This window comes from Anguilla anguilla, chromosome 4 (assembly GCF_013347855.1).
Source record: "Anguilla anguilla isolate fAngAng1 chromosome 4, fAngAng1.pri, whole genome shotgun sequence".
NCBI classification, from domain to species: domain Eukaryota; kingdom Metazoa; phylum Chordata; class Actinopteri; order Anguilliformes; family Anguillidae; genus Anguilla; species Anguilla anguilla.
In genome coordinates this window covers 20,828,563-21,048,562 of record NC_049204.1, presented here as the reverse complement: position 1 = coordinate 21,048,562, position 220,000 = coordinate 20,828,563, and the positions used below count along the sequence as shown (strand labels likewise).

The 220,000-nt window shown below is 44.5% G+C and overlaps 7 protein-coding genes, 1 long non-coding RNA gene and 1 other non-coding gene across 20 annotated transcripts in view; 2 read left to right on the top strand and 7 right to left on the bottom strand.

The window, feature by feature from the left end:
• Positions 1–3,065, top strand: part of patj (PATJ crumbs cell polarity complex component) — a 109,717-nt gene extending 106,652 nt beyond the window's left edge. For all 8 annotated transcript variants that reach the window (XM_035412294.1, XM_035412296.1, XM_035412297.1 and 5 more), the window contains one exon: positions 1–3,065. This exon is cut by the window's left edge and continues 233 nt beyond it. The gene's annotated coding sequence lies outside the window, so the exon portion shown is untranslated.
• Positions 3,066–3,541: 476 nt separating this feature from the next.
• pdzk1ip1 (PDZK1 interacting protein 1) lies at positions 3,542–7,799 on the bottom strand. Its single transcript, XM_035412913.1, has 4 exons — positions 7,505–7,799; positions 6,497–6,611; positions 5,277–5,366; positions 3,542–4,323 (listed from the first exon to the last, which is right to left on the bottom strand). The coding sequence occupies exons 1-4, from the start codon at positions 7,566–7,568 to the stop codon at positions 4,251–4,253; spliced, it is 342 nt and encodes a 113-aa protein (XP_035268804.1). The 5' UTR covers positions 7,569–7,799; the 3' UTR covers positions 3,542–4,250.
• Positions 7,800–12,457: 4,658 nt separating this feature from the next.
• On the bottom strand, positions 12,458–20,979 carry tal1 (T-cell acute lymphocytic leukemia 1). 3 transcript variants are annotated; one of them, XM_035415949.1, is made up of 4 exons: positions 20,835–20,979; positions 17,468–18,112; positions 16,221–16,312; positions 12,458–14,110 (listed from the first exon to the last, which is right to left on the bottom strand). In XM_035415949.1, exons 2-4 carry the CDS (start codon positions 17,980–17,982, stop codon positions 13,674–13,676), a joined length of 1,044 nt encoding a protein of 347 aa, XP_035271840.1. In that variant the 5' UTR covers positions 17,983–18,112; positions 20,835–20,979; the 3' UTR covers positions 12,458–13,673. The 3 variants fall into 3 exon arrangements, with proteins under 3 accessions (XP_035271840.1, XP_035271842.1, XP_035271843.1); XM_035415951.1 differs by having other exon boundaries at positions 17,468–20,337; positions 20,835–20,953; XM_035415952.1 differs by lacking the exon at positions 17,468–18,112 and having other exon boundaries at positions 20,835–20,959.
• Positions 20,980–43,205: 22,226 nt separating this feature from the next.
• Positions 43,206–45,649, bottom strand: LOC118226446. Its single transcript, XR_004765044.1, has 3 exons — positions 45,603–45,649; positions 44,334–44,367; positions 43,206–43,735 (listed from the first exon to the last, which is right to left on the bottom strand). It is a non-coding gene; the product is annotated as an uncharacterized LOC118226446 (long non-coding RNA).
• A 2,710-nt stretch (positions 45,650–48,359) lies between these two features.
• On the top strand, positions 48,360–105,197 carry LOC118224950 (vesicular, overexpressed in cancer, prosurvival protein 1-like). The gene is made up of 5 exons (XM_035412829.1): positions 48,360–49,071; positions 66,307–66,374; positions 80,885–80,962; positions 92,366–92,499; positions 100,922–105,197. The coding sequence occupies exons 1-5, from the start codon at positions 49,021–49,023 to the stop codon at positions 101,098–101,100; spliced, it is 510 nt and encodes a 169-aa protein (XP_035268720.1). The 5' UTR covers positions 48,360–49,020; the 3' UTR covers positions 101,101–105,197.
• trnar-ccu lies at positions 54,950–55,022 on the bottom strand. The gene has a single exon. It is a non-coding gene; the product is annotated as a tRNA-Arg (tRNA).
• A 926-nt stretch (positions 105,198–106,123) lies between the features above and the next one.
• lancl2 (LanC lantibiotic synthetase component C-like 2 (bacterial)) lies at positions 106,124–147,027 on the bottom strand. Of its 3 annotated transcripts, none has more exons than XM_035412826.1 (10): positions 146,495–147,027; positions 145,267–145,603; positions 134,113–134,230; positions 133,203–133,410; positions 131,853–132,000; positions 123,641–123,787; positions 119,123–119,305; positions 114,762–114,938; positions 113,135–113,207; positions 106,124–112,016 (listed from the first exon to the last, which is right to left on the bottom strand). In XM_035412826.1, exons 2-10 carry the CDS (start codon positions 145,432–145,434, stop codon positions 111,940–111,942), a joined length of 1,299 nt encoding a protein of 432 aa, XP_035268717.1. In that variant the 5' UTR covers positions 145,435–145,603; positions 146,495–147,027; the 3' UTR covers positions 106,124–111,939. The 3 variants fall into 3 exon arrangements, with proteins under 3 accessions (XP_035268717.1, XP_035268718.1, XP_035268719.1); XM_035412827.1 differs by having other exon boundaries at positions 145,267–145,489; XM_035412828.1 differs by lacking the exons at positions 134,113–134,230; positions 145,267–145,603; positions 146,495–147,027 and adding an exon at positions 133,856–134,106.
• Positions 147,028–157,513: 10,486 nt separating this feature from the next.
• Positions 157,514–201,622, bottom strand: LOC118226069 (TGF-beta receptor type-1-like). The gene is made up of 9 exons (XM_035415322.1): positions 201,471–201,622; positions 179,613–179,852; positions 175,978–176,229; positions 174,188–174,418; positions 173,688–173,855; positions 172,839–172,995; positions 169,829–169,953; positions 169,072–169,202; positions 157,514–163,371 (listed from the first exon to the last, which is right to left on the bottom strand). The coding sequence occupies exons 1-9, from the start codon at positions 201,538–201,540 to the stop codon at positions 163,246–163,248; spliced, it is 1,500 nt and encodes a 499-aa protein (XP_035271213.1). The 5' UTR covers positions 201,541–201,622; the 3' UTR covers positions 157,514–163,245.
• Positions 201,623–207,737: 6,115 nt separating this feature from the next.
• Positions 207,738–220,000, bottom strand: part of LOC118226134 (reversion-inducing cysteine-rich protein with Kazal motifs-like) — a 45,454-nt gene continuing 33,191 nt past the window's right edge. The window contains exons 15-21 of the mRNA XM_035415483.1: positions 219,567–219,689; positions 218,931–219,102; positions 216,073–216,268; positions 212,863–213,073; positions 211,651–211,724; positions 210,654–210,809; positions 207,738–208,791 (exon numbers count right to left, since the gene is read on the bottom strand). Coding sequence (XP_035271374.1) covers positions 208,576–208,791; positions 210,654–210,809; positions 211,651–211,724; positions 212,863–213,073; positions 216,073–216,268; positions 218,931–219,102; positions 219,567–219,689 — 1,148 coding nt within the window. The 3' untranslated portion in view covers positions 207,738–208,575. The remainder of the gene's footprint in view (positions 208,792–210,653; positions 210,810–211,650; positions 211,725–212,862; positions 213,074–216,072; positions 216,269–218,930; positions 219,103–219,566; positions 219,690–220,000) is intronic.

Genomic DNA, 220,000 nt, shown 5'->3' with positions numbered 1-220,000 from the left:
AGGGACAGCAGCACCCAACTGCTCATCCTTATCTGTCCACTCTAGCAAGGGCTTCTGGAGGACCTCAAACATTTAGGGATTGGGGTTCACCTGGGGGGTGGGGGGGTGGGGGGTTTGATGCCACATTGGGACAGTAGGATCCTTAAACAAAAAGTGTTGTCTCGCGCTTCGACCACACTGGCCCTGCAGGTGGCGCTGTTGTGCTGGGACTAGGTGGCCGGAGGGGGCTGATGACAGTGGCAGTGCCGCGGCCCTGTTCCGTCCCCTGTCCCAGCGCCCTCGCCTCTCCCCTTGGTTTGTGCTGATTCACGGCGGCGCGGTTTGACTCATTACAAAACCAAGGGAATCGGAGAGGGAACCTTAGTCCAGCCCTCTCAGCCCTGTCTTAATATCCTGGCTCCTCCCACTTCCGAGTACCGCAGTGCGTTAACATGGAGCCTGCTGCTCTCTGGCCTCTGACACCCGGCGAAGACGCAGGAAACCAGCGAGTGCGGGAACTGTCCTTCCCTTAACAGCTGAGCACTTCCTGTACAGTGCTGGAGCGTGTCACGTGAGTGCTGCTAGGCGGCTCCAGGACTGTAGTGAGCGATGTCACCGATCACAAGAGGTGCCCCTGCAGCTTGAGGGAGGGGTTTTGCAGTCAACGTCACCCAGTCACGTTCTGGAGGAGAGGAGTTGCCCACACACAGTACCTCCAAATCAGCTGATCCCTTTAAGCACATGACGGTCCACACATTCGCGTGCTCTTGTTGTAGCATCTCCTGTTTAGATGAGGGGTGTTTTTAACGCATTCCAGCTCTCAAACCAGTGTGTTCAACTGTTTTGTGTCCGTTTCGTGGTCTGGGGATGAGTGTGGCCAGAGACCTGAGTTATGAATATAGCAGATATGACCAGATATTCTGATAATGTTTGCCATGCAGCAAAAGGCCTGTGCCTGAGTTATTTTTGTCCACATGTGAACTGAAGACAGGTAGATGGACATGGATTAACTGGTAGAAACGTTTGTACTGAAAGGCATTGATGCAACAACGTGTTTCAAATGCGAAACGACGCTACAAGTGGATATTTTTATGTATGCAAAATATCTCGACTGCCTGTGCTCTGTTGCCAGTCTATTTCCGGCAGTCCTCTCTATCCATTTACAAGGTCAAATGTTTAGTATGGTAACGCACTTGAGCCCTCGACATAAGACTCTCATAACACTGTCATAAACATAACAGATGTCACACGATGGCATAACGGATGACATCAGCTTATGTCAAATGACAAAACTTTTTTAAAATCTGCAAATGTCTGTAACATCTGTTATAACATTTACTTATAAAAGTGATGAACTGTCATGTTATTTCATCTTGCAATAGCTGTTATGTCATGTGTATGACTGTGTTGTCTGCCTCATGTCAAAGGGCTCAAGTAAAGTGTTGGCTTCTGTAATAGTCAAGAAAACCCATGGCCACTTCCAAATATCTCTGCTAAGAAAACATCAATGTATAGCATAGCACCATTAACTTATAAAGTAAGGTGTGGCAGGTTGATTTTGTGAGTTGTTTGTTTAGAGCACATCTGGCAATATCCACATCAAAATATTAATATCGCGTCAAGTTGAATGGGTGTTGTCTTTTTAATGTCTCTCAGTATATCGATGCATTGGGAAACGTGAGTGTAGCACAGTTAGGGGTACATATATTTTTTATCTGGGTGAGCTGTGGATCTCAGGATGTGTTCAGTCACTTTAGAAGGTTTGAAATTCCCTTTTCTCAGCTTGTCTGCACACACTTTGTTCATAACTATTGACTATTTCTGTTGAGTCAGTTAATTCGAAAAGGGCCTTTAGCATTTCCGCACAGAACAAGCAGTCAGTTTTAAGAATGGGCAGGAGGAGCAAATGCTGTTTTTAAATTTAATTTTCCAGTGACCACTGAGACTGCCATTTTATTTCAATACGTAAGTGTAAATTAGTCTATTTCACCTTAACGTTGAGTCGCAAAAACTTTTTAAAGGCTGGTTGTTAGTATTAACATTTAATAATATTGTAGCTATAGGGAAGTCCAATACTTTTCACTTGTTTTATTTTCTAAATGTGTAATTTATTTCTTTCATCATGTCGAGCATGTCGTAATCATTTCATCTGCTGTTTTTATTCTTTCGTGTGGGTTTGTTGGGCGCGTTACGCGCCCACCCGGCGTTCGGTTCTGTGCATCTCGCCGCCGCTGACAATGACAGGAAATCCTGTCCCCGAGGTGACTGGACAGTCATGTCGCGCTGACCCGCGATTGCACACAGGAAGAGGCGCTGGTTCCACCGACTGCCGTTTGGATTTCGCGGTCGTTACGCTCGAGTAACCTGCACAACGACTGCAGCAGAAACACGTCGCAGAACTCAACTGCACCCATATAATAAAGACTGTAAAGACCCTGTATGATCCCCATCGCGAATAAGACATGCCTTTTTGTGTACGTGTCTCTGTAGTGCCTCGTGTTTAATTACATATCACCGTGCCATGGAAAGCTTCAACTCCGTAGGCAGCAAGTGAATACTTCACCTGCAAGCAGTCTTGTCACAACCCCAAGTGCCGTGGGTGTCTAGTTAAATTTCCTTTAACATTACGTTGGTCTTACGGTTGAGCCTCTTTTTTTACGCGTCCATTTGTTTTTCGGGCAGCAGTAGCCTCGCCAGTCTCGTTCTCTCACATTAGTAGCCAGGTTTACTTTTGCTGGGATTCTTTGACGGCCGACATATCGGTGTTTTAGATTTGTGTGCCTGACCCAGTTTTCTCTGGTGGTGTGTGTTCGCCTTCTTGTTTTGTAATGAGGAAAGAGAACAGCATGTCCTGATCTTGGTCTTAAGAGCTGTAAACTGAATCCTGTAACCCAGAATACAGCATTTCAAGCCACATTATTACTGACAGCTAGTCCCATGTAGTGCCATTGAAATATATTTATATTGTCATATGTCATTGATTGATGTAAGATATGTTTTCAGATCCAAAGAAATTAAAATACATATATTAGATATATAATGACAAATGAATGGAGCTGTAATAAAAAATATATGTGAATATTAAATATTTTGTCTTATTTTATTTTTTTTGAAGGGAGTGCTTTTGTCCTAATTTGCATTGGTGTGCCAAGTTCCTTATTGTGTAATTTTATACTTGTACTTCTAGTAAATGCAGCCATGGAGACTACAACATTCATTATCAGAAAGTTCTGAAAGCCTACAGGAAGTTAGTTTTGTGCGTGCCGGTGAACTTTCAGAATTAATCTGTCAGCATTTCAGACATGGGACAGGAGAATGTCCTGGCCAGAGAATGTATGCGACAATATTTGAAATTCCTAACTGTTGAATGGTTGAACGCTGAAAAGAAGTCTGATGTGCTGTCAGTTTAGGTATTATTCCTAAATACCACTCCACACAACCTTTCCATGTAAAATTGTAATCATTAAATCACATTTCAGACCTTGAACTTTTGTGGAAAGGTTTCACATTAGTCAGCAGAGACATTCTTTGCCTGCAAAGACAGCAGAACCACACAGAGGGCTTTCATTTCAGTTAACATCTTTATTGCCTTGTCTTTGAGGAAATTTACAAGTGCAAGCGTATGATATAAAAAGCACACAACAATTCTATTTTTCATTTACCTTATCAGTTAAAGTACGGAAAACAGTGAATTCAGATTCATGTAAAAGTTTACATTAGACAAATATTTGGCTTCTGAATGTGAAACAAATGTACCTGTGAAACAGCAGGAATGCTTTTCATAGTAAAGATACGATATTGACTTCTGCTGATAATATAAAAGTAATCGATGATTGCGTGTGAACAAGCAGAAATGCAAACAATTAATACAAAATTGAAGCTCAGTAATGAAATATGAAAATCCTTTCAGCAGAATTCTGTAAACTGTGAGTGGTTTAGAGTGCTCAGTAACTATGGTGCGTTCATGCTACGGATGTTATTCTACAGATGTTGATTTGATTTAACTAATTTCTAGATTTGATCATCCATCAGTTTCATCAAGCTATGTTTCTCTCTGTCCTGATCCATTGACCTCCAGAAGTGGATGCATCTTGTTGTTGAGAAGGTTGGCGGTAAAAACCCGGAATGTTCTGCGACATTTACCGAAGGGGCTGGTCAGTATTTTTGTCGGAGTGTATTTGGGTTTGGAGTGATCTAAATGTCAGCATGCGTGAGCTGAAAGGAGAGGTGTGCAGGAGAATAACGAGGGTTTTTTGTTGGTGTGACGTCGATCACATGACTGTGATCCTCTCTTCAGCGTTCTGGATGGCCATGTTCTCATAGGCATTCTCGTGCTCACTGGTCCTGTAAGACACACATACAGAGACTTAGAGAGATGTGGTGCAATTCCATATGTTTATTAGCATGTTTACAGACAGAAGTGGTTTGACTAACCTTACGTGGACTTTCCCTTAAAAACATCACCCCCTTTTGTCTACCACTGATCACAGTGGCCACTTAAGTGAGTAGATTTTGTGCATGTGTGGAATTAAGCAACATACATGTTCTGTTATGTATGTTGCTTAATAAGTTTACCATTTCTATGTGGTAATTTGTGGATTTGTTTCAGGAAGAACCTTGGAAAAAAAAATCACACACATAAACGCACTATTTTAATTCTCATCACTGCCAGCTTGCCACATACTGTAACTAAATGGTAAATGGACTGCATTTATATAGCACTTTTTATCCAAAGCATTTTACAATTGATGCCTCTAATTCACCCATTCACACACACACTCACCAACGGTGAAAGGCTGCCATGCAAGGTACCAGTCAGCTCATTGGGAGAAATTAGGGGTTAGGTGTCTTGCTCAGGGACACTTCAACACGCCCAGGGTGGGGGAATCGATCGGGCAACCCTCCGACTGCCAGACAAACACTCTTACCTCCTGAGCTATGTCGCCCCTATAACTAGACTGTGTAGCAGCAGTATTCCATCACAAATTAAAAAGAACCCTTCGTTGTGTTCGCACACTAATGAATCCCATGTGTAGTTATTTTTGTCCTCTTCGGTTTCTGAAAGAGAGTTCTAAAGCTAGACTAAACAAAAGCAAGCATGAAGACCTTTATGCTTGAACACTTTAGCTGCTCTCTGCTGCCCACAGTTAACTGTTGACATGTAGAAATGAGGCTCAGTTCAACTGTGACACCGTGATCTTCAGTTAAGTCTACCTGACAAAATTTTTGAACCATTCTGAGCCAACATGATACAGATCAAGTAGAGCTTAGAGCTTTCATAGAGAGCAGAGGATTACCTGACCATATCCAGAGCTGTATCGTAGTGTGTTCCATTCTTCATAGTGTAGTCTTCATCGGTCTTCACTGGCACTGCCTTTGACTCTTCCCTAAATAAGGGGGGTATTGGAACAAAAAGAAAGGCATTCTAATGTACTCTTTTAAAGCTCTACATTTTGTCTTCCTAGTTGTGTCCAGATAAATAACCTGTTTGTTTTGCACGGATATGTATAATTAAATCCTGACCATGCTAGTGTTGACTGTGGCTGGGAGGTACTGCAAGGTTTTGTAATTTTCAGTGGAGGGTGGGATTCAGTTTCTAGGGAGTTCTTCACCTTGTCTCGCATTAGGGAATCCTCTGGTCAGGCAGGCACTTGCAGTTCGCTTTCACCAGTTGGTTAAAAACTGCTGTCCTCTAATGCGTTGACTTATAACATGGCTCAATCAATAACTGACAAGTTCCCCTCCAACAGAAATAGCTGGCCCATTGCTAATTAGGTACAACCATGTGCATCCAGATAAACAAGGCCAACCAGCCATGACTTCTGTTCACTGCATAGCCCAGCAGTGAAGTGCAGTTACTTTGCCAGGAGATCGTAACTGGAATGGGAGTCACACGTTGTAAGGAGTGCCCAGTCAGCCTGAAGCGTCACTACTGAGCGATGAGGCAGGGAGTACCCAGCAAGATGGACTCTCCCTCCCTCCCTCCTTGGGTGAGTCTGTGTCACCCTGCAGGACTGCTGACAACAGTCACCAATGGCTTTGTAAGGAATCAATTGGCACTAAAGGCCATGTCTAGGTATTGCCCAATTAAATAATAAATATTATGTGATGGAGAGCCGAGTCATTTCCTGTTTTTCAGGTGCTCTGAAGTTCTGTGTTCCATAAATGCAATGGCTGGTTCGTGATATGATATGATATGACCTGTAGTTCCAGTCATAGTGGGTTGTTGAATGAAGCGTACAGCCGAACCATAAGGCCATCAAGACCGGACTGGAGGATCACACGGCAGGACCGGTGAGTCATCCCTCTTGTTAATCCATCAAAAGCACTTTCTCTTTGCTAGTGACTGCTTGAGCTGATATTAAATATACGGGCACCTGGAGAAGTAAAGTGGTGTTGATATCCTATCCAGACAAATCATTTAGTGATGTCATAATGCCTTGAGATGGAGAGAACCCTTGAAACCTGAAGCGCCACAGCTGTCTCCTGCTGTGATAGATACGTGTTGTACGTTTACCTGGAGTTTTCACACCACGCCCTGTTGACCAGGAAGGCAACAAAGACCAGGAAAAGGAACACCACCACCGCGATGATGCCAGTAAGCCAGTTCGGTAACGCTCGTACAGCTGCCTCTGCAGATCAATCATTCAAAAGAGAACTCAATGTATTTTATATTGTATATTGCACATGGTTTCCCATTTGTGTAGTATTGGCTTACAGATTTATGTTTATTTTCATGAATCCATAACATTGGTTTTCTCTAGTATGCTGCCTGCAGTCCATTTAATTTCCTTATTGCCCTCACACTGGGCTAAATGACTGCAGCAATGCTAGTAAAGATGGTTGCGCAGTTAAATTCATGAATTGTTTTTTGTGTTTTACTGCGGATGATCCTCGGCTGACCTGAACGTCATGCTTTATTAAAACTAATACACACGGTACCCCCAATATGTGGGTTTGCTCACTCCCGAGATTGTGGGATAGAAAATGGCATCAATGAAGTGGTTCATAATGAGCATTGGTTTATGAGACTGATCGTTTATCCCACTGTTGTCCTGGAGAGAAAAGTAAACCTGCCGTGTCCTTTTCTTGTGTTGACCTGGTATTTAGTTAACCATTTCCTTCTTCAGGGTCTGCCAGCTAAAGATTGTTCAAACAAGTCATACATGTACCCAAGATAAAACAGCCAGTTCCATAGTCTCTTTCTCACTCAAAACAAGACCAGGTCAAAACCTAGTATATGGCTGGACCTAACACACGTGATCCGGCCGACCAATGGTGTAACTTCATCAGTCACTCAGTCACTCAGTCACAGACATTCGCGTTTGTAGGGCTGTTGCGGTCCAGCCAAAAATAAAGAGAAAAATCATGAACAACTGCACTAATTATCTGTAAATGGTACACATTTTGTAGAATGTGCAGTAATTTGATCAAAATATAAGAACAACAGTCAAATGATTTATGTCCCAGGATTTTCAGGACTACAACAATCTTGGAAAAATAGAACTTTGTGCGTTTCTCTTACCTTGAGCGGAAACTGTCTTCACTGTAAGCAGGAGCCAGAAAAATGCGATAGCAACTTTCTTCATTGTTGCTCAAGGTTTTTAAGAGACAAGAATCAGCCTTAATGGGGCAAGCAGGTTCGCATGTGCGGTGAACAGCCCACTCTGAGGCTAATGTCAGTCCTTATGTACTGCGAGCAGCCTGTTCTGAGGCTGATCAACGCTGGTCCGTATGTACTGCGAGCAGCCCACACTGAGGGTAATAGTTACTGCTTGTGACTGGAACAACAACCCTATTTTCAAAAAGATTCCCCTCGAACTGCCTGCCCAGATATACACATAAACACACCCAGTTTCCTGGTCAATGATTGACCACACAGCTCAGTCTGAGAGTGAATGCTGTGCCTGCACACAGACCTAAGCAAACATAAGCGTTGAATTAAGGGATGTGGATCATCTTCAATACACAGGTTTCATTTGTTTATTCCATCACGTGTAGCTGTTAAAGGATTAGTCTCAGACAATTGCAGCTGAATTTGTAGGTTGCTGGGTTGTTGCCAACAGTATCCACATCATGCATAATTCATTAACCTATCAGATATGCAATTTGCTGTTCTGTATTGTGTGGAGAAAGTGTATTCATTTTGAAAAGGTTGACACTGGCACATTCCAGCATCCTGTGTTTATGAAGAATAGTTTTCTTTCTCACAGAATAACCCGAAAACACTTGACTGATCAAGTATATTAGAGCCAACTATGGTGGATGTGTAATGAGGAATCAAACTTGCAGTGAGGGACTTTGGCTTGTGAGTGTAAATATCATCATGGTATTATGAGAGGCTCTAATATCTGACTGGGGTGCCATTTTAAACTGTAATCTGTTTGTTTTGATTCTTTTACATGCTACTACTTGACCTCAGTGTCACCAAAAACACAGAAGATAAAATGGTTGTGTCTGTAACGATAAGGGGGAGGAATATGCTGTCATGTTTACAGCCGCTGTGAGAGGAAATCAGACTGTATATGGACTTTTAAGAGCGGAAGACGCTACCGCTATCTGCAGCTGCCCAGGTTTGCAATTAACAAAGTTTTGGGTTTAATAATTAGTCACTACTCAGTGGTACGAGTGACCAGACCAACAGCACAGCAACAAAAGTCGATCAAATTCTTCTAAAGAATATGACAGAAATATAGGAACAGAATCCAGCAAGGAAATGGTTGTTTTTTTCTTTCTAAATATTCTGAGGGCAAAAAGGTACGTTGCCAAGAGGAAATGAAAGGGTGAGGGTGAAAGCGAAAAGTGCAAATGGCAAACGAATGAAAGGAAAAAGGGAGAGCGAGCTGATTAGTAAAGCAGAAAGAGGGGAGCCCTTGAAGGGCAGGGGACACACCTCCCCAGGACTCCAGGGACACATGAGCTGCACGGGATTGGCGTTCACGACGGGAGAGTGTGTGTGTGTGTATGTGTGAGAGTCCCAGCCAGCCATTGTCCCTCCAGTTCTGTGCAGCGCTAGCCAAACAATTAGCGGCCTCTTTCACATATACTAACACAGACACACGCATACGCGCAAACCCCACCCCAAACCCCCCAGCACTCCACACCCCTGCTCTGCCCTCGGATTACCGCCCCCACGCCACCTCTCTCCTCAGGGGAACGATCAGCGATGCAGGAAGCTGATAGGGCTGGTGAGAGACCCAGCCAGGCCCTCTTTCCCTCGCAGCTCTCTGGAGCTGAGAACCAGCCCTCTCCCAGGTTCACTGGAACCTCCACAGCCCCCTGGTGAGCCATCTGATGACCAAGGAGGGAGGGGCCTTTTAATTGGATTCATTCAGCCGGCCTACTTATCTGCTCTCCTGATGATGTTCTTTATCTGCCCACTGCCAGGTCTATTGTCGTTCAGCCCCTCTGAGATCTATCAAGGTTGGGTCCTGCCTGTTCTCATGTCAGCCTCTTATGGGAAAATGGGAGAATTATTTCACATAATTAAAAAGGAAAACTCCCAGGCAAACTCCATTGAGATTTAATCATTTCGTTAAAATGCCTTGATGGATTCCACCAAACTGGTCCCTTGCACCAAGAGGCGGTTATGTCATAGATCAGATATGCAAGACTTAAGGACAGACATATTGACTGAAGAGCGCTTGGAAGGAGGATCATTCCTCTACTTGAATACCTTTCCCTGTTCTTACTACTTAAACTTAATATTTAAAATATGGAATTCATATTTTAAGCAAAGGTTGAGTGTTAGGGTGCTCTTTTGGTATTTACAACAAATCTAATTTTTGACTTTTTTTTGAAGATACTCCTGATAAAGTGGATGTTCAGTTAAAGTCTTCGCACATCAAAGTGAACATCCACTTCATCTTCACGTGTGTGTGGCAGTGTCACCGTGGTCTTGATTAGCATGTGTGCTAGTGCCTTTACAATGTTCTGTCCTTGTAGAGCTGCTCATAGCTTCAGGGCCAAGAAACAAACACGCATACGCGTGTAAAAAAAGAGAGAGAAGAATCTCCTCAGGACACGAACCACTCCATGTTCTCTTTTGTTACCCGCACAGGGGAACCATTACTCCTAACAAGTCTATTCAGCTCCTAATTAATCCTTGATTCTGAGTGAAGTACTATAAATAATGTTTGCAGAGAAGAGGTTTTTCTTCTCAGTTGCCCCATGTGTGTCAATGATGCTGTGAATATAAAATAGGTACTCTTGACCTCCTGTTACTATATTGTAATTACAATTACAATACAATACTGAATGTAATTACCGGGTTGCATTCAACACAGTGCTGACCATGCATAGTTTAATGTGATTGAGTATATGATTCCCAAGGTTTTTTAAAGCTTTTTATTTCTTTTTGTGCCACCACATTCTTTTTAACAAGGACACAGGCTTCCGCAAGGTTCTTCAGTTACTATCCCTGGTGCCAAACCCTTTTATAAACGGTGCATGCGTGCCAGGTTCTCTTGACGTGTAGATTTCTTCTGAATGTATAACTGTCCGTTGTTATTCTGCCGCGAGTCTGTGTCTACGGTGGACAGCATTTGGGCGCCGTGGTCCCAGTTGAATCGCCCTGGGCTGGAGGCGGGTCCTGCGGAAGAGAGTGGTGGCATGCAGCGGGGTGTGATTTCTGTTTCCAGTGTAGGGCCTGAGGGAAAGCCATGGGAAAGCAGAGCCGACCCGTGTGCCTACGGGGACCTAAGTGTGATCTTTAAAATGGGCCCCACAATAATAAATAGTAAAAATGCTAAATTAAGAAACACCATACAGGGGCCCCCTTATGGGTGTTCCGGCTCCGTGGGAAAGGGTGAACAGGATGGGCTGGGAACTGCCCCTGCCCCAGTCTTTCACACCTCCTCCTACTCCCACTGGGAGCTGCAGACACCCTGATTACTTTTTCATTGGCTCTGGATGTTATCAGTCTGCGGATTTCCATCTAGCCGATACAAAGCGGTGACAGTAACGGCAAATAGCCTGCCCATCCCCCGAATATGGAAAATCCATATCACATTCAGTAATATAACAACATGGGGTTTTCACAGCACCACAATCTATCATGTTGTACAGTGGACCATATTTTGTCATTTGCAAGGTTTGTTCTGAATTTCTTAAAAAAATTTTATATTTTTAATATTGAGAGTTATAGGACACTTAATTTGCAAATCATGTACAAGTAATGGCATTATCAAACTGTAATAAAAATAAACATAAAAAAGACACGTTCCATTGTATATCAATAACAATATCAATATCTGAATACATTGCCTGGAATGGGTAAAAAATAGGGAGTACAAAGGAGTTAAATTCATCATTGATTATTTGCAAATGTAATATTACACAACTACCCACAATTTTAGAGGAAATTTACTTTGTTGCACTATAAAAATGACATGCCATGCTCACCTTTTGGAGTGGGAATGGAATATGTATAAAAATAGAATATGTTTCATTTCATTATTTCACTATGTGGGCTCATTGTATAGTTGCGATCCATATGGGACCTATGCTGTTTTATAAATGGCTTGCTGTCCATAGTGACAGTCCACATTTGTAACTTTACTAATTTTGTGATTTAAGAATGCATGGTGCTTCATGTGAAGCCCATTTTCTGGGCCAGTATAGTGTGATATCAGTTCAGTTTGCTTTTAAATAAAATAAATGTAAACCAGATAACTATTGAAAATTAATAATACATTCTGGCTAAAATGCTGTGTATATAGATAAGGACATTCAAGATGTATTGCAGCTAATTTGGCCTTAACATTTAATAACAAAGCAAATTTTGAGTAATCCTTTTTGATAAGTAGACATTATTAGGAGCTTAGAAGATGTGGAGATTAAAGACAAAAAAAGAAGAAATGCAACACTTATTAAAATTAATGACTAAATAATTAATAATGTTCAAGGAGCACTGCAGATCCATACTTGAAAACTCATTCTAATTGCAGCAGGTTCAGTAGGTTTGTGTTATAAAACCCACTAGGTTCAGTAGTGTTCAGTAGGTACACAACAGCTTTTAATTATACCAAACCTTAAGGGAGAATGGGCCCCCAGTCCCCCTAGGAGTCCATCAAAGCCATTTAGTAATGAGCACATTAGCTATTATTATTCGCGTTATGTTTATGTTAATGTTTATTTCACTCTCTGTGTGAATGAAGTTATTTTAGTTAGTAGGCTTATACATTCTATGTTAGTTCAGGGGAAATGTGTACAAAGACTATATCTATATATACATACTTTAAATAAAAACCAGGAACTAATGACAAGAACTGGGTATACCCTCCTTAATGTCATGTTGGCAGTAAATATCACAATGAGACATTTTTGTGTTTTTCTTTTCGTTTTATTGTTTTCTTTCTTTTTTCTTTTTTTTTTTTTTTAGAAAATTCTGCGATATAACATTGCATATAATTATAGTTCTATTTACAATAATCTTACAACAAATGTGCTCCTACCAAATGTCACATTAAAATAATCCTTTTTTTTTTGTTTATTATGTAAAGGAACAGAAGGTACCAAGACTGATTACTCAAATGTCTGCTGAGAAAAAGCAGAATTCAATAAAGTCAAATACAGTGATAAACATTCACTGGAATGAAATGGAGCCATTGTTTTATCACCATGATATGAATGAGAGGGAGGGAGACAGATCCAAGAAGCTAGGAGGTGGTAAACTGAATGTACCATACCAAAGGACAATAAAAAGGTAAGTAATAAACCCACAGCTTTCATCATTAAATACAGATACACACTTCAGATTTTATGTACACTTGGTGGCAGTATCTCTTGTATCCCTTGCATTGAAAACATTATTTGATAAATACTAAAATTGATACGGTTTTTTTTGTCACTTAAAAAGAATAATGTTTTCATGAGGAACACTGCCATTTTTTTTCTTTTTTCAGCAGAAGTAAGTATAACCAGTGTCAATATGAGCTGATTTAACTGATTTTAGATGCCATTTAGTACACATTGCTGGCACTTGGAATTTCCCAGTGCAGACAGACATGTTCTGTTTTCAGCCATAAAAAACTGTGGCGCCTCTGTTAAAAAAAATGTCAGTTGCAAACGTTAAAGTGAATTCTTGGAAAAATTACTGTCTTTATAGTGTACCTAGAGAAAATTCACAAAAAAAGAAAAGGTACCATTTTTAAACTCTTGGGGCCAGTTTCACAGACACAGATTAAGCCTAGTCCTAGACTAAATTCTGTTTTGGATGGAGATTCTCCATACAAAACTCAATTTCGTTTAGGGCTAAGCTGAATCCGTGTCCGTGAAACCAGCCTTTGATTTTTCTCATTTTCATTTGTTCTGTTGCTGGTTAATTCTTCCCTCAGTGGATTTATCCCCAACTTTAACCCCTCGTCTTTTGTTTTTTTTGTTTTTTTTTTTGTTCTTTTGGCCCATTATCTGCTTACAACAGCAGGTTTTATACAGACAAAATCAAACCAACTTTGAGTAAACCCTTTTCTTGTATGTACCAGAGTCTACCACAAGGCCTTTTTGTTTATCTTCGCTGGGTGGGATGCAGAAGACTCTATTAACGAAAAACGAGAGCTACAACATGATTTCGGGAGTGTCCCAGTAGAAGTCCGCGCCATTGAAATGTTGGAGCCCCGCCCACTGCATCTCTCCGTGCGGCTTTCTCTCCAGGTGACCGAGGGCTCTGGCGTCGGAGTCCCCCGCCGGAGCCATCATCGGCGGGCGCCTCCGTCCGAGGGGAGCCCCGGGTGGCGCAGGCCGCGGGGGCCCGGGCGCGACTCCACGGAGGAGTCCTGCTCCTCCGCGGAGCTCTCGGGGCTGCCGTCCCCGTCCAGGAGGCTGCCGCAGCTGGAGTTGGGCGACAGCATCCCCTGGAGGAGGTCCTCCCGGACGAGCGCGGCCTCGCGCCCCTCCCGCGCCCGGGAGCCCGGCTCGCCGCCCACCACGTCGTCCTGGTCGTCCAGCAGCTTGGCCAGGAAGTTGATGTACTTCATGGCCAGGCGCAGGATCTCGTTCTTGCTCAGCTTCTTGTCGGGCGGGTGGGTGGGGATCAGCTTGCGGAGCTCGGCGAAGGCGCCGTTCACGTTCTGCTGGCGCCAGCGCTCCCGGCTGTTGGTGAAAATCCTGCGCACGACCTTGGGCTGAGAACCTGCGCGGGAGAGGAAGAGAGAGAGGAGGAGGAGGGTGAGTTCAGCCCTTCATCACCGCCTTTGTGTTGTTTAAATAACATTCCTAAAAGTTATCTCCTGACACACCAGTGCTTATGTACTGTGTCATTCTGTGTGTGCTGCTGTCACACCACTACAGGTGTTTAGAAACTGACTCTTCTTTGTGTGGTGCTAGCATTGCAGAACAGCTACAGTTATGGTCCTCGTTATAGGGTGGTTTATTCTCCACCCGCATCTAAATGATGATACGTTTTAGTTGGCCAGTGATTACTTATTTTGGTGATGGATCTCACTGCAGATAACATTCCTGCTGTTCCTGATTAAACCTCCTTGAGTGGAAACGCTAATGACCAGAGTGAACACTTGATGTGTTTCAAACCTGAACCATGTTGGTCATTTGACATCAGCTGCTTAACAGCCAAAAAATATACATTAAATCTGAAAATTTGATCAATTATAATGCCATTTGGTGGCAGTAAGGCCTCAAGTAAACAGATTGGCTCAGCTATTTGCAGACATTCTGGATGCTCTAATTTTGTATTGCTTCTCACTGAAAAATGATATATAATAATGCTATGATAACAATAACAATAATCTCGTTAAAATCTGATAATAATTACAAATGTTCAGCATAATGTATATCATTTTTTTCTTGTAAGGAAAGGAAAAACAATTCTTTTGATTCTTTTGATGTCTTGATGTTAATGTATTGCTTTCACGCTTCATCAAATTAGCATGAATTGATTACATTTACCCTATGAAAAGACTTCATTTAATTTTAATTTTAAAATGATGCCCTGCACAGTGTCAAACTTGAGGTTGCCGAGTAATAAATGATAATGCTGCACACAATATTATTTATGCAAGAAATATAAATAAATACCTTGACAGTATAAGGTTCGTGCACGCAAAGAAGCCAAATATGTTAATTATTCTCTTAATGCATATTCAGCTCAGCCTTCACATCTAATCCAGTCGCTCTGACTGCAGTGCCAGCTATAGGCACAGTGCTGCATATTTGCATATTTATGGGATAGCAGCAGCTATCTGTGCTAGATATGCCACGCGTGTGTGTCCTCCTTCAGGCATCTCTAAACCCTATGCCCCCCCCCCCCCCCACTTCCACTTTCTCCCTCTTTCCTCCCTTCTCTCCATTCCTCTCCTCTTGCTGTTTTCATTTAAATGCACCAGTCACATAAAAGAAAATGTTCTTGCCATTTTATAATTTTTTGTACTGAAATAGCTATTTATTTTAGGCTGGTTTTATCACAAGCCTTTTATGGTGTTTCTCATGGTTTAAAATTCACCCAGTGGGTACATATGCAACACAGAAAAACATGAAAGCTAATCCCAATAAACACGACTCCTGGGATGTGTCACAACATGGAATGTCACAATATATTGTTAACACGGACAAAATGTGTCATGAAATGTGAAACGTCCATTAGGTTGAAAAAATGTCCAGTAGGTTGCAAACACAAAAACCAAGAACCCCGGACCTTATTCCCAAAGAATTGGTCACAGTTCTCAGACATAATTTTTTTGTAAACAGTTACAACTCAAAAAGAATACCTGACAGAAACGTATTCTGATCCGAACCAATCTGAACATTTCCTTAAGTATTTTCTTGCTGTTCAAATATATTTTTAATTTAATTTGTATTCTACAGTGTTAATCATGAGACCAAAGAGTAAATGAGTGGTGAGATGGAATGGAATCCTGTAGAATGCAGCAGATACAGCCTAAGAGTACAAAATCATTTAGGAATATTGTAAAATTCAGATTGGCTTCTTAGTGTCTTCTGATCCTGCAAGATTTCTTAAATCACATAATACCACCTAAATGCCGACAGAAGGAAAGATTATCATATTTATATTTACAATCTGAGCTTCGGTCCATTTCACAGTAATGATATGGAACCGTTTTTAAACCTTTTCGCTTATTTTCCTTTGAAAGCTGATTTTCCTTTGACAGTTGATATCTCATTGAGTGTGAGTAAAATGCAAGCATGAAGGGATGGAATGAACTGGAATTTCAAAACACAGCCAAAGCGCATCTTACCATACATATAAAGATCTAAAATTCTCCTACCATCGTTGATTTCAACCTCATAAGGCGCCGGTCGACGTTTCACCCGATTGCTGGGGTACATGCCGTATTGGTCCGGATCACCGCCAAAGCCACTGCCGAAGAATTACACAAAAGTCCAATGAATTCCCTTGATCTTGCTTGATAGAGATGTTGGTCTTGTCAAGTGTTCTTTCGTCAAACTTATATTCTTTAAATACTTTGATTGGAAGTTATATTGTCTTTTGTAGCTCACGTATTTCGTCGTTTTGATAACACATATTGAGTTTTGAATGTCGAAATTAAATATCAACTCATGATTCAGCATCTAAATTTCTAGATTAACTGAAACAGAAAACAATTCGAAGTTCTAAATTATTCTGTGGGAAGAAATAATATTGAAATAGTAGCCTACCGTTATATGTTCTAAAACAGCAAAACGTCACATTGATTATATTTAGCAGAATACTTTATCCAGACCAGACAGACTGACACAGATTACATTCTTTAGGCTACATACAATCCATTTATACGGCAGGATATTTACAGAAGCAATTCGGGTTGAGTACCTTGCTCAAGGGTACAACGGCTCCACCTGAGCATCCACGGCCTTATAATAAATTCGTCTAATGAATAAATATTAGAATTTAATCAAACCACCACATTCAGTTTGTGTATTAAATTATTTTAAATATATATTTTTTAAAGTGTGCCCTGGCCTGCTATAGCCTATAGGTTAATTTTGTTTGTTATAAATGTAATACGAATGAAGGTCCATTATGATGATCTGTTATGATATTAGTTTCGGTCAAGTTCAGAAAGATAATCTCAAATGTTTTACAGTGTACCTGCCTTTCTGTCTATTAATATCAATGAGCACATATTTAATGATCAGTTACAGCACATACAAATCCGTTTAGTCACGTTTCACAACATAAGAATGATTTAAATGCTAGTCGTAGTCTCGTGTTTTTATTTTTAATTTAATGTGAATTCATTTTTAGTTTTTTAAAATATCATAGTATTATCAGCTCATAGGTATCCCTTTAAAATGTTCTTGAGTGATCATAAATAGTGGTAGGCTGTCACAACATGCGATCGTCGATGCCTCATGAGACGTGTCTGTTACTGCTGTCCAACATTTGCTTTAAGGTGCTCCGAATATTAAAAAAGCAGAAACCCAATAATTCTACTTTCAAATACGATAAAGCATAAGTCTGCTATAGGCTATGCCTGGTAACTAGCGTTAATATCAATCAATTTCAATTTACCTGTTCAGGGTGCCGAGCGGTTGCGCCATGTTACTGTACAGCATCGCTCGGGCCGGGAGAGGGAAAGCGGGAGGACTCAATTGCACCATTCGAGTTTCGCTCAGCGGGTCCCGGGGAGGCAGCGGCAGGGGAATAGGAGGTCTGCACAGTTCGGTGGTCTGCACCTTGTGGCTGCTGTCTGCCTTATGCTCCCTGGTTTTTATATCCACGGTCCCTCCTCTCCTGGCCAGCTCGATCACTGGCACTTCCTTTTTCAGCTCGTTGGTGTTGTAAGCCGTTTCCTTGGTAACGCCATTAATGATGACAGTCCCTTTGCAGTGGTCCCCTGGGACAGTCTCGCTTCTCCGCTGACTCTCTGCAGAGTCCACCGCTGTCGTGCCTTCCTGTTTCTCGCACACATCACCCCCTTCCACCACGAGACTTGTAGAAGTCGTGCCGTGCCGTGGTGACCCACACGCCTCTCCCCCAGGACTGTTCTCGTCGAACTCGGGTTTCAGTTTTTCCATCATTTTCATGGTTTATCAAATTGTATTCCGCAAAATATACAATATATGTATAGCTTAGGAAACGTACGAATGCGTAAAACACAATCCTCGCCCTTAGACCCTAACACTCCACAGTAGGCTACACTATCCCCGATGTCACCTGGGAAAAAGAGAATACGTGTGTTTACAATTCCCAACGTTAAACTCTTATTTTAAAATAATTAATAAAACGAGCTCAATTGCTGTGCATCACCTGTTAGATTGACCCTAAAGTCACTGACTGTAGTCTACAATATCATGTGCGCACACATCGTGACCTGCCTCATCATAGTACAACAAAGTCTAGTTCAATCCTGCAGAGCCCGACGCATACCGCGTAGTTGTATTTGCACAATGTTTGAGCAAATGCAACTACACAGTAAATGTATAGGCTACAGCAGCATGATGGGGACTGCAGCCTATATCAACATTAACCATTTTAAGAGTAGATTGTTTTGAAATATTTTTAAAAAAATTCTAAGTCAGTATTCTAGAACTCAGTTGATTTCAGTCACAAGTAGTGATTGTTACATCAGCATTATAATGTTCAGTTGAGAGCAGTCTAATCAAGAATTTCTGACCTAAAGGGTTAATTAGATCCACGAATTATTTAGTAACTTCCATGTATTATTGAATGTACTACAGCTACTTTTGCGTTCTATTCAGACTGATTACAGAAACTTTATAAAAGTTAGCATTATTCTTGGAATTAGACAATTTACATTAATTTTTATGTAATTGAGAGGCCTGTTATATGCCAAATAAAGAACTAAGATAGCTACAGTCTTATCTCCAACTACGACAATGCTCTGCTGTCTGCTCCCTCTATGAGCAAGAAAAACATTCAAAAATATATTGTTTGTTCGTTTGTAAAGAAGCCCCGTTCTAAGAGTAGGCCAGTGGTGGGTCTTGTGGAATCCTCTTTAATTCTATGTTGGAGTGAGTTTAAAAAAAAAAAAACTTGAACTTGACCTACATAATTTCCTGACAAGACTTTAAATGTTGCTACTGATAAATGCATGACAGTGCTTCGAAAGGGGAGTGGGGACTTTATCAGTTCCATACATTCTTGCATCTGCCCAATAATCAGCATACCGTTTAAGTGGCATTGTGATAGGCTTAGCTCTCGTTTCGTGTTTTTGGATATTTGAAATACGCTCATTTTTGTATCTATTAGGGTGCCTATTTTATGTTAAACTGTGAATGTCGTCTGTCGTCGGGCAGGTTCCAGTAGGCCTACCAACAGCGTCTAACTGTTATTTATTTCGTGTCCTCAGTTTTACTCGTAATGAAAATACACATTTTCACTGAACAACAACCAATGCCTTAACAAACGGTATTTGCACAAGTCGAATGTATTTAACTATACTTGAAAATATCTTCAGCATTTAATATGAGCAGATGACACCATTCTGTAATTGCCGGTGATTAATTAAGTATTCTTGTTTCTCACATATTTATTATATACACTGTCATGATTAATTAAACAAGACTACTAACACTATTGCACTGCGTTCGAAAGACTAGCGTTTGTGTCCACAACATCGTTTAAAAGGCTAACTTGCGTTAAAATTAAACACGACCAAAATCAAGATGATCTTTGTTTTGATGGACCTCATTATAATTTCATTCTGTCATGTGCTCCATTCAAATGTTGAACTAATGTTATTAATTTATGCGTTTTCTGCAATATGACTAGCGAAATTATGATGAAACATATTGAAATATCCACTAAGTAGCCTATATTCTCCCACGTACTACACGCTTTTACAGTAAATATGAGCGTTGATGATGCCGTCAAATCAAGAGAAAATGTTTGGGAAATCCTGTTCTCCAACAAACCGCTGCTATAGCTGTAATCGTGAATATAATTTGATCTCGAAATAAATTTAGGTTGTATTGCTTTCCAACAAATAAATACATGTATTGGTATTATTATTATTATTAGTAGTAGTAGTAGTAGTAACAGTAGTAGTAGTAGTAGAAGCAGTGGTGGTGGTGGTGATGGTGATGGTGGTTGTAGTATTAGTATGAGTACTATTATTAATTGAATGTGCACATTTTTATAATCGAGGTGAGTTGTGCAATCGGTTGTGAAATAATTAAGCTACGCCAATGCAGGCTTTTAAATGATTTTAACTATAAAACCCTCGGTTTTCCCCAGTATAGATTTTAACTTTTCGTTGAGAGGATCGACATAACTATAGAACCACCTTCATCAATGATATAGAGGACATTAACCTATCTAAGGTATGATTACCATTACATAAGTTATGTATAATGGTTCATGGGAATGCGTAAATATTCTCCAAACACAGACACATATATTTGAGATCAGTCCTTTGTCTTGTTTTCGAAATTAAAACAAACAGGAAAACAAGAAAGACAAACGAAACGAATTCAAATTCACAATTTTTCCTAATTCTGTCAGGTTATCTGTTATTAAACATTTCAGAATAACCTGTTTCATATGCTTTAACTATAAGGTCAATTTGAATGCGTACACAAATACAAACAACTACAAATGTGATCATACATTGTTGTTAGACGATTAAATAACCATCCGTTTGTAACAAATATAATTTCACAAATGCATTTAGATATAGGCAATATTCCGTCGATTTAAAATGTCTGACAAAAACATCGATTATCGACTAAAAGGTATTCGACCTACAAATACGAAAAAATGGGCCTCATTGCTATAGCCGATTTATAAAACGAACCGACAGCTCACAGGAACGAACAATAACGAATAAATTATTATAAATATTGTTACTATAATATTCGTATTTTGAAAACTTATGAAATACTAAAATTCCAATTAAATATCTATTTTCCCTTACCGTTACCGAAGTGTTGTTGATATTAGTGTATGTGTGGAGCCATTTTGTCGAGGGTCATCCATGTCTGGGGTTTTAGATTCACTGAAGTGCTGTGTGGAGCTGGAAGTGAGGTCTATATAATTCCACATCACGTCCAGCGCGCCGCTTAGTATGGGGAGCGGAACACGGGAGCAATGTGGCCAGGCGAGATAAGCGCGCGGCAGTGGCCACTTCGTTGTCGATAAGCTCCTAAACCCATTATTTATGAAATGATTCATTATTATTCGGGGTCTTTTATCGGGGCGAACGAGAGGGAAAAAACTATATATATACCTATATTGTATATGATATGCAGGAATAACTTGGAGTTTGCATTGTTGTTTAAAAAAATGAAATCAGCGATTTAAAGGCACAAGCAAGTATAAATTACTTCGGCCAGTGCAATAAATTTCAACGCTATTGTTTATAATCATTTCTGTAAGCATGTCATGTTGTGTTTTTGGATTTGCTCCATTTTAAGTTGTTTTATTGCTAAATGATCAGATTCGAAGAATGGAAAGAAAAGCGCTAGAAAGAGCAGCCAGGTGCGTAATACAGGCGAGAAAAGAAAAGAAAATGACTGGTTGTGCTGACCCAGAAGAGTAGTTTTATTTTTTCTCATATATTACACAACATGGATTATTACGATTTATTATTCATATTTTGGATGTACATTGATTATATAATTGTGATTTTGAAAAATGCAGCAATGACAGGTGTTCAAATACACACTTTATTTACAGTTGAATTATTTAATTAATAATTAATATAAACTATTCACGCGACCTAATGCTGTCTTGTTCTTGTAGTTTATGCATTATATAGCTAGTGATACGAATATACGTGCGCCCTGAGGTTCCAGAGGGTATTACATCATTCGCATGATTACTGTCAGTTAAGTCTGGCACCCAACACAGATTTACATCAAATCTGCAGAGGTGTGGCTTAAATTACTCAGACTTTCTGAAAACACGTGTTATCACGCTTATGTAGACTACTGCTTAACTCATTCTGAAAAGGTGGTATGATGTGCAAACTTCAGTAAGTGCGTCTATCTGAATAATTGGTTTAAGACCAAGGTAAGACTAAGGTAACATAATGTGATGTTTCATTATTTAAGCAAACATGTGCCATAGAATTGTTTTAAAGTAAAAAAAAAGTTCTAAAAATTTTGCTTTTGATCAAGTGTCTCGGGTGGTTAATGCATCGGATTTTATCTTGCAAAATAAGCAGCTAATACACTTCGTGGCTGTTTTAGGGTCTATGCGAACGACTTCGTTATTCGCATAAACTGGGCTGAAGTGGAGCGTGAAATACATGAATATATTTACATTCAAGATGCTCCTCAAGAGCACTATCCTTTAAATGACGAACAAGCTGTTATCTGAACCTAAATATCGGATTGCAGAATGAAAAGACATATAGGCATATGTAAAAAAAATGTAAAGAGTAAATAAATTATTTAATGAATGCATAAACAACCAGCATAGTCTGAATTATAAGATGAGTCATCGCTTTTTTAGTTAATTCCCATGTATTTTGTGCGATTTCCGAAGCATACCAAGGGAAACTTGCCAGAATTGTGTTAACCTCAAAGGACCACCTTGTAGAGTGCGATAAGACAGTATCTGTACGCCAGTGACCTTCGACTCATCCATCAGCCTGTGGATGGGAGGACGGGAGCGCACCCACGCGCACAGCTGAACCTGTGTATGCAGTGATGTACCTGTGCTACTAGCCCGTGCACATCTTTTATGACGACTTGCTACTCATCTAGATGTAGCTGTGACATGTTTTCTAGGAGTCCCCTTTGCTTCAATTCATGTACTACGCATTGTTCAAAATAAGACTTTGCGGCCACCACCTAATAGGATAATTATTTACATGTTGCTGTGAGTGTGTGAGATCTATGTGCCAAACATCAAAATAGCATAGGTACACGCTTTTACACAGTCTGTTAAGAAGTTCCTGCTAACATTATACACGTTTTCCTTCACTCCAAGATTTTGCCAAAATTATTTCAATGGAAAAAACTATTAAATTAATCCAGGGAATCGCGCAGACTATAGCTACAGAAATTAAATGATAATCAAAACCGCTTTTATATCTTCAGATAAATGCACATACGCACGCGCGCACACACTGACACTCATACAGGCAAATAGACAGACGTGCTGACAGACAGGTTGACACATACATACATACATACATACATACATACAAATACAAGGAACAAGCCTGGTATGTATCTTAATAGATTGGTGTTTATAGACCTTTTAATAGGTCGTTCCTCATTTATCAGTGCCTTTCATTAAATTGCAATGCATTAAAATGCCTTAAGATGCTCTTTTCCAGAGCGTAAAAATTGGAAAACACCAGTGTTCCTTTTCTGTCACGGTGTTTCTCCCCAGCCTTGCCGCGTGCAGCGTTCAGTCACGACCAACATCCTGATTGTGAGTGCCTGACCCGAGTCAACCGCTAGATTGAGAAAAAGGCGGATTTCAGAGGGTCACAGATGATTGTCGGAACGGAGGAATGCGAAACAGGAAGCAGTTTTTTTAAATACCAGCACCTTCAACAGACAGGAAATGGGCGTGGGTAACTAAAAAGGATTGGAGTGCGGAAAAACCCTGGACAAATCTGAAATGAAGAACAGCAGAACAGCTGGCGAATCTATGTGGATATTTTAGGCCGATATTTTTAAACAATAGAAAAGCCCTCATTTTTGTATTTGCGTGTCAGTTGCACTAGGAGATAGCCGTTGTACAACAAAGTATTCAAATGGAATTTGTGTGCGTACGTCATATTTTCCTATTACGGTGGTTGTTTACAACCTTATCCCTGAACATAGAACAAGCTAGACTTGCGAACACAACATTGCTCTTTCGTACCACGGCAGTAATTTAGCATATCTTCAGATATGCGATACTTTGGCGCCACTTGTTGGACATATGTCGTTAGGACATGAATCTTTTAAGAAGTTGAATGAATTTTGTCGAATAATTCCTCGATCACGTAGCAGCAAGGCGGTTTCATATCAGTCAGTTCAGTGTCGCTTTACATCCGTGTATTATCATTTTTATAATAGAAGTAAATAAGCCCATTGCTCTACAGTGCATATTTATGTATTATAATGCAAGAATAGAAGATGACACATGGGCAGTCTCAGCCTGGACTGTTTGTTTAGCACCACTGTGAACACACTACAAATGGTGCTTTAAAATATGCAACTATTAGGGTCTTTCAAAGTTCAGTCTTAGCTTCTTGCCTTTGATCAGCTGCATGCATGTTAATTATCATCAATGGACATGCATGCAGAAACCACATTTCTGATGCACACCCATTACGAGCTTCATAATAAGATGAAGAGCACAATTATGCATCTTTTTTGTCTTCTAAATCAAATATGACCAACAAGCAGGACAGGCCTATTTACACATTATCACATTATTGCACTCAAACATCATGTCTCCTCAGAAAAGAGGATTCAGTGAAGAACGGGGGGAGGCGGTGTGCTGTAATGGTTAGAGAACTGAGCTTGCAACCTAACGGCTGCAGGTCCAAGCCCCAGGGAGGACCCTGCCATTGAACCCTGCAGCTAGGCGCTTAATATAATTTCCTCCAGTAAAATAAACAGCTGTATAAATGTTGTATAAACCCACCTGTATAATATACAAATAAGAAGGATGTGAAAAACTGTTACATGCCTGTAATGTGATATAATGTCAAAGAACTGTAAACATGGACACTGCATATAATTTGGTGTCAAAGGCAAACATGGTACATCATTTTTGTCAGCCAAGAACAGTTGATCAGTGGTGTCATTCATAATCACAACCCCTGTATTAAAGTGACAGTATGCTCAAATGCAATATGTGGTATATACTCATAAATACAAATCCTTGGGTATGGGGGTCATTCAGAAACTTTAAATGGACGTGAATTTGAAAGTGAAGCCAAAGCAAAGCAATTTGTCTCATTTTTAGAGGCTCTAATTTCCCAGCTATAAATAATTTTATAAAATTAAAACCAATAATCAAACCCAAATAAGTGAGTATCTCACTAGTACATAAATTATTTTTGCTGCATCTGCTTTCCAAAAGATGCATAAAAAGGCAACATAATTGCTGATCTATAGATGATAACGGCTAGCAAAAAAAGGATGATGCTATCTTGCATCCTCAAAAAAAACATAACTGTAAATTCAGATAATAAAGAATGTAGCTTATGTGATGTTACATTCTTTATTATATTATATTATATTATATTATATTATATTATATTATATTATATTATATTATATTATATTATTGCTAACCTGATGATGTCAGTTTTAACAATTGTGTATGTTTCCTGAGGGTGGTGCTAAAGCTCCAGAAAGTTTAGTTTTAAATGGATAATTCACCTTCTGCTGTATTTGGGTATTATTTCATTTTTGTGGTTTTGATTGGCCCAGACAATTTTTTAAATCTGCAAAGTATTTTATATACTGTACTTACGGGCGACCAGTTTGTTTTACATTGGCTGGTATAGGGGCATTTGGCAGATCATGGTCTAAGAAAGAAAGAAAACCAGCTCAGAGCTGGCCACAATGGAACATGAGCAATTAAATGTTCCAAGCACACTTTATTGCCTTTTTACTCAAGTCTAGGCATACAATATGCATTTAAAAAGTGTGAATAAATCATCAATTGGCTTTAACTGCACTTGTGCAGTATTACCGTTGTTCTTTGTAAATTGTGCACATTGCCTATTCCTTGGTTTGCTTTTACCTAATGTCTTTACAGTAAAGTACAGTAAAGTTAAAAATAACAGTATGAAATTGAAGACTTCCATACAACTCAGTTGTCATTGTATGAAATTATGGATTCACATTCATGTGGGCAGATAGGACAACAAACCTGGGGATGAGTTTTAGGAGGCATTTCTGTACATATTAGTGATGTGTGGTGTCATCAATACTCAGACAAGGGCAAAACATGCAACCTCAATGCTGAGATTCTGTCCCTTGGTCTGAGACCTCTTCTGTTCGCTGAGAGAGTATGCTCAGGTGTCAATGCATCATGCGCTGTCGCAACAATCACAAACTGTGTCAACAAACATCAATTTCCCAAGCTTCAAGAGGTTCCATACTATTGTGCTGGGAGACCAAAACCAATGTGATTCAGAGATAGCGATGTCCGGGTTACATCAATATGTGAAAAGGTAAACAAAAAAGAATACTGTAGACAAGTGATAGGGGTTCACGAGTCCAGGAGCAGACAACCTGTTCTAACTCTGCTCATGCTGTAAATTTATCAGTCTACACAACCAAGCTAAAGGACGGAGGAACTTAAATAATTTAATTTGGTATGACATGACCGATAAGAATTTATCCGGTAATATACATATCCTATTTGTGTTTTTGTGTTTAACACTCCAGATTTGCAAGTTTTCTGTTTTGGATTTTGTATTTGTACCTCAGGGGGTTTGTCTGTTGTGTCTGAACTTTGGACCGCAACGTTCCTGTTTTTGCGTTTTTGTCTGTGTATGTTCTTCATTTCAGAGCCACTGTAAATAATGGCACCATCTAGTGTGGAAACTGAATAGTTTCACAGATGCTCTACAGCTTTGCAGTGTCCTCAGATGCTCTCTTCTGCACTTCTCTATTTTGGTCATGTTTTATTTTAAACAATATAAATAATAATATGGGCTTTATGTGGAGTTGAATCTCGTTCTAGAGAAAAAACAACTAGACACGAACAGCAATTACCACAGATATATGCACGTCAGCAATAAACCACAAAGCTGGAAAAAATAACTGACATTTAAGTGTAGGTTACATTAGTTTCACAAATTATCATACATCTCTCGTGCACACAGTTCCGAGCAATCATGCATTAACGAAACATAGGCCTACATTAAATCTTGTGTAGCTTACTGCACCTCGATATTATTCGTTTTTTTCATTGCTGTCAAACTCAAACGTCACTTCATGATCCTGAAGTGAGTGTGACGAACATAATCTGGTCCTGGGCTGATTTTAATTTAAGATTTGTCTACACCTTAAATCGTGTTGTTTAGTGAAAAATGCAAATGAATCCCATTAGCCGTCTACGAAGAACCAGATTATTTTATGAGATGAAAATGCAGCCTGTAATTGCTTGACCGTTGTTCTTTTCGGGGAAAACTCAAAATATAAATTTTCGATTGGCCTACATACTGCACATGACAAGTCTGAGCCAATCAAAGGTGAATTCGTTGAATTTCCTTCCTCGCCCTATTCTCGTTGTGTGGCTTGACATGGATTTTAAGATGTTTGTTTGTCTTATACACATGCTGCAGTTTTACTCTACTATGTTACTGGTTCCAATGTCAAGTGGAATATCTAGACAGTTGAAATTATCATAGTGTAACCGATTATTCAGTGCAATCAGTTCAGAGGTGGCACTGCTGAGATACGTAGGATACTAAAGCCTAATACGGACAATTCTGCTATTTGCCTGACAAATCTGGACTTCTGACAATATAAAGATCGTAAAATATGCGCAGCGCCCTTCATGAATGAGAGCTGCAGGCATCACATATTGAAGCGTCTTTCCTTTTTACCTGTCTGAGAACAAAGATGGTGGATAAAAACAAGACATTCCCTTCTAAATTACTGCCCGCTTCCTGAGGTAGGCTAATAAAACGTCCAGTATGTCTCTGCCTGACGCATGGGTTAACGATAGATTGAGTGGAGACAGTTCATGTAAAATCTACGGAATCGTAAACTTGGAATTAAAAGCCCACAAAATAACCCAAACGAACTCTTTAAAGATGCAGCATGCAAGCACAACCGAGAGATGTAACAGAACAAAGACCCAAATATAACAGCAAATCTAATTTTAGTCAAAGAAATCTGAAAATATAAATTGGATAACAAATATAATCAAATGTACAGAAGAATGTGTAACATGTTAATAATGAATACTCCACTATGTCATATTGTTAATGCAAATATATTGGCTTACTGATATACAAAAATATGTGATCAGGACAAGCCCTTTTCTTTTGCTAGAGGTTTGCTCTGAGTCAGTGGCTGCCAGACCGGAGCCCCATAGACGTTCCTGGATATTGTTCCTCCCCAAGGAATACATTTTTGGTGTATGGTGGTTATGGGGGTCAAAATGGCTAGCTGGGTAAAGATTAGGGACCACCTCTCCCCACTGCATGACAATGCAGCTGATAAGATATATATCAAAGTCTTTGTTTCTCGGTGAGTTGCTATGGAAACGCTGTTCTTTAGCACCACAACATTACTGTATTATTCATTACATTCAGTTCAGCTGCAGTACGAAGAGCTCCCTGTGCACATGCATGTCTACTGAAACTGTTTTTGAAAAATATCCAGCACAGATACAATGTTTGGTGAATACATATGAATTTGCTTGTAAACGTTATTCCTGACCCATGCAAGCTTCACATTTTGCAAAGAGACGTATATATATATGTCATTTACTCTTAGCTTTACTGGTGAAGCACTCTTGAGAAAGATAATGTCATTTTCAGGGAAGCCCTGACCAAGAAGCAAGCTCAAATAAGAAAAATAAACATGCACAGCAATCATATCATATTACAGTCACAGCATTATAAGAGGAAAATGCTATACAATAACATGCTCTAACTAATGCCCACCTATTTGTAATTGTCTCCCTTTGATAATGAAAATAACATTTTTATAATAATTTAATAATGATAAAAAAGAACAGCCCTATGCCTGCAGTGTCTCTGTCTCATATCATCGTCCCCCATTGGTTGTTGTCAGTGTTCTGTTTTAAGAGCTGAAAACTGAATGGGTCACAGTCTGTGTACAATCAGAAAGGTGGCTGTTGTGCTCCATAGGAGGCCACTGAAGGACCATCAAATGGTGAAGCAGACCTTGAAAGAAGACAAGACATTCAGGCAACCCTCATGTGCACCGAGGACACCTGTCACGGTGCACATGAGGCTGTGCCCATTACGTTCATACACTCCTTTATGTGTTTCCTTGCTGTTCAAATAAGCTCATAACCTCTGGAAAGAAAAAAACTAGGATATGTTTCATAAATCCTTCTTGACAGTGACTTTGCTGTAATCCTCTGGAGTTTATCATTTGCTTGTGCTTATCAAGGTCTTCACTTCACTTAAGGTCAACACTTAGAGTACTTTCTGTGTAATGCAGTCATATTCATCTTTTAACAAAAAAAGCCACTAGGTGTCAGCAGAACAACACATTTGAAAATGTGTATTGTAATGGTAAACCAGGAGGATTTAATTTAATGCTTAACGTCTTTATGGGGATTTAGAGTCCTCGTTATCTTCACAATCACCCAGCAGAAATTAAATTAAAGGGCCCAGAGACACTGTGGTGTTGCAGTGCTGCTTCAAAGTGAATTTTCTTTGATGAAGCTTCTTAAACTTGGACAGAAGGTGTGTGATTTCACAGGGTTAGACTTGTGTCCTGACCTCTTGCAGTAGTTAGTAGTTAGTCCTACTTTACCCATTCGCTGAACGCGAGGTCATGGAACTTCATGTGTAGGATAAGATGCATGTGTTGCTACTAGGCACAAAAATTAAGGTTAAACATTTTGGATGTCACTTATCTGAACAAGAAAGAGGATCTCTATGAAAGAATACCAGTGAAAGCACATTTCCTTGATTTAGACATTGGAGCCTAGCATATGCAATAAATTCCGTGTCCTCTTGTTGTGGTCTGCAGGGCGTATATTGACAGTGAAAAACTGGCAAATGTAATGATGATGCCTAATAAATTTAATATTTTCAGTGGTTCTGCATCTTCACTGGTGCACTGTTGTGTCTGGGGCAGTTTATACCCTGTTTTGCATATTGCCATTTTGGCTTTGTGATCTTAAGTCACTTTATAACCAGGATATACCAGTGTGTTCTGCTAGCTGCACCCTAATAGGTCTCATTATGATTTATACGGGAGGATAAAAACATTACCGTAATTAAATACCCCAGAATTTCATTAATCAGTCCAGAGCTTACTGAGGGTTGGAAAAACGAGCCTCAGAAGAAGCGAAAAGTTATTTTAGGCCCTTCTTAATGAAGTGTTTAGAACATTTTCATGATTCACTGTCAGACGTTTTTGGGCTAATTATCCCCAGTGAACACCAGGAGATGTCCTTCATGCAGGAAATGCCAACTACCGCTGGCTTCTGAGTAACGTGGCCTTTTTATATGCTGAGGAAATGCTTCTCTGCTGCCATAAGGGAACACATTGACCATCAGGTGGGACAATTTGGTCAAAGAAAGCTATTGCAGGGTGGAACATTGGCCATTATATTATATCAGCTTCTGGCACAGCATGCTTTAATGCAAGGTTAAAGTGACAGTGATTCAGTAGAAATGACCTGTATACAAACAGAGGGCGTTTGGAGGAGCTTTCCTGATGTTTATTGAATCATAACCTTTGATACATTTGAATTTGAGCTTGAGAGATGGGGCTGCGCCAAGTTTGAAGCACAAGCTTGTTTGTTGAGCCAGAATTCCCCACATACCAATTACTGCAGAAAGGCTAGGAGTTATTAAGCCAATTAAGTGGGGATATGTTTTGGAGCCCTAATTAAAAGAGCCAGATTGTAATTTTAGCCAGGACACGAGGGTAAAATCATCTCCCTTGCAATTAGTGCTTTGGGATAGTATGAGGACACAGGTCAAGGCTTCAAATTAACATCTCAATTAATGACAGGCCTCCGTACTGGTATATAATTTATGGGATTACTATGGGACAAATGATAAATAATGTAAGTTTTTAGTTTTGCCATATTCATACAGGCTGCCTATTTCACACAGGGTGATTGAAGTGCAGCGGGCAAAGAGAGGAGAGAGAATATGAATATTAATGTGAGCTCATACCCATCTACTCTGAGGATATAGCAGCCCACCTGAGCTTGTAAGTGGGTTGTCTGTATGAAATATCACATTACCAGCCAAAGGCACCGAGTGAGGGAAAATAGTATTAAATAAAATAACTTTCCTACCACACTGTACCATATGGTCATACTCCAGAATATTAAGTAAACTTCATCTTCCTCCAGAATATAAAAGCAATGGTAATACATTCAAATATATTTGGTCTTGCTGAATCACTCACAATGTGATGTGGCATCTTTACAAAATGAGCTTTTTTAATTTCATCCAATGCACTCTGATTGGCCAGGCTTGATTTCAGCATCACCATTCTTCTATGGCTATGCTGGGGTGATGTCTCCTTCCATTGTTCCTGTCTAACCGGAAGCTTCTGGAAGCTAGAGAGCATGCATGCATGGAGTATCCAATGACTCTGTGGGATCTGACAGAACTAAAGCTTTTTTTCCCCACCAGTTTCAGCGAAGGTGCACTGGCTCCTTTATTACACATTGTACATATTATCGCATATTACATTGTATTCTTACTCTTAATGAATGTGAAGAAAGCAAAAACAGATGCATTTCACTTGTTTCCAACATGTTGTTCATTTAGTCTGTATGTATAGTACAGACCATTTGTTTTGGAGTTCTTGTAGCATTCATCATTGGTTGCTTATTGGTTGCTTTAAACGTGCATGAAACCTGAAAGGAAAGCTTTTGGATTTAGTGTTTCATTTCTTTTTACAAAGTGGGTTTAGCCACGCTTGAGTGGAAAAAGATGTGATTGGAAGAACCTTCGGAAGGGGAGCCTACTCTTGCCAGCTGAGATCGATAGCAAGGGAACTTTAGGGTTCATCAGTTGCAAAATAGGAGCTACCATCTACTGTCAGTGATTCCCCAGTCTGAGTGAATCACTGTTTTTCCCAAAGTGGGTAATCTTTCACTACACTTTCCATTGCTCCGATAAAAGTGTACCCTAAGCTTCATGTTCTTGCGGAAGCCTGCGGTCATCATTAAACAAATAATGCAAGGGCTCAGTGACGTAGTGGTGCTACCACTGCACCTTTGACATGAGTGTGATTCAGTCTTGAGCTTAATTCTTTCTCTGGCACACAATGGCTGCCTTGTAAAGCTCAGGTGGGAGTTACATATCAGCGTTGGTTGAGGTTTCCTCATTTGCAAAGAGCTTTGAGATTATATGGGAGGCCGTATGAAATTCAATCCATTGTTAAGATGAAACACCTGAGGCCAGCCTCCACGCTCCACTGCAGCTGATCCACCTCTCAGGTTAACTGTGTGCTGGAGGTGGTTTTTCTTGGGCATTATGCCTCGACTGGGATTAAAGATCCCGATTGCAATTAGATGGCTCTGTGTAGATCAGAGGTGTGCCAGGCGCATTGTAAAGAATTCTGATAAGGAAGATGCAAGGAATTAAGGAGTCAAGGAGCTCCCACTCAAGGCTAAGGTTGCGGAGAGGGGTTGGGATGTGCTCTACAAACCTTCTGGACCCCTTCCCAGAATGTCTCCTGCTCTAATATTTATTTATCTGTTCAATGGACACTTGTTTGTTTTGCTTGTACCTGCAGCGCAGAGGTCATGGGTAATGACTGAGTAAATCATTCATTATTTTAGCAAGGCATACTATAATGTGTCAGTTACAATGGCTTTTAAATACGAAAGTATATCAAATTTATGGCTTGTGCTAGTCGGTGTGTTACAGCAAAAAAAAGCTATTATAAATGTTCAGCCCAGAGCTACTTTAGATTTAGCATTTGAATGATTTTGTGAATTTGCAAATATATTTGTATAATTTGTGTTTGACCTTGACATTTGGAAGCAGTCATTTTGTGTGCGTACATGATTGCGTCTGCACATGCATGCATTGCAGTGTATCGCAGGCTTGTGTTGATGTGGATCAGCCATGCTGGGAAAAGCCTGTTTGGCCAGCACGCAGCCTTCTTGTTATTGATGAGGCTAAGTCTGTCCTTGTCCATTACAGCCACGGCAGGAGATGCCAGAGTTAATGCATATAAATGTGCTTTTCCAAAGCTGCCATAAATGAAGCATCACAGCCATTATTGCCCAAATATGCTGCCTTAAATGAATTGCTGTGACACATTGTTTGACGGGGTGACATTTTTCAACACCCCACCCCCCCACTCCCATGGCCAGGCAAGTGGTTTAGTGCATGACTATACAGTATATCCCAGAACATATGCTGCTCTCAAGCTACTGTCTCCAGTTGCTACTCTTTTATGTTGTTGCACCTAGAATTTTCATTCTGGGACACTGCAAGTGTTTCAACTGCAACAGCTTTCCAGCAGCATGTATGAAAACCCATCCCATTGCGGAACAAGTCTTGCAGAGCAACATCCTGGCTTACTTGGAAATTATTCATTTTTCATTAGTCACCAACTGTTTACACTCTGACAGACTGTGATTTATGACTAGCAGATGAGTGGTAGTGGTGTATGTGAATATTTCCAAAATGTTTTGTGAAAAAGAAAAAAAAGAATAAATGAACTGCACTACATTGTCTGAATTTAATGTTGTTATTTTTTTGTAGAATTTTTAAGACTACAATTTATTGCCCAAGTCAAGAATACTGGATGACATTTTAGTTAATGGAATTATATGTTAATGTCAGGAACTATATTGCATATTATATTGGTATAGTACTTTTTTTAAATATAGGAAAACAAACTCTGGATTTTGTGTCAACCCTACGGTGTGCTGTGTGTTCTTTACATGGTAGCACATGCCTAGTCACCTTTTTTTATTTAGATGTTTTTAGTTTTAAAAATTTAGGTGCATCTCGAATGCACTACTGTCAAACATACTACAGGGGGCAGCAGACTCCATATGTGAAGCTCCTTGCCTTTTAGATTTTTGTCTCACAGCATTATCACATGCACAGGGCGCGCTGGGCGTGTCTGGTCATGTGTGACTGTGCGCATGGGAGCAAGTGGGGTTACTGTGGCTTCAGGGTACATTCACATACTGTACAGCATAAGCCTACTGAGATATTTGAAGCTGGGTCTACTTTTACACACACAGGCCTAAGTGGAATTTAGGGAACATTTCATTATGAATGCATTAATTTTTTTTACACGCACGTGAATGTGGAAAATTTACACGACTGATACAGCCGTGCAGCTATACTTTAGTTAAATCTTAAGACCTGAGATTCCTGGCCAGGTCTTCCCCCTGAAGGACTTTGTAGAAGTAGAATTTCAGTCCTTGTTAAAAACGTAAACTGTAGAAATAGTGTGGACGGCTCTGCTAGGGATGCTCAGAAAATCTTTTTTTTAAAACCCAAGATGGAAGACCTGCTTGTTGGATGAGGATTGCTAGTTTATGCATTAGAAACAAATCAAATTCAAGATTTTATGAGGGAGTTTGTGTTTCCAGTGCTTGTCCCACAAAGTTGCCCTTTTAACAAAGCTATTATACCCTGTTTTTATTTTTATCCACAACTTGGAATGCCTATAAATGAATGTAGGCCTGTTCAGTTGGGCTGCTGTGCCCTCTTGCTGTTTGGCACACTGCGCATACTTTGAAAGTGTCATGCTGTTAGTTTTCATCATGAAATCCACCCCTTTGAGCTGCAATGTTTCTCCATAAGAATTTGAAATATTTCAGAGCACTATTGACCTAAAGATAGGCGAAAGAACTTCTTTACTATTGGATTTGGCAGCTGATGAAATTTTATACAGTATTTTTCCATATCTAATTTTTAAATCTGCTTTCACTGCATTTCCAGCAAATTGAATCACTCAGTAGCCAAGAGCACATCAAAACTTGTTCCAGTTACTAATCAAAAAGTACATTTCAGAATTTTTAAAAATACATCACATGCAATTGCTCCTGAGAGAAACATGCTTTTGATTTTTGAAGAGTCAGGAGGAGAACTTGTCTGAATTCAAACATAGCTACCACAAGATGGCATGAAGAATGAGTTTCACTGAAATATTTAATGCAGCTTAAGTATTCAATAAGACAGCAGCAGCATTCATTGCATTATATTGATTTTCACACAAAAATTAGGGTCCCAGACTGAGCAGGATTGAGAGAATGACCCTCCTTTTCAATTCAGACCCTTAGGACCAGCAGGTAGAGGCCCCATTGGGAGTCCAAAGCAGGAGCAGGAGCTGGTCTACCCATAATTAACCTCTCTGAGTATTTGTGTATCTTATACTCATTGTTTTGCCATGTTAAAAAAATCATCTAAAAAAAATTACAGATTTCAAAATCCAAATAATTTCCAGTGATACGGAAAATTAAGTTAGGGCCTTGCTAGGCTAATTGAGAGCTAAGTTACTGGGTGCTAGGCAGATGACCAAGTCAAAGTTCTGAGAGCCAACTTTTGAACGGGTGTATTTATTGTCAGCTTCAGAAGATGACAGGCAATTTATTGGCTGTTATGGCCGCAGGTATATTACACCACCATTAGTGTGACAGTGAGGAAAGACTCTGTGGGTCTGAGGGCAGCTGCCTGAGGGCTGGGGACTGTAGAGTGGAGAGACAGCTCCAGGAGAGGTGTAAGGGCTGATGATGGACAGGAGCTCGGAAGGAATGGCATCCATGACTGTCCAGCTTTCTAACACCATGGGGTCTTCTATTTAATGCAAGCAGCAAATGGAAGACTGTGAATGGGACCAGGAGGCAAAACCCAGCCTTACCTTTGGAGGATGTTAGCAGCAGCAGCAGCATACTGAATTAGGTGAATTGGTCTGGGAGCGAATGCAGGGAAGCTTCCAACAGTCAGGATGGATTTACTGTCGTCACTTTTTCAGAGTTAACCAATCATGGTAGCACAAAGGCCTGTACCGGGAGCTGGGAAGAGTGCTGTGCGTGTTGAATGATTGGACACTGTATGACAGAATCGCAACAGAGGTTTCTGGGAAGGAGAGAATTCCATTGAGCATAAGACACGGGTTCATTAAATTCTGGGATGGGAACAGTATGGATGCATTATTGAGAAGCTATTTACTAGCTGAATTCCCATCTCCTTGCAGATATGAGAATTTGACAAGTAAAGCAGTTTAGGGTTATTAAAATAGGATGGATTTTCTAATGGTGTCATATGGGATATGAAGTGGTCATAAATAAATAGAACCACTTAGGTCAAGTATGGCAGTTATGCTTATTTCAGACTGTCAACGCTATTGACAAACATTTAATAGTGTATTTATAATAGCTTAACCATTAACCTGAGTAATCCTATAATGGTACGACATATAATAGCTAGATATAAAGCTGCCTGAAAGGGATGCATTTTCAAAGAACAGGTATATTACTATATACTAATGCACACTATATCCTTCCATCCATTTTCTTAAACTGCATATTCCTAGTTAGGTTAGGGTAGGGGGGGTTAAAGCCTATCCCAGCATGCAGTGGGCGAGTACACCCTAGACATGTCGCTGATCCATCGCAGGGCACACACACCATTGATTTGTGAATTCATACCTGTGGGCAATTTAGAGTCTCCAATTAGCCTACTGCATGTCTCTGTGGGAGAAAACTGGAGTACCTGGTGGAAACTCACACCAGCATGAGGAGACCATGCAAACTCCACAAAATCCAGAAAATGGCCCCTGTTCTGGATTCAAACTCAGTATCTTCTTGCTGTGAGGAAACATTGCTATTTATGTATTGTATTGTTAATATATTGTCATATATACAGTATTCAAATAAATTAAGTAGTTTTTTACTTCAATTTAATGAATGAATTAAATATTTGAATTTATATAGCACTTCTTCAGATGAGTGCTTTACAGTGATGAAGGGGAACTTGACTCAACCACCACCATGTGTAGCACCTACCTGGGTGATGCACTGCAGCCATTTTGTACCAGAACGCTCACCACTATATAAGCTGGTGTGGAGAGGGAGAGAACAATTTTTTACCAGATTAAAGCAGAGTATGGTTAGGCGGCAGGTTGAGAGAGCAGGGTAGGGAATTTAGCCAGGACACCAGGGAACCCCCTACTTTTTGCAGTGAGTGTTTTGAACTTTTGAATCTCCACAGTGAGTCAGGACTTTGGTGTAATGTCTCATCTGAAAGACAGCATCGCCTACAGCACGTTGTCCCTGTTACTGCACTGGGCTTTCATTCAACCAGCAGGAAGACTGCCTCCTGCTGGCCTACCAAAACCACTTCCAACAGCAACTTAAGTTCTCCAGGAGGTCTCCCATCCAAGTACTAACCAAGCCCACACTTGCTTAGCTTCAACCATTCGGCAGGAGCAGGGTGTATGGTGGTATGACTCTCAGCTGATTAGTTTTCATTGCGGACATTTTTGCAAAAGTATAAACATAGAGCATAGATTGTTGTTTAGGCAAAGCTTTATGAAACACATTGATAATAATTGACCTAATTAATATTTAGATTATATATCATTGTCCATTTCTCATTGCTAGACAGTTATTTTCACCTGCTGGTTTTGGCTGCTGTATTTGTGGTGTCACACACAGTGAGAACGAGGCAGACATGAACATGATTCTTTGCAGGCAGGGGGCGCCATTGAGCTGTATGCACAAGGCTGGTAGAAACATGCATATCTATTGTCATTGCTGTGAATTGCTACAGATTAGTAGTTTCAGTGAATGCACAGTGTTTTGTATTATCCATATAATAAGAAAATAGGTAGAAGGTCACATGGTTAAATCCCTTAAGTACTGCAATTATTTCACTATTAAGGAAATCTACATATTTGCAGAACTAACAAAGAATAAAGTTGAGTACATATTGAATTTCAGATTTTTCAGACCTTGATATTTTTCACATGGGAGATTAGACATATTTACAATGTTTGGAAGTATTGCTCAAGTAAGATTTAAGTGTATAAATCTGCAAATTAATTAACCTTCCACAAATGCACCAACAAAAACCTTTTAAGAGACTCAAAATTGGTTTTCTTGAGCCCAAGTTAGACTTCTGAACAACATCTATATCAATTTATTTTTCAGGATAGCCATGGTGTGCTGCATAAAAATACTTCAAATCTGTCATTTCAAAGCTTTAAAATTTTCTTGGCACTCCCAAACTGAATTATAATACCAAATGAAAAATGTTCTTCTGAACGTCCGCTAAACTTGTCTGGAAAGAAGGACCTTTCCTTCCACTGTCTTATTATTGTTTGCAAATAACACATTGAATAGTGATTTTTGTTTTTAACAATTCCACTTTCATTGATCACACACATTTCTCCTCAGTGAAAACAATTGTGAATTTACAGCATGCTGGAATTAGTTTTCCCATTTATTGTCATTTCACACTTACTCTCTTCCCCACAACGCGCAGGAACTGGTGCCGTGGGCTATGCATGTCAAATTGTGGTCACTCACTCACTCGCTCACCCTCTCACTCACGGACGACCTTTGAGGGACGTTTTGTGCGACGCATGCGCAGGTGGTGCTTCGTTTAGTAGGACGCATGCGCAGGTGGTGCCAGCTAAAATGTGTCTGCGGAAGTGAGTTGCGCCGTGGGTCTGGACGGTTCCGTGCTTGACTGCTTGTTTTTTTTTACAGCAGTAGCAAAGATGAGCAATGGCTTTGTGTTAAATCAGTACAATATCATTGTAAGAATGGGCTTCAGGTCTTGAGGACCTTATCAGCACATTAAAAAAATGAAATGAAAGTATGAATGGATGGGAAACTGGGTTTTTATGGTCAGATAAGCCCAAAGTTGAGCTTTTTGGCCTCACACCAGGGTTGTGTTTGGAGCTGAAAAAAGGAAGCTTATGGAAAGGGGTGTCATACCTACAATGAAACAAGGTGGTCTCTCTGCGATATTAACAGGTCGTTTTGCATATACAGACCCTGGGGCTTTTGTTAAGGTTGATGAAATCATGAACCCCTCCAAGTACCACAACATATTGGCCAAAAACCTGGAGTCCACCCCACCAGGAAGCTCAAGTTTGGTTACAAGGCAAAGATCTTTCAGCAAGGCAATGATCCAAACCATCTCTCACCAAATATATTTGCATACAACAGTAATATTTAAACCATGGCGCTTAATTAGTACAATAATTAATATCAATATCTGCATAATATACATTATCTGTATATTTAACCTGACAATGTTCCATAACCATTATGAGCAAATATTAAAACAATAATTAATATGTTCAAAGCCTTCTTTCCCCCACCATTGCCATGACAACCAGTAGATTGTTCTGCACTTATCTTTCCAGCACAGACTATTTGTCTCTGAAATCCTTCCAGAGTGAATTAGTTTTTTCATGTTCAAGAGAAAACTTTTGAAAATGTGTCACTTTGAAATTGAAACGTATTTTATTAAAAAGAAAACAATGTACTGAATTGAAACGCTCAAGCAATATCCCTGGAGCCGAACACACATTTTATCTGCTTAGTCATTTTGTCTAGTCTTGGTTCTAATGGGAATTTAAATACCATAAAACTTAACTGTATAAAACTAATTACACGCAGCGACTGAATGAATAAATTGGCTATTTAATCAGCCACATTGTGACGTGGGATATTAGATGGGATACCCAGACTCCTTTTAACACCTGCAAAAAATATAATGCAATTCTTTTGCTGACACAAACAGAAATTCAAATGAAAGTATCTGTAACTTGGACTTTACTACATGTATTTCAGTTGGAGATGACAATTACATATTGACCATTTAGAGCAAAGCTACTCAACTGCAGCTTATTCCCTGAACCACTGAGGTAAATTAATTTGTGAAATCAGGGGGTGTATTGCATGGATAGTGCAAATATCTCCACACACTGCAGCCCACAGGACCTGCAGTTCAGTAATACTTAGAGCATAAACAGATGTAATCTGGGCAGTCGATCAAATCAATAAATTCAAATGTGTTCCAATTGGCTCAGCAAAATGCTTTTGTGGAGCAAACAATTATGGCCTTGGGCATCAAAGCATTCTTGCCTTCTTAAATCTTTGTATGCACACAAATACGCATAGTAAATGCAGAAATACACACATAGAAAATTCATATTTATGCTTGTAGTGTGGACACAGTAAATGCATATTGGCGATACCCGTTCGAAAGCATTAGCATTAGTTAATGGCATCCTTTCCAAACACCTCTTACTGAGTTAAAATTCAGCTGGTTTAAAACACAGCAGAAGCTATTTTTGTGTGAGGCTTTAAAGTCAACAGCATTTTTCAATGAACATGTTTACACTGCTGCTTTTCTTTTAGATAATTGAAAATAATTTGTGTGTGGACAAATGGGCATATGGTCTACACAATCAACAATATGCCTATTTCTCTCTCTCTCTCTCTCTCTCTCTCTCTCTCTCACTCTCTCTCACTCTCGCTCTCTCTCTCTTGATCATTTGGAGCTTTTAACTGCTGACACTTTTTGTACCACAGCGTATTACACACTACAAAGCTGTGGAACTGTTTTCCACATTGTCCACAATTAACACCACGGGTTAGTGCTAATAACTGAACAAACCTTCGTTCTGTGAGACAGACATCTTTTGAAACAAACTTTACTTTATTCTCAGGACCTGAATGCCCAGCGCAGTCCCAAGAAAATTGTCAGGCTAATTTTAGATGTTGTTATCTATTGTTCAGTGACTTACTTTACGGCTGAAAACTCAAACGAGCATTCATCTGTGAAAACACTCCATATGTCAGTAACTTGGAAACGAGGTTCTTGAAAATGCCCTTTTGTGACTCCATTTCCTCATAAGATACCTGACAATTGCTTTGGGAAGATTTTTGCTCCCTCTTGGGCACCGGAGGGGGAACCTGAAAATAGGGAAAACTCTTCAGAGGACTATGCCTGCCTTCCCAATCGGAACAGGACAGACATTTTATTACATATTCAAACAGGTGAACACAAGTTGAAGGATGAGCACAAGCATATATTCCATGATGACATTATTTATAACTTAGTTCCACAAAAAACCCCAGACCTTACATCAGTGCATGAGTAACCATCCCAGTGATGGGTGAAGAGTTACTGGACAGCCATTTCAAATGATCAGCAGAAAGTCTAGAGCAGATTATTAAAGGAATTTAGGCTTGGGCATTTGTTTTACTTATTAGTAATAAGATATTACTGACATTACTGAAACAACAAAATCTTTTGAACAATTTAAAAAAGAAAACAGCACTTCTCAAAATGTATAGACAGTGGAGGTCAGATTTGCAGCCAGATTTACATAACCAAATACAATTTAAACTCAGGCAGACTCATTTAGTAAATTATGCAAACATTAACTTCCTGTGGAGCAGAAATCACAGCCTAAAAAATGGCAATTTCAAGCACAAGGCTCTGATGAACTTCTTTTGTTGTAGGCAAGGATACGTCTGTGGCGCTGAATCAGTTGCCTGTGCATTGTGCTACAGCAGCTTGTGCATGACACTATGGTGGGGGGGGGACTGGTCAACAGCCATATATTTATCAAGGTAAAACAGATTTTGCCATTAGACTTTAGACCAATGCTGGCTGTTGTGATGGTGTGCTGGAGGTGGCCACAGATCACATGGTGAGCAAACAAGATAAAGTCAGAGAAGATAAATTCAAAAGGACGCTTGGCTTGCCACGTTTTACTACCAACAGAAATCCTTCGTAACACAAGGAATAGAAAATCTGGCAACCAAAATATCTGTGCAAAGCAGAGCATCCACAACAACCAGATCCATCTCAACCAGATCAACAGCCGTGAAGGGAAGCGCTCTCAGCGTCAGCCTGCGAGTAAGGCCTTCTGTAAGACCCAGTGATTAGGTAATGAGCAGTAGCCATGGTGATAACAACTAGCCACCGCTGCTACTCTGCCTGTGAGTGGGGTTTGCTCTGCCCCCTGGTGGACAGTGCCCCATCTTCCTTCCTGGCACCACACCGCGCCATGTCCCCAAAACATGACATGCAGAAAAAGTGAACATCATAAGCCCTGATAACTAAGAGTGGGCTCTTACATCACACTGCCCCCACTACACCGCGACAGTGTTATATGTACTCCCTAGCTCTGAATAAAGGGTATTCCTTTTTTAAAAGGTCTACATAAGCGCTGTCATCAATTTTAGTGAACATAGGTTGTGGAAAGTTGTATCAGAGAAATGAGTGGCAGGCATAGAATGTGCACAGCAAGTTCCTTCAGGAAACTCTAATTACAGTCGAGCAATCGGGCGGCCCCAGTACCCGCATATGCAATCATCCTGCTGCATACACACAACACTTTTACCACCCAATCACAGGCACACATGACCAGTGGAGCACCTTTTTAAACCAACAATCAGACCTCTCAGTGCTGCTGCTTGCCTGCGCTGCTTTGCATGCTTCACTGCTACTGCGCAGACTTGTGCTCACCCTCCACCACCCCAGCGCCACCTGTTGTTTGAATCTGCTTCTAGATACTGGGAGGTTTTCTAGCATTCCTCCTGTTTAGTCGGGGAGATGTATAATACTCCCTTTTAGATAGGGTGGTGCATGCACTAGTGCCAGAAGCAGATCAGAGAATGTATCTACATATTCATGTAAATATTTTAATATGTGAGTTGTCCTGACTGATATGAAACATTTGCTAAAGGTAATAATGAAATATAAGGAAAAAAGCCAACGAGAGTAGACTGAATAAATAATATTTAGTTTTCTAGGACTGACTGACATTAGACTGAAGGGGAACCCCCCCTTGATTAGAATGAACATGCATAATAACAAAGGGGAAAGGTGCAATTGAGATTATTGTGTTACAGTCATCCTGGTAATTGGCTTTTTAATGGAATGGATGTCCTTTTGCATGTGTTTTTTAATGGACGAATTGAATATCTGCACATAGGACAGACATCTGTTGCATGATGGGCATGCACAATAGTCCAGTCCTCTTAGGTTGTTTCTGCTATTCAATTTAATAATGTTTCATTAGAAAATCACTTGCTACCTTTAAGTAGAGGTTGAGAATGCATGGCTGCTTGGTGTTGCATTTTATCCCTTTTTGAGAGTGCAAACTGAGTGGCAGGCTTATTAAAGCAAGGTGCAGTAATATTAATGAGCTGACAGTGACTACCCTTAGACTGCTAATGAGCAGTAGTGTCAGGTCTAGGTGAAGCTGTGGTGAAGGAAAGGGGGGGTGGGGTGGAGGGGTGGAGGGGTGGGGGGGGCACTGTAGCGCTGGTGTTAATTGGAAGGAGTTGTTCACGAGCACACACAGGTGGCTGCCGCAAATAGAGTCTTTCATTTACATCCCATCATATCCCTCTGCAGCCTCCAGTTGCCTGGCAATCATAGCGAAAGCGCTGCGCACCATCTGCTTGTGTTCCAGCCCTCGCCGTGACTCATGGAAATGAAGCAAGGCCGATGTTTAATTGTGCCGAGCGCAGAACGCTGTCTTTGACTGCTGGAGACAAACAGCACAATGAGATCCCTCTCTGTTCACATAAGTGCCAGCAAAAGGCAAAGAAAGTTCTCTTAAGTTGTGAATGCAATTGGCAACTTTACCTTACTTTATACACTTTCTGTTAACTTCATGTTTCTCATGTGCACCCAGTATTGCATTTATGTTCATAATTAATAAAGATGATGGTCCTGATTTCAGAAAAGCAAACTTCCAAAACAATTTCCCGGTTCCCGAAGTCTGATGAGTGCATGTAAGGAAACAAAAAAGCAATTTTCAGCAATTTGCTCAAAATGAAGAGTTCTTCTTCATACGGCGAGCATTTGCATCTAGATTTCATCTGCCACTTTGGCAGCACTTCAGTCATTGTGTTGCTCTGCACATTAATTGCTATAAAAATGTATTTCTCAGCGTAGCTTATTTGAAAACGTGCTGCCGAATTGTTCATTTTCATAAACGGCTCAAGCGATTTTGTGGCAGCAACGTGCTTTTCAGGATGTTGGACTGACGGGTCTCCCTTGAGGAATCCACCAAAAAAAGCCATGACACGTTGGTGTCCCATGACTTTGAGGCTTGGGTTCCCATTTCTTCCAGCCTCCTGGAAGAGCAGTGTCCATACTCAGGAAGCTTTGCTCCACAGCACCATGGAAGATTCCTGCAGATCCTGACACATACAACATTTCTCAATTGAGTTCACAATTTATTTTTTTTTAAAAACCCTTTATGCTTATGACGACTCATTCAATAAGAAACAAAAATTTTAAAGAGAGATAAGTTTTGAAGCACTGCTTTTAAACATATTTACTAAATAGGTGAACGTGTGATGTGGGTGAAGAGCTTTTTTAGTTTTGGAAATTGAAGAAATGATTGTGCTGGCATTTCGATGTGTTTTTGGCATTTATCTCCAAGCTCTTTGCCACAGACCTTGGATTAATAATAAACAGATATGAACAAATTGCAGAGGAATGGAGATGTTGCACAACAGCTCACATAACTGAAAGCAGGAATTTGAATTTGTTCTATTCAGGTGAAAAAAAGCCTGTTAAACTTCATTCTGGAAGTTGTGGAGGTATTATTTTGAAAAACTCCTCCAAATAAAACTGAAACCTGTTATAACTATCAGCAACATAACAGTATTAGGGCCTCACTTTTATCTCTGATGACAGCTGGCTCATTGCATTAAATCAGCAAATGCTTCAAATACAGCTCAAAACCTCCACAAGCTAGAACAGTTTGTGTGATGTTAATAAATTAGAACATACCATAGCCAGTGTTTCCCCAAATATGGTTTGGCTTCTGTAAAACAGTTCACACAAAGTTCATTGTCATTTTTCATTTCTCTGCAGTCAATGTTTTTTTTTTGTTACAGAAATAGGTCTTATATTGCCTGTGAAAACAGCGGCTAGAAGCCCATATTTCAATGAGTAGTTAGAAATTGCATCACCCATGGTAAGGGAGTGCTCAGTTGGTTTGGGGTCCACATTTCATTGCTATCTAGAAACCCCTGCTGGTCGATTGGGCACCAATAGACCACATGCCAAAGGCACGTGTCTTCCTCTGACTCAGCTCAATATGAGCTTGGCTGTGGGCTGCCACGTCAAAAAAAAAATGCAGGCTGTTGACACCACATTTCAGCGGATAACATGTTTTTGGATGTCTTCACTCTCCAGAATTGGCAGTCTAGATCACACATGAACACTTCTACAAATAGTTGATTGAATATTCCAAATTCAAGAGAAAATTAGGCTGGGTCATGTTCAGCCCCACATTGGCTGCAAAAAAATATTAAGAAAAATGAAATAAATGAATTGGTCCCATTTAAATAGGTAACAACTGACAAATTCTTCAGGACCTGTGATGTGTTTTGAAATCGTTACAGACCTGGAATTGTTGCTTAATCCCTGGTCGCTCTGTGATAAGACTGTGCGGTCTGTCCAAACTGAGGATGATATATCATTCTCAAAAAGCAGAGGGAAGCTCTGCGCTCTTGGACCAGGTCCATTCTATGGTGGAATTGGTGCTCTTTTCCAAGGTGACGTGTAAGAGAATATGAAGCATTAGCCATATGAAAGGTGTCCATTCATAAGGCTAATGTCACGTTAAATTTGCACGGGTACATTTTGCCCGTATAGCGGCGCTATCTCTGTATGTAAATATCATATTTTCTCTTCAGCTGCGCATAAAAACATGTTTAACACAACAGGTCTCCACAGGTCTGACATGTGACACATGTAAGGCTACGGCCAGGTTTCAAACAACATTTACCATTAACTTTGACTAATTTTAAAAGGGTTTAAAATACTTTGTTTTCCTTCACATGAAACTTGGACACTTACATTCAATTGTAAGTCCAAGTTCAATTGATCGATTGAACCCTTGCCTTTACTTACAGTAACATGTGACATTAATGAATGTTGCACATGACATGTGCAAAGTAAATTCTCCCTGGAAACCTTTGCTGCAGTCAACCATTGGTCAGCCTCAGCAACTACATGTTCTCATACTCAACCAATCACACACTAATAGAGCACCTTTTTTAAACCGACGGTCGGACCTCTCCATCGCTGCTCATTGCCTGTACTGCTCTTTGCATGCTTCACTTGCTGCAGCTCACAGACTTGCTCTCACCCTCCTCCACCCCAGCCTCCACCTGCTGTTTGGATTAGCTTACTGGTGGCGAGGTCCTGGGGGGAGGGGCAGGGCAGAGCAGTTAGATATTTCTCCTGTTAGTCGGGCAGATATATCATGCTCCCTGTTTGATAGGTTAGTGCATGCTGGTGCATTCACAGAAGTATCTAAAGCAGATTCATTCAGCGCCAACCAAAATAATTACATTGCATATTCATTAATATATATCTAAATATGTGAGTTGCCCTGACTGAAAGTAGGTTTTAGAATTGATAATGTCATACAAAAGTATGAGAAATATGAAAAATATGATACATTATAACCAAAGCCATAGCTGAAGATGATGATGTCAAAGACAGTTGTCCCTGCTTAACCAATTGCATTTTTTAACTTCTTCAGTACAGCACCCATTAATGCTAGGAGCACGTGGCCAGAAGACCATTGATAGGAACACTGCTGAGGCAGAGTCTTGCCAAACCATTATATTTCCAGCCTGGTCTTAAGATCACTGCAATGTTAAAATTCCACACATGAATTGTGTCTTGCACTTTCTGTATGAAATCACAGGGTGAGTACACTACATTTACTACTGGAGCACAACAATATTCCTGGCTGTATGATAGTAAGAGACAGCCCTAGAAACAAATTCCACTGTCCCCTGCTTAATTTAGGTGTTTGTTATTTGCTAACGTATTCTTATGTTTAGCCTGGTATTTTTAGTGCAAGAGGAACACAGCCTCAATTGTTAATCCTGGGTGCAAATGTGGGCATGCTGGTAGAGAGCTTTGCATAACACCTTTGGCTGCCAATATTGTAAATGGCTACAGATAACAACACTTATCTGTTGCATAACTCTTATATAAAGGGTCACTAGGTACCAGCTTTGAATGATGATTTTAGAAAAAAGGTAAAGAAGAAAAAGAAGTAACAGTTGTCATGTGGTAGAAAGGAAACGGTTACAATTAAATACAATTGTTTACATTTAAAAGTAAGACACAGGAAAAAAATACAGCCAAAGCCATAGCCAAAGATGACGATGTCAAAGACAGTTGTATTATTATTATTATTATTATTATTATTATTATTATTATTATTATTAATAATAAACTTTTCCCAGAACAACACACGTTAATGCCAGGAACACATGACAAGATCATTCAAACCATGCACGTTTCAATCCGTGAAATGCATAGATGCTGATTTTTAGGAGGTTCGTTTTTGGAGTCTGCATCAGTTTTCTCATACTGAGAAACAATAGATCTGTGAAAGCTATTTAGAATATTCTCTCTGCACACAACTAGATGGCAAGGACAAGGATTTTGACATTGAGATATATTGAGAAAACGAAGGCTTCTTTCTTTGTCCTTAACATGAGTAACTGTCCTTATTCTCAGCCTTCTAATATACAGGTGACTTCTGATGAATGATAGCTCATTCTCTGTTCACTGAAGCAGATATAAATTGCACTATGATGTCTCTCATCCTGAAAACCTGTCTACTAAAAAGCAAAACACGAAAATCATATTTTCTCACTTTGACACAATGTTCACATTATTGTATTTTCTGTTATGTTAGTTCTGTATAGTCTTTCTGCACCCTGTCACTGATCACAGCACTCTCACAGAACGGGGAACCCCTCAACTGGGATTAGAACTCTCCAGATTTCTCAATTCCTGTATACTTTAATATAAAGAAAGGCAGTGTCCTTCATTTGAACGTGTGTACAGACAGAGATCGCAGAAGTTCAGTGTTGAAATGTCATCCGATCCTATCTCTGAGATGATGCATTGAGATGGATTTATTTCATGTTCTTCTGACTGATACAGACACAATCCAAGTAGCAGTAGGAAATCCAACTCAACGGTGGCATGCTGTGGTCTTGTTTGGCTTGGCAGTCAAGCATATAAAACAATCAAGTTCTGCAGTCCATTTTTAGAACTCTGGCCATGGGAACTTCCAGAATCCCCCCTAACCAAACCTATTTTTTCCATCCTTACTGCCTCTGTAAAACCTGTTAATCCTGTAGGATGCTTCACAAGATGTATTAAGCCATATGGGTATTTATTGTGTGTGTGTGTGTGTGTGTGTGTGTGTGGAGGGCTGGCAGTGTAGTATAATGGGTAAGGAACTGGTTTTGTAACCTAAAGGTCACAGGTCGTTTCCCGGGTAGGACACCGCCGTTGTACCCTTCAGCAAGGTACTTAATCTGCATTGCTCCTGCATCTATCCAGCTGTATAAATGTATGCAATGTTAATTCTATGTAAAAAAAAAAAAAGTTGTGTAAGTAGCTCTGGATAAGAGTGTCTGCTAAATGTCTGTAATGTAATTTGTGTGTGCGTGTGCATGTGCGTGTTTGTATTTATGCATACATGTGAAACAGTGAAAACGTGATTATGTGGATTCACAGCAGAGGAACATAGATTGCAGTAGAACGCTATTCAAATGAATGTTATCTGCAAACATGTCTCTACTCTTCTTCTAGACACATAACAAATACTAGCTAATATATGAACATCTACATCTGTAAATTCTGTGTTTACAATAGAAAATGAGATATTTTAGATCAGCTACAATGGGCTGTTGGGTATGTCTTTAATGAGCTGACAAGGTTAAAACTAACTTTTTTTTTCTTTTTTCTTTTTACCGTGAAGAGAGACACGTATGCCTGGTAACGATTGATAGAGAAGGCATCTGCGGAAACGGGTGCTGGTCCTTGCCTAGGGTTGCAGACCCCTGTTACGAGCCTGGTGCACTGCTCTCTGCATTTGAGTTTGCAAATTCGTTGAATGGTGGTCGCTTTGGTTTGTGGTGGGAGACGCTTCTGTTAAATTTGGATTCAGTGGACACAGCACGAGAGTTCCTCTGGAGTTCACCTCTGCCTGATCGCTCAGCTGTTCCTGTCCTCTCACTGCCGCTTTCCATCTTTGGAGATAATTCCCAGACAATGGGCGTGGATTAGTAAATTATACATCGTTCTTCTCTTTGTGTTTGTGACTCGAGTGGCTTTCTGTTTAATGCGGTCAGAGAGGTATGCTCTCAGTGACCATGCTATTTTAATAAATCGCTTTAAATATGTTTGACCTAAGTGGGGGATTTAAGAAGACGTGGTATTAACTAGAGCTAGAACATTATCCTACACTGACAGCGGGGATACGTGGTCTCGCGCTTGTTTTCGTACACTCAACACGAACGGATGCGCGCAGGAAGCCGCCGTTTTGCTTTTTAATGTTGCGCTCCTCTCGCGCGATATGAAGTCTACATTGTGATATAGAACCATAATTATTCCTCTTTGAGCGGAGTTGCCAAAGAACAAAAGAGAAATGAAGACTGAACTGTCTGGAATCATCTTGACGCTCTGGATATTTTTAGAGGTGAGTCCCCGCTTATTCAGCCGTGTGTACAGTAGCCTGTGTTTTGGGAAAGACTCGTATGAAATTGTCGTTTACGTGGTACAGTACGTCTTTGTCTTAAGTTACTGTTTTTTTTTGTTTTTGTTTTTTTTTTCATTTTGAGGTGATAAGGTGAAGATAAATTGTATTACTGTGTGGTCCCTCAAATGATATTTAGCCTACACAGAAACTATGTAGCAAGCCACATAGAGAAGGACAGAAGCATACACGATGCAACTGAGTTTTACCTTTCATAACAATATATACCAATATATACCAAGACAACAAGCATGCACCTTTGCTAATATTTCAAGGAAGGTGGCACACTGCTCTGTTGAAACGGCACCTGTTATACTAGGCTACAAAACAACAGTAGCCTCCCCCGAATTTGGAAAGCGGCTAATGGCATCAATAACTTCTGTGAAAAGTTGAGGAAAGCCCTTCTTATTGCCCTTCTATGTGAAATTCGTGTTATATATATATACGTTTATTTATTTATTTTTTCGAGCTCATGGTAGAGTTATACTAAGTAGCCAACTTGATATTTCTTGATGTTATACAATCGTGTTATAGTCAGAAAATGTTAATATAAGACCATTTGTTCTCACCAAATCAATTAGGTAGTGTTGAGAGAGAGCGGACGCTTTCAGAAATCGTTTACCGCGAAACACATTTTATATAGCCTTGTGTACACAAAATTGCTCGTTCATGTTTCTTTGGCATTATTTCAAGTCTTACAACTATTTTGCAATAATTTTAGAAAAAATGTATTGAAGACTCAGTTTAATTCCTGCAATGTGAAAAATGTAAAGCACATATCAATTATTTGTCTTTGAATGGCAAATTAGAGTGAGTAACTTGCTGTCAGATGTAGGTAAGAAGGCTACAAGTGAGAAGACGGCTATGCTATAGTGAAATTCCAGCTTAATTTGAAACGGACAATGGAAGCTCTCTGTAGGATATTGCTCTTGACAAATATATAGATTTTCAAATATAAAAGGAAAGTTAAGCCTCAATAATTCTATAATAAAGCCTTCTTGTGCGTACTCGTGAGGGCCTGTTCAATGAATGATGAACAAAAGCTCTACAGAGCAAAACGCAGAGAATCGCTCTTGGAGCGTTATTTGTGATTAGCCTTGATCACATGTTGACAGCGTATGGACTCAGGCTTGAATGGCCGATTACCGCTTAAATTGAGTTCTTCAATAAAAAGAAAATCTGAACAGATTCTAGCTGTTGAAACGGGAATACATGACAATTGTTTCAGCATTGAAAACACTAATGTTGTGCCGCCCAGTCGTTCACATGGACGCACTATATTAAATGCCTATGGCAGGGAGTAGGTAGGCTACTTATCACTGACATAGTGGACAGTGTTGGATGTTTAAAATGTATATCACTTTGGAGGTATTCTAATGTGAGGTCATAAACAGATTTGGCCTTGCAGTAGTTTTCGCAAGTCAGATACAGCAGGCCTTCTATTTGCAGCTTATGGCTATTTTAACGTTTTTTTTTTTTTAAATTAACTGCTTGGAACCAAAGCAGTCCAGTCACCGAGGTGTCCTCTCTCCTCCACCACAGTGCTCAAATGCTACTACATTTACTTCATTCATGATGCTGTTTTTTTTTTTTTTTGGGGGGGGGGGGGCAGTTTCAATAAAACTCTGTTTAATTAAGAGACAGTTGCTTGCTGTAGAGTATCCTGCTTTTTTGCTGTGCTATAAGTAAGCACCGCTCCCAAAGTAGTTAACCATTCTGAATTATTGTAGCATTGAAAGATGAAGTGCTAGGGAGTCAGTGATTATATGTTTCAAGTGAAGAAGAGAAGTTTTAGTTTGGGAAATTGTGATATACAGATGGAGTCTTTGAGCTGTGTAAATGCACCATTAATCAAATCTGGCATCTAGCCAGTTAAAGCACAAATGGATAATTACCATTGTCTATCAAGTGTCGTCCCCCCCCCCCCCCCCCCCCCCCCCAGGCTTGCATTCTGTGTGCACATACAAATGAATGTGCACCCGCACACACAATAAATTCTCTCTCTCTCTCTCTCTCTCTCTCTCTCTCTCTCACACACACACACACACAAACACACACATACAAACACTCACATACCCACTCACTATATTATTATATATATATCATATATATAAACAGAGGAGTGTTACAGTGATGTTCTTAAACAATTCTCCCCTTCCGCTGCGTGCTTGGTCTCTGTACAGCGGCTCTGCATCGGTTTAGTGTCATTATTTCTGTTTAGCTAACTTCTTTTTACAGTAGTCCTGTGTTTCCACATAATATAGAAATGTGCCAGTGTTTCTCTATCTGGTTAAATATGTGCAGTTTTCATGAGCAATATCAGTCTTTTTTGGGCAGTAGGTTAGTAGTACATCTGATATTAAATCCTCCGGAGCAATCCACAGCTTATTATTTGAGTATCTGAACATAGAGAAAGTCTTACAGAAAGACAGAGACATAACATCAGATATGAATAGTAAAACAAAGGATTTGCAGGTGGAATGCATTATGAACTAATACACTCTTTGGTATGGGGTCTAACGTAGCGCCGCTGCCATTAAAGAGGTCTTGGGTCGTTTTCCCCAGTTCAAATGACCTTGTGGTTTGGAGGCACTTCCCAGTGAATTCCTTCCTGAAACTGTAAACACAGCACCCGCTGCGTTTCTGCTTTGCATTCAGAATCGGAGATTGAGAGGATGTAACTGGCAACCACCGTGGGTTTGCATCTGATCCAGGTGGTCTGACTGACAGCCAGCTGGCCTCGTGCCAGAAAAGGGGGATACGCCGTGAGAGTCGATCGGACGCGCTTAGCCAGATTGAGGGCATGCTCATTTCAATCAAAACAGACTTAAGTTGTGTCGCGTTCAGTCAAACAAACCTTGAGGCACTTTGAGACTGGAAAACCCAAGAAACAGGAAAAGGCGTGGTCTGAAAATTGCGGTGCAAATCACCAGATCAATAAACTCCACAGCAGGTATTTGGTGGTGGTCTGTGATGTGCTGAATGATGATTTCATACATATGGTACATGTGTAGCAGCTCAATCCTGGTTAGAACAGTCAGCCATGTTACCTTGGCCTCCTGAGGACCATACCAGACCACTTGCACACTGTGTACATGCAGTGGATGTTACTTAATTCTAGCTAAAGCTTTCATTAAGGCTTCTTGTGCCACAAGCATTCTTCTATATGTTGTGGCGACACGTAATGAAATGTAATTACTTCACTGAAGACAAGTGTCTTCCCTCATTTCTATGTAGCGTTAAGCCAAATTAAGCTTAAGTCAATGACATCTAGGCAGCAATTCCTAGAATTTTGATATATAAGTTAACAGCAGTTTCTTTATAACACTGCAAGGATTGGACACCCTCAAAATTCAGATTTTCTGCCATATTATCTTTGTAGGAATGAAGTGGGAACATGAGTCTGTAGATTCATCTACATAAAGATTATAGGTAAGAAATAGTTCAGAAATGTAGCAACACAATTGTAAGACTGCAATAGAAAAAATGTCATAACCAAATAATATGTACTTCATATTTCTGTAATAACTTGCGCCCGCAAATCAACTCACTTGATTGGTCCACATATATACCTGTGATTAACAAAATGGCTCACTGGAAGAAAATGAGACCTTTGTATCTTAGGTAACATTAAGTAATATTTGTCACTAAACACAAGTGGAGCTGACCTTGGCCTGGCAGTTTTGAATGCAACCAAATGAAAGCTAATTTTCATTGGCTTGAAACTCCTACCATATTCTCTCACCATATTCAGCCCACGCTGAGATAAGGAAGCATTTAATCTGAGGGATTTCATTGAATTCCATATGTGCCCTTAAACAGTCTATATCAGCCCATAGTCCTGTGGAATTCGATGGCATTTATATATATCTGACGCCATTTGTGTAAAAATTCTCAATGAAGTTACTTATGTTGGCAAAGATTTCCCGTTTCTCAGTAACTAAATATTCAAGCTTCAAAGCTATTAAGCTAATGCCCCAGGTTAATACTCTGTTAGTGCTCCTAAATGCCCCAAGATTACTTTTGCTGTACCATACTACTACTACGTAACTTTCTATGAGGCTGGAGGTTGTATATTAACCAATAGCAAGTATAGTTAGTTTGAAGTGTTAGTGTTCTAGCCTATCGTACAGAGTTGGTGTGTCCTCCACTGTACTTATACTGTACAATAACATGTAGTATATTAAGTCTATATGAAGTGAGAGCAGAATGGAATAAGAATGTTATATTATGAATATAGTCATGGCTAAGGGGTGCTGCTTGGTGGCTTGCTGGTAGCCCCCTAACTGTGCCGATATTAACTATGTAAGACGAGTTTGAGTTCCCTATAACTTTTATAAAACAGATGCATCAACAGATAGCCCAACAGAATCGCAGAAAAAATAAGACATGACCATTTCAAGTAGGGAACCTTAAACCTTAGAGGTGTATCCTTCCACAAGCCGAAGTTTAGTCGCTAGGCAACTGGAGTACTATTCCTTGGCTAGCATTCACATTTATACTGGTCTGTTGCAAGTAGATTGGCTGAAATCTGGGTTGCTTTTTAAAGTGGCCTATCAGCATGTCAGAAATGCATAAAACTGTGATTTTAACACGTGTTTGAAGATATTAACTTGAAGACAAGGGCTGAAAGGGCTATACAGTACGCAGAATGTGCAACTTTTTTTTGGCGGATCCCCTTGTAGCACCAGTAGAAATGTGGAGGTATGGCTGTTAGGCTACTTTGGGGTAGCTGCTCATTATACTAATGAGTGAGTGAGGATTTCTAGTGACGCTCATTTACTGGCAATTTTGTCCATAGCAGCTTTCTTACAGGCTAACGGGCATGTAGGAGCTGGCCCTTGATTTAGCTGTTTTGCCTGTCTGCATGTGACCAGAGCAAACACTGGGCAGCCATTGGTCTGCGCGCTCAACCGTTTAATAAGAATTTGGGATTTGAGGCTTAGGAAATGCTGCCTGTCCAAGTGTTACAATTTTACAATTAAAATTTAGCACATACTCAAGTCTAAAGACTCAGAAAACTATAATTATAATTTAAGTGGTGACCAGTTGTAGATGGTGGTAGGTTCTGCATGGAGTAGTACTTGTATGGACCAATGGTATCTTATAAAATTGGGGAGTTTATTACTATTACCGGTTAGCAGTACTCTGTGTGTAGTGGTGTATAGTGATGTAATTAAATATGCAGTAATAATCATTCACTCCTGTAACAACCTGTGCTATACTGTGGGGTGTGTGGGCGGACTACATTTTCAGATGATCTATGAGAGATGCTTGAATTAAAGATGAAATTCCTTCAAAGAACATGGCTATGATCTGCATGGTCTGGAAGCCTATTCAGGTTATGCAGGATGTTATGGGCAGAATTCATTCACAGTTTGGATCTAGTATTACATTTTCATTTGTGGCCAATATTATCTCCCATTATATCAATAGAGCGAGGGTCTGGCTAGGACATTGTCTGTCAAAACCTGGAACCTTTGACCCATGAATTTTTGCACATATATGGCACTGGACCCTCTTTTCACATAACCAGGTTCCAGAAGATACTTCCTCTTTAATGTCAATATTATTTCACTTTTATTTATATTTTTTAATCAATAACAAAAAAGGTCTTTGAAGTTTTGAAATTAGACACTTTGATGTGAAATAATATATAGCAGAGGATGGTTTCGATCCATCGACCTCTGGGTTATGGGCCCAGCACGCTTCTGCTGCGCCACTCTGCTGCGATGGGGCTGGTATTTTGTTCCACTCTGAAACTGATTTAGGGCTTTGTTAATGACATTCAGATCACCAACAAACAAACAATGAAGAGCTACACCCCAGATGGGACTCGAACCCACAATCCCTGGCTTAGGAGGCCAGTGCCTTATCCATTAGGCCACTGGGGCTCTGCACACTTGTGGTTCTGAGTCAGCAAGTCAGCCAGCTCCTCAGAAAGAGACAGTCGCTGTTCATGGCTGGCCCTCTGGGTCCAGCAATAATGGATACTAATATGAGGAGGAGTGTGAAAACTCTTAAGAATCCCCTCATTTTTATTTGTATCTGTAGTATAATTAAATGTGCATGATCTGCTGTTCCCCAAAGTGTAGATCATTTCTGTCTAGACATGTCTAGATGACTTCAGATGCTCCTGGAGCTGTGTTGAGAGACAACCAGAAGGCATCTTCTTTTTGCCTGAACTCCCAAATTGTACTAATGAGAAAGTAATTGTTCTAAAGTGCAGGAGGTTCAGTACACTGTAAAGAAGACAGTAATGTTAGCTATTCAGGGTCACAATCCTACCAAATTGCCCACACTTGTATACTCCATAATGAATGCACATTTAGAATAGCTTACACTTTTCTGTGGGATATCAATTTGTGTAATGACCATGAAGCAATGTTTGCTGCATGATGCTCATATGTAAAATGAGATCCTGTTGGTTGTCTGGCATCCTGCAGCACACTGATCTGGCAGTGTAGGTAGGGCTGTCCCTCTTAAGATTACATGTTTTCAGCTCCACAGCTGAAATCGCAAATTGGCTCCCGGAAAATCATGACATAACGTAATGATGAGGCCTTTCAGCCCAACAATGCTTGCCATTTCCCTAACTAAATTGTACCTAGTGCTCTGATTACCTACAGACTAGATTGTATTTAACACCGTTTCAAGCCTGGTCTTGAAAACCCCAGAGTTTCTGCCTCTACTACATGACCTTGCAGACTGTTCCACACAGTGACTTCTCTCTGCATGAGAAAAGGCTTTGTAATGTCTGTGCGGAATTTACCTTTTGCTAATTTACATTTATGTTCCCTTGTTCAACTAACAGAACTCAACCTGAAGAATCTCTTGTAGTTCACTTTGTTATCCCCTTTATGAATTTAAAAGCCTCAATCAAATCACCCCTAAGTCTCCTTTTACTAAGCTTGAAGAGGTTAAACATTTTATTTTATTTCCTCATAGCTTTTATCTTTCATACCAGGACTCAATTTGGTTGCTCTTCTTTGAACCTTTTCCAGAACCTTTATATCTTTCTTGCAGTACAGTTCCCAGAATTGCACACATTACTCCAAGTGACTAACAAATGTATTGTATAAGATAAGTATGACTTCCTTGGATCTATACTCAATGTTTCCAAACAATAATCGGCGTTGAATCTGCTATCCGACCAGCCAATAATGCATAGCACCTAAGAGTGCCATTCAGAAACACATGCATGTGCACACCATGTGCACACACCCTTGCTTGCTTAACTGTACATATTCCCACATGCACGTGTAGGCACACACAAATACACACATTCACACACTCGCACTTGCTTTATAAAAAACATAAGAATTCACATGCCTTATTTGCACATATGCAAATTGTCTTCCAGAGTCACACTACCTTATTATTTGAGGGATTATTTGCCTGGTAAAGTGGTCCACTTTTATTAGGAACACTGGCAGTCGAAGCCAATGGCATATCCTCGCTGTTTGCACTTGTGTAAACAGGGATTATGCTCCACGTTCAGTGCCTTGTCTTTGAGCTGAGAGCAAGGTGTTTTAAGGCAAAGGCGGCATACTGGGCTGGACACACTGATCTTCCAAGAATTCCCTTTGAGGGATTAGTGCTCCCTCCCACTCTCGGAGACACTGTGGACAGCCGCTGTGAAATGGTCCTCACAGATTTGTTTGCGTCTGTTAATAGAATCGACATCCCTGTGGTTTGAAATATTGATTTCTCAGCTCATGGTGGGATGCTGTTACAAAAACAAAGACTGTGTGGTTAATTCATTTTCTGCATGGTATCTGGTGTGAGAACAAATGTTATATCTAACACTTCAGTTATAAGAGCCCTCTTCAGTTACAGCATATATTGGTCTGAATTTATTTGCTGTCTGTAGTTTCTCCAACATGCATAGTTAGGACGTCATAGGAATGTTACGGGGTAGGATAATTGCAGTGGTTTTGTGCCACTTAGTGTGAAATAACACTTTTATTGTAACTCTGCTCCAAACATATATATATATATATATATATATATATATATATATATATAGACATTTCACTTATCATATACGTCTGATGTCGCTTGGAATTAATTCTGGTGTATTTTTAAGGCAAACCAGGGCCTGAAATATGTACACAAGCCATCATTAATCTTGTTTGTGTCTCTGTTATTTTTGATCTCCTGACCCTGATTGTTTCAGGCAGCAGATTCATTTTTAGTGGGAGGGAAGATCTGCAGTGTTTCCAGAAGTGGTTTGAACATTGATCCTTATCACAGTTTTGCCCAGCGGTCATTCTACTGGTCACACCCATTGGTCCCAGCGCCCAGACTCTGCCCATTCATGGTTATGGACATCCTTCATTGGCTCCATATCTCAGACCCCACCCATTAGTCTTCGCTATGATTGTGCCCAAAAGACCTCACTAGCATTAACCGACTTGCTGTGTGGTTCAGATGAATAGGATGCAAATGATCTCTTTTCAGCTCAACACATCATGTAACATTGATACTGAAATGAATTCTGAGTAAATCATCAACTCGAGGGTAATAATTACCATACTGATGTGATAGTCGCCAAGGTTTATACCTGATCCAGTAATTATAGCTGTACCTGTTGAGAAATACTGTTACTCTGTATCCTCTGGGGACTTGGCAAGAATGTTTAAGTATTTGCATTTTTTGACATAATACAAGTGTCTTGGATGAAAAAACATGTTGCAGTGGAAATATTTTTAAAATATTGTTCATTTTATTTTTATTGAACGTCCCTTGTAGTATAGGTTTCAGCATGGTCGAATATATATATTCAGAATGACTCATTTAGATGCGGACATTTGTGTATCCGAACAGACTACATTGTTAGCCCAACTGCAAAATTCCAACAGACGGCATCAAGAACCAAGCAAGGCGGAGTGCAAAGCAGCCTCTTTTGCACCCCGAAATAGCACGCCACCCGCAAGATAGGTGAAAGGAGAAATGGCAGGGCTGCTGGGTACCTGTGAAGGCACTTTTCCAGTGTTGTTTGAAAGATTCAACACTTAAGACTCAGGCCTGAATTGCAATTTCAACTCTATATTTTCTCAATATAGAAAGTGTAATACTCTTTCGTTTGTCTTAGTGCCGTCTGATGGTGATCTCAAATTGGTATAGGATAAATACAAAAGGAAAATGAAGGATCTTATTAGCATATTTCCTGTCCTTTAGGCTATTTGCCATTTCCCTTCCACTGTGCACAGGAGGATGGGAGAGAAAAATACAGAAACAGATGTGCGCCTTCCTGGCAGGGTTTAGCCTGAGACAGCGTTCCCCAATCTGCCTGAAAAAGAGAAGAATGTCTCTTCTATTTCCAGATTCATTTCCTTCTAAGTAATGAAGTGACTGGATTGCCATGCGCAAAATACTTTCTACTGAAAAGTGACTAAAAGTAAGGAGGGTAACCAATCTATATTTATGCGTCTTTTTGACACTGAAGTCCAGAAATATCTCCTGTGTAGGCAGTGTGATTTTTAATTTCCTGAGGCGGATGTAGTGGAATATAATGGTCTGTAATGGAACCTCTCACTAGGTTCACTGGCATTCTCCACTGAACGATTCCAAATGTTTTTGAAGGGGTTTTAATGTATTCATTATTCCAGGTATCACACATTCTTTCTCAGCAGTCTGTTTCAAATGCACCTGGTTGTAACAGCCCTCAAGTCCTCATTAGTTAGGAAAATAGGTGATGCGAATACGACAAATTTAAATACTTGACTGAAATTACACAAGCACAGATGTTGGCTAGACCAATAATACCTCAAATGTAATGAATTTTAACAGAATAAATTGCTTTATTATTAAGCAGTGAGTCTAGCAAGTTATTCAGTCCATGCATAGATGGCTGTGATTAGGCTACTTTTTGAGCATGACATTTTCACTCTTTTTTTTTTTTTTACAAAGTCAGCCACATGTCAAATGCACAGACAGCCTGTCTGGTGCATGTATGTTCCATTATCATGTTGGGCTCCGAGTATCAAAAGTGATCTCAGCTTGTTGGCCAATACCTGACATTATCATGCCTCTCCTCTTGTATTTGAGCTGCAGGAACTATCGGAACAAAGACAAATTAAAGAAATTTAAATGAATCAGTGCCGGCTGACTTTACGTCTCACGTTCAAATAAATGCACTGAATAATTTTAAGTACGGTTGATTTCACACTACTGGCAGATATTGTGGTGGGTCAGTGTTAAGTCACACTGGAGTGTCAGCAATTGTGGTTGAATGAACAAGTACAAGGTTTGGTCAACAGGTAACTAACACACACAAAGGTTTTTCTTCCCCTGACCCACTTCAGTGTAAAGCTCAGATGTACTTTAGCTTGCTCGTGCTACGGTACTGAACCATTGAATATGCTATTATGCAGCAGTGTCAGGTTCCAGCCTTGCCAGCACCCCGTGGAGTTGGCATATTTATTGTGAAGCCAGCGCTCACGTACTGTTTATTTAAAACTTATTTATTTAAAAAAAAACCTATTATCATTTCCATTGCAATGCTAATCATAGCAGTGGTGAGAAACTGAATTATCCACGAAGGGAATGATAAGAGATCCAGTCCCAGGGCTTTCATAACACCAGCAATCATAAATTCTGCACCATTACCCCATCCTTCTCTGTGCTGAAGCTATAGCTTTGTAATCTTTCCCCGGTAACTAACTTGAAACGAGCCATGTTTACTATATAAGTATCTTGTATGCTCTGTTGTATGTCTTAGGATGACTGTGCTAAAGATGCAGTGCTAAGATCAGTTAATCAAATGTAGATTGTGGATAACGATGTAATGTGACTGTCTATGTGGGCCTGAATGAAGACCCACCGCACTGTTTAGCATAAATGATGAAGAAGTGTTTGGTTTTCCATTTAAACTTCTCATCTCTCAATCATCTCAGCTGGTTTGGACATTCATTCTGTACCTTCTGGGCAGGTGGGGATAGGTGTTGCCTCTTTGCTTTTGCGTTTTGGCCATATATTATATCGAATTTAATACTGCCCATATTTAAATTTAAATTAATTATGATATTTCTTAATTCAGACAGCCACATTGCTATGATCTATTAGCAGCGATTATTCTAGATATACTTGGCTTTTGTACCATTAAAACCATGCTGTGTGTGTTATATTATTAGAATTCCATAATTTCATTTATCCTGACAGTGATGGATTCAGATCTGTGTCCGTGGGTAACGGAGTGGGGAGAGAATGGGGCTGCTTTTCTGCAGGCCGGCTCGCCGCTTTTCTCGCGTGTTCGTCAGCGCCCGGCGGCGTTGCTCTGGGAGCGTTTCTGCAGATGAAAGGTTTTTTTTGGCGGTCCCCAGGATTTGGCCCCCGCGCCAGCCCTGCTTGTGCCACTGCCGGCCATTGTTCATTCTTCCGAAGGCCTCGCGGACACAAGCGGCTCATTGTGGGCCCCCCTCCATGAGCCTGGCTTCAGCGGTGACGTCCTGCTCGCGTCTTCGGCCTGCGTTCGGGGGGACAAACGCGCGGCATTGTGTCCGCAGCGGGCGTGCATTGTGGGAAAACCCCGCCGTGCAGGCATGGCCAGGCCCGTGAGAGAAAGGCTGTTCTGGTCTCTGGCTGAAGAGTTTTCTATACCCTTTCTCCAGAGTGCCATATGTACCCTTACTTTGCTTTGTACCTACACTCTGACACTACAGCCCTGCTATACCTTTACCTACACTCTCACCATTCAGTGTTACCTAAACCCACACCTGCCAGGTGTATACTTGAATATGAAAGTGTACTTCAGTACTGCTTTTTGAAATGTGAATGTTGCTTGACAAAGTAATGCATTGAAAGAGAAATCAGTTTACTTACAATTAGGTACACCAATTTTCTCAACAGTTTTCTCACTTGCAAGTCAGTCATCCCTCAGTGAGAGGTTGATGGAGCCTTCTTGTCAGTCAATCATTACATTGCCCCTCCCCAGTAATCTAAATCAATTACCGATATTTCAGCATAGATGATGATTGACAGCAATGTTCAGATGTTACCACGTTGTCACATTCTGCGTTCAGTGCGTAGAACAGAATGCTGCAGACATTTTTAGAGTGTTAATGTGTGGTAACAGATTTTTTTCAAGGCAATAGGAAGTATACATAAAAATTCAAATCCATTAACCATACAAAAATTGTTAAAGACTGATCATAACAATGAAATAGTTTGCGGCAGTGTATGCCTATAAAAACTAAAACACAGATTAACTGAAATTAAATAAAAATGCATGTATTAAACTTGATTGACTTGTGATTAAATTTGATCACGGTCTGTTTTAACAGTCATGCCATTCTTTGGCAGTGCTTTGCATGAACCTTTTTTCTGCATGAAAAGAGTTGTTTGGAACAGAGAAGTATCGTTTTTCTTGTATCACAATATTTGGAAGGATTTCTCACCTCGGTTCAAGAATTCAGTACAGAGTCTTGTTCATGTGCCAATCATTTATTTATCAAATAGTTTGGAAGTGCAGTACTAATCAGGTCCAGTGGTAATGTTGTCTAGTTTTAGGGTCAGGCCTGACCCTTGCTCATTCACACTCCTTAAAAAGGCTATGTAGTGCAACCTGCTGATACACAGTGCTGGAAAGAATAATTTTTTAATTGGCTGTAATTGATTTTCCTTGCAGAACCAATAAAATGTGCAAACCATTATTGTCTGTGCCATCTGTTGGCTCATCTGTGACCATCCTTTCTTTATGTGAGATGCCTGTGGCACATCCTTCTGTGAAAGTTGTTTTTGGGGAATATCCCTGCCATTTGTTACAAGCCTATTTACACATGCACATAATTCAGGACTGTCAGCTTTTTCAAGTGTAATGTTCACACTGATGAGGCATTCGTCAAATGTCCGATGACATGTCGACTGCTCAATTCTTTTTCTTTTTTTTAAACTGAGGATTCCCTCAGTGAAAAACAGACATTGGATTTCCCTTCTTTCTTTATTTCAGACCACAATTGATATTTTTGTTTGTAAATGCCAGTCTTGTGTTGTGGTTTTGTGCCTGTATGGCTTCATTGTCATAAATTGATTCCACCAGTGTGTGTGTACCCGAAGGGTAGGCCTACTGTTGCATCCGATCACTCTTAAGACCTTTTGTGTTTGACAATTTAGTCCATGTCACATACTTTCCTCTCACCCAGTATAGCCCATTACTTTAACTAATTGCATTTATGATGTCACAATTGATCACTAATTAGTCATGTGACTGTGGCAATCTAATGCCAACAGTGACCCCATTTTTAATAAAGTGAACCACTTTCTTATGGAACTCTTTTCTACCTGCCTCCTCCACCAGCACAGCCTAATTTCTGCCTACAGTCATTGTGAAGGCTGTTCCATTGTAATACTCATCCCTCAAACTCTGAAATAAACCCTGTAATCCATATAAATCAATTTTTATCAAGAAAGTTTCCTTTTGGTGAAGTTATGCAGATTTCCTGGAATCTAGGACTAGAGCAGCGGGGCTGTTTGCTTGAAGAAGCTGTGCCAGGCCGCTCCCTCAGTCAGGTGGAAATGAGGCTCGATGCTCCATTACACACCGCTGATGGTCTCCTCAGCTTGTGGTTGCACGCGGAGTCATGCAGCCTGACCTTCAGCAACGTTGAACTCATGTAAATCAGCCCATGGCTGCAGACGTATGTAAATGTGGGACAGCTGCGGTGTTGTCTCTGCAGCGTGCGGGTGGAGTGTGGTTACGTATATGCAAAACCGTTAAGGCTGGATCAAATTCTCTGAGCTGAAATAACGAGGCGCTTTGCATGAATTCAGGCCTCGGTGAAAAGCTGCTCGAGTGGCAATTCCCAAAACCTGATGTGCAGGTTTCCATTTGCTTATGAAGTACACTTTTTCTCCCATTGCTTTCTGGGCTATGTATTAGTCTGAAGGAGGCTCGGGGAAATTGTAATGTAGCAATCTTCTGGTGACTTTCTTATGCCCAGTGATTGACAGGTGCAATGTTCCCAAGAAATTCACTTTTTAAAAGCATAGCCTAGTCTCAGGGATTCACCCATATCATAGTTTCCAGCCCAAGCATTCTTTCAATGTCTGGATCATCAAGTGCAGCTCATTAGCTTGATATGTAATGGTGGTGATATGAACAGGTCATTATGTCACTGGAGTTAGAAAATAATGAGAAAGAAACCTATGGCAGCGACAGGAGCTTTTTACTGTAGAAAGTCACAGTTTCTACTGTTCAAGTTGTGAAACCCTGGTAGTTAAATGGCTTTTATGAGGTCGTATCAAGCAAAAAAATGAAATCACATGTGCAGCACAAAAATGTATGTGAGCATAAAAATGGAAAAATAACAGCAAAGCAATCTGGGTGAAATTAAATGCATTCACTACATGGAGTGCTGATAATGACTTAGTTACTATAATGTTTGGTGCTGGTGCATTATGGGAAGGTGAGACTATCAGAGATAACTTTTTCTGGTGTTCTGTGCTGTTGGTGTGGTTGTTTATTCAAGCCATTTCTTACCTAGGAACTTTATGTTTCAGTATAACTGTAACATGTCCTTCATTTGATAGAGATGTGTATCCTGGATGTATCAGTTTAACATGTTATTGTAATGTTGTTTCTCTTTATATCAGAAAATACCGATTGTAAGATATATTTTGACAGAAGTATTTTCAATGTATGTATTGTACATGTTGGAAGGAAATCGTACAAAAACACTTTTGGGGGAGTTTGAGCACATAATTTGATGACATTTTCTATTATTTTGAGACAAGAATTTGCATTTTAAAAACTGGTCAGTACATGTTTTAGGAGGAGCTGAGTCATTTGTTTTGACAAATTTTTTTCTTTTACTGTTTTGAGATGAGTATTAAAGGTCCGGGAAACTGAAATTTGTTAATCCTTTGCTGATGTTGTTTTAATATTTTTTTTGCATTCACAAACAGCTGAGGGATTTTCAGTGGGCGGGGTTGTCTGGGTGTTAGTTATGTAACAAAAACCTTTAGTTCTTTTCTACATGTAATGTGTAAATTACCCTATTGCCATTTTGTTGCACTGTGAAAACACGCAAAAAAATCAATCAAATTTATTAAAGGCAATCTAGGCCCTGCTACAATGGAAGGGACTTTGTGGCAGTTGCATTAGCTGCAAGATGCATTCATTTCTCAAATGGCATGGCGCCCAGTGCACTGATGGTCATCTTGAATGAATCTCAATGCGGTAGGACACACGTTGGCGCAAGACAATGAAATTAGATCAACAATAGGATTTATAGCATAGGCTTGCAAATTATTATGCAATTAGCCAATAAGATTGCCTTTGCTAAATGAAAAGCTGAGAGCCTTGTAGCCTATGTGCCACACGGGGCACAATCAACAGACAAATGGTGGGTGTTGGCCGCCTAACTGAAAGCTGGCTTTTATCACTGTGATTGAATTCCTGCTCCATGCAGTACATGAAAATGTCACGTTTAATTTAATTTATTCATGTATTCCTATCGATATCATGGCCAGGGAATGTCACCAACAGCAGTAAGTCCTCCCGTGAGTGAATCTTCTGTTGACAGGACTGCATCTGTGTGTAAATGTACGTTGATTTTATTGATGGTGGCTTTTTTTTATATCTCAAGCTCTGTAGTGGACTTAGAAGGCTCCCTTGGTAAGACTGTGTTGCGTGCACAGCTGTGTTAGAAGCGTAGTGTATCTGTAATTTCATGTCCCACATGGAGTCTGCAGACATCTTTATCCTACATAAGAACATGACAGCCCCCTCGGTGTGGACCAAAAAGGATATTCAGTCATGGTTATGTTGGCGGATTTTCGTATCGCATTCTTCATAGTGGGGGCTTAACGTGGCGCTCCTTCAAAACAAGAGAAAAGATAGCGAAAGCGTGGAGACGGCCGTAGAAACCCCGAGCTCCGTGAAATTTGGCTAAATTAGACCTACTCCAAATTGGTCGTGGTTGTCAAATATTTTCTTTGCGGTTTTCTCTAATGTGCAGTTCGTCTGTCGGAATTCGCGACTTTCATGCGCCCTGCCACGGTGAGGACTGCTTAGTGTTTTTTTTTTTTTTTTTTTGAGATTGAGAGCTGCAGTATTGCTCAGCTGTGTGTGACAGCTGATTGTACACACTCCTCCTGGCAGTAGTAAGCTGGAAAAGACGAAGTAGAAATATGACCAAGCTGTGAAAACTAAAATAAATACTGCGTTTTGAGTCTTAAACGAAAAACGCTGTGTTTGCAGTTATGAGTTATGGTGTGGCACCTGTATATATACTATGTGTACATTTTTATTTGTGCTTTATTGAACAGAGTAAGATAGATTCTACAGTTCAATGCAAAAGTATTGGGACAGTGGCACTATTTTTGTTGTTTTAGCACTGTACTCCAGCAAATTGGGTTTGAAATAAAACAATGTGAGGTTAAAGTGCAGACTGTCAGCTTTAATGTGAGGGTATTTACATACGTATTGGGTGATCCATGTAGGAAGTGCAGTATTTCTTATATAGATCCAATGTGCAGAGTACAGAGCCAATAGTACCAATAATAGTGTTACTGGCTGAATATTTAATTGCCTTTAACTGTAGCCTATATACTGTATATACATTGGTTTTTAACATAGCAGCTCCAGCACCAGGCACAAATCGCCTGTTTGTTATGTCCACCAAGCAAGTAGTGTTAGTGGGCCATCAGTTTGATGGCTGGGTTCCCTTTTAAGGAAGTTTGCTTTGTTGTTATCTTATCTACACAGGAGGTCTTGGATGGCCATTAAAAGCCTCTCCTATTACACTGACTTCAGGCACTTGAAAAGATTCTTGCACATACATCCAGGGGATGAGACATGTCGGCAGATGGTTTGCTACTCAGAAAGATATTGGCATCCTGTCAAAACAGCCCTGTGTTCACGCGATTACAGCCCTCCAAGCACTTGCACCACTGGTGACAGGTTGTATGGTGGAAGAGGATGAGCAGTGCAGGCCAGCTGTCTAGGCTCTGTGATGAGTGTGAACCATTATATATGTGTTTGGCGTGTTCGCCTTTGTGTGTGTGTGTGCATGTGTGTTGTTGTGTGTATGCGTGTGTGTACGCACATTTTTTTGTGTCCAGGGGATTCCACTACAGTGAACGCCTTACCATTGTGTACAGCTGGTCAAAATTTCTCTCTCTCTCTCTCTCTCTCTCTCTCACTCCCTCTCTTTCTCTTTCTCTTTCTCTCAGATTTTGCAGTGCACAGAAGCCAAGAAGTACTGCTGGTATTTCGAGGGTGGCTACCCCATCTATTTTATGTAAGTGAATCTTGATTTGCATACATATAAAAGCTGTATATGTGGGCACTTTTTGTTTACCCAATAACATTTCATTCTTAGAAGGCTGCCAGTATTTCCTTCTCTTTGGATAAAAATAATCAGGTGGAATTTCAAATCCCCTCAGTCCCCAGAACCAGCATTTGATTGACATGTTTTTATGTTCTATGGATCTTTCCACAAACCCCCCCCTCCCCCCACCAAAACCTTTTCCTACCTGTCCTGCTCATTCTCTGTGGGCCAGGGGGTGTCAAACTGAAGTCCTGGTGGGCTGCAAGTGTCTGCTGGTATTTGTGGCCATATTTGAATCAGCAGCTAGTTAAAGCATTGAGAAAAGGGAGTTCTCAGTCTTATCCAGAAAGGGCCTGTGTGTGTGCAGGCTTTGGGTCCAACCAAGCAGTGACACAACTGATTCTACTAATCAAGGTCCTTAGCAGATTGTAGTGGTTGATCAGTAGAATCAGGTGTGTACCTGTTTGGTTGGAACCAAATCCTGTACTCACTATGGCCTTTTCAGGCTAAGATTGAGGACCGCTGCTTTAACCAACTACTTAAATGAATCACTGGTGCTGAAACAAGTCAGCATACAATATGGCCCTCCAGGACTGGAATCCAACTCCCATACTGTAGACTGATGATCTCACCAGCAATAACCACGGACGTGATCCCTTAGGTTAAAATAGCAATATGTTCCCTTTTTCTTGTGGCTATGGTGTCTGATTTTGTCTGTGAAACAAAAGCGTGCATCAGAAAGGGGAGATCACTGAGGCAATGAGTGAATATTAGCGTCTGACTCTGCTCTGCTCTCTTTGTAATGCAGAGCTGGCCCTCATTCAAAGCATGCCTCTGATAGAATCCAGGAGGGAAGCAAGGTCAGGGCTATGAGAGAAGAGTGGAGCTGCCAGCTCACTGTCCACAGGGACCTCTTGGGGGAGGCCTCTTCAGTGCTGGAGAATATTATCCTCGGAAATACGCTATGCATTATTCATACAGTAGGACGTGTTTAGCTGAATGATGCAGAATGATTCAGATGTGGAGTGGAAGGCGGGGAGCTTTCACCATTTTTGAGGGAGATCGTGTAAAGTCTCTACCTCACATTATCTTATTAATGTTGCAGCCCCTGGACCAGTGCTGAGGCCTGCCTAGCTGACAGCAAACTTAAGAACTTTCAAAGGGGTTTAGGAAATTGGAGCCCCATGGGTTGGTCAATAGTTCATTGGAAAATAAAAAATTATACATAGGTTTGTACTTTCCTGGGGTCAAATGAGTACAGGATTTGCATGTGTGCCGTAGATCCAATTATCATGCTACATGCTAAAATGTAACACAGGCAGAATTATTATCTGCAGCAATATGAAACGAAAAAAATCTTCCTAGCATTATTTGCTGTCGCTCAGGAACATTGTGTGTACTATTGAAGCAAAAGGATGAACCTGTGCTGCAAATGAAAACGTACCTGTTAAGCATTTTGTGAATGGTGGGAGGGTAGGTGGTTGGCTGTGCAGAATGCGCTTGCTTCCTTTCCGTCGCTCATCATTGGTGCAATTAGCCGTTTTTCTTAAATGACTGCCTACCGAAAGAAGAGACTGATGCTCAGCTCAGTGGCAAAACGCTCTGGCCACTGCTTACCATCTCCAACATCATAAGAACGCCTCTAGCATTCTCAGGCTTCGGGAGCTCATTCATTTTAAATGGAGTGTGACAATGCAGTCGCCTAAGGGAGGGGAAGTATAGCTTTCTCCAGTCTTTGAAAGCGTGTCTGATTTTTTTTTGAAAGCACAGTTTGTTGAATTGAGCTAAGCAGCAAATGTGTATTCTTCAGCCGAAATGTATTCATTGCGGTTTGATTCGTACTGAGCTAATGGCTCCATGTCTTGTTCAGGCTGGACTCCTCTTGCTCTTCCTGTCTTGCTGAACCCCCCCCTTTTCACCTGTTGTCTAACGCACCTCCTCGGAGCTGTGACCCTGGGTCACGTCCACTGACAGCACTGCGGAGCCACGTCACAAAACACCTGCGTACCTTTTAACTGCCAATGCAGGCCAACGGCCGTCAGGTGGATTACCCAGCCAGGAAAGCTAACCTGGTGCTGTAATGTGCCCCAAGTCCAAATCAAAATCCGGGCCATACCAGTGCTGGCTGTTTCCTACAGCCCCATGGAGCAGGATAAATTTGCCTGTAGCGACAGCCGGGGAGGAGGGAATCAGTTGTACACTAGCGCCTACTAGCGCCTGAGGCAGCTGGGCTGGAAGTGTACTCACAATACAATGGCTGCAAAGCTTCCAGTATCTAGTGGACTGTAGAGTGGAAAAAGAAGTGGTGGCTGACTAAATGTGCTTCAGAGGTGTAAGGTGGTGTGAGGAGATGGTCTTATCGGCCAATATGAACTCAGAGAAAAGAAAACTCAAACAAGCAATCTGAAAGAAAATTGGCTGAATTTGCCAGTGGTGTGCTTGTTCATCGGTGGGGTGTATTTTGTGTGAATAGTGGCTTTAATAACTGAGCGCTAGCTGTGCTAGCTCAGCTCTCCATCACAACCACACACCTAAACTCACACTCATTCACACTCATCTCTCACTCTAACTCTCTCACACATACACACGCCCAAACACACACTCTTTCTCTGTCTTTCTATCTCTCTCTCTCTCACACCCACACAGACACAAATACAAACAGCTGTTGAGTGCTGTTAGACGTGTGTCTGATTCTCATAAGAAAATGTAGCTCTGCTCCCCTGGCATAAATTGTCTCTCTCTGTGATTGGACTTAGTCCTGGAGATTGAGTAATAGATTTTGTACTTTCTCCCCGCCAAGCCCAGAAACAGCCTACCATCCCTCTCTTTCTTTTCTTCATATATAAAAGCTAGGAAAGTAAGCGAATGTAATGGACCCTTATAGAAGCGGGTTGGGGTTTTGTGTGAATTTTTGTGATGATTCAGCACCATCTCTATGGAAATTCTTTCCATAGAGATGATTAAGAGATGATTTCCCTGATTATGAAGGTCCTCTGAAATGTTACACTGGCACATAAATCACTTCATTGCTCGTCCCCTCCATTTTAATCTGCCAGCTCCCTGCTGCCTTGCAAGGGACCACATTACGAATCTACTCCCATGCACTCAGCAGTTTGGGGTCGGGGCATTGTCATTGCACCCGCTGCACTTCAGGTACACATCCTTCACCTCAAGTTTTAGTCAGCTTTTAGAAGCTCAGAACCTTATAAGTTTCCTGTTATTGTAATTATTATTGTAGAATTGTGCTACATTATTACTCCTGTATTATGGAAGGGAATTGTTTTTTCTTTTTTCAAGTGGCATTGGGATATTAATATCTTCCAAGTGGCTACAGAAACGTTTGCAATGAAAAAAAAAGACTTTCAATTTCATGGCTGGTGCAGCTATCGAATGGGGGAATTCCCCTAATCTTTCAGTCAGCCAGATCCCTGGGTCGGGATCCACCTGAAGTCTCTTCCTGTTTCCTGGAGGAAGTTTTTTCTTGCCACTGTCACCCTTTGCTTGCTCATGGGGGCCAGGGCCCAAAATGTCTGCGCAGTGCTTTGAGATGACTCCATTGTGAAAAGCACTATGCAAATAAAACTGAATTGAACTGAATTGGTAGGGGGAAGAGCATGGAGTGAAACATATACAATAGCCAAAATGGATCCGTATGCGAAATAAGTTGCCGTGAATAACAGTATCTCCTGGGCTAATATGCCCGGTAATGCAGTAAAATTCTGCTACTCGCATGAGTTCTGTGGGAGAGATCTCATTCCGGAGTCCTGCTGTACTGCTGAGATAAGCAGCAAAGATCTGGAAACAAGCCAGCTGGAGTACCCAAGTGTAAGTTGGCAGTAATGGTGTGGCCTTTACTGGTCTCCAAAATGACCTCACTTTAATTGCTCCCTTCAGTTGACATGAACTGAGGGTGGGGCGGGTGGCACAATTGACCTTCAGTCTCGAGGGGGCGGAGGTTCTCCTCGGTGGTCATTTTAGTGCATTTGCCTCTGACTCATTCATTGTATCGGAGGGCTGGTATTGTCATGGGAGGGTCCCGGCGCTGTGCGGGCTCTGGTCCATTAACTCCCCAGCCGCGTAAATCACGTGACCCCAGTCATGGTGGTGGGTGCTGGGGTTGGTGCTCAGGTGCGATAGCTCCTGTAATTTGCCTTTGTCCGCTTCCCCCCCCCCCCCCCGCCCAGACTTCTCATCCTTCCCTATTGAGAACCGCTTGCCTGGACGAATGTGCTGTAGAAATCACCATACAGTAGAGGGGGGGCGTTTGGCCTGGGTACAGTTTGATGTATTGCGCCTGAGCGTGAGGACGAGGGGAAGTGATGAATCGGGGGGAAGAACCGGGAGACAAATGAGTCAGAGTCGCAAATGAGATACCAGTCAGTGGATTCTCTCCTCCCCCTGTACGGTTCCACTTGTCAGGCACGTTTAGCGTCGGATACGACGCATACAAGCAGAGGTCTCCGGGCCACCAGTCCACTCCCAATTAAGTGTGGAAAAACAAACTAGCGGGGATACAAAGACAGTGAGCTCACAGGGTACTACACTGCGCAGTTCTGTTTGTGCGATTGTGGACCTACACTAATCAATTCCATTCGCGCTCACTCAAGTTCTGGGCACAGAAACTTTTGGAGTGCAGTGCCTTCGAGACTTGGCTCATTCCGACTAGCATCTAGCTTTTATGCTGTGCCGCACCAGCAGTTTCTCAGCTGGGGTCATTGTGGGAGCACAGTATGAGTGCTAATAAAGCTTTTCACATTTCCAAGCCTGATTTCTGAACTGGGTTCAGAGGCCTTGTATTGCCAGGGGTGACACAATGAGAGAACACCATGAATAATAAGAAATGTTATTTCCCCCAGATACCAAATAGAATATTGATACCTTTTTTTCTGAGCAATTGTAGTTTTGTGAAGCGTGTCAACACGAACGCAGATTCCCCCTGACAGTGATGCCCTAATTCCCCATTGTTTGCTGTGCTCCCGCCCTGAAAATTGGTTGGGGCTATAATTGTTGCAGATTTACAGAGCCTAAACCGGATCAAATATTATAACATTTGCATGAAAAATATGTGTGTATTGTCATAGTGAGTCACGTAAACAGAGAGAATGAATTCAGTCCTCTTCCAAGAAGTTTGAAAAATAAGAATCACATTAAGACAAGCGGAATGGTCACCTCCTGATCACGCATATAAAAATCCAATATATGATGTTTCACTACCTAGAGTAAAGCATGGCAGTGTGATTAAAAATTTCAATGAGAACCGTTTGTTTAAAGGTTGTAATCAATGGCCAATTATCTACAATTTATTCCACAATGGAACAGAACGTCTGGAACATAACCACCGTGTGCTTTTCCTTCCTGCTTTTGTCTACCTGGAGACTTGTAACTGAAAAATGTCATGGTCCTCACAATCGAAGCCTTCAAAAAGGGTGTCACAAACAAACATTAACAACTCAAAAAGCCTGTTGGAAACACCAGGTAGTCTGAGCATTACCACAGGTTTCGTTAGTGATTGTTTTTCCGGTCACGTTGCCATTTCTGAGAGAATTAAAATGATTAAAGTGTCATTTATAATGTGCTTCTACAGAGAAGAGGGCAATAAGTAATTTGGGGTCAGGGAATTGTTTTTCTTCGGCTGGTGTGCGCAAACAAACAGGACAATTTTCCTGTCAAGGTTTTGCATGCCTCTGTAGACAAGCAGTGTGTGGCTGCTTATTAGTCATGAGAAGAGTTCTTAATCAAAGACTCTGCCGTGTTGTACAGACATAGTGACATTTTAACTGCAGGGGGCACGGTAACCAACTGTGATTCAGGGCACACGGGCGATAGTAAATTAAATCACCAATCCAGTGTGTGGACACCACTGGCAAGCTAGCACTTTAGGGCCAGCATGTGTGTAGCACGAAATGGTGGCGACATTGCGTATATAAAACGTCTTTCCATGAATTTATAATGCCAGGGTGAGTCTTTGTGAGACCACTTCTGATACGTACAAAGGCACATCAAAGACTTGTTGAATATTCTGGGCTCCACATCATTAGTAATTTATCAATGTTTCCATAAGTATTCTTTAGTGACAGACAGACATGGTCTATAGAGAGATTTTGTAGGAGATTTAAGAAAGCTTCTTTGTTAAGAAGACATCCATACAGATGTCTGTTATTACATATTTGAGTATGTATATACAAACAACTATAAATTACGTGATACTCATAATTATCTCATTATGCAGGTGTTCACAGTAGTCTGCATTGTTGTATGTATCAACATATACTATGAGTGAACTATCAAAGCTGAATGTAGTTTATGCTTTCCTATGCACCATCCACCTGAAAGACCATGTGAAGTCGCTGCGGGGTCGGCTGGTTCTAGGAAGGGCTTTCATATGCAGCGGCCATGCAAGTTTTTCTTCCGCACGTTAACGTGCTGAAGTCCTAACAGTCTGACAAACGCGCGTGAAGCAGAGGCTGCTCTTTCAGACAGCAAAAGGTCGCTATTAAGCCTGGCACGGCTGCCGTACACAGTGCAGTGTTCCAGGTCAGAACAGCACCCGCACAAACTTTGCCTGGCTGTGTGTTGCTGTGTAGCATGTTAGAGTGTAATTCAGTCTGTACTTTAAAGCGGTTTAAAATTAAAGGCAGTGGTCAGATTGAAGCTTTTACATTTCACTGGAGGACTGGTGTCATTATTACGTCAGTCAAAATATCTTTAAAGAGGGATATAAAAGCAGACAGGCATTAATGAATAAGCTTGTCATTAGTGAAATATAAATCATGTTTTAATAACCAAGTTGTGTGCAGTTTGTGTTGAGTTAATAGTAATGAATCGTCCTGAAAAACTGCAATGTATAAACTAATCCACACAGGCTTCACAGAGGCTATCATTTTCAACTCCTCAATATTGTCCTTAATTGTCCTCAGTGTAGAATCTAATTGTTTTAATTTTTATTGTCCCTTATGTTCATTCCAATTGGTGAATCATAACTTTATGCGAGAAGCAGAAACAAAAAAAATTGTGCTTCTGTGAAATGTGAAACACAAATCACCCTGCAAATAGACTGAATCGGTGCCTCAGACAAGAAATATTCTCTTCAAAATTCTGCCTTATCAAGCACGAGCAAAAACATTTTGTGGCCTGAAGCACCCATTGGAAAACCAATTTTGACACAAGCGTTGGTTCTGTGCCATGCTGTAATGCGCTTAGTTTTGCTCGACTGGACTTCATTACTTTTATCTCTGCCTGTGGACGGGGGGAGGCTGTGGTGGACGAGAGTCTTGGCATTTGGTCACACAGCAGTCATATCGTGTTGCTGTTCGACAAAAATTGACAAAAGAATTTTTGTATTTCTACATCTTTTCATTTGGTAAGAATCTGGTTGACAGAGAAACAACCTGCTTTATACAGGTGCTCAAATAACGTTTTCTCAAACTGAAGACATTTGCATGTGTGAACGAATGTGATATTTTGGCTGACTACAGCACCACTGCCTCATTAATTTCTCATTACGTGTGAATCCTCATTATGGTCTTTTGTAATGATGAACTTCAAGAAAGAAAATACTCAACCAAAAAAGACAGCTTTGGCAAGACAGCTTTGGCAAATAATTAAAGATCTCTGAGCAATGCAATTATCTCTGATTCTCTACACCTCTGGCCGCGGCCAGTTCCTGTGCCTAATTGCTTTCATTTAACATTGGTCAGATCCAGTTCCCATTACACAAATGAACATTCCAATCTATTGAATTTACAATAAAAACTGAAGCATTGCAAAACCTTCTTCAATGTTAGTATACTGATACTGATACAAAACTTGTTATTGCATACGTTATACGCTCTTCAGTATTTTTAAATACACTTTTAGTTAAGCCAAACCACATATTACTAATATAGACTACATAAATAGATAATATAGATATATCCATTTTTATATTTTGACATAGCAGTTAGGGAGCTGGATTTGCAGGTTAGAGCTACAGTGCTGGGCACTCCTCATGCACCCTTGACAGATTATTTTTTCAGATTCACAGATTCACTGGTAAATATACAGACTGGATACTGTGTAAAATGTAATTCCTTAAGCTAATCACTGTCTGTAGGAATTGCTTAATGCTTCATAAACAAAATAAGCAATCTGGAATAAAATAGTGGGAACCGTATGAATCCTCAAAAATAAGGTGCTTTCGTTTTCGTAAAATATGTTTTTCTGTTTTCCAATTTTCCAGATAAACTGGGCAGTGTGACTTTTTCTGGCTGCCCATTTCTCCCAAAACAGCAAATGTTCACCCTGTTCCCTTTCAGATTTGCCTTTTGATTGCCACGCCTCACCAGGCCGCCACTGAAGCGAGCGCTACAGACGTGTCTTTGATGGAGAATGTTTCCTGTCACTTTGTCAGTGCTGAGAATGCGCTGGGGAAAACACTGCGACTATTACGCTTCGCTTTCATCCCCGGGCATGAGCTCCATTTGTTAGCAGTCTTCTCAGAGGATGAATACTGAACTACAGCATCAGGAAATGTTCATTAACTGTGAGTTGCTTTCTGCAGGTCGGCTCTGATAGAGAGATCTGATAGTCGGTGAGGCTTGTCAAATTCTCTCTGTGTGCATCAAGCCATTTTTTTCCCACTGTTTTTTTCTCTCTTCTGCATCAATCAGGACCTCGTTTTATTTTTTTCTAAACAACTTTATTTGTGTTTGTGTTTGTCTCAGGGTAGTTTATTCTCTGCTGTTCTCCTCTGAGCTTCTCTTGGCTCAGTGCTGAATTTATTTTGTGGTTTTTGAACTGTTGTACGGCACCGCTCTGCGAGAATTGTCGCATTGCTTTATAGCAGTACACCAAATCTGTCACCTCAGAAAGTCCACTGCCAACCAGTGGCCCAAAGTTAAAGCAGGACACAGATGGACTGGATGAATGCTGGATTTATCCAACACTGAGGCAGTCTGTGGGGTCTGCCTTATGAAAAGCTAAAATATTTTTATTTTACTTCAATACATATTCTGAACACTACTTAACTAATATAGCGTGGAGTCTTTATATAGCGAGTAACATTCTTAACGGTCATTTGCATTCGAAATGCTCTGGAGCTCCTAATTGAGTTTGTGAGAGACTTAGTCAGATGAGATGTGGTTTGCATTGATTGGCTCTCCCTCGATGGGGCAGTATAAAATGAGACGAGAGAGAAGGTGAATCCCCGCCTGTCCGGCTGTCCCAGGGTCACTCCAGTTGTCCGATGATGACAGATTAGGCTGCTGTGCCCGAGCACCCAGATGGTGACCCGGGAGGGGTGGGGGGGATGGAGGTGAGGGCCTTGTGCTGGCACGTCTCCCGCGTGATTGATGCGTGCCTCCCTCTCCGCTCTCCTGTCGTGAGTGGGGCCGTGTGAGGGAGCATGTGCGGAGTGAAGAACGCTGACCAGCCTGCCTCAGATATGAGCTATATCTCCTGCAGGGTAGCGCTGGGAGGTGATGCACACATTACCACCACAGTCCATATGAAAGTACAGAGCTATGTATGCTGTGAACTATGTCCTCAATGTACTGTACCAGATCCGCTGGTATCCCCCCCCCCCACCCCCACCCCTGCCATGAACAATAATGCAAGTGAGACTGAAGGCTTTCGGTTCTAATTGACCATTACTAATGATCATGTATTGTTGCTTAAGATTCTTGCCAAGGCCGTTTATTGAGATAAAAAGTGGCCAACGGCAATTCATGAGATTGGGATCAGTCAGGTTTGCGTCTCTGTTCGCCCTCGCTCATGGGAATTCACGTCAAACCCGTGCCGCAGCTCTGTGTTTCCCACTCCAAAAAGCCTGCGGTTTCCCCGACAGCGGCTGAGATCACCAGGGCCAGGTGCAGAGCTCAGGGCAGGTTAAAGCAGGTGAGGAGGCCGTGTTATCGCAGCTCCCTGAATCTTACCGCTGCGATACCAGGCTAAGGAGCAGTCTTCGCGTTTTTTTGAAATTCGTAGGTCTCCGAGGTGACGGCGGCCTCTCTTTCAAGGGTGGGCGGAGGGCTTGACGGTTGCGACGCTGGCGGCGACGCGACGCCGATCGCGGTGTCAGAAATCGCTGGAGCGGAGCGAGCTCTGGCTTTCCGCGGCGCGTCAGGGTGAGGCTCGCCAGCGTCCCTGACAGAGGCAGCTGGATCAGGAGGCGCGATGGGAGGGGCGCTGCCGGTTCTAAATCTGAAACGCAGTTTTGACAGTTTTGCGCCGCCGCAGGAAAATATGGCAGCAGATGCTGGGAGGATCTTGAGTCCCTTTTTAACACCCTTACCTTATAAATAACTCTAAATGCCTCTGCTGGTAGTACGCACAACAAGCCATCAGCAATATGCCTACCAAATATTCAGGCATATATTTTTTCATGCTTTGCATGTAACTGTGCTTTGCATGTCATTTTTAATAATATGCACTGTCACAAGTTTTGCCTAATAACCACTCCACTTTACAGACTGCTAACCAGGGGTGTAGAAATGGGCCCTGTTAAAATTTGGCCTCTGGGCCCTGGCCCTCCTTCCCAAAGCAAACTTTGCAGGCCAGGCTTTTTAACCCCCCTTCCCTCTGGACTTGGGACCCTGGGCAGTCAGTTCCACTATTTCCCCCGCTACAACACCCCTGCTGCTGACAATAAATACTATGATTTAAATATTGTCTGTTCACCTACCAAGGACTACAAATAGAAATGAGCTGTTAAACTAATTCTGGCTCTTTATGCATCGATACGGTTCCTGACATGTTGATTGATGTGCATTGTCCGTTTAAAGAAGATGAAATAAAATATGATTGAAGCATAATAACTGGAGTTCTGGCAGTCAGTGTGACATCAGAGTATGGCAAGAAAACAAAAATTTAAAACACTGATGACTCCACCTGATGTTATGTTATATTGGTGTTTGTGTAACACTATCTTCTTACTACTATAGTATAAATTATATATACTGTATATACATATAACCAAGCTTATTGCAGTTATTATTTAAGGTATGGCCGCATTTACTTTTAACTACATTACATTACATTACATTACAGGCATTTAGCAGACGCTCTTATCCAGAGCGACTTACACAACTTTTTTACATAGCACTAACTCTGGGCTTATGATAGCGTTGGACACTTAAGATCTGTTTTGGCTGAAATGCAAGTTAGTTATGCATTTCAAGTTAACATCGGCCCATATACTGTACAATATTCTGGCCCACGTACAATTCCTGTATATGTTCTTGAATTCTCATTTTTAAATGAGTACTGCAGTATGTCTCGGTAGCTCTGTGTTCTGAGGCTGATTCATAGGCCTATTTCATACTGTGTTTAGCTGGCCATGGTTGGGGGTTGGGTAACATGACAGGTGGGAAAGAATAGCTTACACAAAAAAGTCAACCTACTGTGAGGGAATGAAAAATGGTTCAATAAGCCTGCCCTTTTGCAGAATTTTTTTTTAAATACTGTGCAGGTAGAAGAAAAAGAGGTCAGGTTAAAAAGTGGTCTTTGGGAGTGAGCAGGTAGGAATAACATCTTGAAAATAAACGATGCGGTTGCTTTTGAAACCTTGAGGAAAAGTAAATCCCAACAAAAAAATTAATTCAAGAATTAAAGGGACACTAGTGAAATGTGGAAACGGGTGTTTCAGAGGAACAATGGCGCACACAATAACTTTCACTCACAGAAGCAGTGTTGAGTTTGAATGTAAAGATAGAAGAGACCAAAACCCTGAGTAAATGCTCATTGTTTATGTACCAGCATTCTTTTGATGCCATGTGTAAAACAGTTGATATATAATCTCGTAGAAATTAGCTCTTGTGTTTATCTTCAGCATTTCAAAATAATTTATTTTTAAATTTGTTCTAATTTTTTAAAAACAAAATTTTGCTTTGTGATTGCAAAATACAGTTCATTAAAATGTCGTTTTTACAAGGGGAAAGCTGGTTTCCTCTAGATTCCACTCCGAACTGGTTTAGCTCCAGCTTCAGTAGACCCTGAGCCACTGCTTTTATGAATATAAATGAAAATTGATCTGTTTGAATGAGAAGTGCACGAACAGCATTCCATGACATAATGAATCACTTTTCATACCGGGCAGAATCTAATATGTCCAGCTCTATGAAAGGATGCATTTGTACCTTGTCCTGATTCTGCAAGCCAGTATGTTTTTCGAAGATACTTCTCATTGAGCATCTCATTGAGGCTGATGTCGGCAGAACCTCTTTGAAGAAGAGGGGAGTTACCAAAAGCACAAGCAGCTTTTATTCAACCCCACTTCTGTTCTTCATTGACATACTTGACACTCTTTCCTGTCATTATAATTTCATAATGCTATCATAAGCGTCATATAGCATAACCAGCCTTCAGAGCTTTGGAAAAGTACTTAAAGCTGATTTAAAGCGTTATAGTAAAGCCTGCTTTGTCATGAATCAATTGAATCCTCCTTGTAGGGCATTGATATTGGTGCCAAACGGGTTAATGCCAAAACGGATAATGTTAGCATGGTCCTCTTGACACTAATGAAATGTTGGTTTGGGTGAGAGAACAATTGTAGTGTGGCCTGCTAATACTATTAAATATATCCCAGTAAGACTGGACTGAGTGAACTTATATGTATAGTAGTGATGCTGTAGATTGTTTGAATGAATGGAACGCAATTTTTCATGGTCAGTGTTCATTCAAGCAAAACTCTAGTTTTCTTCATTGAAGATTTTTCTCAAACAGCATAATAGCGCATAGTGTTCTGCCTTACTGTAATACATTTATATAAATAATAAAAAAGCAAGTGTCCAAAGAATAATACTAATAACTGATCATATTCAACATCTTGGCCCTTCATTCTGCCTCTGCTGTGTTGATATGGCAACACTTACTGAAATGCAAATAGAATCTTTTAAATCTACTTAATGTTATTGTGAGTCATTCAACAACCAGTTAAGTCGACCTTGCTCAGAAAAATCTTTCACAAACAAGTGCACATTTGTATATTGAATAAAATAATAACCCAGAAGACACGCAAGGAGTAGATATACTGCATAAAATATTGAATAAACAGCTGTAGCAGAGGCCACGATTCAGTTCATACTGAGAGTTATTCTCAGTATGTTAAGTCATTCTGTACTGTAGGTACACTGACCATTAGAATTAGAGCAATAATGCTATTCGAGTGCTTGGTTTAGAGATTGGTTTTGGTATCTCAGTGAAATTCGACAGCATTAAACGGAGGTAGTTTGATAAGGCATTCGGGTATCAGACTATATCATCCTTTCTTTTCCCAGAACAGTGGCGCTGCAGTAACATTTGGAAGCACCAGATGGGCACAATGTGCCCTGCACCAAACAGATATTTTTATGTCAGCTGGGACATCACACCGCTGCTGCTGCGCTACCTGCACTGAAGCCCTTCTTGGAGAAGTTCCTCTTCGCCGTAACACAGATTTAATCATCATTCACACGCGCAGTTTGCTAGCAAACACAGACCGCACAATTGTGGTCTAAAGGGTTCAGAACCAGCAGGCATTTTGGCTGCAAATGATCATTTAAGACCGAGAGAGGCTATTGGAAATGAACACTGTCTCCATTAAAGCCACGAGCCCATTAGCAGCATCTGGATGCTCTGTCATCTCAGTTAAAGGATGTGCGTTGGCAGCTGACTGCCTTGCAGGCATTGATTTTGCTTAGAATTTATGCAAATGGTGCATTTGGAAACACGGCAGCCTACTGTGGGGGAGATGATTAATGCGCCGGTATGCTCCTCGTTCAGCAGCATCCACGCCACCGACTGCACGCTTGACAGATGGGTTCTCGCATTGTTTAGCTGCACTTGTCATTTGTCATGTTTCGTAACGCGCGAAGTTCATTTTCCTTCTTGAATGTATGGTGTATTGTCTACGACCAATTTCTTTCGTTTCTTTCGACTGGCCAGTGGTAGCTGACCCCTGCATCTTTTGTATGATGGAGATCAGAAGCATGAGTGAGCATTTGAACGTCCTTTATAGAAGGTGGCATCACCCCTTCTAGGGTCTGGGTAAGAATGTGATAAGGATCCTTCGGTTGGGATCTGCGTTTTTCATTTGGCAGGTTAATCAGATCTCTTGCTGTTTCTTGTGTATGGTGCAGTATGAAACCTTCAGCTGGGGCCTTACTGTGGAGCTCAGTTCAAATAAAATCTCCTTTTGTCCACTTGTGCATTCTAGGCTGTTATTTCTGTGTAAGCACCACACTGGATCTCAGCCAACCCTAATTTGTACTGAACGGAGCCCCAGATATTGTGACCCATTCTAATTTTGACCTGAATTGGAACTAATGATGAGAATTACACCAGGCACTGAGTTTGGACTATGGTAACCTTTTTCCTTTCCCCTCACATTTGATCCTTGGAATTCTGGAGCTGGGGGCTTTGGAGCCGCGGCGCTAACGAAAGCCTGCTCGTGTGCCCGGTGGCTCTGAATGAGAGCAGCAGTGTTTGGCGAACGGAGGAGATAATGGGGTTTTGTCTCCTTTCAGATGCCGTTCCTATGAAGACTGCTGTGGAACTCGCTGCTGCGTCAGAGCCCTCTCCATACAGAGGCTATGGTACTTCTGGTAAGTGCCGCAGTGCTGGAGCCAGTATCAGCTCCATCGGCTGCGGTGTGTAAATGCCAATGCGGAGGTTTAGTCTCTCTCTCTCTCTCCCTCCCCCTCCCTCCCTCCCTCCCTCCATCCATCCCTCTCTCTCTCTCTCTCTCTCTCTCTCTCTCTCTCTCCCCCCCTCCTTCCCCCTCTCTCACTCTCCTCCCTTACCCTGGGAGATGTAGTTTTGTCATTATTTCCCACCACTGTCCTGAGGTCACAGGGTCATGCTGAGAAATCAATATGCTGCAGCACATGCATCCATCCTGTAGGGTTCAGTCAGTAGAGAGGAGGCGCAAAGTTAATCTCTCATGTCTTTTGCGCCGGGGATTGTCTAAGCACAGAGAAACATTGTCTTGTAAATGACACGTCTGTTGGGTAATCAAGGGTAAGAGCCTAAGAAAAGGTATAAGTCCTCTAAAATAATGGATGGGGGCTTAAATAATCAATACTGGTAGCTGCTCCCAGTCACGGCTGCCCCCATTAAACTGACTCCTGAATAGAATTCAGTTTTAATGCTGGGATATTGCACTAAATATTGTATAAAACTATGTATTTTGAAATGGCTTGTCCTGGCCCATGTGGTCTTAATACACATATGGAATTAGGTTGCAAATTAGTTGATGGGCAATGTACTGATGAGAGAATTTCCTTTTTAACATTTAAAGCCATTTTAATACAGGCTGTGCAGAGTAGTGAGGTTAGTATGCTGTTATATGAAGGTTATCAAAAACCCCACCTCAAAGGAACCTTAAACCTGGTACTAATCATTCAATTAACTGCAAGTCAGAGCTGTTGCGTGGATCCTGCTGTTGCCAGAAATGAAATTATCCTTTTGAACCTTTTTGAATTATGCACTGCAGTACACACTAATAGCTTTTCCTCTCTCAACATCACACTTTACCGGTTGGGTCGTTTGATGCAATTTTCTTCTTCTCAGCTTATTTAACATCTCTTTGTCACTGCTCCATGGCAACCATGATACATCTATCTCCCGGCTCCTGTCTTTTCTAAGGGAAACAAGTCCTAGACTTCCTGTGTCTTTGCCAGGTGTTACGCTTTAAAAAGGTTCTAGACCCATTCAAATACTGGTTGCTGTTGATTTATAGTATCACTTTTGAATAGGCTCCAGCAGGGCTGCCCTAGTATCCTGGGTATCGAACTTCCTGCAGGTTTTCACTCGCACCCTAAAAAAAAAAAAACCACATCATATTCAACCGCTAGAGATCTCGTTGAGCTCCTAATTTTGAAAATCAGGTGCGCCAAGGTGCAGTCGAAATGAAAGCCTACCGGACGGTAGATCTCCAGGAACAGGGTTTGGGCAGCCCTGGTCTTTGCCTATGAGTGGGCGTGGCCGCACAGAGCCACGGTCCCTCTCCACCTCAGACTGAGGAGAGATCAGGCAGCCCCGCGAGGAGCAGGGAGGAGCGGGGGATGGGAAAGCCGGTGATGAATAAGCAGCGGCTCCGACAGCACATATGCTAATTAGCAACACTCTCGCTGTCCTGCAGTTCGCTGCCCGACCTGGCCCAGGCAGAGCCTTGCTGCGGCAGCTTGAGCTCCAGGTCACCGCTGACAGAGGAGTGATGCTGATTACATGTGGCACCTCCAATGTGTCTCTAGAAAAAATGGCGAAACGAATCAGTGACTCATTGTTATGGTGCGGAAATGAAAGGGCGAGTCTAACTGCAGCCCTTCACTTTGAGACTGTGAGAGTTTCTATCTGCTTTTCCCTATTCTTGCACTTTTTTCATTTATTCACTCATTCACAGTCATGATGTTGCCTGAAAAACACAAAGCGCGTACGTTAGGTCATTACTTCAAGTACATTAGACTGCATTTAGACTGAGTCGTGGCCTCGGGGTTCCAGTGGTCAATGAGACGTCGCTTAGAACAGAACAGAGCTCACATTGTTACGTTTGCTCTGCTGCAGTCCAATCTCCATTTGGATTAATGTGCCGATTTGGGTACAGATAATTGCAGTCTTCGTTCTGGCTTGAGGAATGACGCTATTAACCGGCAAAGATGACATCCCCACGTTACTGCAGGCTCCCAGTGCTGTCAGGCCAGCCCTAATGACAAATTGTGCGTGTGTGAGCATTTTGAGAAACACTGCTCCGCCTGTAAATAAGCAGCAGAATGCTTTAATGGCATCATCGCAGAGTCTCCTCAATCCTGCCAGCTCATTACGGAACCTCCCGATGACTTAATGGAGAACCTGGCAGCCTGTCCGCATTGTTCAGCGGGGCAGCGGTCGGCGTAATTAAGACAGCGAATAGACAGGCCGTGGGCGTGTCCCTTTATTTCGGCAGGCCCACATAACACACTGGAGCAGCAGTGGGCCGCACCCCCATACCCCACCCCCACCCCCACCCCCACCCCGCAACTCTGCCCTGGCATTCGTGGGTAAGGTGCGTTAAGTGATAAAACACCCTTTCTCCACTGATAAGATCGAAGGCCTTGCGCTTTGCTAATAAATGGGCCGCATTAGCAATCTGGCAACGGGACAAAAATGAGGGAGACGGAAGGATGGGCAAGTTTGGGTGCTAAATGTTTTATTAATTTTGAGTCTCCGCATTCCATACTAAGGTGGTAAAAGGGGACACCCCCCCCCCCTTCACACAACCCCTCAGGCTACATCCATGACACAATGTAATCAATACTGAATGGACTGGAGAGAGAAGAGCTCAGTCTGGCTGTTTGTGAAAGCTCAGCACATTTTCATGTGCGTTGCTTGTATCTGATTTTTAACTCGCACTCGCTCTCTTCTGAGTATCAGTTGCCAACACAGGCAAAAGAAAAAGGTCCTCCCAGCATTATATTAGAGTCCGGGTGGCAAATTAAACTGAAATTACAGAGACACACATTGTCATTTTAATTTATCAGAAGTCATTTAAGAAAGTATATGTCATACGGCGCTTCTGGAGATATATGAAATAATTTGCCGGCCGTTTTTTAAGAAGCATAATTAGGTCATTACTTTGCTGTCAAATTCTTCTGCTTTCCTACGGTGTTTTTCTGGTAATTATCCCATTCAAATGTAAATGTTTAGAGCTGAAAAGCCCGTCCAATAATTGACTGGCACTGAAATGGTAGCACTACATTCAACAGCAATATCCTCTGATCGCAGTGCCATCAACGGCAGGAAAAAAAAAACAGAACGATAAAGAGATGAATAACCATAATGTTTTTAAAATGAGTTTCTAAAAATAGTGATAAAAACAAGCCATTAACAAGTCATCAACTTATCATCTAATCATGCAGAATTACCACATGGGTTCTCACACTAAAACCTGGTTGAATGGCCTTATAAGGGCGCTGTTTTGGCACATAATAGTAATGGCTAGCTAGTTGTTTTGAAATTGGTCACTGTTCATTGATCAGCTCGATGGATCTCTAATGGATTTTTGACTGCTCTGAATGGAAATCGCTGTCAGAAATCCATTATGAATAATGAATTATTGTGTGGTCCAGAGACTCCAGGGCTGAAGCTTCTCAAACTGGGCAAATGGTCTCTCATCCCTGTTTCGAACCTGAGATCTTTGCCTCAGTGTTAACATTACATTACTGCCATTTAGCATTATCCGTTTTTATACAGATATATACTGAAACAAATCAGTACAAAGTACCTTCTTCAAGGGTACAACAGCAGTGTCCCACCAGGAAACTGAACCTGAAACCTTTCTGCCATTGCTGTTATTTTTAGGGGATTATAAGAACAGAGGAGGGGAAATATTATTACCTGGTGGGCCTGTAAAGAGACCAGAAATATAAAGGCAATCTAGAAAAAAATGTTTCCCCTATAAATTATTGATAGTTTCTTTTTTCATAGTTCATACATTACATATTTTAGATGTTCAAATAACAACTAACATCTTTTTTGACTATATTGCAATCATTTAAAAAATAGTTCAATATTTTTTAAAAGGTACAGATCTTATAGAGGTTCATGCTACCATGCCATTGAGATTCAGGCTTACTTTCATAAACAACATGTTAAATAACTAATGCAAATTGCAGCCTGTAATGGGTGCTGGATAAGCCTTTTAAACCCATTAAATTGAAGATGGTGTTCTCAGTTACAGTGTGTTTATTTTACGGCATCTTGAGATGTGAGTGCCTGGGAACACCTTCTGAAAGAGGTTCTTAAGGAAAGACCCTCTCCCAAAAAGACTGAATTAGGGCCAGGCATTGTTCTCCTGCTTCTCCCCAACTTACAACGCATTGATTAATTCCACTTAAGGGGGAGAGGAAGACACAGTACCTTTGGCCCCCTATAGATTAGAGAATAGAATCTGATATATTGTCCACCCATCAGTGTAAATTTGCCTAGTGCTTCACCTCCCAGAGGTGGAAGAGTAACACAGAGTCTGAAAAAGCAACCAGCTTTTTTACCGTATCGTATATATCTGAGACAATACTGTGCCTGACCTAACCCTAAACCTAACCCTAGCCCTAACCCTAGCTCTAACCCTAACCCTAACCCCAACCCTAACCCTAACCCTTCCCCTAGCTCTAACCCTAACCCTAGCTGTAACCCTAACCCTAACCCTAGCTCTAACCCTAGCTCTAACCCTAACCCTAACCCTTGCCCTAGCCCCTAGCCCCTAGCCCCTAGCCCCTAGCCCCTAGCCCCTAGCCCCTAGCCCCTAGCCCCTAAGTCCTAAGTCCTAAGTCCTAAGTCCTAAGTCCTAAGTCCTAAGTCCTAAGTCCTAAGTCCTAAGTCCTAAGTCCTAAGTCCTAAGTCCTAAGTCCTAAGTCCTAAGTCCTAAGTCCTAAGTCCTAAGTCCTAAGTCCTAAGTCCTAAGTCCTAAGTCCTAAGTCCTAAGTCCTAAGTCCTAAGTCCTAAGTCCTAAGTCCTAAGTCCTAAGTCCTAAGTCCTAAGTCCTAAGTCCTAAGTCCTAAGTCCTAAGTCCTAAGTCCTAAGTCCTAAGTCCTAAGTCCTAAGTCCTAAGTCCTAAGTCCTAAGTCCTAAGTCCTAAGTCCTAAGTCCTAAGTCCTAAGTCCTAAGTCCTAAGTCCTAAGTCCTAAGTCCTAAGTCCTAAGCCCTAAGCCCTAAGCCCTAAGCCCTAAGCCCTAAGCCCTACCTTTACCCTAACCTTATACATAATATAACAAATCAATAATTTAAGCTTAAAAAACCGTTTGAATAGTCAAAATAAACCCCCTGCCCGCTCGCCCACCAACTCCTTAGACTGTAGTATGGAGATTGAACATGTGAGTACAATGCCCAGTCAGGCATTGAGAATGACCAGCTCAATCTCGCGGTAATCATTCGCTGTTTACTCGGCTCATGTTCATCCTCCTGTTAAACGGTTAATTAAACCATAGAATTTAACAGTTTTTTTATAAACAATAAACTTACAAATAATATAGCAAACCAATAATTTAATGTTAATAAAATCGTTTTGAAATTAACCCTAACCCTAACCCTAACCCTAACCCTAACCCTAACCCTAACCCTAACCCTAACCCTAACCCTAACCCTAACCCTAACCCTAACCCTAACCCTAACCCTAACCCTAACCCTAACCCTAACCCTAACCCTAACCCTAACCCTAACCCTAACCCTAACCCTAACCCTAACCCTAACCCTAACCCTAACCCTAACCCTAACCCTAACCCTAACCCTAACCCTAACCCTAACCCTAACCCTAACCCTAACCCTAACCCTAACCCTAACCCTAACCCTAACCCTAACCCTAACCCTAACCCTAACCCTAACCCTAACCCTAACCCTAACCCTAACCCTAACCCTAACCCTAACCCTAACCCTAACCCTAACCCTAACCCTAACCCTAACCCTAACCCTAACCCTAACCCTAACCCTAACCCTAACCCTAACCCTAACCCTAACCCTAACCCTAACCCTAACCCTAACCCTAACCCTAACCCTAACCCTAACCCTAACCCTAACCCTAACCCTAACCCTAACCCTAACCCTAACCCTAACCCTAACCCTAACCCTAACCCTAACCCTAACCCTAACCCTAACCCTAACCCTAACCCTAACCCTAACCCTAACCCTAACCCTAACCCTAACCCTAACCCTAACCCTAACCCTAACCCTAACCCTAACCCTAACCCTAACCCTAACCCTAACCCTAACCCTAACCCTAACCCTAACCCTAACCCTAACCCTAACCCTAACCCTAACCCTAACCCTAACCCTAACCCTAACCCTAACCCTAACCCTAACCCTAACCCTAACCCTAACCCTAACCCTAACCCTAACCCTAACCCTAACCCTAACCCTAACCCTAACCCTAACCCTAACCCTAACCCTAACCCTAACCCTAACCCTAACCCTAACCCTAACCCTAACCCTAACCCTAACCCTAACCCTAACCCTAACCCTAACCCTAACCCTAACCCTAACCCTAACCCTAACCCTAACCCTAACCCTAACCCTAACCCTAACCCTAACCCTAACCCTAACCCTAACCCTAACCCTAACCCTAACCCTAACCCTAACCCTAACCCTAACCCTAACCCTAACCCTAACCCTAACCCTAACCCTAACCCTAACCCTAACCCTAACCCTAACCCTAACCCTAACCCTAACCCTAACCCTAACCCTAACCCTAACCCTAACCCTAACCCTAACCCTAACCCTAACCCTAACCCTAACCCTAACCCTAACCCTAACCCTAACCCTAACCCTAACCCTAACCCTAACCCTAACCCTAACCCTAACCCTAACCCTAACCCTAACCCTAACCCTAACCCTAACCCTAACCCTAACCCTAACCCTAACCCTAACCCTAACCCTAACCCTAACCCTAACCCTAACCCTAACCCTAACCCTAACCCTAACCCTAACCCTAACCCTAACCCTAACCCTAACCCTAACCCTAACCCTAACCCTAACCCTAACCCTAACCCTAACCCTAACCCTAACCCTAACCCTAACCCTAACCCTAACCCTAACCCTAACCCTAACCCTAACCCTAACCCTAACCCTAACCCTAACCCTAACCCTAACCCTAACCCTAACCCTAACCCTAACCCTAACCCTAACCCTAACCCTAACCCTAACCCTAACCCTAACCCTAACCCTAACCCTAACCCTAACCCTAACCCTAACCCTAACCCACCGATATATCTGAGACAATGCTGTGCCTGACCACAAGGAAGAACATTTTCCTATTGGGTGGAACATAAAATTATATTTGTTAAAATGAATGACTTTGATTAAATGCAAAACTAGTATATTATCAGAATTGTTCAAATTATAACTAGGAGCTCCCTCTGCAATAACACGCATTTGCACAGGGTTCTTTTTCTTTTTTTCTGAAGTGCGTTTCCTTTGTTATTGCAGACTTCTGTAATTTATTCAACTTCGCTATGCCCATTTGAATTCTGTTAGTTTTTTAAAAAAATTTTTAAATATGACAAGGACACTTTGTCCTTGAACGTGACAGTATTGTCCTTGGAGGCGTTTGGCTGAGACACTGAGAGGAAGTTAGCGCTGTGGAGTATTACAATTTCAAGGCTAACACGGCAACGCCTCCTGAACAAACACGCGGCTCACTCAGGGAAGAGCTCATTTTTTGGTCCAGAGGATTAATAAATTTTTTTTTTCCTTTTGAGTCCAAAGAGGCAGGAAGGCAGAGCTGGTGATAATTTCATTTCGTGACGGCGCTTGGAGTGCGGTGGTGGGACTGAACCTTTTATTTAACATCCGAATGAGTGCCTTGAGGAGACAGAGAGAGAGACGCGGAGGAGGAGGTGGGCCTGAATATGATAATGCGAACAGCCGCAGTGGCTGGGATAAAGACGCTCGGAACCATTTTGTAAGAGAGCTGAGCCGTCCCTGAAGTGAATGCAGGCCAAGTAATCTGGGCCTTAAATTGATCCGAAACTTTGAATTGCCCACTAAACCCTAATTACAGACGTAGTTGTGTTAGCTGAATTTTTTACATGCAGTAAAGGTGCTGACACAAATCCATGTACTGTTATTTCCCTGTTGGCTTATTTTTATTTTTGATGTAGGTCTGCTGACGGTCTCATTAAATCAGTTACAGGGACATGAAGTGGTTGACTGTGTGACCAGAATGCATGCTCTGCAAGCTCATAATCAAGGGATAAATGAATAAAAAGCCACTGAATCACACTGACAAATGCCCATCACAAAGCTTTGATCTGTCTCAGTAGAGGATTTGATGGCAGACAGTTTTTATCATTTCAGGATATTATACTACAATATCCTTCTCATTTATCACTAAGGAGCCCTGCAGGAAATAATGTTAAATTATGGATAATCTTTATGTATAAATGTATTTGTTATGTATTCCCACTCTTGTGTCATGACCTTTGCATTGCTATAGAGCCCATCAACGCGAAGGGCATGAGACCTCAATGACAGTAATCACCCAGGAATAGGCAGGTTGCATGGACAGGTTGACATCTGACTGTAGTGGTCTGAAGCAATGACACCAGGTTGGTATTTCAGACAAAATGGAGGACACATTTGGCGTTGAAAAAGCCAGTTAATATAGCAGAGAAATTTAAGACTGCCACATTGTTTTCATTTTGATTCTACCGTTTGCAGCTACTGTGTCCCTGGCCCTGTTCAACCCAGTTTACATCAATTCCTTCTTTCCCTGAGCTACCACCAAGCAACCATGTTTGCAGTTAAGCAGCTATTTACCTCTGGGCTGGATCATTTCCACACAATAATCAAATGCTGAAATACTGAGGTGTGTTTTTATATAACAGTCTGTAGAAAAGCAGTCCATTGGAAAAATCTTTGCCACTCCTTCAGATTAGTTTGACACTCAGGAAGACCCATTTGTGAATTTCCACCAGAGCTTGTTTTAAGAACATAAGCACATTTTGACCCGATGCCACAGTGAGGCTATTCTAGTATGAGGTTAATCCTGAAGGCTTCCCACCTCTGAAAGCTGCAGAGTCTAGGCCCGGCGTTGTTTAGCTGTTGCTATTGACTGTTCAGACACTGTGTGAAAGAATAATAACAATAGTAATAATAAGAAGACGAATAAGCCATTTTCAAAATCATTCCATTGTACCTACCCCTGAATGCCGGTATTCCTTTTTGTATCAAATAAGCTAATGTCATCAAATTGTCCTTGAGGGAAAGATTCATCAGGTCTCATCCCTCGTTTATGCAGTAGCCGATGTCCTGCACCTGAGACTCTTCACTTTTATTGGCATTGCATCTTTATCACAGTCGTGTGCAACAGCGCCAGCCAATGAGTGAGCTTACATCATTAATACAGCCTGCTTCCAGACGAGCTGTAAAGGTGACACATACAGGGCGCAGGAAATGTAGCGCTTAGACTTTCACATGTATATAAACCAAGCCATTAACAATAAGTACTGTAGTAAACATATATTTGTATGCTAAGGGAAATATTTAGCATTATTTCGCTTCAATGAGAAAATACTCCTATTGAAAATTCAAAGGCGCAGTTCACAGGCAGTGTACTCGATCTCTGATATACAGTAGGGGCGCGGTGCCACTTCTCCTTTGGGGCAAGTTGTTTATTGGTGTTGAATAAACAATATATGAACACTACCAGTATTGAAACTGAGCTCTTCCAGTGTCGTAGAAACTCAGTTTAATATCCTCTGTGTTCTGTAGTGTCGGTTAGGGGAAATGAAAGTGGTGCGTAAGTGACACAGTCGACTTCGTACTTAATTACAGGGGATCCTGTGATGGCGTTTGAAAGGAGTTGCTTCAGAGCTGTGTGTAACAGTGGCCTACGTACCAAATCTCTGTGCCTCTCAGAGAGCTGGATGACTCCCCATCCTCCATGCTCACCGCCACCCCCGCCCCCTCCCATCCACTTTGTTTTCAAGCCACATAGAATGGATCATCTGCTTCGTCCATATCATGATGTTGCTAGGCAGTATGGCCATAGAAGTCTCACAGTTCATACACAACCATTACAAAGGGAATATTTAACTACATCTTAATGCAGCATGGACTTCAATAGACTTGTTGTTTATCAGCAGGTAGAGCCAAAATACATCTTGTGCAACAAGAAAAGGACCCAATATGTTGATGAGGCATCTATAATATCATCATTACCTATAATCATTCATAAAGATGTGTGCTGGAATTTTGTTCAGAGTTTACCTTACTTTTTTGAGCCATTATGTGTGACATTTGAGAATAGCATTTTATATTATTTATATTATGGTGTAATCTTACATACACTGAGGCTTGAGCTTATGAATCATTCATGAAGAGATTATGGCATGGCAACAGGGGTGTTACATATTTTAAAGTGAGTGAAAAGACATGCAAAGCAGAGACAACAGTATAAGATCATACAAAATGGATGCACTGGGACCACTGGAGATGACATATTTCTTCCAGGTTACTTCTTCTCCGGAGGCATCCACCTCTGCCTGCATTTTGGAGTTACAAGCTCATGAAGCCTAGGCTCCCCCCCCCCCCCCGTTTGCATCCAGAGATTAATACCATAATGTGTTAAAGCAATAATGAGTTTTGTCGACCCAAAGTTATCTGTTTGGTAACAGCATGGTCAACGGTTTTCCTGAATTGGATCTTGTGTTCTGTGTCTTTTCAAAAAAAGCAGCGACTACAGACTTTGCCTCCCAAGAAGGGAGTATCAATGGCTTGAACAATAACTGAGCAAAGGATTTCACAGCACTTCTCAGCGAGTGAGAAAGGACCGATTAGATTCTCTTCTTTAGTGAAACAGTCCTTAAGAAATTCCACTTTGCAAATAAGCCAAAAGGGCACCTCAGTCATGAATGCTAAACCGTGCTGGCGTACGCCTGGTGCATCCACAATTAGCACTGCTCATTAGAAGTCAAAAGGGATCATGTTAGCATTTTGCCTATAACCTATCAAAAGTGACCCTGCAGTGTCTGCTAAATTAATGCAATGTTATGAAAATGACTAAAATACTCTAACAGGTGATTTAAAATAAAACTGCTAATTGGCTAAAAGTTAAATAGTGTGCTGGCATTGATAATAGTATTCCTGTGCCCTTTTCTGATGGGGGTCCAAATGTGGCAAACTGTTGAACATGAGACTGTTTGATTTTAATTGAGCCTTTTAAAAATAACACACACTCAGCAGTACAGAGGTGGACCGGGGGTAATGGCATGGATTCCTGATTCAGAAATTGCGATGAGCTTGGACTACTGTACATGAATCGTTTTAAGCGGCCCCACCTTCCTCTTGCCCCTATCCCTACAGCCCCAGCTGTCAGTAACATTGCTCCCGTCTCCCCTGTGTGTGTGTGTGTGTGTGTGTGTGTGTGTGTGTGTGTGCGTGTGCGTGTGTGTGGATGTGTGTATGTACGTGTCTGTGTGCATGTGTGTGTGTGTGCGCACTTGCACGTGTGTGTGAGTGTGTGTGTGTGTGTTCTGCAGGCTGCTGCTGATGATGGGCGTGCTGTTCTGCTGTGGAGCCGGATTCTTCATCCGCAGACGCATGTACCCCTCCCCCCTCAGTGAGGAGCCCGCCTTCAACGTGTCCTTCACCAGACAGCCTGTTACCACACCAGGTGAGTGTGAGGCATCACACACACACACATATGCACCCACACACACACACACACCCACTCACACACATGCATGCGCACACACACACAAACACACAGATACACCAACCCAAACACACACACATACACACACATGCACTCACGCATGCACATACGAACACACACACACACACACACACACCCACATGTAGACCCAAACGCACACACGCACACACCCACCCACCCACACACACACACACACACACACACACTCACTCACCCAGTCCCAGCAGTGCTGCCAGGGTCACAAGGTTTCTTCACGACAGGGCTGTCTTATATAGAGATAATTCATCACACACCGCTGTGCCAGTCCCTGTCCACAGGCTCCTCTGTGTGTCCTCGGCCCCAATGCGCTTTTTTATCGGTTTAAGTGCAGCGGCACCGTGGCCCCGCTGCGCTTGATTATATGACTGCGCACACAATCGCGCGGCCGTCGTACCTACCACTGCTGAGCCTTCTGACTCATCCCCTGTCACCAGGCGTAATCACCAAAACAGCCCATTACCATCCAGGCTCTGAAACAAAAACACTGCTTTGGAAAGTAAGGTTATTAGGATAGGTAAGTAAGGTCATTATGAGAGGCCGCTGTCCTATTCCTTTCACGACTGCACGGGCTCAGATCGCGTGATTAACATTGTCTCGGTAATTGAGAGGGGACAGTCTCAGTCTCTTCCTGTCCTCCAGAGGTCCACGTGACAGGGACTGGGGACACTGGGAACATATAAAAACCTAACGGGTTCGAAGACGAGAAATCTGCCTCACAGCTGAGCTCAGATCAGCGGGAATTGAAGACCACCGCCCGGGAAAAGCCGTTTTCCCATCAAAGGGAAATTAAAAGAGAGCAATGGGAGGCCGCTTCCCCAGTCTTTTCATTCCAGAAGTTAAATTACCGCAGATCCTGTTAATCCACACTCTCCTTCGCCAGTCTGCAGCTGTGTAGGACAATTGATGAGACGTAAACTCAAAAATGTAGCGTGAACGTGTGTTATAGTTTCTTGGAGTCTGGAATTATGTTTTAGGTTATTGGGCGGTGCCAAAAGAGCTTGACAGCTGTGGCACAGATAAACCTCTCCACTTGCGTAATGGTGGAAGCTGGGTGGTAGATTGTCTATGGGCTGGGCTACGAGTTGATTTAGATTAGAATGCTGTAGGACAAAAAATACTTGACTCTCAGTTTTAAGTCCGTTTGCTTTTCACTGCATTCCAGAGTACCTTACCCTTCAAAACACATAACTGCCTCGCTAGAGCATTTCCAGAGCTCTTTTCTCTCAGGGTCAGCGCTGCTGGTGAGGCACAGCACAGTCCATCACGCTGAGGAATAAAATGACTGGTAGGAAATGACTCATAGGAAAAGAGTTATGGCAGTAGGACTCTATATGTTTTTTCGGTTGAGAACGTGTGGCACAGCTTCAGCTATAAATTGTGCGGGGTTTGTAAATGGGAACTCTCTTATAATGCCACAATTCAAGAGCCGTCTGACCTGCGAAGCAGTGGGAGTAAATTGTTTGATGTTTGGAATCAATCCCAGTGCCTTGGAGCTGGACCGATCAGGAAAGTGTGGAGCTCAGCTTGAGTCAGAACGCCTCGCAGCAGGACGCATTATGTCAGTGTAAGATTTCGGTTTCCCTCGATTTAAGTCAATTAAGGCATTTTTTAGGGTAGCTTTCATCCATAAATGACCTCTTGGAGTCGCATAGGTATTGACTGTGAATCAATCTCTCACTGGTTTCTCGGCAGAAGGGAATTCGTTACAGTATTTTACCCCGAAGCATTCAATGAAGAAACATTTCCAGGTGAAATAAACAACGGAATTGCTCTTTTGACAATGGGACGAAGTGTCACCCTTTTGAAGAAATCCTGCCTCCCAGTCCGCTTGGCTGTTATGGCAACAGTGGAACCGGAATCCCTGAAACAGATGTCTGCAGAAAGAGAGCTGTTCCCCAGGGCTCCTTACGAGCACAAAGCCACACCTACACCACGCTACTCCTGTTTCCACATCCCATCTCTTTGATGTTCACTTTATCTCTGCTAATCTGGAATCTGGGGAATAAAACTGCATTAGTTGGCTCCAACTACAGAAAACATTAGTTGGGCTGAGTTTCACTGACACTAAAAGCAGAGGAAATAAACTACTGCCAGATTATATTACTTTCCACATCACCTGTTTCCACCGATTATGATTTATTTCTCACATGAATCTAATATTTGAAATGCTTTGTGATCATTTATTTTTATTGTAATTTCGGTATTTAACAGACTTCTTCCTGTAGGGCAACTTGCAGGTTATGCTTTCACTAAGACAAATACAGTATCGTACTAAATCTGCGATAAAAGTCAGACAGTGGGGATTTTCTTTTTAAGATGGTGGTGAAAATGGATGATGCAATGCCTAGGAAATGAAAGAAATAGCGCTGGAAATGCTGCTTTTACCTGGGCTTTCGAGTGGAGGTTGGGGCACTCTGCGCTTCATCTTCACCAGTGAACACGATGGGTGGAACGCATCAGGCAGCATACACTGCCAGTCAGCACGGACGCTCTGTCAGTCTCTCCTCGGCCTTGCGCAGCGCAGACTGATAAAGTAGACGTTTAATCATATTGACGTGGGGAGCCAGCCGCGAGACTCCCATTTACTGAACTGGGCTGGGATCTGATTGCGCGTATCAATTGAGAGCGTGACCCTCCGCCGCGCAGTATCTCAGGTTCTTTAATGTTGCGTCTTGTGTCTCCAATTACCCGGCTGTCGAGCCTTTGGAGCCATCTGAGAGAGTAATGAATTTCTGCTGTCCCCTGGAATGCATTAAACCCTGTTTGATGACACCATTCCACCAGACAGCACCTTTTCTTCACAAATGCAATGAATCTGGTCTCATTCAAGTACCAGGTTCATTCCTGATTAAATCTGTTTTGCTATCTATGCAAGTCATAGTACTGCCATTTATTAAACCAGTGATTTCCTGCCTGAATTGGTATTGACAAGGTATAAAGGCACTTTCTTACATGGAGTATCTTACAAATTCAGATATGCTAAGCTTTCCTTCTCAATAGCTTTAATAGAGTTTTTAAATGTCAGAATAAACAAAAGGAGCTTTCATTTTTTTTCCAGTGAGGCAGAAGGTGTCCATGTTACCAGACAATCTTATGCATTTCCAACATCCTTGGCTTTGAAACTTCAACATTTATGGGTTGATATCAAGAAAATCCTTACCACTGGACTTCTGAAACTTCAAAGACTCATGTAAAAAATTCTTAAATTATGGAATCTTTTAGAAGATTACTTCAAAACCCCTCATAAAAAGGCTGTATTTAGTTTCATTTTCTGCCTTTAGAGGTGATGCCCTGTGCACATACTTAGTTCTATCTCATTCTGATTCTAAGACATTTGTTTAATGTAAAAGTTGCTTGATAGGCATTTAAACCCCAGGATGATATTCGAAGTTGCATCTATTCCCTACCTATATGAACTATATTTGTGGTTTCATGTCTGTTGCTGGTAGGGGAATTTCCACACTCAGGATCAAGAAGATGTATTCTTTTCACCTACATTTCAGTATTTTTACAGACCACTGTGCTTCTGGCTAGCTGAGTTCAGAGTGCTATTCAAATCTTTAAGGAAAATGTGTAATCTCCAGGTGGGTTTGCTGCTTTAGGCTACATAGCTAGAACTCAATCCTTTACAAGGCTGAAAGGACTAAACAAGCACTCTCAAGTTTTCTTTTATTTCCTCTATGCATATGAATTCAAAGTGATGGCAGTCCCTGAACAATGGGACCTTCATCAGAACGTTTTAATAACTCTCATCATTCTGTCCTTAAGAATGCCAGCTGAGCCCCTGGGTGACTCAAACTGTAAAGGCACTGTCCTTGTGTGTGCCTGGGCCTCATGGTCTGGTACCCACAGAAGGGGAAAATCGATGTGCTTCTTTCTTACCACCGGGCACAATCAAGCACAGTGACGCAAGCCGGGTGTGACTCGTGTGTGGGTCCTGTGGTCTCCAACTGGATCCGGACCAGCGTTGCTTGCTTTCTGGAAATGAGAATGATTGGGCACTCAAATCTGGGAGGAAGATCTGTGAAAAAATTATTCAGCCGAAAGTGCTTGCGTCACTTGTCAACATTTCCATCAAGCATCATGTAGTTTTTCTGTGACTGCGGGGAATGTTTTTTTTTCTCAACCAGGGAAATATAAAAAGAATAATTGTTTTGGGGCTGTGGGAAGATTGAGGTAACTCAGCCTGAGGTAACTGTAACCCACATTTATTACAGGAACTCAACAGTAGTGCAGCAATGTACCAGCCCTGGCCTGCAGCGATGATGGAGGCTTTGGCAGGGGTGTAGAGCACCTCAAACAGCACTCCTCCCCACTGAGAGCTGGCCTGCTGTTGCACTGGCTTCCCCCTGCTCTCCCCAGGAGATGGGCTAGGAGTGCCAAAGGACTCACTATCAAACCAATGTTCTCTTAGAAAACTGACCTTCAGGTCCCCTCAACATCCTGACCAACTCCCCAACAAATCCCCCAACAACTCAACCGATTGACTATCAAACGTGACAACATCTCAACTAACTCACTATCGAACCATCAAAAACTAATCGTCACTAAACTAACCATCAAAAACCCTCAACATCTCAATCAGCAAACCATCTGAAATTCACAACCGACCGATCTAAATCAATGGATCCTCTGAACCCCCCAGGGTCTCAGACAATTCCAGACAAGCTCATTTACATTTGTCAATGCCAAATCTAACTGTAATTGTTCCAGCAAAAGAAAAGTGCCTCACAGTACTATAATCGCATTATGTCTGGGGAACACTTGATAAGTAAGATGACTTGGGGTTTCCTCTGAGTCAGAGTGTATCTGCTGTAATTGTTGTTAGCTGATGCCCTCTCTTTTCTTAAGTGCCTTAAGTTGTGGCCTCACTGTCCCAATTCCAATTAAGCAGGGGGTTGACATTTCCTCTAGAGAGTTGATGCCGTTCATATAGATAATTACATATATTTCCCCCTATAACTACAGCTATTTATGCTTAGAAATAAGGCTGTGTGCAAGGATAAACAAACATCATGTAATATAATCTCATCTTCCAGTGACCATTTGCAGGTCATGTGACTTGTGAGGCGGAATGATGGTTTATTGGGAGTGCAGGGAGCAGCCTTCTGTGGAGCTTAATTATGAGTGAGGAGGTTAAGGGTCCCGTGGCTCCGTGCGCTCGTAGTGGAGCCTGGGTAGCCTGATTTTCCTCAGCCTCTGTGGTTTTACATCCATTGAATTGTTCCTCCCCCATGGCTGCTCCCGCGAGAGTACAAGGCTCCGTCCTCCCTTCAGAATGGTTTTTTTTTCTCCTCCGGATGTGGGGGAGCCTATTATAGGAGGCCTGCTAGGATCATTTTATAGAGCTCTGCACGTTCATCAAGCCGTGGCCATCTTCACAGCCCCCCCGCAATTAAAGGGCCGCGGCGCCGGGGCTGGGAAGTCTGGAGGACCTGGGCGTCCGGCGGTGCGTGAAATTGCAGCCTGCTAAATCGGCACGGTGTGTTTTAACAGCGCCGCTGAGGTTATTACGGACCTTTGAACCTTTGATCCGGGGTTTTTTTAAGTTGGGGGGAGGGGGAATGGGAGGGGGGGGGTGGACACGGTAATGCTGGAGGAGCCCCAGCAATCGGAGAGGCAGAACTGCACTGGGAGGGTCCCAGAAAAAGACATCTGCAACCTGTACACCCATCCATGGGCCCCTCCACATAGAGCGTGGAGGATAAGCTGCAGAAACCCCCAGGCTGGGACCAGTGCCCCTCTCATGTGGGTTCTGGTACACTGTGTGGGTGTGCACCCTCTGTTTCTCTGAAATAAAAACAAAAACTTTATTTATGCTTATATTTATCAAAATGAAGAGCATGAAGGTGATGCGAGCCTTGATTCTGTGGATTAGCTTTTTACGTTTTCACATAAATCTTGGTGTAATTAATTAAGGGACATCCATACATATGCACAGTGCAAAAATATGTTCTTGCGTTACACACTGCTATCATTCCAGAAAATAAATCCTAGGATCCATGGTGTTTTCAAAGGATTTGAGTAAATATACAAATATACAAAGCTCTAATGGTGATTGGATGTGTCCTTCACTCCTTTTATTCAAAGGCCAGCATCTACAGAACAACAGAATGAACTTGCACTTGTCTGAACGAATGCATTTAGCCACTTACAACATACTGATTAGATAAGCCATGAAGTTGAGGATCGCTGCCATGCTGCATTAACCGGGCTAAATCCTGTAGCACGTTGCATGGCTCATGCGATGCTCTGGGCTGTCTTTGACTTTTTCCACTGCTTGGTTCAGTGCGACTGACATTCTACAAGAATGTAGGTCACCTAAACTTTCCCCGGCTTTCCGAAGCTTTCTATTGCTACGAGTACAAATAAATGAGAATTTCCATTATGAGTGTCAGTCATGTAGAAAATTGCATTGAGTGCATGGAGAGCTGTGTATAGCTTTGTGAATAGCTGTTGTTCCTTTTGTTTTACTCGTTCTAATATATTTGAATTCTATGACTGAATATTCACAATTTATATTACAAATATAAAGAATGCAGACTACATAATTTTCAACCTGCTTTCAAATTGTATTCACTTTTCAGCCCAGTGCAGAAGAACATTATGTTGAAACACATTAGTTGGAGGTTTGACAAAGAAAGTGCTTTTTTGTGCTTTGACAACAGAAGTGCTTTTTTGATATCGCAGTGCTGTGCAACTGCTATATCAGTAAAGTTCTCAGGGTAAATGTATTTTAAAGCAGTGCTCCTGTACATCTGAAAGCTGTTTACAATTTAATGTGTCAGTATCGTAGGAGAAGAAGGTATCTCTGTGTAGCAGTGGTAAGAGTACTGGGTTCAGAACCATTAAAAATAATCACTGTCTGAGTTACAGGACACATCCTTCCAAATGTTCCGTGTGGTACCATCCTGTATGTCATGTTTGAAAACAAACTAACAGTAAGCCTGTGTAATTGGTAGATTCGTGAAATGTTGACATTTAAGGGGGCCTTTCCGTGTCAAAGGATGGCAGTAGTGCATGTTGCCATGCACAGAAAGAGGGCATTTGTGACAGAGATGGCAGGAGGGCTGGCAGGGAGGTGGGCACGAAGTGACAACTGCTGCCCCCCGCAGGGGACTGGCAGCGTTATCAGGGCGGGGGGTGGAGCCGAGCGCCCTGCCAGCGGCTCAGAAAAGGCGAGACGCGCGGGGGGGGGGGGGGGGATCGGTTGTAACCCGTCTCATTAGGCTCAGTCCCGCGCTGCTCTCTCCTGGAGGATGCTGCTCTCTCCGTTCGGCCAATCCCTGCTCTATAAACCCCGGGAGCGAGCCGCGTTCGGGCGGAGCTCTCCGCCTTCGTTAGCCGGCGAGGGGGGGACGCCACCTCCGGCCCGCTCGCAGGCAGCCCCGCAGCCCGCCCCAGAGAGAGCCCGGGCGCGCCGAAAACTGGCTCGTCCTCATTCTCCCCGCGCGTCCGCCGCGGCGGTAACTACGCGCGGCCCTCAGAGCGGCTCGTCAGGAGCGCGCGGACGCTTCCTGTGACAGCCCCGCGTCCTCGTTAGGCGCTGCGCTGCTGGACTCCTCTCCTTCCATCACGCTCATTAGGGCCCAGCTTTCGACAGCCCGTTTCCAGGTGAACACACGAGCGTATGCACCCCGCCTTCTACGCACAGGGTCGATATCTCGGCCGCCCGCGGGACCGGTACCAGGCTCGACGAAATGCTCGCGTGCGAATTAGGAAATCGCGCGAACTGGAAATGAGACGGACGCAGACCTCACTCCGAGGCTGGAGGTAACCCGCTGCCAGGCTTCCTGTGTCAATTAATTGTCATTTCCTCGTCCTAATGGCGAAGAATTGAGCGGAATTGCTTCCTTACGATGCTCTGCACAGATGGTTCGGCTGCTGCCACGCACCGCATGCTAAATGTACTCTGCATTTACCTGGATACCACTGCTGGGCAAACAAACACGCTTGCTGGACCCTCTCAGGTCCATCTCCACATGCATTTTCCATCTCATTTCATTCCACTAAGCAAATCCATTTCCTTGAAACCTTTCACCTGGTGAATATACATCCCAAATATTAGCTCACTGCACTGCAGAGATTACCATAGCTCTGCCCTTCCCTCTAGTGATGAATGCTTATAAATAGATAGACACATAGATAAATAGATATAGATAGATACAGTAGATAGATAGATTGACCGATCGACAGACAGATAAGATACTTTATCCAGTAGGAAATTATAGAAATTACAATCATCTGTTCACTGTCCTCCTCATACCAATGTCTAACAAGTATTGCATGAATGATCTGTCCCTCTCCCTCCCTCCCTCCCTCCCTCCCTCCTCCCCCACAGGGTCCCAGTCCCAGAACTACGGAGACCTAGGCGGAGTAATGACGACTCCCCTCGCCCCCGCCTACCAGGTGCAGCCCAACTCGCCCCACATGATGGCCCCCTACCCTCCCCCGCCCTCTTACTGCAACCACCCGCCCCCGCCGTACGACCAGGTGTTCCAGACCTCGGAGAAGAAGTAGGCGCGGGCTCCGCGGTCCCGCGAACAGAGACGCCATCGCGTGCCCCGCCCCAAGCACCCTCCCCGGTTTTCCTTTACGCGTGTGGTGACGTGCGCACGGCGCGGCCGGCCCTCAGTCAGGGACGAGGAAGAGGATGCTCGTGCTCCACGAGCTCCACGCGCAGGCCCTCCGCAGCGGGACCCCCCTGACCCCAGGGGGCGTGGTCGCCGGCGGGAAGACGTCACGTGACGGCTTGACGGACAGCCCTGATCTGAAGCCTGCGGCGCGGATTGCGTGCAGGAAAGCTGAGCTGTGTTCATGATCCACTCGTGTTCTCTCTCTGTCTGTCTCCCCGTCACCTTTCTGAAATTACATGTTACATGACCTGAGTAGAAAAAACTGACTGGATGTAGTGATTTTCACCACAGTGAGTGACATTCTGGGTGACCAGTGGGACCTGTAGACTTGGTATAGGCTTTAGTGCCACGAGCACTGGACCGTTAAACCTCTTGAATTACTGAGCCGTGTGAGCGTGTATGAGTGTGTGTATGTATGTGTGTTTGGAGAGGGTGGGGGGGCTGTGGGTGTGGTGTACTTTTGTAAATACCCAGAGGATACAACAAGAGATTTCAACAACACTTGGTGTGGTTCAGAAGACAGCAGTTCAGCTGTACCAATCTTTATATGTCACAATGATGATTGATAGGCTGTGCTTTTTTAATGTTCCTCTTACAAACCAGAACTGAGTGTCGACTGGGCCCAAGTGGCTCCAAAAGAAGAACTCCAGTATCTCCACCATCAGGCATCATGTCTAAAACGAACACTAATTTGCAGATGTGGATACTCATAAAGCTGTTAGATGCCATTTGTGTAATTCTGAACAGTATATGGAAAACCAAAAGTGGTTACACTCACTTTAACGCACGCACCGTCCCTGTATAATATTGGGAGGTGGACAGCAGGACCAGAGTTACTTAGAAAATCTGCATAAAAGGGTGGAGGCCATCACAGTGAGGGAGGAGAAACTTATCAGAACTAGAAAACCATCTAATAAATGTAAGCCGGTTAAGAATTTAATGGTTCAAAGGGTTTTTCTGAAGACACTCACTTGCATTTGATTAATGAATTCCATCCGAAAGGTCATTGGGCATCTGACTTTGTAATCCACTCATGCTTAGAAAGAAATGTAAGATTATTCATAAACCCTCTCAGCGGGGATCTGGTAGTACTAAGCTAATTGCACAGCTCCCGTGAAGGCAAGAGAACTCATCTCGATTTATCACAACTGTTACGTTTGTTGAAATCTTTTTACAGAGGGTGGTAAATTTGACAGGCCCAATTTCATGCAGTATGTTAAGCACAGATAAAAAGCCTGGTGCCGAGATGTCTGTTGGAAGGGAAGCGCTTCTTGCTTTTTTTAGTGTCGGTGCGGAATAAAATTGAACGCTTTGAACTAAAACCCCGGCCTGAACCAGCATAAAAATAAATAAACCTACGCGTGATGATTCAACCTGAAAGATTCAATTAAAATCATTAATCTGCACGATCGTTAATGATCGTTAATCTTACTTCTGGAGACTCAGCACTCGCAGGCTGAATGTGATCCTGAAAATGATTCTCTCCAGGCTTCTGCACGCTTCAAATGAACTGCTGTTCAGAATGACGGAGAGCGTCGGAAAGCTCCTTTCCGACAGTCGAATTGGAAAGGAGCTTGTAACTTTCCGAAAATCGGAATTCCGAAGGCTATGCCCAGTTTCTGCAGCGATTGGCCAGGTGTGCAATGGGCAGGGTTGCAGGTGGTCTGCAAGTTCTCAAAAGTTGTTCGCCATCTGCTAGTGAAAATCAGAAGAAGAAGAAGCCCATGGAATGCTGTGTCTTTGGAACGCAGGACATTACAAAATCTGCTTTTTACACTAATTCATATGCGTTCTGATAAAATTAACTATTTTTGCTATAATATTGCAAACAACACAAGTGTTCGACACCTAAAGAAGATCAAAGAAACAGGAGTGTTTATTTTGTATTTGTTCAAGTCTGGATAAACACCCATCATAATCTTCAAAAAAAAGACAACGGAGTGTCCATGTTTATCTAATGTTGTCTGTTTTTTCCCACATTCTGGCTATTTTTTCTCTGTAAATACAAAATCCTGCATGAACGGGGCCACTAATGACTCTAGTCCTGATTATAAACACCCAGAAATCGCTGAATTCATGAATGGAGATTGCACAGCAAACATAACCTCTCTCATTGCTAAGATGATTTCTTATGTCTATTTCCTGTTACCCCACCCCCTTTGTATGACAGACAGCTTCTCAGCCCACTTGGAGTTTAGCTACTTCAAAGATGGTATGAACAACACAGATAGCGTGTCAAACAAGCCAGTTTGTATGAAGCATGCTGAAGCCTTCATTCTCATGTTGAGTACCTCCCCACGAAAGCAAGTCATAGCAACATTTTACTTCTAGAGGACAAAAAAGTATCTTCAACCAATAAACAGTGTGTCTTGTTGTTCTACTTTTCATGAAGGAGAGATGAGTGGATTTCATTGGACATTTACCTTCAGTCTATCTCATCTTATATCTGAACATGCAACCGAACACAATTGCCACTTAATCATGAGCACAACAGTTGAGCTGCAGTCTTCTGTGAAACTGATTTAATTGAGCATGACTGAGGGCTGTCAAAATCCAACAACATGAATTATCTCTTTAAAATTCAAATTCAGATCATTGATTGAATTTAGGAGATTTCAGCAACTATGTTTGCATGCAGGTAATATTCTGAAGGCCTAATAATTCAGAATCTTTGAATTATGAATTTGAACCAGTTGTTTGAAGTTTAATATTTCACTCATAGTTTCCAATATCCAGGATATTTTTTATAGAAACTGAAAAATAAAGCATTCTTAGTAACCGTCATACAAATATACAGCAGGACAGTTTTGGATTCAGTTCATGTTCAAACGCTTAAAACACAAACCTATTTGTTTTTATTTAGTTATCTTGCGAAATATTCTTAGTAATAATCCATGCAATTTGAGTGCTTGCTACGTCAGTACTAGTAACTGTACTAGTAACTGTATATACTTTTGTGTCCATAGTTGTTTGTAAGGTATGTGCATTCCAAATATATTATATGGAGAATATTTTGTTACAGAAACATTAACAGAATATCCCAAACCTTTATTTGGAGGCATCACGGTAAAACTGATATATTACGCTCATGGTCAGGTTTTTTTCATAGCCAGACCATATATGGAGTTATTGAACATACACATTAATACAGTAATTCTGTTTTGCATGTAAACATGGCCAACTTTTGAATGGAACCTACACTTACCAGACATATACTTTCAACAGTTGGCAACGGAATGCAAAACCAAACATTTCTTACCAAAAACAATATATAAAAATATCTTCATCTTGCCAAGTGCCAAGATAAGTTGATCAACACACATTGACATGGTGTATAACAGTCGAACAGCTACCGACTAGCTTATGTCCAACAAAATACGCCAATGTCAGCAGCAATAACCTTAGTCGAACTTGTAAAAAAAAAAAAAACAAATGAGGAAACCTATCTTTTCTTCTTTGAAACAGTATCTCAGAATAATTTGTCATGGGTGTGTAGATTGAGTCTCGTATTGACAACCTGCAGATTGTTTATTGCAGGATACTTTGCACTTGTTCCTGTCGGCCTATTGAACTGGAGACTGAAACTCAGCAGCCCAGCTGTACAACGGCTTGCTGCAGAATGGATTCATTTCAGCCTACTGTTCAGTTATTGGTGTCGTGTTTTAATACCTGATCGTTTTGTGTCCTTTCCAGTGCAGAGACAATGGTAGATATGAAACAGGATGGGGGGAGGTGGAATTATGACATATTAAGTGTTACTGTATTCCTTTGGATGTTGTTGCCCATACATCTGGCTAATATATTGCGTATATCAATTTACCATTTTAATCTATGCAATTTGGAGATTTCAGATGTAATTTGTAGCGCTAGTTAGGATCCGCTTTCACTGTTGGTGGGGTGATGTCATCTAATTTTGTTATTAAAAAATGAGAATATTTCCTGATTATGTACTAAAATAATAAATTTCCCCTCTGTTAAGAACTATTGTTGATTCTTTTTCCCTCTTTACTCACAAGCAGATAAAGAGTATGTGAAAAAGGACCTCTGGCTTGTAGATTTTTTTTCTTTATTACCTGTTTTTCTCCCAATATGGAATGAACAGTCACTCCTTCTGCCTCCCATGGTGGTGATACTGCACACCACGCAGTGCGTCTGCCAGCCAGCCAGGGCTGCCATGGTCTGGACCATATTCCCTTTGAGCAAAATAACAATCTTGTACAGGTGAACAAATTCTTTTGAACACAGGCTTACTTCATGAATTGCCTCGTTTTGATTTTAAAATCTGTGTCTCGGTTCAGACTTTAGCTATAAACAACTCTGTGTGTTTCCCTATAAATTTTGATGGAAAACCAAATGGTATTAGATTTTCTTAATTGGAATTTTAACACTTAAAAATAGTCCCGTTCCTAGCATACATGCAATTACAACCTTTGTTCATACTTCCAAAATGCCACTTACCCAAAAATATCTAGAAAAACAAAATATGCAGTGTATAAACTGATCAGGAAAACAGTTTTGCATTAAAACTGTGAAGTAACATGGTTTTAATTGCATTAAAATTCCTACTGGATGATTACTGGATGCATGTGGTAAATACAGTGTTCATATTAAATAGTTTGGCCTTAGACATTTGTTAACTGAATTTTATCAATTAAAAAATGTTAAATGTTACAAATAAGCTACAACACTGGTTATAGAAAAGGTGATTACATTGGATGGCATCTAAAAATATGTTATGAGAGTGTGTGCGTTTCAATCACTGAAAAATGTTGAAAGATTACAAAAATATACTATATATTTAATAAAAGGAATTAAAGCATTGTTAAAATGGCAAAAAGGACCACTGGAAATAATGTCAAATTAGATGTTTCTTATAATAGGATTATGTGATGTGAAATGGCCACCCCAACCTTTCAAACGGTCTTGCATTTTATTGAAAATGACATTTGTACAAAGCAGTTCAGACAGTAAAGTACAGACAATTTGTAGCAGTTTTTGTAACATTCATATTACCAAGGACATGAAAAAGAGAACACAAACGCACAGTTCTTACACTAGGTTATATCCAAGACAAAACAACATATAGTAGCAAGACCACTTCACAAGGAACACTATGTATCACTCCCCAGAAATGACATTTGTATTTGGCACTATAGGACATCAGTGTTGGTAGCTTTTTTTTTTTTTTTTTTGACAGCTATGTTTGTGCCCATATTGCATATAGTATCACATTTAAACTCAGAATGGCCTTTTCAACATGTCTTTAAAAATCATTTTCAATGAGTTGAATACATCTTATGAAAAATGACAGTTTATAAGCCCCATTATTAATGTGACCTCAATTCTAAGGATACCCAGGCTTTGGTACACAGCCGGTAAGTGCATCACAATACTGAATTCATCCGACGAAACATGCTAAAGCTTTCACTGAAACAACGCGCTGCCATTTCAGTCCAGCCATTTTGTATTCTTTTAGGATTTTTTTGGCTAACATTTCTTTATCCTCACAGACCCGACCTTGAAAGTAATGTGGGGTGAAACTCACCTGCCGGTTTGATTCCAGAGTAGTGAGCAGTTGGAGGAGATTCAGTTCAACAGATACTCTGGGCTGGGATTACAGGAGTTCACCTCATAGCTCAGAGCGCTACATGGCATCCACGGACGCGGACTCTTCCTTCTTATTGATACAGACTGCCTGTGTTTGAAAGGCCCAGAGCTCCTAATGCAGCCAACCAGTGATAAGCGAGGGCCACGCAAACACAAGACAGAAGAGCGGACATTTCATATCTGAGGGAAGACAAGCCTGTGCTGTGCTGCCATTTAAATCCCCACAGAAGGTGTTTTAACTAGTGATCCAGATATTACATTTGTGTATCAGTATTTTACTGGGAAGGCATAATGAGAAATTCCATTTGTGCTTTAAACATTTCATGAATGATGGAGGCACAATCCACAAGCCCTTAATGGATTCGATTTATTCCCTAAATTGGCTTCCTCTAGATTGCAACTGCTGAGCGAAGAGACTTGAGCAAGTGTGAAATGGAAATCAAATAGAAAAGTTAAGATTTGAAACAAGTACTCTGATTTAAAGCTAAATTACTCTGAATTTTATACGGAAATGACACTAAATTCTCTGGCAAAACACTCATTAAAAAATGACACTACATACCAAATTATGAGATGAAATAATTTCATAACCACAACCAGTAAAATTCAAGGACAATATCACCACATCATTAGGACGGATAAGTCCCCACTAAAAAAAAACTTCAAGATCTTTGCACTGAATGCAATGCATTTGAACAAATAAAATTAAAAAAACTTATCCTACCCCTAATACCAAATATAACACTTATCCAGCTAAAGAGACTGTCACAAAGTGTACTTGCATAAGCAACACCCAAAGTGTCATTTTACAGGAGAAATTTAATTATGGTTCATCAGCAAATGCATATTCTTTATTTGATGCAAAATGTACTTTGTGAATTCAAAGTAAATAATAAACTTAAATTAAAAACTTTAGATTTTAAGTAAAACAATCCAGGATTCAATCAACCACACACACCACTCCATCATTACACTGTACTGGCAGGTGTACTGTTCAGAGTGTAACCTGGATTTCATTCAAAATTATCCTTAAATTCAACTTACAAATTCAATTTGGTCACCAAACTCACCAAACTGTGAAGAAAAAATCTGACCCTGCATGTATGTGCAAAACAAAATTAGGGAATTATATAAAAATTTAGGCCAAGCAAAGTACAAGCAGAGATGGTAGTTGAATGCAATGAGAGAGTGCGGATTGTGGTGTAAATGGCGGAGACATGCTGCTAAGCACTGGCTGCTAAGAAAGCTAAAACTGGACTCCCCTCTAAGGTTTGTAATGTATCCAACCACTTGCTTCTTGGATATTAACTGACCAGCCTTTCAAGTGATGTGCATTTTTTTAAACATGAAAAATTAAGGTCAAAGGGAAAAACGAATCTTTGGTCACAGCTAGGGGTATATTAATTCCTCAAGACAGTGCCTTGTCAGGGTCCAGCTAAATTAAATTCAATATGTGAAGTTCACATCTTTTTATAGGATCAAAATGTAAATTTGATTAGAGTGGTCTTACATGATTTTACAATTAAATGGGGCCATTATAAATGATGTCCCAGAAAATCATTTTCATGGTACTCCAATTCTGAGAAAAATGTACTTTTTTCCTTTATCCAGCCCCAACAGACAGGATTCCTCTGGGTAATGTGGAGTGTGCTTGCTCAGCACAAGCAAAGAATATAAACAACATGAACATACTTAATAAATATCCTACAGGACCAGATCAAATCCTACTGCAAATCAAATTTCATCCTGGTGAAGACTGGCCTAATCCTAAAATAAACAAGACAAGATGGGGCACTACACTGTCAAAAGTACTGAAATCAGAGGTTTGTGTCCTGCGAACGCTGTTCGAACGTTTCACTGATGCATCGCTTTCTGCTCTGCTGTTATATATAGACCCAATTATGTTGCCAACACCAGGGTGGCGAAAATAAGAGCGACATACATTAGCACTGTCAAAGCCCAAGGGGGAGCAGACCTGAGACATCGCGCGCCTCGGAAAATCAATCACCTCCAATGTGCGAAGAAGCGGAATCCGCGCCATCCACTGGCTTCCTGTCGTTTCTTCAGCACACAAAGCAAAAACCTACGCTAGACGTTTTAAATAGCACTTGATTATGTGATTCGGACAACTGCGAGACCCGTGAGCACGGCTTTTTTTGACGACGGAGAGTACTAAAGCATACACGTCAAGAAAACTTGTTTAAACATGCATGCGTAAAATCCCACGTAACATCTAGGAACACAACAGAACAGAACAAAGAAAAGACTTGTAGATGTTACATTCTTGAGCAATGTATGCAGTCGCTAGAAACCCACACAATTTCCACAAACCTGCAGTGACATTTTTTCCTCACAATCACTCAGGCTGGGAATCAACTTTTCCCCCTAATGCTCTTTCGAGCATTTAATTACCAAACATTTGTGAATCGAGATGCACAATTCCACAGCCTATCCATGACATTCAACGTCTTCTTATTTGACTGGTAAATTTTTCTTTGCTTTCAGTTTGCACACTTAGTAACCTATTAATAACTGGCACTCAGCCAACATTAGGCTTGCCACGTGAACTAGGCTGTCGCATTAATAACATGTAGGCCTAAAGAATACAGCTGTATCACTGAAATATACGTGATGTCTACCCATTTTCAACGTGATGCATTCAGCAGACCATGAACCACACATACAGTTACTAATATATTTCACAGGAGCTCCCAGCTAGAATATTTCATGGATTTCGACTGAAATGAATTACAACAGGCGTTAAGTCAATATTTGAAATATACAAGCAGTGCAACAAATGCACTCTCAGCGATTAATTTCCTCACTAAAATGAAATTATTGAGAGAGCAGTTTTAATAAAAAGTTCTTCTGTACAGTGAAGATGAGATCATACATAATTTAGTTGACTGTAGGCAACACAATGATATCGAGCTAGAGTCCAGGCGTGAAGTCGGCTCCTGGCTAAGCTAGCAGTAAAACGGCAAAATAATATCAGAGGTGAAGGCGGCCTGAGCTTCACTGAATAGTGAATGAACTTCATTGGAAGATGACACCACACTAACTTGACACTGTGGAGGTATATGAAATGCAGGGGTGTCCACCCGATGTAGCGGAAAGCTTTTGACCGAGCTCAGCACAAAAACACCCGACTCAACTGATGAAGGTCCTAATTGAGCAGAATGTTAATCTAACGGTAGCTGAATCAGGTGGGTTTAGATGGGCTAAAAAAAAAAAGGCTGGGCCCATACCAACCAATCTCAATCAAGATTCAACACCCCCGATTCTGTGGGTTCCTTCTAGGCTTTATAGCATTCTGTGTATACAGAACAATCTCACACAAAACTGTCATCCCTGTACTTCTGCTTATTCTTTTGTACACAACAACAGCCATCACAACTTTTAATGCAGGAGACGGCTTTATTCCTTTGTGTAGGCAATGTCCTGAACTAACTCTGAAACCTTATTGCACAAAGCAAAATTGCCAAACTTCATCTTTACATTCCAAAAAAGCTCCTTGACAATTCAGTGCTCTGCAGCATTCTTGTTTTGAAGAAAAATGCAGACTTGAGAATTTTGTTTGTTCTCTGCAAGTAATTTCTGAGGGTTTACTGATTTTCAAGTGCTTTTCTTCCACACTGGTCTCCCAAATTACTTTCAGCCAGATGTTCAGTGGAAACTGCCACCTATTCTGTTTTAACCATTTCCCACTCGAGAACTACTCTGACTGCCAAGAGCTTTTATGAATACGGGCCACTAACCCTTCAATCAGACAGACACACCAGCCACGAGTAAGAACCCCTGCCCTCTGATTTTCATGCATATTTTGCACGCACTTTGGATGAACAATCACACAGGCCTGAAGAACTGAGCGGGCTGCTCTCAACTGATTACAGCCTTCCCCAAAGCAGATACTGGGAAGAATTTCTATCCAGCAACAAGCTGTTACACTGTGTATGATGTGTTGTGCTTGAAGCACTTTGGGGATTTCAAAGTGCCTAGCAGAGTTTACATTCGCACACAAATGACATCCTGCACGAACACATTTGGTAAACTAATTCCACTTCCAATTTGGAGAGCAGGTGAAAATGTGTCAAAACTACGCATGATCGCACACGTTGTGCGTCTTGCTAGGAAAGCAGATTCGCAGATAATGTTAGGAGGAGGAAAGCTGGGGATTTTGTGATGACTTTATGGCTGGTTTTCAATCAACATTTGTTCGACTGACAAATAAAAGCAAGACATTTTTTCCCCTCAAAGATTAGTGAGTGTAACAATCAGTAAAATGAATTATCTGAACTGAGCGTGTGAAGAACATGTAAATTAATACATTAATTACACTGCATTAATAATGTAAACAAATGCAAATACAGACCTGTGACTCCTCTAATTAACATTTCACCAGGTTGGGATGAGGCCGAACAAATCACACCACACCCAGGAAATATGCCAAACATGTCATTTACCCATTGGCTGTTTTTTTTCTTCTTCTTTTCATTCCTTCTCCCTCCGGTCTCTAATCAGTGAACCAATGTAAAAGAACAGAAATAATGATGCACACTAGAAACGCACGTTAGAAGGTCTTTTTTGTGTTCTTTGACGCTGTTGAGACATTTAGATTTTGCTATAGCTGAACGCGGGCACATTCTGTCACTAACATGTCCTGCCATCCCCATGCAGAGACAGACAACAGTGACATAGCTGGGGGGGGGGGGGGGGGGTAACGGCATTACACAAAACACTGAGAAAGGGGGAGGGACACAGAGGCGAAGTGGGTGTGGCCAGAACAGGAACACTGCATTTTCTGGAAGCATGCAAGGGCAAGGTCCACGATCCACGCTTGGGGAAAAGGGGGTTATGGTGTGAGTGTGAGTTGGGGGGAGGGGGGGGGGCAGGGTGGCGGTTTCAAAGCTGGGTACGCAGACTCACAGAGGTGTTAAAGAGTTATAGGCTGAAGGCTTGTTTTTTGAGTCCGTTTCTGCAGGGAGCTCCAAGCCAGGGTCAGAGGCACTGTGCTGTCCAGAAGGATCTCTGTCACTCAAATCAAAGTCCCGCCCAGTCATCCACGCTCCCCTCACACTTCCCGTGGAACAGAGTCAGGGTTCCCCGCGAGCGCAGGTCAAAGGTGAAACGCAGGGAAGCGGGCCTTCTCCGGCTCGGCCAGATCTGAGAGATAGTGAATGGCCCCGGCCATGCCTGCGGACGGAAGCAGAGAGATGACGTCGGCGTGGTCTGGAATGGCTCAGCTTCGCAGTGAGGTCGCCATGTCTGAAGGGAACATTTTGTAATAGGCTCTCAAAGAAAACATGTTCTTGCTCCAGGCACTTTGACAAAATACTCCAAAAAAAAAAAAAAATAAATAAATAAAATTCAAAAATAAAATCAAACTCACCAAAATGAACAAAGAATCCCTTCTTGCCGATTTGTACCTTTTGTGCAATTTTAATGGACATTTCTGAGCACAAACTTCGCTCAATTTTGCTATTTTTGAAAAAAAAAAGAAAGCGAGGAAACCGTGCCCCCGTGGGCTGGCGCTATTCGCTAGGTGCTAACATGAAGCAATCAACGCCATCGCACCGCAGACTCGCAGCACGCAGGCGGGGCTGCCACACGCAGGCGGGGCTCGGTGTGCGTGCCGCCCCTGCCCCGGCGCTAACAGATGCCTGTGTGCGGGTTACCCAGGGACTCTTCTCCTGGGGCCACGGTACAGGTGTGAGGAAAGAGTCTCACCTGCCCGTCAGCGGGAGCGCTCAACCGCACAGCGGAGCGGCTGACCAATCACAGGCCACGACTCCACCCGGGCGCAGGAGGCAGCCCGTTTCCCTGGCAACAGCGAGTGAGATTCTCCCCCTCACCCCCCCCCTCATACCTCAGCGGGGGGAGAGCACCAGGCAGGCGACCTATCGGAATGGAAACGCTCCCACTCGAGCCACCCGTTCGCGATTTCTACCCTCTCATCAGCGCGGCGTGCTTCGCTGTAGGTCAACGCTGAAATCCCACCCCGAGGCGCTGCCCCTATGAGAAGAGGCGGCCTCCGAGGCGCTGGCGGTTACCGCCAGTTTCTCCCGCAGAGGCGGCCTCTAACTGCTCGTCTAACGGAACGAGCCACTAGCGAACAAACAGCGGCCGGAAGCACCGGCGTACTCCGTGACGTACCACAGCCACCGCCGCACGGCTGTTTACCGCTGTCTGCGCGAGTCGGGCTCGGCCCGCTCTGCGGCGGTAATGGGCGGAGGCTGCCTCGCAGACGCGGAGGAAAGCGCCGCGCCGGTTTCTGCCGACGTCTTTGCCGGGAAGGGGAGCGGCGCACTGACCTTCGAACAGAGAGTACGGCCTGTCGGGGATGCGGCATCCGTGCGTCCCGTAGTCCAAGCACCACTCCGCAAACTGCAAGAAAAAAGGAGGTCGAAAGCAGACTCCGTCATCTGCGCCATCGTTACCCGGAGTCCTGCGCCGAGGGGCCGTTTACAGGAGAGAGAGGCCAGGCCAAAGGGCGCTTCTCTCGAGCCCTCTCATTCTGTGAGACGAGATGGGCCCATTTAGCTGGGTGATTACCTGCAAACTCTTGATTGTCCGTGTATGCGTGAGTGTGTGTGTGTGTGTGTGTGTGTATGGGTGTGGGTGTGGTAAGTTTTGGCTGCGCCTTTGACAATGAGGGCAAACAGACTGTTCGTTCGGTAGCCAGCTCCCTGCTGAACTAGGGCACGCTCAACACATGGACAGCCTGTACGCGTCGGGAAATTTCCCATGAGCCAACAGGCTAGGTGTGGGACGCTCGGCTGCAACAGGGTCATTATCCACAGCCACTCCATCCAAGCATCTCCCACTCTGCACTGGAAATACCCTTCTATAAATAGGAGCAGGTGATACAGAAAGCCATCTCCACAGCTATGACTTCTGTATGAGAGCTTCATAAAAATGGCCGCCACTAATTATCTGTATTCCGGTGGGTAATGTAGTCATTATATCTTTAGGGACAGGCTGAAAAGTACAAGTGAATTTTGCCTCTGCGAGGCCAGCTTCATTTCTCTGAGGGCGTGGAAGAAAGATTCACTATGCCCCCCCCCCCCCCCCCCACCCCCCCTCACCCCACCCTAAAATCTGACTGGCCCTCATTGACGTACACCTGTGCACACGATTCCCTGCGTTTCCATGGCGCCCGCAGGCCTTCCCTGTTTAATCTCACGGCCGGTCGACGCCGCGCGGGGGTTGCGCTGATGCGCCGCTGCGATGCGGCGGGAGACCGGCGGCAATGCGGAAACGGCGATGCAGAAAGCGCTTCCGCATCGCTCCGTCAGGATGGGGGGAGTGACGGTCCAGTCCACCGGGACCCCCCCCGGCATCGACAGCGAAGGAGAGGAAGCCCGAATGAGAAGATTTTCCTCTCTAGAGTATCTATCTGGGGCACTGCCGCAAGGTTCGGAGGTTCAATGCAAGAACTCACATAACAAATATGGATTTGTGACATGAATGCCATATATACACATACATACGTACAGATGGTAATTTACTGTATGCAAGGCAGTAAAGAAACACCTGAATCAGCTGAGGCCTCAGTGACCACCCAGTAAAGGCCTGCACTTACTACACTCAGTAATAGCACTGTGACTTTCTCTTTCTGTACAAGAGGATGAGCTGCACAATGTCACAACTCACAAGAGTCCTTTTCAAAGGAGGAGGGGGGCCACACATACAGACACACACAACCAGCCCACCCATCCACCACGCACGCATGCACGCGCACGCGTACACACACACACACACACACACACACACACACACACACAGGCATACGCACGTGCACATGTGCACACGCGCACACACACACACACACACGCACACGCCCGCATACACACACACACACAGGCATACATGCAGGCATACGCACGTGCACGTGCACACACACACACACACACACACACTCTGTGAGAGCCACAGTACCTTGCAGGCACGATAGAGGTACTTCTTCTCCTGGGTCTGCTGGTAGAGGGCCAGGAAGGCGTAGCCGTTGCCCGCCGTGCCGTGGCAGATCCCATAACCCTTCCGGAGCAGGCCCCTCTGCCAGATCACCTCACCGCAGTCCACCGCATCCTTCAGGTACTTCTCCTCCTTGAAGACCTGTGTGCAGGCAAGGAAGGTGGGCGTGGTTACAGTGTCGGGCCCAGCCCACCAGGAGGGCAGGGTTACAACCCCCTGCTGAGTCATACTCAGGAATTTAAAAAGTGGTATACTGGTAAAGGTACACCACAAATGGAAACAGTGGCTGCTCTGCGGCTGCACCTGGTGAAAACAAACCTTTCCATCTTGTACCTCAGGGCTGCCCAACCCTGTTCCTCAAAATCTACCACCCTGCAGGCTATCATTAGAACCCTAATGTGGCACACCTGATTGTACTGTACTAATTAGCAGCTCAACGAGATCTCTAGCTGTTAAATGAGGTGTGCTTTGTTAGGGTTGGAATGAACACCTAAGGGACGGTAGATCTCCAGGAACAGGGTTGGGCAGCCCGGCTGTAGATGTTATCGTCATACTTCCATATTGTCGACCGTGTTCATGCGTTAGCGCATTCTGGCCCTTTTTGCGTCGTTTTTGGTGCCTTGTCCCCACCGTTACCTGGTGAACATTTCATGGTTTTCAGGCGTGATGGATACAGCCAGCTGAACTGCAGGAGCGCTTGGCAGTCGGCATTAGGGAGACGGATGGTGGTAATGGGGGCGTGCTTCACACCGTGGGTCGGGATAAGGTCAGACTGCCCATGCGTGCTCCATCAATACCGCAGCTCCTTTCACTGCCCATTCATCTCCACAGCCCTCCACAGACAGCTCATTTTGTGAGAAAAGTAAGAGGAGCAGGGGGGAGGAAGCGGGAGCGGCTTCTCTCTCGGTTCTCCCAGACATTATCTCAGCCCCCCCCCCAAGAGGTGCGTGAACAGAGTATCGGAAACCATGTTAAACATATGAGCCCTGTTTCTCAATTCACAAAGGCTTCAAACGCAAAGAACTGAACCTCGATGGGACCGCGGAGCCAACATGGAATCCAGGGGGACGTGCCAGAGGCCCGGGCCCCGTTTACATCACTTAACAACTCGTCTCTGCGCAGCCCCTCCGGAGTTCTCCCTCGGGTCTGTTGGGGTGCATGCTGGGATACGCCGCTCAAAGCATTCATTATACCTGCCTCATTTCGCAAAGTGCCTCAGCTCCCTTTCTTTCAAAAAGGCATGCAGACCAAAGGAAAGACCCACTCACGCATCTCAATATTATTTCACGCTTACTGCATATCATGTGAAAGCAAATGAATCCTCGCTGCTGTTAGTGGGCGGACACTCTACAAACGGCTCCCGCGTCTGCGCACAGCTCCTGACGTTCCGACAGGAAGCAGTTAAATGTTCTGGCTGCGTGCACGTAAAGCATAAAAAAGGTCAAAAAGCAGACGAGTCACGTGACTGCTAAAGTCAGGGAAACGACTTGGCAGGATCAGAAACGATATAAAACTACAAAGACAGGTACAACGCGCGCTGCGGTTTCCTGTCAACATTCACCACGCTGACCCAACGGTGGGGTCAACCGCACAGACATTCACAAACAATTGCTATTGGTCAGCAAATCTCCGGCAGCTGAGGTAAATGGAACTTAAGGCAGGTAGTGCGTCAGTCTGTGAGACTCACTGCAATTCTATGTGAATTCTTCAAATGCTGTCATTTCAAGGACAGCTCGCAACACAGCGACTGCAGCACAACCGGAATTCAAATGACAGAACCACGGGATGGTGCTTCACAACCCATGCCAGGTCTTTTTATAGACGTGCTCGCCACGCAAGCTGTAGTCTTTCATTTGGTATATAATGACGATCAATGATTTGGAAAACCATGTCCAATCCTTTAATAGGGCAGAAGGTTCTCCAGATGATTTCTCATCGCTAAAAGTCTTCATTACAGCGTGACAGGCATTACAGCTAAGCGGATTTCATACTAGCAGTGTTTGGGTCAGCTGCACGGCGGAGAAGAACACATTTAAAAAGCCTCTTTAAGTGATAAAAGCATCGCAGTCTGACTTACTAAGACCTCTGGCACGTTCACAACCTTCTAGCGCACGCAAAACTAATAACACAACCAATGACTGGTGGAAAACATATAGCAGGACCAATCACTGGTCGTGTTGTTGGTTTTGCGCGAGCTAAAACGTTTTGCACGTGCTAAAGGTCGATGAATCAGGACCTCAGACTCAACTCCCCCCCTCGTCAGCGAGGTGAAGCTAAGGACCCAGCGTCCCCTTTTACAAAAACGCACCCGTTCCACAGGTGCGCAGCAGAACGAGCGAGGAGCAGAGGGAAACAGAGCTTAGCCTGACCCTCATTCATTCTGAAGGAGTGACAATCCCCACATGTGAACACTGTACCAAACAAAACGAATGTGAGGGAAGCTAAGTACCCAACGAAAGGCACCTTGTCATTCGTCTGACAGGAACATTCCGCTGTACCTCTGAGGGGACATTTCGTTTCCAAATATAAGCCTAGTTCAATTTCTGCCGCGCCTGAAGCCAAGAAGACTGTGGAGGAGTTATTTGTGAGCCCGACTGAAGCATTGACCTGTCGCGCTCTTCTGGAGGACGCGGAAGCGCCAAGAGGCAGCGGACAACGTGACAACCCTTTTATTGAGCTTTCGACAATCGCAAAAGTTATACGTGCTAGCGAGGGAGTTAAAACTCACCTGTGGATCAATGTCAATGTAATAGCCTCAACTGGCATCACCCCATAGCCTGATAAAAAAATTCTTAAGAAGTAATTCATTCACGCCACTAGGTGTCGCTGTGGATTGCCAGTTTCCTTGAGGACGGCAACCAGAATCATGCCAGGGTAGCAAAAGCTCTGTAGAATTCAACTCCAGCCCTACCTTCTTACCTAAAGCAGTTGGTTTAATGATCCTCCTATAGGCATTTCAGAGTAATAGACTTCAAAGGAGGAACTAGGCTTTTTGGGAGGCCTATTTCACTTTCCCATCGATTTCCGCTTTCAAAGCAGAGTTAAAAGTGGAGTTAGCGATCTTAATGACTGCAATAAAATACAGACAGCAAAGTACACGCTGGGCTGAGGTGATGGCAACAGGAAAACCAACAACCCAAAATTCAGACTGTTGCTTTTACAGCCAGCACAATATTAGTGCCAGTCAGCACAATGCCAATGCTAGTCACTTAACCTTGAAATGGTCTTAGCAGCACAGGAAATGAGAAATTCTGACTTATTGGTTTAGGCTGGCTCATTCATTCGTCAACAGAGAATGAAATAGCCGACTGCTAAAACGCAACTGATTTTTGCGCTGCTTATAGCTAGGTACTCCAGGAACAGCGTTATGCCCTCTGTCAGATAAATTGTCACATCAACAGACCATAATGGCTGCATCTCCTGGCTGCAGTCCTGTTTTCCAAAAATACCGATTCCCATTGACCCTTCAGCACACTCTGTCCGAATTACACCGTCCCCCTTTCCAGTGGCAGCAGCAGGATTCCGTCCACAGGTACGCACCTGCATGGAGAGCACACACTGTGCGTACTTCAGCAGCCTCAAGCTTTCTCTATTTTTATTTTATTTTATTTAATAACAAATACAGGTTTTGCACTGAAAATGCACAAAAATGCACCTCAATTTGAAACAAAACGACCCAGGTGTCTTCATTTAATCGTAAACTCTTCTGTTACAAACAATTTCACGTTACCTTTCGCATCTGCGTACCTTTGGAGGGAATCCTGCTGGCACCACTGCCCCGCCCTCCACCCCACGTTCTCCTCAGAACTCAATCGCGTAGTTCAGGACTGTCCCGACACAGCCCTGGCACTCAAGCCTTCCCTGTATTGAACGGAGTCCAGGCACACACTCCTCTGGTGCACAGTTAACAAACAGGATTGACAAACCAGAAGCTCATTCGGCAGACCTGGATTAGCGATAGCCCGTAAACCTGCTCAGACCAATTAGCATACGGGAGGACAGATTTAGTGCTTAGCGGGGTCTATGGAGAGCAGGGTAAATGTATTGACCCGCCCTCTCCACTGACAGAGCACAACACGTTATATACTGCGCTGCAATCCACAGTATGTGGGTATAGCTTTCTGCCAGGAGCCTGCATTTTATATTCTACGCTAAAGAAACCTTCTGGCAAACATGTTTGTCAAGTGCCAAACGAACAAGCCCGCATATGAAAACAAGGTGCATGAACACACAACGTGGTCGCTGAAGATGCGTTAGCACGTTAGCACGATGTGTTCGGCCCTCCGTGGACCCCGGGGGTGGATGTTTCCGGAACACACGCTCACCTTGTGGGCCATTATGAGCATGTGGACCACGCCGGGGGCGCCGTGACACCAGTGCACCAGCCGGTCCGTCTCGTTGCTCAGGGAGGACGGGTAGTTGCCGGAGCGGAACTTTTTGTGACGCACGTAGTCCACGCTGGGCCGCACCAGCTCCGTCAGCGTCTCCTGGCTCACGTTGGCTCCTGGCTGCAGACACACAAAAAAGCACGATTTTGGCTAAATGAGCACACTTCACACGCCTTTAGCCTCCGCTACCTTCACGGCCTGCAACACCGTACACAGAAAAGTAAACGGAGACAGTCTCGGCTGTTGCTTTCCCCGAACTACAATATTGAGCGCATTTTCATTTCAGGAAAATTGGCACCCTTCGCGCAGTCATAATTTAACTTGCACTCAAAATATATCTCTTGACTCAATTTCAGTGTTCATCCACAGAAGCTATTATTGTACTTCTCCTTCACAGTGTTCTCACAAGACAGCTATTTTAATGTGACTCCAGCAGAGCACATTCCAACAAATTTCATTTAACCTGTCAGAGCACTTTATGACAAATTTAATATGAATCTGGTATATGCACAGAGCTATCAGAGATACAAATAACACCATAGGCCAAGTGCATGTCCAGAACTTATCCATTTAAACTTCTATTGCAATAACTAATGTCTCATTTTAGATGTGCCAAGAAAAGATTCCTCTCCTGATTTCTTAAAGACCAGGTGTTAATACCACAGTGATTTCCTTTCACGGGCCACTCAGTTAATTATGCAGATCAGGAAATGGAGGAATTTTTTTCACTACCGTCTTTGACAAAGGACGCGAATACAACCAGATTAAGCCCAAGCGTACGTTTCTGGGCATCGTTCAGCAACGTCATTAGCGTTTAGCGTTGTCAAAACAAATTTTCCTGAGACTTGGATCAGTACTGCAACAGTCAAACAAAAGGCTTTTGTCAGAATGGCTGACTACACCTTCAATAACAGAATGAAACACAATGACCACAATTGATGAATCTAAGCACCACTTAAGCCTCCTTTGCATAAATCTGAATATCCTTATCGCGGCGCGGAGAATTGGGAGGTGTAAAGAGGAGAAAGGAATTACAAAGTCGCCTTGATTTCCCGCTGCAGCGAGGCAGCGCTTCACGCTGTGCTACAAGAAGCGCACTGCTGTTCTCGAAAATGAGCGGAGTGAGAACAGACGCTCTTAAAGGGAAACGCACCATTACCGCTGGGGCGCGTACGCCGCGCTCACGCTGATTTTCCCTTCACTGAGCAGCCTACGCACAACCCTAACATCACACGCTATGTTGATATTGGAAAGGCTGCTTAAGGACAGAGCTCAACGCTTAGCTTTCACACCCGTAACGTAACATCACACGCTATGTTGATATTGGAAAGGCTGCTTAAGGACAGAGCTCAAACGCTCAGCTTTCACACGCGTGTTTGGGAGGAGCGGCTGGAGAATAGCAGAGCAGGTGAAGTAACGCGTGCGATAGGTCGATATCCCAGTGAATGTGTGCGGTTAACATGCTGACGGTAGAGACGGCGGTCACCCGCCGCGTGTAACTAGCGCGCCGCGGAGCTGCGGACCTGCGAGGTGGAGCAGCACAGGGTGGTGGGTGGTGGCGCTGGAGGTGACGAGAGGCGAGAGAGGCCGCCTGCCATTTCACCACCTCCTCCAGCCCCGGCGTTTCGTCCCTCCGCCTTTCTCTCGACCCCGGGGCTAGCATTCGAAGCGAGCACGGCGCGGGCGGGGACGCGGACGCAACGCGCGCTAGCCCTCGTCAGGAGGCAGCTCAGCACAACACACGCAGCCTTAGGCAGTAGCCAGACGCACGGCGCGGACCGTGGCCCGGCCGACTCCTCAGTCCAATAACGAGTACCCCCGCCCAGGCAGCGGTTCCATCCCCCGCCATGGCACCAACTCAGCGCTGATCCTTTCTCTGTCTGCTACCCTCGCTGCTGTCTACCCGCCTGAATAAAGGAAAAAAATAGTGGACTGTCTGCTCTCCTTTTAAAAAAATAAAAAATATCAATAAAGTAAAGCACCTGAGGGCTTGTTTGGGGAGGGACGACCTCCTGCTGGCATCTCCTTAACAGCCTCAGGGTTTTCAGTTTTAAACAAGCTTTTGGACAATTATGAATAAAAACTTCTGCTCAGAGATATTCACAGGTATGAATAAATATACCTGCATGAGACCGCTGGGTGATAAATTCTAAAAAAAAAAAAAGAAAAAAAAGAAGAGTACCTTCAGACTGGAGAGTAAAATCCCACAGCCAAACCGATACCTCAAAATCAATTCCACGCAAAACTATTTGGGGAAGGTCATAAATAATGCATTTTCTTTTCAGAAATCACCCATGCATTTATTTAAATGCGTTTTACGGGCAGGGCCCACGTTAATTTCTGCACCCGGGCCGGATACGGGGCAGAACGATAGGGGTTTCGTTTCTGCCGGTAAAGACGAAGCTGAGCGATGGCGTAGGCCCGTCTCTAAGACCAGGGCCTCCGCCCGCGACAAATAGCGCCATCGATTCTCCGTGTTTACCAGCTGCGCTGACGCACCGCGGGGGAGGGATGGAGGGGCTGAATGAAAATGGGGAAAGGCGCCTTTTTAAATCCGTACCCCTCAGAAGGCACCGAGACGGGAACGGGCTTCATCCATTCCGGGCCGCTCAACGCAAGCGCACGCTCCGCCTCGGCCCGGTAACGAGATCCGCAGGACCCGCGCGCCCGCCAAGAGCTAAACTTTTCGTTTTTCTGTTGCCACGGGAACCGGATCACTTTTCAAACCGCGCGCAGACGCTCGCCCGATCCCCAGACACATATCAGAGATTACTCTCAACGGAAGAGCCCGGAAGCTATTTGCACGCGCTCCCTCAGTCTGAGTCGGTGGCGGGCTGGCTTCAAACGGCCTATCAGCATGAGAAGAGTGATACATAAAGGCCTGCCCTTGAGTGCTATCCCCGACTTTCTCTGGCAGCTCATTTTTCATGGAGTCAGAGTCTGTTTTTTTATTGCCAAAATTGATGGGACACAGAACTTTTTTTCGATAGCACTGTGTCTGATGCCCGTGTCACTTTCACTGATGAAAAACCGGCTGATCGCTTTTTAACCTAAGGACCAAAACTAACAAACTTCACCCCACTCAACCTACGGGACGGGAGAACGTTACAGGCTTTAAGCGAGCCAATAGGGATGACCGCTATACACAGCCAAGGGGAGATGGGAATTAAACCTAATTGACCGACGATGGTCACGGTCACTCAGAACATCTGAGGGCATAGAGTGCCATTTGCTGTTTGAATGTCAGACAATCAAGCCAGAAATGGCCACTGGTGTATACTGAGCAGGCAGCCGTTTTTTCATCACATTTCTGTGTAAAACAGCATTATAGCACAACAATAAAATAGTAGTGTAGTTTGGGGACATGCAATTCAGAGAGCAGATATCCTGAGGGGATTAAGACAGGAAATTTGTCCCAGCCCAGAGGCCCAAATTGGGTCAGAGCTACCGTAAATGTTTGTAATGGGTTAAGCTGTTAAACTATGTTAGCAAGCTACCACAGCAGACAGGCTGCAGTCTAGCCAAGGAGATACTTGTGCAGTTTTAATAACGTCTAATGCCCTGAACTGTTTTCAAAAACATTTGCACAATTTCAAATACATTACAGCTCAGATACAGAAAAGGCACTGGTAATGCCATTAGCTAGCCTGCTAACTAGATTAACAAGGACAGCTATGGAGGAGAGTACAGTCAAGGAGCAGATATAACTGACTTGGGAGAAAAACAAGTCTGCTCACCAACTACACAGAACAGCAAGAGCCAACCAAGCACAATGTGACGATATGACCCTTCAGTTCTCCACGCTGAAAACGCACCTCTTACCAAAACCCCAGCTCATAAATTATAGTCATTACTGGTGGATAGTCCACTATAGTACAAATACCTTTCCTAATGCTTTACATCACTTTATATTTTCAGCTATCTTACTCTACTCTGATCTTACACATTATATGTACACAATACCATTTACTTCTCAGGCAGATTTCTGTCCAGGGAAACATAAAATGCATGCAATATGAAAGTGATTTCTGCAGAAGTGATGTAATTTAAGGATAGGTACAGTCCACACAGGGCTGTGTGCGTTAACATTACTGACGGATATGAATTACTTCTCATTATGTTATAACAGCCGGGCTCCATCATGACAGTGAACCATCGCTGTGAACCCATGGGTCCTCAGGTGGGTGAGTACCCCAACTGGGGTTCAAGCTCCCTTCACTACGATCAAAGGATGAGTTCCCCGTCTACTACAGCTGCCATGTCTTTTACCTTTAGAAGAGTAGGCTTTTTTTATAATGTTCATTCAAAATTCTACGTCAGTGTTCTAGAACTCCATTGCTTTTAATCAGCGGTAGTGATTGTTCTATCAGCATTAGAATGTTCAGGTAAGAATGTTCCAATCACACGTTCCTCATCTTACACCCTAAAGGGTTGAGCCCCGTCCCGCAGGCTCACCTGCATCAGCATGTAGTAGATCCCTGCCAGGCCGTGCGCCGCGCCCACGTACTGCTTCTTGTGCCACTCGTAGAGCAGCGGGCACCTCTCCGACTTCTTCTCCTCCCTCGACAGGTTCTTCCCCGAGTCCAAGATCGCTCCGACCACCTGACGAGAAGCCATGAGACAGGTAAGGCACACAGAACCTCCCAGAAGCAGCGCAGCTCCACGCTGTGCCACTGTTAACTTGAAACTAGCTGGAACATGAAACTAGTGGGAAATTGTGTCCCAGTTGTGTATTTGCCGCTGTGTAACAATCATTGTGCATCTGGTTCATGAATATTTCATAAAGTCTCATTTCACAATGGTCCAGCGACAAATTGCTCCTTAGGAATAAACAAAGGATACAAATCAAACTGAATTCATGTAGTTATTGTACTTTTTTTTTTAGTCAAAAAAATGGATGGACAGAAAATGCATCAATGCAACATTCCACATTTAGCTACAATGAAAGTGTCGTTTTAAGTCCATTGACCGGTGAAGACATATAGATATTGTGAAAAAAATAACAAATATATAAGCATGAAATGACAGCATAAAACATGTTTCCAGCTGGAAGAGGTCACAATCTAATGCCTCAGATGTTCAAAAGCATCCGTTTAGCCAGATACATTTAATTGCAAAAGCACAGTAGTTAATTGGTGTAGCTCTTGATTTCTATGATCAGTGTGTTCCAGAAATGACAGGTACAGAAAAGGCAGTTTGATCAAATGTACTTTTTCTAAATGGCACAATTATATTCTAATTGAATAAAATTGTCTTATAACTGAATGAGGCACTCAGTAGCATTGTAGAAATGGACAACTGTCATCTAACAAGAATGCCATGAGTACAGCCAGCATTTATCGCTGGAACAAAGGCCTTGTCAGCTTTTAACAAAAGGTTGCATATGAAAGGAAGAAGGTTACTGAAAGAAATAAAGTTAAGGATGAAACTCCCATAAGCAAAGTTATTGGAGGTTAATTCCTTCAGCTTTGGCTCAATATAATTTGTAAAGTGGGTTCACCTAAATGTGACATTACCTAAACTTTTCTTCTTTTCTTTTGACTGAGCAGAGTTCCAAAGTCACATTTTCAACTTTTCATCAAAATATTCAGTGGTTATGATTCATGAACGTGTGTAGATGAGTCTCACGGTAATTACCACAATCACTATTCTCTATTCAATATTCATTTTTTTTTTTTTTTTGCAAAAGTGAGTTTATATGCACTGAAACAGGTGAGACACTGAGTACAGTACTACAGTATTACTCACTGAATACATGAGTCCGACCCTGTAGAGTTACTAAAACTAAACAGACAGTTAATGTGAGTGGAGTACTAAACTCCAGCTGTGCAACAGATAAAGGATTAAATAAATACCACTTTCAAAACAACCTAGATTCAAGGACAGATTTTTGCCATTTTTAGCATCTATCAAGAGTAAAAAAAAATTTTTTTTTTTAAATACAGAGTTACTCTTTCAAATGTGTCAAACACCTTTCATCTTTGATCTGTGTTCAATTTCAGTCGCTGCCGGAATCGATCGGACGGCCAACCACCTACACCCCCCCTCTCAGCTTGAAGAAACTGGTCGAACGCAGCGGGGTGGATTTCCGAATCGGCCCTGTGACAGGTCCTGTTTTTCCTGTGTTTGCCCCGCCCACTCTCTGCGCTGTCACGCTGTGACGGCAGATGCCCGGCAACAGCCGGCCCCCAGGCCTCTCCTCCAATGCCAGTGAGTCTGCCTGAAACACACAATCAGGCCACTCCCCCTCCCTGCACAGCGTGCGCGCAGCCCGTAAGAAGGCCCATTACCACTACCTACGCAGGAGGCGGAGCCTCAGTCTGTCAGCTGACTGCAGTCTGAGAAAAGCTGTTCCTTCAATCAGCATGGGAGGCGGAGCCCCAGTCTGTGAGCTCACTACAGCCTTTCAGAAGAGATGCTCCTTCAACAGTGTTCAATCAACAGAGTGGGCGTACCTACTGGCCCTCCTGCCATTGGGGAAGAGTCTCACCCACTCTCAAAGAACTCACAGAGGCGGAGGGCAACACCCTCTCAAGCTCTTATCCAATCAACAAACAGCTTACAGCAACGTCCAAACGTTAAGCAGCAATGGAATTTGTCGAAAAGAAAAACAGGAAAATTAAAGCACACACTACGGCCACATTCTCCATTCTCATTCTACTCTATCTCGAAAATGCAAGCAGATATGAAGAAGACCAGAGAGGGCTAACCGCCCTGGAGTTGACTCTTTCACCACAAAGCTTTTACATACTGTCAGACAGGCGGCCCTACCACTCACAAATGGCCGTTCAATAATTCTGCCAGATGATTGGCAACAGCTGGGCCTTAATGTGTCAATGAGCACATCGCTGCCCCAGTGTCACTCCAGTCCAATTTATCAGTCAATGCAATGCATATGCCCTTGTAATAGTACCTAATTAAGCAGAAAGAGCAGTCTGGGGGAAAGCAGACATGGAAGTCATCCAGTGTCATTTGACAGTGATACTAACGACATGCATTTTTTACACTCTCCTCTTTATCACCTCAGTTTGGAATGTGCAATAGTATATCGGCACTTATTGCCTCAACCTCTATTGATTCAGGAGAACACAGACGAGCATGTGTTCTCGGTAGCATGTGATGTTAGCCGCAGCTTCCTATCACACTGAAGATCGTAATTCGTGCTTGCACATACATAATCCTGAGGAAGGCACTTCATGTTTTAGCATTTATCAAGTGTAAAGAATTTTATTCCAGCACCATTATGTTAGGGGACTGAAACCCAACCTTAGCACCACACAGCGAGGCTGCCGGCCACAGCCAGCCCAAAGGGTCTGGACCTCATACCAGTCTGTGTGATACCAGACCGCATGGGCCCCTCTCTGAGCTAAAACGCTGCCTTAACAGAATGAGCCATCCAGCAGCCCCAACAACACACAGTTCTAAATTACTGATACCAATCCCGACCACTCTTTGAAAACTATGAAACCAATCAGAGTTGGTGAAATACTCTGTACCTCTACGTCCTGACACAGAGGTTGAAGCAGCAAAAACTGGGCCAAGCTCTGAAATATGAATGTGCTGCCTCAGGACAGTGAGACCAAGAAGCTCCCCTCAGATGGAAATTTTGAACATCGCAGCACAATGTGGTCAAGAACTTTTCTGCTGGACAAATACATGTCCACTGGCCAACTCAATAAAGTATGAACTTCTAACAACCGGAAACACAAACACACACACCGACTAAAATGCACTCAGTAACATAAAGACACTCGCATTACCATAGATAGACACATTTAGTCTGAACACACTCACAAACGCAATCACAAACACCAAATGAAGACACCTGTTATTCCCCTGCCCCTCCACAGAAACAGCTCAACAGGCTGTGCAGCAGGGATGATTTAGCAGGGTTAATGTGCATGAACAGTAAAAGGGAGGCTTCACTCTGTTATGCAGCTGCAGCAATCCAGCCGCACATCTGTGTGGGTTTTGCATGGGCGCTCAGGAAGGCACAAACGCAACGCAACATCTGCGCTTCACGCAAGCGCTCTGAGTCCAGACAGACGAGCGGGTACGGAGCATGGCGCTAGCACCACGCCCACCAAGCAATAATCACTCACACCAAGGGTTTCATGAGGAGAGAGAGAGAGAGAGGGAGTGGGAGAGAGAGAGAGAGAGAGAGCAGTGAAGTGTGTGTGGGTGTGTGTGGTGAGATGGAGAGATAGAGAGATGGCGTGTGAGATAGAGAGAGAGAGAGAGAGAGAAAGGGAGACAAGGACAGACAGGGACAGAGAAAAAAAATCAGAGGAAAGACTTGAAACTAAGGCCAGCCGACAAAAAAACCGCACCAAATGCTTGCCCTATTGCTTTCCTATTCTATGATCCAGCAGCAGTGAAAGAGGCATGTACACTGGATGCCTGGCAACGAGAGTGTGGGGTGAGGTGGGGTTGGGCTGGGTGAGAGCAGCTATTCGGCCGAGCGTGCTCAGTGAGCCCAGTGGGGTGGGCGTGGCCTCTGCAGTGATTTCTTTGTTGTGAATGGGCTGGGAAGTGCAGCATCAGCATCGGCCTGCATTCTCCGTGTATGCAACATCATTCTCTCTGTGTGTGTGCGACATCATTCTCTCTACGTGTGTGACATCATTCTCTGTGTGTGTGTGCGACATCATTCTCTCTACGTGTGTGACATCATTCTCTCTGTGTGTGTGCAACATCATTCTCTCTACGTGTGCGACATCATTCTCTGTGTGTGTGTACGACATCATCCTCTCTACGTGTGCGACATCATTCTCTCTGTGTGTGTACGACATCATCCTCTCTACGTGTGCGACATCATTCTCTCTACACACCGGGGCTTCTGTGGCACAGCTGAACAACAGTAAATAACAGAAGAGACAGCCATGACAAACCTCCTCAAATATGAGAATTATATGAGAAAACAGGTCTACTTAAACAGGCCCTCGCGTGAGTAATTCTGGAGAATCCTGTAACCCACAGCAGCACTGTGTCGGCACACATACGTTTACCTCATCATCCAGACGCCAGAGGACGCCCGCCAGCTCTGCCGAGCTCTTAACACCCCCTCTGACCCGACGGGACCGCCATCACACGTGTGTCACGTGGGCCGTCACGCCTGTCCTCTCGCCCCCGCTCGTCTGCGACACGGGACCCGCGGAATCCGCGACGGTGCGCGTTGCCGGGGCGACGGCGGTTCCCCGGCGCCTCAGGGAGCTGGTCTCCGGGCCGGGGAAGGAGGAGGAAGCGGGCGGAGGGGACCCGAGCGCAGTCTTAATTACTTCCCTCAGCCGGCAATAAAGGCCAATCAGGCGTCAGAACTCTCCGGCAGCACGGCTCCGCGGGCCCTCGCTCGTCCTGTGGGCGCCCATTCCGCTCAATGAGACCGTCAGAACCAATCAAACCGCGGCTCGCTCCTTTCACAGACGAACGAACGAAGTCTCAGCCCTAAGTGAGAGCGGACTGTTTCGTTTGCGTTCCCACACACCCAGGCCCCTTTAAACTCTCCTCCCAAAAACGAGGGATTCGCCCCGCCGTCCGCCGCTCCTCCCGGGGGCAGGCATAGCCGTTTAAGAGAATTTGTTTATTTACGGGCTTAATTAAACACCGGGCGCGCTCAGAACCTTCCCTGCGGCTGCAGGCAGGAAGCATCAGAAATGCAGTCACATGACCGCCACTGTACACACAGACCCCGTCACTCAGGTGGGCTCTGAGAGACAGGGGAATATCTTAACTGGTGCATCAGATGAAGGTAAAAGGATTAGCTAATTCATGTCTTAATTAATCACACAAAAGCCCCATTTGGGTTCTCTGCTGACTGGGAAAACAGACTCAACAAAAACAGCTTTTTCACAGACTAAACAATTACAGGTTCTTCCAATCAGATCTCTCAAGCTCCCAGTCATTGTCCCAGTCACATTGTCCAATCGGATCACCCAGCCATCTGGATTGCCTCAAAGGACAACCGCGAGACGGATCCACTTCGTTCCGGAACCGTCCCAAGGGCACAGCCAAATCTGTTCATCCAGAAGTCGTTAGTGCCCTCACGCATAAACCGATCAGTGACCGCAAAACATGTGGGACTAGGGGAAGACATGCTGGATAAGAAACACCAGACAAGTCTCCAAAAGGAGAAGTCTCCGAGAGCACCCTTAATCTGAAACCATGACAACCCTTTTAAAAGAAGTTTCATGTCGTTTCCATTTTTAAAAGATGCCTCCGTCTATTAGCTCATGCAAAATTACACAACTGCAATATTTCCATCTCCTCTCTCACGTCCGCTTCCAAATATAAAAATACGGTGGCGGCATGAATCAAGTAAATGAAGGTATCCAACTCACGCCAGCGCTACCGTGATGCATAGCCTTCCCGTGCCATTTTCCTTTGATTAAGAATGTTTCAGAGCAACGCTTCGAGATTTTCATTTCTTTTTATCTTAATAATGCATGGCTCGCGGTCCTGTCTCCCTACAGTAGGAGGTGATCGTTTCTTCAGCGGACGAGATTACTCCCACCCTGCGACGCAGACGGGAAGAGGACGACCCCCGCTCCAAGCCCAGCTTCATCAGTGCAGCCGGGCAGCCGCAACAAAGGCCATTAATCTTAAAAAGGAAAGCGTCCCACGTGCTTCAAGCCAGCTAAATAAGAGAGGACTAAAAAGGTGCCCAACAGCCAGGACAGGCAAACTACACTCTATGGTCTAAATTCATCTCAGCTTTGCTGTGAAGAGGTCATCACTGGCTGGAGAGTGCATGCGTGTGTGTGCGTGAGCGAGTGTTTGTGTTGGCGTTAATGAGCGAATGACTGTGTGCGTCCTGATTTTTCAGTGCTGGCATATGTGAGTGAAGATGTCTCTTAGTCACTTCCGTGTGTGTGTGTGTGTGTGTGTGTAATTGTAGTGTGCATTTCAGTGTTTGTTTATAACAGTGAGGGTGTTTATGCTCATCAGTGCATGCATGTGTTTGTGAGCTGGAGAAGGTGAATGAGTGTCTGTGTATGTCAATGAGTGTATGTCTGTCTGTGTGTGTATTTGTGGGGGGGGGGGGGTGGTTGCCCTGGATACTGGCCAGCTTTTGAGAGCCTGATAAACAGATGGATATTAATACAGCAATCTATGACGGCCCTGCAGTGCTGTACTTTGGCATTTGGAAATGGAGAAAATTGCTTTCTGTTTTAAAAAGGTGCTTTCTAAGCACAGCTGAAGTGCACCCCCCACCCCTCCTTCCCCTCCCCACTGGGTATTCACCTTCTAAGTGTGTCTCAAGCTCTTAGCTACGAAACAGCAGGCCTGGTCTATATGAAGGCCTGAACACTGCAAACGTTTTAACCAAACTCTGATATTTATAGACTTCGACAAGCTCCGAATTTCGATACAAAGCCGAAAACCAGCTGTAATTACAGATGGCTTAATTAGTTTGCTGAAATCAACAGAATGCTAAAAGCAGCCTTTCAGACTAAACAGCAAAACACAACACAAAATGTTCTCAATCCACAACATTTATAATGATGCAGGGGTTTTTTTTTTTGGTTCCATGCCAAATATGCAAAAGACAAGATGAGGTTCACTAAAGCCACTGCCCACTGACACAAAATCTGACTCGTCATAAGCTCAGTGAAGGCTAAATGGACAGTGGTTATTCCTGGTTGTGTGGTATACCACAGCTTTAACCTGTCAGATGTTTAACCGCACTGCTGTGGATGGTTGCGGTCAGACGCGTTGTGGACCAGGTTCACTGGGCTGACAGGAAGGCGTTGGCTTTGAGGCGTGGGCACGCCCTGGTTCCCCCTCTCTGACTCTGAGATGGGGGTGCTATTTTTAGCGGGCGGTCAGAGAGGAAGGCAGCGGCTGGCCTGCCTGTCGTATCGGAGCAGGAAGCGTAGGCCCAGGTGACAGCCAGGCCCTCTCTGGAGAGTGTGTCACCTTCCCACTGCTGACTGCCCGACCGGCCTCCGCTCTAATCCACCCTCCCCAGATAGTCACAACTGCAACCCTATTACACAAACAATCTCTCACACCGCACACACACACACACACACACACACACACACACACGGTTTATACACAATCTACACACACACACACGGTTTATACACAATCCACACACACACACACACGCACACACATGCACACGGTTTATACACAATCCACACACACGCACACACATGCACACGGTTTATACACAATCCACACACACGCACACGCACACGCACACACATGCACATGCACACGGTTTATACACAATACATGCACATACACACATGCACGCACACACACACACACGGTTTATACACAATCCTCACACACACACACACACACGCACGCGCACGCACACACACACACGGTTTATACACAATCCTCACACACACACACACACACACATATATATACACAATTGACACACTCACAGACACACATAAAACACTCACACTCTCACACCAGTGCACATGAGCAGGATTTATCCTTTCTCCTCTGCTATGACAGCAGCAGCAGGGCCTCGGTTTGGACACCGCTGTGCTGGGAAGCGAATCACACACATCGCGCACACAGCCCCCTGCACGCCCACCTCCCATCTGTGAGAGCCAGGGAGGGAGGGAGGGAGGGAGGGAGGGAGAGAGGGACAGAGGGAGGGAGAGAGGGAGGGATGGAGGGAGGGAGGGCGGGGGAGGCTCACCTTAGAGATGGTGGCCTCGTCCACGGTGCCGGGGCCCATCTCGCTGTTGACGTAGAGCAGGGCGTACAGGTACCCCGCCCGGCCGTACAGCAGCTCGTCCGGGAGCTCAGAGTCAGAGCTGACCACCGAGCGCTGCAGCTGCAGCAGCCTGCCAACCCGAGAGAGAGGGGGACACGGTCAGCACAGAGTCCCAGGAGAGCGCACGCAGACACACACACACATCCAATACATACCCACACACACACACACACACACACACACACATCCAATACATACCCACACACACGCACACACCCAATACACACACGAACACACACACACATATCCAATACATACCCGCACACACACACACACACACATACACACAAAACAGCCACACACCAAAAACACGCGCACACACACACACACACACACACACACACAGGCATGCACGCACCAAGCACACGCTCGCACACAGCCAGAAGAACACAAAGAACACAAATGCACACAATCTCGCACGGAATAGCCTGCTTCTGCACTCGCACGCGGGCCAAAACAAACATGCGATCCGACACACCCGCCCACACGCGTCTGTGTGTGAAGAGGCCGCCCGCCAGCAGAGATGAAGCGTCTTCCGGCTCCCTGTTTAACACTTCGAGACTGCGGTCCCAGTCGAATTACGCAGCGCTGCCGGCTACGAAGTTCTGAGAGCGCGAGCGCGAGCGGAACGCCGCGGTTCACACGCGCTAGGGAACGGGGCGCGGCTCAAAGCAGCGAGGACGCCCCGCTCCACATCCCGGGAACACCGACGTCGCCATCCCAGCCGTCTGTCTCGGAAAATAGATTTTTTTTTACACCGAAAAAGCTTGAGAGATTAGGGTTTACTGTAATTCAATCAACCCCTCTGCAGTGAGCGGTAACGCTTCATCAGTATGCTGGCGGGTTCCAGCACCGCGCATATTCGATTCAGAAAGCAGTACTGCCCTAGATGCTCTCCAGCAATGCTACACAGTAATCCCATCACACACAGAGACTCGTTTCCAAATGTACAGCGCAGTCACTCTCCTAAACACAACATGTACCATGATGCACCATTCCCCTCTTGCCGCACAGATGCCGATTGGTTAGTTTCCGCCAAACGTCACTCAACAGTCGCGCGCAGTCACTCGTGTGGTTCAGTCATTTTAAACAACGACCTGCACCTGTACAACACACGGCTCAAGTATAAACGCTCTGCCCATTGGCGAATGTCACACGCGACGCATAACACGCGAACGACGCAGACCGCGCGGAAGCACGGCGCAGCCCCACGACGCAGCCCCGCGACGCAGCCCCACGACGCAGCCCCGCGGCGCAGCCCCGCGCCCGTACTTGGCGAGGCAGTCCTGCGACTCGGCGTCGCTCTTCAGCTTGTGGTACGCCACGGCGCCCACGGCCAGCGGCCCCGCGTCGCCGCACAGGAAGGTCACCCGCCGGCCGTTCAGGTTGCGCAGGGTGCGCTTGACGTAGTCCAGCGCCCGCTGCAGGTGGGACGGGTCCTCGGTGACGCGGTGCAGCTGCAGGTACAGCAGAGCGATCCCTGCAGGGGGAGAGAGACGGGGGCGAGAGGGCCCAGCCGTGAGACCGAAAAACGAACCAGCCCCGATCTAAGATACATTTACCATTTCAATGCGCCATCCTGCTTAACTATACACATGTTAATGCATACACACCTGTTGTAGGTATGCATATCCTCAGGCATATAGACAGACGGACATGTATAGTTACAAAATCAGATGTGTACACAGCAATAGGAAGCATTCGTGATATGAGGGCTATCAGCAACAGAGAGACAACCAGTTTCTAGTCATATTTGTTTAGCGAGTTGTGCACTCAAGAAGAGGCGGAGGTACAGTGAGCTCCATAATGTTTGGGACAAAGACACATTTTTCCTTGATTAGGCTCTGTATTCCACAATTTCAGATTTGTCTTTGTCCCAAACATTATGGAGCTCCATTATCAGGTTTCTGTCCAAACAACCTCACCTTTCAGGCTTGACCAGACCCTGAGCTCACATGTCAATATGGCGCATCCTTCAGGAAAGTACATTACTCACTACAGCCAATGACTGCCATTTCACACAAATACACTTGTGTGTTAACCATGGACCACGAGGCAGGCTGCAAGGTTTCAAATTCGTGTCGAAAGCTCATTGGCTCTCAGATGTTGGGATTTTGAGGGTGGAGCATGCAGATTTGTGAAGCAGGAAGGTGGAGGTCCTCTAGCTCCCCCCGCCCCTGACCTGTCCAGCCGGTGTAGGTGGAGAAGTCATGAGGGTCGGCCGTCTTCAGGCCCTCCTCCATCTGCAGCAGCAGATCTTTGATCTTGCTCTGGACCTTCTTCTGGAAGGCCTCACTGATCTGAGGGAAAGAGAGAGAATAGAACAAAGCCCACACATTATCCCTCTGAGGTGTAAGATCAGAAATGAATGAGAAGACTGTTCTTAACTGAACATTCTAATGCAGATGTAACAATCACTACTGGTAACTGAAAGCAATAGAGTTCTAGAACGCTCACTTTCGAATTTAGAAAAAAAAAAGATACTCTTCAAAGGGTTAAATGATATACATGTTAAATTCTTCTAATGTCTTGGATATCGGGGGCATAGGACTAGCTCTGCTTGTTAAATAGGACACATATGCTGGAATTTTCTAACGTCACAGTACACAGATAATCATTTATACGAGAATAGTACCAGACCTGATTGTTAAACAAGAGCTACACGCTCAATAATGCTCATGGCTCAGATAACTGAATGACCTGCTATGAGAGAAATGCCCCTGATCTTGGCCTGGGGCACACGTTGGATAACTCAAAAATTGCCTGCACACCTACACCTGGGTAACAGTCATCTTTGGTAATGAATTACCAAGCACTGAAGCAAACCCTGACACAGTACTACACACAAAGCTTTCACTCAAAACCATTTCATTACTGTCAAGTGGGGTAGTGGTGAAGTTCCACCGTTTCACAATTCATTGCTGTCTTTTTTGTTGTTTCAATACATAAGTCAGGCAGATGCTCTCATCCAGAGCAGCTCACAATGCAAGAGGATACAAACATTATGCAAATGTACTTTTACCCAATAGGAAAAGAGGGAGGAGAAAGATCCTTTGGGTTATGAAGCGCTATGACAAACCTCACAAAGCCAGACCCGTCTTTAAACCCAGCTACCGTCGTATCTGAGTGCCGATCACCGGCTCATCTGAGATGTTCTGGAATCCTCCGTCCGTTTAGAACGCTGTCTCTCCTACACGCCGGTTGTCACGTCGGTCGTCGTGCGATGCCAAAAAGCAGAGAGTGGAAACGGAGCCAGCAGAACAACAGAACAACCAAACAAAGAGCCGCGCCTTCGCCAAACGTCGCCGTGGAACAACGGACGTCACTCTGCGGCTGTGACCGTCACACACAATGGCACTGGGGGAGTCAGGTACCGAGACGCAGGGCTGAACTACCCGCTTTGAGACAGAAAACAATGCCTGTAAACATAATCAGATTCAGAGATGGGGTACGATTTGGAATATGTGCGGATCAGGCCGCAGGCATTTGAAAAGCCACACGGATTCAAACTGCCCTGGCGGTCTGAACCTCCGTAGGTCTCAAAATGCACAGGGCCGGACGGGGCAACGTCTCCTACCGCAGCAGTGCGGATCTGGGCAGGATTCGGACCAAAATCCTATTCATCCGGAATGTGTCCCGAGTCCGGTTTGGCCCAGTCAAACGGGTAACCAACACAAACCTGGGCAAAATCACGCATAAATTATAAATTCTATGTGCCAACCCGAGGACAGACAATACTGTGATGTTCACACTGACTAGTGACAGTGGTTCCCAACGCTGTTGCTGGAGATCTACCCTCCTCAGCCCTAATTTGGCACAACTGACTCTACTAATTAGCAGCTCGATGAGATCTCTATCTGTTGAACGATGTGTGCTTTGTCAGGGTCGCAATGAAAACCTACAGGATAGCAGATCTCCAGGAAAAGGGGGGAACCACTACCATAGGAAATGAACATATTTAACAGTCACAACTCAAAAATGGCATATTTTGCTAAAGCACTGGTTCAGAGAGCTTTATCCGAACCCCAGGTTCTGACCAGGCAATATTCAAACAGGTAATAATGCATGAATGCTGACATTTGGCACTACAGATTGGGAATAAGAGAAAGTCAGATAAAACATGGTTACTAATAAAAATCAGAGATGCTCAGCCATTTTGTACTGGGCGGTAGCAGGCTGCTAGCAGACAACAGGTGAGCTGATCGATGGGTAGACAGGCGTGTCAAAGCTAGCCCCACTCTCCAGGCTTAAACCTCGTTACAGATGAGGCTGTGTGGCTCACGGTGATGGAGGTGTGAATAAAAGCAAGCAAATGCAGAGCCTCTTTCAGTCCCACCCACCACTCCCTCGCACTGCTATGGAACTCAGCAGCCGACACAAATAATAATAAATAATAATGCCTTGCATTTGCATAGCGCTTTTCTCACACCAAGCGCTTTACATAGTGATGAGGGGGAAACTCGCCTCAACCAGCACCACCTGGGTGATGCACGGCAGCCATTTTGTGCCAGAACGCTCACCACACATCAGCTGAGGAGGAGTGGGTGAGAATCATTTTTGGCCAGTTAAACCCATGATTAGGCAGCAGGCTGAGAGAGCCGGGTCAGGAATTTAGGCAGGACCCCGGGGAACCCCCTACTCTTCGCCATAAGTGCCGTGGGATCTTTAATGACCACCGTGAGTCAGGGCCACGGTGTAACGTTTCATCTGAAAGACAGAACCTCCTAAAGCACAGCGTCCCCATCACTGCACTGGAGCACTGGGGCATGAAAATGTGAAGTCATATTTCAGCGACCAGAAAACCAGACAAGGAAATGGCAAATCGCAGAGGAGCCGTGGAGATAATCCGCCAACACGCAGCCTGCAATCTGCTACAGAGCGATAGCATAAAAATCACAAACCCGGACCCTCTGCTGACCTTAAATTCACACACGTGTTTTTGTTCCCTCAGAGTTAAAGCCATGTTAAAGCTGATTACAGTTCTGAAATCACAAGAAATCTCCAAGACAGATGCTAGATTACATAATATTTCCATTCATTTTTAGGAGATGACATGTCTATGGGCGGTACCCTAGCAGGTATTACATACACTACTTTACAATATACAAACCAATCACATGTGTCCATCTGTATTTTTTTATCAATAGAAGTACCTGACCATAATAATCATGTTCTTAAATTCCATTAGACTGAATAGGAAATCAGAGTTCCCAAGCACTTCCGTGCAGCCCCAGGTAGCTACATTACTGGCTATATACAGTATACAAGCAAATAAATGGCACCCTACAATTCTTAGAAATGCACACAATCAATTAAATTTGACATTGTGAAAGTGGTTCCTTAACACGCATAATAATAATAGCAGCGAGCATCAATGATACCAGTCAGCAGAGAGCTGGGGGGGAATGAGCAGACTGAACGCTGTCGCGGGTCCATGTCAGTGCTACGCGGGAATAGAAGGCCCGACAGACAGGGATAATCCTGAGGGATAAAGCCTTCAGCTGAGCCGCCGCTGGGCCCCACTGAACAGGCACTACCAGGAGACGGGCGCTGAAAGCACTGCGTTCCCAAGGGTTATCGGCAGAATCCAAATCCCCCACGGGCGGGGCCGACCGAGCGCTGCGGGGGTGAGGGGCGGAGCCGACAGAGCGCTGTGAGGGGCGAGGGGCGGGGCGAGGGGCGGGGCCGACAGAGCGCTGCGGGGGGCAAGGGGCGGGGCCGACAGAGTGCTGCGGGGGGCGAGGGGCGGGGCTCGGGGGCGTCAGCGAAGAAACAAGCTGCCCAACCGACAGGATATCCCAGCCTCTGCCTGCGCATACTGTCCTTTCTCTTTCTCTCACTCATACATGCTGGCATGTGCGCTCTCACACGATCTTGCACAAGTACGCGCACCCCCAAAAACACATACATACGTGAACGCGTACACGGGCCCATGCGCACATGTACACACCCTTAAGCTAAAACTCCCATGGGCTTTAAAATAAGCACATTAGGTGAAACATCAACACGCGCACAACTGCACTCCGCCCTGCTCATGCACAGCAGATCTATATTCCTCTCATTGTGTACACTCCACAGCATTTGTGACATCTAATACGTTTGAAAAAATACACGGGGAATCAGCGGATGCGAAGAACAGCCATCCGTGACGACAAAGGAATAGCATGCGGGCGCCACAGAGAAAAAGAGCAGGGTGCAATATGGCTCCCCGGAGGATTCAAAGTTCATTTTCTCTCCGCGCCAGCGGCCTATAGAGTCCGCATTTTATCACAGGACATTAATCAAGCACGTCCCCGCTGTAATAAATATTTCCCCTCTCATATCCCTATGAAAAGAGCACTGCAGCGAATAAGCAGTTTGCCATATCAGACAACCGGCTCTCCAGGGCCAACTGCAGCCTATAACTACTTCATTGATTTTTGATCAGACCTTGAAACAATAAAAACATAAAAAGAACTGAAATAAATCTATTTTGAAGAGGAAGAAAATGCTGCATTATTTTGTACTTTTGTATTTTTGTATTCCTTAGCTATACTATAGCTATAGAAACAGGAATGGGAAATGACAGATCAGGGGAATATTTTATTCCAATGATGAAAAAATAATAAAAATAATTGTAAGGATGAAATAAGGAATTGTGGGTAATGTTAAGAACTGTAGCAAGCAAGATATCTAAAATGGGTTTTAAACCTTCCCATAGTAGAATAATCACTAAAGCAAAAAAATAATAATTTACCTGACGTTCCCTTCTAAATGTATTTTATTGCTGGTAAGCAAGCATCTGGGTTCCCTTTGACAGACAGCAGTGGCTCTGAGGACAAACCCCAGACAGCAAGTGCGGTCCCTGGGGCCCATCTGGCAGAGGCCAGGGCCCCGACAGCAAGTTGGGTCACCTCCCATCGGCTTCCCAAACACCTCAGCGGGGGAAAAAAAAACGCTTTTAACTGAGAAGCTCTGAAGTCCAGCCTGCCTCTCCCAGCCTAGCAGACACAAGAGATCAATTTAATGAGCAAAGACGTCCCCCAGGGCATGGGGCTTTTGCCAGGGATGTCCAAAATATGCCGCTCTCTCCCTCTCCCTCCCCCCTCACCGCCTACAACCCCAACCCTCCCCCGCCTTAAAATTCTGTCTTCCCTCCCCCGCCCAGTCTCTTCAGCATCCCTGCTCCTGCTCGTCCACATTCAGCCTTTCCACACCGGAAATTTGACAGGCAGGAGAGGCCTCAAGACTGCGGGAATCTGACTCCTCCCTTGGCCTAGCTCAGAGGCTTCTCTGAAAGGGAGAGGCAGTAGCCGCTTAATCAAAACCAAAACTTGCGGCACTATCACGCTTGACGCTGAAGCCGAGCGCGCCTTTGACAGCGCGGGGCCTGATGGCCGCAGCCAGCCCGTTTCCCCATCACTACAGAAAGGGGGATATAGGCCTAGTGAGAGGCTTCTCTGTCGGATTCAACTGATTGGACACAACAGACCGCAAAACAACAACACCTTCACGACACCATCGGGCTCGGCTCACTAGACAGGAACACAAGCAGGGCGAGACACCTGTTGACTCCACGCCATGCCAGGAAAGAGAGTTACGGTTTCCGGCAAGTGGAGGTTAACAAGGTTTCTTTACAGACCCAGTTGGTAATGTGTCATAGGCACGTAGGCGGAGACTAGTGAGGTGGAAAACAAACCAGCGTTGGCCATTGTTCTGAATAGGGACCCACTGCAGATAATTGCTATTTTAGTATTTTAATAAATGACAATGTCAGCAAATTACATTCACTCATTGCTTCCTAAAGACCAGAGGTAGTTCGGCATAATAAACCGAACTGGACTCGATTGTCGTTCTTATGCGGTTACAAAGTGAAAAAATGATCCAACTCCAACAGTGGCTTGAGGTACTGTATCATTCCCTGACATTTTCTTCTATCTTATTGAATCCCCAGGTAAAAAAACCACATCAACAACATTATGATCCATAACCCTGAAAAGTAGACTAATGAGCTAGACTAACTAACTAGCCTAGCTAGCTGACCATAATCAATTGGTACCACTTTGAACGCTCGACTGCAGGAATAGAGTAATGATACAGGGCAGTCGACTCATACATATGATTCCCCACGATGGCACATTCTGTACTGTAATTCTCCACTGTAACCCTCTCTGCATTCCCTCTGTCTGACTAAAGTGTAAAAACAACATAAGGAGGGAAATCTGCCTGCTCTCCTTGAAAAAAGGCTTTAAATTTCAAACTGCAAAAAGAATTGTCACCAAAATCAACCTCCCTAACGGAGGGTGAAACTTCTCATTCTCCTGTTCTCCTTCTCTAAACTTCAGAATAACCACAGGTCAAACCTGAGAGAGCTTCTGCTGACCCGCTTCCGCCTCCTTCAGATCCGCTCCACCTCTTTCAAAAGGTCTCAACAAGGAAAGGTCCGTGACCGAGCAGAAGCGGAGAAACCTTTTTGTGCCTGGCGAGGACCAGTAACTCAACGGCAAGTACCCATGATGCCAGGAGATGGCCAGCAGTCTTCGTTTCATCGGTCCCCGAGCGCCATTCACTTCAGACCCAAACATGGCCGACGGCGCATGTAGCCCTGCGCCGCAGCCAAGGATGAGCGCAGAGAGGAGTAAATCAGCTTTACAAGGACGCTTTATAGAGCCTTTCGCCATTCAAGTGCTAGTTTTAGTTCGCTGGGAACTGTGTGACCGACTCTGACAGTTTAACGCCCTTTCTGGAGCAGCGCTGCTATCAAAAGAACAGGCAGTTCTTTTTTAACTGGTGGACTTCAAACATCATTCAATAACCACAGTTCACTTATATTTCCAAAATTTTTATTTTCTTTTATTAGCCGGCTGATAGGAACTGAATTATGGTTGTACCCTATCTAAAACTTGAATCTGATTTTATACCGCACATAAATATCTCAAGTGATCTAGAGGCCAGGTGTTCAACCCAAGTGCTCAACCATATGACCTCAGTTATCCAGCCACCTCACTTCAAACGACCTCACCTAATATAGTACCAAACCTTATCCAATTTGCTCATAGTCATCATTATCACAATACTGAATAATACCTTAAACTGATAAAGCTTATTTTTGGGTAGGCTAAACAGTGTTTAGCCTACTGACAGACAGTAAGCTTTAACAAAGCAACAACACTCTTCGAGTTTTGAAAGAGATGTTAAAAGAAGAAAATAAAACATGTAGATAAAACATGTAGCCTAATATCAGCACCATAATTCATTAACCCAGACGGCATACGAAAATGCTATACACAAAGAGAATTTTTCATTTTTCAAAATATGAGCCATCACATCAGCATTGTTACACATCTTCATGTAGCATTTAACACTAATTTCCAAAAGGCTATAAGTGAATAACACCGTACACTAAACGACAGATTTACTAAGACTGCCACAATCTACAATGATTGTAGTGAAAAATCATGTCTACTAGCAAGGTATTGCTAAAAGTAAAGCACAGACACAAGTGCATAGCTTACATATATATTGCTATCACTATTAAAAGCTTGTCTTGTGAATGTGGTGATAAAAAACTATTGAACAGACAGAGCAGTGGAAAATTGGGAGCACTATAAATTCTTATGAGCCTAAAGCCATTACGGACTGTAGCCTGAAGAGACACAGCCATGGTGCTGGAACTGGAACGTTTTGTAGTTCCAGGTAATTTTTTACCTCATCAAATATTAATCTTATTGCATAACCCGGGAGCCCATATGTTTCAACGTTTTTTTTTTTTTTCCTCTGAACATCTCTGAAAGGAATGCTCGAGAGGAAATTACTGTCCAATCAAATTTGCCCATCACCATTGGCAAAGATGTCACCTTCCAGCAACACAGCAGCCGCGGCTGTGCCCCCTTGCATAATTGAAGACCCGATTAAGTGAATTCACCAGCACAGTCGGTCTTGATAAATCCTATGCCATGGTTCACAAATTCATGCATTTGTGTACTATGCTCCCAATTTGAGGCCTTTACATCTGAACCCCAAAAACTTGTAGGTCTGATGTAGCTACCAAAACAAGCCTGCTGACATGGTAGCTCGGCAGCTTGTTATGATTTACAACAATATGGAATGCAATATGGAATCCACACACCTTGTTCTCAAGGCCTTAATTGGCAGCTGATTGAAAAGAAAACACAAAAACCTGCAGACACTGCAGCCCCCTAGGGATTAAGTTTGACAACCCTTCTAGGCTGTTGCTAAACTAGAGGTTACTGGGACAGCAAAGGGCACGTGTTCTAGTTCATTTCAGCATCAGAAACTTGTTGTCACCAGTCATTGTGACATGCACTGGCTAACACCCAAACCCAGAGGTGTGACCCTCAAATCCTGGAGGGACACAGTGTCTGCAGGTGTCTGTGACTTCCGTTCAATCAGCAGCCAATCAAGACCTTGAGAACAAGGTGTGTGAATTCTTTAGCCAATCAACAGACCACAGATGCTGAAACACACCAAAAATCAGCAGACACTGCAACCCTCCAGGCGTCTGGCATGTGTGCTCTAACCCAATAAGCACCTCACTCCCCCAACTTAACCTATCATTTAATTTACCGATCCACTTTACCAGTCTAACAACCCTGTCAACACCACTGTCAGAGCTGTAAGTTGAGACTCAAAGTTAAATGCTGCATGCCCCATTTCAAGAGTCATTATTCATTATAGCTCTAGGCTGTACAGTCAGACTGCCCCAATATACCAGGAGTCCATAGCGAGCTGTGCCATGTTCCATTTTCAGTAAATTAACTGCTAATTATACTTTAAGAAACATTTACCAAACCGGACTGGTAGTCTCTTTTGAACCAAAAGCTCCAGATTAAACGGAATGCCCTCATACAAATCGCTAACCCTGGGCCTGTCTTGCTTGCAAGGTCAACATCAGATGGGAACATAGCTTACAAAAGCTCTGACAAAGGCTTGAAGAAAGCTAACAAACGTTTAAAACAGCATAGGAAAGCAGCCAATCAAGTATAGGGCATATGTATTTGTTGAGGGAATAGCAATGTCTGAGGTATGTCTCACTATCACATAGTCACTGAAGCCAATACTCAACTAAATTCAGCACATTTTATAACTTTCCAGTAAAAAGATGGTGCCACATTATTAAGGTCGGGGGGTATTTTTAGTCCGATAAAAAAGAGGTTAAATGATTCCACAAACACAATACCTTGCTCTGAGACATTACAACAGACTCCAATTGTTTCATGATTCATAATCCTACCCTCTGCTACTAGCAGGAATGAAAAGATTCACACAAAAGCCTCATTTGGAGATATTCAATTACCTTCCTTGGGGAGGAATGGTTTTTTTAATGTCCGTTTAATTCCTCACAGGAGAGAGGCCTGGCTTTTCCAGGCAGGCTTGTTAATCAGTTGGACTCCGTCCAGCTAATTTCCTCTCAACCTCACTTACCAGGAAGCGGACAACACGGCTTCATTTATCACAAGCTCATCATCACCGTAGGTACAACGGAAGGGGGATTAAAGCTGCGTTCACACGGATCAAGGTAGACAGCAGATTAGAGAACTGAACTTTTGCGACGGTACAGGGAAAAAATAGGCAGGAGGGCACAATGGCAAATAAAATGTATGTTGCCGTGGTGATGTTGCTCTGTGATTGTCCTATAATACGGGCCATTTCCAACATGGATAGGAAAAGGATGATCGTGCTTGGTACAGCTCTTTATGCATGCTGGAGTAAAAGGCAGCAAAATTGATTTCTTGTCTTCCATGTCCATGTTGTGTTTTTTATGTTGTGTCACACCCAGACCCTGTTTCACAAAGCAGGATTACAGAGTTGGATGTTGGATAACTCCTATGAGTAAAACCCAGAAACCTCCCTATTATGGAACTTGGGTTCTACTCAGTGTAGCTATCCAAGTAATTCTGGATAGCTAACCAAGTAATTCTGCTTTCTGAAAAATACCCGTTTTAGAATTCCGTTGAATATAAGGGTTTAATGATTTTCAACTTCAACGCAAGTGCAGTCTGTCGTTGTCATTCACGATATTTTTTGCCGTCCTAATCGAATTTTACTGTTGTACTGTGGTCCACTATACTGGCATCCGGTTTGAAGTCTACCTTCTACCAAGATCCACGTGAACGCAGCATAAGGAAGATCTTTACCAGAACAATGTAGGCCCTTCAAGTTTCAGCAAAGTTCAACTGTACCATACCCCACGAACGAGCCAAGAATGTGATGTTCATGTGCACACATTCTTCATATTTTGGCAGCAAACTGGCATTCACAAAACGGAACGAGTTTCACAGTTTCATTGAGAAATGTATGGCGGCTTCAGAACCACGGACAGTGGTTATTGTGGCCTGAAGGCTCGGCCACTACATTACAAATTAAAAAAATTACAGTTAAAACAAATAAACAAACAACACATACGCACACACGCAAATACAAATAAGACGTGCCAGGACCAACTATTGGTTTTATTACAAGATTTAGTTGAAATAAATATTACAATACCAAGATGAAAGTGCATCATGTAAAAAATGACCCCTAAAATGCACTCGTTACTACAAAAAGAGAGTAATATCTCCTGGTAATCTCCTTATCTTGGTGGCAGTATTTAATTATGGAGGACAATCATTCAGCAGGAGTAGCCATCCTCTCTGGATTTAGTTGCATAAACGAGAGCCCAACTGCAGTTATTACCCCATCTGCTAGCTCACTATCTTATTAAGGCGATGCACTTGGCAGAATTTAGAAAACAGATGAAAGCAAAAAGAAAGTGTACAATGAATGGTACTATTGTGGTAATGGAACTCGTGTAAAATGTCCGATAAATATGCTTAAACTACTGATAGAGATTGACATTTCATAATGGAAAAGTGGTACACGGACAGAAACTTACTACTTTTTGCAACTATTTGGTGTGCAACACATTGATTAGCCAGATAAATATTGTTAGTTATCTTTGGGTTTCCGTAACGTTATATCATACCTTACGTTATCAATAAATCCAATTTCAATCGCTTTCCAACTGCCAAGTAATTATTAGATTAGCTAGCCTACTTTTTGTTTTTAATTAGGCTACAGGGAATTCGTTGCAGCTAGCCCAGTACAGGCCTGACAGCGGTTTTGTTAACAGATTAACTAGCAAGTTAGCAAACTATCTTATTGGCAATATATAACTAACAGATAAACAATTGTAATCGGTGATATTTAGTTATCAATAGCTAGCTAAGACGTTACACGACAGCTTTCCCTGGCAAGCATATAACTTTAGCAAGCTAGCTAGCTAGCTAGACTAGCTGGCCAAATATCGTATCTAGGTCTCACGTAATATTCGATTTAAATGAAATGTTCTGACCTTTCCATTCCCGTCAAATGGTTCGTTGCAGTCACTGTCTGTTCCTGAATTGGATGTTGTGCAGGCTCCTTGATCCCAGTCCGGGAAAGGGTTGTTAAACGCTCGCTCTTCCATCTCCGAATCCGATCCCGACACCAGTTTCAACCTTTTAGACATGTTATCTCCCATCTCCACGGCAACTCGCACAGGACAAATTTATAAAGGCTCTCTTACAGCAGTCAGCCTGGGAGTACAGAGGAAAACGCGTTTTCCACACAGAGACCTGTCAAATATTAGCCGTGAGACAGTGGTTCTGAATGGAACACAGTCAACGCTGGTCAATATCTGGAAGGCAGTACTGAAAGGAAGGGAGGAGATTTTTAAACCATAAAGCCAAAAGAAAAAGCAATATTCATTTGTAGATGTGGTCATTTGATTTCAAATGCATAAATCTAAAGTCTAAATCTAAACTTCAGTTTTGACAAAATGCTTCAGCCTTTTGAAATAAACTCAGTATGTCAGTTTAATGTACAACTACGATTTATCGACGCTAAAATAGCTTTTATAGTGTTTTAATGTGATATTCGTTTTTCAAATTAACTCTACGACACAGTAAGTTCCTCAAAGTTTTAAAGTCGGCCTACTCAAGTTAAGATAAAGAGTCCACTACTATTGTAATTGGTTCATTTCATTACCAAAACACTGGAAATACATATTATAAGTACCACTTTTGTGCATATATAATGACCATACAGAGAAAGGTTGTTCTCTTGAATTAAAAAAAAACATTAAAAGTACAGACAAGTTTATCCATTCTATCACACACAACTGCAAACTACTATTTAGACTATTTTGAATAATGTATTGTCAAATATTTATTTCATTAAATGTCTATAAACTAGTCTAGTCATCGTCAAATAAACTGAAATAGCGCTATTCTGATGGTGCACGACGACTAGTTAAGACAATGAAAAACTCTAAACGTTAGCAAAGAATTCGAAGCGAGTGCACATGTATGTTCAATCACATTTTCTTATGTAGGCTATTTGTTCAGTCAACGAGATCTACGTTAAGCAATGTGTAGTCTATTCAGATGAATTTCAGAAGACTGAAATGCAACAGTAATCTATCTAGGCTGAAGCAAGCTTAGCAGTTCGGCGGCGTGCGCATCCTCAGCAGAAAAATAGCCGTCTAGAATAACCGTATACATATGGACACACAAATAAACAAAAGTGCAAGTCAGGCTCACCAATACTTGGCAAATTAAGTCCTTTAACCAGAAAATCTCTCCCGTTTTCCAAACGCTCCATTAAACACAGACATAGCCTTGGTTTCAGTTGTTACAGCACCCAGGCTCTAGTAGTCTAAAGCACGTCCATCAATTTCTTTATGATTTCCGTCCGAATCACACCGCCGAGAAACTGTAGGCTACAACGATTAACTAGTTAATTATTAATTCAATAAGAGTAATACACGGTTGATCTGTGTCTTCAGAAAATCCAACATAAGCAGAGCATCTCCCCTGTAGTAGGCTATTTCCGGGCTCCGGCTTTCCTTGTCGTAGACGGTGCGAGTGGTCTTTCGGTTCAGAAATCCTAGCGTTTGACAAGCTTTGGGAGTGAGTCGATGCCACCAGACCAGCAAAAAAGCAGATGTCTTTCGCCAATTTTGACAAAACTGAGTCACGGCTTCAGAGGAAACAGATGGTGATGCTGCAGCTACTGATTTGCTGCACGCTTGCGGATTAAACAGCACACAAACCCATAAACCTCCTTTAATTCGTTATTTTTCATTGACAGAGCACGTGATTTTGCCGGACAATACCATTTATTCTTCATCTTTGCATTCTTCGTGCATTTTCTGTTTATATAAATAATAATGACTTCTGTGATTAGTTGTAGATCCTGGTGATGTTAAGCGTACATAAATAAACCTCACCAGGAACTTTAATGCAATTTAGATATTTTAGAATAATTGTCGCATTAATAATGTCAGTCTATATTGTCACAAACTAATTGGAACGTTAACAGCCGTGATGCCATTGTTTTTTGTAGCTCTTCATATGGGACCTTCGATCGTCGCTTAGTAACAGCTAAAACGCATTTATTAGAGGTGATTAAATATTTACCCAACATGTCATTCATGCAGTTGGTTCTGTGCATTGTAAAACTAAACATTCCTGAAACCTGAGTAGAAACAACCAGTGGAAATGGACCAGTGGATACATCGGATGCAAAGCACGGGAATGTCAAATGCTTCTGATAGTGCACTACGCGTCTGAAAATATAATATAGGCGAGATTAGGATATGTTCCACAATGCAATTAGCCTTTATATTGGCTAAAAGAGTGGAAAGGCAGAAAGATAGACACAGCTTACTGCGCAAGAATGATAGACAGTAGCCTGTGTAATTTCGCCAGAGGGCTTCTAGAGACTCCTTGTTCACAGTCGCAATCGTTAGAAATGCGCACGGACGGTTATTTATACAGTGCACGTGGTCCCTGAAACGTATTCAGCCGAGCAATAAAATAGCGCTGAAGTTCCACCAACTCAAGATCAAGCGCGCGCCCGAGGGGTCACAATAGACTAAGAAATAGGTAAAATGTGCGTCGCACACAATGTTAGTGCTGCAGTGCGTGTGACTCCCCCCGTCTACCCCAACCCAATATAGTCACACAAAGGCACACCTCCCGATAACCTCAGCCTTCTCCCTTTATCTTTTCCTATTCCATATTAATTAATTACGTATTCCAAATTCTACTGGCCTTGTCAGCGGGCACACGTGTAGGCCCACATTTTAAATGTGAGCCTACTCAGAAAGAATTCCTCAATTATGATAATACAATGCACATGCTACAATCGAATTCTTGCAATTCCAAATTACAATTCCATGTATCAAAGGGAAGGAATAACATCCATTTAACCCGGCAAAGTGGTTATGCTTCTGGCTGACTGCTCCAAGTTTGTGCAACAGAAATACTCTTGAATTAATCATGATGTGCAGACACATAAGAGGTATTCCCTACAGCACAGATACAAGCATAAGCATCATCATCACTGTGCTAAAAGGGCTTCATTGGTTATGTCCTGCTTGAATGACTCAGAGCTGGTGTGATTTAAATGTATAAATACATTTTAAGTCAGACCTCAGATGTACATCCCTAAATACCATGGTGCCATTCTAAAGACATGAACTGTTATTGAATGTAAGCAGGGCATGCAGACACTGAAATACATTTAGCGCACTGTCAATCAGCAAGTACAGCAGACATGGGTAATTACTAATGAGCTTTCTCCAAAGCATCTGACATTTTGATGCATAAGGTTGGTCATAGCTCATAGGCAAAACACAGAGCCATGTCATGCCATATAGTGGGATGCGAGTATGGCAGATGTATATTCATATTCAGCTCCTTTACCTTAATTTTCACTTTAAAGTTTGTATGTTTTCTTGAGGAAAGCCTCAGCATATTCATGTAAAGCCAACTGGTAAATTATGATAATAAAATTCTATTTATTTTTTAGTGTGACAATATTTTTATTTGTATTCAAATACTCTTTTAAATATTTCTAATGACCCTTGGATATTTGCTCTGCCATGTGTTTAATCTGTCAAGACTGCAAGACATTGTACATGTTTCCCTAAAGTTGAAACAGGCTGAAAAAGTATGGCTTATTATGCTATACTGTACTATTATTATACTGTACTGTACTGTATGCATAGAAAGTGATGCCTGAATCTCTGGAAGCGTTTCTATTACTTGAATCCCGTGGTGTATGGTGTTCAAGAGTCCAGGACCCCCATTTAACAAAGCAGGCTTGCTGAGTTAGCTGGATAACTGCACTGAGAGAAACCCAAAACCCTCCCAAATCTGGAACATGGAGTGAAGTAAAACAAGCTTTTCCAGGTTTTACTCAGTGCAGCTGTCCAGCTAATTCAGTCATCCTGCTTTGTGAAATACCCCCCAGGACTAATAATCCCCCATTTCCAGGCCAGAGCCTGGCACCAAAGGCAGGTGGCACTGCTGAGAGGAAAGCTGGTGGAGTGGAGCAGATGGTTCTCCGCTGAACTGTGCCTTCAGGTGCTTTGGCAAGAGACAGAAGATGGGCACTAATTCACCTCGCTCTGACCTTGAAAGCTAATTAGACTCCATATTCTGGCGTGAGGAAGAAAAACCACTCCATCTTGAAAAGAAGAGAACAATATGGCTCACTGCAATACAAGTCACTTTTCTGACATTTGAAAACATTTTGAAAATGTATGCAGAGGCAAAATGACAACCACTGTACAGCCTGTGACAACCTGTATTTATTTATAATTAATGGCAGCTGATCAATCAAACATTAGCAGATCTATGCAATTCCCCAGAGGAAATTATATATATTTATTTGTCAGGTTGATACATTTATATTTAGAGTTGTAGGAAAGTCTGCTTTACATGATTTAATCCCAATTTATTCAGTATTATGCCACAAAACACTGACTTGTTACAATGATGATGGATATATGGATATGCAAAATTAATGTTTGCACTAGCAGCATGAATTCAGAATGAATTAAAATCAATTTAGATGCAGACTTGGCCTTTTAGAAGCTGTGAGGCTGATACAAATGGACAGAGTCCCTTGAGATTATGAAATCTGACATTGCTCTAGCACATTAATGCTGGATTATGCTAGTGGGAGGCAGTTCTGTAGTACCACTCACTAAAGTACTTTTCTTTGACCGCTAAATATATATTTATATTAATATTTTTGTTTGTGGGTTTCCAAATGGCAAGACGCCAAACAGAATGTGTGCACTGAATGGATTTATCAGATACGCAATATAAATAGCACACCTTTGCAAAGACCCAAATGTTCTCTGTGATGGAGCGGCAAGCAGCAAAAAAATCCATTTAACACAGGCAGTGTTTACCGATCAAAACGTCTTTCGTCTTTCTAAAACTGTCAGACAAAATGGCTGAAATGCACTTTTTAAAATAAAAACTCAGAACTCGTGTGTTTGCAGATGACCTGAATGGGTAGCAGGCTGACAGGAAGAAATAGACCGTGATGGAGGAGGGCATATGATGTCCGCTATAAACGACTGCCGTGAGATAGATGAGCCGTTGGTGCACAGTCCTGAGAAGACATACCATGACAACAGCATGACAATGAGGGTAAACAGAATCGCTGAATGTACTTTAAACAGCAGCAGAATCCAACAGTAAATGCAAAAACTGCAATAAATTAAGTAGAAATGTAAGAACAATTCACACTGAGAAACTGCTATATTAGATAAACCTAAAATTTTACTTCAATTTGTTACACCTATATATATATATATATATATATATATATATATATATATATATATCTTTAGGATTTCTCGATTGAAAATGTGTAGGATCATTGAAATGAACCTACAAATATTCAATTGAGAAAACTTAGAAGAACATAGGTGTAAAAAATCAAATTTAAATTTCAGATTCATCCCCCCCCCCTCCCCCCCCCCTCCCCCCCCATACAGATGCTTCATCTAATAGCTATGAAAGCAATTTAAAATGTCTGAGGAGTGGCAGAGAGGAGGTTCAGGAGAGCATCAGCTGCACATAGCCGATGGAAGGACTCGCTCGTGATATGACCTGAAGTGTGATGCAGCCTGAAGGCTGGATGAGGTCAGACAATCGGGAAGGCAGTTCCATCCGCAATCGGAGAGGGGGAGCCTGGGAGCCGGCTACAATCGGGAAAGGTTGTGCGGGACACAGTAATCCTGCGGCAACCGCAGCGGCGACGGAGGATTTCAACACTCGACCTCGCGACAAACACCACCGCTCTGCTCTTACCGCTGCAGGGAACAGCACTTCGGTCGATCCGCGCGTGCTGCGAAAGGTCACCGCTATCAATTTACCGGACATGTTCGGGCGCTCGGTTTTTAAATGGGGCTCATTTAAAAGCAGGACAGGTTTGATCTGCATAACAATGGACGGGTTTCGTCGTGGAACATTTATAAATACATGCTCTCTGATCCTTGTATAATAGAGCCGTGCTCCTGTTTTCAGTGTGGTGGAAAAAGGACGTAGAGAAAGCATAATGCAAAAGGAGCAGCTGTTTTATTTATGAGCTCTTTATGTCAGGGGCCCCCTATGTAAGATCTCTGGAACATTCTCTCTACAATCTGAAAATGAAACAGCAGTAGTCAAAACTGTCTCTCTTAAATGTACTAATTGGCTTATTAAACACAAATTCCTTAGCCTTCTTATACATATGCGCGTATGCACCAAGGATGCCAGAATCATTTCAGAATTTGGTATGTGCAGTACAAACAGAGAGAAAAATTTTTTTCACAAATATAGGCAAAGCAATGTAACGCCGCAATACGGAGCTCTCCAATTTTTGAAACTCCCAATGTTTTGCAGGCAACCTTTTGAGACTGGTCAGGACAGGACTCTTGATAAATTGTCAAACCAGGGGTGGTGGTGGTGGATGAGAATATCTCTCAACCCGCGGTGTGAGATGACACAATTTATTCAGGGATAGTTCAATTATCTCCAATTAACTGAGAGATGTGCTGACATAAAAAATGGGCTGGGAATACCATCCCACACTACTATCCTTTTCTGGCAGCCCTGATATGCTTAGGAACATGCGCATGCACACTCGCATACGCACACAAGGACGCACGTACGTACGTACATATATACAGTACCCCAACCCAGTCTGCTCCAATGTGCGTTCCATCATCACAATCTGAGCATGTCTGAATGAAGTTTTGTTCTGCTTTGAGGTTACTGTCATTATGAAGTCATTTGTTTGATTTACCATAGCAGTGAGCCCTTGAACACTAATCATTCCAGGCCTGTGCAGTAACCCATAAATATGTTTTTCTTTTCTTTCTTTTTTTAAGTGAAAATGCCCCACAGAGGACTAGAGAAAGATCAATGAACAGGAATGCATTTCAAGCAGATTAGCATGACAGGAACATTGGAGTCCACATCTGTCAGTGCATAAAACATCTTGGGCTTGCTTCCTATCATTTAAAAAAGACAGCCTTGAAATTCCCATGCAGCCTGCACAATATAAAACTGAGTAATATAAAGGCTTGCTTATGGCCCATAAGTCTCAAAACATTTCATTTAAAAGCGGGGGAGAACTGCCATGCGCTGCAAATTGCATTAACTCCATCTCACAGGAGTGCTGGGCAATTGCACTGTCTGATTTGTTAAACCCCTTGCCATTGCGCACACGACCATGTTCTCTGTAGCCATCTCTCCCCTCCCTGCCCCCCCCCCCCCCCCCCATCCCCACAGAAGAGGCAGAAATTTCAGAGGGACAAGCACTCGCTCATTCATTTCGCCACTGCCCGCTGCAGGACTCCCAGTGTTACTGGAGCCCCGAGACAGAGCAATGCAGCTCAAGAGAAAGGAGTCCTGATTTCACCTTTCTGTAGCTCGAACTATGATTTCCAAAACCCAGTGCGCAGTGCCCAAGCTGCAGAACCCATCCAATTAAGTGTGGTGATCTTTACAAGAGATGCTAAGACTCCATGGTAACGGATGTTTCAAGGCAATGCTGTACCTCATAAAGAAATGTAATGTGCTTTAGAAGCAGACACAAGCAGTACAAACGCTAAGGACTTTTTAAAGTTAATGATGAAATATAATGTATCAGGTGGTGAGTTCTGATCAGTTTTGTGTGAATTTTACGCATAAGGTTTGATATTGGTATCAGCTACAATAAATACAAAACTCTGTGCCCTCAAAGTTTCTGTGGTACTAAATACCGTAATTATTTAATAATTACACAATTTAAAAATGTGACTATTTGTGCCAATTTTTCTTCTTGACAATGTTCACCGTAAGTGAGTCACAAAGTATTGTTGTAAGTTCATAAATAGCTTTAAGATGCATGAATATTCCTTGTTAACAAAGTCAGCTTAAAATGAACAGAGCATGTTGTTTACAGTCAATAACTCTACAATATGTCTGAAGACATATTTTGTACCAAGCTCAACAAATAGACCACCATCCATTATGCAGTACACAAGAACAAAATAAAATCTATTTTTTAATTAGTAAAATGTCCCCAAAGATTAAACACGGGCATCTCTATCTCTTGTCTCTGTCGCTAATTAGTGGAAAATCAAAGACGGATGTTTGTGGAGATGAACAAGAGGGACCTATCTATTAGCATATGCACGTTTGGTTAGCCTAATTGTGCCTCTTGTTCTGTGAGTCGTGTTCAAAAGCTAGCAAATTCAAAAGGTTAGTTTTAAGAAAAAGCACATATAATGGGAGGTTACACTGATTAACAGAATCCTATAATTGTATATTTATTCAGAATCTGTATTACCAAGCAAGTCTCCTCATTACTTCTCAGTATGTGTATTTCTGCAAAGCATGTGATATTCCAAAGTACCCAAATGTACGTTGTAGTTATTCACAACTGAATATGTTATTTGACAAGCTTGGAGCAACACCTCAAGTTGACTCATGATTAAATAATAATTTAAAAGGAGCACAGAGACACAGCACTGATTCAGGCTTTTGTAAACATTAAAAAAATGTATACTACTTCTAAAGACTTAATGACACAAGTATTCATTCATGTTATCATGACTGTTCAATTTATAAATACAACAAAAACAGCCAGTGTGGGAAAAAGTGTTACATTTCCAAACACTAGCAAAAGAGTCATTGTGGAAAGAAGGCACCTCGTTAATTGTGGCCATTGTAATATTACCAATAATACACATTATACACATATAATTTTATCATTGAATAGAGTTCATTGCAAATTTAATATTCCTCTCCCTCTCTCCCTATTATAACCTTCTAGTGAAAAACAAAAGCATAAAACAGCAAAACATTGTTAAGGATGTCTCACAAAAAATAGGATGATTATCACCGTTTCTAATCTCAAATGCCAGTTGTCAGCCTTTCACTTTATAATGTAGAAAAATGAAAACTGGATGAAATGGAGAACCAGATGTTGTTTTAGAGGCAATTCTTTGTTTCTATGTGAAATATTCAAAAATGGACGAGACTAAAAGACACAACTTGACCACTGTTGAATACCTTGAAGCAGAATCCGCCGACTTGTAGGCAACAGCGCCCTCTCTTGGTGATTTCATCAGTGGAGGATTGAGCAGTCTCTGCTTGAACAGAAAATATAAGTGGGATGTAGCCAAACAGACCATTGCTAAGATTTCTCCACACCATCTACATTACTACCAGACATTTTGACCAGAACATGATATTTTCTGCAGTTCAGTGTGTTGCACCTTTCGATTACAGTGTAAAATTCCATAGTCCACAAACTTGAATTTTCTAGTATTGCATCAGAAAATGTAGGCTATAGCTTAATGGATTCCCAGCTCTGGTCTGCCCAGAGCCGGAGGGTCTGTGGTTTTTACTGCTACGCAGCACTTACCGATCAATTAAAGCAACGGAATACACTGTTTTCTCATTCCACCGGGTTTTCTAGGCCAGAACTGGTTAGTGGCTGTAGGTTGAAAACTGTTGGTCAGCATCGTCCCTGCTGAACATTCCTGTTTAAACCAGCCTGAACTGGTCACGCTGGTTTTAGCTGCGTTTTCAACACTTTTTAGCTGTGTTTGTCAACCAGCTGACTGGCCTAATGTGTCTGCTAGTTCACCAGTTTAATCACATTTGTCCCGGTAGAGACCAGCTCTGACATGCAACAGAGTAGCTATGACTAGCAAGAAGTAAAAACAGCTATTTTACACCATCTTAAACCATCTTAGAATTCCAGCTGGCCTTTTCTGCAGGGGTAACATAGAGGAGAAATGAATCTTTGCCATAAAAATTATTTTCAAAGTTTCATGAGTATAATATTTTAGCAATGTCCTAGTCCTAGGCTATTTGAAGAAATGTAAAATAAGAAATGGTAGCAATGTGTAGTTTATACATGCAATGTGTATAACCTTGTCGTTACAAGATAATGCACCACCAGGAAATGTTGCTTTCTCTTCCTGTAACCGATCATACTTGTAAAATAAGTCTACTGCTGTGAAATGGATGATTCTTCCAACAAAGTCAGCAGCGTTATTAATCCTCATGATACTACTGACCTCTCATTCGCTGTTGGGATCCTGGCCTGCTAAAGCCCTTCAACAGCAGGGATTAACACTGACGCGGCTTACAGTTTAATCATTGCACTATGTTCATTGTAATGAGGCGGATATATTGTTTATGATTCAACCATCGATTTCCTCATTTCGCTATTGACTTCCCCGGGTTTCCGACGCACCACGCAACACTTAAGGAGCCGGAGCTCTCTCGCATCTCCGGAGACCACACTAAAATAACAGGAGCACGCAGCCAGGAACTCCGTCACGGACAAAATGACCCACAATAAATTATGCATCTAAGAATGTTGATCTAGTTTTTTCCCCCTATAGAATTGTATTTGAACCATATCCCGTAGCCATGGCCAGTAGGTTAATACTAACCCAATTGTTAGGCCACTTACACTGATTGAAATTCCTTTTGCGGCCGTTGACCTCTTTTTTGGCAAATGAGGAGCAACATCCATCCATCTATTACTATCCAAACGCTTATCCTTGCTGTTTCACCAGGTTCCTCGTGACAGAGTAGTATCAAAATTTTTGTAATTTAGTTAAACCAACTTCAATGTGATTTTTGATGCAATTTTGATGCTGCTCAACTCAGTTATGTGGAACCTGTTGACATACCTGGGTTATGTAAGTCCAACATTTCATTATTTTGAGTGTGATAGGCTGCATCTCAAATGTAATTTACAGGGTTTAAATAAATCGACAGGGCTTGTTCAATCTGTGAAAATGGAAATGAAAGAAATGTCTGACAGAAAATGCAGTTTGCATCTGTAGTCAGTATTGGAAGAGGGATATGGCCAATTTCCTCTCTGCTCTAGTTAGGTGCCCTGCTGTATAATGCAACACCTGAAACGCCAGGCCCATAATTGGTACTGTCAAGAAATCAATCAAAGCAATTGATAGTGCGCAAGCTTAACGGCACATTGTGTTGCAATCGTCCCTAAAACGTCTCGCAATCAATTCCATTTCAAATGAAGAATTGGGTGGTGGCGGGTCAATGTGGAGATCAATATGCAAGTTTCATTTGAAAAATGTTAGTGGTTTCTGAAGTATGGTATTTGCACATATGAAAGTGTGTGGAAGACTGCTCAGCCCATTAGTTATTATGCATACACCCTCACCCACACACACATCTACGACTGATCATTACACTCACCGACCACTTTATTAGGCATACCATTCGAGCACCGGGTAGGATTCCCTGTTGCCATGTTCCACATTCTTGGAACCAGCTGGAGATTACATGCTTTGTGACATTATCCTGCTGAATACTGTGACCAAAGAGGGAAAAACATAGTCAAAAACCATGCTTAGGCATGATGAGGAATCGAAGGAATTAAGAAAACTTTCCCTACACCATTACCTCCAAAACCAGCTCTGCACTGTTGAAACAAGACATGATGGATCCAAAAAGTCATGTTGTTCATGCCAAATTCTGACCCCATATGCATATTTCAGCAGACATCCAGATTAGTCTGATCAGGCAATGTTTTTCCAATATTCAGTCATCCAATTTTGGTGATCACACACCCACTGTAGCCTCATCTTCCTGTTCTTAGCCGACAGGAAGGGTTCAACGTGCTGTGCGTTCAGAGGTGTCCTTCTGCACACCACTGTTGTGTAAAAATCCTGCTATCTGAGCATTTCTGGGCTTTCTGTTCTGAAAAAGTCTGCCCATTCTCCTCTGACCTCTCATTAACCAGGTGTTTTTGGCCACAGAACTGCTGCTCACTGGATGTTTTTTGCTTATCGCACCGTTCACTGTAAACTCTTAGGACTAGTGTGCAAAAATCCCAGGAGGGCAGCAGTTTCTGAGATGCTGGAACCACCACATCCGGGACCAACAAACAAACAAAAAACAACCTCTTCCCCATGTATGCATGCTTTATATATGAAGTTGCAGCCTCACTGTTTGGAGGAGCAGCCTATTTGCATTAATGAGCTGGTGTACCTAATAAAGTGGCTGCTGAGTGCATATTAAGCATCTAAGCATTCTTTTATAAGATCCACTGGCTCTTGCTTTGGCCATATTCTTCAGAGAATGATCATGGTTAAGTTTGGAAAACGATAAAATATGATGGAGAGTTTCAAATAAAATGCAAATTAAAAAAAGCTCCGATAAACAGTTACATTTTGTAGAACAGCACAAGGCAAAGAACATGAGGAAAGAACGGCAAAACACTGGAAATAAGGAAACTTGATTTTTTTTTAATTCACATATCTTTCTACTGCACTATGTTAGGACTTAACATAAGCGTCACCCACCGCTATTTTCCTATGTTGATCGTTAAACTTTTTGTACAGACTACAAAAAAAATCAATACATATGCTGAAGAAAGGAGTGGGCAGATGATTGTGTATTAGCTTAGAGGGTTTGTTGATCTCAGTGTCCACCCACTATGGCCACTTCAAAATATACAAGGTATTCTCAACACCGTTCTGGGGGGGGGGAGCAAACCGAAACAACTCTGAACATTCGTAAAGCATGAACACTTCTGGAAAAAAGCAGTTAAATACAGGAGCATGGTTAAAAAAGGAACACATTGTAATTACTGCCAACTCAGGCACGACACAAACACAATGTCAGTACCATTGACAAAATCATGTATTCTGCATTTTAGATTTCATAGAAACTAAACGTTAAACATGGAGAAAACAAGTCTGTTATATACACTGAGGTAAAACACATTGGTCTTAAGAGGAGGTATTTTTTTCTTTTTGAGTTTCTCCCAACTTATTTTTCATTTCATTTTTATTTTTAAATGTTCTAATTTATTTCTAAAGCAAAATCACAAGCAGTGCGTCATTCTAGGTGAAGGTCAAATAAAATAGTCAAACTCAGGCACTAAAAATGCAATAAAGCTTTCTGCTATCTGTACACAATGGTCTAACTACAGCAGCCAAATGAACTAGTGAAAAGCCCCTCAGTCGCTTTAAAGCAAATTGCACCCTTTTGAGACCTGAACCTTCCTTTCCCCCAGAAAATGTAAAAAAATAAAAATAAAAACCACACATTTGGCAGCACTGCATTTTTGAGGGTCCTCAAGTTTGGTCCTCATGGGCCACCATCCCTCATAGGCCTTCCTTCAGAACATGGACTGGGGAAACAGGCTTAATTTGAACAGATAATTAAACTGAGCAATTAAGCCTCGTATTGAAAGAAAGCCTAATGACCCAGTGGCCCTAAAATTTGCATAAATATAGGCAAGGGATGTTTTGAGTCGGGAGCGCTATCCAGTCATATTTGTAAAATTATTCAATTATGTAAATTGTGCTCTAGTTTGCCACATACCTCGGGAATGTTGGACCATTTCTATAAGTCAGTCAGGAGCACCATAAAGATGATTCGTTGCATATTTTGACAACAAACTAGGAAACCCTCACAGAAACTTCCCACCAATGCTCTCCACTGCAAACTCATGAACAGTCTCTTGTATCACTTAAAGCAAGCTCCATAAATTTACTTAGCCCTGCACTGGGGTATATTTCTCAACATTTCTGAATGAAAAGATGCATATTGTAAGAAGCCCCATTTGTATTATAGACCAGATCTTCCAAGGGTTTGAGTGGTGAAAAGCACTGCACATCTGGTCAGATATTTATTTTACACATCATTACGTACACGCGGTTCGGGTCACGACAGGGTAACGCCCACCCCGAGCGGCTCACACAAACAGATGGGCAGTCACTTTGAATCTGCCCGCCGGCCCATTCGCCCGCCCGCATCAGGGCAGCGCTGGACAGGAAACGGCGAGACGCTGCGTTTGACATTGAAAGGGCGCCGGTACCAGCTGGTGAGGGACTCCACGGGTTCATTGTGGGAGACGCCATTAAGACGAGTCCCGTTCTGTGGAAACCGGAGGAGACGAGACACGGTCGTTGTTGCTCAAAGCTGCTGTGGCCGTAGATAACCCCGGATGTCACAGAAAAATACCTGGATGCGTACTCTTTCAGCTCGGCTACTTTTGATTTGGACACTAAAGGCTGCCGGTGATTTTTTTTTAAAAAAAGGCTGAGGGTAATGCAATAAAATAAAAAAAGACAATGGTCAAGTCATGACTATGACAGCACTGCAAAAGTTATCAAATGTCAAGTCCCAGAGAACAAGGCTGAGCTTACTACATCATCCTCTTCCTCAGTTTTATCTGCATGAGTCATTCCTTCATTCCAAATGATTTTCCTTCGTTTTTTTTGTCGAACGTGTATTATAGCAGCAACCTCCAGTCACCTCTTACAGTGGGCGAGCTCTCACTTTGTACAGACATTTCACTGCTGACACAAAACCTCTGCGTCTCACATACATGATACATATTTTTCTTCTATACACAAATTTGAATGCACTACACTTTGGAGATTTACAATTTCAACATGTAACAAATCAATCACGTATTTTTGCAGGGGATATCAGCTCTTCTCTTAACTGGAAAACCTGTAATTCTGACAGATATTCTACCAATCATGTTTGAGGGAGGGGGTAATTGCTACCTCAGGGGATAAATTTTAACTGTTTGCATTTGAAGCTGGGTTCATTTTAAATGGCTCAGCTTTTCGAAAGTGGCCACTAAGTCAAAGAACTTCATAGCACATTTTTGCAAGCATTTAGAAAATGTAGACTCAATCACAGAGCTTGCCCAGAATGCATTTTGTCCCCTTTTTGTTCCTGTACACAGACAGACAAATTGGGAAACTGTAGCAGCACAGTGGCCATTACAATGCAGTCAGAAATTCAACATCAAAATCGTAATATTACATAGGACCATATTTACCACACATGTATGCATTAGTAAATGCTTCGCACAAGTGCACTTATTGCTAACTGGAATAAAAGCAACAATCACTTCCAATAATTAATTTGTTTAGTAGTGTCAGTCGTATATTTAACGGCTTTCCCGCCCTCAAAGCTATACATGCGTTATCGTTATGGTAAATACATATAATACGATATGCATTTCCCTAAACACAGCAGCGTGTGCTTGAAACCACAGGCATAGCTTGGGGGGCGAGGAAACAAGTCTCCCTTAGTTCATGAGGGGACAGCTTTAGTCATTTATGTACCTCGTCAGTTCAATTTTTCAGTTCCAGCAACAATTACAAAAAAATTTCCAATTTTTTTTCTGCTTGGAAAAAGTTTTTGGTGCACATTTTTAAAATTTTATAATTTGATTGGTGTTAAAATGGAATAGAAACAGAAGTATTCAGAATAGGTCAGAGAATGTTAATTTTTCTTGAAAAGAAAAAAAAAAGAAAAAGAAAAATCAGAGCAGGAGGTTCTAACATGAGAATGGGGGAGACTAACAAAGACCAAAGAAGAACACCGTGATGTTGGAGTAATGACTTTCCAGAAATTTACTTGGGGAGTAACTTAGTTGTGGTGCATGCAACACATCCAGCATAAATTGGCCAATAAGTATGCAGAGTTGCAGCTTCCTTCCCATGTGAAAAAAAGAATACATCAAGCATGCTTGATATAAACTTTAATTACACTTCAAACACTCTTAAGTATAAAATGGCATGCGTCAGGAATACTTCAGCATACTGTTTTTTCACGTGGGTTTGCAGAGCATACACAGATGTCATCCCTGTGAGTGTACTCCTGCTGACTTAATGCTGTATTACACATTACACTAGCATTAGCAGGCTTGCTATCCTTAAGTCTTGTACAGGTTTGTCCACTCATACACCCAGCCTTTGCATGGCTGAATGAATTTCTTCACTACCACGATGAAGCGTATACTGCAGTGGTGTATATCCAGCTCTAGGACAAGCTTGCGCCTCTGCCAACTCTATACTGAGTGCAAGAATGTTTTCTAATTTATTGAATTAATTCTCAACCAGCATATAAATTAAATTATCGTAATTGCCAAAAATGATGATGCCACTTAATAAAGGCTACTGCATTCTGGGACATTTAGAGCTTAAATGTGACATCCCTACCTAATTTATCTAGCTGGACGCACAGGCAGCTAGACTGACATCACAGTACAGAGAAGAGAATAGGACTAATGAATGAGTCACTTTAGTAACAAACAAGCACCAACAATCCAAATGTACATTTTCCTGGAAAGAACTCTGCAAATGAGACCTTCAGCAATGGTGAAAACAATAATCCACTGCTCAGACAAATAAAATAAAAGTTCCAGTCTGAATATTAATTTATCATGCATCTGTGTGGTAAAATGGTTCCTTAATTTGTTAGAAATATAAATGTTTACGTCTGGTGCTACATTTACTTTTTCCTTACATAGAATACGGTAGCTACTTCAATAGAATTTCATCTTTTTACAAAAACAAAAATACACAAACCTGAAGCCTTCCATTGGTCCCTTAAGGCTTACACACATTAAACATGAAGTAGTCCATATGTAACAGCGGTTTCTTTTTTTTGTTTTTTTAAAATGTACATTCTAGTAGAAAAAAGTTGCCACAAAACGTTGGAAAACATATGGCTTAGTAAATATCCACTTGCTATATCTCAATGAACATACCTCAACGCCTTAAATTAGACCTTTGTACAACGGATTAATATATGCACACAAAGAATAACGCAACAACAATAGAAATGCATGTTTTTAAGAGTAACGTCATAATGCTTTTGCCGTTTTGTTTCCCCAAAATGCCACTCGTGCGGAGGCCTTTTCCTGCAGTCACAGAAACCTCAGTCTGGCTGACCCCCTGGCGCAATCCGCATGTTTTATTTTATTTTTTTTTGGAGATGACTGCGTTCCGTTGTGAGTGACGGACGGGGGGGGTGGGCTCGGGGGGCGAGGTTACCCCCGACGTCGGCGCGAGGATGAGGATGAGCCGGAGTGGAAGAGCAGAGGCATGGCACCCGGTGGGTTGGCTTCGCGACGGTCCCCGACGCCCGCCCCGCGCGCTCCCTCCATGTGCATAAAGAGGCCCGCTGCCCGTGAGCGCCACCTGGAGGAAGCTTCTCCGAAAAAAAAACCCCCCCAAAAAAACGTGAGCACCTTCGGGGAGGGATTCTGGCACGCGGACCGGGCGGGAACGGGGACCGGTGAAGGGCAGTGGCACTTTCTGGCAACACCTGGCTTGGAAGGCATGGTTGAAGTACAGAGCAGTAAAATATATAAAATATATATTTATATTGCATATGTCACAGCATGTTTGCCAAGACTGAATGAGGTCGTGTCCAGTTCGTTTGCAAAAAAAACCATCATGAATAAGTAACGCTTCTCTGTGAAATGCACGTAGAACAGGAGCGGGGGGCGGGGCGCAATACATTCTCAAGAGATGATCCCATGACCAGCGATCATCACTCGAAGGCATAAAATGAATTAAAATGCACATCGCGTACCTGACACTACACACAAAATTAAAACTGTTCGTCCTGTTCTTGTGGAACACTGTTTTTCCAATGCAACAGGCCCTCCCGCCACAAGTCAGGTGACTTTCCTTGACTATACACTGTCACCAAAGCATTAAGACCAGTAATACATATATTTTTTGATGCGTTGTCCTTCCTAGTTTCTCAGAGCTGTTAAAAACCTGTGGTTAAGAGCGGGCGGGGCCTACAGCAGACTGTGGAAGTCCTGGGGGAGTGAAAGAGCTCTCACAGAATCACACACACCATCAGAGAGGGGGCGTGTGTGTGTGTGTGTGTGTGTGTGTGGGCGGGGGGAGGAGGCGGGAAGGGTGGTAGTGTGGAGGTTGTGCGTGAAGGACAGGGCGGAGTCCCCGCGTCCTGGCCGTCCTACGCAGCGGGGGCCGGCAGCCGCGGTCGCCGTGGCGAAGTGCAACACACCCTTTCGGAATCCGGCCGACCCGGGACGTCCAGACGAAAAAAACGAAACATTTACAAAAAAGAAAGCTTCAGTCTGCTTCAACGAGGAGGAGCGAGTGCGCCAAAAGAAGAGCGCGCCAGAGGGAGGGAAGGAGGGAGGGAGGGGGGGGAGTGGGGCGCTACATCTTGATGCCCTCCTGCTGGCTCAGCTGGGACAGGGTCTTCTTGATGCGCAGCGCGGTGAGCCGGGCCGCCCCGTTGGCGTACCAGCACTCCCTCATGATCTTGGCCATCACCCGCAGAGCCTGGGGACAGAGAGAGGCGGCCATGTCACAGCCGCTACGCGCTCACAGTTACACACGCTCAGGCATTCACTCTGCGTAGCACCGACTCCGTTCCTTTAACACTAACCGCCGGTTTGTTTGGCTAGCGTTACGCACGCCGCTTACAAATGGGCTCTCCCCCGCCTTGGTGGTGACATCGCAGCTTTGTATTCCTGACGGTAACGCCGGCGTTCTCACTTCCGAAAGCCGCTCTGGTTAGCGGCTCCTGCTACGCCAAAGCGACGGAACGCGAAAGCGTTTCGCTCGTCGCTAATTACCTTCGCGCTCGCTCGCAGTCTGCAGGTGGAACACGAACCCCTGCGTTCCACAACGTTCCACATGTTCGGCGCACGCAACAGAGCCTCACCACCCCACCTCACAGCCTCACCGCCCCGCTCTCACAGCCTCACCACCCCGCTCTCACAGCCTCACCACCCCGCTCTCACAGCCTCACCACCCCGCTCTCACAGCCTCACCACCCCGCTCTCACAGCCTCACCACCCCACCTCACCACCCCGCTCTCACAGCCTCACCACCCCGCTCTCACAGCCTCACCACCCCACCTCACCACCCCGCTCTCACAGCCTCACCACCCCGCTCACAGCCTCACCACCCCGCTCTCACAGCCTCACCACCCCACCTCACCGCCCCGCTCTCACAGCCTCACCACCCCACCTCACCGCCCCGCTCTCACAGCCTCACCACCCCGCTCTCACAGCCTCACCACCCCACCTCACCGCCCCGCTCTCAGAGCCTCACCGCCCCGCTCTCAGAGCCTCACCACCCCGCTCTCACAGCCTCACCACCCCGCTCTCACAGCCTCACCACCCCGCTCTCACAGCCTCACCACCCCACCTCACCGCCCCGCTCTCAGAGCCTCACCACCCCGCTCTCACAGCCTCACCACCCCGCTCTCACAGCCTCACCGCCCCGCTCTCACAGCCTCACCGCCCCGCTCTCAGAGCCTCACCACCCCGCTCTCAGAGCCTCACCACCCCACCTCACCGCCCCGCTCTCACAGCCTCACCACCCCGCTCTCACAGCCTCACCACCTCGCTCTCACAGCCTCACCACCCCGCTCTCAGAGCCTCACCACCCCGCTCTCACAGCCTCACCACCCCACCTCACCGCCCCGCTCTCACAGCCTCACCGCCCCGCTCTCACAGCCTCACCGCCCCGCTCTCACAGCCTCACCGCCCCGCTCTCACAGCCTCACCACCCCGCTCTCACAGCCTCACCACCCCGCTCTCACAGCCTCACCACCCCACCTCACCGCCCCGCTCTCACAGCCTCACCGCCCCGCTCTCACAGCCTCACCGCCCCGCTCTCACAGCCTCACCGCCCCGCTCTCACAGCCTCACCACCCCACTCTCACAGCCTCACCACCCCGCTCTCAGAGCCTCACCACCCCACTCTCACAGCCTCACCACCCCGCTCTCAGAGCCTCACCACCCCGCTCTCACAGCCTCACCACCCCGCTCTCACAGCCTCACCACCCCGCTCTCAGAGCCTCACCACCCCGCTCTCACAGCCTCACCACCCCGCTCTCACAGCCTCACCACCCCGCTCTCACAGCCTCACCACCCCACCTCACCGCCCCGCTCTCACAGCCTCACCACCCCGCTCTCAGAGCCTCACCACCCCGCTCTCACAGCCTCACCACCCCACCTCACCGCCCCGCTCTCACAGCCTCACCACCCCGCTCTCACAGCCTCACCACCCCGCTCTCACAGCCTCACCACCCCGCTCTCACAGCCTCACCACCCCACCTCACCGCCCCGCTCTCACAGCCTCACCGCCCCGCTCTCACAGCCTCACCACCCCGCTCTCACAGCCTCACCACCCCGCTCTCACAGCCTCACCACCCCACCTCACCGCCCCGCTCTCACAGCCTCACCACCCCGCTCTCACAGCCTCACCACCCCGCTCTCACAGCCTCACCACCCCACCTCACCGCCCCGCTCTCACAGCCTCACCACCCCACCTCACCGCCCCGCTCTCACAGCCTCACCACCCCGCTCTCACAGCCTCACCACCCCGCTCTCACAGCCTCACCACCCCGCTCTCACAGCCTCACCACCCCGCTCTCACAGCCTCACCACCCCGCTCACAGCCTCACCACCCCGCTCTCACAGCCTCACCACCCCGCTCTCAGAGCCTCACCACCCCGCTCTCAGAGCCTCACCACCCCGCTCTCAGAGCCTCACCACCCCGCTCTCAGAGCCTCACCACCCTGCTCTCAGAGCCTCACCGCCCCGCTCTCACAGCCTCACCGCCCCGCTCTCACAGCCTCACCGCCCCGCTCTCACAGCCTCACCGCCCCGCTCTCACAGCCTCACCGCCCCGCTCTCACAGCCTCACCGCCCCGCTCTCACAGCCTCACCGCCCCGCTCTCACAGCCTCACCGCCCCGCTCTCACAGCCTCACCACCCCGCTCTCACAGCCTCACCACCCCGCTCTCACAGCCTCACCACCCCGCTCTCAGAGCCTCACCACCCCGCTCTCACAGCCTCACCACCCCGCTCTCACAGCCTCACCACCCCGCTCTCACAGCCTCACCACCCCGCTCTCAGCGCCTCACCACCCCGCTCTCACAGCCTCACCTCCCCGCTCTCACAGCCTCACCACCCCGCTCTCACAGCCTCACCACCCCGCTCTCAGAGCCTCACCACCCCGCTCTCACAGCCTCACCACCCCGCTCTCAGAGCCTCACCACCCCGCTCTCACAGCCTCACCACCCCACCTCACCACCCCGCTCTCACAGCCTCACCACCCCGCTCTCAGAGCCTCATCACCCCGCTCTCACAGCCTCACCACCCCGCTCTCACAGCCTCACCACCCCGCTCTCAGAGCCTCACCACCCCGCTCTCACAGCCTCACCACCCCACCTCACCGCCCCGCTCTCACAGCCTCACCACCCCACCTCACCGCCCCGCTCTCACAGCCTCACCACCCCGCTCTCACAGCCTCACCACCCCGCTCTCACAGCCTCACCACCCCACCTCACCGCCCCGCTCTCACAGCCTCACCGCCCCGCTCTCACAGCCTCACCACCTCGCTCTCAGAGCCTCACCACCCCATTCTCACAGCCTCACCACCCCGCTCTCACAGCCTCACCACCCCGCTCTCACAGCCTCACCACCCCGCTCACAGCCTCACCTCCCCGCTCTCACAGCCTCACCACCCCGCTCTCAGAGCCTCACCACCCCGCTCTCACAGCCTCACCACCCCGCTCTCAGAGCCTCACCACCCCACCTCACCACCCTGCTCTCACAGCCTCACCACCCCGCTCTCAGCGCCTCACCACTCCGCTCTCACAGCCTCACCTCCCCGCTCTCACAGCCTCACCACCCCGCTCTCACAGCCTCACCACCCCGCTCTCAGAGCCTCACCACCCCGCTCTCACAGCCTCACCACCCCGCTCTCACAGCCTCACCACCCCACCTCACAGCCTCACCACCCCACCTCACCACCCCGCTCTCACAGCCTCACCACCCCGCTCTCACAGCCTCACCGCCCCGCTCTCAGCGCCTCACCACCCCGCTCTCAGAGCCTCACCACCCCGCTCTCAGAGCCTCACCACCCCGCTCTCACCACCCCGCTCTCACAGCCTCACCACCCCACCTCACCACCCCGCTCTCACAGCCTCACCACCCCGCTCTCACAGCCTCACCACCCCGCTCTCACAGCCTCACCACCCCGCTCTCAGCGCCTCACCACCCCGCTCTCACAGCCTCACCACCCCGCTCTCACAGCCTCACCACCCCACCTCACCACCCCGCTCTCACAGCCTCACCACCCCGCTCTCACAGCCTCACCACCTCGCTCGCAGTGCGGACGCTCAGTCACACCGCAGGAAAGAGCGCCACAAACGGAGCGAAAGGATTTCGGGCGCGGGTAAAGAGCGCGCTCGGCGGGGGGCCTAAAGCAACAGCTGGACACGGGGAACCTCGTTCTATAGGGTTAGAAAAAGAAAACAACCGCAGAATAAAAACAAGTCGTGTCTAGTGGCTGCACGGTGACGAGGGGACGCTCACATTTAAAATGGTCTTTGACGCCTTGTGTTTCTTTGCTTATTTTCTGAAACGGGTTGCAAAAGATTGAGAAAACATGGGCTGACTGAAGTAGATGCGCAATTAAATGCAAAACTGCAATTTGAAAGCTAAAAAACAGAAACGGAAATAGCAGCTCACATTACTTTCCTAGTAGAGCTTGAACCAAAAAGTGGAAAAAAAAAACATGTACATAATTAATCTAAATATATGTATATAAGCCACTAACTAGCCATATCTGTACAGATTAGTACTGTTACAGTGTTTAATGTCTGTGCCCAATCAAATTACGTATGTAATGAAAAATTATGAACAATGAACTTTTGGCTTGTTTTTCCTTCTCTTTCAGTAAAAATGTACTCATGCACTCATTCAATTCTGAAGAGTTTCAAAAGAAAACACGCAATAGATATTTCATAGAAATTTACTCGACCACAAGACTAACATTTCAGGTCTGCACTACAGACGGGGGTTCCCGTATAACAGCTGGGCGGTCAGCCACCGGAAGTGCTGCGTTTTTAGGGAGGCCAGACTGGGTGACTGCGGTTCCTGTCTGTCTGTCTGTCTGTCTGGCTGCAGCGTCTATGACAGCGCACTGCTCCCCAGACGGCAAGCGGAGCGCTGAGAATCCCAGCTGCTCCCAATACGGCTCCCGCACGCCCCAGCAGCGAAAGGGCATTCCACGCTTTTCTGGAAACGGCCCGGTTTCACGCTCTCACCAATAAAAACACATCTGCGGCTCCGGCTCACGGCCGAGGTTCGCCGAGCGTAGCGGAGTACGGGCGGGGCTTTAGAGCACCGAGCCGAGGACACGGCTGAGCGGGAGAGAACGGCGCTGGAAGCCGTCGTCCGGCGCGCTCCGGGTCGAGTCCCGCAGCGGACAGAGCGGAGCGTGCGGGAAAAACCGACCGCGTTCCGCACGCAGACCGGAGAGCACGCCACCGCACGTCTTCCTTAAACAGCCTGGCAGCCGCCGGCAAGCTCGCGGCAGAACATTGGATTATGGGACTTCGCTGATGTAAATTGGGGCTAATCTAATTGCGGCCATTTCGGAAAAATATTTCCGAGCCGGTCCCTCCCATTGGACGAAAAGACGCAGTGTAAATGGGGGGGGGGGGGGATACACACGATACGGTAGCCTCCAAAAAACAGACGAGTGGAAAAAAAAATATGTTTTTGTAAACCAGTAACGTAACTCACTGAATAATATTAGATGTGCATTATTCAGCGAGGCTGCTGCACCCTGAAACCTGTGGGATACGCAGAGCAGGGGGGTGTTACCCATAAGGCTGCAGGCTTCATCTGACATTCCAACCCACAGCCTCAAATCTAGCCAGCATCACCGAGCAAGGTCATTACAAACAGCACCTTAAGCAGCGGACATGGGCTGAATCAGACAGCCGTGCTGAAAGCTAACCTAGCGCGCGGGAGAGAAAAAAACAAAACTAAACAAAACAAAATCCCTCAGGTATTACAAAACTTACTACGGGTCTAGCATATTTGGGCAGAGCGTGACTGCAGTTAATCTCCTGTTCCATCACTCATACTCTCTCACCACACTCTCCCTTCTCTTCCTCTCTCTCTCTCTCTCACTCGCTCCCTCTCGTCGTGTGCGACTGCGCAGACGTACCTCGCAGCTCTGCCACCGGTTGGGAATGTTGGGCCGCAGCTTCTGCTCGCAGACCACCTTCCTCATCTCCTCCACCGAGGGGTCCGACTGCACCAGGTCATAGTAGGGCAGCTGGTAGTCCTCGTGGATGCCTGAGCGCAAAGAAAGCAGCGTCACGTGCCGTGACAGAAACACCGCACACAGCCCCGCAGCTCCACACACCGACTGTGCACGAGGGCTACTGCTGTATGCCCACCAGCAGGCACTGCAGGAAGAACCGTCGTGTTACAGGTGACGATGGATCGCAATATCACCAGCAAGCCAATTAAAATAAAGTGCACCCAGTGAATGTACTGCAGTGGTCAGTGGCGACCCAGCGCAATGGCAGAAGTACCATCAGACCGCTCCGGAAGGTTCCGTGGAAAACGAATGAATAATTAATCATTTTACTTAAAAACCTTTCAGCGAGCAAAATTAGAAACCTTACAGTTCCAGATGCGACCCATTAAATTAACTAAAGCTGGCTGAGAAAAGTGTTGGGCATGTTCCCTGTTAGCACTTTGAAGAGCAGGTTTATTGGAATGTTTTTTTCCCCCCCAATTCAAGTCAATTCAATTACCAGTAATGGTGTAGTATTGTAGTTACAAAAGTATTAGAATATTCAGTGAAGAACATTTTAATTACACATTTGTAATTACTCACTCCTTTAAAAAGGGCTAAAACTCCCATTTGGTCATCAGAAGCAGTTGAGGGCAGGAGAGAGAGAGTCAGGACTTACCTCCAATGGAACACCTGCTCGAGATTTCCCAGAATACCAAGCCCATGGCGTATATGTCCGCCCTCTTGAACGACTCGAAATGCTTCATATTTATAGAGTCATCCAGGACCTCTGGTGCCATATACCTGTTGAGAGATGCATAAGCACAAGCTCATTAGAAACTAAAAAATAAAAATAAATCACAAGCCCTGACAAGCACGTGAATAGTGCAGACTACAACCAAGCAATATCTCCCCTGATCAGGTAAATCCTCTCCATTGCCTCTGGGGGCAGTCCGTTATCTGTGGTAGGGACCAAGACGGCTCTTTCCATCCCATTAATTTATTTATTTTTTTAATGAAACCCTGTTCCTCGCCCTTTCCCCCAACATCCTGCTGGGTGCGGTGGCGGCCAAGCCGGAGGCTCCGATTCGGGAGGCGCTGGGGAGCGCGTTCCAGCCGGAGCACACGGAGAGAGTCCCCACGCTCTGGCTCCGGCAGTCAGCTGATCCCCGTGACATGAAAGGGGGGGTGGGAAGGGCCGCCGTCGCCGCGGAGACCGCGGGAGGCTTCAGAACGTCACGCGCAGAGCGTTGGGTTTCGGCTCGTCTGTGTACACGCAAACTTTCAACATGCGTCTTTACTCGTTTCCTGTAAAGACTGGATGATACAATATACCGTTTTACAGCCTCTTGGCGAGGCTGTCAATTTAAGTGAGAACAGGCTCTCTGCTGAACATCCTGGTGAAAGAAGGGATTACATTTGAAAAATACACAGTCACTGTATAGTTATCCATGTTTTTCCCCTGAAGGGTTCTATGCTAGAATTCCAAAACGAAGCGGGGTGAGGGGAGGTCGTTGCGCCCGCATCGGATGCCGAAACCGAGAAGCTGGCGGGTTTCGTGAGGCCGGGTTCAAGCGAAGAAAAAACAAGGCTAGGTCAAAACCTGGTACACGGCTGGACCGAACCGGCCGACCAATGGTGTAACTTCATCACTCACTCAGTCACTCAGTCGCAGACATGCGCGTTCATAGGGCTGGCCCCGCTGTTGCGGTCCAGCCAAAAATGAATTTAAAAAACACGCCTCGGAGGAACAAGGACCGCGATCTAATGATGTAGAGCGCATCAATTTCACAAAGTCACCCTGACTAAACGCTCCGCTCCTAAGTGCTCTTTTAACTCAAACGCGCCGCGGCTTCGTCTCCAGCCAGAAACGATGACGAAGATAAAAGCAGGAATAAAAGATAATGCCTCTCGGAGCGCTTTCAGACGGGGCCCTTGTTGCGAGCGGAGATAAGGGAGAGGGGCTTTGGACGCGCTACGTGTTCTTAAACAGGGAGGGCGGGCGCTGGCGCAGATAATCTGGGCTTGTAATTCGGGGGGAGGGGGTGAAGCCGGCGGGTTGAGCCTGATTAATCCCGACACACTCCAGCGCCCGGGGAGCGGGGCACGGGAGGCCCCCCCCCCCCCCGACGCGGCAGGCCCGCGGGAAGAGAGCGCCCGCGTGCCCCCGCCCGCCCCCGCCACTCTGAGGGGCTTCGCTCGCTGCGCCGGCCTGAGGAGGCTGTGTTTCCCAGCATGCACTCAGCCCCATTCTGCCGGGGGGGGGGGGGGTGGAGGGAGAGAAAGCGTTAGCCACGCGCCAGCTAGCGCAAACACAGGGAAAGTGGGGCATTGCGCACACCTGGGGAATTCCTCCAGTGCCCATCTCACTCTTCCCTCAAGCAAGAGCACGCCAGTTCTCATTAGAGAGAGAATCCAGGTGAAGAGCGCTCCACAACACAGGGCCAAGGCTGGGTCATAAGACATGGCCGTGCCAGGCCACCATTAGCACACAGCCTCCTCAATTTCACCCCTAATATATTCCCCACAGTTCAATTATTTTCAACTGACTTCCAAGAAGTTTCATTTTCTACGACCGACTTCAACACAAACCTTCCTGACCCCCCTCACACCTAATTTTAAAACCCCCTAATGACTCCCACATACGTCCTTAGATTGGCAATTTTTCAAAATGACATCCTGGTAACCCCTGTGTACGTCAGGACAAAAAAATCATTCAGGAGAAAGAACACCGAGTATCGACAACCATAAATGAATTTCTGAAGTAGAGTGTGAGGGAAAGGCCAGTGTTGGATAGTGTGATCAGTGAGAGAGAGAGTGGCCTTGTATTGGGTAGTGTGGTCAGTGTGAGGTAGAGTGGCCAGTGTTGGGTAGTGTGGTCAGAGTGAGGCACGGTGGCCAGTGTGAGGTACTCTGACCACAGAGGGCCGGTTGGGTGGGCAGTGTGGCAGACCCAGGCCTTCCCGTCGCACTGCAGTCACATTGGCTTTGTGTCACTGCAGCCCTGCAGTCAATGCAGGCGGGGGGGCAGCGAGGGGGTGTCACAGCATGGCAGCGCAGTCAGAGCGTTTCTCCATCAACTGAGAGGTTCAAACCAGCGAGCGACAAACAGCACAGTATGTGACAGTACAATGGCCCCCATGCCATATTTCATCCTGAAAATGTCATTATTTTCAGTGTTCATCTTCCCCGTAAATGACTGCTACAGCTGGAGAGGCTAGTGAACCAAGAGGAGGAGAGAGGGAAAAGAAAGAAACTGATCATTGGCAGGGAAGCTGCCACTGTGAAAGACGACTTCACAGATGAACCTACAGCATGGCGAGTGTACAGGGTGGTGTTACACACAGGGACTGGCGCTCCAGACGGAGAGCCCGCTCTCTGCGCCCGCTCTCTGTGCCCAACAGACCCGGTGCCGGAGATTACCGCACGGTGGAGGTGCGGCGCGACGTGGCGGGCAGAAGATCGTGCTGTTGTGAGAGCGGAGCCCGCTCGAGTCTTTTCGACGCGCTCGGGGATGACTAATGCGTGCTGTCTGAGCGTGCTGCTGCCAAGCGCTGCTACTGCTCAAGGCCTCACACCCCCCCCCCACACTAACACCCCCCACCCCGCCCAGCTGCAACACGAACACGGCCAGGAGAAGCATGGCGCGAGCGAGCGACCGTCTCCCCCCACCCCCGGCGGCGAGGTACCTCTTGGTCCCCACCCTGTGGTTGGGGGCGATGTCGATGGTGTCGGTGGCCGAGTCGTGGCGGACGGCCAGGCCCAGGTCGGCGATGCAGCACGTGCCGTTCTTCTTCACCAGGATGTTCTTGGACTTGAGGTCGCGGTGGGCGATGGCCGGCTTGCCTGAGGTGAGAGAGCGGGAGGGAGTTACTCACCCAAAGCGAGCGGGCTGCTTGAGTGGAAACCGTGTGTGTGTGATCCCTGAAGAAAACAACAACCTGCCCCGTCAGCACACAAAGGGGGTCGCAGCAGACAGAGATTCCTCAATGAATGAACAAATGAACGAATGAATGAACGCCTTATAAAAACCAGAATGGCTCTGCTACAGGCCACAAATCATGGAAGTGATCTACTGTCTGCAGAAAACCTACAGGCCACAAATCACAGAAGGGATCTACTGTCTGCAGCAAACTTACAACCCACAAATCACGAGATCAAGTGATCTACTGTCTCTTTTCAGATACGACTAGGGGCTGCTCACGTGCAGGCATGCACGTAGACACCAAACTGCTGCACTGTGCTCCTGGCCTGAGGGGAGTACTTCCCTGCAGTTCTGACAGCTCCACTCAAGAAATAAATGGCTTCATTACACCCCACTGCAGACAGCCCAACCTGGCTCAGAACAGTGTGCGCAAATCAGTCTATATCCAGGAGCCAATAGGAGAACGGCACCATATGACAGAGAGCAGGTGTGACCAATCAGGGGCTGATAATCCACAGGGGGCCTCCTCACAAATGCGTGCACTCGAAACATATGCACAAGTCCTGCCCTCGAGATTTCCGATTGGCTGGGCCGGCCCTCCGGGCGCGCTCACCTTGCGTCCCCACGATCTCCATGTGCAGGTGGGCCAGCCCGCTGGAGGTGGACAGGGCCAGCTTGATCATGCCCTCCACCGTGACCGTGTAGCGGTTCAGGTAGTCGAAGAGCGAGCCGTGCTCGTGGTAGTCCGACACCAGCCACAGCTGCGTCCACGTGCCGTTATCTGGAGGGGAGGGGAGGGGAGCGGGACCGGGAGAGCGTTTAACGGACAGGGGTCCAGATGGGCCGGCGGAACGGCGGGCAGCTGGGTCCGGCACCGGCCCGCTTTAGCGCCGTAAAGGCACTAAACAGGTCACACGCCAAACACCTGCCACCCCAACACATCTCAGGGAGTTTGAGGACTCACTCTACTGGCAAATACAACACCCTGTACATGAGTACAGGGAATACACAAATGCGAACTTAATCTCGCATTCATTTGACTGTGATTACTAAGAGGCTAACAGGCTAACGGGCCCACTTCACGATTGAGTGTGAGGACACAGCCCCTCTGACCTTTGTTGTCCGCGGCGATGAACCCCAGGATGTCCTCGTGACGCAGCATGACGGTCTGGTAGATCTCGGCCTCGCGGAACCAGGAGCGCTCCTCCCGGGAGGAGAAGATCTTCACCGCCACCTCCTCGCCGCGCCACTTGCCCCGCCACACCTCCCCGAAGCGCCCCTTCCCGATGCTCTCCTGGAGGATGATGGTCCTGGCGATGGTCCTCTGCACCAGCAGGGGGAGACCTACGAAAGGAAAGCCTCATTTATACTGCCCCTCTAAACTCCGCCTACGCTCTACAACCGAATCACCTTTCCCATTTAAACTCCGCCTACGCATTATCACTGAAGAGTCCCGTTCCTTTAAACTCCGCCTACTCTGCACAACCGAACCACCTTCACAATTAAACTCCGCCTGCACATTACCACAGAAGAGTCATGCCCCTTTAAACTCCGCCTACCAGTCACTTCACTGATGAGATCAGAGCTCACATATCAATCTCACGAAGCAGATTTGGCCGCTAGCAAAAAAACGGCATCTGCTTCTCCTCCGCTATAATTTCACAGGTCCCTTTCCAAGTTGGCTGGAGAGCTCGGCAACACATTTTAAAGCGAACCTCGGTGGAAGTGCTCAGCGTTTGGCCGACAGGCAGGCCACAGACCCAGTAAACAGCCCTCGTAAAGCTGAGAAACGCCGAGCGGGCCCAATGAAAGGCCTCCCGTGGTTTTACTGAAAGGCCCAATGAAAGGCCTCCCTTGGTTTTACTGAAGCCGTCAGTGGCTTTCAGCCTGCGGGGCACGTTCGCGCGGGTCGCACGCGCGTAACCCTCGCCGTTCCAGCCGGGCCTCTGAGGGCCAGGTGGAGTGTGTCGAGGTACGCGCTGGATGAACACGCCTACGGCAGAGGAACGAGCGGGGGGAGGGGGATGTCCGATCCCTGGAGGTCCGGTGCCACCCAAACCCTCCCCAGGGCGTCGGTGCTGCCGGCTTTAACGGGCTCGAACCGCGGTCCTCCAAACGAGGACGCCCTTCTCTTCGGCCCGCACGCCCTCAGACGCGCTCGTCCTTTCCAAAGTCCGCTTTCGCCACGCTCTCTCCGATGTCTCCGCACCGATGCGCCGCGTTCATCGCCGGATGAGAGGATCAAAAGACAGATTACCCAGCGAGCACTCTGCCTACCGCCGTCATCTCGCTGCTTTATGATGATTATCATTAGGGCTGCGATTGGCCTTCCGGTGCTCATGATGGTTATGACGCCGGTTATTACTATGATTATCATCTTTCCCATTATCGCCATTACCATTGTAATCAGTCCGACAGCTGACTGATGCTATTCTCTCACGTGGAAAGCACAAGATTCAGAACAGCGGAGGAAAACAAAACAAAGCAGACACAATCTCATCGCTCCCAATCAGATGATTCATCTTCTGAATCCAAAACTAAGCACAAGCACAAACGAGTGAAAATCAGAAATGGATATTAAGCATGGAGAAAGCCCAAGCAACCACGGATGGTAATATGGCAATATTGTGGCCAAGGGCTGCACCACGCAGATTAGGGGCTGCCACTGCTGCTCTGTGGGCTCGGGCGTGGCAGGATGCAGGTGAAATGCGGGGGACGCTTTTCAAGGGCGCTCAGCAGATCACACGATCACGTGAAGAACACGTTTCGACAGAGCACGCTCATCACCTCGAACAGCCCGAGCACGAGCGCAGACGCGTGCGGGCAAGTGCCCACCCAGAAGCGAACGCGCTCACGTGCGCCGCGCACAACAGCTCTCACGCACACGCCCCCCCACCGCGTACCTGAGCCCGAGCCGGAGGTGGTCATGTCGTAGATGAGGTCTTTGAGCGTGGTTCCCACGGAGATGAAGGGGTGGTCCATGGAGGGGTCCTCCTCGTTGGGCACGCGCTGGTGCACCACGGGCCGGCGCTGGCAGATGTAGAAGAGCAGCAGCAGGACGAAGCAGAGCACGCACACGGGGCCCGCGATCAGCGCCGCCAGCGCCACCGGCCCCAGCGGGAGGGGCTTCTCTGGGGGAGCTGGAGGAGGGAGAGCTGGGGGGGTCACAGACCAAGGGAGACATCACCCATCAGTCACGCAACGGCTCGTCAGCACAGACATGGAATAATACAACCGCATAAAATCAGCTCATTTATCTTAGGCTGGAAAACGAGAAATCACAATGCGCTTAACTAGTCAAAGGATTACTTTTAAAACGGGCAAGCCCACATCATAATTTATACACGGCATTCAAACCTACATTGGCATTGCAAAAATATAAAGAAAAGCCCTGAATACATTAACCATACTTCCAAAAGCATCATCTAAACATGCATTGAGAAAACATAACATAAAACAACAAAGGTCAGAATATGAAGGTCCTGCCATGGGTTTCTTTCTCAGCCAGCTGATTTCTCTAATCAGTTCTAACTCTCAGGCTGAAGTGTGTCAATTAGCAAATCCAGGTGATTGAAACTAAACACTGGGGAGGACCTTTAGTTTCTCAACCTGGATTTCCCACCTCTGGAAAACAATATGTATGGAAAGACCCTCAGTATTTTTAAGACCAGATGTATTTCAGAGAGACAGTGTGTGCAGGGCCTGGGTTTGAGGAGTAGCTGCATGCGAGGTCACTGGAAGAGATGGGACAGGCCAAGCACAGCCTGACTGACCCCAGCAGAGCTACAAAGGCGGTTCCATTTTAAAAAGCATTTCCTTCTGCACCATTTCATAGGCTGAATAACCTTTGAAAAGCAAACAGAAAGGTGCACTGGAACCACACTTACGGCTACGATTCACAGCTGTGATTTAAAAGGACACGGAGAGCGGTTCTTTGAAAAATAGCCAGCGGTTTACAATATTGTAATAGTCATTTAATAACATGGAAGTCATGAACGGCAAAGCTTGTTTCATGACCCCGGCGGGGTTTATAAAACCCCGGCTAACGCGGAGCGTGAATCTCACCCCGTCCGTGTTAAAGCTGAGGACGTGCCCAGCGTGGCCCTCTGAGGGGAAAAAATATTCTTCTTAGCCGGTCTCCTTCGGGCACGGTCAAGGACCACCTGACCTTTAACGGAGCTCGCCATTCCGTCGCCGCGGCGACCTGACGGCGCTCGCGGGAGCGGCGCGCCCGTCGAATGCCGCCGTACAGTCCGCTGACATTTTCGCTCCCTGAAGAAACAAGGTGTTTTTTTTCCTATACTGCCCCCCCCCCCCACCCCCACCCAGCCGCATGCTCGGCAGGATGGTTCCCAAAACAAATGTTTTTTGTTTGGTGGGGGCGCGGAGCTGCCTACTGAAGGGGGGGGGGGTTAAAGGCTGCAGAGGCGGCGGCTTCCCGTCACAGTGAACACACAGACCAGCGGAGGCCGGACTCGGACGGTCAGGGGCCACATGTGCAGGCCTCATTAACCACCAGCTCGCACTGCAGCGCTGGAACAGACGCGCTTTATCACGCTCACACACGGCCACACAAAGGCCTTAAAACAAAGGCAGCATTCAGAATAGCTGGAATGCGTATGTGCATTACCTAGCATCTATCTATCTGTGTGTATGTGTGTGTTTGCAAGCAACAAAATTTAAGTTTTTACCCCAAAACTAATTTGTATAATATGAATAAATTTACATTTCTTTCCTGCTATAAGTGTTTTGGAACACACTTTTTTTTTTGCCTGCATTAAAGTGGCCCTGCACGCTCTGGCACACGTAAAAGCATCAGCTATTCTGCCCACTGTACCCAAGTGCTAACGGCAACATCTGCTGCATGGTGAACAGCGCGGTAACTCCGCCGCCTTCGATGAAACACTTTCTCCCCCCTGCGCGCCGACGTCCATGAAGCCAATTCCTTAAAGTTGCTGGACTTAATCTGCGGAGCGTAATCTCGTTACGATGCCGCGGGGCACTCTGCAATCAGGCGGGCCGCGCCGGGCCTCCTGGGACGCCGCCGATCAATCGGGCTGCATTAATCCATCAATCCCGCGCGGCCCGTCCCTCCGCTGGCGTAAAAGCGGTGACCTTTCCCTCAGCCGAGCGCCGCGCTGCGTACCGCGCCGTCCCCGGGCGAACGGTAACCGGGGCTGCGCGCCCGCGACAACGTCCGGAGCGGCGACGCCGCCAACGGCTGGAAGTGCTGGGGGGGGGCAGGGGGGAGGGGTTACCGACGCTACGCAATTCGAGGGCTCAGTCTGCCTCAAACGTGCCCTTTTGAGGGGGGGGGGGGGGGGAGCAGAGAGCGAGCTTCGCAGGGCTGGGGGGAGGACATAAAGGAGCTGGACAGTCCTAAAGTGGAGGCCCCTTTACGGCAGAAGACGTCGGTAACGACCGCGCACTTGACTGGAAGGCACGGCACAACGCGCTCTGAGAACAGACGCTCCACCCCAGAGGAACCCGCAGAACCCCCGCTTCGTCGTCAGAGCTGAAAACGATTGGCTCGCAGTCTAGTCACTGCGGTTTGGAGCTACAGACCGTTTTTGAAGATGGCCGCTCTCGCACGTGTGATATTTTATCCTGTACCCCGATGGTCATCACGGTTAATACACAAAGTCAACTTAAAAGGCCATTTTCTAGGTTCTGTTACATTACATTTACAAAACATAACTGGCTTATAATAATTGCACAGATGACATTTTACTAAAATAATATCCCTGTGCAAATACACAAAGCATTAAAAACACGCAAACACCAATCAGTTAATTATTCTGAGGGAGAAAGTTCAGTAGCATAACCAAATTGTCTAAGCGAGTCATGTCAAGGACAAGAATTTCCATTAAAATGAGTCTTCAACAAGCCACTCCCTTCTGCCGAGTGCAAACAATGACCTGGAGAACAGAGGGTCAATAAATGTAATTACCAGAGGGTGGACGTTTTAATCCTTGCCAACCGGTTAAGTGTTTTGTTTCAGGACCCATCAAAGATGAACGTTCCATATCTGAATTACAGCTGTGCATGAAGGATTCATTTTCAGTTTTATGTTTGTATTTATTTTTTAACGGCTAACCCATACCATGGCTGACTGGCTACCTAGCAAGCAAACTGTTAGAGCTAGCAGTGTGAGCACTTCAGAAAAATGGTTATCAAGCTAGCTTGTTATAAACCAGCCTAAACTGTTAGCTAAAGGACTAAAGAACTCCACAGGAAGACAGAAAGTTCTGTATGTTGCCGAACGAAAAAAAAAAAAAAAACATTAGCTAATAGGAACATGAGCTGGCAACGTAGGTGTACTGCCGGGGGAAAAGCAACAACACAACCGCCAGTCCAACTGACCCAGAACGCCACCACATCCTTGCATCAGGGATGCTCCAGCCAATAATGGCCTAATTATCACAAACACTTCTCGTATTGGAATAAATACAGGAGGCAATGAAAATAATGACTCAGCGGGTTCACCCAAGAGACTTCAGTACCGGAGGAGAGACGGGGGGAGGCGCCGCTTCCTCACCTGTGATGTTGGGGTACTTGTTGCAGAGGTCCGTGCTGCAGCACATGGGGTACACCCCGATGTCGTCTTTCGTGGAGGGCGCGCAGGCGAAGGGTCGGTCGCGGGGGATGAGCTCCTTCTCCGACAGGCACATCATCATCTGGGTGGTGAATTTGGCCCCCGACCTCTTGACGGAAACGAAGCAGAGCCCATCCGTGTTGCAGGTGGAGTTCAAGCAATGGGGGCAGTAGCACTGTAAGGCTGAGAGGGAGAGAGAGAGGAAGGCAGAGAGACAGAAGCTCTTTACTGCGCTACAAAACGCTGTCCATTCACAGAATGCAAAAGCCTTTGCCATTCAACATTCAGTTACAGCGCGATAAGATCAGGGTTGTGTTGTTATCGGCTGGTAATAACTTAAAATTAACGTACTGCTAATCAGATGATAAGCTAAATTATGCCAAAATGATGATGGTAAATACATGCACAGGACTCAACGCTAAAAAAATTCTTTCCAAGGAGCACATCTGCTCCCAAGTTGAAAAATTCAGGAGCGCACTAATCCATCCAAATTAGATGTGCTCCTAAATTATATTTCCAGTTAGCACACATCACTTTTCAGGAGCAAACGCTCCTATAATGGGAGCACTGTGGAGCCCTGATGAGCCAGAGCCTGCGCATTTAATGTGCCTCCGATGCGGAAAATGAAGTGGAAATTCGATGCACATAGCGTAATCTAATCGCAGTCATCTGAACCTTATTTGTTTTGCACATAAACCCACAAGCAAAGCTATGCGGAGTGTCAGAGCAGTTTTCTAGACTAGCGATGTCTGGTGAATAATAATAAAGCAAGAAAGTTGACATATTTCGTAACACAAATAAAATTTGTTACAATTTTTCCTTCATCGGTTGACATCTGTGCTCAAGTATGGCTTCCAGTAATATGAAAACTTGGTAGCAGTTTGCATTTGAGCTATAATGCAAAACATCGGCATCAGCCAAAATGGGCAGTCAAATATCAGTTACTGATACCGGCCGCCAAATTTCCATATCCCGCACCCCCAATTATGACTGCTGCTTATGCGCTGTTGGAGGGGGACATCTGGTAAGCCAAACAAAGAGGAGAAGGAAGAAATAAGTTTAAAGAAATTCTGTCTTTAGGTGTGGTTTAAGCACGTCTCCCGCATCCTGAGGCGCATTCTTTTCCAGGCAATAAGCGCTACAGATCTGAAAGATGGTCAGAGCGGACGGGACGCGAGGCCGCGACGAAGAGCGCTTCTCCTCGCACGACCCTCAGCCAAACGGCGTGATGCGGCTTTGCGCCGGAACACAGGATCCGAGGGAAACCGATCTCTTTCCCCCCCGCAAAGAAAACAAAAACCAGCGAGGAGGACAGTGAACCGCCAGAATGGAAACGGCTCGGCCACCAGGCGATTTCAAAGACACCCCGCGCCGTGCCGCTCTTTCACCAAAGCAGCGCCAAAGTATTCACCGCTAAGGGATACCACAGCGACAGCCACCGGGGGGGGGGGGGGGGCAGCTGCCATTTCTGCCTACATTTCCCATAGTCAGGCCATTTGTTAGGCCATCCCCTGCCATTTGTTTTTTCTTTATGGAAATTAAGGAACAACAACAGAATATCGCCACAGCACCACCTGGGGGTTTGAACCCATATCCCATGGTGCACCTGGGGACCTGGTCTTGGGGCACAGAAGTGCTGGACAGACACAAAAGAAGAATGTGAAAGAGAAACTTTAAGCAATAAAGAGTGTGACAGGGAAAGCATACCGTATAAGGTATGCCATGGCAACAGTGTGGTACAGAATTCAATAATGCTTTGACATGACTGCACCACAAAATTGCCATAACCTACCAATTCCATACTCCTGCACTCACTCCCTCTCTCTCTCCCTCTCTTTCACCATTTCTTCCCTCCCTCTTTCACTCCACATTTCATCTAAATAACTCTTAGAAATATTGTTAAGTGAAAAAGGAAGGGAGTAAAACAGTGGAGTGAAACTGAAGGAGAGAGACTGAAAAACAAAGACAGAACGCGAGCATTTGGCTTCAAAGACAACACGCCCACAAACCGCAGACCACAATTAAGTCCACATGGTTATTCAGAAGGCCTACACAGCCCTCTAAGGCCTAGACAAAAAAAAGTCCAAATAAAAAAACGAATTTGCAATGCTATGGGACGGGGGAGGTTGTGCATTCTTGAACTGTCACAAAACCCTTCTGCAGTGGTCTCCGGTGTAGCCCCGTTGACTTCCTTCGGGTAAAGGTCACGTCTGGGAGCGTGCTTGGGCAGACGGGTTATGACATGTTTGTGTCTGAGAGACCTGCCAGACACATGACTCACCAAACACAATAATGAATCATTCCCACCCAAACATTGAGTTCGCAGACACTGCTGATTCTTCCAAGTCTGACTTCTTCCAGCCTACTAAATTAAGTCTTCAGTGGTGGGATGTGATGCAATCATAGCATTTATTCAACAGCTTCAGTCTGCAACAGCTTCAGTCTTCTATCAAGCCACTGTGAAACTCCCGAAAACGAAAATCGAAGCTCGAGCCTTTGGAGGGCGGAGGTTGGGAGACCCGATGTTCTGGAAGCGAGGCCGAGATCAGTCTGCGAATGGGAGCAGGGGAGCGGGAGGCGGGATTAACCCGGAGCAAGCGCTTAAATGGACGGAGCGCGAGGGTCGACGCTAATGGAGAACCGCAGTTAGCCCACCGGCTGTGGGCTCCATCTCCCGCCCATTTCACTACTGCTCACACACGAGCGCGTAATGCGTACTCAAATACACACACACGCGCACACACACGCACACACACTTATTTCAGTTGCTGCTGCAAACATTTCCTAAATTCGCTCACTAAATTAATTTCTAGTACCCAGGGCTATGCCCATTATGACCAATATTATTTTTATAATAAGCAGCTTATTCTGAAAGCTGGTCTGACTGTAATTTGTAAAATGTGATCATGAATTAAATTAGGCTTTTTTTTTTTATAAACACAGCACATTCATAAATACAGAAATCACATATTTATTTCAATGCCAAATTGCCATTTTATTGCTATATTATTTGGCTTTAAACAGCATTGACTGAAAAAAAAGCTAAGCTCCAAGACCGACACCAACAGAAGAGATGTGCAATGTGTAGGTATCCTTTGTGGAGGCTCAAAACAAATTTCATCAGAACCCTGATCCAGTTTTCAAAAAAAACAGAAACAGGATAATGAATCGACCTTGAATGATGAGTCAGTTTGACAAATTATTTTTTAAGGAAACAAAGAATGTTTGAAGTACTTTTGAAATGTGAATCGTAAAGTTCCGGTTAAATCTAAGAAAAGGCAAAGGAAGGAATGGAATAGCAAGCGAAAGAAAAAGCAGAGCTTTCAGAAAGACTCTTAGAAGACAGATAAAGTGGCGTGTCGAAGTGTCCTTGAGCAAGACACCTAACCCCTAACTGCTCTGGCGAATGAGAGGCATCAATTGTAAAGCGCTTTGGATAAAAGCGCTATATAAATGCAGTCCATTTACCATTTACCATCTATGTAAGAGAAAGCTATTTTTCTGATAGCCTTTAACTGCATTCATGAACATGATCACTTCGGCTTCATTTAAAAAAAAAAAAAAAAAAAAAACCTATGCGGTAATGTACACTAAATGGCCAAAAGTATGTAGACACTGAACATCCAACATCTCATCCAAAATTATGGGCATTAATATGGAGTTGGTCCACCCTTTGTTGCTATAAGAACCTCAGCTCTTCTGGGAAGGCTTTATAGGCTACTAGATGTTGGAGCACTGCTGCAGGGATTTGCTTCCATTCATCCAGATGAGCATTAGTGAGGTCAGGCACTGATTGGATGATTAGCCCTGGCTTGCAACTGGCTTTCCAACAGATCCCAAAGGTGTTGGATGGGGTTGAGGTCAGGGCACTGTGTAAGCCAGTCAAGTTCTTCCTAACCGATCTTGACAAAACCATATGGACCTTTTTGTACCCAGGGGCATTGTCATGCTGAAACAGGAAAGGACCTTGCCCAAACTGTTGAGGAAGCACAGAATCGTCTAGAATGTGATTCTATGCTGTAGCATTAAGATTTGCCTTTGCAAGAACTAAGGGTCCTAGCCCAAACCATAAAAAACAGCCCCAGACCAAGGGGCGTCCAGATACTTTTGGTCATAGTGCACCTTGCTATATACATGTACAATCCATGTACCAAGCTTCCAAAAGCCATCAGATCCTACAGCTGCTGATGGTCTCACTCGAGGGTTCTTAGCCCTTATCCTGGTGGGCTGCAGTGTCTACCGGTTTTTGGCTTTCACCTTAAAATCAGAAAGCAGTTCAGACTGGAGAAACCAGGACAGCTGGGTTAATTGTGTAATCGGCTCCTTTAATTGATAAATTATGCTCAGAGTAGCAACAGAAACCAGCAGGCCGCTGGCTCCAACCGCTACACCACATGCGGCTCTGCTAGGCAACCTCGCCGGCCAAGTGCAATCTCAGCCTAACCGGTTAATGCTAGCCGTACGCGTGGAGGAAGACGCCGCGACCGCCGCTGGCTCAGAAGCATTCACATTCAGCCTCGCACAGCCCAACTCCGTGGCCTGGAGGTACGCGTGGCCAAATGAACGAAACGCATCGGCACCTCACACTACGCGCCTCCTCTGTGCTCCCCAGACTGCGCGCCTCCTCTCTGCACCTCACACTACGCACCTCCTCTGTGCTCCCCAGACTGCGCGCCTCCTCTGTTTATCTCCCATCATCCCCTCTTCCCTCTGGAACGGCAGAGCGGGTCCCACTGTCACTGCCTAATTCTGGGTGTCTTAACGAACGCAATTAGCCCGGATAACTTACTTTATAATGCACACAGCAAGACATCTATTGAAGCAACTCACGTTAAGCATCCTGGGTACAATGATGGCTCCTCACCCAGCATACCAATTCTGCAACTTCGATAGATATGAAGGCTGTTCTAAAACCATCATGCTACACTGCTAGCCCAGAGGACCCACTAAACCACAGCAGATGGTTCTCTCCCAAATTCCAGTTAGGCAACCCACTGCAGTAGCAGATCCAGCTCATTAAAAAGGCAGAGCCACTCGGATCAATGAGAAAAAAAACAGAGATACAGTCTGCAAGCCTGTTCTCGCCCTCCCATGATTCCACAGTGCCACATACAAGAGGAATCCTTTGGAACTATCGCTGGAAAAACTGCAACATTTCAAAACCAAGAGCAAGAGAAGAAAAACTACAAACCATAGCAACTGCTATGGGCAATTGGCTTTTAGTTATTTTTAATGCTCTGCCCCTTTTTTTTTTTACCCCAATTTGATATTCCCAGTCATGGTCACACTACATTGCTCATTGCAAGCATGTGCGATCATCTGCAGCCAGGTATCAGCCACCCCCTATCCCGCCACAATTTGCAAGTCGGGCTGACACAGACGTGAGTCAGAGGAAGACGTGTCAGGTGCAGCTCACAATACTGGCCAGTGGGAGTCGCTGGTGCACATTCAGTAGCGAAGGGAACCCTTGCTAAAGCCAATCGTGTGTCACTGTGGAGTTGGCACACACGCACTAGAACAGTGCCTTAAGAGATACCTGACCATGGGGCCCTTCTACACACTACAACAGTGCCCTTAGAGATACCTGACCATGGGGCCCTTCTACACACTAGAACAGTGCTTTAACAGGACATTTGTTTGGCTGGTTTTCAACACGAGTGAGAAGACCATTATTATTTATTTATTTATTTTATTTTATTTTTTAAGTGCAAGGCTCACAAATAAACCCGTCAAATCTTCCAGTAGCTGAAATGACAGTGAAAGTATTTTTCCCGTTTCAATCAACGCTCTTGTTTTAAGGCCCACGGTTCTGCCCAGAGCTGTCGGGCTCATTAGAGAGGCACTGGAAAAGGGAGAGGATTGCTAGTGGCCAATTTGCACAGAGAACTTCCACACAGATCCACTGATCTTTATCTCCTTTCAGTGAGCCGTTCCCCACCTCTGTGTCTGCCACCAGCCCATGCGAGGAACATACAGATCAGTGGAGAGCCTATATTCCAGAGATGCTCAGATCTGTCCATCAATGCCAGTAGTACTGCAGGTGCTCTTCTGCCTGATATTCCACAGCCCCATAAGGTCACGGATTGGCCTGATTCCCCCCCCCCCCCCCCGGTGTGCCAGGTGTAAATCAGTCCTGGCACAAAGGGTGATTTGAGCATGCCAGCTACATACTCTTGTGATGCCCAACAGTAAATCCCGTGCAGCCCGGAGCCCAGGGCCAGAGAGGAAGGAGGGATGTACAGGTCCGGAGCGAGGTACAATAATCCACACTCAGCCGACACAGCAGGGCAGCGGCAGGGGTGCTAAGCACAGTCCTTCTGAGGGAGGGAGGCGTGAGAGTTTTCAGCCCCGTACGCTCACTGCATTAGCACGAGGTTAGCGAGGTGTGGGGGGGGGGGGGGTGTATAGAGGCTGCAGACGGGCCCTCCTCCTCCTCCTCCTCCTCCCGAGGACAGAGCACAAGCTTCCCGCTTTAACACCCATTAAGCTCCGCGCGGTAGCTAGGCTACGATCGAGCGGCGCACGGCTCCAGCGCAAACCCCCCGCCGCTCCGCGCCTAATGGCAGATGAGACTCTCCCCTCGTAAAGGCCCCGAGGATCCTCCCACAGAGGCGCGGGAACAACGACCAGCCCAACACGTTCACAGCGACCGCGCACTCCAAGCGGGGATGGACAAAGTGTACCGCACCGCGCTACGCGCCCAAACGGAGCCTCCAGCTTACGTGTGACGCACATGTGCGCAAAGTACCAGGCCCTTTAGTGAGGCGTGCCAAGGGGAAATAATGCTTACATGGTGCTGAATGACAGAACTGCTTAATGCTCAAAATCAATGAAATGATGCGAGGTGGATCTCGGCATAACTGCGCTATTGTGAAGGATAAGAGTCATGATGAGCCAGCCAATCACGGTGCCAGTACTCCCAACAGGAGGAAAAAAAAAAAAAAAAAAAAAGAAAAGTGCTCACCACAATGAACAAGGAGCAGCCAGATTAACAGGACTCTGTGCTGTACCCTCAAATCACAGGTGTATTGATCTCAGGCACAGTGATATTCAATTTGGTTGAGAGTTGAGATGTTTGTATTGATTCGAAAACTGTATTGAGGGTGCGATCTGCAGGAAAACAGATGGATTAATGCAGCTTGCATCAATTTATCTTAATTACAAAATGCATAAAATATGCCTACTCCAGCCACGTCCAATGGCAACAACAGGCTGATGAGCGGCAAGCTCAGAAATCGGTAAAACTAATTGGCCAATCAGTAAAGGACATTAGGACCTTGTCCTATAAGATGTTTCAGATTTGACTACAGTTAGACTTGACTACAGCGAGAGTCTAATAAATAAAATCCTGGAAAGCTAAGACAGCATCAATAACATCACAATGATCCTCCATTTTAAGGCCCCAAACACAGAACTGAATGATCAAATTGAAACTTCGCCAATACCCATATGCAACAAAGGAGGCATTAGCCGTGCATTAGCAAACGTTCCCAAGTGCCATTTCATCATCCCATCAATCAGCTGGGCTGATGCAAGACAGGCTTAATTGTTACGGTCCTGGCCTCCTCTAAAATGGACGTCCTTTATCTCTCTAATGTGGAAGAGCAGTCTGATAAAGGTCACGGTTTCAGGTGACGTCCTACCAGAGCGGCCCTCACACAGGAATGCAATTTCCGTCACGAAACGTCTGTCAGAATGTCATGAAAGCAGGTCTGAAAATAACACGCTGAAAGCCAGAGGCATGGACTGCAGAGGGTGCATGCAAAAAGGTAGCCAGCTTTTATCCCCCCTAGCTTTTGTCATCGCTTTCAGAATGATGCTGCTGTGAAGCAAGAGCCCAAGAAGCCATTTTAGCTATTTTTGGGGGGGATAAACATAACATTTTAAATAGTCGATAAAGGATTATAATGAATAAGGGCCATACAGCAAGAATAGCAACTGAGGTATCTTATCAGTGGAGGGGGGGGGGGGGGATAAACCTCTAAATGAAAAGTAAACAGTCAGATACTCTCGGGTTATAAAAGCGATGTCTCCTCCACCGTGCAATACACACATCATGCTCTGGTCAAGCGCGCAGTAAGCAGCTGGCTGTACTGCATTTTGAGTAATAGAACCCAATTAAATGTTTGAATATTTTAATAACATTTTACAAATTATTCCAATGTATAGGGCTAGAAGGAACAAACACACATTTGAGGCACTGACTCATGGTGAACGACTAACATCAGCTAAACAAAAAATGACAACGTTCCTTTCAGTTATCCTGAAAAAGTGAAACTTTCTTCTTTGCACAAAACAGTTCGTTTTTCCTTTGAACATATTGCATGACTTTCGGATAAATACTTTTGATTCATGCGTGCAGATATTTTTCCCCCCAATCACCATATTTACTCAAACACACAAATACCCAATGTGAACGCTGCATGCACGTCACAGAACATTAATACAATGTGGAGCCCACACGGGCGCCTCGAAACCGCTCCAGCAGAACAGCTCTGCGCTGCAGCTCAACAGAAATGGATTGTGGGTAGTTTCAGATTCAGCTCAGACCTGAGCTAACCCCCCCCCTCAGCTGCCCTCACTCTCTAAAGTGCTCTTGTTTTCCAGGACTGATGTTAAAAATGACCTGCTGGCACCACTCCAGGGGAGGGAGGAGGGAGGAGGGGGCTGATCCCTCCGTACCTGCCTGCATACCAAGCGGACGCCTGAACTCGCCGCCCCGCTGCAAGCACAGCGCGCTCTGGAGCCGGTGGAAGCAGAACACACGCCATCGCTCCGCCATCGCGCCGCGTAACTGTGTTACACATTACAGCGTTATCCTTACCGGAAGATTCCGCTGCTGATAAGCATACCCTCAGATAAGACCCGCATGTAAAGCGGGGAACCAAAAAGCGGTCTGATTTCTCAAAGCCCTATTTTCTCAGTCTGAGACTCAGAACACCAGCGCCAGCACGTCAAATCAGAGCTCTTCACAGACAGCTCAAAGAGACTATTTTGACCACGAGCGCAGTTTCGAACAGCCCTGCGAAACGAGCGCGCCACGATAGCTTTCGCGTGCTTATCACAACAACGCGCCTTTTCTGTCAGAAGCGCAGCTCTGCGTGAGACGCGCCGGCTGAGTAATTAGCCAGAAGGGAGCGGACTCCTCTCCGTCGCCCCGCAGCTCGGCAGCGGTGACGCGCTCTCCCCCCTCGTAAAAAGAGGGCACGCTAGCGCTCCCCTCAGCGCTCTGGGACAGGGCGGGCTGAGCCAGGGCGGGGCGGGAATAACGAGCGCCCTCGCTGGCCTTCCAAGCCGCGGCTCCCGCTGCCAGTCTCCATCACCGAAACAACAAAGCCGGGGATCTGAGGACAAAACCAATGAAGCTAACGCGCGCTGACAGCGAAAGTGAAGGCATGGGGGCTGGGTGCAGACAGCACTCCTGTATCGGTTTCCCCTGCTGAACGCGGCAGCTTTAAATATATTGACATCACCCTGAAGAGAAAGCTTGGGGGGGGGGGGGGGGGGGGGGGGGGGGTGAAAGCTGGGGCGGACGGCAATTCTGCGGAAGGCTGCTTTTGAAAGGGCAGCGAGGACCGTGGCCTCAACGCCAGGACTATTTTCGGATGGGGTCAGCAAACTGAGAAGTCTGTCAGAGCGCAAAATGAAGTGGACAGATGACTTGCAACACCAAAGGGCAAGAAGAGGCACTTAAACTGCCTGTGTGGGTTGAGCAGCACTGATGCACAATGCAACAAATGAAACAAAACATTACCTATGAACGTTTACCTTTCTGAACTGATATGAATGGCTGAATTCATGGGATAAACCAGAGACACTAGACAAAGGGAGTCATCTCAAAATCAGGCACGTACTCTCTCTGTACACATCAGGAAATTACAGCATCGCCTGGAAACATTTCAGCAAAACCGAAGGTACAAGAATGTAGCCACTACAAGATGTGAGAATCGATTTTCTAAAAGGGTGTTTACTTCAACAACAATGAGCATTACAAAACAGTACAAAGGTCACATTAATGCAGGACTAGTCATTTTCTAAGCAATAAAAATATGAAAAAAAAAAAGAGGGGGGAAAAAATGTGCTGAATTTTGATAATGCAGGTACATGCACTCTGCCATTCAATCCCGTAGGGGGGGGGCTCTGTATTGACATGCAAAACCTATAGGCTAATTGTAATAGTAAGCTGGGAAACAATTTGGGTGATGTGGCTTGTGTATCAACACACAAAATAGGCCATGATACCGCTATTCTTTAGCCACAAAAGGCAGCAGCAGCAGAATTAATTGATGAGCAAATTTCATGTTGCACACTTTCCATTTTTGGCTAAGAGGACAAACAAAGACAAGCACACAAATCATGTGCAAGGACAGGGGAACACCATTTTGAGATCTGACGTAGGCAGCAATACTGGCTACCAATAACAGTGTTGGGTATATCTAATTGTTAGCTAGCCTTTGTATATATTTATCAAAAAAAATATACAATCTTGGATGTATTCTGTAGCAGGCCAGCCACATAGTTAATTCCATAAACCTGTGTTCAGTTGTCCGTTGGCAAACTAAAAACGATCTAGCAGCACACACCCAGGACACCAAGACGCTTAAAACACTTAATACGCCACGACTTCATGGGGGGAATAAATGTGAACAGCAGCATTCAACATGATGGCCTGTTGCTTTGATGTCATTACAGTGGACTCTGATTCATGTGCGTAAAAGAAAGTTACCAAATGTGACCATTCAGCTAACACTTCAGCTAACACCATACCCAAATGATTCTGCTGCTGCCCCTCGCACCCCCCACCCCACCACCCCCCCAAAACTCTAGGGAAAGAGGTGGTCTCCTTCCAGGGATCCAGCGAGATCCCTTTACACCTTCACAGACAGCCCGCCGTTACTCATCCTTTCACCGGGCCGCGGGATGCGTTCCCTCTGACACCCTCCCCCCCGCCCCCTCCCCCCTGCCCCTCCCTGGGCGCGCAGTTAGGCAGCCGCAGGGTGGCGGGGGGGGCATGGGTCAGGGTGGGCCTCGTTTAAAAACGGGGAGGGCAGGCGTTCGGCGCCGACCTGTCACACAGCCCCGAACCCGAATCCTAGCTCCGCGCTAAAGCCGGCGCACTCTCGCTCACGGCGCAGAGCCTCTTCATTACACATTATTCACAGTAATAAGCCGGCGGGGGAACCTGGTGTAATGAGAGCATCTGAATAAAATGATCTCATTATTTTTACACGGAAAGGGGCGGCGGCGCCGTGGGCTCCACGCTGAGTGTGTGGCGCGCTTTGTTCAGGTTCCAAGAAAGGGCTGAGCCGAGGAGGAGAAACACTACAAGAACCATAATTCATATTTTCATCTGCTGATGTGCAGAAACGCACGCGCCTGCACGAGCACACACGCGCACGCACCTACCAAAATATCAACTGACATTTTGTGAACGCAATCTAGTCGATTCGTAGTCATGGACGCCTCGCTTTGCGTTTTCACTGCAAAGGTGTTTAGCCAACGATCAAAACGTTCCACTTATTTCACTTCTCTTATGACTGTGGGAGCCTTTCTCGGTGTGAAGAGCCTTGGCTGCAGTAGTCACTAATGCAGTTCACCCGCTGGCCCAGATTCATTTAAAGTCAAAGATAGACATGAGGAACTTGTCGTCAGGCCACAGGTTAGCATACGAGACAAAGCCGCAGACGCATTAACACAGCTATACAGGGGTATGCAAAAGCTTGGGCATCCCTGGTCAAATTCCATCTTTTATTGAATCTTTAAGTGAAAAGATGTTAAAACACAATGGCTACAGTGTACAAACTTTAAAAGGCTATATTTCTGCAAATTCTAAAGGCACAAGCACTATTTATTTTCTGATTTTAACAGCTTGAGAAATAAATTGGTATAAAACAGTAAATGTGGAATGTGCAATGGTTCAGCCACCCTTCCAGCTGACCCATTAACAGGTTTCTTCAGATCTCAAAACTTGGTTTGGTCTGAAATTAAAGCCAGATAAACACAATTCCACAGCTTAATAAAGGCTCTGACTGACCGTTCTAACCTCCCAGGATGTTGTGCCAACTCAACAAACATGGAGTCTTTCAAGCAGCTGACCGTGGACTTGGCTCTTACAAAAGGAGGGGAAGGCTATATGGAGATTGCTAAATGCTTCCACCTGGGAATTTGCACAGTCAGAAACGTAATTAAGAAATGGAAGTTAAAGGGAACTGTTGAAGTCAAGAAAAATGATTTGTCAGAAAGAACCCTTTCCTGTGATTTCATCCCGAAAGTAGACATCTGAAGTAGGCAACAACACATAGAGAAGACAGACTTTTTGGAACAAAGTGTTGTGGACTGATGGAACAAAAATGTAACTCTCTGGCCACTACCACCAAAGACAGCCCACATTTGGGGAAAAACGGGAAGAATTTGAAGAGGAGAACACCTTGCCAACCATTAAGCACGTGGGTGGATCTATTCTGTTTTGGGGCTGTGTGGCAGCCAGCGGCACAGAAGATATCATGCTGGTGGAAGGAAGAAAGAGTTCAGCGAAATATCAACAAATCCCAAACGCTAATATCCCAGAGCCAGGGAAGAAATTGAAACTGAGAATTTCAACATCATCCACAAACTGCTTAAAGGAACGAAAGGTTAAGGTGTGGGAATGGCCTTTACGGACCCCAGACTTTTGAAAGTCTTGCACTTAAGAAGACCCAAGAATATTTACGAACTTGAAAGGGATCTGCAAGCAACAGTGGGACAAAAAGAAAATCCTAAAGCAAGAACTGTTGGCTCGCAACATGAAACACTTAGTAGCTGCAATTTCTGTACTTACTAGCTACTGACTGACAGGGCGCCTGAACCCATGCCTGTGCTACATTTTTAGTTTTATTCCCCCCCCCCCCCCCCCCCACCCCCACCAATCAACGTGCCAAAACACTGTTATGACGAAACTTTTGACAAAAGCGCAAGACACAGAGGAAAAGACCGACAGCATGAGAAAGTTCTAATTCAATTTTGATAACTGCAGGTACTGCAAGCAGGAAAAATTGCATTTCCTGCTTAGGGCTAAAGTGCTTAATGATGTGTGGGGAAGGTCAGGATTTTAAAACCCTATGCAGATTAGGACGGAGCGCAGAACCGGCTGGGAGACAGATGAACAGACGTGACCCGGCGAATAAAACAGACATAAAATACGACCTCGAGCCACCTGCTGTAACTGCAGTCTGACCAGTATGTTTTGAGCCACACACTTTTCACTTGTGTGAACACACACACACACGACTCGCTAAACTTCTGAAGCCGAAGCTCTGGACAGCACCCGATGGGGAGAACACGGTTCTGCGGAGGAATCCGACCAAACGGAAAACACTCTCCTTTAACGGTCTTTCGCCTTTTCAGTGAGGGAGAGGCGTTTGAGCGGACCGTTTCCTCAAAGCAAAACAGCAGCCACCAGTCTCATATGAGTCCATTTTACAATCGTATGTTCGTTTCCATATAGCCTATGCGATTAACAATTTAGGCCCATGTAAATTTCTTTGATATAGGAACATGTATATATAACAATGTTTAAATTAAATTCATTTAATGATTTATGGGTGTGTGATCTTCATCAGTAATAGAGCAAGATCACATGAAGACAGTGTATGAATAGATATGTTCAAATATCAGATCAACAGACACAGATCACAGTCATGCTTCGCGGGCACGTTGGGCTCCTCGATGAAAATACCCACGAGCCTCTTAGTGCGCCGCTATTCCACAGCGCGACTGTAGCCAGAAAGGCCAGGGTTCAAGGTCCTGTTGCATCGTGGGCTCTAAAGAGACGGCAAATGAAAAGCCTCAAAAGACTAATTCAATAGCGCCAAGCACAGCACACCAAGACAATGGCTCAAATTTCACAAATCAATAGCAATTGGATTTCACATCTTAGAAGCCTGGGCCTGCGACCTCTAATGCAGTAATTTAATTATCTCGCATTCAATAGAGGAGTACTGTTCAGTGGCAGCGGGAGTTCGGAACTCAAGGATTACTACGCACAAAAAAAAGAAGAGAAAACTGAATCTTTGTGCGTAATTCTCCAAAGAATCGTTAAAATGAAATATCAAAATGAAGGGGCAAGCAGTGTGCTGTCCTCTTCCCGTTAAGGATGGCCAACCCAAAGCAGCCCCTTGGCCGCCTCCGTAATTAAGAGGCATGCGAGACGAGCTCCCAAAACCCTCGTCGGCCCGTGCCAGGTCGAGCGGACGATGGGACGGAACGGGCGGAGTTTAGGGGGGGGGAGGTCCCAGCACCCGTTTCCCCAGCGCCTCCCCCTCCGGTTTGGGGGGGGGGGGGGGGTCGTACGAGGTCTCCCCAGCCCTGGTCTGAGGAGACCGCAGCGCGGCGTGCTCGGGTTCCTTTCGGGGCTCAGACGGTCAGGGCCAGAGCCGCTCAGCCTCGCCGGCTGACGGAGGGAAGGTCGGGCGTGGCCTCGTTCGCCGCTCTCCGCTCGATGGAACCGATCTTCGCCGGAGGCAGAGCAATTTCTCCCCGCTAATGAATCCATATTTTATTTAAAAGCGCCGGAACCGCGAGGAGACTCGCTGATGCGAAGAGATCCCAAAGAAACACGACAGCGGCTCGGGCAGGAGCGGCGTCTCTCACACGGAAGACCCCGTCGAGGGCGCAGGTCTGCCGAACAAACACAGACCTTCCAAGCACTCGCCAATGCATTCCCAACGCGTTCTCAGAAGAGACAGACCGCACTATTCCTCACCATGGGTGCTAATCTTACTGAGGGGGAGGGGGGGGGGGAACTGCACTAATATTCCTGTTTTAGCTCGCGGGGCTTATTTCTGCATCAATGACTTTTCAGTGGAGCACAACTCTCTTCCCCTCGGATGAAAGAGACAGATGCTAATGCGCTGTTTAAATACATAACAGCCTGAACACGGTGGAACGGAAACGCTGGCATCTGAGCAAACAGCCAGAAGAGCGTAATCTAGCGAGGGGCATTTGAGGATCGTCCGGGAGACGATCTCAGCTCTGCGGCTCCCGCGCGGACGGGACTGGCTCCGCGCGCGAGAGAGACGGGCAGACAAAGGAGCGGAGCGTGGCTGCACCGCGCACAAAGAGCGCAGAGCTCCCCTTCTGCCACGCCGCGTGTGAGCGCGTGTCACGTGACCCGCGCATTCCCCGCAACCGATGCACCTTCGCCTCGCCCTCCCGCCCCTCCCCACCACCCCCACCACCCCCACCCCCTTTTGTTTCCCAAGCTGCCACCCTCCTCATCCTCACACACGCCCAGCGGGGCTAGTGCAGGGAGAAGCGCTTTGCCTGAGAGTTAGCATTCAGGAGGTGGGGGTGGGGAAGGAGTAAATTGTGGGGGAAGGGGGAAGGCTGGGTCATGTGATTGATCCCCTCATCAATGCGTTGCCCTCAACACTTCGCTCATCGCCTCCCTGCGCGGGCGAATTAATTACTTCCGTCTCCTGGCAACCACAATCCCTGCCTGCCTGCTGGCTCCCCGTTCAGCATTACCTTGAAATCACGTGAGGAAGAAGGCACGCGTGTGTACGCGCACACACATGGGTACACACACACACACACACACAAATGCATGCATGAGCACACACACATGCACACACACACATACACGCTTGTGCGTGTGCACACACACGCAGGTGCACGCGCACACACACACACGCACACGCACGCACACACACACACACACAGATGGTGTTCAGCTTCGCCTCTTCACCAGGACACCAGGAATCATTTCCATAGGTCACAGCCAGTCCCACCTAGTCCCCCCCACCCCCCAGGCAATTAATGCAGGTCTTTTGTGCTTACCACATGTGGGCCACGGAGCAGGAAAAGATCCTTTCTGGCAGATGTCACCAGTCGTGACCCCCAACCCCCTCTCTCCCCGCCCGATGTCCAGATATGGCCTCTTTATCACGCTGGAGCTTTCAGCAAATTAACATCTGCGGGCTTAAGACTTTTTCAAAGGACGCACTGGCAGGAATATATATGGGGCATTTTTACTGCCTCGGGTTTTATGATTGAATTTTACTATTTATTTTAAACAAGGAAGAAATTGGGCCGTTTTCCATCGACCAAACTCCAAGCGCTCACCACAGGCTCTGTGGATTTTTGTCAAATTAAATGCTGGGACTGGTGCCAAAATATTATGTTGTGTTTGCGGCAAAAGAAAAAAAAATAAATAAAACAGACAAAATAAATATGGTTTTAAGTAAGCAACGGAAAGGGCGAGATGAGATCTTTTTACGTGGCTACATTTCCGAATGCGCTCTCAAAGGTTCATCAGTCATTGTTCGTCGGCGTGGTTTCAGAACCCCGCGAAGCCCCCCCCCCAGACCTTCTCCTTCGGAGTCCTGACCCGACCTCCTAGTCAAACCTGCTCCTCACGTGATTAGCGTTTGGCAGAGGGGGGGGGGGGGGGCCAAGGGACGACGAAATCGGAAAACTGCGACAAGCCGAAAGGAGGCTCCTGTGACAATTCACACCAGAGCACGATGCAGCCACTGCACGGATGTCTCGCGTTTCACAGCAATCTTCCCACAGGTAGCAGCTACTCAGATCAGCACTCAAGGAGAAATTTCCTAGAGAGAACGTACTGTCAAAACAAGAGTGGGAAGCAAAATTAGGCCTGCTTTCCTTTTCTGCTGGGTGGAACTATGTAAACATCCTTCCCATTGATGTGTTACTCAGCAGAGAATCCTGCTAACACCACAACGGGAGTCCCTCAGACAATAAGAATTGGGAAAGGAATTCTATAGAAGTAAACTGGTGAATGTTCACTTCACCCAAGACCACGAAGGCATTAAATTGGGGAAACTGATGTGGTGACATCAACCAGACCCCCGACTTTATAAATTCAGTAGCACAACTTATACATGTAGGCCTCAGCATAGCCAGTGCAAACAGCTTTTAAAACAGCTAAGTCCTATCCCATCTGCTTCTACCGAAATGCTACAATGAACTACAGGCTGACAAAATTGATTCCAGAATTAATTTTTCCATGATAAGAACTTGCGATACAAATGCAAACAAAGCAGCAAAATGAAAACAAATTAAATGACATCCATAAACAAATAACACAGCTGTTACTTCTAGAGTGGAAACTAGACTGACACTTACAATCTAGCAATTAGAATCTCACATAGCAAATAAGTGCTAGTTCTACAGTGTCTTCCTCAACCCCTACCCTGGCAGAAGTGTGTGTATTACTCATCATATATGTCAGAACACATTGCCATTTCCTTTTCATCAATACACATAGCAGAATTATGTCCTTCCCTGTTCAGCTAGGGAATGGCAGGGTAACCTTCACAATTTTCCTTTCATCTCCCGCCCCACTCCTCCCTCCCCCCCTTCTCCATATCAGCAACTGTCATTGCTAGCACTAGCCAAATAACTTTCTGTTGAGTGTGTGTTAATCCAATATCACTGACAGGAGCCAACTGGGTAATTTCAGAAAAGGTTGCCAACCTAACGCTACCTTTGAACTGCTCATGTAAGATCAAGGTTCCAATACATTTTGTTAAGCCATCTAGATTGCCACGTATAGCTAATAACACAAGCCGGCTGGTGACTTGAAAATACCCAACGCTACCAATGAATTCCAGCGTCATAGCCTGGTTTAAAACATTTAGAAGGGACGGTACACTTTAATTCAGGGCCAAGAAGTAGGCTATAAACAACGTTTCCTCAACAGAAGCAGCAAAACAGGAAGTGTGCGTCACTTCCGAAGAACCAGCTCACAAAACACTCACCTACAAACTAGCCTACATATTTCTGACAAGCAGAAAAACACATTCGTCGATTAAAAAATGTACAACAAAAAAAAAAACAAATCAGTGCAGTCAATGAAAACAGCACATTGGACTGCTTGCTCAGCACTATCTACACAACATTGTGGTTTACCAAGCCAGCTAACTATCCAGTAAAACGTTTCAATTCAAAAGTAGAGCCAATTTATCATTGCATATCCTCTACATGCTACTCTCTTGCACCCTCAGCCTCCCATGACTGTGTAACTTAAAAGCAGTGTAAGTTTATCCATCATAATAAATTAATCGATTTACACCGTATATGCTGAGAATGATCGTAGATGAACTGTGTGGAAAATGAACTGGGCCATAGCTCATCTCAGTCCTTAGAAATAAGCAAATTGACTCCATCGCACATGAGCCCAACATGCACCATGCAGCCAATTCGACGGCGCTGCAATGACTTGCAGATGAAAGTATTATTTTTAGGGACACAACAATTGTGAAAAATGACTTGCATGAAACAGAGCAGGGATATTACAGTTAGAGACTAAACTAACTTCATTAAAAGAGCTTCTGAACCATGTTGGCCGGCTGTAATATTTCAAACACGGGACTAAAGAAAATTAAGGTAAACACGAAGCCTTTCGTAAGTTTGAAAAAGCTACAAGCACAAAATAGAGTATGAAGTCATAAATACTTCAGATTCTCCAACAAAAAAAGCCAAAACAAAAGTTACTGTATAGCCTAGTTAAACTTTATGTATCAAACATACCTTGCAGAAAATATGAAGAGTCATCTTGGAGACAAGGCCAATACTGCATTGAAATGTTGATAAGTAATTCCAACATGACCTCTGGTTATTACGCAGTACAGCTCTATTGACTGGCCTTTTCCCTTGTGTTACTCTTTGAAGAGTCAACATGTCAGCATTGGTGTTCATGGTTTGCTTTCAGAATTGGTATGATTTACTTTCTGCATGGACACAGAGGAGCTATATGAGTACTTAAAGATGTGCTGCACCTGATACACATTTGCATGAAATCATTTCATGAATTAAATGGTTGCAGTTTAAAAATACTGTGAATATTTCATTTTGTAAGAGCGTGAATAAAGCTAACCATGCTTATGATAATGCAGATTTCCCATGTTAGCAACTGATTAGAGTTCATCTCATTTTGACGGTTAGAATAACAGTTTTATACAACAAAATGGTCTTACTCTAACACATTTTGTCCCCATATCAGTTGCTTACATCATGTCCAAGCAAAAACTGGGATTGTAAATACAAACAAGAACCGACTTAAATTGAATGTCATTGCAAATAACACATTATCCGAATTCAAATATCATCATTTCATTAGAGAAACACTGAAACCAAAGATGAAAAGCCCTACCAGTTTAACAAATTCTTGCAAACAGTTATTTGCGTTTTACAACATAATAAATTTCAAATAAAATTAATTTATTGTCTTTCACTTTATTTTGATAAATTCGCATGTTAAACGTTAGTAATATCTTAAAAGGATCCAATAAATCGCCATTACAAAATGGTATAGAGATTTAGTCTTCATTTCCCATCGTTTGACTGTGCTTACTATTAGATTTTATTTAACAAAAGGTAAGCTACCTACCACTGACGTGGGCTACATCAGTGTGAGGCAAATTTATCATTTCATATGTGCACAGTACACAGTCTTTATTACAGAGAAATCTACACAAAAAAAAATTGTGTTGACAGGAGTGGTTCAAGGTAACGCGGCAATCCGAGGCGGGTAAACCAAGGTAAGGCTCTGAAGAATTGCCATTTTTTCCGATTTTTAATCATTCAGAATGACATCCCATGGTTGCACAAATGTGACAAAGTGAGCTTGTGTGGGTCTCGGGATAAAAACGAACATACAAAGACCTACATCGCGTGTTTGCATTTTTACAATCTCACCAAATTTGAATGTTCCATCATCGTTTCTCAAAATTCCCATGGGAGACACTGCAACGCATTACTGATGAAAAATAGAAGCACCGCTCCACATATATTGGGGTGTGTAACTGCATTTCCTAGCGCTGGCTATAAAATGTGCTAAAATGTCAAACATAGTAGACATCAGCTAAGCAGGAGTTCAGCAAATGCAGAAAAACGTGCACACGCCCAGCACCTTCAATTTGAGTCAGGTTTCTTTTATCCAACAGCACTAGCTTCTCAGCATCGGTGGTATTGATTTCAGTACATTCTAATGCAAATCATTTCGCTTGGTTTCAGCTCCATGTCGCCTGGATATGCGAATCCCGTTCCCAACTCAAAAGCGTTCATTCCAAGGGAAATATTTACCCCATTCTCAACGCAAGCATATTAATTCACTTTTTGTCAGGTGAGAGCGCAACCACTGTTCTACATGAATCTATCACTAGTAAATTTTAACTACATGATTTGCCCATAAACCGATCTCAAATTCTGTTAATATGACTTTAATGTATCTATAGGTATAACATCTGCATCCAAGTCCAACGTTACATTTGGAGTAAAACCATCAGTTCATTCATGCATTTGCTTACAAATAGCTAGCAAACTCAACAATAAGCTATACATTAACGTCAGTGCTCGCCAACAGATTACATTCTACATGGTTATCGATACAATTTAACAGGGAATAGCTATATTTAATGTCATATTCCGAGACAATAGATGGAAATGTTGGCACTACCTACGATACAAATTAATGTATCTAACAAGGTAGCCAACATTAGTGCATCTTCTAAGCGCCACTATTCGCTATCGTAACCAGCGCTAACGTTACCTTGTCAATCAAGTGATGCGCATATCAGCGCTCTTTGTTGGGGTTTGTCACTCAAGCTAATTATCTAATATATTTTTAACTTAAAAGACCGTAGCTAGCTCGTACACTTGGAAAAACGGATGTGGTTAATTAACTGGTGAGCAGGTTAACGGTAACATTACTGCTATAATATCGTCCGCAGTAAGTACTTTAAACGATGTTGAGAATGGAAGCAGCCAACTTATCTACATAGTTAGCACTAGCTAGCTAATTTAACTAACGTATACTTGAGATACTCAAACCAATGAAGTTAGTCAGCCATCTAGCAAATGACGCTCGGAACCTTTGCGTTTGTTTATGATGAAATGGCTAGCTGGCAACCTAAAATTACCTTCCATCGTGTTAAAGTCTATCGCATCAAGCCACAAGTAACGTTAAGCGACCCGACTCATACAAAGACCAGAAACGTAGCTATCTTAGCTACGGGTCGTTAAACGTGGGAAAGCTTGCAACATCACATACGAAGTTATTCACACAACGTTAGATAGTTCCACGGACTTGGTCCAGTGTGTAACGTTTTAACTTGCTTACTACAGTGGAGAGCAGCCAGCTACGAAAATAAGTAACCACCTAGCAAGTTACTTGCCTGATAACCTTTTTGCATATATACCATAATCAAGATTCTACAAAATGTTCATTCTAGAATTTAAAAAACGTAAACGAACAGAACAATTACAATATGGAATATTATTTCTTTTGGCCACTAGCGTTAGTGAAATTGCCTCGTGTAATAACACGCAGGCTATGGCTAATTCGCCACATATAGTTCCCAATCAGTGTCCACCGTGTCTGGAGACCTTTGGCTATCTTGAAGCCAATAAACTATACATCTCAAAACTGGATGACAACTTAATTTCTGCTCAGCGGAGTGTATCAATCAAGCAAAACTTGTACACAGTAGGAAGCAAGTGACTTGTCCTTTATGAAACCAGCTTTCATCTCTGACTTTTCCGAAGCACCGTCAGAAGTAAATGACTTTTAGGTCTTTCTGTCGCCCTTTCCTCTTCTTCGCATGGACATTCCCTTAGGTAGCTGGCTAGCTAACAATAAACATTCCAGATAGCGCGGCTCTGTCTGACCTGCGCCATCTTTGAAAAGAGTATTTGAGCAGACGCTTTCTTGAAACAAAGAGCAGCAACGGACGATCCGAAATCGAACTCAACAGCAGTGAGCAAAAATGCAATTTTCAAGTCAGTCATCTCGCTTACCGTGAGTTTCCTGCATCCCAGTCCCAACTAGCAGGACCATTAGTGCTAGACAACAGGGTACTGCATCCATTCTGATTCACACTTACTCCAGACTAGCTAACGGTCTCACAACTTATCTAGTCTTTGCTTGAGGAAAAAAAGCGTCTGATTGGCTGGCACCGCCACCACACCCCGCCCAGACTGAACGTCCCCACTCTTGACCGCGGCCGTGGTAAACATTAGTGTACTGGGGTGCGGTAACAGAGATCGGCGTACTATGACTATTGGCAGCTAAAAGTTGAAGTTACGTAGGCTAGTACACCAATTACTTCAAATGTATTATGTTAAAAATTGTGAATTTTATGCAAAGTTATTAACTGCTAAAGTATTCATAGAACGATAGGCTATTACGTTAATTTTATATATTTTATAAAAAAAATTTAAAATCCTTTAGTAGCCTACTAGTATAGCTAACGGTCTTCCCACCGAATGTGAACGGTGGAACACGCGGGATGGAATTTGAGAGCGGAACGCGTAGCGTAGCGCTCACATACGATCTTCTGAAGTTAATGAGCATTTGCTTTTATTGCTGTATATTTATAACGCTGTTCCCAATCATTTGCGTTTTACATTCTTGTTTGTATGAATTTGAAACACTGCTGATGTCTATAATGTTTTACAACGGTTAGCCGCCGAAGTCTACAGTTTGCATGGGAATTTGAGAAAGATCAGGTATCAATGTGTTCTTTCTCAAGATACTGCAGGCTAATAGCCTACTAGTCAAATATAAACAAAAACCCAAGCCCCTCCAGTGTTGAACATCTGAGCAAAACAGCTTTGTTCTCAGCCAGGTAGTTTAAAACCATATGAGCTCACATCAAGTGTGGGGTTTGATGCTGCTGGATAGACCGTTGGCCTCGTGACCCCATTGGGATTCACTTTCGTTTCAGTGATGGCCATTGTCAAATCCAGACGGCTAGTAGAATACACTGTTTTTATATTACGTAATTTTAATTCAGTATTAAAGAAAACGTTTCTCACTCGAGGCAATTGAATTACAGCACCCTGGCATCTGACAAATTGAAATGAAAATAAAACTGAATCTAAATCTTGATCGCTGTATGGTTGCAGTGTGTGTAGGCTAGTTTTCCATTTTATTTATTTTAGGCGACTTGTTAGGTACCGTGACAATTGTATATCGATAGTGCTTACGATATTGTGAGAGAACATGTTGAAACGCACGTTTATTTTCATGTCAAAGACAATGGTGCATGCACAAGCTTGCGTGTGTGTCTGTTTTTGTTCCTCCAGCGGTCGGTGCGGCTTCATCCGAGGCAGAAAGCGTTTGACCCACTCCCTTCCCCCATGCAGCCTGCAGACGGTGGCAGAGATTGATGACCATCCATTGTTTGATCTCCGTCCCCGAAATCAACGCTAGTTTTGTGCGCACTGCAGTAAAAAAAGAACCCAACGAGAGAATGAATGTGGAATGCTGCTCTTTCGATTTTGCAACATCCTCTGTTTGAGGTGTGATCGATAATCCACGCTAGTTGAGGTGTGCCAACAGAGGCCATGGATGGCTGGTGCATCATATCCCATCCTATTGGTTGGTGTAACTTCAATATACGCACCGTAATTTGGGAAGCCATCTGAAACTGTCTGTCTTGTCAGTCTCTGAGAGGCAGTAATGGGCTCAAGAGAATTAGACAGTTTGCCTGTTAGAGACCTAAAATGACATGGACCACAGGCCACCAAGCAGTCTAGTACTTCCAGAGATCAGCTACTCAATTGACTGAGAGGATGATCATTTTATTGTATTAAAAATGCTCACAAATGACTTGCAAAGTGCATAAAATCTCCTAAAGGTGATCCTAACCTAGCACTGTAGTCTAGATTAAATAAAATAAGGCAAAGTGCAACAGGGCATTCTTTTTCAATCCCTGATATCAAATAATTATTTGACAAATGATCATTTCAAATTTTGTATTTGTAAGTGGGAAATGTGGAAGTTTTCAGCAGAATTCACGGACACAGTGGAAATGGCACATTATGCTCTGCAATTAAGGGTCTAAAAACACTACAGTCCAGATCAATTTTGCCTGTGTCAGTCATTTAAATAATGTATGTTGACATAGAAAAAGAGGCAATTTCTCTATGCCTGCATAGTCAAAATTGTAATAGTGGTTAAATATGTAGGGCAAATATGAATGTGTTATCTTATGGGAATAAAATACACTTTAGTGTAATTTGTCAGTAATTCAATCAAGCCAAATACCAGAGAGATATCAGCTCTTGAGCCCTAATTGGTCAGATACACGCAGTGGAGGTTGCATTTTAAATGATTCCACTGGTACTATGGAGCGTTATTCATTTAAAGAAGGGGTGTGCTACTCTGGTCCCTAAGGACTGCAGTCCAGCTGGTTATGTAGGTCTCTTTGTACCATTACAGCCCCCTCCCCCACCCCAGATGTATGGTGAGCCTGCCCTTAACCAATTACACAGTTAAACAGCTAATTAGCTAATGCTGTTCAGACAGAATGAAAAACCAGATACTGGACCTCTATAGTACAAGAGGTGCATCTCTGATTCAGAAGGGAGATATGTCACCCACAACCAGATAGATGCTGTTGTCGTTGAGGAAAATCCACGTAGCCACTTTGCTTGTCCTTTGTACAAGAACTGTCCCTTACTTCCTCAACAAACCCTTTGACAGGTGCTAAAATAAGCTTGTGTACCATATTTTTTAAATATTTCATTTTGACATTAAACTCGCATCCTAGACTATTTTTATGGGGTCTTCAATTCTGGAGCACTTTGATTTCGGTGTTGTCACATCGGCTTTACCAGACTTTATCGGTACTGTATGGAACCAGGAGCAGATGATGAACTGCACTGCTGTCTAGACCGAGTTTTAAAGTATCACGTGTTGTTTGTGGCAACCTTGAGTCATTGGGAAAATCCAGACATGGAGAAACTGGAATGGAAGCCCATTATATGGAATCAACCGAATGCAGACACATGCCCACTGCACCTTAGTATCATGGCTATTATTAAATTTATATTTATGACACCATCAGTGGTAACAAACACTCACCATTCTATCAGGGACAGTCTACTTGAGGGTCATACATTAGCCCATTTAATAATCTACAGTGAATGCTCTAGGCAGTTGTACTCAGACTGAAAAGGTTTGCTGAGTCCTTGGGTGGATGGCAGAGAGAGTGGGTTGAGAATGCTTTTAAAGTGACTTAACGGGTTAACACATACAGTACAGACAGCTTAAGGGAATATGAAAGGTTGTGTGTGCATGTGTGTGTGTCTTGGGGCACATGATGGACGATTTTTTGACAGTTTTGAACATAAAGGTTAGTGCTAGAGGACTGTGAGGGAAGGGGAGTTAAATGAGAGCACTGCGTGGGGAATATGATGTCAGGGAAGAAAGGGGTGGTGTGGGGTAACATCACAAGTTGTGCCAGCAAGCTTTGACGGGGGAGGGGCACTGTATTAATGGGTGGGACGTCTGGAAAAAAATGAGGGGCATGCGGAGGAATACGACAGGAGGTGTCAGGGGGAGTGGTATAAAATTTTTTTGCTCCAGGTGTGTAGAGCAGCCAGGTGCTAGATTTCACTCAGGCAGCTGACAGGCCTAGATATTAATCTGTGTCCACACCTCAGCTTCCTCATTTGCTAATTAGAGGGGACACAGGGTGCACAGATGGCTTTGCGCAGAACTCTGAGTCTACCTGAACAGACAGCTGGTGAGTTCCTATGAAGACCAAAGGAGAATGTTGTCGTTGTGTCCCAAAGGTGCAACCACGCTCTTCCGGAGGCTCACAATAAGAATTATTACATAACTGACATTTTTGCAGACACGCTTATCCTGAGCAATTTATACAACATGCACATTTTTACATAGTATCCATTTATACAGCTGGATATATACTGAAGCAATTTAGGTTAATTACCTTGCACAAGGGTACAACAACGGTGTCCTACCTGGGCCAAACTTTAGGTTACAAGCCCAGTTCCCTATCCACTATACTACACTGCTGAATCAAACGAGAGTCTGAAAGTGACATTTAAGTGCTTGCACAACATAATATCTAGTTCACAGATTAGAGGCACTGTTATTGCTTGTAGTTCCTTTGTACCTGCTAAATTACTTATTCATTGCATCACCCATTGTATTGCTGTTCATTCTAATTTACTCTGAGGGTGACAGTGGCATAATTTCAACATTAAGAGAGGCTTGTAAACATGGCCATTCTGGGTTACCGGCAAGGCAGTCTTGAAAGGAATAAAAACAACGTAATGGAGCACTCAAGAGGACCCAAAGTGGTCTCCACGGGAACAATGGCAGAACAGTGGAACGCTGAAATGAGGCTACTTGAGTGGGGCCATCAGAAGTCTAAAATAAAATAATACCAGTGTGAATGACATTATGCAAAGCTTTTTTTTTTTTGCTTGTTTAGCTCAACAGACTGTGAAAACGGAAGGAAAGACTGGCATTGTTCCACAGTGCCAAACGTACTTCTAATGTATAATTGCTGTCTGTTTTTAAATGGTCTTTAAAAATCAGAGAACTGGAAAAGGTCAGAGGTGCCATTTGGTATTCTCAGTGCCGGGCAACAGGACTTTCACGTGTACTTTTGCTTTGAAGGATTAAGAATTCCTTTCTCTATCTGCTCTCTCAAATGGATTTCAGATTTTGTCAAACGGTGGGAGGCCTTATTCCTGAATATCCCGTATATGACTCTCATTTACCTACGGTAGAAGCAATCGCGTGCCAGAATCACGAGCCACAGGCAGCACACCGATTCATCTTTACAGTAACCGAGTCGGGCGGTCCCTTGGCCTGAATTGCGCGGCGCTCTGCGAAGAAGAGCGCTAGCCGAGTCTGCCCAGGCGTCTGTGAGCACGGCGCAGCGGACTGAGATACTCAGGTTTTTCTCATGGCCATTAATCACAGGGTGTAAGCACATGTGAACCTGGGCGTGTAAATCACAAACGGATCAAAAGGGAGCCGGCGAGGTTTAATCAGACACTGGACATTTGTCTTCGCCCCCTCCCCCCCCCCCCCCCCCCCCCCCCAGAGCGGACACTTGCACATGAGCGTCCCTGGAAGGGAAGTTCAAAAGCAGCTACACTCACTCTCCGCCCGTCCCCGAAGGCAGCTTTTAGAAAAGGCTGCATCACAGTTCAAAAGGGCTTCTGCAATTCGCATGTGCCTCACTTATTCAAATACTTGTGCCTCTGCTCCCACCTTCTGGTCAGAGGTTGTAATAGCCCACACAAAGGGGAAGGAGAAGTATGTTAGCCATGATTACCAAGTCAGAGTGATACACCCGTACTGTCAACCCAGATCCTGTGTACATACATAGTGCGAGCTGGGACTTACCTCCAGGAGAAATGTGCAATATTCGTTAAATATCAAATCAATCAGTCTGTTGCATGCAACTTGGCCAAGACATTATACAATGACATTTTTTAGCGATTGGTTATTTGCAACATTTGATTTGCATTACAGTACCATTTTCATATTTTACCTTTGATTTTCACATCCTTGGAGTAGGTGGATATAGGCCCTTATCTGGGTATTACAGGACCCATTTGTAACCTTTCAGTTCTGCCTCACAAAGCCTTCGTTTGTTCTCTCGGAAATGTGACTGACAAGCAATGTACCAGATTCGTTATTTTTTACTCTCAGCAGCTGAGTGCTTCCCTGCGCACTCGCTGTACTGTCCCCTCAGAGCTTACCGCGACTCGCGTGTGACTGAACAATCAATACGGCCGCGTAAAAGCTTTCCTGCCGCTACGCAGAAACCCGCCGGCCTTGGTCCTCCACCGTCGCAGTTTCCAAGCAGACGCTGAGACACACAACACAACAGAGCTCACTCTTTCAGATTCAGGTTTTATATTTAATAAAATACGCAATTTGAACACTGCCCAGAGTGAGACGAAATGGCGCAACAGACTCGTGTTTAGAGTTACCTTTAAGTGCCTATCTTTATATACGCTCTACACATTGGCAATATGATCACATTGACTTTTTTTAAAAACAACAAACCCCCCCCCCCATAGAACAAAGACAGTGGGATGAATAGAGAGGATAGAGCCCCCCCCCCCCCCCAGCCCCCTCCCGTGCCCCACCCCAGGACGCCTCCACAGGTGGGGGCGTGATACTACAAAGCTGCCCAGCACAGTAATACTGAATCATTGGAAATACTTCATGTGGCATAGAGAGCATAGGCACAGAGACGACACACAAGAGAGACAAGGTACAATACATTCTCGAGTAAAAACACTTCATAATTGTCATCATGCAGGAATAATAACATTTAGAATGGCACATGTGCATCCCGCCCCTTCCGAATTTCAAAATAAAACACCTCAGATTCTTATCAACATTATAAAATTATTGCATTACTTTATATATGAATTTTGTGTATATTTCAAGCAAGGCGTATTGTCATAATTACCCACACGGGGATAAAGCAATGATTGTCATTGTCATTAGCATGGCTATTGTTCTTCATTTCAGAAAAAAAATATTCATGATTATCTATACATTAGGAACAAAATGAATCCCTTATTTGTCTTTGAGCTGATAGATCATAATATTTTCGCCACCTTTTGGTGTTCCACTTTAATGTCATTGACACCCGACCTTTCTTATTTACATTAAGACGTGTACAACCTGGAGATGCGAATGAAAAATAATTGGGCCGTTGAGACTCGGACAAATATCACTGTTGGAGAGAGCATCTGTCTAATACAATATCCTTCCTCACAGAGACATTCGGCCATCTGGTCTCTACCCTGCTGTCAAAGTGCTACAATACTGCAGCTTTAAAAAAATCAAAATAAACGACACTTAACAGAACCGAGGGAAAACCTGTCAGCTCCCTTTCAACGCTAGAGCAGTTAAAAAGGTGATACGCTGATATTTCAGCAGCTCCTCCCTTTCTTTATTTGACCAGGCATCGACCCTGTTAGGCGCGATCATGATTGTCACGGCAACGGAGGGGAAAGCTTCCTGTCAGTCATGTCCAATAGCCGAACGGTTCAGTGGTCCGACGCAGGTCCCCGCGCGCTGGCGGTGAGCGACGAAATAAGAAGAGGCCGGCTACGCTCCCCCAGGGCCAAAGGCGGCCACCAGGAGGAGACAGAGGAGCAGGGAGAGGGAGAGGGAGGCCGCGGCGGGACGTCCCGTGGAGCTGAGGGTGGAGATCTTCACCTCCGAGGTGAGGAAGGCGGAGAGAGGAACGTGCGACACCAGCGTGGGGCTGCCGTAGTTGATCAGGGAGTCGATCTTCTCCGCCTCCTTGCTGCAGGCTTCGATCTGGAGGAGGAAACGGGAGCACGGGGAGGGGGAGGGGGAAGGGGGACCCGGTAACCAAGGCAACAGAGGGAGAGGTGTGTGTCAGAGAGGGCATGGTAATACTGTGCGGGATGACCTGGCATGGTCACATGGTCACCCACCAGATAACCTGAAATGGCACGCATACACAGTATCACCATCAGTGTTCTCTCTTCTCTAACAGAGTTTATATGGCTCCAAGAGGTCACCCTTTCAGGGTAAAGTTTGTCTAGCAGAGGTGATTTAACACTGAACACAGAAGTGTGTGCTGTCACAGGATGTTACGACAACAGTGGGGACACTTCAACTGTCTAAAGAAACACTTCAGCAAGTACTCATTCCCCCAAGGTTTGGAGGAGGGGTCGGGAATGTCCTCTTGGTTCTGAACGTTAGCCAGAGCTCACCCCGTGTGTGCGAGCGGATCATTTACAGGCATCGCTAGAACCCTGTCAGGACCTCAACCCAGGGCCACCTCACCCATGCTCCCCACGTACCAGCACACCACTTATGACAGCGCGTTTGCTCACCACCTCTGATTCTAATTCAGTCAGATGTGCATGTTTGACGGCGAGCGCGGTCTCGTAGGCTGGGCATGTCCGCGTGCGTCGATGACTAATTTAAAGACGTGGCGCTGGCTCCAAAGTGAAACCCTGAGCCCAGACTGCCCCCTGGATATCTATGGGAATGTCACACTAATGGGCTTTTATTAACAGACTCTATAAGCCACTACTCCAGTGAACATGAGAACAGTCAGACTGCAGTGGGAACAGTACTGCGTTTGAAGTGAAGAAGAGAAAGTGCCGCTGTTCCCACAGTGGAAAAGTGTAAATGCCCATATACCTGCAGTGGAACAGTGTAAATGCTGATATACCTGCAGTGGAGCAGTGTAAATGCTGATATATCTGCAGTGGAACAGTGTAAATGCTGATATACCTGCAGTGGAGCAGTGTAAATGCCGATATATCTGCAGTGGAGCAGTGTAAATGCCCATATACCTGCAGTGGAGCAGTGTAAATGCTGATATACCTGCAGTGGAACAGTGTAAATGCTGATATACCTGCAGTGGAGCAGTGTAAATGCTGACATACCTGCAGTGGAACAGTGTAAATGCCCATATACCTCCAGTGGAACAGTGTAAATGCCCATATACCTGCAGTGGAACAGTGTAAATGCTGATATACCTGCAGTGGAACAGTGTAAATGCTGATATACCTGCAGTGGAGCAGTGTAAATGCCCATATACCTGCAGTGGAGCAGTGTAAATGCTGATATATCTGCAGTGGAACAGTGTAAATGCCCATATACCTGCAGTGGAGCAGTGTAAATGCTGATATATCTGCAGTGGAACAGTGTAAATGCTGATATACCTGCAGTGGAGCAGTGTAAATGCTGATATATCTGCAGTGGAACAGTGTAAATGCTGATATATCTGCAGTGGAACAGTGTAAATGCTGATATACCTGCAGTGGAACAGTGTAAATGCTGATATACCTGCAGTGGAACAGTGTAAATGCTGATATACCTGCAGTGGAGCAGTGTAAATGCTGATATACCTGCAGTGGAACAGTGTAAATGCTGATATACCTGCAGTGGAACAGTGTAAATGCTGATATACCTGCAGTGGAACAGTGTAAATGCTGATATACCTGCAGTGGAACAGTGTAAATGCTGATATACCTGCAGTGGAACAGTGTAAATGCTGATATACCTGCAGTGGAACAGTGTAAATGCTGATATATCTGCAGTGGAGCAGTGTAAATGCTGATATATCTGCAGTGGATCAGTGTAAATGCTGATATATCTGCAGTGGATCAGTGTACATGCTGATAAATGCTGTACAGTACCTGTAGGGGTGTGGGCTGCTGGTCCACAGGCACAATGAGAACAACTATCTCTGAGTCGATGCTCAGGTAGCCAAAGATGTCACACTGGGGCACGGAGATGTGCAGGCGTAGGATCCGCAGGATGTCATGAACCGTCACCGGCTGATTCTGGTTCAGCTGCAGAATGCACAAGGTCAACTCCCATAAGAACAGCACCGCACGTCCGTTCTGAATCAGCCCCAACCTCAGACCAACATCAGCACTCTAAACACACTCTGCATCAGCTCCTTCTTTAACAGCGACTTCCTGGACTTAGTACACATATTGCCGAGACTTCGAGTGGTGAGTTTGTGTTTACTGCTGGATTGGTACAGGGATTAGTGTAAGAATTATTGTACTGTTTCTGGCTTTATTGTTAATCCTCTTTAGATGTGATGCTATCAGCAGAAAGCCATGATTGAATACACACCCTAGGCCAGTATTTTGCCCATTTAGTTTAGTCTTATGCACACCGCTAGTCAATTACTCCTGGCAGGAATGCATTCACCTTGCCACAGAATCTGTCTCTGTACATCAATGAGACAGTTAACTGAATACCCTCTTGTGGCCATTTGGTATAATTGCAACTAATTAAAAAAGACTAAAGACCGACTGCTTTCACTGAACATAAAATATGACTCATTTCTGTGGAGAAGCAACCAAAATAAACATAAGGCTGCTAATTTATCATGTCATTCCCAAGACTAAGGACATAAAAATGAAAGAACTGTGGGGCACAGAAGAGCATCAAACCTCTCAATAACAGAGGCTAAGTGAATACAATAGTGTAAAAACTGCAATTGATTCTAACCTCGCCGTGTCAGAACAATATATTTCCAAACCAAAAACCCACTCCTGCCCCACCCCCACCCCCCAAAAAAAATATATTTAACAAAAAGAAACCCACTACTATACCCACCCACAGCAACGTAAACAGAGAGAGAGAGAGAGAGAGAGAGAGAGAGAGAGAGACATTTACCCTGGCAAATACTTTCATCTGTTCTTTGTTCCAGAGTATCTGCAGCATTCCCGCACACAGTGGACAGCAGGCACCTACAGGCACAGAACACTGTCAGTGTCGACACAATCACCCATTTGTCATGCAAACCCTTTCAAATTTAACCTACACATCCATCAGTGGCAGTTAACACATTATTTCCGTGGAGCAATATCATACATTCAATTCAGCAGTGTTTTGGAACACATTTCCAATGCATGCACCTGTGAACAGGGCTTCAGGCAGTGCAGAACGATCACATCAGGCCAAAGTGTTCAGGTACTTTACTGCACTGCAGGGTAAAATGGCTCTGCTGCACTGAAATGACCCTGCGTAAACAGGCTGGTTTATAGCTCCACCTGGTGGCTGTGAGCTGTCATCGGCAATCATATTGCACTTGCATCTGTTCACCTGCAGCTTGTGTTGGAATTTAATTTAAAGTGATTATAAATGGCTTGTCACTAGAATGCATTGCTGAACTTTAGAAAGAAATATCAGTTCAAACATGCTCTAGACTGTGCGATAGCCAGCCTCTGCAGATAGGAAAGGCACCAAACAGTGGCAAGTTAAAAAAGTCCACACAAAACATTTTTCTTATTAGCTTTTAGTAGATTTGGGTTACTTTTATGCATCTTTTTGTTTAAATCGGCTTGTATTTCTGATCCTTTTAGGCATATTTCAACTTTTTCTTTACTAGTATCATCCTAGTGTCTCATCTACAGTTTCAATTTGGGCTAAAAATAACTTGAATGAAAGGTGCTATATAAATATATTCTTGCATCATTACTAGTACACACCAGTTATCTGCTCTCTTGCAGTGAGTATTATGCAGTATACTGATGGGATGTCCAATGTCCACATTTAAAAGTCAGTGTGTGGGTGTTAATAGGCTCAGCAGATCGTCCTGTCCTCCCTGTCTGTGTGGAATGGCAGGGTTATGAGAGGGCAGGAGGGGGTCTGACGAGCGGTGGGGGGAGAGTCAGGCTGAATGAACCCCATAAGGAGAAGGGCTACTAAGGGCTACTAATCCATCACCGCATAGCCGGTATGAACATATCAATAGACTTTCCTCTCCGTAGCTAAAATAAAACTCCGTAATTCAAGTAAGAAAGTCTCAGAGTCGCATACTCAGCCCCTCCCGTTTTGCGGAGGGTGATCGGGGTGGGCGGAGTTCTGAGCGGCAGCCCCACCCACCTGGCGGAGTGACGGGGCTGCAGCCCTTTACGGAGAGGGGAGGGCAGTGAACGGCGTTGCAGCCAGAGTCGGAGGCGTACTCAGACACCGCCCCGACCGCGTGACAGCGCCCGGCGTAGTCCACGGCAACCCGGTCCGAGTAGGCCTCGCACACCGTGTCGTACGTCTCCCCGTTGTGACCACACACGGGCTTGGGTCTCCTGCAGGCATCCTGCCACACACGCACACACACGCACGCGCGCACACACGCACACAAACACACACACGTATCAAGAGAAAGAAATAGTACAGAGGTGTAACGAGCTCATCAGCAAGGCAAACTCCTGACCCGCGCGGTTCACCCCTTAAACTACCACTCGTGCTCTCTGTCTGAAGAGTTCCCCAAACGAAGGCGATCGCTTGCTTCAGCACGCCTGGCTTGGCTTGATTGCGAGGCCCTTCACCCGTTAACCTGACGCCCTCTTAAGAGCGCTTCTTTTTTTTTTAAACGGGCGATCGCCAGTAAGTGGCCCGCCGAAAACCTGGCCACTTCCTATTAGCGCCTCTCGAAAAGGAGTGGAGAGGAGCTCCGTCAGAGGAGCTGAACCGCGAGGAAACAGCATCCCAGGGCTCTTAAACGCTAACAGCCGCTCCAAACGCACGCACTCCAAAAGGGAGAGGGAACACTTCAGTGGGCCCAAAAGAAAATCAATTACCAAATCCAGCTTAATGAGACTTAGACTGCAGTCCTCTGGAATTTGTGTACAGTACATTCATAATATACACACAGGGAGAGGGAGGGCGGTTTGTGTGTGTGTGTGTGTGTGGAGTGGGGGGGGGGGTGGTACATACGCACTTGCTTCATTAGGAAATGCATGAACCCCTCCAAGCACCACCCAAATCCCCAGAAGAAGAGGCCATTTCAGACAGCTACAGTTCAGCATTTATGACCACCATCTCTATTGCCACACACAGTAGGATGTGTGTGTGTGTGTGTGTGTGTGTGTGCACAATCAAGGTGTGTGAGAGGGAATACACAGGGAACACATACAGGGCTGGAGAACTGTCTGTTTGTCCATTTATCAGAGCACGGACAGAGCGAGAGCTATCACCATGGAGACAGGAGGAGGAAAAGAGTAAAGAGAGGAGTGAGAGCTGAGTGTGACAAATAGACAGAGAGAGAGGGAGGGGCATTTACCTTGGTAAATACGAGCAACAGAAAGAGACAGCTTACAGGAAAAAAGACGGGAAAACTGGTACAGAGCAAAGGGCTCAGAGACAGGCAGCTGCGTGCAAATCGCTGTGCCTGGATAATCTCCAGCTAAAATGCACCGAGCGTTAGCTTTGAGTGGCGCTACCACGGTGGAAGTGTTGCTTTCTTGTGAGGCTATCACAGGCCTGTCACTGTGATGTTTAAGAGTCTCTGTGAATCGCATGGAGGGGTTCATCACCACTGGACCGCACTCAAAGCCTTTTTCTACAAAGTCATACAGTCAGTGAATGCTAACTCGACATGACGTCTACTCTCCTGACATGCAGATCTATGAAGGCATGGAGGAGGATGGAGACTCGGGTACATTCATATGTACACACAAATCCGTACAGAAACACATGCACACACACACGCAACCACACACATGCACACAAGCATCCACACATGCACACTCGCACACACACATATGCACGCATGCACATACACACACGCATACACACACATGCACACAGGCGCACACAACACACACATTCACACACACAAACACACACACACCTACACACACACACACGCGCACACACACACACACTCACACACACTGCTGTTGAGCAGGATAGTCAATGTGGTATACTGTGCAGTAAAAATCCAGCTGAATAAATGGATAAAATATAAAAATGTGAGCTGTTTTCATGAGCATCTCATAAACAAATAAATCATTCATAAAAACAGCAAAAACCACCTCCTCACTCGTTAAACCGCTTATTTAGAAAAGAAAATGATATAACTGTCAGTTTTCCTTCAGAGATTCCTTACTTTATCAGGGTCTTTTTTGTGACTAGAGTAATATTTTATCTCATAACGATACCCACATCCTAAGGTTATGAAATTGCTTCCCAAAGCCTGTCAAAAGTCTGTCTTCATTTAAACTGCTGTAGAAAATGAATACACACAAGCAGAGCAAGCAGAAGCAGGTAATTCAATTTGCCGAGAAGAGATGAGGTGGAAGAAGGGGAAACTGTGTGACTGACGGTGTGGAGTAGAGATGTTGTTTCTGGCAACTTCTCCAAGGTGGAGGGGAGCGTTCTGAGTAAAATCCCAAGACTTCCTCACGTATCTTACAATAACCAATAACCACTAATACATCCATGTTATATCACTGCAGCCTTATGAGATCCAGATCCTTCCATTAGTGATTATGCACTGCCGTATAGGTGTGCTTGTGTGTGCATGTGTGTGTGTGTGTATTAGTAATCATTCTGTGCATTCTGTGTGTGTATGTATTTCAGCTGTCTGTGTCTATGTGCATGTGTGTGTGCTGGGAAACGTATGGGTTGGCTGACAGTGATGTGTGTTTCTCTACTGTTCTGACAGCTGAATGAAATATGCATAGACGCACACTCAGAGAGAACGTTTCCCCCTCCCCTCCCCTCCATTTCGACATCAACAAGTACACTCATGTGCAACAACCCGTTTGTATGAGTCCAACACTGCAAGCAGCCAATCTCTGAGTGCCCCTCTGCCACAGCTTCTACAAATGAGAGCTTTAGCAAAGGGCTGATCTGCCAAATGAAATCTTCTCAAGTCCCTTCACTGCCGCGCTTCCCGCTCTTACACACACACACACACACACACGCACACACAAGCGCACTTCATTTCAAACGTCTATATATCGGAAAGCAATTCTGCATGGCTCCTTGTCAACAGCAGTGACCTAGATTTGCACTCCCCACGGTACGCAGCACGCATCGTCACGGTGCCCCTTTGCATATAGATTAGCGTTAGCACAGATTAAGTTTTCAGCCGCACAGCTCAGCTGTAGCACATTTCCGTGCCCCAATGTGAGCTGAATGCATGACATCAAACCAACAGCGTTTCACGTCAAGCGTATATCACTGATTACTGTCGCTTTAGAGCACATGCTGACAGCAGTCCAAAAGTGGGGATGCGAGGACTGACGGGTAAATTGGGTGAGCTGGTGCAGGTCCACGTGGAGAACAGCGCCCCCTGGCGGCCCCTACCTGGCAGTGTCCCGTGTAGGACAGGGTTTTCCCTCTTTGGTAGAGCAGGCAGAGGCTGGAGTGCTCGATGTTGGCCGTGTCGCACGCCGGGTCCAGCTGGGTCTTGTCGCAGACGAGCGCCCGCCCCACGCACTCGTGCTGCATGCAGGGGAAGTCGCTGGTGTCGCTAAGACACACGCGCCGGTTTGGTATGCATCTGCAAGGACAGCGACGGCAGGCCTTAGACACGGACGGGCCCCCACTTTGCAGGCAAGGGAAGGGAATCTACACAACACCAATGAGAGAGTTCAACACACACACGCAGACACACGCACACACAATCCTCCCTCACCCCACACACACACGCAGACACACGCACACACACTCACCCACACAAACACGTACACACAGGCACGCACAACCCTCCCTCACCCCACACACACACACATGCACAGACACACACACACAAATACTCACCCACACACACACAAGCACACATGCGCAAAAGCACACACACACACACACACAAAACCCACACACACACAAACACACACACACAGGCATGCACAAACACACACACACAAACACACACACACATGCACAGACACTCACACACACAAAAACTCACCCACACACACACACACACACACACACAGGCACACATGCGCAAAAGCACACACACACACACAAACACAAACACACAAAGAAGGATGTTTGCTGTAATAACGTATTGTTGGGCTTCCTTTTCTGTGATTAAACTCCATTCCAGTGCAAAACAGTTTCAAGGTGTTTTGCTTAAAGAGGCATTATCACAGCACCTGTTAGATTCTTCGGCACCAAAACTTATAATTAATTTCTTTGTTAAGAAAACTTCAAGGACATATGGTAAAAAAGTAAAAACATGTTTATCATCAACAACTCCATTCGTTTGTTCGGAATCCTCAGTGGAAACTGAGGTCTACAGCTGTGCTGTAAAAACAAACGCCGTGCGAATCCCACCTGCATCCCAGCCCCAGTGAAATAACCCTTTCTGGAAAACGTCATGGAAACAAACTCCTAAATTACTCCCACCTTTTTATTGCCTTCGGGAAATACCCAGAAAAGTGCACACTTGCATCAGCTTTTTTAACAGCGCCCAACTGCCATGTGCAGCACACAACTGCAATTACAAAGCTTGTAAAGCAACATTTCATACAGTATATTATAGCCATGGCTGCTGCATGGTGATTTCACACCAGAATCATGCCAACAATTTCAGCGTCAGGGGGGTGTAGAGGAGCGTGGGTGGTATGAAGGAAGTCACAGAAGGACGCCTCCCCTGATAGGGTTAAAATCGATAAGCAACACGGTACCAAAACTGCAGTGTAGAAAACAACCTTGGCTAGAGTGAGAATGCTACAAACCCAGAAAAAAAATCACCAGTTAGTCTGGAGGGCATTTTAACTGTGAACTTGTGTGTGTGTGTGTGTGTGTGTGTGTTTGTGTTGGGGGGTGGGTAATTCAATCAAAGCACAAAATACTTCATCCCTAACTTTTCAATGATGAGTTCAACTCACAGGGAAAAGTTTTTGAGTTTTGCTCATCAATGATGGATCAAAGTCAGCCTGGACTCCCCTCTCTCACACCTACCCAGCTGGGGTTCCACTCCCTAGCAACCGGCCTGTCTCTCTGCCTCTGGGCCCTGGTCGAGGCTTCATAAAAACACCAATGTGGTGCTGAGCAGAGAAATACACTGTTTTATGAGCTTGTTTATGACGTAACAGAATATTGGTTTAAAAACAAACCCACAGGTATTCTGGCACACGCTACAGGGGAGGCAATGAAACGTGTTTCACGCCGTGCGGCATAAAAAACTCTGCCAAAAGAGCTCATACTTCGGTGGGCTGGCAAACCGAAAGAAAGAAGTGCGGCTCCATCATTGCTACACTCAAAATTCACAACGGCTGCACCGAAGGGTTTTATGAATTTAGGTTGATTTTGGGGATTCGGTTTTTTGAGCCGGCCCGAATCAGCGGTCCTGCGCTCGTATCTGAAGCGCCGTGTCACGTCAAAGTCTTTGCGAACAGGTACCCGCAACCCCCAGGCCTGGCAGGCAACATTAAGAGAGGAATGATATGATGAATATGCGGCGAGAAGTCAGCGCACGCTACAAACAGGGAGTAGCAGCAGCCCTGCGCGGCTCGGACGCAGCCTGGACCGCGTTAGCGCTGCACGTCCGGCCATACGCCTGCGCGCTCGCTGAGGGTGAGGAAACGAAGCCCCCCCCCCCCCCGCGCGGCAGGCCGGTTACGTAGCGGCGCTCGACAGGGACGCTCTTCAGAGGCGCGCTGCGCTCAGGAGGCCCGAGGAACGCGGCGCGTCACGGAGGAATCCGGCGGAAGGTTAGAATAACACGCCCCCGCGCTCTTACGGAGGTCTAATTACCGCGAGCCGATCCAAAAGAGCGTGGCCGCGACACACCTGAACAAACACAGCCGGCACAGCTGCACCCGGTTTGCCCGGGGGGGGCGGGGGGGGGGCCGGGGGGGTTTGGGGGGGATTTGGGGGTGTAAAAATGGGATTAGCCTGACACTGAAACCCAGTGATGTAATGAGGCCTGGAGTTGACTCAAGTACGCAGGCTGAGCACTACCCCCCTACAGGGCAGTCATCTTCATTCCTGGTCTGCTGGGTTTTTTTTAGCTGCTTGGCACTTAAAGTAAAGCATCAATTTCTTGGGTCTGAATTGGTTGCAGATATTAAGACGAAAACAAAAGCCAGCAGTCCCTGTGGCCTGCCAGGACCAGCAAGGACGATCACTGCTGTAGGGCACACGCATGCACACAGAGTGGCTGCCTGGGGGGGGGGGGTGGGTACATCGGGCCCCTCGTGACCTCTCACCTTTGACTCTTTTGGCAGGGGTTCGGGGAGCAGGGGTCACTGTTACGGCAGGAGCCGAACTCAAACTGATTGTCCTGGAGCCCCACGCAGCGCGCCACGCAGGCGCTGGGGTACGTGCGCCCGTTCTGGGCACACACTGGCACAAACTGGTCCGGACAGCTGCACGGCAGGCCTGCAGAGACACGGGTCAAAGGTCACCAGGTCAGCGGCAAGCGCCAAACACCCACTAAAAAAGGCTAATGTTTCCTATGTGCATTTTCAGATGTGAAGCATCTCATGGACCTGGCTTGTAATTCACACGCACTCCCACTCGTGTTCATCAGGCCGAGAATTATCCACAAGGGGGAGCTATTAGCACTCATGATCTCATCAATGACACCGTGGGTCCTTATTCACAATTAAATTTTTAACTAGGCATCACAATGAATTGATAGCTAGGGACAATAAAGATTTACCTGTTGACTGATCGATTGATTGATAGATAAACAGAGACAAGAAATTCTAACATCACTCAGAAAAAAAAGACCCGCTAGCGGGTAACACAACCCGCCATGCACGCGCAACGCTACGCAACGCCGCGACCAAGGGATCTGAGGGACGGGCATGCGCAGACTGTTCGGGTGGAGACGCCCCCACCTGTGAAGAGCCTGCGGTCCTCCTCGGAGCTGTCCATGCTCAAACACTCGCGGGTGGAGCACACGGTTTCCCCCGCGAAGCACGAGCAGGGGTTGCAGTCCACCTTGAAGGACGTCCCGTGATCTGTGGCCAACGGCAAACATCACACGTCCGCGTCAGCGGCACGCCCAACCCTGACACAGCCAGCTCACCGGACTCAACGCCACCACGAAACTTCACCTGCATTCACCCTGCATTACCCATTTCCCCCACTGTTTACCTAATGTTTCCACTGAATCAAAGTGTGTACTCCATGGTATACAGCTACGTACCTAAATATTAAATAAAGAACAAATAAGGAAATGTTAATCTTAAAGAATGTAGCTAAATAAAGTGAAGCACTAGTCTCACCATCAAACTACCTTTCTGGTTCTCCAGTATTCAAGATCACAACT

Excerpts from the sequence above, each read along its gene's own strand:
- pdzk1ip1 (XM_035412913.1), bottom strand. The coding sequence starts at position 7,568 with ATGAAGAAAGTTGCTATCGCATTTTTCTGGCTCCTGCTTACAGTGAAG. Across the intron at positions 5,367-6,496 it reads GCGTGGTGTGAAAACTCCAG|GGAAGAGTCAAAGGCAGTGC; the intron begins GTAAACGTACAA and ends CCCCTTATTTAG. Across the intron at positions 4,324-5,276 it reads ACAGCTCTGGATATGGTCAG|GACCAGTGAGCACGAGAATG; the intron begins GTAATCCTCTGC and ends TGTGTCTTACAG.
- tal1 (XM_035415949.1), bottom strand. The coding sequence starts at position 17,982 with ATGAAAATGATGGAAAAACTGAAACCCGAGTTCGACGAGAACAGTCCT. Across the intron at positions 16,313-17,467 it reads CCGCTCGGCACCCTGAACAG|TGGCTTTGGCGGTGATCCGG; the intron begins GTAAATTGAAAT and ends ATTCTTCGGCAG. Across the intron at positions 14,111-16,220 it reads TGAGGTTGAAATCAACGATG|GTTCTCAGCCCAAGGTCGTG; the intron begins GTAGGAGAATTT and ends TCTCCCGCGCAG.
- LOC118224950 (XM_035412829.1), top strand. The coding sequence starts at position 49,021 with ATGAAGACTGAACTGTCTGGAATCATCTTGACGCTCTGGATATTTTTA. Across the intron at positions 80,963-92,365 it reads CAGAGGCTATGGTACTTCTG|GCTGCTGCTGATGATGGGCG; the intron begins GTAAGTGCCGCA and ends TGTGTTCTGCAG. Across the intron at positions 92,500-100,921 it reads ACAGCCTGTTACCACACCAG|GGTCCCAGTCCCAGAACTAC; the intron begins GTGAGTGTGAGG and ends CCTCCCCCACAG.
- lancl2 (XM_035412826.1), bottom strand. The coding sequence starts at position 145,434 with ATGGGAGATAACATGTCTAAAAGGTTGAAACTGGTGTCGGGATCGGAT. Across the intron at positions 133,411-134,112 it reads CACCTACACCGGCTGGACAG|GGATCGCTCTGCTGTACCTG; the intron begins GTCAGGGGCGGG and ends CTCCCCCTGCAG. Across the intron at positions 113,208-114,761 it reads ACCTCTATCGTGCCTGCAAG|TTTGCGGAGTGGTGCTTGGA; the intron begins GTACTGTGGCTC and ends TTTTTCTTGCAG.
- LOC118226069 (XM_035415322.1), bottom strand. The coding sequence starts at position 201,540 with ATGGATGCAGTACCCTGTTGTCTAGCACTAATGGTCCTGCTAGTTGGG. Across the intron at positions 176,230-179,612 it reads CAAGTACCCCAACATCACAG|CTCTCCCTCCTCCAGCTCCC; the intron begins GTGAGGAAGCGG and ends TGACCCCCCCAG. Across the intron at positions 169,954-172,838 it reads CACAGGGTGGGGACCAAGAG|GTATATGGCACCAGAGGTCC; the intron begins GTACCTCGCCGC and ends ATCTCTCAACAG.